The 212,498-nt window shown below is 39.9% G+C and overlaps 9 protein-coding genes across 44 annotated transcripts; 4 read left to right on the plus strand and 5 right to left on the minus strand.

Moving 5' to 3' along the window:
• Positions 1 to 5,010: 5,010 nt before the first annotated feature.
• On the minus strand, positions 5,011 to 10,736 carry wnt9b (wingless-type MMTV integration site family, member 9B). Its single transcript, XM_023957440.2, has 4 exons — positions 10,450 to 10,736; positions 9,718 to 9,971; positions 8,295 to 8,560; positions 5,011 to 6,931 (listed from the first exon to the last, which is right to left on the minus strand). The coding sequence occupies exons 1-4, from the start codon at positions 10,533 to 10,535 to the stop codon at positions 6,470 to 6,472; spliced, it is 1,068 nt and encodes a 355-aa protein (XP_023813208.1). The 5' UTR covers positions 10,536 to 10,736; the 3' UTR covers positions 5,011 to 6,469.
• Positions 10,737 to 12,599: 1,863 nt separating this feature from the next.
• Positions 12,600 to 18,427, plus strand: arf2a (ARF GTPase 2a). 2 transcript variants are annotated; one of them, XM_020705173.3, is made up of 5 exons: positions 12,600 to 12,736; positions 15,915 to 16,069; positions 16,165 to 16,275; positions 16,365 to 16,489; positions 16,580 to 18,427. In XM_020705173.3, exons 2-5 carry the CDS (start codon positions 15,925 to 15,927, stop codon positions 16,739 to 16,741), a joined length of 543 nt encoding a protein of 180 aa, XP_020560832.1. In that variant the 5' UTR covers positions 12,600 to 12,736; positions 15,915 to 15,924; the 3' UTR covers positions 16,742 to 18,427. The 2 variants fall into 2 exon arrangements, with proteins under 2 accessions (XP_020560832.1, XP_004071361.1); XM_004071313.4 differs by having other exon boundaries at positions 12,601 to 12,746.
• Positions 18,428 to 25,225: 6,798 nt separating this feature from the next.
• On the plus strand, positions 25,226 to 137,955 carry srcin1a (SRC kinase signaling inhibitor 1a). Of its 32 annotated transcripts, none has more exons than XM_023957431.2 (23): positions 25,397 to 25,717; positions 89,861 to 89,890; positions 90,711 to 91,066; positions 95,371 to 95,397; positions 103,639 to 103,834; positions 104,390 to 104,401; positions 104,783 to 105,078; positions 106,265 to 107,064; positions 107,299 to 107,400; positions 107,812 to 107,939; positions 109,660 to 109,680; positions 110,258 to 110,421; positions 113,624 to 113,799; positions 115,119 to 115,249; positions 115,509 to 115,656; positions 115,760 to 116,057; positions 116,156 to 116,417; positions 116,503 to 116,642; positions 117,248 to 117,400; positions 117,773 to 117,904; positions 119,771 to 120,640; positions 127,282 to 127,419; positions 132,190 to 137,955. In XM_023957431.2, the coding sequence occupies exons 1-23, from the start codon at positions 25,696 to 25,698 to the stop codon at positions 132,193 to 132,195; spliced, it is 4,608 nt and encodes a 1,535-aa protein (XP_023813199.1). In that variant the 5' UTR covers positions 25,397 to 25,695; the 3' UTR covers positions 132,196 to 137,955. The 32 variants fall into 32 exon arrangements, with proteins under 32 accessions (XP_078807868.1, XP_078807871.1, XP_078807884.1 ...); XM_020705158.3 differs by lacking the exon at positions 25,397 to 25,717 and adding an exon at positions 26,679 to 26,828; XM_020705159.3 differs by lacking the exon at positions 25,397 to 25,717 and adding an exon at positions 26,679 to 26,828 and having other exon boundaries at positions 110,261 to 110,421.
• A 109-nt stretch (positions 137,956 to 138,064) lies between these two features.
• Positions 138,065 to 156,059, minus strand: fmnl1a (formin-like 1a). The gene is made up of 24 exons (XM_023957434.2): positions 155,490 to 156,059; positions 151,521 to 151,604; positions 151,143 to 151,229; positions 150,988 to 151,061; positions 150,119 to 150,202; positions 149,892 to 150,032; positions 149,279 to 149,387; positions 149,114 to 149,190; positions 148,935 to 149,028; positions 145,865 to 145,939; positions 145,670 to 145,780; positions 145,321 to 145,470; positions 145,111 to 145,212; positions 141,513 to 142,098; positions 141,301 to 141,425; positions 141,004 to 141,206; positions 140,685 to 140,916; positions 140,546 to 140,614; positions 140,392 to 140,472; positions 140,185 to 140,314; positions 138,946 to 139,211; positions 138,779 to 138,874; positions 138,576 to 138,690; positions 138,065 to 138,463 (listed from the first exon to the last, which is right to left on the minus strand). The coding sequence occupies exons 1-24, from the start codon at positions 155,664 to 155,666 to the stop codon at positions 138,399 to 138,401; spliced, it is 3,333 nt and encodes a 1,110-aa protein (XP_023813202.1). The 5' UTR covers positions 155,667 to 156,059; the 3' UTR covers positions 138,065 to 138,398.
• Positions 156,060 to 156,801: 742 nt separating this feature from the next.
• mlx (MAX dimerization protein MLX) lies at positions 156,802 to 161,274 on the plus strand. 2 transcript variants are annotated; one of them, XM_023957437.2, is made up of 8 exons: positions 156,802 to 156,940; positions 157,798 to 157,834; positions 157,965 to 158,054; positions 158,399 to 158,508; positions 158,591 to 158,693; positions 158,983 to 159,082; positions 159,407 to 159,608; positions 160,291 to 161,274. In XM_023957437.2, exons 1-8 carry the CDS (start codon positions 156,905 to 156,907, stop codon positions 160,345 to 160,347), a joined length of 735 nt encoding a protein of 244 aa, XP_023813205.1. In that variant the 5' UTR covers positions 156,802 to 156,904; the 3' UTR covers positions 160,348 to 161,274. The 2 variants fall into 2 exon arrangements, with proteins under 2 accessions (XP_023813205.1, XP_023813206.1); XM_023957438.2 differs by lacking the exon at positions 156,802 to 156,940 and adding an exon at positions 156,982 to 157,301.
• Positions 161,275 to 161,672: 398 nt separating this feature from the next.
• psmc3ip (PSMC3 interacting protein) lies at positions 161,673 to 164,219 on the minus strand. Its single transcript, XM_004071311.4, has 8 exons — positions 164,072 to 164,219; positions 162,835 to 162,935; positions 162,663 to 162,752; positions 162,470 to 162,581; positions 162,249 to 162,394; positions 162,117 to 162,170; positions 161,966 to 162,025; positions 161,673 to 161,900 (listed from the first exon to the last, which is right to left on the minus strand). The coding sequence occupies exons 1-8, from the start codon at positions 164,088 to 164,090 to the stop codon at positions 161,844 to 161,846; spliced, it is 639 nt and encodes a 212-aa protein (XP_004071359.1). The 5' UTR covers positions 164,091 to 164,219; the 3' UTR covers positions 161,673 to 161,843.
• Positions 164,220 to 164,665: 446 nt separating this feature from the next.
• On the minus strand, positions 164,666 to 170,691 carry retreg3 (reticulophagy regulator family member 3). Of its 2 annotated transcripts, XM_011477972.4 has the most exons (10): positions 170,544 to 170,691; positions 170,027 to 170,305; positions 168,876 to 168,982; positions 168,626 to 168,656; positions 168,424 to 168,550; positions 168,190 to 168,274; positions 167,642 to 167,779; positions 167,308 to 167,387; positions 166,735 to 166,867; positions 164,666 to 166,647 (listed from the first exon to the last, which is right to left on the minus strand). In XM_011477972.4, the coding sequence occupies exons 2-10, from the start codon at positions 170,272 to 170,274 to the stop codon at positions 166,097 to 166,099; spliced, it is 1,500 nt and encodes a 499-aa protein (XP_011476274.1). In that variant the 5' UTR covers positions 170,275 to 170,305; positions 170,544 to 170,691; the 3' UTR covers positions 164,666 to 166,096. The 2 variants fall into 2 exon arrangements, with proteins under 2 accessions (XP_011476274.1, XP_004071623.1); XM_004071575.5 differs by having other exon boundaries at positions 170,027 to 170,609.
• Positions 170,692 to 171,390: 699 nt separating this feature from the next.
• Positions 171,391 to 178,145, plus strand: tubg1 (tubulin, gamma 1). Its single transcript, XM_004071308.4, has 11 exons — positions 171,391 to 171,596; positions 171,925 to 172,037; positions 172,950 to 173,117; positions 173,198 to 173,266; positions 174,247 to 174,326; positions 174,409 to 174,535; positions 175,841 to 175,927; positions 176,131 to 176,280; positions 176,354 to 176,506; positions 176,904 to 177,065; positions 177,360 to 178,145. Exons 1-11 carry the CDS (start codon positions 171,548 to 171,550, stop codon positions 177,555 to 177,557), a joined length of 1,356 nt encoding a protein of 451 aa, XP_004071356.1. The 5' UTR covers positions 171,391 to 171,547; the 3' UTR covers positions 177,558 to 178,145.
• A 94-nt stretch (positions 178,146 to 178,239) lies between these two features.
• On the minus strand, positions 178,240 to 207,107 carry plekhh3 (pleckstrin homology, MyTH4 and FERM domain containing H3). 2 transcript variants are annotated; one of them, XM_011477971.4, is made up of 13 exons: positions 206,451 to 207,107; positions 201,998 to 202,053; positions 194,357 to 194,451; positions 191,065 to 191,247; positions 188,998 to 189,155; positions 186,769 to 186,892; positions 185,903 to 186,200; positions 183,867 to 184,074; positions 183,615 to 183,742; positions 182,687 to 182,807; positions 181,864 to 182,352; positions 181,484 to 181,675; positions 178,240 to 180,277 (listed from the first exon to the last, which is right to left on the minus strand). In XM_011477971.4, exons 1-13 carry the CDS (start codon positions 206,583 to 206,585, stop codon positions 180,107 to 180,109), a joined length of 2,358 nt encoding a protein of 785 aa, XP_011476273.1. In that variant the 5' UTR covers positions 206,586 to 207,107; the 3' UTR covers positions 178,240 to 180,106. The 2 variants fall into 2 exon arrangements, with proteins under 2 accessions (XP_011476273.1, XP_011476272.1); XM_011477970.4 differs by having other exon boundaries at positions 183,606 to 183,742; positions 206,451 to 207,084.
• Positions 207,108 to 212,498: the final 5,391 nt, after the last annotated feature.

Consider the following 212,498-nt stretch of genomic DNA (forward strand, 5'->3'; position numbering starts at 1 on the left):
TTATTCTTGTAGTAGTTTGAGATTCTTTTTAACCATGCCATTATGCTCCCCCTGCCTGACAGTGCATCTTCTTCTTGATCACATTCTCAGCACTAAGTCATATGTATCAGTGATCTAAGCTTGTGCTTTATAGTGCGCGCTCTCATGAATAGAGGAGAGCCAGGATGGCACAAATGTGCAGCTACAGAGATTAGAAACAATCACAGACAACATACCAGACTTATTTGTCGGAGATGTTACTGGTTGAGGGAACACGCAGCTCTGGCCTTTATCTGTGTTTTCTTATTCCAGGACAGTGTTGATGTGGGAAAGTTTTGTGATGGAGGTCAAAGTGTGTGTTTGTATGAGAGCAGCCCGGGGAGGGCCATATGTTGAATGGAGGGAGTCAGTTATGAAGGTGCGTGAGGTCTTATCGTGTCCTATCGGAGCGGCTGCCTTGTAAACCATAGCTCACTGTTAGAATTGCAGGTGTTCCTGCATGGGAACAACCTTTCCCAGCAGCTTCCCAAAGAGAGGAGGGGGGGGGGGGGGCAAGTGGTGAGCATGGGGGGGGGGAGCACAGACTGGTCTTCTTAGTGGTTCAGTAAAGATTTGCTGTCTTTTCTGTGTGGAAATAGGTTACTTGAATTGATGAACTAAAATATAGGTCAGAAAAAATAAAATAAAATACTGAAGAAGCTGCATCTTTGAGAGTTATTTTGCTTTAAACATCCTGGATTCTCAAGTTCATCATTTTGATTTCACTACTTTTCTTTAACAAGACTCTGTCCCTTTCTTCCACCTTCAGGTGTGGAGTCTTTATTTGAGCGGTGATGTCCATTCATTCTATTCCACATGCATGCATCTCAACACCCGCTGCGTGGAGCTCAGCCACCATCCCAGTCCACCTCAGCCTCTAAGCTAGCCTCCCCCACCTACCCATACAGGTATGCACTCAGTCTTATTGTAGCTTTAGGCGGTGCATGTTCTTGTTTTGGGCCAAGCAACTGCATTAGTCATTTCACATTCCAAATTCCTACCCCATGCCGTATTCCCAACTTCTGAGTCTCGCTTTTTCCAGATCAATTTTTCCTGTCCTGGTCTTCATCATTCAATATCCTCTGTGCAGTGTCAGGGTTTGGGGATTAAGCCCAGCTTTGATGCTATCTAGGATTTTTCTCTGCAGAGGTGGAAGTCTTGCAGGGTTTAGATGTTTGACCTGAGGCTCACGGGTTCCGATTACAGGACGAGACTACGCTTTGTGTCCTTGAGCAAAGAGTCTACCAAAGTTTCCACGCATCAGTTAATGTCTACTGCTGTTACACAAATGAGTGATGTATAAACCTGAAAGCTATGCAAGTCACTATGAATAATAACTTATTTCTTCTTTTTGCGTTTTAAACTCTATTATCATAGATACCTGGTTTGGTTTGGTTGATGACGGCAACAAAATCCTCTTCTGGCTACTTTCGGATATGGGTTCCATCAAAACTTCTGGTTTAAGCAAATAACCCTACAATCAAAAGATATAAAAACTCTAAAAAATATTACGTTCCACTACAAAAAAAAACTCCCAACAAAGAAATGATGAAGGAAGTCCCCCAATAAAACTTCCTGCTCCTCATTTGGCAAATCCTGTTTGTGAGATCCTAAACACCATTTACGTTCGTCCATTCTTTTCCATGGCATTTTCTTTTTTTAATTCCATAAAATGTTACATTCAGCAACATTTCATCTTTAAAAGAAACACAAACAAGATTTTTCTTAAAGCCTTTTTTAAAAATTGCTTTAGTTTTTCAAGAAAGTGTCATCAGGAACTCTGAAAATCTATCCAAAATTAGTAAATACGTTCTCATTTCCTTCTGGTTTCGCATCAATACGTTCTTTTAGTAACTTTGAATTACTTTAAGTCAGTCTTAGAAAAGTCTAAAATGACTCGGTGTTTGGCATTTATTTCATTAAATCCTTAAATGTTATGCAGAATGGAATTGAATAAAGATTAGTATGTGTTTCTATTCTCAAGCAGAATTAATATTTTTCAAGATGATCTGAACAAGCAAAGGTCTTTTTACATTAAAATCTGCAGTTAAATCCTTTGCATTTTCACAGCTGATTTTTTTTCTTGCTTTTTGTCCCCTCTTTGATTAGTGGAGACATCTTTCAGCACTTGAACTTAGCTTTTCTGGTTGCTTTGATTTCCACCAGTGGCCCTGCAGCTGCTGAGGTCACAACAGCTTCTTTTGATCTGAGAAATTATGCTAACGTTCGTTCAGTCTGGTTTTCCCTCTCCAAAGCGTCTTCATTCAGCTTTCTAGACTGAATGCCCGGTGGTGGGTCAGCAGTTGCTTGCTGCTTCCTCATCACCTGCAGCTTGCAGCCGTCCCTATTTTAGAAACAGGCGCTGCAGCTGCTAAATCGCAGGCTTCCTTTGTTTTTTATGGATTGCAGTAATCAGCTCATGTTGTTTTTACTTAGCCACAGGCTGGGTTGGACAGTTTTTTACTGAAATCTTCCAGTTTCAACCCTTGTTTTCTGCTGTCATTTATTAATTTTACTTTTAGCAGAGATGATATTTCAACTGATTCTTTCATTTCTTAAATGTTTGGTTGCCATTTTTACCAGATTTGGCAACAGAAATCTTTCAATATATTGTCAGGAGTCATCAGCTTTTATATAATTTTAAATGCACGGTTTAATTTCATTCTTGAGACAATTTTTTAAACCACTTTAATGATTTATTTTTGGACCAAACTCAGCAACTCAATATTAGATCTTCAAAGTCCCACTCTGATCATCTTTTGATCGATAGTAAAAGTATTCCCAGTTGCCTTCACAATATGATGGTGCCATTTTCAGACAAAATCAAAACACCTCTAAGGCATAGTTTCTGCAGAGCGGTAGTAGTTCATTAGAAATCCAGCTCCGAGTTGTGGGTGGGGCTGTTGGCATGGACCAAGCCCGCCCCTCTTCCCCTCCCTAATGCTCAGAGCCCAGAGCAGAGAGCTTGTGGCCTTCCCAGTGTAATTTCTACGTAGCAAAAAAGCACTTCTTCAAATGGCATTTTTTCATCTGCGCCTGATTCATAACGACTTGAATAAAGGAATACTTAGAAATGCAGTTTTGAGCTTTATTATCTTTACATGTGTCCTCCAGAATCAGAAAAATGCCACCAGAACATGCCAAAAATGCAAAATCACAATCTTTGTTGGAATGGGTCTTTATGATTACAAGCATTTGATAGTCTAAAATATTTTTATGTTGATTGGTTTTATTAATCATATTGGCACAGATGGGGGCAAGAAGCGTGCTACCATAACAGAGATAGGTTATAAAGGCAAAACAAAGTCAATTAAAGTGGTGTGAACTTTTTTTTAACACGGAGCTGAATGTTTTTTAATTGGATTTTCAGCTGTCCTCCATTTTTTCTCATGATACTCTGTTGCATTTCTAAGAGAAGCTCCAGCGTCTAGAAGGACCGTGGCCCCCGCATTTACAGGAACAACCTGGCAGCGAATGCCCACACTGGCATCATCAGAGAAGTGACCACAGGTGTGTTCACACCACACGTGCTCACACACGTATGCAAAAACTGCTCTGCCCTCACAGTTTCAAAGACTCGACTACTGCACCCTCGTTCAGTCCGACCTCCACATCCCGCTGAAAGCAGCCACCCTCGGGGTTTTCGCGTGCGAATCAAGCTTTTGACTGGGCAGCCCCCATCCATGCAACCCCACCGCTAAGGGTAGTGAGGGAAATGAAAGCTTTAGGAGTTCATTATAAAACAACAACAGCAGCAGCAGGGGATAGGCCTCCTGGGGCCACAAACGTATCCCTATTCATCCCTCCATCTTCTTTTTTCCCTTCGTGCAGTTCAAAATCTCAACCAGCTCCCCTGACACACTCCTCTGTCTAATTTTTTATCCAGCAGCTCTGTTTTTTTTTCTAAATAAACATCATTCAAGCTGGAAAACAGTTAAATATTGATCTGAAATATTATAATATGAGGAGTTAATATAGTGAGTCAGTAGTGATGTGAACCTGCTTGACCCGACCTATCGGAAAGACGTTGACGCATTTCGTGTATAAACTGAAGTTCTCGACTTTATTGCCTGAGAGGGGAAATCCATTTTGTAGCAAAGGGCATGTGTTTTAGACAGCTTACATAATGCCGTTATGAGATGGACTGAAACGTCTTGTCGCTGTGCAAACCATCTGATCGGGTCAAATGTGGAGATATGAGATTTTACCGGAACAGCCACAGGTGGGATAGAGCTTTAGGAGGGCTGCTTATAGCTCTTATGAAATGAAATATTCATAAAAAGTTTGATTTTGCCAAGTATTGTTTTAAATGTTGACCTTTTTAAGCACATAGTTTGGAGTTATAAAAAAAACTAGAGATATTTGAATACATTTCACTCTTTTAAGCATTTTTCTAATAAAAAAAAACTAATTATTTCTTGTCACTTTTGCTAAATGTAACCAAAATCTGGTTGAAGACAAGTTTTGTCCACAAAGATAGTGAATCATTTTAGAACCCACCCCTACATTCAGGTTGAGGTTTTATTAAGGAATAATAACACTAAATCACGGCAATCATAAAGCAACAACAAAGTCTGCATATTCTAAATATCTCATACAATGACCTCTGTTTCCTGGAGGCTCTCTGATACCTCTATGATTCCTATGATACCTATGATTCTTGGATAATCGGCCACAAAACGCTCTGTCGTAACTTTCTTGCAGTGATGCTGCGGGGTCAAATGTTTTCCCTCAAGTCATCACCTTTATCATCGTCTTCATTATGATTGTCATCATAGCTGGTGTTCAAGCCGGAGGCACCACACCTGTACGTGTGCCCACCCCTCTTGAGCTTTACTGGGTGGCTTTGGGTGATGCTGCAAGACCTCCGAGGTTTCACATGAAAAGGAGGAGGGGAGGGCGTCATCGACAGGAAGCGGTTTCGCTCGGAGTTTCAGGCACGTGGATGAGTGAGCGAGCGACGTGACTAAAAACGTGGCAGTCAGGCAGGACTTACAAATGTACACCTTTTTTATTATTTCTTATTTGCTTTAAATAAAAGTGTGAAGATTTAAAACATCGATCGGTCGTGCGCATCAACACATTCACAGGACCTGTACAAACAGCAAAAATATGATATAGAAGACGGATGCAGAGGGAGAGACATGTATCTACAGAGAAGGTAGCTCTGCATAGCTCATAAATCTTTCCGTTTTTCTTTTTTTGCCAAAAGTTGAAGTGAGGTAGAAAATTATAATTCCACAATGTCAGACGCCTGGAGCCCCAGTGTGACTTTTCATTCACATCCAGCTGAGAATCTCTTTGCTAAAACATAAAGTCTACAGGTTGTTGTGATTTGGGGTTCAACTTGCACCTTTAACCTGCACATATGGACATAGAGCTGGATATTAGAGGAGTAAACACTGTGATTTTCTTTGATTAGCAATTAGGGGAAAATAGGGAGCATGACTGACCCTCTTCAAAGACTCACAGAACAAAGATGTGGCTAATTTAGACTTTAAAGACCAAATCGTTCAGTTGGGCAATTTTACACTTTAAAGTAAAAAAAAAAAAGGAGAGCGGATCTAGTGCGCTCCTGCATGAAGCAGATTTTTAAAGACAGTGTTCCTTCACTGTTAACCTTTCCCTTTGTTCTGCTCAGGCACACATCAGTCTATGTAGAGATTTCCATAGAGATTTCCATAAGCTCAACTGAAACCCAGCTTCTTTGTTTACACAATAACCCTGTTAATGCATGCAATTGTATTGTTCTGTACGTCAGTGATATCAGGAACCCCTTTGAAGCATCCAGTGATTCGGCCAAGGCATATATCTTTAGAACAATACACTTTATAACATAACAAAAAACCATAACAGAGCAACTCAAGTGCTTTTACTCAGAAAAGAACCTTTAAGTTCTCCACAGCAGAAAACAGCAGTCAGAAAGACAGACAGGTAAATTCCTCTCAAGTCCACTTAAGCCTCTTTGGCATCACTTGATGACAGGATTTAACGTGTAAAGCAGCAATATAACAGACACAAAGACTAGCACAATAAATAGTCAAATGTGGGAGGGGAATTACAAAACAGTAAAGTCAGTTTCAAAGGCAGTTGTGGTTTGATGCCGCACTGCCGGTTGCATCCAGTCCAGTTTCTGTTTGAAGAGCTTGATTCCCCCAAAAAAGGGGGAGCAAAAGCAGGATTTCAGTGCATCCAACCAGAGAAAAGCATGGAAGTGTGAAAACATCCTCACCTACAGTAAGCTGTAAAATATGGTGATTATTATCAAGTACAAATTACACTCCTATATTCCTCCTAATATAGCATGCAAGTCAGCAAACAGTTGAAGGTCCCTTAGTGAAACATCTAAGGCCGATTTGTCTTGTTCAAATGTGTCTTTGTCTGGGTCCATTGTTCATTCTTTTTTCTTTTATCTCCAAGTCTGTTGTTTTTGTGTCACACCGCCATTTATTTAAGCATTTTTGCAGGTATACCTCTCCTCCTCCCTCACGCACGTTTGACACTCCACATGGCAGCACCAGCGCACCTGGCAGTGGCAGGACAGGCTGGTGAGGTGCATTGCCGTGTTGTAGCCACGTCCGCAGCATAAACTCTGGCAGCTTGTGTCTTTGGCGCACGACCTCCCACCTGTGCCCGGTGAATACCTGGAGGGCCTGCAGAAGCTGGGGGAGTCTTCCAGGTAGACCAGGTCAGTTGTGCGAGGACTCTGGCTGTGGCGGCGAGGGCCCGCCAGCTCTGTTTCCCCTGTGGCTGCATTGGTGACACTCAGTACTTTGACCGCGGTGTCGTATCTGTACTTCAGCAGCCGCCCAGTGTCATGAAAAGGAGACAGCTGCTTCCAGCAAGTCCGTACGGCGCAAGAGCCGGAGACGCCGTGACACTTGCAAGTCGTCTTCAGACCACTCTTCACTGCCTAAGAAGAACGATGGGGAGAAAAAAAAAATCTTTCAGTTTGATTCATTACCTGGCGCCTTATCTGTGGGGTCTATCTTGACAAAGGGAGGTGGTTTCCTGCATGGGGGGGGGGGGGAGGGGGGGGGGTAAAGTTTTAGGGTGCTGGTCTGTAGATACGTGCCTGAAGCTCACCTCAGTCAAAAATGTTGACATATTGGATTGAGGAGGACAGTTGAGCTGGCTGTATTTCATTCAGCTCTCATTTCTCATCTGGACAGTTCCTGCTATTTTCTTCCCTGCTTTTCCATAACTAGCTGTGTCTGCCTCTCTCCCTTTCTTTTTTTACGCCAAGCCTGAGGCAAAGACGACTTGCAACCCAGACAGGAGTATCTACGCCCAGTTTCGAGCATGAGCCTGCTCATGGAAAACATTAATAAAGAATTTCTGTTTGAGCAGAAAAGATGCAACAGTGGCCCGGGATGGGGTCTCCTGCTTCAGGTTAATAGTTCACTGAGCTTGATGGTCAGTGATGAGAGAGCAATCAGTCAGACCGAGGGCAGCTGGGGCCAGAGACAGGTCAAACGCAGAGGGCCAGAGGCCACTTCTAGGTTGAAAAGTTCTGCTCAGTTCCTCCCTGCGCAGGTATGAACCCCTCAGGGGCTTTTGAGGACCATTACTGCGAGCTGAGGACACCTCAACCACTTCATGCTTTTTGTTAACGTGACTCCAAGTCTCTTTTCAGCCACAATGATGGGAAACTTTTAACTCAGCTCTGATGAGATAAGATAAAGTCCTTCCTGTTATGTTTTTTCTTCTTTTTTCTAACCTTTTTTTACTCACTAGGACCATCAAGGTGTGAGGTGCAGGTTAACACCCTGAGGATTGCTATTTTGGAGCGTCGGAATGGTGGTTACGAACATTAAGTGGATTTATGAAGAGCGCAGTGATCCAGTTAGTGGAAAGAAATGCTTGCTCGTATATTTACAAAAAAAAAAAAAAAAAAAAGAAAACGGCCAAAGTTATAATCGTTCCCTCCGACACGAGACCTTTAATTTTCTGTTGGCCCGCACAGCAAGCTTTATCATGCCTAAAAACACCTGGCTCCAACAATCCCAGCAGCCACCTTGTCTCCTTGCATTACCCACCCAAGCCAAACATGGCAGCTAACTGGAATTGGGAGGTGGGGTTGTCTGACTGGCACTTTTCAAAAATATACAGGTGGGGTTTAAACCTCTGATGCATGTTAGTGTGTTAAGAGTATAATTTCCATGCTAAATAACAGCCCTGATAATTGAGCAAAGTGCGGCTGAAGTGGTGCTGCCTCAGGCTTCATCGTAAAAGACATGTTGTTTTTTCTGAACAACATTTGACGTCACACTCACCCGTGTGCCAACGTTGATGTTGTGGGCTTCCATTTGAGCCCGCAGGTCCTTGCTGACTCGTTTTTGTCCGAGGAACTTCTTCAGAAACTTGGTGCTGTATTTGAGGTTGTCGCCACAAACCCCCCACTGCCACGCCTCCCGATGCTGGATGCCGGGGGAATCGTCACACGTGCACCTCTCCATGCGTCCTGAGCTGCACGCCTTGGCGAGGGCATGGGTTAGCGCTGCAGAGGACACAGCCAGCAGGAAGGCAGTCTCCTTGAAAGCTGGGGGGGAAAGGAGATTAAAGGTCTCAATAAAAACAATTACTCTTCACTGGTCATTTCCAATCCAAAAAGACTCTGATTGATTGATGATTTGAGTTAAAAATGTGTAATATTTTTTGAAAAATAAGCAAAACTGCTTTCTAGACCAGGGTTTGGGACTTTAAATGAAAATATTGACAAAAACTTGCAAGTTTAGACATTTTGTTTGTGCACTGGTATTTGCTCCACTCAGATTCCTCACCAGGGGTTTATTTTGATCTAATTAATTATTATTTTGACTAAGTATTTTCCCAGATGAAAGTGGGTAATCACGCCACCCTTTTCCTCTGGGAATGGGCACTTTCCTGAGATAAAAATAACCACAGGGCTTGAGCGTTCTTCACCACAACACATTTTGTGGCTTCCTACTCTCTCATTACCTCTGTGCTGACCTGTTCACGTTCTCCCACACATTGATATCTATATTCATAAAACTCGAAAGATCCGACAGCACTTTGCATGCACAGCAGATCTGGAGGGGTTTTTAATTGAATGTATTGACCCTCTTCCAAAAGGAAGACAATCAATTATTGCATCTAATTAAGCAGAAGGTGCTTTTAGATAAACAAATTCAGGGACAGTTTTTTTTTTTAAATGCTTGGTTTGGAGCACTAGTAGTATTAAATCTTCTAAATAAAAAAAATAAAAACACCCACAAGGAAAAAGAAAGAGACAAAAAAGTCAAAATATTTTAAGTTAATGATGTAAAATTTTGTATAAAAATCTAATTATAGTGGAATTTATTGAATTAAAGGGGATCTTGTTTAACCAAGAAGTATTAAAGAAACCCACCCTGGATGGAAAATTGATTTTAAACAGATTTGTCTATTACTATTTTAAACTATTTACCAAAACAGCTTCTGCACATGTGTGTGTTTTCATTTAAACATGCAGCTAGATAAAAAAACAAAGACAACATCCTTGATTTAATAGCGACTGCATGGAGAGAAACAAAAACGCACAAATCTAAAGATGGATTAAAGAAAATCACAGACTTTGTTTGAGAAGCAATCCAGCTTGTTCCCGCAGGAAGCGGTTTCCTGCCCATTAATATCTCTGTGGTCAAGTTGAGTAAAGCCAACGCGATTTTAAATTAAAGGCTTAAGGGGAAGGCTAACCTTTTTTCAGGAGGCTCCCTCGGCCATCCAGGCTGCAGTTCCAGCGCTCGTTTCTGAACTGATAGCGGCACTCCAGAAGGCTTAAGCGCACAGACTCCCGGAGCGTCTCTGCCAAACCAGGCTCCCTGCGACACAGTCTCTTCTGCCGCCTGGTCAGAGTCATCTGCTCGCACTGCTTCAGGTGGGCCTTTCCTGTTGGAGCGTCATTGGAAAAAGGACCTGGTAAAAACACCAAAGGTTCCCGGCCTGTCAGTCTGCGCAGAGAGGAGAGAAAACAGGAGGAGAAATAAAGACGTTGGAATAAATAACAGATTTCATCGACCTAAAAAAAATCTCACAGTGATAAATAAGAATTGATCATCTCAAAGACCATGTTAAAATAGTCTACTTAAAAAGTGGAGATATACGTATTAAAGCTAAAACATTCAAGAATTGAGAAGCCTTCTTGTTCTTTCTTCGTATTCTCTGCGCGCGCAGAGTTTGGTGCGCAAAAATAAAAAAATATATCCTTCAAATCGGTTGAAAGGTTCAAATAACAATATTTCTTTAGTTCTGAAAAAAATAAAAATGACACTTTTGGCTCATCTATGAAATGCGTATAGAGAAAAAGCTCCGACATGGCTTCACCTCCATAGACATTCAGGCTTCTCCGCTTTTACGCGTGCGTAATTTGGCTAAAACTTCCAACAGATACAAACACAATTCACTGGCAGAAAAAGTTAAATATCTGACCCAAAATAAGCTGCGGCGTGCGAGAGAAGGATGCAAAGTGCAATGATTCGCAGTATGCAGGCGGTCCTTGGGAGCCTGGAGCGCATGGTGCCGGGTTGGCGCTGTTCCTCATTTCGCTGATTCTTCAAGTGGGAAAGTCTGAGCCGTCTGCTCGGCGCTTCTCTTTAAGGGGCCCCACACGCACACAGACTTTCAGCCTGGTGCGCATGGCTCAGCGGTCTGCAGGGAGGCAGGATTTTTGGAGGAGGATGCATCATCGTGCCGCACCCTTATTGGAGTCTGAGCATAATGTTTGTTCCCTCCCAAAGCGACACCACCCAGGTGCGCGGAGCTGCGGAGCCACTAAGTTTATTTGACTACACAGAAGGAGGGAATGCTTTAAAGTGTGTAGTTGCTTTATTGCGTTGCACACCGACGCAAATTTTGTCAAAAAATAAAACAAAACAAACAAAATCTTAATTTGCTGTGTGAAACAGTTGAATTTCCAGCCTTCGCTACTTGTTTTACATCTTAACATTTTTTTGTCTTGCTTCAGTTTGATATATTTTTTGTGTTACTTATTTAATTCTGTGCAGCATGCCACTTTAACTTATCTGATAAACATTTGATATAATAATCATGACCCCTCCACCACCATGCTTTACAGTTTTCATTATGAGTTTGTCTTTTCAAAACAGATTTTTTTAATTGAAAATTTCCGTTTAATCTAAAAATCTGTCAGGTGTTATCTACTTTTTGAAAGCAAATAGGTTTCATTGTGGTAACTTTCCCAAAAATCTAGCCTCGGCCCGACCACACACCTGCATCAAACAGAAGGTATTGTTTTAAAATGTCATGAGCCCAAAGTCTAAGACAAACCTTTTGGTCAATTTTCTGATGTACTGAAGCAGACTTTAAAGCACATTTAGATTTACTTCTAGCTCTTTCCTGCTTTTAAATGATTTTTTTAACTGTATAATTATGGAGTCCAGAGTTTAGAATATCCCCCACAAGCCTTTCTAGACTTATCAGCATCTACATTAACTCCTGCAAATTGCTGATGTTTCTGGTTTTTAACACATTGTTAGATTCTGCTCGGGGATTTAGCTGTCAGAACTTTAGTTTTATAACTCTTGTGCTGATCACTCAAAGTACATTTAATTGTCTGTCTTGCTGCTAAACCTCTCCTTCTAATCTCCATAAGGAGTCCATACAGGTTTGGTCTGACAGGCCATGTTAGTAGTTATTAGTTATTGTAACATGGTGATATTTTGGTTTAATTCGCCATGTACCGTTTTTGAAAACAAAATGAATCATTATATGTGAAAAATACATATAGGAAACAGCAGTAAAAGACAGGATGCAGAATCTGATTGAAGTCTTGGGTCTTTGGCTGCAATCAAATTTCTTCTTTGTCTTCCAGATTTGGACAGAGCTCCCTCTAGTGAAGAATGAAAGATAATAGTTGCCATTTTCCAGACCAAAAATAATGTGAAACATGACTATTTCTCCAATTCTCTCCCAGATAACCATGAAGATATCTTTCTTTTCTTTATTTTTTGTGACATGTTTTCTGTTACATATATTTGGGAATTTCTTTATCTGTAAATGTAGTTTTTAATCTCTGTAAAGGATAATTTTGTATGAAACATAAATTATGCCTACAACAAAATGTAGTTATGTGTAACCTCTTTTCCACATAGCTAATTTTTTTTAAAACTTTCATGTGATTTTACTTGTTTACAGCATTGAATCAACTTGTCCTTTTTTGCTCTTTTTCTATATTATATGTCGTATATATGTCATCTTGTTTGATTCGTTTATTTACACATGTACAACATCCTTTTTCAACAAAGTCATTTTTCTGAACATTTTCCTAGTAGTAGCCTAACTGAATTAAAAAATAATGTAGAAACAGAAATTAATTAATTCATGTTTGGATTTCTAATGAAGACTTTGAAAATTTATATATTTTAATATCAGTACATTTTGTTTTCTAAATAGTTCCTGGATTCTTTTGACTGTTTCTTATTAACACATTTGAGACCGAAAACCGTATTTAAGCATGATTTATTCCGTTTTACCCTCAAGAGAGAAACAAATTCATTTATATACTTAGGTTACTTTTTCCCTTCTCGGATCAGATATTTTCCGTGAAAACGCCTCGCATCTTGGTGGCGCTGTTGTAAACATCAGAAAAGTTGAGGAAGACGAAGAAGAAAAACCGGAGAAGGATGTGATGACGAAGGAGACACCGGAAAACGCCATTTTATTGTTGCGAAGGAGCAGTGAAGACGCTTCGAGAAACGTCAGTAAAGGTAGATTTTCATTCCCCCATTTATTGCTTTATTTATTTTTTCCATCCATTTCAGACTCGATAGTAATTAAAATAGGTCACTTTGTTTAAGTTCCCACAATTGGTGCCTCTTTAGACCGAATAAGACTGAAAATAGACTTAAGTTCGGTAGCTTGTTTCCCAAGCCAAGGATGATTCATTTAATTTCAACGCGAGGATTTATACATTATTTTAGCCAAACAAAAGACACTTTCTTGTAAATTCATTACAAAAACGTCTGCGACTGTTTCTCTCTTGATTTTCTCGTTGGTGTGTAAATCGTCTTACGCTAATAGGCTAATCTATTAACGTCATCAGTGAAGATTTTACCCTCAGATTCTATGACATATTTTCGCATTTCTAATGACTATATTTTTTTCGTGTGATGACCAATCTTACTTTGCATTTGATGAATATTTGAAATCTCTTGCAGTACTGATAAACCCATAAAGAGGCAAAAAAAAAAAAAAAAAAATACGGTAAGACGTTGAACGCATCACCATTGAACTTGAATGAGCGGTAGTCAGCTGACTAAGTTTAGGGTAGTCTGATTTAAAAGATATCTGTATAATAAACTTAAGCTTTCCATCAACTAATGGTAAATCAAAACTAGGAGGTATAGGACAAATATTTCCTGTGATAATTTTAATTAATAATACATTAAAAGTGTCTAAAACGTCTTAAGGCAATAATACCTCATAATAAGTTATTTTGCTGATTTTTTTTAAATGATTGTTTAGATTTATTATGGAGAAGCTTAGAGTTGGTCGCTTTTTTTAATGGAAGAATTCTTACAAAATGTCTTCATTTTCTTGGATTTTAAACAGGAACTCTCATACGTTAGTGATTAAAACATAAATATGGTCAGTTGATTAGTTTGTTTGAATAATGTTGTGTGTGCTGAACATACCATCAAGTCGCTGTCACTTGAACCTGTCAGTCCTGTTTAAAGACTACTTTTTAGGATCTTGCACTTCCTCCTTGAAGACTGAATGAAACCCTTAAAGAATCTATTGATTTAGTAGTAGTTACAAAAAATAATCAAAACAATTTTGTAGCTAATACTCTGGCATTTACTATAATGCTATCTTATAAATGTTTTTGCCATTCAGCTGTTTCAATTTGAAAAATATTCTGGTTAACTTAGCTGGTACCTTGTGTTGTCTGTGCTGTTCACTTCACTTTTTTTGTGCGTTACCATTATTTTCTTTTTTTTTTTTAATCTACTCAAGTGTCACACACTTCAGGCTGCTCCCTGTTTGTTCATATCGCTTTGTTAGCTTTACACTGATGACTGAGGCCTTCTGTGTGTTGTGTGATCTGGATGACGCATAATTGGTTTTATATTAAAACACTGACTCATTGTCATTCACAGAAATACAGTCTCTCTTTAATTAAACACCAATTTAAAACTGTAATCCAAATATAACTTTTGAACTTAAAATCAATCACTCTCTAACTGGCTTAAAAAATGAATTGCTTGTAGGCCTCTATTATTATAAATGCTAATTATATAACAGAAACAATTTATGGGATGACATTGCAGTCTATTTTCTATTTGGATGTAAAGAAACTAAAACTATTTCTTTTTAAACAAATGCATAATTTGCTTCGTATAAAGTATAGGAGATTTCAGAAAATGTTAATGATTTCTTTTTTTATGGGGCATTATTGCTTTTTCTGAATGAATTTAGTGATTGAACATCTGCAATCACCGGACCAAAGAATGCAGCTCGTCTTTAAATGCATGTTTTTGGAAGTTAAAGAAATCGGAATAAATTCTGAAAAAGTATATTTTTTTTAAAAGATAACTGAATTCTGGTAAAGTGAAAAGAACTGTAGAAAACTACAGCCCAGAGTTTTATGTAGTTATGTTAAAAAAGAAAACAACTTTAGTGAATATCATATCCTTATCATGATTACTTCAGAGTTTAGGGTTACTGTTGGCATCTTTTTAATATTTACATTCCTGTTTCATAGGGAAATTACTCTTGTAAAACGATCATTTTAACATTTGTTTGACAAAGCGATGCTTACCGTTTATTAAATAGCACATTATGACTGGCTGGCTGAATCGGCTATACAGGATGTTTCGGGAAATAATTATATGAAATATAAATGCATATGTTTGTTCTGCATATGGAAAAGGCCTACAACCTGCATGGATGTCACTTTTAAGCCAGCCACGCGTGATCGTAGTAGTCTCATTCAGTCTCCCTCTTCCGCTCACACGGCGCTCCCCCTCCATCAGAAAAGTCATGTGCGTACGTGCATTCCATCAGGGGTCGGGGAAAGGTTGGGCATCGAGCTAGCAAATGTTTCTAAAATTGATTTTTTTATTTTAGTGGTGGTTTGGATTTCATAATAAGAGTACGTTCAGCAAGACGTGGTTATTTACATGACATGTAAGCAATAAAAACCTTTTTATATGACCAAAACTCCACCAACGCAAAAAAAAAGAGAGAACAGCGATAAATCGGCGACTCTAACCTCTGTGTTAAATCAACCCCCAAATGACCAAAAACAAACACAAAATTCCATCAATGTTTTATGTAATACCATCAAAATAAGCACATTTTTCAAACCTAATAGAAAACGAATGCTTTGACTTCTTTTTTGGCAATTTTGGGGTTTTCTTTTTTACTTTTATTTGACTTTCTAAAAGATATCACTAATATTTATTTAGAGAGAATGGAGTTTATTTAGTTTGGTTTTAAAGTGTCTTTTTTTAAGCAGATTTCCATTGTTTTTGTAAGGGTTTCTGAATTCCTGGTCAGCACAAAGTGACCCTTTGTGTTGTTTTTATTTTTATTTCGTTGGTTTAAGATAAGGAGTTGAGGATAAAATAGATTTTTAAAACCAACTTCATATTTATTTTATTGCTCAGTTTTTTGATGCACTTCATTTAAGATCAGATTTAATTACTCATTGATTATTGTATTAAGGTTATGTAAATTTGAGTTATTAGAAAAACAACAATGCTTTCCCTCATGGAAATGATACTAATTAATGCTAAGAAAGGTGTAGTGTCATACTGTTAGTCCTTTTCCTGGTTGTTGCAACAAACGCAACAACCATTCCTTGCTGTCGTTCACCTGTAGCCATCAGATTTGACACATCCAGCCTCTCAGCTTTGCTTCTATCTCTGCAGGTGAGCCAAGATGGGGAATTTCGCTAGCCTCTTCCGAGGATTGTTTGGAAAGAAAGAGATGAGGATCCTCATGGTTGGTCTGGATGCTGCCGGAAAGACCACCATCCTGTACAAACTCAAACTGGGAGAAATAGTGACTACAATCCCAACCATTGGTGAGTTATTGAGTCCAGCACAGTTTACAGTCTTTTATCCTGGTACTGTTGTTAATATACATATAAGAAAATAAAACTGTTTTTCCCTTTCGCAGGCTTTAATGTTGAGACTGTAGAATTTAAGAACATCAGTTTTACAGTGTGGGATGTTGGCGGTCAGGACAAAATCAGGCCACTTTGGAGGCATTATTTCCAAAACACACAAGGTGTGTGACAGGGTTTCTGTTTTCGTTCAAACTGTACACTTCTGCTGATCAAATATTCGGATTCCAACCGCAGTGTTTTTCATTTGCAGGCCTCATCTTTGTGGTGGACAGTAACGACAGGGAGCGAGTCGGGGAGGCCAAGGAGGAGCTGATGCGAATGTTGGCTGAGGATGAGCTGAGGGATGCTGTCCTGCTGGTGTTTGCCAACAAACAGGTGAATTATTCGTTCAACTGTCATTTTTTTGTTTTTTTAAGAATAATTTGGTTCAATGAAACCTAAATGGTGAATCTACTGCTCTTCTAGGATCTTCCAAATGCGATGAACGCAGCAGAGATCACAGATAAGCTGTGCTTGCACTCCCTGCGCCACCGTAACTGGTACATTCAGGCTACATGCGCCACAAGCGGAGATGGGCTCTATGAGGGTCTGGACTGGCTTTCGAACCAGCTAAAAAACGCCAAATGATTGATTACCTCTTCATCCGTCAGCTCCTTCTGCAGCGTTGTTGGGGGAATGCACTGGTCCTGATATCTCCTTCTCTTCTACATACTTTCTTTTCTTTTTTCTTTTTTGAACGGTTGGACCTTTTGGCCAGTGCGGCCCTTCATCCATGTACTGTTTGTGTGTTTGGATAAGTATTTTTGAATGAATGCATGTGTGCTTGCATGTGTGAGCTTCTTGGGAGTCTCCCTGCTGTGCCTTCGACACAGTCTGCTCCCGTTCACCTCATTTCTCTTTGTCAGGGTGCTGTAGTTTAACGCAAAAAGCAACACACGACGCCGAGGCTGTACGTGCTCTTAAAGGAATGTCAACAGACAAAAAAACCAAAAGATGATTCCGTTTTTGTATTTGAAAGTGTCATGGAGGCCAACAGTGGCAGATCGTTCTGCAGGGTTTGGTACTGGTTTTGATATCCAAGATCAAAACAGACCTTTTTCTCGTCTTCTGTACTACAAGTCCCTGATGGTCAAATGCTAACCTAATATGGCAGCGATTCCTTGATGGGTTTAACTTCCTTTCCACCTTTAGAGACATCTCATGTCAGCTATGGGTCGCTTTTTTCCCCCCCAAAGTGCAAGAAATGGATCAGAAAATGGCGACAATTGGTTTCCATATGTTGAGAGTGTATCTTCAGCATGGTTTATGGTTGTTTGTGTGGATTTCAGTTCAGCCAGCCTCCTTTTTAAGTTGTTCTGGTTCTTTCTTTACTGGTAAACGTTTTTTTTTTTAGTTGTAAGTAGTTCCTTATTTAGGTTCTTGTTTTTTTATAGTTATTTTTATTGATTTTATGTTACTTTTGATCCATCTGTGGCCCAGTGGGCATCGGTATTAGCTGACAGGGGTTTGCTTTACTTTCTTCAGGGACCAGTATGTTAGTTTATATTTTTTCCAGGAACAATTCTTAGTGTTCAGTTCAGTTTTGTGTGGTGGGCGGTATTTTTTTCAGCTTTTTTTTCTCTCCCGAGGACACAGAAAATGCAGTTGACCACATCATTAGTGCTTGATGGTTGTCCTGAAAATGATTAGTCATCGCTGCAGACTGTTTCCTTTTTTTCTTTATGGCTTCAGTTTATTTTGTTTGTTTGCACTGAACCATCAGCTTTCACACCACAGGCTCGCGTGAAGAAAGCCGCAGCCTTTGCAGCGAACTCGCACGCCATCGCGCTCCTCATTGCTCTACACCAGCAGACAGTTCCAAGCTAGGATTGTATTCTAACCCGGTCCGAATGTTGTTATTTTTCTTTGTCCCGGAGGTCTTAGCAGGAGGTCTTAAACTAAACAATATCTGGAAAAAAAACAAAAAAACTGAGCAGGCCAAAAGCCTCGGAGAACTAAATGTTACCTGGTTATTTTTCTACAACTGGACATTTTTGATGTTTCTTTGATTACTAACAGAATGATTAATCTCTCTTTGTCTGTCTTGGTATTTCTAAAAAGCTACACTTGAGTTTACTGAAAGAACCTGATAAAATCTTGTAAATCGTAATTCTCGCCATGTTTTTTCATGATTTTTTTTCAGCTGTGACGTCTTCATTTGTTTCTGTACGAGTCACATGCTGCCGTTTATTTCTTCAATGCCTTTTTGCTTCTTTTATAACTCATTCTGTAACATCTGATAAATGCACTATAATAAAGAGAATCTTTATTGTACACGCTTCAGCTGCCTCTTCATTGGAGCTCTATAAAAGTCTGTTGTAAATGTTTTTATAAACACTTTAAATGGCACTTTTGGATTCTTTTCACTAATATTTCTTCATCTTTTAGCTTGTTAATGTGTTCCTGAAGATGTCAGTTGTTGCAGTTTCCTTCGTCCTCACTGGATGGCGATCTTGTGCTGTCAAATGCCTAAGAACTGACATGTAGTCAAAGATCAAATGTGAATCTTGTTCTCTGCTGTTCAACAGCATTTCCTTAAGGACTGACGTGAACAAGCAGGATGTGACTGGATTACTGTTAGACCTCTTCTTACTCTCTTGTTTACCCTCTTAGAAATTTAGGTGGCCAATTCTCCATGGAGTTGTCACCTTGGAAACGGCACCTTTTGTATTTATAGAGGGAAACTGAGAAGATGTGTTTAAAGGAGACCAGACAGGAGGTGGGAGAAGCATTTCCATTGAGCTCAGAGAAGATACATTAAGTGATTATTCATAATTGGAGCTCTCAGTGACGCGTTTACTGGCCCAATTTTTCACCTTACGGTAACGCATTATTTTTTCTGTTTAGTTGAGGTGAGGTAAGGGTCTCCCCTCATCCCAATGACACTGGACCACTTTTACCCATCCAGATAATTTGCCATCCCTCCACCTGTTGCTCTAATGTGCTGCCATCATCCAACATAAAAAAAAAAGCTAAAATGATCTGAATAAGCTGCACCTCATCCACACTCACTGCTGCACTTGACCTTTCAGCAAGACGTGTGTGGATTCTCTCTTCCCTTCAAGTAAGACATCACACTGTTTTAGTTTCACAGGGCGTTAACCCTTCAATCACCTCAGCATGGCAGGTTTAGCATCTCTTTGTGCCACTACTTTGTGACCTGTTGTGCTAAGAACCAACTGATTTATTTGTGAAGAATGTACAAATAAATCCTTTTAGTGAGTGTAGCCGTCATTGTTGTAATGTCACATGATCTGGAGGAGAATTTGATTTATTGCACCTGTTTACCTGCAGTTTTTTTTTTAAGGTTTTGTGTAAGGAGAGTCCTAATATTTTTTTTGACCACTTCATTTCACACATTTAGCTGAAATAATTTTGAAAATCTAAAAGAAAACAGATTTTTTTAATGTAACATATGTTTTATGTTCAAGAATATACCCAATTATTTACTTAACTTTACAAACAATGGACTTGCAGTGTCCCTGGCGTATGCTCGCTACAGTAAGCATTTTTCCAATTTCTACTTTTCTATATTTACACCAAATCTTACTTTTCTGGTCATCCATACAATTATCCATCTTCTGAATCCTTTTCAGGGTCACCGGGTTGCTGGAGCCAACGCTGCCACTGTTGGGCAAGGTAACAGTAGCTGGACAGGTCGCCAGTCTGTTGCAGGGTTTCCTGTCTTCATATTTTACACTGAACTCACTTTACAATCTGAAAATTTTCTGTGAAAGAATAATTATTTTTAATTCTGTGGTCTTAACTGTAAAATACAGGGTATTTGTGTGTGTTTTGATCATTATTGAAATGACTTTTTGCTTGCAAAACCTACTTGGTCACCTAAACAGCTATAAAACAAGCAGATTTGAGTTTTTCCTAAAGCTAAGGAGCCTTATTTCTATGATTCTTTAAAATATGTGATTTATTTAACAGAAGTTGGTAAAGCAAACAAGTGTTACTGGAAAAATACACGAATATGTTATTACTTTTTTTAATCAAACTATTCTAAACCACTAATTTTATTCTATATTTTGAATATTAGACTATCCATTTCTTAAAGTGTTTTTCTCAGTTTAAAAAATAAACCACTGATGACCCCCAATTCAAACAAGGCCTCTGAACGTCCTTTTCTTACTGATTGACTGGAAAAAAACCCTGCTTAAAGTGTGATTAAAAAGAACATACCGGTATATGTTTGTGCTTCATTGTAAAAGGTTACTGTGCATGGGCTTGTGACATTTTCTGTATGAATGCATTATGTAACATTAATGGCCACTCTCATTCTCTGGCACACAAAAGTCACATAAGGTGCACAGCAATGCGCTTGCAGCTCGGCTGGTCTTTTGAATCCGGACCATCCAACACACACACACACACACACACACACACACACACACACACACACACACACACACACGCATGCAGACACGCACACACACAACAAGAGTAAGCAGAGTTCACCAGTGACTACACCCTCCTAAAAATCCACTCACTTCTATCTGATCACCATGGAAACACAGCATCTGTCCACCAAATGAGCTGAACATTTATTTTCAGGACAGAAAGCTTTTGTATCACAGATCAATATATTTCTGGATCCAAAATAAGCAAAAATGATCATAGATTTGGAAAATAAAAAGGTTTTTAAAGAGAAAATATTTAAAAAAAAGAGTTGCAAATGCTCTGAAATTAGCTAGATCAGAGACTGTATACCGGAAGTGAGGAGAAAAGAAAGAAAAATGTTTGATGTTGAAAATTCTGAGTAAAAGTCCTCATTGTCAAAGATAAAGGAAGAAACAGCAACTGATTTCATTTTTCTGAACCATTGCTTTAATTTGTTACCATGATTGTAATCTGCCATGTTTTCTATGAAAAAGCTTACAAAGGCTTTACTGTTTACATGAGCCGCTGTGATGAAAAGTTTGATGAAAGCCGTTTGAATTTCGTGGATTGAGAACATAAGCTGCCATATTTCTGTCAGAAAAAGGAGGAGAGAACAAGAGCACACAAAATATAAAACTAGTTTTTAAGAAAGGTCCACCCGTCTACATGAGCGTTGTTTTAGATATTTAGTTCTGAAATTATAAAGGACTTTCCCAATTATGTGTACAAGTCTTTAAAATGTCTACAACTTTTTACATTTGTTCTTGAATACTTAAAGTTAAGATTCAGTCGACATGCCTCTTGGTAGGAAGATTAGTCACTGAAAAAAGAGGTAGCCTAAAAATAGGAAAGGAACTTTCATCTTAAAAAGAAAATCACAATAAAGTAGTAAAATGATGCAGTAAGTAATTTTTACTTAAAAAATCATATATATATCGACGTGTGGAAACAAAGAGTTCAAGATGCATTCAAATGGGAAAATAAGGTAAAAAAGCTAACTGTCAAACTGAAATACTTCAAATTGGAGGTAATACAGCCCAATATTACTTTTTTTTAAAGTTTTTTTTGCCAGTTCTAAGCAAAAGGTTTGTATTTGTGAGTTCTATGAATCTAATTGTAGTTTATTTTAATTACATAGATAAAAAAAAAAAAAACTAGTGTAATACGTGAAAATTACTCTTTTCAGATAAAACGTGAAAAAAAATAGAGTACAATCTTAGTAGAAGTTGACTCATCTCAATAAATCTTCATAAAATATAAAATTAGCACTTGTTCTTTGAAAATAAACAATGTTGTTTCCAAAATAGGGTAACAACAACTTGTCAAACTTTAATGAATATTCATGGTGAACCACAGCGCAATATGAGTTTTTTTTGCCTTAAATCCATCGTTTTCTATTTTCAAGAGAATGGAAACATTTCCTTATTTTTAGATCCCATGAGACAAAAAATCCCTGACAATGATGATTTTGAGAAACGTTTGTGGAGCAAAGATAAGTTGAAACAACTTTAAACCTGGTAAAACATTTTGAATGTCTAAAGAAAAGGTTTTACATTTTTTCAAGTATCATATAGTTTGTAGTTGGACCGTTCATATTCGTCTTTTACATGGCCGGTGTGTCCTTCTGCAGTCCTCGGCCGGTTTGTGGCCCCTTTTATCCACACGAAAGGACAGCTGCGGCCTTACTGTACATCATATACTGCATTTGGTAATCATATTTCCCCTGTGGTGCCCGGTGGCTCTCAGGGGAACACAGCCTGGAACACTGGAACAGTAAAATGGCTGCTCTCTGTCTTCTGGGCTCTGCTCTCATGTTTTATAAAAGAACAAGTAGTCGAGATATCTTTTTTAATTTTTTTTAAAGCACTGATGGATCTCTGCAGATTTTTGAAATGATTTACTGATAAGTGTTACCGGAACATTTGGAGCAGTCTCAGTTCAGGGTTTATAGCTGGCTGGTGTCACGCGGAGAGAACAGAAATCCATCACCTCCATCTTCCCTCACCTGTTTTCCTTTTACCCAGAGGCTCCTGAAAGCTCTGAATAGAAAATACCATTGGGTTAAGATCAGAGCTGAAGGTTACAGGGACACACGACTGGTTTCTTGACCGATTTGATATGACACCATTTTTTGCTTTTTATGTACAGTAAGAACCGCTGTGACCCTTGTCTTTCAAGGTTGTCTTCCTGCATATAAGTCACACCATCATTGACCCCCCCCCCCCCCCTCTTCCCTTTGCCCATAACCTCACAGGGCAGACTCCACTGAAGCGAGGGCAAATCTATTGTGCCACAGAATGTTCTGAAGGGTTTCTGGGTCGATTAGCTCCCACAGCAGAAGTGGAGACAAGGAGAGAGAACAACCAGGGCAAACTCTTGTGTTACTTATGGACGGCCAGAGTTTTCTTCTACAGAAACGCGATTACAAAAATGATGAAATTATTCTCAAAGTCAGCCTCCTGGTAGCTTATTCTGCAAAGCGTTCCATTGCAGAGCCAAAAATAAAAGCAGCAGACGTCATTTTATGAGGAAAACAGTGGAGGAGTTTACACGTCTCTATACCCCTTACTCAGCAAGTTGCACTTCTGCAACTGCATGCAAAGTCAAATATGCAAGCAATGTGATACGTTTTAATGCTTCAGTGTGAATGCAGGCAGAATACTGCAATATGCTGTTGTCATGTTTAGAAAAGATGCAGTCATGTGAAGAAGGGGCCTATTAGTTTGGAAGTGTTGCTTTTTTTTGGATAGTTTATCTTTGCGCAGCATCTCCTACACTTAGAGTCATTGTCCACATTTCACTTATCTGAAGGCTTTACTTTCCTAATTTTAAAATTTACACAATTTTAGGTTCTAACAGGAAAAAAAAATCTTTTGGAAACTTCCACCTGGAAAAATCTGGTGTTGTGACATAAATAGTCCTTGTAGGCACCCTGCTGCTGATCCCACAAGCTACAATAAATGTTTCCAATTCAGAGCAGCAGTCACAAGCTCATCTGCAATCCCGCATATTGTTTTAGAGAAACCCCTTTTTTGCTTTTGCGAGACTTAATCTCTTCTTAGCTTTAATATTGGAAGCAGCAGTGGTGTTTAGCCACTTTTATGCTAGCATCTTAATTTGCTGTCTCCCAAAAAAATGTAAATAATTGCACATTTTGATGATGGCACTTGACCGTATTATTAGTCCAGTTTCTTTTTCCATGCTGCTCAGTGAATGCGTTTGTTTTGGTTAACAGAAAGCAGGTGGGGCTTTCTATCTCAGTTCAGTTTACATCCCCAACACGAACATTGTATTTTCCAGTATCATAGATCTACCAGTTCACACAGGGGGCTAGAAAAAAAGAGAAAATCCCTGCGACTTGCCTGCGTCTCACCTACTTCACCGCTACGTACCTTTGAGTGTTGTTTTAGTGTTTGCTACGACCTGCAGCATGCCTGTAGGAAAAATGTGAACATTTTCGCTCAACAGATTCACCTAGAGGTCCATGACCCTGACATTTCCAGATGGTTACCTGTGTTCCCCCGTAAAGGTTTGTCAATTTTTTGCCTGCAGGCAGCCTGCATCCACCCGTAAAGGCAGCGGTGACTAAAGTTTTACATGAATGCATGTCCTGTTCCCACATGTTGTCTGACTCAACGTAGGTCCTACAAAAAGAAGAAACCCACTCCTTTCCTTGCTTTTCTCTGTTCACTTCGTCCAAATATCATGTGGCGTTTTGCTGCCTCTTGGGCAGAGAGACTTTAATTTTGGGATATTTCAGTTTGACATCGATCACAGGCCACAGATTTTTCATTTTGCTTTGCCTCAAAGGCCACAGTTCCACTATTGAGTGGGACCATTTTTCCTGGTTTTGTCTCAGGGATTGGTCAGTCTTATGCACTAAAATGTCTTCATCATAGCAAAAGTACGAAACAGTGATTTGTCAGCAAACACAACCTTGCAGGACCATATTTGTGCATCTTCCAAACAATGGAGAGCAAGTGTGTTTGCAGACTGATGTAAACTGCTTCTGACAGAGTAGCTCTTTGTGAATTGCTGAGAACAAGGCTGAGCTTCAAATGACAACATGCCTGTGTTTGACAGAAATATTCAGTCTTTTTTATCCAAAAGCTCTCGCCTTTCACTCACTTTCTTTCCTTCTTGTCACTTGTGCTTCATCAGATACAGTTTTGCTGGTGATTCAAGTCAGTCCAGGTTTTTCTCAATCATATGACACTATTTAAAGACCCACTCCAACAACGATCATGTTTTTGGTATTGCAGTGACATGGGTGCTACAGGCCGTGAACCAAAAGTCCATTCCAATACATCCACTTACAGATGAATGGATCCATGTCCATGTTTGTTTTTGTCATCCAAACTGTACGGCTGTTTGGATGGCATCCCCCTCATTGTATATTGTCCCAAGGAGTTATGCATCCCTCCTCCCCACTTTTTTCTGCCTTAAATCACCAGCATCACTTTCTTCTCCCAATTTTGTTGGTCCAATAGATGCTTCAAGCATTTCTCCACCCAAGACTTGCTGGCTGGGCTGAGCCACAAACAGGAGCATGTCCCAGGACTCTCTTCTGTTACCATATCATGAAATGTGCCCTGGGCGTGAGACAATGCAGTGAACTGCCTGTATCTTTAAGAGGAGGGAGAGTAGAATGTGTAACAGGGAGGAAAGACGCCAAATGAGATAGTGGGAGAGGGAGTGTAGATTTATTATGAGCAAAAATTTTGTTGTATTGTTTGGAGGATGCTGAGCATACCTGTACCGGCATGCACCACCTTCCCGAGCTCAAACAGCTGAAGAGTGCACGCATCTCTCCCTGTCTCTCTTTTCCTCACACACTCAGGCTCTCCTATCCTTCCCACTCTCACACACACACGTGCTCGCACTCACGCGCACGCAGTGCTGTCAGGAGCCGCTGGACCACAGCCATCTCCAGAAGGAGGTTCCAGCGGAGGCAAGAGAAAGCCAGAGTGAGACAAAGGGAAGGAGGACGGCAGACGGCGAGGAGCGAATAAGGAGCGGCTCAAGGAAGGAGAGACACAGCGCTTTGTGAAGAGCACAAAGCGAGGAAGAGGAGGAGGGAGGAGTAGAGAGGAAAAAAAAGAGGAGGGGAAACAGGAAACGCGATCACTTTCAGCTGCAGCGGTCCGTGTCGCAGCATGGGCAATGCACCATCCCAAGGCATGTAAAACCCTATCTCTATGCATACTTGTATAACAGGTTTTCTTCATTGCTTTTACACGGTGTGCCATCCAACCAGCTGGCTGTCCTCCTGTTACACTCTGTGGAGGCAGGGATGAAGGGGAGGGGAGGTGTGTGTTGGACAGCAGCGTGGCTGTAGCAGAGTGATGCTGCGAGGCAGCATCAGTTAAAAGATTGTAGGTTAGCAACGAGGAGCTGGAGGATGAGGCTGAGGGAGAGGAGCTGGGTGGAGGCACCATGTGTGGGAGGAAAGGGGGTGGGGGGCAGGAGAGGCATCAGTGAAGCAGGTGGTGTTGTTGGGCGTGATTGCATATGTGCACAAGAAAAAAAAAAAGAGTTAAGTGACAGATTTGTGTTTTGTGTGGTCAAGAACAAAGTGTGATGGGTGGCAGGCGGTGCTCAAGCCGCCAACCTCTGAACAGTGAGCTGAGAGTAAAGGAAGGCAAGTATGGATAGATAAGACAAAAAAAAGATGTAAATGGGGATTGGATTATAAACGGATGGATAGGTGGGTCAGGTCCTTAATTCAATAAGCTAACCTTTCCTTTGAGGCTTCAGTCACCTCCTTATATAGTTCTTTCTTAGTTCGTTCTTTTTTATAAAAGAACAACAAAAACAACCTTTTTGCTGAATTCCAACTTCTCCATCTTTAGACATCATTTTTTTTTAAATATATGGATGTCTTGCTGAGATCCATCTGTAATGGCTTTTGAGAACAACTGCAACACCTGTGACTCCAAAGCAAACCAAATAAGGCAGAAAAATGGATTGATTAGTGAAATAAATTGAGAAAAGTCATTAACAATATCTACCGAAATGCAAAAACATTACTTTTCAGACTGAAGGACAACAGCAAACAGCTCAGGGAATTCATCCACATTAAAATCTCTCTCTTACTCCTCATTCTTCTCCACTTTGTCTTCCTCCCCTCCTCTTCATCCCTTGCTTGTCTCTCACCAAGGGACAGTCTGGTAGTTGGTGGGAAGAGGGAAAGCAAGAGAAAAAGCAGAGGATATGAAAGACGGCGAAAGAATGAAAGGAAGTTCAAAAGAACAGAAGATCAAAAAATGGTTTGCTCGTAGATGGACGGGTGAGTCGAGATGCAGAGGGTCCGGCTTGGGCAGCGGGAGTCTTTTTAACAGGGCTGAATGCCTAAATGGGCTCATTATGTGGACTGATTGCAAGGACTCAGCAGTGGAATAGTAAAGCAACTTGTTTGCTTGTGGGCTTATTCTGTTTGGTGTTGAATATTTATTAGTTTGGCCGGTTTTCGGCTGCTGTGATTCACTATTTTACAAATGACCTTTCATTTCTGCAAGCTGATATTGAAATCATTAAGCCTGACTCTGTCATTTATCTCTTAATCCAAGAGAAAATCTGGTTTGGGGTCTAGCAAGCAAAGATAAGCCACATGCATGAAACATTTTCCACTATCTTGAGATTTATTTGTGTGGTTTGGGGTGATGAATGTATATATTACTCCTGTCTTGGAGTTGTGTCTGCATCTGCTCAAAAGAAATTCACAAAAAAAAACACAAGCAAAAAGAGGCTTTTTGTTTCTTTTCAAAACACAGAAAATAGATTTAGCTGAACGTCTTTCTCCTAAAGAACCGCCGCTCTTCTGAATGATTCGCTAAAACAAAAGGTTTCCAACCGTTCCACAGTATTTAGCAGCGTCACTGTCAATTCCACATAATGTTGCTAAAGACTAATCTGATTGCATTCATGCAAGAAACAGACATTTGTCGGGCTCTGTTCTCTCAGGATGGTCCCTTGAATGTGTCCTCCTCGCGTTCAGTAGTCAGTCACTTTCTTTAACTGCAAATAGAAACATCTTTTTAAGCCCATTAGCGTTTCCCCAGTTTACACTGCAAGTCTAAACCATAAAGAATAGATTAAGCAAAGTTCAGCATTAAACCACTGTTGGCCTGCTGGAGACTTACTGCTCATCAAATGTTGCCTTTGTGCAGCTTTGTGTCTCCCCGTTACACCTAACATTTTCAGCAGGGGTTTATGTCATCACGCGTGTCTCTGTCGGCTGATCCTCTTTAGTGAGGCAGATCCAGATTCATGCCTTTGGAGGGTCTTCAGTGATGCAGACGTTGGAAAGTCGAGCATAAAAGGATTGCATTGGTAGATATAGAGGCTGGATGAAATGAGATTGGGGTTACGGTGGCCCACTTTTGGAGCCTAATCTCATGAAAACAAGAAAAGGTTTTAGGAGATGTATTTAACATAGAGTGGATATGCTTTGAAAGTGAAAAAAACGAATCTAACCTTCAAGTTCAACTCAGAAAAAAAATCAAATAGATTGATGCAATAAATAAAGCCATCTGTTTACTGTTCTTTCATATTAATTCTATGAGGAAGGACATGTGGAGTGGACTGGGCTATGTCATTATGCCCCTGACAAATATTGGTCCAGCATGCAGGGACACCACCTCAGTTGAGTCACATTTCTCCCCGGCTTTGTGTACTTCTATTTATGTTAGATGGTACAACATGTAATATGAGTCTCAGGATGAAATGTTTGTTCTTTTACCAAACAATTAAGCTTCTAGGTGTCTTTTATCAGCAAACAGTGGCGTTCGGCATGTTTGTGCTGTCTCATTTTTGTGCTCATCCACCTGCGTATTCCCCAGGTCTGTGCCACACAAAGCCCCATGTATGCTGCCCCGCGATTGGTTAATGATGATGCAATGTTTCATGGCAGAGGAGCTGCATGTTTTAAGGGCATTTTGAAGTAATTGATCCTGCTGGGAATAGCGTAACCAGACTGGTACTGATGTTACAGTAAATCAGCAAAACAAAATGTGATAATTGCTTTTAAAATTTTGCTTATTTTAGGAAACCTCCTCTAAATCAAAAAGGGGTTGAACATGCAATGACTGTGATGGATGAAAAAAAGAAGCTTTATTCGTTTTTTCTTGTCATAAGTTTGAATTACACCATTGCTTTCATAAATGCATTTATTTATATGCAACAGAGAATAAGAGATGAAGAAACATTTGAATATGTGCACAATGATCAAGCTGGATTACAGCAGATCATGCATTTTCCATTAATAAAATAGGTCACAATACTATTGGAAAACTAATCTGAGTCTTCTAATTTTCTTCAACTCAGTCAGGATTTCTGCATGGAAACCCAGGTAGCAATAATCAAGGATAAAAATCTTTGTCAATGACTTGTGCTTTTACTGCACGGGTCTGTGGAGCTTCTGCTGACTGTCTGCAGTGGTAAGCACACTGGTAAACCCTCAAGGTCATTAATGACTTAGTGCATTTATCAAAGTCGTCTGTGTTTTTAAACAGAAACATGTTGACGAGTCTAAAATATGAACAAAATCGTGGAAATGGAAAACGACAAATCTGTTGTGTGAATAATTTGGCATACAAATAGAAAAATGTCATTTCGAGTACGTCAAGTAAAGATTCTTATGCATTTGTTTTGATATTTTAAAGCTCTTCATCTGAACATTTCTTTTTAGCCATCCTCGATTAAAATTGAAAGTGATTTATCTAAACAATTGTGCCAGATATTTTATTAAAAATAATATTTTATTAACATTTCCATGTAAATGTAATATTTCAGGAATTTTGTTTTTTTAAAATGCTTTTTTTCAACTTAATTTAACCAAATGAGGACTGAGCTTTGAACTGTGAAGCTTAAAGATGGAGCACCTGTGGTGTTCTATTGGGTTTCTATACACAGTATTCCAAATTTGATCCCAATAAATTAAAGTATTAATAGAAAATAAGTCTCCACAAACCTCAAATTGAGCGGACAGGTGCTTTGTGCAGCTTCTTATCAGATAGAGGTGGTGCTTCATGCGTGGCACTACAGCTTTGAAGCCTAACTAAAGTTAAAGTAGCATTAATCAAGGAAGAATAAAAATAAAAATTGGGGAAGTTCTGTTTCTTCTTCAAAGATAAAGTAACATCGGGAATGACTGAGATTGGAGTGTTGAAGGCTGCTTGCCGTGTGTTGGTTTTGTTTGTTAAATAATCTAGTCTCCTGACAGTGACTCACATTCATCCCAAAATTATCCCAAAAGCAGCATTTTTTTGCATTTCAGTGCAGATCAGGGAGAGAAAATCAGGATAGAAACGTTTAGAAAAAGGCATTTGTGTGAGACGTTAAGGACTCCAAATGGATGTTTCTGAATAACTTCAGCTGTTCAGAAATCAGCTGAATGACTAATAGTTAAAGCTAATGCCTCTCCACTGTTTGAAGCTGCACGTTTTTCTCCTCCATCATCCACACAGCCTGTGGCAATCAGCCCTCTGATTGACTGCATGTGCAGGAGTCCCACTGTCACTATTTGTAGGATGCAGTGACTTTTTAATGATTTTTTTTCCGTCTGCTGTGTGGCTTCTGAAGATAGATGTCAATTTTCAAATCACCCTTTTTGTATGCATAAGCTACTCAATTTTTGCATTTTTGAGCCAGTTTAGCTGCACAAGAGTTCCTCTTATTTGTAGTTTACCCCCAAATCATTATATATATATAGAGAGAGATAGATAGATCTATAGATAGATAGAGATATATACAGTTAGAGGATTATTAGAACATAAAATGGGTTAAAATGGTGAAATTATTGAGGAAGTATTCTTAAACCTTTTATTTTTTTAATCGTTGTCCATTTTTAACATTAATTAGGTCGATTCTGCCTTAAAGATTTCCTCTTAGATAAAAGAGCCATGGTTAGTTGGGTATCAGTTGCTTCAAAATTGCTTTTTCTTTTACTTACACACACAGGTAAAGCCTGGAAATTGACGATTCCCATGACAATATTAAGAATCATTTCAGAAAATCATTTCACTCACACTCAGGTAAATGCAACAGAACAGATTTGTATAAAATGTTTATTTGCACTAGATTACATTATAAGGCAGTATTTATTTATTTTTTTTTTTTTTTGCAAAAGTACACAAAGGCTGTTTATTTGGCTTATTTCCTCAACAGTAACTGCAAAACTATTAGTATAATAATTTTAGTAATCAAAATTAGCCTTAAAATAAAGTTAAAGCATTAACACGCTGATCATTTCTGTGAGCTTCGGTACCTTTCACTGCATCTACACCCCCTCTTTTTGTGAAACAAAGCAAAGTAAGATCCACTGCAGCCTCACCTGGCTTGTTGTTTTGTTGTACCTGAAATAGTAGCACAGATGACACTCAGCCTTTAATATTCTGTGGAAATGGAGCACGCAGTGTTTCTTCAGCTACTTGTGCCTCCTCTTTGCACAGGGGTGTGACAGACAGTTTAAACAAAATTGATCATTTTGTGCTCTTCCACTCCCCTAAAGGTTAGGTGATGTTACAGCGGCAATTTTGTAGATATCATAGTATGATCAGGTGATACGGTCCTTGGTGAGACATTTAATGAAAAAAGACCATTTTTGCTGCGATTTCCCTGATGGTTCTGCTAAACTGTGAGGTTTTTGTGTGCCAAAGGAGGGAAAACTTACATCTCTTAAAAGTTTCTTTTCAGGAAAAGGATATTAAGAAATAAGAGGAAATAAAATGGAGACGTTAATGAGGTGTGAAGAGTGTTAAGCCTTCATTTCTCTTGGCTGGACTGTTTGCCTGCTCCTTCTCTTTCCCATTGCTTCTGATTTTCATTTTAAAGATGCTCAGGCAGGAATGTAAAGCAGGAACTGCCGCTTCAACGGTTTTGGGCAGATTACCGTCTCTCTAACTGCATATCTCTTTCTGGTTCTGGTCTAAGCAGACACCGTCTTCACCTTCGGACTAAAGGTTGAGTTATCAAACTGTAACAAGAGATTTGGTATCACTCTGCCTGTTGAAGCATCAAATATGACTGAATTGCCCTGGGGTTTGGCTGCAATTCAGATTTCCAACTTTACTCTGCCTCAACTAAAAGTTTACCCTCTGTCATGCTTTCTGTCAGCATCTCTGTTTGCTGGATCTCAGTTCTGTTTGGACTTCTGCTCCTTTGCGTGTTGTCTTTCATGTGTGGCTGCAAATCTGTGCAGTTAAAAACGCTGTGGTCCGTTGAGGTTTTGTGGTTCACTTTCCATTTCCTTCCCCATTTCCTTCTCTATGAGCCACCTTTCTCACAAGGAAACCAATTTCCACTTTATCGCTCACTAATGAGAAAAACTGGCAGACGAGCAGATATGGGCTCGAATTATCCAGGAGTCCAGCCAAGCTTTAGAAAGGCATTTTCTGTAACTAGGATCATTGGTGGCGCAAGCGTTGCGTGTGAAATTCATGGATGGGCCGAAGCCCGCTGACATAAAGTATTAGTGCAGTGAGTGTGAAAAGGTCAGGCTTGTTTTCTGCTGAGACAAACCTGGACTCTCCAGTTTGTCTTCCAGTTTTTGTTTGATTCTCTAGAAAAGAGAAAACATCTTTTAATGCAACATGCTGACTAAAATGCTGCATACATAACCACATTAAATGACTTTTTTTTTTTTGGACAGTCTAAAATTAAGTAAGACATTTTGCTTGCCTTACTCTTTACATTTTCATTCATGCAACTTTTAACATGGTGTTATTACAGCAGTTTATTTTTTTTCTGCTGTTGATAAAAAGGTGGTTTTAAATCAAACTTGAAGGGTAAATAAAGGGAAGAATCATGCATTTTTTTTAATGGGAGGAGAAAGAAATTACTCATAAACTCAGTGGGTGAATTGATTTATAAATTACAGCATGTATAGACCAAACTGTCAAGACACCTGATGAGTACAAAGGCTTGTCTGTTCTCCAAGTCCTACATTTCTTGCACAGTTACTAGGAAACGGGAGGCTGGTAGAGCTGACTGTTGATGTGCAGCGAGGCAGCAGACCTGAAGCAAGTGGTAACTCGATTATTGGAAGAGAAGCTCTGAGGTTAAAAGCTGCATTAATGATGGATGCAACATTAAAAATGAGTTAACCAAACTCATTTTTCTTTATCTGTAAACAAAGATCTGTGTCGGCGTTGTCTTAAAAAAGGAATCTGGTCATAAAGAGTGCATTCTTTAGAAGTTTGACGATTAATTGCAACTAGTGATGACTGTGCTAACACCTTCAATGACTTCTCTCATCAGATTAATAGTAATAAGATGTCCTTTTTTGTGCATGCTGGACTACAAATCAATATCCCAACATGTTTGGTCTGCAGCTGTGCGTTTGAATGGAAATCAAGCTGTATGTCTTTTGTGTTGAATATATTTGCTTTAAATCTGATCATTCTACTGCATTCTCGTCCTCTCCATCCCCTTCATCGAGTTGGATCTGACGCTTTAGCTCCTCTTTCTTGCTCCTATTGTTTTGGCAGATGAATCTTTGCTTGGCAGCGAACTGCGAGCCTGCTGCCTTTGCGGCTTTTTTTCTTCTTCTTCTCCTTGGCATCGCCACCTTTCTAAAAGGCAATCATAATGAAGTCCTGAGCTCCACCTTCATGATGGAAGCAGAAGTTTGTGGAGCTGCAGAGTGAAGCATCAGGGGTTGGCAGCAGAACTCATTGGGTTCAGCCCCACCTCCTTTTACTTGCCAAACAGATGCTCTGGAGATGGAGGAGTGTTCACAGATGGGTTTGCGCCTGTCATTCTGGCTTCTATGATATTTGTTCAATAAGTATTGCCAGAAATAGATGGATGGCACCACACAGTCACGTGCAGGCTAATGTGTAACTACCAATTAGTTATTTGTTGTCCATGTGCTTTTTGTTCTTCTTAGTAATGATTGGTTCTTTCTGCATTCATTGGTTTCGGATTTTAGTTTCTTTGACACCCCAATAGCTTTAACTATTAATAATGTCAAAGAATTATTAAGACTTCCTGGACTGTGGGGGAATTAGTATTTGACCAGTCTCATTAAATGACACTCCCTGTCTCAGCTGTTGAAGATGGCAGAGAAGAAAAAAACAGCCAAAGCCGCAGTGGACTCTGCTCTTATTGCTTTGTGCCTTCTGTGGTGCCGTTTTTGAAATTGCCCCGACTTTTTTTTTTTTTTTTTTTGTAAATTGTTTTCTTTTTCTCACCTTCTGTTAAGTGTTGAGAGCGACTTTGGAACAGAGACGTCATGTTTCAAGTGGAGAAAAATGCCCCTCAGATGCAGCTTGAGTCGTGCGGAGAAAAGATAATTATCTTTACCCAAGGTGTGAATTTAGAGTTCACTGTACACAATAAGGCAACAAACACAGTGTGTTACTGAGATACCAGAAACTGAAATGTAAACAGTCAGGAAAGTGATGTTTTCAAATGAAGGGAAGCCTCAGTTTCAACACAAATTGACAGATGTGTTGTACTTCACTGGTTTATCATTGACTGTCCGATTGTTTGTTTCCGCACAGTGCTTGTTGCGATACAGACACATTGAGAATCAATGTCAAATACGGCAACAAAATGTTGAGGGCGCAAAGTTGTGCTTTTGTAGTGCTGCTCCTCTGAGAACGTGCCATTGACTCACTAGGCACACACAAAAAGACACTGCAAGGGGAAAAGATGGAGAGGATTTATTTTATTTATGTGAAGTAGAACCATCTGGCATTGGTATTCAGCTCTCGTTTGTTGCTTTAGATTGTTAAGCATTGTTGAACAGCATGCAAATGGACTAAAGTGAGATTTTACCTTGTGTTTTTGTAGTTGCACACCCTTCAATTGTTCACTTTCACTGCAGATCATTAGTGTATCATTGGAGAATGTAAAGGGCTTCAATTTAATCAGTTGGATCATTAATTAAATCTATGTTAAATACATTCAATCATGAAAACAACTTTTCAAAAGCAGCAACTTTAATGAAAGGAATCATAGTTCTGTTGTGGACTTTATGGATGTTTCATGCTAATCACACTTGAATCTGTTGTCCAATTTGGTCTTCTTTGTGTGTCGATGTGCAATTACATAGAAACAGTGACGTTGCTGGGTGTTGCACACAAATGCCTGAACTTTCAAAGACCCCCTGTGATGCAGCAGTGCTCCAATCCATTTAACTCATCTATTTGCTAAAATGCATGCGGGGTTACGCATTGATCGGGTCGCTGTATGGTACGGTTAAGACACACCTCTCTACATGTCTTGTATTGATGTGTGCTTTTGGACTGCCACAACCTTTTTGGGATTATCAGTGGGGTTCAGGATTGATGTTTTAGGGGGGCACTTTTTGACATTGTAAATTCTGGTGCAGTTTTTCTTTTGTATAATATTGAAATAGAAAAGAGATTGATTACCCCAAATGTTAAAAACTCTGTATTTTTAGGTAGCTGCTTGTCCTACATTATTGCATATTTTATTGTTTTCAGTGATTAGATTGATGTAAATTGGTTCTCACTTTAAGTTTCATGTTTTAATGTTTGAATTTGTTAATTACATACATTTACATATTTTATAACATTGACTGAATATGAGAACTGGACCAAGTGAATGCGCCACCTGAGAAAATGGCTTTCTTCCAGCTGCAACCAAATTAAGTCAATTCAGTCACCATTTTTTTTGAGATGTGGTTGCCGCCATGTTGGAGCCAGAAGTAGTCAGTAAGCATTGACTGGTCTGAGTCAAGGTTTCTATGGGAACCACTCTCATCATCAGGAGTGAGCTTGTTGGAAATCCACACCCCTACCACTTGAAAGTGGGTTCAGAGAATCTGTCAATCAACACATACTTTTGTTGAGTCGTCTGATTGGCCACTTTATACCTTGAAAAACTTTCACCACAGAAAAATATTTTGAAATAAAGGGTTACCAAGAACATGTTGAAAAAGGAATCGGAGCAAAAACAGTTATACACTGGGGGTGTAACGATTGATCCACCAAATGTATGAATTCCCTTAGATCCAACCAGATCGATCTGTCTGAGGCAAGCTGTTAATCGAATCGAATTGACTAAAAAATGATCAAGCCATCATCACAGTCTAATGTGACTGACTCTAATGTGCGACAGTGGCTCAGGTGGTTGAGCGGGTCGTCTAATGACCGAAGGGTTGGCGGTTCGATCCCCGCTCCCACCAGCAAAAATGTCGTTGTGTCCTTGGGCAAAACACTTCACCCTCCTTGCCTCCAGTGTGGCTCCACTGGTGTGTGAATGTGCATGAATGTTCCCGGTGATGGTCAGAGGAGCCGTAGGCGCGAAATGGCAGCCACGCCTCTGTCAGTCTGCCCCAGGGCAGCTGTGGCTACATCAGTAGCTTACCATCACCAAGTATGAATAAGGAGTGAATGAATAATGGTTACAATGTAAGCGCTTTGAGTGTCATGAAAAGCGCAGATAAATCCAATCCATTATATAATGTGTGGAAACACTTTGATTTTTGTAAAGACAGGTGACCATACAGTGTGGTAGAATGTTCTAATAATGTTACATTTGGATTATTTGGATGTAAAAAACAACAGTGGGCTGAACTTTGTCAAACTAAAATGTGGAAGGACTTGCCATAAAGCTCAGTGACTTTGTGTCGGAGTGTCCAGCCTGAGACTGGAAGGTTGTGAGGTCAAATCCAGGCCGAGTCACACCAAGGACAAAAAATGAGATCCAATGCCTCCCTGTTTGACATTGAGCATCAAGGGGTGTGTTCTCTAAGGGATGGGTCACATGCGGAAAACAAATTTCCCTCACTCAGGTGTGTGACAACTAATGGGACTTTAACATTCTTGTGTTTGTTTGTATACGTCTTTAATTTACACGTGATTATCTTGCAAGAAATACAAGAAATCTGGAAAACCTCACCTGCGCTGTTTAGCACCAAGGTATTTATCTCCAACACTGGTTGAATTTTTAACTAAAGATGTCCTGTATCGATTTTAGGTCAGGTATTCAGATGGAATTGGATCTGAACCGATATACAATAAATCAGATCGGCAACCACAAACTTTGTTATGAATCAAGTCGTTGTTAAAATGATTCGTTACACCCCTATTATTGTGACAACTAGATTTGACTGAACAACAGCTGTTTATTTCTAAATAGAAGTCTATGGCATTTTTGGCTTTTTGGAACCAGCGGGTTCTTCCTGTTTGGGAGGCAGTGTGGAAGGGGTCACATTCCAGTTCTCATTTAACCCTTGTGCTATCCTATGACCCCACCCTCACATTGGCGTGTTATTCCTTCCATGACAAAGGTGGATAAAGGGGGAGAGGATTTCATGTAATCCATGGACACCAGTGAGGTTCACAAATCATTGAAGAAAAAAGGTTCAGCGCACCGTCTAGTGGGGTCTAGATGACCCAACTCCCAATGTTAAAGTGCCGAGGGCAGCACAAGGGATACAGCCAATGGTTTCTACTCATCGTAAATGTCAGTTATATTTATTTTCCTTTCTTTTTCTCTTTTACACATTCATTTAAAACTCCAGTGCCTCTTTTAGTTTGGCAGAATTTTCTGGATTCTTAGAGTAAATTTTTTTTGCAGCTTTTTGATTGTGTCAGATATTTTTTACTTTCTGCATTTTCTCAGGTTTCTTGTTTTTGGACAATAATATGGGATTTGATTTAACTTGGTGACATGTTTTTTTAGGACTGGGCTTCGTAAATTAGAAAAACAAAAAAACCGCTGGTGGTTCATTTTTTGATGCATGATTATTTAAGCATCTTCAGCAGCCTATGGGAATTTTGTTAGTGCCCCCCAGTGCATGCATTATTGTGTGTGCCCCTCTTCTGCTGTTTGAGATAATGACAGCTGGCTGTGTTTTTGAATGATTCATGGTGGAATTTTAATAAGACTTGCTGCAGATGTCTTGAAGGAGCCAAGCTGCCTTTAAGTGTAGAGTCAGTACTGCAGGATGCTGGTCATCTCCACTATTGTGTTTTAAGATCTCATCTGTCAGTTGATTTTGTGCCATGGCAGTCTGACTACCGAGAACACTATGAAGATCAGACTGCAACATGTAATTGCTTTTTGAGAGGCATTACAGTAGACAAATGAGTAAAACAATGTTTAACAAAAGAAGGTCATCGTGAAGAATAAAGGATAATAATAACAAGCAGGAGCAGTGCTGGCCTTCAAAATGTTCCTCTCTTTCTCTTTTCTTTACTTGTTTTATCTTCACGGTCGGATCTACCTGATGCAGGCTGAACCTAGCATGAGTCAGTATTGATTTCCTTTCCCTCTGCTCTCCTGGTGGGTGTTTGGCGCAGGAGATCAGTGACACACATAGCAGAGCCGGAGCCCTTTATTCCTTTTCAGCCTCCTTGGTCTGCTCCAGCCTATCATATCATAAAAGTATTTTTTTTTCCCCCATCTTTTCACGTGCTGCCATCTTTAGAAGATGCCCTCTGAGTTCTGGCCTCACTGCTATTGATCTGGTCCAATGTGACTTTCCGTTGGGAGCAGCAGGATGAACACAAATCAGGAGTTATTTAAAGAGGGAATACGCCCTCTCAGTGCATATTTAAACTTTGTGCATTAAACAGTCGATTCGTGGATTTTAAAATGGCTGGAGAAAGCTCGCAATGAATCAAACTGATCGTAAACACGGACACGCACAAGGAAGTGCAAAAAAGACAAAATAAATCAGATGAGCACTGTAAAAACATATTTTTCTGACTAAGTCAGAAATCAGTTGTCTTTTTTTGTAATATTAATGTTCAACCTGATGCCGTCCTTATGTTGGTTTTTCTTTTTCTGGCAATTTCTCATGCCTCACTTTTGAAAAAGTCTGCAATCAAAAGCTGCTAAATTAGGTTTGCCACATCATATTAAAGTTAATGTTGTTCTGCTTAAACAGAAATAATTAATTGCAGAATATTTGACAGCTTCGTTTTTAAACGGATTAATCATCTCCTTTGGTAATCAAGCACAATGCAGCTTCCTTGCTGGTTATTTATTTATGAGGGACTCATGTTTTTTTTTTTTTTTAATCACTTCAAAGAGAATGCCTTTAAATACATTGGACTACAACGTGTTCTATAAATCAGTCAAGTCTGATTGCACATCATTTCTGTGTTTATGCTGATAGCCTGCAACCAATTACAGCGCTGGCAGACTGGAGACATATTTTGTTGTGGCTGTTTGGATGCAGTGTTGTCATGACATCCTTTATCCACCAGAGGAGAGGAATCCATCTCCATATCTAAACCTATGACGGCATTTGGCAGACAGAGCACCGTAACAACCATTTCCAGGCTTTGGTGGACAAGACGGCAAACATCAAAGCAGTCAGTTTCCATGGACTTTTAGCCAGAAAGGCAACTTTCAATGTTATGTTCCTCTTATCTTTGGAGTAAATCCAGCCCACCAGCATTTTGAATTCATTTCTACTGACCTCGTAATTTGAAGGTGCGGGTGTCCGCCCCTGAGCTTCTCCTGAAAATCAGTCCAGGAGCAATTAAGAGACTTTGTTCTGTAGAACTGGTATCACCTTTCCAAAATGCGTACTGGGAGTTCATTGAAGGATTTTTGCTCCCCTTCTCTTTCACCTGTGCTTGTTTCGGCCTCTGATGGATCCTCCTCTTGGGATAAAGATGCATGGGCTTTGCTCTCTACCTGTATCTCATTTACAAAGGCTTGTCTGTCTTTTAACATCATTATTATAACTAGTGGGGCACACAATTGGACCAAATCTAAAAATAATTCATTTTGTGAGGATGAGACAAAAATAAAAGGATTTGCATTTTGTTTTCAGAGATAACAATAGATTTAGTATTTAAATGTGACCTCTGGCAGCCAAGAGAAGTAATTGTCATTTTGCATATTTGATATACAGCTTTTTCTGACTCTATTTTGTCAAGCAGTCAGATGCCTCACAATGGATTTCTCTCACTTATTGGCCGTCACAGACTTCCAGAAATCAAAAGTATTACCTACCACATCTCGTCTGTCACGACAGGGATGCCTTTGTTGCAGATATGGAATGACAGCCAATTAATTTCGGGTACGTTTCATTGATATTCAATCGCTTTCAATTGCTTCCCAGATGCTTGTACTTGTATCACACCAACAAAGTGATCTGCAGCTTTGCTTAGGCCTTAGTCACGTACACCCGAACAGGAGGTTTTTGGGTTGTTCAGGTCCGTAGAAGGCTGGAGAGATGAGCAGTTGCATCTTAAAAGGAGCACAGGCCCCTTACTACATAAGAGCCCATGGGACGCTTGTAGTATGCTCACACAAAACTACGCTCTATCTAATTTTGTAGATTCTAACAGCCAGGCTTGCATGGAGCACGTAACTGATGCTAAAGGGGCATGCATCTCACAGAGTGTTCTGCAACCTTAAAATTTCATGCAGGCCACCTGCATGCCCCTTTTCCCAATTGTCTCCCAAAGACAGCCCGCATTAACCCGTAAGGACAGCTGTGACTAAGGCATTACTGTGAGACAGACCAGGATGGAGCCTTTTTAGATATTTGACATAAACTACTTTTTCCTTCATATTTGTCCTCCTAAAATGTGTAATTGATTCTTTAACTATATGATATTTTCAGGTCATTTAGGTAATTAAGTAAAATTCCAGATTCTATTAGAAAATACCATGGACGCACACACAATGGATGGAAAATAACAAACCTCGTCAATAGAATTCTTAATGTTAAAAATGAAGTTTGAAGTGGAACCTGCCAATCAAAAGCCCCACCCCTGATGCAGAAATTTGAATTCTAGTAAAATGAAAACTACAAAAAAAAAACACAGTTTATTGGTATCTACATACAACAATGGTAAGTATACTTGGGATGAAAATTGGCTTTAAAAAATGACAGTTGATGAGATGTAACCTGCCTCCAGTGGTCTTTTGAGGAACTGCAACGTTTGTTATTTTTAGGTTTGTGTCAAATTTGGGAATTAAAGGTGTAGGATTGGAAAAATCCAAATGATAAAATAAATTTTGACATTGCTGATGCCAGCTTCACACCTGCTCCTTGGCATGCGTGCTGCACATGCAATGCTGAACTGCTGTCTGTCTGTTCACACTGCTGATCTGCCTGTTACGGCTCTGCTGCAGGGCACAGACTGCCTGAAGAATCTTTGCACTTTGGTTAAGCCTCTGTCAGATGGTGTCTACCCACTGACACTACAGCTAAAGGTGTTCTGCAGCCAATGTGATCATTTTTGGTGAACAGTTTAATCAGCACTATGGACTACAATTTAAATTTACCAAAACCTCCACTGTTGTGCATTTATTCTGAGTTTCATAGTTTCTGTCTTTTTAACATTCTTGCATAAAAAAACACATGAAAGAGAAAAAGAAATAAAGATTCTTAAATTAATTATTTAAAATATTTTTCATCCACAAGAAGCAGCGTTTGGGGTTTTGTTTTTAAAAATTCAAGCGGGCAAAAAAAGATTTATTTACTCCTTGCATTGATTTTAAACCTCTGCTTTGTTGAGTGCATTTGCCAAAAGAAAATGTATAATAGCCCTGAATTTCAACAATAATTCAAAAAAAGAAAAGCTTGCACTGTGTATGATGTAGATAGATATATAGATAGCTGCTCTTTACCTCAGTCCTAAGGCTTATTTTCTATGAGATTGTTCTTCAAAAGCAAAAAAACCCCAGTGAAAGTGGTGGATCTATTTATGCGTGCGTCACATTTGAGTTTGTGCACTTCCAAGAAACCATTACATGATTCCAGAAAATGCAGGTCTTGTATAGAAATGTGTGTATATCAGCCTGTGACATATCATTAGAATGTGCTTGGCAGTCTGTTTTATTGCACATTACATTTTTTCCATTTCATATCTTGTGCATGACATTGTGCACCCCTTGAAGAAATCTGTGGCATGGACATGCGGGTAAGCACAGCATCCTGCACACAAACTTTGGACAACAGCCGTGCGCATCTTTGCAGAGCGGGGCGACTCTGAGTGAGCAATTCTGGTTGCACCTCGGGCTGCCAGCACTGTCTCTGCAATCACACTCCCATTGAGGGCAGCCTTTCATCTTGAGCCTTTCAGAGAAACCTTTCAGACACAGAAAGAGAGACATAGAAAGAGGTAGATCAAGGTGGAAAGAGAGCACCAAAGAAAGAGGGAGGGAAGTGCTTCTGCAGCCCGGAGCGCCGGTCTCCAGCTTCAGTGTGAATAAGCATGATGCTGACGACAAACACGAGCACTGAAAGAATATAGTGATGCATTTGTGTCTCCCAAAAAGGGAACAAGACCAAGATGTGCTTGTTAGTTGGTATTGTGTGTGTGCACTCTGTCTCTGTCATAACCTATTTAGGGCTCTGCTGTATTCTTCAGTGTCTCCTAAAAACCTAATCATTGAGGCATAATCACACTGTGGGAGGGAAACTGTGCTTTAAACTGTAGAACATTGAAGTACAGTACTTTTCCAGGATGCATGGCTCACTTTGCTCTGCAGTTGTGCTGGGTGGGACTGGATGGACACAATCTGTTTGCTGGGGATCCAGGGCGAGGAGATGTTTGGAGACGATTATCAGTTTGTTTTTCCTGACGGCACCCCAGGTGGTCAGGTGTTGGTGCTAAGCTGCAGAGACCCAGGTGAGCACATAGTTTCAGGGGCTACGTTCTGCTCCAGATTAAGACCACAAAATGGTTCATTCACTTTTAGATGCAATATAGTTGTATCAAACATTGCATGGTGGGCAGTTTTGAACTTTAAAGCTGCACCAAAAGTGGCAGAGAAACCTCAGAGAAATGAAGTGCATTCTCCTGTGCAAAAACTGTATTTTGTCTTTTATTTGTGGTGGTTTGTTTTTGCTTTGTGTCAAATTTATCTTAAAGAAACAGTTGGCAAGCTTTGCTGTCACTCATAAATCATTCAGATCAACTTTGTCTGCAAAGAAAGCTGAGGCACACAAAACACGTTTTCCTTTTATTCCCTTTTATTCTGCCATTTCTGAAAAAGTATGCATTTTGGTACAGTGGTGTTAAGAAGTGTTAACCTCTTTCTGATTGCTGGATATTTCAGATCCTCAAAACGAATCAAAGATGGCGATACTGCATTTGTGATTAACGTAGAAATGTTCATGGGCCTTTTTAGGGTTCCCCTAAACCATGTATTATACCATGACGAGCCAGACTTCATTTTTTTTTGTTCTTGCTTAATTTAGAGGTAGATCGGCTGTTGTATTTTGGATTAATGTCCTGCTACAGAACTCAAGTGTATGGAGTTTTTGGTAGACAGCAGAATCCATGGCTCCATTTACCACAGCAAGTCCTCTATTTCAAGAAGCAACAAAACAGACCCATATAATTACACTAACTCTCCCATGTTTGACTCTTAGTGTAGTATTCATCAAAAAAAAACTGTTACTTTCAAGCCAAAGGAATGGGACACACCTTTCGAAAAATTGAGCTTTTGTCTCATCAATCAAAATATTTTCTCTAGTCATAGAAATGTTTTCTGAAAAAAAAAATATAGATGAGCTTTACTGTTCTTAATTGTCCAACTAAACTGTGAGGCTGCAGTTCTTTGGATGTTAGTGGTTTGGTAAGACCTCAGAAACATTGCTGCTCTCTTGAGGTGATTTTTGTTTGGCCAGCCTGAGAAGGGTCTCTCCACTCTTCCATATTTTTCGCTGATTCTTGTTGATGACTTGGAGTGTGGTTTTCTGGGTTCCCAGAGCTTTATAATGGCTTTATATCTTTTTCCCTAATGACAGATTGACCTTGTTTCTCATTTGTTTGTGAATGTGTTTGGAGTGCAGCATGATGTCTGTCTTTGAAGGATCTGTTGGTCTACTTCACAGATTTGAGAGAACATGTGTAACAAAAATCCAACCAGGGAGGGTCTTGATGACTCAAAGGCAGCTTTATAAAGATGCTTTTGTAAAATCTTAAGGAACTGTTTGCAGATCTAAAACATGAAATACTTGTGACAACAGAGAGTGTTGGGATGAGGCTAGCAGGGGAATCACAAACCAGCATGACTTATTTTCAGAGGAGTTGCAGAACAATCTGTTTGTATTTAATCCTTTCTGAAACATTTACACAGCTAATTATTTTTAAAGTATTAGAGGCATGCCCCCCCCCCCCCCCTGCAACATTTCTGAAAGACAGTGAAGACTGTAGAGAACTCTTAAAATGTGTTGGACAAATAAAATCATAAGTAAATAATAAAATGTTTGATGGAAAGCTTAGAAAGATTATTGCTTTAATGTGTTTATTTGCAACTAGCTTCTGTGCAGGATGCTAAATCATTAACATAATTTAAATTATGTCAATATACCTAAAATTGAATAAAAAATGTTAAAGACAAATATTAAATTAGACACATGTTGTATATCTTGCAATAGCATGTTTGTTAGCACAGCGAAAAATCGTTTTTGCTTGTTAAGTAAAAGGCTGCAGACCTGACTTGCATTTTCAAACACTGCAAAAATACAAAATCTTTTTTAATATGGTATCAGACTTTAATATCTTATTATAGTTGAGACTAAATTAACTTGAGTAAATTTTCAGGGAGATGTTATAATTTGTTTTAATACCATTGATCTTCTATATCCTGTTGAGTAATTTCAACTGGAACATATCTTATTTTAGATAATATCTGTAAAGAAACAATTTTTTTTTTTTTACTTCACATATTAAGATACATTAAAGCAGCAAAACTTTTTTGGGGGTGCAATGTATGCTTATATTAAGACATATTAACCTTAATATGAGTGTTTATTGCCAATTATAAGAATTAATTTGGTCTTAAAGGCCAGAACATTACAAGAACATTATAAGATATTAATTAAGTCTGAATTTACTATTTCTTTTTACTTATAACGAGGGAAAAGCATGAAGACCAAAAGATGGGTGGATGAAAACATGAAGGTAGCTGGTGTTAGAAGAGAGGATGCAGAGAATAGGATTAGATGGAAGAAGCTGATTTTCTGTGGTGACCTCTGAAGGAAAAAGCCAAAACGAGAATAAGAAGAGGATAGGAAAAGGATCTTGTCTTCTAAATTTTCAAAACTTGTTTTGATAAGGACTTTTTCCGAGTGTACAGAACCGATCTGTACCTTTATATCTGATTTGTACTTGTTTTCCCAAACTTTAATACGATACTAAAAATTTAAAAACAATTACGTCTCCACCTAAGCTCCGTATCAGAAACAGCAAAATGATTGAAAACTGCTGTCTTGAAGCAAATCACTTTATGCTGCAAAAACATTTATCAGGCTTTTTTTTTCCTAACAGCATAACTCCAGTACAGCAGGGAAAACTGCAACTTCACCGCGTTGAGGAGGCGGTAATTCCAGTCTCAAGATAATAAGAAACTGTGAAAGAAGCCACAATGCATCCATCTGCTAAAGTTTTTAACCACTGCATTGTGTACACACAAGGAGACATGATGACTTCCACCTCAGCGACGAGACAATCAAAGGCTGTTAATTAGTGCTGGCACTGTAACACTCTCAATCAGGAGAAATTCTCCACAGCTATGAAGAAGTGTGATGGAGCAAATCAAAAGTGTGTATGTTTGCATGCATTGGCTGGTGCCTGACAACCCATGCTTTTTTGGGGGTGATGATGATAGCAGCAATTATTAATCACGGTTATGAGGCTTGATGAAACCAAGCAGCAAAAATTAACTCCACTCTTTTGACAATTTGTTTCACTAACAGAATATTTTTGAACTAATTTATGTATTTTATTGTAATTAATGCAGCTGGGGAAGAGGGGGAGAATGCCCTGTGAGGGAAAACAGATTTTTATTTTTCCCCTCATAAAGTTGGTTAATCTGTCTGTCATTCGGATGGCAGCTTTTACAGCAATGTTCTGAGGTTGGGGAAGAAACTGACAAAAGAAAGAGAAAGCCAAATCCCCCATCAGTCATTATTTTGGTTAAAGGCTGAGTGACTGGCATTGTTTGAAGAACAAAGTGGTAAAGGGTGGCACAAAAACCAAAGTGTAACATTTGAGAGAGTGGGAGACAGTGGAAGGAGTGGCAGGAGTGTGGATGACTGAGATAAGCGACAGATAGGGAGCAAGGCAGAAGCCATCTCCCACACACTGGGATTTCAGAAAGGCCTCCCACAGAAAGTGTGAAGCGCGCTGCAGTTGCACTGTCACGCAAGGACATTTGAAGGACGCAGGCAGGGGGAAGCAGAGCATGGCTGAGCACGCACGGTGAGGCTTTAGTTTGAGTTAGAAAAGGGGAGGACTGACCTTTTTCTCTGTAGAATAATAACCATGTAACATTTGTCATAAATATCTTTTATTGGTCACTTTAGGAACTTAACTTTCCTCTTTGTAGAAATAATAAATAGGTGTGCAAAGTCTCTTGGGAATGATTTTAAATATATATTCTGTAGATAGTGAGGTGAACAACCACAATGGATATTACTTTGCGTGTCATTGCATAAATAAAGGCACATGGAAGAAAATGGTTTCATCTTCTAGCTTGAGAAAAAATTGCCTCTCCAGATTACAGGAATCAGCATTTTAAGGGAATTCCTGAAACTATTTTAGCTGAGCATTTCTTTTTTTTCATATATGGTATTATAGTCTGAATTATGTTAAAGTAACTCTTAGTATTTTCTGTTTCACGCATATTTTCAATCTAATTAAATGTGCTGGTACTGTTTTACTGCTACATGCAGATCAGAATTTTAGACTAGATGTCTTAAAGATGTCATTAAGTCTCCTAAAAAGCAGAGCATTTGGGAGTTGAATTGAATTGATCCTTTTAACCGTTTTTCTCATTCTTACTGTTACTCCAGCTCTGCCTGTTCCATTTATCTGAACTAATAATCCTCATTTGATCATGTGAAAGCCTGACAAGGTAGAAGGACAGATGCACTGTAATCGTTCTAATTATTAAGGTTAATTTTTCTCTTCTCTCATAGTTTAAATCTTCATTAGTTGTGTTGGTTTAAAGGTTTTGCGCTGTGGGTGTTATAATATGAACCTATTTATTGATAAGCAGATTTTCTGATTCATTTGTTTTCTTTTTGCCATGTTCATTAGAGCGTTGATGGTGATGTTGATGGAATACAGTTGTAAGCGCTTTATTGTTTGTAATTTAGTCTTATTTAAAAAGTGATGTTGTCTATTTAACATCCCATAAGTCTTCATTGTACTGCTGTGGAACTGCGTGGAAAGTGACATGTTTGCATCTAAGGCGCTATCCACTTCTACCGTCGGACTCCTTCATGCTGCACCTGGTTGTGAGTTGGAAATCGTCAGTTCTTGCATGATAGCTTACCTTAAACTATCAGTGCGATAATTTGTTGTGTTTTTTCTGTGTTTACAGTTTTCTCTCTGTAGCACTCTCTTTGCTCCTTCTGGCTTTCCTTGGCAACAGTTTCTATGCAGCAAAAACCACAAGGGAGTCTCTTTGACATTTTTGATCATCACTGAAGTCGCAGATTACAGAATGCTGTGATTTCCTTTTTAAAAACATCAAGTAGTTGAAACTTTTGGCTTCTTGGTTACTAGTCTATTGAGATGGTAGTCACTGCTTATTTTCGCTTTTTCTTTTAAAAGTGCTGGTGTCGTTTAATGGGAAGCCTCATAGGGAGGACTGAGAGGACTGAGATGTACTCGTCCCACTCTTCAGAGGCCATATCTGGGTCAGACTTTGCATGACTGACAACTCGGCCTCATCTCCACTCAAACACACAATAGGGAGGGGCCGAGGGCTTGAAAGTGCCGTATGGTCTAATGGGAGGGGTTATTTAAGAGGGTGGGCTGTGTTTTCCTGCTGGTCCATCCCATATGGCTTTAGCACGTTCTCTCCGTGCCAACATCTATGAAAGCAGGATAGGTAAAGCAGATGAGCGCACTCGATAAGACCACAGGACTGAGGCAAGGAACTCTGCACAACAATAACTATTGGCCTTTTATAGGTGCAAGTTCTCATCTGTCTTATTCCTGTAATGTGTAATGGCCTTAAGTTACACTCATGTGGTTCACTACAGAAGCTGACAGGAGCTCACATTCCAGTCTATTTTTTAACTGAAGGTCAAGCTGAGAACTTGACTTTTATTCTTCCAACTTCCTTTTTTAGAAACAAACCTATTATTTTTCCTAATAACCCTAAAATTCACAGATTTTATTCGATTTCAGAACCGTCTCTCTTTTGTAACCTTGCAGTCCTTCAGTTTCTAGGTTGTCTGGGCCTGTGGAGGGCTGTATAGAGGCGCAGGTGCATCTTAAGGGGAGCGCAGGTGTGTCTTGCAGTTCCCTTGAGGCTCATGCATCCATCTTAAGGGGTGTTACAAAAAGAAAACATGCAATTGTCGTGCATGTGGTAGGTGTATGGTGAAGTATTTGTAAGGATGTTGTAAGTTGCACGCACTTATGACGTGCAGGGGATGCCGTCGTAGGGTGCCCATGTACCGCACCCTGTTCGTTATTAAGGTGCAAGTACTGGCTCCTTACCGACCACATACAAATGCATGTACAATGCCAAATTCAGAACATTTTCTCTTTGCGTCTCACTAAGTGGTCTACGACCTCGATACTTCATACCAGCTGTATGCCCCCTATAGTTTTGCCGATTTTTTTGCCTGCAGATGGCCCATATCCACCCGTAGGGGCAGTTGTGACTTAGGCATGAGCTTCGCTTTCATTACTTTTTCAGAGACTCCTGTAGAAGACAAACTAAATAAATAACAGGGCTTTTGTTGGCGAAATTAACAGCAGAACTGATAAATTACTATTTGATGTTCCAAGTTAAACAGAACACACTATCCCTGCATGTTTCCAATACAAATATCCCAACTTTATATGTTTCTAATGCTTTTGGGAGCATGAAAGTGGCTTTTCTGCAGAATCACATCAAATCTAGGTCTTAAATTAGGTAAACAACCTGGTCAGAACTCAGCAAAGGTGTTCTGAGACCCACATTTTGAAGAAACAATGGAAGAATCTCTGCACCTGATAGTAAAGGATCACCAAGGATGGGTGGCATCTTTCTTTTTGATCCTTACATTCATCATGGACTAGTTTTAAAGCTGAACTGAAGATGCCTTACAAGCACTTTTCACCTCAAATATACATTGAGAGCTTTTTTTTTTGTACAAACTTCTTAAGGTGTTTTGTGACTCAACCATCCTATGCATGCCCACACAGTCATTTCTCTTTTGAATGCTGTAGCAAAATCATAGCTTTTACTGTTTGACTGAGTGACAGTGAATACCTTTGTCAAGCAGCAGCTATGTGACAGTGAAAACTGCAATTACTCTTTAAAGTTCAAGGATTCTGTGCTGTAGGAGGCACGACTTAAGGAGAACAAATGATCGCCTCAATTCCAGAGCAGAGCTGTGAATAGAAACAGGGCTTAAGAAAAACACCAGGAGTTCCTTTTGGATCGGTCAGGCTTACGGCAGAAAATCCACAACATTTCTCTAGACAGGATCGCAAGTTACTTATTTTGCACCAACCCGTTACAAGGGGAATTTCTTTTTTCTTTTGCTCTTTGGTAATCAAACATTTTACACTACATTGTAAACCATAATTATTAGTGTCAAAGAACAAAGATTAAAATGACACAATTGGAATATTTTACCAGAATCTTGCAGCTGCTTTAAAAAAGTCTGACAGAAAAGTAGTTTGAGCTCAAAATAGTGTCTTAAGAACAAAACTGCAGTTTGATCTTTGAAGTTTTCTCAAGTGGGTCTGTTTTTTTCTTCTTTTTAAATCAGCGTACTGGGGAGAGAGCATGTGTATCCATCTGCAAATAAATGAAGAAACAATTCCCTGTTCGGCCAAAGTTAAAATGATGTATTTTAGTGTGGCTTTTTCTTCAAAGACCCAGCGCTTTTTCACAGACACACTCACCCGTTCCTGTGTGGCATTAGACAAATGTTGTGAAGCAGCTCACAGGCTTAACCAGAGCATTTAAAAAAAAGACAAAAATAAGCTTATTTCCTTTACTAATACTATTTAAACGAGCAAAGATCTGTTTAACCCTTTAACATTAGAGATGTTGCTAGCGACACCTAAATAATGGTCTTTGAGCTACCGTTACTTTTCAACCTTTAATGCGATCAATGGGAATCAGCTGATTCTGGCACAGAAAAAAGCAGCTTTGCATATCTGCTTTGCACCAGGGCTCAGAATCCTCTAGAATTATGTTACTGGTTGAAGAGTCACAGAGTCGAAAGACCGTCAACACTGAAGCTAAAGCTCTGGTGGTAAAGGGTTAACCACAATTAATGTGCCTTTTTTGGCCAACAAATAAAATATATGTTTACACTTTTGTACCGTACAGATTTTTTATTTATCCTGAAAATATTTGAAATGGTAACAGGAGTAACACCTGTTTGATTATTTGGGTTGTATACTAATCAAATGAAACTTTATTTAAAAAGCAGTTTTCACACTCGCAGTGGGATTTAAAAAATAAATTAATTTAAAAAAAAAGGCGAAAGCAAAGACCTTGACACACACACACATACAAATAACAAAACACACTCAATTACCACTGTTTTTTTAGTAAAAAGTTATTATTGATTTTTTCATCACACGCATGTCATGAGAAAACCCACAACTGTTGTAGGCCTGCAGCTAAACACCAGATCTTCTTAAAATAAAACATACTGTAATAAAGTCATGCCAGCTATACTCAATGAATACAGGAAACGAACAAAAGCCAAAAAAGTGCGATGGAGAAAAGGGAGTCCGTAGATTTTTTCATGCAACTGTCAACAGACATGGCTTCAGGTGATTGCACTTGTCCTTAAAATAATGTTACATTATTGTTATGAAAGTAAAATGTTAACAACATTCGTATGGGCAAATGTGGGCTAATGTGGGCCATGAGGGCACATTTTTCCATTTTTGGGTAACTTTTGTTAAATTAATGTATTACAACAGTACAACTTATGATTTAAACTTTCAACAGCAGATAATCAAATAAATGTTGTTATTAAAGAGACCACTTTTTAGGTTATTCACATCAGCCAGAGAGAACCTTTGAACAATTGATTTTCTGTTGTTTTAATGTGTTTTTTAAAGTCTAAATTACTACAAATTGACTACATTCTTGCAAAATTGTTTTGTGTAGGATTTCTCTAGTAAACATGTGGTTCCTTGATAAGGTTGAACAAGTAATTGCTGCTTATGTCTTCAAAGGTTGCATTGAAATGAACTAGATGTATCAGATGATGTACTCACCAGTGGCTCAATCGAAGTTAAAAAAAAAAAAAACCCTGTGGCTGGAGCAGTTGCATTGACCCATTTTTATGAACATGATTCAGACTTTACAGATGTATTGTTGTGTGTGTTAAAGATGGAAACAGAGTCAGGGACAGAGCCTGAATGAGGTTTGAACAAGGGCCCTCAGAAGACCCATATGCTGCCTGGCTGAGCAAACACAGCAGCACATAAACCACGGCTGGTCCTCCACAGTTACTGTCCTGCTGGCTCTTGTCCTGTGCTACTCAGGGGCTCAGGGTATTTTTTTCTCGTAAAAGTCCTCATATTTCTTACCCTTTAGACACCTTTCAGTCAGACAACTCATGCAGTAAAAAATATTTATTTTCACATTCTTTAAGTTGGCATTCACATTCTTTAAGTTGGCATTCACATTCTTTTAGTAGTTTTAGGTTTGGCACAAGGCTCCGTACAATTTCATGAGACAAGATTTCCATAAAACTTTTGGGTAATAACGGAGCTCCCATGTGGAAGCCGGGGAGGAGGGAGGGGCGACGAATGCAGCGCTTGCGGTAAAGGAGGAGAATGAACAACTGCACACCTGGACTTAAATAGGACGCTGAACAGGTGAGTTGATTAACTGAACTGCCCTAGGGGAGTAACCGAGTAAAACACTGCTAGAGTAGTCTGCCTGGAAGGCGACCAAGGTCACTCATTTGTGTCTATTGGGAGAAAGTAATTTTTTTGTAATTTTTTATTTTTATTTTTTTTACCCACTGATTTTTAAATTATTAATCTATTTATTTATTTTTTATCTATTAATCTTTTACTATTTTTATTGTTTTTAATGTGTGTGTGTGTTTACGAGTGTGAGCAGATGGCCATTTTTAAATTTCCTTAGGGATCATTAAAGATCTATTCTATTCTATTCTATTCTATTCTATTCTATTCTATTCTATTCTATTCTATTCTATTCTATTCTATTCTATTCCTTTGTGGCAAAAATATAAAATTGCCATCTGAATCTGTTATTGAATTATTGTACTCATTGGAATAAGAATAAAGATTTAGTACAATTTGACACACCTTAATAAATCCTTTAAAAAAAATAAATCTAAAAATAGAGTTGCTTTTTAGAGTATAAATCTTTGTTTCCAAAATAATGACAACGAATATCAGTCTGCCATGTGAACATTTATTAAATTAACATAATTAAAATCGAACCAAATCATACAATATATTTTGAGTTTTCGTGAGTCTTAGATCCAGTTTTCTTTTTTTAAAGAGTATGGGGCAATACGATTTTGACTCACTTTAATGATCATTTTCTTATAGATCCTAGTGGCTTAAAATGTCCAGATTTTGAGAGAAGCTTAGAAAGGTGCAGATCAAGGATAAATTATAACAACTTCAAACATGGTCAGTTATCTTAAATGTCTAAAAACAAGTTTTTAAAAAAAATATATTTACATCCAATTGTTTGCAGTACTTAAAGTTTCAAAATAGATAAAAAGCAGTTTTACATGAAGCTCACAAGTGGTGAATGTTTTTGGAATTTTTTTTAGTAATTGACATGTTTGTAATTACTATCTCATTCTTTCCTAATCTGTTACAAAGTGCACCATGTTTCCAATAAATGCTTCTTGAGACACAGAACCTCATTACTGCTTGTCCTGCAGTTTGCCTTTTCAGATACAAATGTTTCAGAATACACCAGTTAAACACCTCATTAGTGGATTCAGTATTGACATTGTTTGGTTCTGAACATAAACTGGCAATGTAAACATCTCCTTAAGGTAATACTATACAGAAGCAGTCTAAAAGTGCTGATAACAGCTATTGATGTGGAATTACTTCAGTTTGGTTGTCTCACTGTCAGCGCATCCTTGTTTTTCTCTTTCAAGGACATCTGAATTTGTGCCAATAAGGTAAGGTTCTTACATAAGAGCTCATTATTTGCTGCTCTGAAAGAATACAATTAGTGGAATTAAGTGCATCATTGTGTTGATGTGTAGGTTAAAAAGCCAATAAAAAATAGGAAGAAGGTAATGCACAAGGCCAGACTTTATATATACAGGCCGTAAAAACTCATGTAAGTCAAGTTACTCAGAAAATAGTGTGTAAAGTATTAGCGTGGATTGGAGCTTTTCCAATTCTCCTGGGTCGTTTGAGTTCCTGTCGTCACAGCTGCAGTTTGATGTAGTGGTCCTCTCCCCAATGTGATGGCTGCCACCGAAGGGCAGAATGTTAAGATCCACAGCTCCACAAATTAACAGAGGAAAAGAGGTACTGACAGAATGTAACACTGACGGTAATGGAGCCCAAGTGCAGTACTGCGCAGCCAATACCCGATCAATACGTCTCAAAGGCCTGTCCGGCTTGCCTCGCATGAGGCTGAGCTACTCTTTTCAGATCTCCTTCAAACTTGACTGACTCCGTTTCCCCCAGCACTGAATGCTAATTTGTGGTTGATGCTAGAGACCTTTATTTGCTCTCTAGAAGTCATAAAAAATCTGTTTGGGATGTACCCAGATGCTCTCTTTAGAGAAATGTTCTTTTATGCAAAATTATCTGTGCAACGTTAATGCTTCTTAAAGACCCATTCAGATGACAATCGTGCTTTTAGTGTTTCACACTTGTTCCAGTGACATTTTTCTGATGTTAAAGGCGAATGAATTGAGAAAATTACGCTCAAAATTGCATTTCTGAGCACATTTATATTGCAATTATGCATCAAGAGCAGGCAAAAAAAAAGGTAAAAAATAAATATTGCCAAAGAAAATATGTTGGACAGGCCACAAGGGCCTTGCTCTGAGCTCTTAGCATCGGGGGCAGGGGGGGTGTTGTTCTGCACCTCTGGTCCCACCCACCTTCAATTCACAGGTTCATTTCTAATGAATTACTTCCACTCTGCAGAAACTATGTTGTAAAAAATTACTTTTTTTTTTTTTACATTTTGGCTAAAAACAGCACAAGTATAATTAAAAGACCCCTAAAATAGCTTTAAAAACAGACCAGATGATAATTGAAGTGGGTCTTTAAACATACAGTAGGCAAAAAGTAGTTTATTTTGTCAGTAAACATTGAAATATGTAATTGGGAAAACAGTGGAAATTCAAGTCTCCTTATTAGCTTTTTCCAGAGTTTTTGAGGAGTTAGGACTGTCCTCGCAGGGGACCTGGCTGGTCTTTGGGAGGTGGGGTGTGAGGATTGATGGATAGCCCTGGAGAGAGCAGCTTTACAGAACTGCTGACTCAGTGGAGCAGCATGATTAATGTTGTCTGGTCTATGGAGCAATTTAAGATATTTTGTATGGGTGGTACAAAAACAATGTGTGAAGCAATTTTTGTCTAGGTGGCAGTTTAACGCAGAAAAATGCCTTAAAATATTAATAGTTAAAAATAATATTATTACATCTCCGGGAAAAGGTTTTTTCTAACTTACATTGTAATCATATGTCATGTAGGGGTTCTTTTTACTTTTGTTGAGACATCTATCGTTCATAAATGTTTCACTTTACTACATTTTTTTGTTTTCTTGTTAAATTACATTATTATCTCTTTTTTTCCCCAACCGGTTTAGAAAAATACAGATATTTGCAATCATAGAGGATAAAAGATTTTTATTTTTAATAAATGTTAGTGCTGCATGCTGTTTTTGAACTCTTGGAACTCCTAGGTGGCTCCTTAGGGGATCATTAGTGTTGCAAAAATAGGGACTCAGTAGTATAGCAGCTAAAACAAGCAATATTTGAATTTCTATCCTGTTTTCCTTTCTTCATTTCACTTTAAAAGGACTAGGATGAATTAAAGGAAGTGTTGACAGGAGTTTTCCTGTGAGAACAGGCATCACCGCGAGTCGCTGAGGGAACACTTTTCTCAAATGTATGTATCAGATTCCTAGCAGACTAATCATCCAATATTTAATTTTAATGTTATTCTGAATTAAATCTCCACTGACAGACGACTTTACCTACACACCGATGACAAACATCTAGCCTGGAAAAAACCCAGGAAGACACACAACATTCACAAACGCTGATTTGATTACTGCCTGCCTGAGTCACTGATGTCTGATACGGGTCATTTGTCACAAGGTGCACCCAGCAGGGCTGTGGGGTTCCCGATCACGTAAAATTGAATCACTGCACCCAAATAACATGGTATTATTGCAGAGCGAGGCAGTGTTTGGAAAATAGCGCCTAAGAAAAAACCCTCTATGGGGTTTTCAGAAAACAATTGTAGACAGAAAACCTGCATTTAAATGGAGTTGTGTGATGGCAAATGAATTTGATGGTTTGTTAAAGATTGACATTAAAGATCTAGTCTGATGAAATTTGTTTTTGGTGTTTTTATCATGTTCTTATGGCATTTTCTAAACACGGAGGACATATAAAAAAGCTTAAAATAGCATTTCTTTTTGGAAAAATCTTTGAGAATCAGGAGCAGATGGAAAAAAAGGCAGTGTGGAAAAAAAAACCTCTCAGTTATGTTACTGGAAGGGGGCGGGGTTGCTCTGAACTAACTGTCCTGACAACAACTATCCTAGAAAATGACACAGGTTGTTTTTAAAAAAAATTTTATTGTACTCATAAGACCACAGAGGACGCTTTTACAATAGATCAAAACATGATCAAAGTGGAAAACGAATGGAGTGTGTCTTTAATCAAAAGATTGAGAGAATGAAGTAAAAAGTTCTGGTGTGAGGAGCCATATAGCTCTGTTTTTGAGAACAATCCCTCTGTAAATTTATTTTCCAACATTTTGTACCAACTTTACTTCACTTTGACTAAGCTAGAGATGGATTTACTTTTTCTAACTGCTGCAGAAAAAACGATCAAATCAGAGCTTTGTGTTTCCAAACCTACAAAAGAAGAGTAAAAACCTTGTGTCCTTGTCATTTGTCCCAGTGAGCACCACTCTGCCTGGGTAATTCCCATTCCTGTCATTGGAGAGATTACTTAAATGACACTCAAGTGGCCTTAAACGAGGCTATCTCCAGCCTGGCCTATTCGTTTCGATTAGTATCAGGATTAGCTTGGAGGCATTTACTTTACAAATCCATCCCATCTTTGCTGCTAAATTCTTTTCTTTAATTTGCTGTTACACGTCTGTAGAGCTACCAGTGTTTCCTTATCTTGATACTCAGGATCACTCCACAAATTTTTCCTCTGATGTTTAATTCTGCTAGGTCAAAGGATTTCCTGTCCTGCTGAGATGAGCCACCCTCTCTGATGTTTTGATTATTAGCTAAAAATGAGTTTTGTGGCAATGGGAAGCAAAAGTATTCTAAACATGACACTTTAGCAAGGAAGTCCGACACAACCACCCTTTAACACCAGATATCGTCGATGACACCTAAATAAACTGTCTTTTGAAGTACCAACTTTTGATGCATTAGTGTGAATCCAGTGGATTCTGATGTGGAGAAAAGCAGTTTCAGATTGCTGCTCTTAGCACCTGAAACTGCTTCTCCACTTCAGAATATGCTGGAATTACATTATTTGCCTTTGTGGTTAAAGAGTTACAGTAGTCAAAAGATTAACAACAGTAGAGCGAAGGCTGCAGTGTTAAAGGGTTAACTAAATCTCTCTAAAATAGAAGTCCTGCTCATTTCTGCCTCCTCCATACAGCCCAACTTATCCACATCCACCTGCATAGAAACCTCTCTGCCCCGTGGCCATGCAGATTGGCCCCCAACAACATCAGGAAGATGAAGTCCTGCAACTTATCTCCTTGTTCAGACCCTTGTCATCTCTCAGCATGATTACTGCAGTACATCTTCAACCAGTCTAAGGAATCAAAAAATAACCTGCTTAGACTTAGCTGTTCTGCAACTTTCCAAGCCAAAAATTGACAATAAATGTTTCTGTTGGTACACATTATCCTTGATTTTCAGCACAGGAACCACAGTGTGTTAACTTTTACAGCCCTTCTACCTCAGCTTTAAATTACTGTGGAAATGTCTGTGAAATGAAAAAATGTGAAGAACTTAATGTTCCGATTATCGAGAAATAAATAGAAAACACAGATATGCATGCATATAGTGTTCATGGAGAATTTCCTAATGATTCGTATAGTGAAAGATTTTAAGCAATCATGGAAACTTCTGCACCATCACAAAAAACATTTTGTAAATGTGGACACGTAAGCAGATGGAAGAATTCAGATAGAAAAGAACTAAAAAAGGCAAGCATGAGCACAAAAAAGATGACCAGTGGGAAGACATGTGTGGTGTAGGGATGCTGAAGAGGGCTCAAGACTGAATAAACATCATAGAGATTGAATGTGACGGAGAGAGGTGGAGACACAGCCTGGCTTCCAGATGCTCCACTTGGATGATTGAGACAAAGGAGCTGTGGCTCCCTCCTGGGAAAAGCTGAGAGGAAGGAGAGAAGGAAGATGGGAATGGGAAGTAGGGGCAAACAGGGGGCAGGTGCAGTTCTCTGGTTTCACGAGCACCAAGGAGCAGGACAGGATGCGGCAGGAATGAGACTGACAAGAATTATGGCCTCCATTCTAATACCAATTATGCCTTATAAAGACCAAATTATTTGTTTGCTGATGGGGCATGATTGCACATCAGAGGGTTGAGTAATGGTAAATGAGCTAATAAATCTCAGATGAGTTACTGCAGCCAGACAGACACGTGCAGACATGGACACAGACACTGTTACTCATTTGAGCACCTTATCTGCTCTCAGGATCAAGACATTCTCTCTGCTAAAACATTAAGTAAACATGCAAGATGCCAATGCAATTGTGACACGATTGTTCTGTACACAATTCATTGGAATTAAAAGGTCAAAAAGGACACAGTAGGCCATTAATTTCTCCTGTGTGTGTGTGTGTGTCGGTATTAAATTGCTTGGTGGGTAGAGGGTTGTTTATCAAAGGTACAGGATACCCTTTTTGTTGCTTGTTGTTTACTTGTCCTTGTGAGACATCAACTCCCAGCGTATGCTGAGCAGCATGCTTTTCCTCTATCACAGTAACAAATGCATTGTGAACACCAGTGCTTTATGTACCACACATCTTATATAGGCTAAATAATTAAAAAGGATGTGTGTGTCTACCTGTGTCTTTGCATGCACGCACTGTGGGGAGCAAAGCTGCCTGTTCAGCACTTGTCGAGCTCTATGGGGCCATTGTCAAACTCGCAGTTCTCAGCAGGTGTAGCGCTCTATACGGGAGGTTATCTGTGGTTGTCATCCTGAGCTTTTCAAACGGAGAGCGTGTCTTTGTCCCACAATCGCACCAACTTCTTTGAAAGTTTTAATTAGGGATTTTGTGATCTTGGTCATGCTGTGTTGTGCATTTTAATATACTATGGACCCAATAGCTTGATCTTTATTGTTTGTATTCTGTTTTGTGCAACGTGTTCTCAAAAATGTGCAACTTTTTGCCACTTTTTGTGACATATGGGTCACCTTGATTAAATGTACTCCTAAATAACCAGCCTACTGAGGAAGTTGTGTGCATGACAAAAAGTCGAGGAAAGTAAATGTTAAAAAATTACAGTAAAATGTTAATTGTTCTAGTCCACCATCAATTAACGAGACGTTAATTACTTTTTAATGAAAAAAGTTAGGGTATTTAAGGTAAATCTGTATACTCTGTTTTTATCTATCTACTATGTGATCGCTTTATCCTCTTTATCATGTATGTGATGTGCGAATGCTGAAGTATGTTGTAACAGTTTGCAGCTCTGTGGCGTAAAACAAATTTCCTCTCTGAGGACAATAAAGTTTACTTTACTTTACTTTTCTTATGAGATTTGTCACACCGGGCATGTGTTGCACGTTCAAGAACACGCTAAACACTTTTAGCTTTTAGCACACAGGGCTGCAGCTACCCAATACTAGTGCGTCTATCTACATCTGGAAGAGGGTGTCGTTACCGGATCGACTCGGGCTGCCGGATGTTCTCGGGGTCCTTTGGGGTCCTTCGACCAATGGTGACGTCACACTATTTGATTGGCTGTAGGTTGCCACGACCAATGAGTTAACTTCGCTAAGTTTTTTTAAAAACTTTATTGACAGTTGAGGTATCATACATTAAATAACGAACAATAACAATGTAATCAACATTACCTCGAAGATCAGTCACCATTGCCAAACATAACATATTAACATAGAAAATAAAGAATAGAGGGGGGGAAAAAGAAACAATGAACATAACACACAAATAAATAAAAACATAAGTAAAATAAAAATAAAATAAAGGAACATAGACCCAATCAAAATAGTCTAATACTAGTTAGGGGTACTCGTGAAGTTTGTATTTCTGAACAAAACTAAGCAATTTCAAGCCATTCTTCTTTTTCATATAATGAAGTGATTCAAAGTAAAAACAGAGCTCTTTATGAAATGTTATAAAAAGTGGTTTGGTCTTCAAAAATTTATTTTTGTGTATATAAAAATTTCCTTGCAATATCAGGATATTAAGAACTGTATTTTCTTTATATGATACCACACCCAATAGAACATTTTTTGAGTGTAAATGAACTGGCATTGCAATTTTGGAAGAACACCAAAAGCAGAACTCATCCCATGTTTTTATAATTCCACAGTTAATGAATAAATGATCCACCGTCTCAATGTCATTCAAACAAAAACTGCAGTCATTCTCTTCAAACCCAAAACGAATCTTCAAAAATTCCTTAGATGGGTACGACGTCGCTAAGTAGTAAAATCGCTAAACGTAAAATCGCTCGCTAAGTAGTTTGTCCAACTGGTGTTACCGTCGAGAACATCCGGCAGCCCGAGTCGATCCGGTACCCACAAGGGATGTTGTGAAATGTCGTAGAGGTGCAAATCTCAAGAATTTTGCTCCAGGCTTTTTCTTTGAAAGCTCTGTTTTGATACATGAAAGACTTGGTGTCATACGATTCCGTCCGGGCACAAACTAAAATGATTAAATTCTCCTCCATTATCAAATTTCAAAACAGTTGGCACTTCCGTGAAAAGACATCACTACCAAATCCGAGTCTCCTATTGGTCAAAGCTTAACTGGTTTAACTTTCAATGCATGTTCAATAGACATTTGTATGTAGAGCCTGAAAACAATCTTACAAAATTTGCGTAGCTGGACGTGAATGTAAGAGTTTTGAACGCAGAAACCCGAAATCCCCATTTGCGCACATTTACATAGACTTTTCATTGGAAGTTGTCACTTTAATGCGTGTTGCAGAGGCCGTGTAAACACAGAATCAAACATTCAAACATCAAATATCCTTTTGTGATTATTTCTACTAACTAAAATAAAAAAAAACTGGATAGTAACAGATCGATAGGAGGAGGATCCTCTTTGAAGAATTCTGCTTTGGTTTACCACCCCAAGGGTCTTTTTGACCTTTTTCCTGATTTTTATGAAACTAATGAAGGCATTATTGGTGTCTCTTAGGAGCGGGGCAGCAGAGGCTTTGCCTTCTGACTCTTTATGTGCATGTATGAATTTCATCAGCACCTGTTGGTCTGTGTGTTTTATGAGCTTTGCTGACCAATCGTGGACCAAAGCCCAGCTCCACAGATGTTAATTACCACTGTGGTTCTCCATCTTTCCAACCTATTATTAGTTGAGAAATTAAACTCCTTGAAGTGTGTCTATGTGTATGAGTGAGTGTGCAAGGTTTTAATGGGATTGCTTTTATGTAGGCAGATTAAAATGCATGGATTGATGAACCTTTTTGCTCCTGTGAGTAATAAGTTAGTGTCCTCGTATTTTGGAGATTGAGAAAGTAACTTGTAAAAAAAGAATAAAACATTCGTCAGGTCATGCAGAAAGAAGGAAGGAACAAGGTGTAGAGGGAGACGTGGAGGCAGATGGAGGGCGAAGCAGGGGTGAGGTCAGAATGATGAGCGGGGAAGCAGGGAGCGGAGATGCTGCCGCAGAGACAGAACTGAGGGACGAGGTGGGCCATGCCAGCGGAGCGTCCGTAATCCGGTGCTCTGGCAGGGTCACAGGACAGTCATAAACACACACACCTGTGTTTTAACTTAGTGGTTGGCCTCAAGTGTAAAGCCAGCACACATGAGATCTGCAGTCCAGGTAGCCGGTGTGAAAGGCGTTTTACGGCCCGACCAATCCGTCTTTTCCCCGCGACCACTCAGATGGACATAATGCGGGAAATGGGAAGAGCAGCAAGCAAGACAGACAGGCAGGGACACGCAATCAGACAAAGAAGGGAGAGACGGCGTTCAGAACTGGCAGCCTTAATTCTCTCACTGCATGCACATCTTTTTGCTCCCTGTTCCTTCCAGTTCTCTTCTTTGCTCCCACCTCTCAGAATCAGTTCTTCCTGCCCTTTCTTCCTAGAGTTTGACATATTTTTTACCGATTTTTCAACTTAAAACAGTATCTTGATGTATTTTTTTAGCAACAGTGCTGAATATGAAGAACGGTTATGGGAAGTAATGACCTACAAGAGGAAAAAATTAATTGGCTGAGGAGCTCTGATGGAAGATGCAAGCAAACCCTCAGGTGGGGTCCCGGAGAAATTTGTGTGACTTTTCTTCCTTGCTAACTGTTTGTGCTCCGTGTCTTGCAGTGTTTTTTTTTTTTTAAATATATATTTGGTGCGTTTGATTGTCTTCTTTTGGAGATTTACCACGATAACTTGCAGAGTTATGGGGACTCTCGGGGAGTGCTCGATAGCAGGTTTGTGTGCGATCGTGCTTGTTGTCATGAGAGACACGTAGCCCTTTTTTTCTGCCTCCTGAATGTTCAAAGGCTGTGGAGCTCGGCGGCTCCTCCAGGATTCAAGCTGTTGCTGCTGCCTCATTCGTGACGAGTATCTTCACAAACTCTGCCATAGCTTCCTGCTCGCCCTTAGGGGGGGGGGGTTAAGTCATTTGTAGCCAGCCAGCTTTAGTTAAACTTATTTCTTTTATTTCTTTTATGTTGCTTCCTCCAAAAGCCTTTTTAGGTACTGTTTAAGCTGATTAGAGTATTTACTGTCTTTTTAAGGGATCTTGCTGCTCTGACATATTGAGCACGTCGGTTTCCAAGGAGATGTCAACATGCTGAAGTGAAAAGCCGTCAGTCTTGTCTATTTCACAGTCCCTCCTCTGCCTGCTCACATTAAGCAATTGCGTGATCTGGGAAAACAAGTTGCATGATGTTAGCAGGACAGCTGGGGTTGCTAAAGTGGTTATTTTTCATGATTATACCACTTTAATGACCTCAGTGATAGCTTGCGTGAATGTCTTGTTGGGTGACAGATCCCAGAGAGCGACAATAATACACGACACGATGCCCTTTTCTCTGGGGTCGTCTTCAGGATGACTTTAGTTGAGGGGGACTGTGATTAGATGCGTTTGCACGGCCTCCGTGCGAAGAGACAGTAAGGCGTGTTTTGATGTGCTTCTGTGTGATGGAGTTCTCATTAGCCCACAAAGGTTTAGTCAATAGAGGTCACCGCCTGTCCTCCTCTCTTTTGTTTTTTTTCCTTCACAGTGCACAAAGTCACAAATTAGGGAGTGTTGGTTATGTGTGTATTCCGAGTGTGCATGCCTCTGTATACATAAACTCACTCCTACTTCTCCGGCTCTGCTGTATTGTTGATTCTTGTGAAGATGCTTCTCTCCGCCGCCAATTAGTCGAGTGAACCTTCAGAGTTGAAGCATTATTTATTCATCACGCCCTCGGTTCGATCTCATCACCGGGCAGTGAGTTAAGGTGTGTGTTAGCGCGTGTTCGTGTGCGCTTTTCGGATCAATGCCAGGACGATGCAGGGTTCAAAGAGTCGGACCTGCTAATATGCTCAAGCGCAGGCCTGGAAGAGTGCACATTTAGCAAAACAGCAGCTTCACAGATTCAAACAACTCTCCTTGAATAAATGACTTTCCTTTGCCATCTTCTCAAAAAAAAAAAGAAAGAAAAAAGAACGCCCACTCTGTCGTCTTCTTCAATGAGCTTGAAGGATTTAAGACGACTAAAAAACAGGTGGTGGGAGATCAAAAGTGGGCAGCGGATGCTAGTGCGTGCAGGGATTTCTGACGGATGACATATCAAAGGAAACAAATTCACTATCTCGATTTAAAACCCCCATTTAAAAAAAATTGTGTTTCTGGTTTTTATAACATGTTCTTATGACATTTTTCTGATGATAGTGGACATATATTTAAAGAAAATTAGGCTTAAATTTGCGTTTTTGAGTAGTCCTTTGATCCAATTGTTGTGAATCAGGTGAAGATAAAAAAATGCCATTTGAAAAAGATTAAATTTGCGATGCACAAGCTCCCTGCTCCGTTCTGATGCATTCACTTTTAGATGACTGGATCCATGTACGTCTTCGTTTTCCTTCGTTTTGAGCTGGCATCTGACACATAACTGTACAGCTGGATAGCTCCAATATGGCTTGCCATTTTTGTTGCACCTGCAGTGTTAGGTTGGGGGTGTGAGATGCTGTAAGCTAGTGGGACTGCGCAAAAAGAAAAGCTCTCAGTTAAAGGTGATGGGAAGGGGGGCGGGTTTGCTGAGCGCCAACAGACTCGCCCACAACTCCGGGGTGAATTTCTAATGAACTCTTGCTGCTTTACTGAAACTATGTCCTAAAAGACGACAGGTTTATTGATTTTCGCTAAAAAAAAACCTACATAATTTGATTTTGATTTGAAATGGTTTATTTCAAGGGGTTCATTTCTTAGGGGCCATGGTCAGCTCTCTTTTTTTGGAGAAAATCAACTTTTAAGTCACTTGAAGATAGTTGTTTAGCCGCCGTGAGCCACACTGTGCTGTAACCCGGAACCAGATATCATAAATCAAATAGCCCAAAAGACCATCTGGGTGGGTCTTTATATTTCTCGATAGTAGAAATTATATTAAAAGGGTTAGGATTTATTATTTATTTGTGAAAAACAAATTTCAGCACCCTGGAGATAATGCATTCTGGAACTTTAGCCATACAAACAAAAACTAATTTCAGCTAATTACTATTAAAGAAAACAATCAGTTGCAGTGACTGGAAGCAGTTTCTGTTCTTTTTTTAATTAAATCGTCGACCACACTGCTGATTCAAACATGAGCTTTACAATACCTATGAAAAATTGTGTACAAATTAATTGTGTACAAAGCCTGAAAAGAAGTTCAATGAAGCATCAAAAGGATCCACTTTCAAGGATGGCGCCTTGCTTGGCCTCATTCTTTTTCCAGGCACGATTGAAACGTTACTTGAATTCCCTGGAACTCGCTTGTCATGACCGCAGTGAAGAGAAGACGAGATGTGAGGACAACACTGGTTGCGATGTAGCAGGAGAGAGGAGATGATGAAGGGCTTCTGGCAGTATTTCTGAGAGCCCCATCTCACCCTCAAAGTGAAGTTTCTCTTTGATATGTTTTCTATTTCCTTTGCAGTCACATTGACGCAACGTGAACAGTTGACCCTCTGGCATTACAGTAGCGCTCTCTCAGCGGGGAGCTGCGCTCATCAGTGCCCAGGTTACGGATACCGGAGAGCCCTATCAGCAATGGCAGTTTTTCTCAGGAAAGAAAATTTTTTATGAGTAATAAAATAGCTCTTCCCCGCTGTTCCTGTTGATGTGTGGTGACGCTCTTACACGAGGAATGTTGGTAAGGTAACGAGATTAAAGTGCAGTGACCCATTTTTGATAAAACAATATTTTGACCTTTGCAAACTCAGACACAAAAATGTAAAAGATTTTCAAAGCTATTTTTTTTCTTTTTTTTCCTATCATTGCTGTAGTTAAGTGTGTGGAAGAGGTGAAATGGTGGACCCATAGGTTAGCTTATTGAAATCAAACAAAGAACTCAATTTAAGTGAGAAATAACTAAACTGTGTGCAAAAAAGAAAAACCTCAATGGAGAGAGAACAAAAGGGTGTTAAAACAAGATCTAACAAAGACAAACTGAAGACCAGACTATGGAATAGACTAGAACAGAAACGGCTGTGGATCCTTAAAAAATTAAACCTGGCATGACTGTGACTGAGGAAAAACACAAAACTTAACTTGATCACAAAGCAAACAAAGAAAATGTTATAAAATGACATCAGTCCTCAAACAGAGCTTCTGTTTAAAGGGCCTATTCCATGTAAAAATTAATTCATTCCTCACGAAAAGAAAATCCAAAGCGGTATTTTGATTAGTTCACGCATTTCTGAGTATTCCTTAAAAAACCTGTGCTCTGAGCACCAACTATGAAAACAAGTGAGCCCTCACATTGTGAGAGATAAGTGAGAACAGCCACTTAAAGTCAGCGCTGCCAGCACCGCCCTCCGGCTAATACAAACACCCACTTTCTCCGTAGAGCTAGCTGTGTTTGGCAAAAACTCTTTCCTTTTATATGCACAATATGAACATCCATCTTTGCAAAACTTTGGATGTTGTTTGTTTTCATTTGCGACACGGGCAGGCTTTCTCCATGCCATCAGTCCCGCCTACAACTAATAGGCAAATTTATGATGAAGTCCTGCCGCTCTGCAGTATATGTCCTGTAAAACGACTTATGTTATTTGATTTCATTAAAAAAACTGCATCAGACCACTGGGAACGCTTTGAAAAAAGATGATTAGCATGGGTCTTTAACACATTTTCCTATTTTACTGCAGGGTCATCCATCCATCCATCCATGCTTTTTTTTAACATGCTTAAATGCCCGTACACACTGGGACGAATTTCGAGCGCGATATTCGCCGATGTGTAACGCCTGGTGACTAAACAAAGGGCACCAATGTGAGTGTGCACACCGACGCAAAAAAACGCCACGCGTCAAAGCTTCACTTTTTAAAAAACGCCTCGGGTTCGTTTTTTTGGTTTGACGCGCAGCGTCGAAAACTATACGACCAATGAGAATGGCGCTTTTGCACACGTGTCTGGAGCTTCTGAAGTTACAGTAAAGCACAACTTGGGGGCGCTCAAACACAAAACTGCCTTTCTGAGCACATATACCAGCGAAGAAGATAGACACCAAGTAGCGTCTACACTGCCGCGAAGAAATAATGACGGACATTCTAAAATATCCCCGAACCAAGCACCAGATGGAGCAACTGGTGCTTGAAATATTCATGTTTTCTTTGTATGATTCTGACAATCGCGTAAATACTTGCTCTCTTCTTCTGAGTGAAAAGCGACTTTAAGAAGCATAAAGTTGCCCAGCGCCACGTTGTGTACAGGAGTATTTCTGTTTTACAGTAAGCGCCATCTAATGTCAGGGAATGAAATTGCATGTTCGCTCGGCTCATCGTCAGCGAAAATTGCCTGGGTGTGAACACAAAAAACGTGGCCAAAAACGCTGGCGAATAACGCCTGGCGAATATTCGTCCCGGTGTGTACGGGCCTTAACACTGTAACACCAAAGCTTTAGCTTCTGTGTTGACCTTCTATGAGTCACCGTAAATTAAACATTTACTCATTTAATGTTATTCCAATAAATTCTGATTCGGAGAAAAGCAACCTTGCACTGCTGTGCAACACTTTACAGTAGCCAAATAAAGTATTTATGAACTTAAAACAAATTATTATGACTCAAAAAAACGGCTCTGTGCTATTGTAACGTGTTGCATATCAGTCCAAAACCGCTTTTTCCACATCAGAATCCATTGGAATTCCGTTAATTGTAACAAGAATAGAAGAGTTATGTTGTGTTGACAAATATCAAGGAAAATTTGATTTTTTTGTGTCACCAGCAACAGCTGGAGCTTATTCCAGCCACTGTAGGGTGAAGATGGGGTACATAGTCTCTGTGTGTCCATAGCAGGGACACACAGAGACACGCAACCACACACACTCACATCTGAGTTTAGAATCACTAATTGGCCTAAAATGCATGCTCTTAGACTGTAGGAGAAAGCTGAAGGGCCCTGAAGAACCTCATTTATGCACGGAGGGGAACATGCAAACTCCAGACACAAAGGTCCTAGTTGAGATTAGAACCAGGGCCAGATGAAGGGCTAACCACTACACACCTGCACAGGTCCTCAGTGCATAATCATTACCTAATTAAGAGCAGGCAGCACACACATTTTGAGTACTGTGGGATTACTGATGATAGTGGTGTTGAAGGACAGTTTGTTTGGAAAAGAAAAAGACAGAAAATCTCCCTTCTATGTACCAGACAACGGCAAGCATCTAAAACTACATTTCAGCACTTCACAGAGAGACCGACCTGACTTACACAGATTTTTTTCTTCTGCTAAAACCTCAGCGTCAGAAAATAATCCACTATGATACCCTCAATAATGAAAATGAGGCAAGACTTTAATCCCTAAAATTACAGAAAATCACCCAAATCCTTGAATGTTCTCCAAAAGACATCACCATGGTATTCTGCTTTCAAACTACAAACACATTTTCACTTTGAATGTTAATGAAAACTTTTTTTTGTCTCTTTTGGATCAGCTGGTAATTACTCCAAGCATATAAAGTAGGCTGAATTAAACCATGAACTCTGGCTTTAAGACATCAGCAGACAGAAACGTCTCTAATGATCCTTTTAACCCCCTTGAACAAAAGCTTCATAAGAAAACTGATGTCATTTTATTAAATTTTCTTGGTTTGCTTTGTGATTAAGTAAAGTTTTTGAGCAAACTTTTGTTCAGTTAGTGGTTTGGGATAGATAAGACAAAATTACAATTATTCTAGACCTAAATTAGTGGTTTTAATCAAACTTTAAATCTTTAAAACAGATTTGTTAACAGTATCAGTCAAATGTAAGCAGCCATGTGGGTCATGTTTTCTCTACTTCTGCACCCTGACAGTTATTATCTAAAATGATTTGAGTGATTTATGGTGTTTGCTATGTAGTTGGTAATTTTAGCATTCACAGTAGGAGTTTTCAAGTTTTTTTTTGTTTGAAGCGATGCTTGTGGAAAGCAAAACTGTATAAATGCTAAGTAAAGGTTAGAGCTTTTCATGTGAATTATTAAGGTGTTATGTTTTTTCCTTCAATGTCGGTGCCACACACAGAATTACCTTCATGCAGCTACTTTTGCTGTGATGTATGTTTAGCAGTTGCCGTGTGTAAGCATATTAAAAATGATCCGTCATGTGTTGTGTGTTCATGTCACTCCCCGGACCTAAAGCGCCTAGGGGTTAGTTGCTTTCTTGGTGAATTCAGGTCATGATTGAGCAATAAATCTGGGTCTTTTTTCAGTCATTTGCTGGGCTCAGCTAAAGCTTTATGTCTTCATGATCCCCCCACAGTGTAGCCGAGTCAAAAGCACTGCAGTTAGCAGGCAGTCAGATGTGGGTTTTACCGGGATCTGTGTTGAGGATCATGAGGACTTGGACCTCTGGAGCCTGAAATGGCTATCGGGAGGTGACGGTAGGGTCAATGACTCAAGAGCAGTGCAGTTGCTGGAGGTGCCATCTGCAGATGGACGGTGTGAAATATTTGGCGAAGTGTCCAGAGGGAAGAGTCGTGGGTACAGATAATAAAAATGGAAAAAAAAAAGGGGATGATTTGTGATTTCTCTTTAATTATAGACCTGAAAAAGGTAACAATTATCACTGGTTACTGGACCAGATTTAGTTTTTAAAAATTATATTTCGGCAATTTAGATGATACCCCAGCAGGCGATTACAGTGCAAAAACAGTTAAAAGATGTTTTTTGTGTTTGTAAACACTCAAATCTAAAAGAGCTTAACCCAGATTAGAAATGTCAAACTTGAACAGATTTTTCTTCATCCAAAGAAGTTTCCTGTGATGCTTCTTCAATGGATAAATATTTGTTTTTTTCAAAAGTGACTTTTGAAATGCCGATCATCTTGTGGTCTATTTAAAATGCGTTCTCAGTTATCTCTTAAGCCATTTTTAACCAGAATCAAAAAATAACTGTAATTATCTAGGACGTATTTCTGCAGAGCAGCAGGAGTTCATCAGAAATTCATGTAAATTGTGGGTGAGGCTGTTGGCACAGAGCTTAATTTTCTTTATATATGTCCTCCATCATTAGAAAAAGGCTACAAGACCATGTTAAAAACATCAAGAAACATACTTGTCATCAGAAGGAGTGTTTAAATGATGTCTTGTCAGCTTTCCATGTTGCTTCAACAAGAACTCAGAGCTTGATAAAGACCCTTGCGCTGGTTAAGTCAATGTTTTCTCTCGTGAGACCCAAACTTTTTTTTCTCTGTGTCAGAGTCCACTCGGCAGAGATTGAGCCACAGGACAAACAGATCTTCAAATCAGGGTTTTTTTTATTTTACCCAAAACAAAAATGACTTGGGCCCAAATTAAAATGGGGTCAGCTTAATAAAAATGTAACCGAGAGAATCAATAACAAAAGCTCAAACCAACTGAACCAAAACTGACCCACCAACAGGAAACATTAGGGGGATTTTATACTGGCTGATCAGACCAATGACACAATAGGGAGGGAATCACAAATACAAAACATTCAAAACCTAAATGTAACGCCTGGTGACTAAACAAAGGGCACCAATGTGAGTGTGCACACCGACGCAAAAAAACGCCACGCGTCAAAGCTTCACTTTTTAAAAAACGCCTCGGGTTCGTTTTTTTGGTTTGACGCGCAGCGTCGAAAACTATACGACCAATGAGAATGGCGCTTTTGCACACGTGTCTGGAGCTTCTGAAGTTACAGTAAAGCACAACTTGGGGGCGCTCAAACACAAAACTGCCTTTCTGAGCACATATACCAGCGAAGAAGATAGACACCAAGTAGCGTCTACACTGCCGCGAAGAAATAATGACGGACATTCTAAAATATCCCCGAACCAAGCACCAGATGGAGCAACTGGTGCTTGAAATATTCATGTTTTCTTTGTATGATTCTGACAATCGCGTAAATACTTGCTCTCTTCTTCTGAGTGAAAAGCGACTTTAAGAAGCATAAAGTTGCCCAGCGCCACGTTGTGTACAGGAGTATTTCTGTTTTACAGTAAGCGCCATCTAATGTCAGGGAATGAAATTGCATGTTCGCTCGGCTCATCGTCAGCGAAAATTGCCTGGGTGTGAACACAAAAAACGTGGCCAAAAACGCTGGCGAATAACGCCTGGCGAATATTCGTCCCGGTGTGTACGGGCCTTAACACTGTAACACCAAAGCTTTAGCTTCTGTGTTGACCTTCTATGAGTCACCGTAAATTAAACATTTACTCATTTAATGTTATTCCAATAAATTCTGATTCGGAGAAAAGCAACCTTGCACTGCTGTGCAACACTTTACAGTAGCCAAATAAAGTATTTATGAACTTAAAACAAATTATTATGACTCAAAAAAACGGCTCTGTGCTATTGTAACGTGTTGCATATCAGTCCAAAACCGCTTTTTCCACATCAGAATCCATTGGAATTCCGTTAATTGTAACAAGAATAGAAGAGTTATGTTGTGTTGACAAATATCAAGGAAAATTTGATTTTTTTGTGTCACCAGCAACAGCTGGAGCTTATTCCAGCCACTGTAGGGTGAAGATGGGGTACATAGTCTCTGTGTGTCCATAGCAGGGACACACAGAGACACGCAACCACACACACTCACATCTGAGTTTAGAATCACTAATTGGCCTAAAATGCATGCTCTTAGACTGTAGGAGAAAGCTGAAGGGCCCTGAAGAACCTCATTTATGCACGGAGGGGAACATGCAAACTCCAGACACAAAGGTCCTAGTTGAGATTAGAACCAGGGCCAGATGAAGGGCTAACCACTACACACCTGCACAGGTCCTCAGTGCATAATCATTACCTAATTAAGAGCAGGCAGCACACACATTTTGAGTACTGTGGGATTACTGATGATAGTGGTGTTGAAGGACAGTTTGTTTGGAAAAGAAAAAGACAGAAAATCTCCCTTCTATGTACCAGACAACGGCAAGCATCTAAAACTACATTTCAGCACTTCACAGAGAGACCGACCTGACTTACACAGATTTTTTTCTTCTGCTAAAACCTCAGCGTCAGAAAATAATCCACTATGATACCCTCAATAATGAAAATGAGGCAAGACTTTAATCCCTAAAATTACAGAAAATCACCCAAATCCTTGAATGTTCTCCAAAAGACATCACCATGGTATTCTGCTTTCAAACTACAAACACATTTTCACTTTGAATGTTAATGAAAACTTTTTTTTGTCTCTTTTGGATCAGCTGGTAATTACTCCAAGCATATAAAGTAGGCTGAATTAAACCATGAACTCTGGCTTTAAGACATCAGCAGACAGAAACGTCTCTAATGATCCTTTTAACCCCCTTGAACAAAAGCTTCATAAGAAAACTGATGTCATTTTATTAAATTTTCTTGGTTTGCTTTGTGATTAAGTAAAGTTTTTGAGCAAACTTTTGTTCAGTTAGTGGTTTGGGATAGATAAGACAAAATTACAATTATTCTAGACCTAAATTAGTGGTTTTAATCAAACTTTAAATCTTTAAAACAGATTTGTTAACAGTATCAGTCAAATGTAAGCAGCCATGTGGGTCATGTTTTCTCTACTTCTGCACCCTGACAGTTATTATCTAAAATGATTTGAGTGATTTATGGTGTTTGCTATGTAGTTGGTAATTTTAGCATTCACAGTAGGAGTTTTCAAGTTTTTTTTTGTTTGAAGCGATGCTTGTGGAAAGCAAAACTGTATAAATGCTAAGTAAAGGTTAGAGCTTTTCATGTGAATTATTAAGGTGTTATGTTTTTTCCTTCAATGTCGGTGCCACACACAGAATTACCTTCATGCAGCTACTTTTGCTGTGATGTATGTTTAGCAGTTGCCGTGTGTAAGCATATTAAAAATGATCCGTCATGTGTTGTGTGTTCATGTCACTCCCCGGACCTAAAGCGCCTAGGGGTTAGTTGCTTTCTTGGTGAATTCAGGTCATGATTGAGCAATAAATCTGGGTCTTTTTTCAGTCATTTGCTGGGCTCAGCTAAAGCTTTATGTCTTCATGATCCCCCCACAGTGTAGCCGAGTCAAAAGCACTGCAGTTAGCAGGCAGTCAGATGTGGGTTTTACCGGGATCTGTGTTGAGGATCATGAGGACTTGGACCTCTGGAGCCTGAAATGGCTATCGGGAGGTGACGGTAGGGTCAATGACTCAAGAGCAGTGCAGTTGCTGGAGGTGCCATCTGCAGATGGACGGTGTGAAATATTTGGCGAAGTGTCCAGAGGGAAGAGTCGTGGGTACAGATAATAAAAATGGAAAAAAAAAAGGGGATGATTTGTGATTTCTCTTTAATTATAGACCTGAAAAAGGTAACAATTATCACTGGTTACTGGACCAGATTTAGTTTTTAAAAATTATATTTCGGCAATTTAGATGATACCCCAGCAGGCGATTACAGTGCAAAAACAGTTAAAAGATGTTTTTTGTGTTTGTAAACACTCAAATCTAAAAGAGCTTAACCCAGATTAGAAATGTCAAACTTGAACAGATTTTTCTTCATCCAAAGAAGTTTCCTGTGATGCTTCTTCAATGGATAAATATTTGTTTTTTTCAAAAGTGACTTTTGAAATGCCGATCATCTTGTGGTCTATTTAAAATGCGTTCTCAGTTATCTCTTAAGCCATTTTTAACCAGAATCAAAAAATAACTGTAATTATCTAGGACGTATTTCTGCAGAGCAGCAGGAGTTCATCAGAAATTCATGTAAATTGTGGGTGAGGCTGTTGGCACAGAGCTTAATTTTCTTTATATATGTCCTCCATCATTAGAAAAAGGCTACAAGACCATGTTAAAAACATCAAGAAACATACTTGTCATCAGAAGGAGTGTTTAAATGATGTCTTGTCAGCTTTCCATGTTGCTTCAACAAGAACTCAGAGCTTGATAAAGACCCTTGCGCTGGTTAAGTCAATGTTTTCTCTCGTGAGACCCAAACTTTTTTTTCTCTGTGTCAGAGTCCACTCGGCAGAGATTGAGCCACAGGACAAACAGATCTTCAAATCAGGGTTTTTTTTATTTTACCCAAAACAAAAATGACTTGGGCCCAAATTAAAATGGGGTCAGCTTAATAAAAATGTAACCGAGAGAATCAATAACAAAAGCTCAAACCAACTGAACCAAAACTGACCCACCAACAGGAAACATTAGGGGGATTTTATACTGGCTGATCAGACCAATGACACAATAGGGAGGGAATCACAAATACAAAACATTCAAAACCTAAATATTGACCAAAGTATTAATTACTAGTAATTTAACGTTTTAACCAAGAAACTGAACTTATACGTCAAAACAAGTTTAACAATAATCCAACATAAGAATAAACTGTCTTCCCCCTCCATCTTCTCCAGAGGGAAGTGTTCAGGAAGTTGTCCATGCTCCTCCCTTTCCACGTCATCAGGAACTTCTTCAGCTCCTCCCACTGCTCCATCATCAGGAAGTTTCCCAGCTCCTGCCTCTGCCCCAGCATCAGGCGTCAGACAGAACTTAAAAGAATAGAATTACTCAAAACAATATTAAATTAACCAAATGTGTGCACAAGTCATTAAGTTAATTTTGTTATATAATGTGTGAAATAAAATGAAATGGTTTATTCAACAAAAAATGTAACTAATAAACTTAACTTAACTGTGGGGCAATGGGTTCTGCCCTCACACTTGGGAAATGGATCTAAAGACAAAATATCTTTAATAAATTCTTAAAAAAAATACAGCCACAATTCTTCATATTACAGTTTGAGTTACATGGACATTTATTACACTTTGCAACCTTAACACTGTCAATGATGTATATACTCTATGGTAGTCTATATATTTTTTTTATTTTATTAAAATTGCTCTTTTTTTCAAATACTTAGAATTTTATATACTTTCTGATTTTTGGACAGTCGTTTTAATAAATTTCCCAAAATATAGTAGTAAATTTGAATCGATAAAAAACTACTTGGAACAGATTATTTGTACAGACTGAGTAGATAAAGTTCAGCCTTTTTTGTTGATTTATTTCTATAAACAGAAGAGCTAAGACGTTTCAGCAAATGATTTTTATATTAAATAATAACAAAAAAGAAGTAAATCAAATAATTAGAGGCTTAACGGATTCTTTCATTGAGATACAATAAAATATCTCAGAAGCATCAAACTTAAAGAAAAAACATTTTAGCATTCTGTTGAAAATATGGCCAAAACAGAAACGAAGCAATGGTGGGGGCGATCATTCTGGAAAGCAATAAAGCTCGTTTTACTTGAACAACTAAAGAATTTCTTCCTTAATCCACTGCAGAACCTCACGTGTATTGTCTCAGTGCTCAATAATTCACCAAGACAACAAACACAAGTCAGTGACACAGTTGTTAACACGTCCTGAACACGACAGCTTCAAGTGTTCCTAAACATAGATCCACTTCACTGACATCAACAAAAGCTGTAAAATTACAGAGGAAATGAGACTGCTTTTGCTCAAATACTAATGTTCAGTTGATGTTATTTAACTATACAATGCAAAAAAAAAAAAAAAAATACGAGCTCTTTTCCATTCTGAAGTCTCAAAACTGCTTCAGCAAAAATGATTTTCTGTGCCCGATCAGCATTAGTTGGGTATAAAAATCTGTCAAAAAAAGGAAACGTCACCAAAAAAAGGAAAAGCTCTTTTAAACAACAGATGTAAAGATTTCTCAACACAAGGTGCATTTGTCAACACAATTAGAGTAAACAAAATCAAATTATACAATTGATATCACTAGAATTATTTTAGGGTCTCCTAAGGAAACAGAAAGCCTGTCATCATAGGAATAACTCCCAGTGGGTACAGTTATTGTTGGTGGCCTCGGTAAGCAGCTTACAGTCACTGGACTGTAAATCTATGACCATGCCTCTATTTTAATGCTCTTTTTGCAAAATTATTCTTTAGTTTACCTTAAAGATACAAATTGCGATCAGTAATTTTCATGGCTATCAGCTTCAAGTTAGAAACCATTATTGGAACGAGACAAAACCCCAAAGCCGCCTCATAAATAGTGTGCTTATTTTGAGGATATCCGTCTCTTTGGCTCTCCGTCCATCCTCTGGGAGTTCGCTCGTGAGATTAATGTCTCGTCGTCAAATCCTGGACTCCCTCCTGTCAAACACAGGCTCCCAAGCCTATTTATAACCAGACGCTCGCTCACAAACACTAATGAGTCTCTGGGTGACAAATGGATCCGGAGGACACCTCACAAATCGTGGTTTCTCCTCTCTGCGCCCTTTTTTCTTAAACATCTCTCATGTAGCTCCCACCTGACCCCGATGCCTGCTACTTTCTCTCTTAAATTATGTTTCTGTCACTCATACTGTTTCCATGTTCACACATCTTCTGGCCCACTTCCTTTCTCATCCATTTATCAGCTCTTCCACTTTGGATCAAGACCCTTCTGACAGCTGCTATATATACAGATTTAATTTGTACCTTTCTAGGTTTTGCCCACATGTGTGGTGAGTCTGTGTCACCCCCCCAGCTGCCCCTGTCTGTCTATAATTCTCTCTGTTTCAGTTGGTTTTAGGTCGGAACGTGTCTTTACTGGATTGGCACTGGCTGCTCTGCCATGTTCCCTCTGGCTCAGAGGCAGAACATTTACAGTTACTGTCAAATGTGAATGTCATTCTGCCAACAGGTGGCATTAGGAAACCGGGAACAACTGCTGAAAATACGTTTCTCTTTTCCTCTAAATTACTGGCTTCCATTCTCATTTGAATAACTGTGCTCTCAGAAAAAAAGTTTCACAAAACACAATCAAAAGTTATAAAAAGTAGTTAGACAAAGTTTACGTTTTTGCCTTAAATCTACAAAATTAAAATTTTTAGAAACATTCACAGGTCTCTTAATGTACTCTCACCAGTAGAAGAAAAACTATAGGTCAGACCTGATGCTACTTTATAAAACTCTACATCATAATAAAGGGAGCAAATCATTAAAGTAATGGCTCGATAATTTTATACATTTTTAAGAGGCTGGTACATTATCCAAAATGTGTATTCAATCGTAGCTTTACTTTAAGAAAATAAAAAACAAAAAAATACATATATTTTAGTAAGAGTAAAAAGTAACTTCTAAAAAAAATTAGTTAAGTGAGTTAATTCTTGTGTGTTTAAATAAACACTTAAATAATAAATATAAGAACTTCTATTTCCACTGATGTGAAGGATAAATAAAAAAAAATGCACCATATTGGATTTGAAATCCAGTACGCCAATAGTTTCATGTTTTGTGAGGACCAATAATCAATATTCAATCATGTCAACCTCAAACATATTAAATCCAGTCTTTTTTTTTAGATAATAGATGTTATGATTTTTGTGTGAAAATCTGACAAATATTTCAGATTTGTTGATATTAAAAGAGAATATATGATACAAGTGATATTTTGCAATAAAAGGAAAGAAGGGGAGGCAGACACATTTTTTTTTTAGTTTTTCCCATTTCTAAAAAATCTATGCACTATAATTCATAGGTATGATATATACAGTTTTCTTGAATAATTGCTTAAGTAGCGAAATTGCCACCCCACCCCCACCCCCAAAGCTTGCATAAGCATTTCACTTTGAATGTTTTTTTTCCGTTCAGTCTTCACAGTCCCTCATACTCATAAAGGGTGTACCCCACCTCCGCCTGATAGTGGCTGGGATAGGCTCCAGCATCCCTTTGACCCCAAGAGGGATGAGTTGGGTTTGGAAAATGGATGAATAGATGGCTGGTTTTTATGGTGGGTGGTCACAATACATGAACAGTTTTTTAGTCCAGTGAGTAACAATTACACAAAAAGGCTGCATTAAAAAGCTATTTTTTTCATCTGAGGTCAAAGATTGTTTTTTAATTTATTTTTGTAAAGTGCCACTTTTCTTATGGAGCGTTTTCACAACAGGCATTTTTTCAAAAAATGTAACAACTGAATCCACATAACTGCATAATCCACAGTCGAAGCATCTTTTTGTCTTGACATGACAAGCTACTTAGTGCCAGTGAAGTGGTTTAGTATTTGAGCATCACAGCAATTTTTAGTCTTTTCTAAGCTTTCATAACTGAGTGCTGTCAGTTACTAACGAGCTCAATCGAAAATAGAGAAAAAATCTTTCAGAAATCCTCATGTGTGTTCCAAATGTAGCAGTTTATTACTTTTTGTGTTGAAAAATAATATCCTCTAGGAGATTTGTTTATCAGTTTGTACATACAGTATGTTAGAAATTGAAATTGTAACTTAAAAAAAACATTATGTTCCTAAAATGATCATTTACACTTTTAACGACTGCGTAATGCCTATTTGGTGTGTAACACAAGGCTTGTCATGACGGTGTCTGATGATTTTGTCGCTACTGAAGCCAGAGTTGCCATATTGACAGTTTTTGATGTTTGACTCGTCATCTCGTCTCCATTCCTGCATCTCTTCCCTTTCCACCCACACACTCTATGACAACAGAAGCCCCCCACACCTTCTCTGTGGGGCTGGCGGACCCCTTCATCCCTCTGGTACCGGGATGAGATGAGATGAAGGGATGATGCCTGCAGAAAGAACACCTGAAGGCTGAGATGATGCTCATGTTGCACGATAAGTAGATTTGGTAACGAAAACTTACAAATTTATATTTTTTGTGTGTGTAGCCATTGTAGATCAAAGTAGTTTTTCACAAAGGACAAAAACATTGTTCTTTGTTTTTAGAAATGGGATATATATTTACAGAATATATTTTTTTGTTCAGTGCCTGCAGCCACCTGACATTTTAAGGCAAAACATACTATTCCAAATGTTTTTTTTTTCTATTCTGTTTAGCAAAACTTCTCTCACCCCTGGAGGATTTAATGTATGTCTCACTTGCTTGACACTGACACTGCACACAGCTACACACTGAGGTAAAAAGGGAAGTTTATTCGACCAGCTTTGTGGCATTCGTCACTGTGTCCTTTGTGACTGAGGTGAAAAGGCGGCTTGCAGAGGGTGATGTGAGACGTGAAGCTGGGGATGCTTTTTTGCAGAGGATTTTTTATTTATTTATTTACTGAAGCCAATACCTGTTACATACTCTGGAGACGGTGGGGTGGGAGGGTGGGGGCAGCCAATACTCTCTAGCCCCACTAGGGACTGCCGTGTGCAGCTCATCATTTCAGTCTTACAGGGATTTAAAAAAATAATGGAAATCAGGAATCCTGCTAAATGGTAGTTTTTTTCCCCAGATTTCAGTGTCTTCGTAGACAATTTTTAAATGAAAAAAGACACAATATTTTTGTCATTATGCTCCAAATAGTAAAAAAAAAAAGTGCTTTCCTGCTGCAAAATCCTCCTTCCATCCCTTGGTCTCGCAGCTATCTCCTCCCAGATGCTGGGTGACAGCGAGCAGCTTGTTCTTTGACTGACATGATCTGCACAGTGAAACAACAACATGCAATGGCACAAGCTGTGTTTTCCACCACTTTTCTTATGCAGCCTTTAAATACATGCTTGTTGGACAAATGTGAGTGTAAATGTGTTTATAGAGGCTTGCGCTACCCACAGACAGCTGACCTGTTGCTAAGGCAACCGATCCACGACACTCGATGTCAATTTATTTCTCTCCCATAATTACTGGCTGCTTTGATTGATCCCTTTTATTTCTCTTTTAGTTTAGTTCAGTGTGATGTTTTGTGGTTGTTTTCTTTAGTTTTTAACATTTCTGGCAGGAGCATTCCAATTAAACTGTCAGGATAATTCCTATCAAAGAAAGAAATGCTGCCCTCACTTTTAGACGTTTGGAAAAGTCAGCACTTCGTTTACTCTGCATGTCCACCCTTTAAGGAAAAGTCTGATTGAGCACAGCTTTTATGCTTGAGCTGGTAAATGTATTTATTTATTAGTTTTTTGACAAGCACATTACACATTAAGAAGCATCTCTGCAAATGCACCAAAATTAGCCAAAACACGGTTGTCCCTCTGTTATCTCTCTATATAAAGCACAAATATAAATGAGCAATAGAAATGTAGTAACATTTATTAGATACATGTGTAAATAGATAAGATTTAAAAAAAGAAGACTGGTTGAAATTACATTGAAATTACATCCTTGTGTCTGAGCTATTTTATGCTGCTTTATACATATTTTGGTCTTATCTTTGCCCTATCTAATTTAAAAAAATGTGAACCCAACATAAGAACATATTTTAAAATCCAAATGCATTTACAAAACCAAAATGTGGCTAATGTTGTAAAAAAAAAAAAAAACCTTCTCAAATCAAACTGTTCTCTTCCTGTTCTTCCACATCTGCTTGTTGGGTTCTGAATGACTCCAGCCTTCAGCTCTCTTCCTGTTTGGCGCCTCTCCACTGCATCAGTTTTGGGAAATCATTTAGCTGACTGATGAAATTGATGAATGGCTTTTTCATACAGCCTAATTCACTACTTTGATTGATAAGCGTTGGCCGGAGCCTTTTCTCTGACAGCAAATGTGCTCCTGTGGGGGATTGCTTGTGAGGTTAGCCTTTTGACTCTGTCTGGAAGTGAGAGCAATAGTTTTTTAAACATTAAACGGGCTCGGAAGCAAGTTTGCCGGTAGGTGAAGGAACAAACCGTGTTCCTTAGTAATCCTGCGCTTTGAAAGAAGTAACCTTTGCAGGGCTGCTGACGTACTCTTGCTAGGGTTGACAAGATTTAGTTGCAAAATGTAATTTAAGTCTGAACCTTTTGTTCTCAAAGTAGCTGCACGAATTGGTTTTTTTTTCTGCACTGACAATAAATTAGAAGAGAAAATAATCTAGTTACAGGTAATAATTTAGTGCAAACTTTTTTTTTTTTTTGTTAAACTCTTAAAAAGAATAAACAGTTTCCAGCATAGTGCTCATCTTTCTGGTATTGTCATATGACAATCTCGAATAATTAACTTTACATAAACAATGAAATGATGTACAGCTAAGTTTGGAGTTTTGCATTGCCTAAACGTCCTAGACAGATGCTTATTTTTTGTTTCCTTTGCACAACAAACTGGCTTTCATCACTTTTATGCTGTTTCCTGCTCTTTTGTTTGATTCTACCATAATTGAAGGTAGTTTCATTATTTCTATTCCTACGATTTTGCAGCAAAATCCTCAATTATTATCAGAGTTTCTCCTGCAGACAGCTCTAACATGTTGTTTGCAAATCTAAAAAAAACTGTTTATTTTTATTGAATTAGCTTTTAATTTATGGTTTATGCATTGATTTGAGTCAAAAAAGCAACCTCAGAAATTGTTGTGAAAACATTGGGCAAAGGACATTTGTACCATCTTTATGGTGACATGTGCAAAGCGTATGGGCTCTGCCATGGCCAATGGAACAGATAATGACTCATAAGGTCTGATTTGACATAGAGGCTCAGGCAACCTTGAAAGAGATCGTTTTTTATTACCAGTGACCTCCACCAGTGTTTTCTGTGACTCTCTCCTCTCATTATTTAGTTATGATGATCTTCCACTTTCGGCTTCTCCCATCAGGGGTCGCCACAGCGAACAAGTCGCATGGTAAATTTGGCAATGTTTTACGCCGGATGCCCTTCCTGACGCAACCTTCTCAAACCGGGCTTGGAACCGGCACAGAGGTAGAGAAGGGAACAGGGAGCAGCCCGGAGTCGAACCCTGGTTTCACGGACGGAAGGCGCCGCAAACCAGCACGAGCTAAACCGGCTCCCACTATTTAGTTATGATGATATCAATATTAAATATTTTGATGGTATTTTCATTCTAACTTCAGCTATATTTAAGAGTGGAAAGAGCCTTAATGGGACTTATCTTTGTTTGGAAACGCAGTGCTCGGCTCCATTGACTCTTTTATTCTGAAAGCAAGTTAACGGCAGGTGAAGAGTACAACAGGTGACGCGTTCCCCAGCTGCAGATTCGGTTTTCCATGCTTTGTTTTGTTGCTGCTTTCATCGCGTGGCTCAGTGGCTCAGCGGTGTGCTGCATCTTGCAGCTCTGCTGCCTTTGACTGAGCCTAAATATTGTTGTTATTTGGTTTGAACTATGAATACAAGGGAGGGAGTGATAAATCCACAATTTCAGTCTGGGTTCCAGGCGGCACTCACTGATTTGAAATACCTTGGAGTGAAAGCACCAAACCATACGTGGTACATTGTTGTATCTTTGCTTTTGCTCTGCATGGAGGAGGTCCACTGCAGAAAACGGTTGTATTACAGCAGCGCCGCATGCAAAGGAATAATGTACAGGCAGATGATAGGATTTGAGATCTGACTTGAGTATGGATCCACTCTGCTGCTGCCTGGCCTCTAATAACTTACCAGCACTGGACTCTGCACTGTTCCTGAAATTCTCCTTTGATCTCCATAAAGGCAGGATCAGACAGGAAGAGTTATTTCCAGCAGGAATCAATAGCGGATCAGATTTAGTGTGAGAGTTACTGTCAATTTAGATAGGATTAAGGAAGTCCAAACATTTCTTCTCCCACAACAAAAGACAGTGGTAGTACAGCAAATTTAAAAATCCAATTGAGGGCTTATTTTCCTGATACTTCATGATGTTTCCATGATAATTGTGTCATCGTTATTTTAGATTTTAAAAGTCTTAAGATCAGTCCCACTTTTTAAAACCCATTCTGATCGTCTTTTGATCTATTGTAAAAGCGTTCCCAGTGGTCTTTTAATTATGATTATGCTGTTTTTAGCTAAAATAGAATAACAATAATGTTGTGTCATTTTCACGAAGTAGTTTCTGCAGAGCGGTAGGAGTTATGGGTGGGACTGTTGGCACGAGACAACCCCCCCCCCTTCCGTCGACCAAAACAGCAATCTGTTTACGCTCTCCCGCTAGCTTACTGCCACTCACACCCCCAGCCGAGCATTAACAGAACAACAAAAATATCAAGTAATAATGGAGCTAATGGAGCCATCCAGTGAAACAGTTATGAGCCAGATGGCAGCTCAAATGGGAAAAACTAACATGGACTTCAAGTGGATGCATCAAAATGGAGCAATAAGGGGGACTCAAAACCTTGTTTTTAAATTGTGTTTTTTTCGTTTGCAAGTAATTCACAACAATTTGAATAAAGAAATTCCCAGAATTTCAATTTTAAGCTTAATTTCCTTTATATATGTCCTTTGTCATCAGAAAAATACAACATGTTTAACACACCAAAAACACAATTATTATCAGTTGGTCCTCAAATTAACTTGTGTACCCTTGAAGCTGCCCCTTTTTTTTTTTTTTACCTCATTTGTTTTATGTTTTTCTCCTTGTTAATCTATTTATAATTTTAGTTATATTTGTGGAAAAAAGTTTCATATTTTCATGGGCTGACATGAAAAAGATGAGGACAAATTCTCCTAGAATTTCAGAGCCCAAGGGGTTTACTTCAACTTGCTTCTTAGCTGTTGTTGACTGAAAGATTTCACAAAGTTGAGTTTGGGCACAAAACGCATCGAAATTGTTTCATCACTTTGATTTTTTTTTTTTTCTAGAGATGGTGTTTACTGTAGAACTGTACTTTTATGGGCTGACTTTAAATGAACCCCCTTATTTGTTATGCATCAGAGGCACAATTGCTCAAAAGTCAAACGAAGCTGCACTGCATCCTCCTTCAGTTGTGAACTTGTTTGAGTGAGGTTATGCTAGTGTAATGCCCTGTGGAGATGTGAGGTTCAGTCCCCTGTGGAGGAGCAACTCTTTGAAGCATCTCTTTGTGCAGGAATGTGTGGGGCTCCCACACTGTGCAAACATCTTCTTTTCCTCTCAACAAATCTTGCTTGTGTTCATCGGGTATCTTATTAATGTTAGCAGGGCGCTCCCCAATGAGGAAAACCCGGCAGCACAGACAAACCAGAAGTTTTTGTGCTCTGACTTTCCACAATCAACAACAGGCTACAACAAAAAAGGCGTTCTCTGATGTTTGTGGGATCCAAAACAAGCTGATCACTTTTTACCAGAAGTGAAACCAAGCTGCCTCCCACTTTCTAGCTGTCTCACCCTCTTCCCTAGTGTTTATCCTGCAGCTGAGTACTCACACATTTGTGGCTTCCAGCTTCAGACGGTCCCAGAGATGTTTCACTGGAGCAATGGCAAGCTCTAATTGCCTGAGTGTGCATCTTTGCGTATTAACAGCTGCCTGTCTGGATCTACATCACTGCTGGCTTCCTTCCTTGTATTCCCAAGTGTTCACCGAGGAAGTAAAGTTGAGGAAGAAGCAGCATTTATGGGTTTGCAAACCGATTATAAATGTACAGAGGTTAACAGTGGTTTGAGAGATTGTTGAGCTTTTGAATTAAATGAAATACTGAAATAACCACTGAGGGGAAGCCAGATCACTAAAGTTTAAACCATTGATATAAATAACATCTCATCAACAAATTATCAAAAATAATTGTGTTGCAGCCAGAGTGCTGCACTTGTTAGTTTTCATGTATGTGTCGCACATTCAAAAATACCCTGAATGCAGGTTCTTGAACGTGTCTTTATATGGTGTTTACACAGGAATGCCACTAGAGTATGTACCTGCAGTTGGAAGAGGCTTGGTGTCAAAGCCGTGCAAAGCTCTATTCCGATTACTGAAATACTTGATGTCATTTAATTCCAGCTGGGCACAAACTGAAATTTTTTATTTCTCCTCCATAATCAATTTTAAATGGTTGGCACATTTGTGAATTGAAAAAGACGCCACCCATGCGTCACTACAAATCGGAGTCCCCGATTGGTCAAAATTCAACTGGTTTGACATTCACAGACGTTCAATGGCTGCGGGTTTCACGCAGAGCCTGAAAAGGGACTTAATTATTTGAGTAGCAACGCATGTACATTAGTTTTGGACATGGAATCCCAAAATGCACATATATACAAGTTGTATATACACGCATGCTTGAACACGTGCTGAGGTTGGTGTGAATGCAGCAACAGACTGAGGTGGTCTCCCAGAGTTAAGCTGTCTGGAGCCTAATGGTTGTCTCTGTCTGTTAATACATCCTGCAGCACACACGTGCAAGCTGACCTGCACCGGATGGGTAGTGAGCTGCCCCCCCCCCCCCCCCTTCCCTTATTTCTAAACTGTCTTCTGCTGTGGCAGTGCCTCTGATCCTTCCACGATTACTTTAATAGAGAGTAAAGTTTATCGCTCAGGCCTGCTAGGTTAAGTTAGTTTTTTCTTTCTTTTTATTTTCTTAGTTTTATCTAAATCTTCAGCACTTAAAGTGAACATCTAGTGAAATAAGTGTGAAGGAATAAGATAAAACAAATTGATTTTTTAGAATCAAATTTACAGTCATTGTTTGTTGCACAGGGAGTGAAATGTGGATGTTAGTTTTAAAGATGTGATCTGGTAAGTGTTGTCCCACAGAATCACCACTGCTAGGTTATAGGATTACACATAATAAAGGATAAATGATACTGCTGTATTTTTCAGAGTAAACATCTTTTTTTTTTCTTTTTTTTTTTTTTGCATAATTTGGCCAGGGGTGCGACTTATAATCAGCTGCAACTTATATGTGATAAAAAAAAAAAAAAACTGCTAGGGGCACTGTAGGTGTGTGTATCAGTATGACAGCAACATTCCAGTAGAAGAAGAAGCGTTGCAGTTTGATGCCGGCTTAGCGAAATTGTTTAAAAGCCACACAGAAGATGAAGAATTCAACAGATTTAGTAATTTGGAGTGACAAAAAGAGTTCAGTTGACTTGTTAAAATGATTTTATGCTACGGTTATCTGAGTAATTGTTCATATGTTGTGCTAATATGCTTGACACTTAGTCAATTTCTCTTATGTTTATTAAAGCTTAATAAGCATTAATGTGTTAAGGTAGTGAAGCGTATATATATTCAATCTATTAATGTTATTTTTTCCGTGATCATTTGCCTTTCACGATTAAATGTCTGTTCTGGTTCTAATATTTTGTTAAATAAATTTCTACCAAAGTGCAACTTATATTTGATCATATTTGATTTCATTTTACAACATTCCTTAAGGTGGCCGCACAAGCCTGCAAAGAGAACTGCAAAACACACCTGTGCTACCATCAAGATGCGGCCACACCTGTCTATGACTCACCATGAACTAAGAGAACACAAAAACCTGCTGGACCCACATGGGTCACCTGTACAGGTGCATGTGACTAGGGATAGGCATAAGAAAAAGTTTTGGAATAAATGAGCGTTTTCTGGTAGAAAGCTTTATTGTTTAAGTATTTTTTTGGATGATTAACATCCTCTATTTGTAATATGTAACACCCCAGTCTAGAATATGGTAAAAAATTAAACAATTTAGATGCCCTAATGACTCAAAAACCCCAGGAATTAAAGTAATCTGGAGTTTATTTACCAAAAAGCAACTGTTTACAAAAAATAATCAAGGACTAGGCCCTGAATGAACACAGAAAAAAATGTAGCTCTCCAATCCAAAAAGTACAAAAGAAAGAGTTATGTCCTCAGACGTAACATATCTAATTAAAATCAGCAGAGAAGTCACAGTTTTTCTACAAACTGCACAGATAATTCTATGGAAGGGTATTGTATTCTATCAAAAAAATGTTTGTGGATAAAGATGACCTTCAAATTAAATTGAAAAGGTTTCCGTGTAATGGTCATGATCAATTTTGTTTATGTGCTGGTCACGATGCAGCCAGTCTGTTGTGTTCTTCCTACTGACTTTAACCACAAACATTAGAGAGCAAAATGTTGGATGTAGTTCCATATACCAGGACGAACGGTGTATTTTTGTCTGTGGTGATGCAGAAAACGAGTTAAAGCCGGAGTTTTGCTGATGTGAAGCTGCAGAGGCAGGCAGGGACCGTCAATAAAGTTCACAAAAACACCCAGACTAACAAAAGCAATATCTCAGTAACCCACCCTAAATAATCTCAAAAACATCAGAAAAACTACAGATCTACAGAAATCGCTAATATCATTCCTCTGTCTCTTAAAGTGAACCAGCATGTTCGAGTAACATAAAGCGAATTCTGAAAAAAATTATAGCAAATTTTGAAAATATTGTTGCAAAGTTGACCCCACCCGCAACGTGAGCATACAGCAGGTCACCCGCGGACTTTGTTGTTTGTGCCCCATATTATTGTCGTCGGGATTGACTCATGAACAAAATAAATAAACAGTTCATACTGGTGAATATTTAATCCTTCCCCAGTGTTTTGGTCTGTAATGATTGTATATAAAGTAAGTAGGAAGGACAAAATAGACTGACATTATTACATAAACAAAGTGGATTGTGTCTGTGACATGAACATATTATGGCTTTTCAACTTTTACCACAGCTCATCTTATAGTTGTCATGAGCAGAGGAGGTCAGAACCCAGCCTGTTTGTAGTTCGTGCTTTTGTAGTCCTTAAAAATTACGGAAATCATTTGAACGGAGATCACCCGTTTTTTGTTTTTGTTTTTGAACAAACAAAAAAATATATTTGTTTTAAATTGAATTCAATATGCTTCCATACAATTCTCTGTGCAGGTTGGAGAAAAAACTGTGGCTACTCTGCTGAGTTTATTTAGATCTGTTACGTCTGAGGACATAACTCTCTCTTTTTTTTTAATACCTTAAGATATACCTTTTTAATACCTTAATACCTTAATACCTTTTAGATTGGAGAGCTTTTTCTGTGTTCATACAGGCCCTAGTCCTTTTTTTGTAACCCTTGTGCTATCTTAGATGACCCCACCCTTGCATTGATGTGTTCTCCCTACCATGACAAAGGTGGACAAAGGTGGAAAGATTTCAGGTAATCCATGGACACCAGTGAAAATCACAAATAATTGAAGAAAAAGGGTTCAGCGCATTGTCTAGTGGGTCTAGATGACCCAACTCTCAACATTAAAGTGCCTAGGATAGAACAAGGGTATAATGTTCTACTTTTCCCATTTTTTACCAGGCAAACCTGAATTAAGTAGACACTTTTGTATGATGCTGCGCAAAATACTTGTGATACAGGGTTCACAAGGAGATCAACAGCCTCGATCAGAAAAGAATATTCTCTGCCATCCTGATTGTTTTGCCTCTTGTGTGTTGTTTTATGATTTAATTTATAAAATATTGAACTGTTGTATTAAATCCTCTAACAGTCTTTGGGTCAGGCTTTTTTTTTTCTTGAAGCCTATAGAGGAGTTGGATTTTTGCTGCTTTCAGCTGCTTCTGCTCAGTTTTCCTTTGGTCTCCTGGTCCCATCCACCCTGTTCTGTCACAACTGGGACTCCGTGAGAAGCTGGGTCATGTTGGTGGTACAGGCTTTGTCAGTGGAAAAAGACAATTTTTCTTAGAGGGCGCATCTTTTTGCAGATTCCTTGAGGGAAAAAGTTTCCCCTCTTGAAAATTACAAATCCTTTTTTTTTTAGTGGAAGAACAAAACACAGGCTGTTGTAATTGCAGTTAAGCAGAAAGTTTTTAATTTAATTGTCTCTATGTTTTTGTTATTTTTGTGATTTTTTTGTTTTTTTTCATCAGAATGATAGCTATTTCTATGAACAATTAATTGGATGCAACAGAGAAAATTCAGAATGTCATTTAACTATTAAGCAAATCAAGTGATTCCAGGACTGTGGAGAAAATAAGCTGACAATTCAGTCATTAAGAACCTCCTGCAGATAGTTGTGCAGATATTTGTGTTTTTTCAAGATTTTCTAGTATTTTTTGCATCTTAATCTTATACAGTAGATACAATATTGGTATCTTCACCCCAAAATGTTCAACTGGTAGCCTCTAACTGCAGCAGCACATGTGACAAAAGGCATAGTGAAATGTTTGAAGTGGCTGTGAAATTAGATTCAAGTTCCAAGAGCAGTAGCCTGTAGCTTTCTTATCATTCTCTGTGAGATGAAGTCTCTTACACCCTCCCCTCCCTCTGACCCACTCGTTTTACACCCTCAAAATTTAAAGCTTCGCTGCCTGCCACTTGCAAATCCATCAAAGTAACCAAACCACTCTCCCCGATTTTCTATACCACATAAATATGCATATTATGGGCTGCATCCCCGATTTCTGACATGAAAGTCCAAAAGCTGTGGGTTGCTGAGAGGAGAGCTGAGGAAAAAAAACTGTCTGAGGTATATGTGGTTCAGGATTTGGCTGCGGCGATGCTGAATTTATAATGTGTGTTTTGTGGGTGGGTTTGTAAAGACTTCCTGTCATCAGCTGAAATCTTTAATGCATAAATAATCCACTGAAAGTGGGGAAAACAGAAAACTGAAGAAGGAAAAAGTTGTGGCTCACTGAAGATAAAGAATTATATAAGAAAAATATATGTAATTGTTTTCAAAACAGCAAAAATGCCACAATTTTGTGTATTTTAATAAGTCACTAATATGGATAAGGTTTCAGTATTTTTTGTTTTAGTCAAGTTGCACAGTTTTCTTGATTCCTTTTTTCCCCTGTAGTTGTTTTTTTTTTTCTTGTAATGGCGATTTCCCCTCTTTATTCATCTTTACTTATCTCTCAGCTCCCACCACAGCAGCTTTTTTTTAAAACTTAGGTGGGTTAATGCGCTTGACCATGCCTACTATCTTTGCAGGAAAGCCCAAACCTCATTGCCTGGGCTCACAGATCCCATCTTTTCCCATCCAGGCGTCTGTTGTCAGTCAGCTCCTCTTTCTCGTTCTAGTTTGACAAGCTGCCTACCTGTCCTCTGAAAGAGCATTTAATTTGAAACCAACTCCTCAACTGATGCTGCCTTCATGTTAGCCCTGATTGTTTCTGCTCTGCCAGGATTATTAGTTATGTGTAAATATATTCACTGCAATGGGCAAAAGTCATAGAATGGATCTTGCTTCAACTGTTGATTCTACCTACTTCCCACACAGCTTTAGCTCCTTGTATTTAAAATGAGGCTTTGTTTGCAGCCTTGCAAAGTGTCTTCACACTCCGCAGTGTGATTTTTTTTTTTTAGAACATGTTTTAAATTATAGATGAGGGAAGCAGGGTTTATTGTTGTTGCCACATTTTTGCATATTTTCTATTTGCATAACACTTATGTGATGTTATGTGGTGTAGTGAGTAAAACATTTTACTTCTTACATTTTTATAAGTACCTCATAGTTTTATAATGACATTTGTTACTTTTCCTTTTATGAAACACCAACTTTATTGTTTTGCTGTAGCATTTCCACATTACGTCTAAATCTTAAAAAATCTTTAAATCTTCGAAAAAGTGTACAGTAATCTTGCATATTTGTCAGATTTTTTAGCCTGTTTGTGTATCCTTTTAGCTTTCTAGTTGTAAAATTGATCTGCTAAATACGCTTTAATTAGAATACCTCTGGTGTAAATGCATGTTAACCGTGTTGTAGTGTTACATTTCGGATTCATTTTCCATAAAAAAAAACGTTTTGAGAGGCTTATTTTAAGACATTTTGAGACACTTGTTCTCTGTTTGTGCTTCTTTTTATGAAAAAGAATACTACAGTGGAACTTGGAAGGAGCTTTAAGGTTCATTTTCTCTATAAATATACATATATTTTTGGCTGTTTTTTTTTGCTTTCTTCCTATAATTGTAATGGGACACCAGAGTCTGACCCTCGTTCACTGATGCGCAATAGACTAATGAAATGTAAGGTAGGGATCTGGGAGAATTAGAATTAGAAGGGTCCAGATGAATACGTCCGACCACCTCAGAGTGCAGTGAAAAGCTCAATGCTAACATTATTAGCCGAGAGGTCACTCCACCCCGCTCAGTTCATCGGTACTTCATAATGCCAAGGATGTCGTGGAACTGCAGATATCTCACTGACACCTATAATGTGTTAAGAAGTGAGTTGAAAATGTGGCGTTAAGACAGTTTCTTTGCTTTGAGGTTAGCCCGTTGGAGTGTTGCAGCCTCCTTGTGGCCGGTTTAATCCTTTCCAGAGTGTTTATCAGCAGTCTATGTGTTGCCTCTGCCCTGAAGAGCCTTCTGCTGCTTACTCGCCCAGCTCCTCCTAATGCTGCTGATGAGAATTTAATGTACAGATGCTTTGCCTCATCCAGCTATCAGGCCTCATCACTTTGAGCACTCTTACTTTACTCAGTGTTAGTTTTACTGTCAATTTCTGAATTAATTGCTTGTCTAATTGCAGAATTTTTTGCTTTTGGGGTCCAAGTTTGACTGTGCGACAATTTTTTTTCACAAAAACCCTTTGAGGTTGCTAAGATCTATCATTACACAAGTTATTATGAGGCACGGTCACCTTCCATGTAATCATTTCTCTATATGTCAACCCTTATGGATTCATTATAATGCTTATATAATGAATTAACCAGTTGCAGTCCAGAATAAAGAGCTATTCTTTCCCGATAGCACTTTTCTGGCACCCATGTTACCATGCTCTGTTGTGTTTGCTTGCACACCAGTGCTCAAATGCACAAATTAACCATTGGCATGTCTCTCTTTTAGCCAACTCTGGGGTCTGCTATCCCAAGCAAGGTAACTCGCCACACAACCGGCTTTCTAATCACATCTTAACTCCATTTTCATTCCAGTCACACATTTTTGTGTAAACATTCTGTCCCCTACCAAACGTCTCTGGCCTCTTCTTCTTATTTTTTATTTTTTATGTCCACCTTGAAGTGTAAGATAAAGCATTTAAAAAAAAAGGCCACTTGCTGTCAGCCTGATGGGAGTTCTCAAACATTAACAGAAGGGATCTGGAAAGATGGTGAGAGCACAGAAAATGTATCAGATGGTGTTAAGAGAGACGGATTGAAGGCCTGGAGTTACTTTGAAAAGCAAGAACACTTGTAGATTTTGAACAACTGTTACTTCGTCTTCCCACCTGACTTTCAATGGCCTCAATTTCATTACTCTGTTTCTCAAGAAAACAATGACAGCACCTTGCTGACAAACCACCATTTTACAATGAAGAGTCCCACAGAAAGGATTCCGTTTGAAACCCTTTCTTTGATCAGTTGGAGAAATGTTTTATTTTTATCGTTTTTCTTTCTTTGAGAACTTCAAATCGATCTCTCCAAGGAGCTGCTCCATTGTGGTGGCAAATAGTCTAACATCCATCCCTTTTTTTTCTGTCTCTCTTCTGTCCCTGCTGTGCCTATTTTTCTACTCAACCTCTCCATGCTGCATTTGTTTCCACTTTTGTACGCCTGCTGTGTGTCCCCACCCTGAAATCTTTCTGCATGCTCCGGGGTTTGGTGATTTACTTTTCTCCTGCACACCTTCTACCCTCCCTTTCCTCTTTTCCTTACTTTTTCCTCATCCTTCTTCTCCATCCTCTTTCCTCATCCTCCAGATCCTGAGCGTGGTGGCAGTCACATGATCTCCACAGATGATCTGGAATATCCAAGAGAGTACCGGACGCTGGGGAACAGCGCTCGCCGCTTCTCCAATGTGGGCCTGGTGCATACGTCGGAGCACCGCCACACGGTCAGTGCCGCCCAGAGCCTGGAGGCTCTCACCAACCTGCACAAGGCTGACATGGAACGCAAGAGGGACGCTTTCATGGATCATCTCAAAAGCAAGTACCAACAGCAGCAGCAGCAGCAGCAACTGCAGCATCCACACCACAGCCCCCACCACAACCCACCATCACCCTCACCCTCCCACGCCAGCATGAGGGGCACATCAGAGCGCTCTGCACGAGAACAGGTAATCAGTGCTCCAATATTACTGTCCGTTTACGTTTACATCTCTTTTTTACTACCGTTGTGAGTAACTTATGGTATTCTTGAAGCATGTTTCTCCTCATACCAGTGCTTGGAAAGTGGTTGACCCCTAAATCTATAATGGAGACAAATGGATGTTTCAGCAATAAGGCAAAAATCCAGATGAAGCACTACGTGACATTTCATATACAAGTCTGCCCATAATTAACATCCAAAGTGAACTCAAGTGTTCCAAACTGCCTATTCTGTGCACTTCTGTTGGCAGATCCTGCAGGATTTAACACAAAGGAATCAAAGTGGTGATAACTCCGCCTGCTTGTCCATGTTTTGTCTTAAAGGCTCTTTATAATACAGACAGTTTTACAACTTACTTCCCACTCTGTGACGCCGTTCTGTCTCTTGAATGCACTCAAAGATAACATGCTATGCACAAAACGTGCTCTCACTTGTTTTTTACTTGAGCGCCACTGCTGTGAGTGAAGGGGGGGGGGGGAATTCAGCGTAATGACGTGACAGAAAAGCACATGAGGGGGCAGAGAATGGAAAAGGAAGAGGGAAAGAGAGCTTGTGAAAGACAGGTGGAGTCCTGGTTGCCGTAGCAACCTCTCCCATATATGGCAAGCGGGGATATCGCATTGCAAAGGTCAGGTTGTGTTGAGAAGAAGGAATTGAACAAAAATGGAGAGAAGAGAACGACTAATGAATAGAAGATGGCAGGAATTTAAAGGTTTCCTTTTTTTTTTTTTTGAAGCTGCAGCCTGAATAGTGGACAGATCCTGACGTGACAGGGCTTTTTTTTTTATTGCGCTGGGCAGGAGGCAGCAAAGCCCAGGATTCCTTGTCATCTTGTGGATGAGAAGAGCATGGACAGCGAGGAAGCCAGGAGGGAGCAGGAGGGGAGCACAGCAGCTACTCAAGCAGCCCGCTGATCAATTAGCCAGCAGCAGCGAGACCCAACCACCCATCTGTGACAGAGTCAATCGGCTGGTGTTGTAATGAATTAAATAAAGACTTTCCGCCGCATGTGCTACTGTAGAGCGATACAGAGAGAGAGTGACTGAGCAAGAGGGAGGTGGGTTAAAGGAGCATAAGGGAGGGAGAGACGGGCAAAGTCGCAATGAGGATTTGCTGCACCTGATGGACAGTCTGGGATGACTGGAGGGGTGGACTGGTACAGGTGCACTGCAGGTGAGATGGGAGCCAAAGGCTGCTGTGAACAAGTGTGTACGTGAGAGAGATGTGCCAGCTTGGATTGGATTCCACGGCTGTTGTGTTTGTTGCGGTTGTTGTGGTGACAGAGTGCATATGTTCAGCAGAGAGGAGCCCAGACGTGATGAAAGCGGCATGGATCAGAGTACATGCTGTGCATGGAGATTTCTGCAGGTCCGTTGGATTGAGAGCTTTTTTGCAGATCATGTCTGTGTGTTTTGAGGACAAAAGCAAAAACAAAGAAAGGTCTTCTGCAGCACACACTCAGGCGATTTAGTGGCAGAAAGAGTGGGATTGACTGACGGTGGGGGGGGGCGTGGATGCAGAAAGGATGACGACATAACAGAGTGAGAGTAGCTGGAGGAGGGGTGGAGTGAGTGCAGTTCGCTTTACATGCAGGTCAGGTAATGCAGGGCTCCACTCGTTGAGGATGCATCCCCCCGTTGAAGTTCTATGGCATACGACCAGGCAGTGCACATGTATAGTAATGTACATGCGAACAGAATCGAAAATCACATTTGACCTTCCAGGTTTGATCTGAGATTCCTTGAATTCCCTACGGTTTTAATTAGGTTTGAGTTTAAAAAAAATAATTAGATGTACATCTAAGCTATGTCTCCCAATTGCATTTGCAGCTGTGTGGAGATAACAAGCATCAATACGGGATGGAGAAGATGTGCTTTGATTGCACTGATGATTGCAAACATTAGGAACATTAGGAAAGAGTCAAAGTGACACTTAAATAAGTTCTCTGCAGCCCACATGTTCACAGTTTGGTTTGCAATTCAAAGTCCAGACTTTGTTTATTTGCTTCTGTTTATCTGCAACAGTGTCAAGCGGCTGAAAATATCGATCCAGCCACATTAACACACACACACACAGACACACAAAAGCACAAATTGCATTTCTACCATTACAGCCAGCCTCCACACTCGTTTAGTTTTGTGGAAACACATTTTTTTATTGTTGTCTCGGTAAGTAATTAGCAATTATTTATAATGCATCAGTGGTGACCCAGAGCTGCTGTTATCTGGACAGACTGTCAGTGATGATGTTGAGTGAATGAATGACTGGTGTATGATGGGGGCGGACTTCAACCCTGAACTTGACCCACTTTATCAATGACCTCTTTGGAGAGACCCTTATGGGAAGGTGGAAATCATTTACAAGCTTACAAAGAACCAGTTAAGTTCATTAAATGAATCACTTCTAACCAACACAAACGTGATACAAGGACTTCAATGGATATCAACATATGCAACTATAAGTAAAAAAAAAAAAAAGAGGCTAGGCACCTTACAGAGCTGTTTCTTTGTGGCTCCTCCCACTTTCCAAAAACTCACAATGCTTCGCACAACCAGGATGGATAGACCAATCCCCCTGACTCTTTGGAAAGTTTTATTTGCCGTGACAAAGTTTGCTGATAAGTTCCAAAGGTTTGCATTTTTCTGACTGCGGTGAGTTTGTCACCATATTTGAGAAAAAAATATTACAGAACGTAGAAACGAAAGGTAAAATTGTTTAAATAACTCCTTTGAATAATCAAATTATTAATTTTGCAACTTCTTAACTCATTGCTCTTACCTGTAGAGCTTTGGTGAAAAACAAATTCACACTTTTTAAGAGTCGTTTATCGTATTTTAAACCTACTCAAGCTACTACACATAATCCAAAATGTATGTTTTTTTGAGGATGCCTTTTTATTTTAGTAAGAATCCCTTCAATCTCTCCAGTCAGTTAGTGGATGAAAACTACAGGTAAATTTATAACAAATACTCAGCATCAAATGGCAAAAAATAAATGAAGAGCATCTTAGAAATAATGTCTTTTCTAAGATAATCTTACTGGCAAGAGGTCTTCCAAATCATGTTAAGTTGTTTTAAAAAATTGACAGTTTTCCTCAAAAGAAGACATCAGAACTCCTCCTGTGAATCCTGCTTGGAGATCCAGATACTGCTGGAACACTGCAGGTGGTTAGCTTCACTTCAGAAAGTTGTTCTTCAACAGCAGTTTCACTAAAGTTGTTGAATGTATTGTTATTGGAATGACTAGTGGTGCTGCCAAAGACTATAAAACACTAAAACACCCCTTATCTGCTGACAAGGAGTTTAGAGGATAAATGGTTGGAAGAAGTAGTTTTTTTATATATTGTTTTTACCACAAAACAAAAAATATGAAAACTGAGTTGAACCCTGGCAGGAAATCGGTGGCAGAGTAGTTTAAAAAGAAAAAAATAATAATAATATTAGGGATCTTTAGATTTAAAAAAAAAATACATTTTCTTTTATTTACCACCATTATATGTTAATTTATCAGTCAGAAAATCATTATCTTTGAGGTTTTAAAGTTCTGAAATTCTGCTGAGCTTCGCCTGTCACTTTCCCCTTTTATTTATTTTTCCTTCTTCCTGCTTAGACTTATATTGGGTTTGCCGAGGAGAGGCTGAATGAACTGAGAATTGCCTGCAGATAAGAATAAGAAGTAGAGTAAGAGTTTGGATTAGAATTAAAATTCATGAACCCAATCTTTTTTTTTTTTAATACTCCATGTCAGTTTTGAGGTATTTGGGCCATCCGTGGCTTGGCCTGGGTTTAAACTTGGGGTAATTATGTCTTAATCGAAGGCTCATTTCCTGAGGCTTTTCGCCGTCTCTTACGTATCAGAGAAGGAGGAAGAACAAGTAGATGAGCGATGTCGCGTTCACTGAGTGAAAAAAGCAGGTGAGACCGATAAAAGGATGGACGAAGAATGAGAGAAATGTGAGCTGGAGGGAGAGGGACGGGAGAGAAGGCTGACATTACGAAAGCTGCTGCTTGATTCGATTTCACTCTTTTACTTTCTAACAGTGCAGTTTTATTTCAGGAAAACTGAAACATGATGCCTACTAAACACATTAGACACCACTGTCAACCCATCTAAGCTCTTGGAGTCGGAATATTGGGGGGGGGGCGTAGTTAAAAAGGAAGCATTTAACTTGTCCATAGCTTTTTTTCATTTTATTATTTATCTTAGAAAAGTAATTTTTCACTTTTTTTCTCCTACCCACCCCTCTTTTGTGTTCTTCATAAAACGTCACAGCAACAACCCAACTACTGGAGCTTTAAGGTCAGTGCAGCTTCTAATAATTCTCTGAGTCTGTCTTCAGTCCATTGTGTTTGTGTTTTTGTTTTGTGGAGTTGCTTCCACCTCTCTGTCCTCATGGTCCTCTTTGTCATGCAGTTTCCGGCTCTCCTGGCATCTTTTGGTTCTCTGGGAAGGGTTTTTGCGTGCTTCCAAATTTGATTTCAATTTGTGGCATAGCTATGAAAAGCTGTATGAACTTCTTCAATGTCATTTATTCTGTGTGATATGAGTCTCTGTGTTGGCCAGTTGGCCTCAGCAAAGCCTCAAAGGTTTACCGACTGATCAGTTAAAAGGAAGGTGCTGTGAGGGTTTCACTAATAATGTGTCCGACTGAAAGCAATGGCCAGATAAAAAACTCTTCTGAAATGTGTTTTCTGTAATTGCTTATTTAGGACCATTAACCTCTGTGCTCCAACTCGACTGACTCAATAAAACAAAAATGGTGTTTTGTGGAAAAGTGCTCAGTAGTGCAGATTCTTCTAAAGTTTTAGTGGCATTATAATTTGGGAGAAATAAAAATCCAGACCCATTGGGCATGGTAATACAACCCCAACCCCCCCAAAAGAAAAGTAAAACATATTTATGGAATGACACATAAATCTGTTGTAAAACTAACATTTCTCATGGTAAAGACAAGTGTAAGTAACCATATGCAGCTTTTCAATATTGATCAAACTTTCAAAATGGATTACATAAAAGAAAATGCTACAAAAAGGTCAGAAAAAATGGTATTTACCAACATCAGACACATGTAGCTTTGAAAATAACGTTTTTAGTCAAGGAGAAATATGGATTTAAATCTAAATTTATTACATGTTTCAGTTGGATTTTAGATTTTGGGTCTCATATTTAATTTTTTTTTGGAATAGGCCAAACCTTTTGAAAAATCTCTATATCAGCGCACTGCAAATTACAACTCTGTTTAGAATTTGGTTTACCTGTAGAACAAATTTGATAAGAAACAATCTCATGAGGCCCTGCGTTTGATATAAAACTCTTTTACAGTGAAAGTTAGTATTAGACATGCCAGTAGATTTCAAACTTCCACGCTTGACTCAAAAACATGTTTCCTCATGTTTATTTTTCTTTTCAGCTGCTACAGCTTATTAGATCTATAGCAATGTGAGAAAGCCAGTGGTTCTATGCATTAGAAACTGATGGTTTTCTGAAGGTGACTCTCTACAGGCGCTTTATAAGTCCGGAAAAATGTCGTGGGAAAAGTTTAGGACAAAAGTTAAAAGTTGAATGAGGACAGAATGATCAGACGTGAGTTACAGATCTTTTTAAAGATCTGTTTTCAATAACAATAGTTTGAGGATGAGCAAAACATGGAGTCGTGATGCTGAAATGCAGAGAATGGGAGCGCAGACAACGCGTCTAGATTTAATCCTGTCAGAAGAGACTGATGCAGAGGCTGATTTATTTATGGAAGGCACCTCTGCAAGAACCAGAAGCAAAAGATGGAAAAAAAAGTGGGAAAAAATATAAAAGGAAGACAAAGCTGAGGGTAGGCGGCTTGATGAGTTAAGGCATCAATAAGAGAAGCAACACAATGTCAAAGAAATGGAAATGTGGAAAAAAGTTAGTCATTCTCCATTCAGTTTCTCTAGAAACTTGAATTCAGACACATCAAGCTGTGTTTGACGTTTCCATATTTAGTCTTGGTAAAGTAGAAAATCACACCACATGAAAACTTAACGTATGACTTTTGACATAAGCCTAAAAGCAGCTTTTTTAGTGGACAATCTCACCAAATCCCAAAGCATGCTGGATTTTGTGCAGTTCAGCCACGTTTCTTTCAGTTGTTTTATGTTAATAAACAACTGAAGGTAAATATAATGGGAGACTTAGCCTTACCTTTAGATTGAAAACTGAATTTATAACCTCATCTCACACTGCACAACATTATACATCGTTACTCATAAGGTTAATTCAAATATGATTGCCATCTATTCAGCGACGTCAACATAATAGAGAAAGATTTATCATTTAAAAATCAAAAATAAATAAAACAGCATTTAAAATACCTTAACCTCTATACTTTTTTTGTGTGCTGCAAATGTCATGAGTCAAGGCAACAGTTTAGATATGAAATTTCATGTTGTGCCCTTGAAATATTAAAGCCAGCTCATTAATGTTTATGACAGATGGGCCGTTGAACCTTCAGGCGGTTAATGGAGCGTCATGACCCTCACCAAACACGTCAAACAGCATACAATTTGACAAGAAAATAGGCTTTCGGGAACAATTCTGCTCAAGAATATGCTTGAACTCGGAGGACATGGGAGAGATAAATTAACATTTTATTTGATGAAGTAGCCAGGAAAACGTTTGATTACAGCAAGCTTGTATATTTAATCGGTGATTCAATTGCAAACACAGATTTAAGCTGGTATTTAGTGGAAGAAAATCTTATTCTTTGTTACTTCTACAACATAAACATGAAAGAATATAGATTTCTATCAAATCAAAACTACATTTATAAAGCACTTTTCATATTAAAATATAACACAAAGTGCTTTACATTAAAACACAACAACATACAAAAACAAGCATGAGGATTAAAATAAACAAGCACTAAAATTAAAAATAGGGCCCCCCTCCCTGTACCTAGCCCCCCACTCCTTTTACAGCTCCCACCCCCTAACTGATGGGGAAAGACAATGAGAAATAGGCTGAGCACGAAAACAAGATGTTGGAAGTGCTGATGATTGGAACCTCCCTCTCTGTGAATAGCTGCATAATCAGCCAAATGCAGCATCACAGGCGGTGACCGCTCCACCACAGCCAAGTAACAGCAACCGATCCAGAAGGAGAGGTCCCAACTGAGGAAGCACTGAAAATAAAAATGACAATGAAAAAGTAAACATATTGATAAAAACAATAAAACATTGAAATAAGGTAAATTAAAATACCGCGTTAAAAATCTAGTTCAAGTTCATAAAACAAGAGAAAATGGATAAATAAATAAATAAGTAAATAAATAATGAAATAAAAGTACTAAAAAATTAGCAAAATGCCAGGTTAAAAAGATGGGTCTTGAGCCTTTTCTTGAAAGCATTAATGCTCTCTGCGGCTCTCAGGTCCTCTGGCAGACTGTTCCATAAACGGGGGCCATAGTGCTGAAATGCAGCCTCTCCATTGGTTTTGGTTTTTACAATCAGAATGGTTAACAGACCAGTGAGTATCTCAGGGTCCGCGAGGGTTCATACTTTACTAAAAGATCTGATAAATAGGAAGGCGCAAGACCATTAAGACATTTAAAAACTGTTAAAAGTATCTTAAAATCAATCTCCATATGGGGAGCCAATGCAAGGATTTTAAAATTGGGGTGATGTGAGCCCGCCTTGCTGAACTCGTGCAGCAGAATTTTGGAGAAGCTGAAGGTTCCTAATGTTGGTTTTTGGAAGACCGGCAAGCAGAGCGTTGCAGTAATCAATTTTACTCACGCTTTTTCCTACATGTATGTCAAATAGTGCTGTATGCGATGGAGATGTCAATTTCCATGCGGGAACCTCCCAAAGGGATAAATAAAGTTGTCTATTCTATTCTATTCTATTCTATTCTATTCTATTCTATTCTATTCTATTCTATTCTATTCTATTCTATTCTATTCTATTCTATTCTATTCTAAAAGCATGCATTAGCACCTCCATATTAGCAAGAGAGAGTTTTGGGCGGGCCCTAGCCAGATTTCTAAGATGATAAAAACCAGTTTTAACCACCTGTTTTATATGGGTGATAAAAGTTAGCTTAGAGTAGAAGATAACACCCAAGTTTCTGACTATTTCTGAATGACTCAATGAAAGTCCCTGTAGCTTCAGAAACTGTTTCTCTCTCTTGGCTTCAGGACCGATAACTTAAATTTCAGTTTTTTCCTGGTTGAGCTGGAGAAAATTATTTGCCATCCATAATTTCACATCTAAAATACAGTTTAAAAATTGCTTCTATTGGTCTTGTGTCATTAGGAGACATAGCTATGTACAGCTGGGTATCATCAGCATAGCTATGAAAAATGAAGTTTTGGCTCCTGATGACATTCCCCAGAAGAAACATGTAAATGTTAAAAAACAAGGGGGCAAGGATGGAACCTTGAGGCACACCACAATTAATTTCATGGACCCCAGAAAAGTGTGTTTCCATGCTTACTATAAAGTTTCTCTCCATGAGATACGATTTGAACCCCCATTTGTGTGCATGTTTCTGTGTTTAGGTGTTGAAACACTGTTTTTAGTGTCTGCAATCAAAGAAAAAGATATAGTGGAAGGCGTGTTGAGTTTAATGCAACTTATAGCCTCAGGTCTGTTGTCAGGCCACCTTGTCCTACTTTCTACACTGTTGTTTTTTTTTCTTAGATCATCTTGTTCCCTGTTTGCTAGAATGCTCTGCTCTGGCTTTGTAAGAGGACTTTTCAACAGAAGCTGAGTGTCGTTGAAAAAATTACTCTCAAGGAAAAGGTTTTGGTGGCAAGAGACACCACTACCTGCCTAGCAGTGATGTTTCCAGCCATTTATCAATTCATACAGCTTTCCAGATGCATGAGCAGATGGTGTCTTTGCATATATTATTTACAATTTAAAATTACTGCAGAGAGACGTTTTCATTTGGTATCTAATCTGAAATGCAACCATGGAAATCAGAGTTTGGAAAATGTAACAAGGTAAATAACCCGTGGACATATATAAAATAACAGCAGGTGCACGACTCCTGAACAGCCTTACGCTGTGAATTTATTCTATTGTTAAGCAGCACATTGTTTAGAACAGTGGTTCAAACCCCCTAACCAGACAGCTTTATTTACTCTGCACCCTAGCTGCAACAATTTGAAGACATTTACCGGTACGTAGAAACAAAAAGCTCAGGCAGCAATAAAAGAACAATCAAACGTTTCAGTTAATTGAAAATGATAAAGTGGGATTGCAGCATTTAAAACAATTAAATAATTATAGGGGAAAATAAATTATTTTATTGGCTAACTCAGGCAGCTGCTTTTATTTGTACATTTGAAATGTAATACATTTTTACCGAATCTTCAGGTTATAATTACCTCTTCTATACTGACAGAGGATGTGTGACCTTATTACAGTCAGCTTGTAAATCCAAAAACTTCTTCAATAACTAAATTACCATTCCCACAAAAACACCTATCATGTTCCTCGGTATACATGAGTCCAGCTGTAAAAGTGACAACTCATTTTTTGCTGTGGTTTAAGTGAGTTTCTCTTGGTCAGTCTCGGTTGCCTGGAAACAGCTCAGCTGCAATCCATATCCAGTTTTACTGCTTTTTCTTGTTTCAGCTCAGTCGAGCAGACTGTCTTCCTATTTAGACATAAGAGTGTTTTTTTATATAGGAGATACACTAAGTTCTGTTTAAAATTGTTACTAAAAATATGAAGTACTACAGGGATTCAGAGCACAGTCATCAAACCTTCGCAGTTTCACCAAATGTCCTCCTTTTATTTACCATCATTGGACAGAGGGGCCATAAGGTGTTTTCACTGCAGTTTGTGGTGCCCCCACCATCAATTCCACTGGCTGCATTGTTGCTCGCTGTGGTCAATGTTTAGATAAACGACCCTATTAGAAATCATGGTGGGGATTATCTGTCAGCACCACGGTTTCCATCTGTGCTCGAACATTGTCTTCCACCACCATCTCTGGACTCTGTGTGGGCGTAGAACTAAATTATGCACGATCGTGTCGAAAGGGCTGTAACAATACATTAGGAGGGTTGTATATTACAGTGTAAACACACAGCACATGTGAAAGCATACAGTAATGTAAGAGCACAGTGGAGGTCCCGCCTACAGTTTAGGTACAGCTTCCTGTGATGCACATTATTTCGTCAGCAAAACAAGCCGAGGCTGATGTTGTGTGATTAGTGTTACATCTGATGAGAGACGGGAGCAAAAGTAAGAATCCATACATTAAATATTTCACCTTCTTCATCAGTTTTTGCAAACATCAGCTGCTCCCCAAAGCGGAAATCAGATGAAAGGCAGTTTATTCCTCAACACTCCAATAAAAAGTCAGACTAATCGAATCCCTTACTTTGTTCTTTTGCCAGTGTAATTCTGTGAAGTTGCTTTAAATGCCACAAAACGTGCGTGTTCTTCGGCCTCTGTTAGCCTCCATCAGAATTCCTCTGTGATTCTCCAAATTGAGTGTTCTTATTGCTGTCGGCTGCAGGTATGACACTAACTACATTGCACGTTTCCTGACTTCAAAAGGAAAACACATCCCTTAAGTATTGAATTCATTGCCTCTGACAAATAGAGAATGGCTCCGAACTTGAAATGACATTTCTTTGTTCTTTAAGAAGAACCCTGCTGAGTGGAGCTGAGGTGCAGAACATTGTGGAAACAAAGTGTGTATTGTCAGTATTTCTTATGTTTGAAGAGCTTGTATGCAGTTTGACATGAATAATAATAATGAATATTGCCAGTCATTGTTTCGTTGGGTGCAAAAGAGATTTATTGTTGAAAATCTAGCTTAAAAAATATTGACAGTCAACCAAAGCAGCTGAAATCCTCTGAACATTGACTCTTGGAACTGTGCTTTGCTACTTTTAATTTAAATGTGGGTCCTGTGTATTGACTTTGTATCAGAAAACTTTTAGAGTTCATTAATTTTTCCAAAAAGAAAACCATGGATGTGTAGCAAAAAAATACCTTTTGGCTTTTTTCCGTAGGTAATTTTTAAGGATTTTCATCTTTTTATATTGCAGTTTTTTTGCTTCCTATCGCATTTTTTTGCCAATTCTTTGGTTATTTTTCCCTTAAAATCCCATCAAATCTCACTTAGGATTGTTGTTTGCTAAAAAGGCAAAAGTAAACAAAGCTTTGGAGGTTTAGACTATGCAAGCAGGAGTAGATTGATCTTTACCATTTTTGTCAGTGCACCTGTGTTCCAAAGTAAAAAAAAAACATAGCCAAGACTAAAATTAACACATTTGCCGTGTCATTAAATAGCTGCACAAGTTCCATTTGGGCACATTTTTCTAACATTCAGTGTTAGGAAAAAAAATTGTTAGATTAAAATGATTCCCTTCTCCCTGGAAAGACCTCATGTCCATTTAAGATGTAGTTACTATTTGCTGAAATGCGCCTCTAGGCTGCAGGTTTATAACCAAAGATTCAGGCAATAAGTGAGCATATTCAGTTTAGCAAACCCTTTATTCATGCCTTTTTTTCCTGCTACTTAGAGAGGGAGAGAAGAAGCTTACAGATTAATGAGGCAGTTGTAACCAAAGGTATTCCCCCTCTAATCTTCTGCTGACTTTTGCCAAGACAAAGACAAGCAAATTGAAGATTTTTGCTTAATAAAATGTCAACACCTTGGCCAGATTATCTAACGAAATTCACTATTGAAATTAATCTCTAACTGTGCCTATATTCTTTTTTACCTTCTCTTTGGCTTCTGTAGCCCTGCATGTTGCTTAAGCTGCCATCCATTAATTAAAAACCTCATTAATAAAAGCCACAGTAGCTCCAGTGTGTAGTCTGACTCAAGCAGAGAGAGAAAGAGCTGACAACTGTTGTGTTCATGCTTCAAAGACGGCCAGACAGGCACCGTAACTGTTCAGCGGCTAAGACTGTATCTGCTTCTTCCATTGAAATAATCAGCAGACAGCACTCTGGGAGCTCATTACAGCGCCTCTGAGCAGCAGGAAGTGCTGCAGCGGTGGGGAATCAGGGAGCTCAGTTCAGTCAGCCCGGCCCCAGCTGCATCACCAACCTTTCGGTGAAAGAGGCCTAAACTTAGGCCGGCAGGATAAAGCTACAGTGACAGCCTGGGAGTTGCGAGGGTTTCTCCTTCCATCCCAAAAGCACTCATTTAAAAGTTTGAATGTGCACAGTCACAAGAGTTCGAATGTGGGTGGTGTGCAAAGCCGAGTAACCCCGATGTAACTTTTGCCAAGCAGGGACACCACTTCAGCATGGTTACTGCGTCTCCATTAATGGTGAATTAACACAGAATGTGCAGCTTTTTGCAGCTTCATTCAACACATGCCATATGCTGTGATGCCTGTAATTCTTGGTGAATAGCAGGTTGCTAATGGTATTGTCAAGGTCTGGGTAATCTTGTTAAGTGTGTCATTGTGTGTTCACTGTCTCTTCCAGAAAGCCTTCCTCCATCAGGCCTGTCAAACATGTTCATTCTGCCTCAATTCCACCACTCCTTAAATTGTTCTGTGACTTTGTGCGTTGTCTTAACCCGCAGAGTCGCAGTCCACGACATTCCCAGTCCACCCAGTCCGGGCTTGCCGACCAGGCTGCCAAGCTCTCGTTCGCTTCAGCTGAATCCTTGGAGACCATGTCGGAGGCAGACATTCCCATCGGCTTCAATCGGATGAACCGTTTTCGTCAGAGCTTGCCACTGTCCCGCTCCGCCAGCCAGAATAAGCTCCGATCTCCAGGTAAAGATTAAAAGCAGTCTTGGCAGGCTTAAGTTGCAACCTGACGGCGTGGGTCAATGCAGATTTCTCTTCATTTAACATTGGTAGAAAACTTAACTTCTTCATGCGAAACGACAGGAAGTGCGGGGTTACCAAAGCTACTTATACATAGGAGGTAGACAACAGAAAACAACTGTTTTTTTAAAAAAAAGTAATCCATGTCATTTTTACAAATTGACATGTTATTGAAATGTCATTTATAGTAAATTTTTGTGTTCAATCATACTGTGTCAGTATACAAGGGAAAATGCAAATGGAGTTGAGGACAGGTTTGCCACAAATGGTCCTTTTTTAGGATAGAGAGGATTACTGTGAAGCTTATGCAGCCATATTAATTAGAAGTTTAGTCAGAGGTGAGATAACAAATGTCCTTCATCCTCTGCCTCTGCACTAACCAATGTCTGTTTTTTCTTCTCTCCCCAACATATATGCAGCACCTTGCATGTTTTTTTTGTTGCAAGTTTTAATTCTCAATCTCTTTCCTTGTCCTTTTTGTTTGTTCTGTGTTGTATGAAGATGAATTTTCAGGTTAGTCAGGCGCTAAACCTCTTAATTTAAAAATCAATAGTTAGTCTACATTCCTGTTAGTTGGGGCCATTCTTAATTCTTTAAACTCACTTACTTCCATGTCGTTTAAAAGTTAAATTTAAATAATTTGTTATTGTCAGCCCAAGTATTGAGTGACGACGTGGATTTTAGCACCTGCTCTCCCTTTGCCCAAAAACGTGTTGATCTTTTATTATTCATGCCGACCTCTGATGATGGCATTCATAATTTAGCTCTTGTAGAAGCAGAATAGTTGAAGCATACCTTTCAAAATGAGCCCCAGGAATCGACAGAATAGTTATTTTTTTCCATCCGCTGAAGCCAACGATTCCTGACTCACCACCTCTCCTCATTCTTTTTTAGGCGTGCTGTTCCTGCAGTATGGAGATGAGACACGCCGGGTGCACATCACCCATGAGCTGAGCAGCCTGGACACGCTGCACGCTCTCATCGTGCACATGTTCCCTCAGAAGTTGACAGCGGGTATGCTGAAGTCACCCAACACGGCCATCTTGATCAAGGATGAAGCCCGTAATGTCTTCTACGAGCTCGAGGACGTCAGGGACATTCAGGATCGGAGCATCATCAAGATCTACCGCAAGGAGCCCATCTATGCCTCTTACACCGGTGCTGCACATTTGGCTAATGGAGACCTGAGGGTGAGCTGAGGGCCGGTGAGAGGTGAAGGGGCAACATGGTGATCTGTAATTTGATCTCCTGCAAGTTCAGTGTTTTATGAGTTGTTTGGGGAGGTGAGCTTCTTTAGCAAAAGTGACTTTGAAAGCCCACTACCATGTACCCAGGTTCGTAATTTTAAGGGAATTCCCATCGGACATGTTGTTTTGGAATTTCTAAGTAGGCCATCTGTTTTTGTACAAAAACTAGACAACTGCATTCCTTCATAAAGCATATTTTAACATTGAATATATTTCTGCATCAGTAAAAATCAAGCAAGCCTGAGGGAAAACCTTTTTTTTAATTATTTGATACCAAACCCAGCTTGCCATCTGCATTATTCACAAAATGCTGGTAATATAACTACTAATAATCATGCATGGCAGGCAGAGAAAAACATTGTGTGCACTCGCTGTGTTGTTTTGCTCCTGAATGTCATGTTTGCAATGGTACATAGAGTATATCAGAAAAAAATATGTAAATAAACCTGCTGACAGGGAACAACAGACTGGAGAATCCCATTTGCATTCACCCTCTTGCACCAATTCTTACCAGACAATACAGGCTTCAGTTTTTAAGGGAATTGTTGAACTTTTAAAAAAAAAAATCACATTTATGTTGTGAATTTCAGTTTTATTCATATTTAAGAACAAAAAAGTTTCTAGTTTTTGCTGGATGGGGATTTGCTGCTTTGTCTGTCTCATAGAGTTTTGTTGGGATGTTGAGATAAGGATGTGTGTCAAAAATATAAATTTTTGTCTTTTTAAACTTATAAATTAGAAAAAATTCTCCAGATGTTCAATGACAGCAGGATAAGTTTAAAAACATAGCTGTGACCATGGATGTCTACACAAGAACAGAAACTTAAAAAATAACAACTGAATTGTAGGAAACAGCAATTCCTCTTATTTTAAAAAAGGGTGATGTCTAGCTGGACGTCATCTTATACTAATCAGAATTTTAAAATGAGCTGATTTACTCATTAAATTAAAAAAAGGTATCATAAACATGGTTTTGTTGGTAGACCTGTCAGTTTATATACTTCTTGAACAATAGTTGTGGGAATAATCTCATTTTTATCACATTTAAACACTAATTATGTCAATTTTATACATAGAAAACAGGAACTCAGTCCATAAATCTGATGATATTTATATTTGTTCATTTCAGAGAGAAATGGTGTATTCCTCCCATGACTCCTCCCCGACACGCCGCCTTAACACACTTCCTTCGTCCTCTGGCTCTCCATCCCGCTCGCGCCTGTCCTACAGCGGGGGTCGCCCTCCATCATTGGCTGGGTCCCATCCCCAGCATGAGCAGCCCAGACACCCTCACCATCCTTCAGCCGGCCATGGTGCCAACGTAGGCCTTACTTCTTCACCTAGTGCCATCCTGGAGCGCCGTGACGTCAAGCCTGATGAAGAGGTTTCTGCAAAGAACAAGTCCCTGCTGAAGAGTGAGGGGTTGTATATGGATCCATACAGCTTGATGCACGAGGGCCGCCTCAGTATTGCCTCAACCCAATCGTTAGCTGCAATCGGAGACCCCTTTGGCTTCCCTGCTTCCACCGGCCTTTATCGACGCGGTTCTGTACGATCCCTCAGCACCTACTCAGCTGCTGGTCTGCAGGGGGAACTGGACGACTCTCTCTACAAGCCTGGAGCTTCGCTGTACTCTGACACATACTCTTCAGCAACCCTGGGCATGGGTTTTCGCATGGCGCCCTCATCCCCACAAAAGATCCCTGACATGCAGCTGAGAGAAAGGGACACATATTCCAGCTCACCCAGAGCATCACCTGTTAGGCAGACTTTTCGCAAGGACTCTGCTTCCTCTTCTGTGTTTGTGGAAAGTCCAAAGTCGAGACCAAGCTCTGGATCTGACCCTATGTGCCTCACGGGACCTGGGGAAGGCAACAGGGGCATGTCAGGTTTTGGTCCTTTATCTGGACAAGATATGGAAGCTAGCAGGTCGGTACACGCCTGGATGAAAGTTTGAATCCTAGATAGCCTTTCTGCTTTTTGCAGATTGCTCTCATGTAGTTTTTCATATCTTGTTTTGAATGATAGATCAGTTTTTGCTCCTATTGTGCATTGAATAATACCGTTTTTTAATTTTATTTTGGCATCTCTTCTTCCATTTTTTTTATCAGTTGTTACCTCATGGAGAATTCTGTGATGTTTATTTAGGGTTTGTTCTTCCAGGGATCATCGCCTGGAGCGAATGGAGGCTATGGAGAAGCAAATAGCCAGCCTGACTGGTCTGGTCCAGAGTGTTCTGACCAGAGCGCCAGACAGTGACAGCACGTAAGACCCTTCATTATGGCCCATTAACCCTGTAGAAGTCCCAAATATATCTTCAGCTTTGACACACAGGCAGGAGTATTGACAGGAACAGCAGCAAGCTATTATCTGAGCCATTATCAACTCAGAGAAGTGAAGTGGTGCACTACCTTGTGCGAGCAAAGCACAAAGTGAATAGCACTAAAGACCAGCTGCAGGCCACAATACTATTGACCTTCCCTAATTCATAGAAATATTTTAAAGAGCTTTGCAGTAGAGTAGGAAGTCCTGACATTCACCAAGTCAAAGTATCCTCCTTGATAATTTTTTTAAAGCTATTTTAGATGTACTAGCGGTGTTATGGTAAAGTATCAGGATGTTTTGCTGTTAGCCTGAGCAGTGTAATTGCTTTGCCCTGTGGCGGTTGATCCTCAGATGCGGCCTGCTGCGTCTCTGCATGATGGCGGGCTGCCCTCCAGACCAAGGGACGGAGTTTTCACGGCCATTACCTTTCTCTTCCAGCGAGAAGACCGAAACCAACAGTGACGGCTCCGCCACTGGAAGTGAGTAGAGCCCAGTAATTGAGAACTACGTCCCCAACTGTTACTAACACTGCTGTTTCTGTTATGGTCCCTGCATTCTAACTGTTTCCTCTTCCTGCTAACATGTACCCATGAATCCACAGTACTCAACATTGATAGTGATGTCCTGGTGGTTCCCTGGACAACATGCTAGTTCATAGGCTGATGAAAGAAAGGCAATGACAGCATTATAAATCTTATAAGTAGACACTAACAGTATTTGTTGTCTACTTTGCAGTGAGTTATAAGTATCTGGTTGCAAGACCGGATATAGGCATTGTGACTGCCTCCACCACCGCGATAGCCCACAAAAATCCCAAATTAACTAAAAAAATACCCCAAAAAACATACAAAAAAAACAACAACACAGGGACAGGCGGTCGGACAAATAGGCAGGTGAAAAGTAAAAAACGGGCAAATGCATCTCTCCAACCCCTGTAAACACAGACAGTATAGTAGGAGCATTTAACATAAAACATAGAGATATTAAACAGATCAGATTAGAAGATACATACATGGATAGATGAGCTGATGTGATAAGGTGGTTTTCAAAGCATTTTTGGGGCTTGAAGTGACATGACACCCCAAACTCAGCACATCTGGAAGTACTCCCCTGGTATTCTGACTGCCCCCATTGACTGTATGAAAGAACTGGAGTTGGTGAGTATGCCGACACCCATAGAGAATGGCCTACTTCTGGCTTTAACCCAATGAAATCAATTCAGCTGCCATTTTGAGTCAGATGACATCAGTAATTGGTCGGAGTCTGTCTGAGTCTGTTTCTATTGCAACTAATGTAGCCAATCAGAAGTGAGCTTGTTGGAAGTCCACATCCCTTTCACTCAAATTCTGACAAATAGAATGACTGAGTAATAGCTGTTCTTGGAGCCAGCAGGTACTTCCTATTTGGAACCCCAGGGGGGAGGAGTTAGTCAGTCCAGTTCTCTTGTACAGTGAATGCCTGCACATCATATTGGGGCTGGCTGAATCCGGGCCTATCTGGTTGTAAACAAGAAATAAATTTTACAGAGACCAGTTTTTAAGACAATTCTAATTCACTCTTACTACCAACCTACCTACACCCTGAATGCAGCACGGGTATAATGTATTTGATTTGAACGGATAAGGTGCAAAAGAACATCTATTTTTACCAGTTCTAATTATTTTAAGAAAGGAAAAATGTTCGGTTACCCTGCAAAAAGAAGGTAAGCTTTAACAGATTTTTATTTTGAGCAGATGCAATATCAACCCATCATATTAAATGGTCAAACACAAGCAATGTATTTCTGCTTCTTATAGTTTATATAGTTATTTTTCTCTTGTCCGCTAAAACTGAATTATGTTAATGTTTTCTTTGCTAAGTGGCAAACAAATATTCTTTAATTACACAAAAAATATTTAACCATTAACAAGATCTTTTCTATTTTTGCATTTGCTTCTAAGCCATTTTTGCAATCAGATCTTCAGTTAGTTTATTCAAAGATTTAGTTGCTTTTGAATTCATCATATCGGTGTTGAGGAATAAAAAATAAGTAAATAAACCCGACGCCATCACCACAGAAGAGGTTTTCTTTTGTAGTGTTGTTTTCTAGGGGGTCACACTTTTGTGAAGTATGAAGTCTAAAGATCTCATTTCCCCCCTCTTTGTCTCGACCACACCCACTTACTTCTGGATAACTAGCTCACTCTTTTTATATTCCAGCTGGACGGTCGAAGAAGAAAGGTAGTTGGCATCTCCTACTCTATCACCCTTTCAATTCTTCGTCAGACATTTCCCGTGGCTCTCTGCCCTGTGTCTGGTGTTGCTGGTTAGCTGGCAGTGTTTGTTCATGTCTTTTCCTGCTGGCTGGTTTCCCAGAGAGCGGACTCCTCTCCTCTTGTCTCTGTCTCTAATCCTACAATCTTTGCTTGCCTTTACCTTGTGGGATTTTCAGAAATTTGCCTTGTCACACACTGGACACTCCTTCCTGAGTGTGTATGTGTGGTCAAAGAAAAGGTGCCCACACTCACAAACCCCTGTGTATTAAATAAAAGCATAAATATCTAATAGCATGAGTTTGCCTTTTCCTAACAAGAATTTTGTGAATATAGTGCTTTTCTTTCTTTTAGTGCATTTTCCACACTCGACACAGTGTGACAGAAAGTGTGCCCAGATTTTCAACGTACATGTAAATTTCTTTGGGGATTTGTGCTAACTTTGTGTTTGTGTGTCAAACTTGGCTGGTGTATAGCCCAGCAAGCAAAGCAGTTTGTGACCAAGTGACCCCCCCCCTTGCCCCCATGTTTTGCTTTGTGATCAGCAGCAAACACACCGTCGGCACCTCTAGCTCTGATGCCACCGCCGCCCTCTAACTTGATCCTGGTGAACAGTGTCGGGCGCCTGCAGATGAAGCTCCATCTGCACGGTCTGCAGCAAAATGCCACCGACCTGCGGAAACAGCTGTCTCAGCTGCGGAAACTACAGGTATCCTAACTGAAAAGATGCTTTTCCTCTTTCTACACAGCCTGGCTAATATAACAAAAAGAAGAAAAAAAATACTGACTTATCAAGGTTATGAAACTGAACTATGAAGCAACAAGAAAACAACTGATGCAACAAAGAGTGTTAGCTGCTGTATGGAATTACATTTTAGAAGGTGAAATGAGAGAAAAAGGAGCTCAAACTGTAACCAGTCAGCAGCAAGCACTGAAAATGTGCATCTTTACTTTACAGTGAGGTGATTAAGTTCTTGAAAGCCGTGCACAAGAGAAAGTTAGTGATGAACTGAACCCCTTTAGATGCAAATAGACGTTGATGTTTACAGATTTTTGTTTCAAACCCCAGAAGAATATAGTCCTTATCAGTACATGGGTTTCAGATGCCAGTTTGATATACTTTGAAAAACTTTGCTTAATATTACCTTGCATACGTCTTTAAAGAACCATATTAAGCTTTGGCAGATTTATTGCTTTTGTTTATTGATATACAAGATTGTGGGTGTGTCGTTTGCTTTTGCGGTGTGATTGAACGCAGATGCTTTAAACCAGGGATGTCAAACTCATTTTCACCGAGGGCTACATCAGCATAGCGGCTGTCCTCAAATGGTCGGATGACTTATACATGTAACATATACATGTAACTAAATGTAATGAAAAATAAATGTAACTACTCCTTAATATTAAAAAAGTCATTTTTTATTTACTATAAATTTTTAAAGTGACAATTACAGTTGCATGGAAAACACGTTTGCTTGTTACTCTAGCATGAATCCTTTTAAATTTGATTCTGACAGGTTAAGTTATATGGACAGTGTTTAAGTCCTAATGTATAGTTGCCCAATCCGATATTTCAAGTCTGGTTCCCCCAAGATATGAATAAATCCACACCAATTTTTATTTTTTATTCTAAGAAATGAAAACCTTTATGTCTCTCGCGGGCCACATAAAATGACATGGCGGGCCACACTTGGCCCGCGGGCCTTGAGTTTGACATGTGCCTTAAAGCATCAAGTGCAGTGTTCACAAAGTGACACCATGCACCTGAAAGTTACCTTCTAAATCAAAATGTGCATAAATGGTGCAAACACAAATAAGCGAATGAGTGAAAGAACCAAAGAAGTGGATTGTTTCCATCAGGACACGTATGAAGAGGCAGAGAAGTTCACTTCAATGGGTTCTTTGCATACTATTATCTGGACCCTGATGAGCATTCTAACTGATGTCCATAATAGGGGTGTAACAATTAATCGACTTAATTTCTGTTCTTATCTTCCAATCAGATAATTCTGTCTGAGGCACATTGTTAACGGAATGATGAAATTCGATGTATACCGTAATTGATATTGGAAAATACCATTTGGATTGAGACATGGTAGGTTTATTTTACTATTACATAGAAAGTGCATTGCACCTGACAACACACTCGTGATGGCAGCAAAAAATTGATCCAACCATCATTACAGTCCAATGTGTGGAAACACAGAATTTTGCCAAGACATGTGACAATACAGTGTGGCAGAATGTTCTAATAATGTTTCCTTTGGATTATTTTTTTATGTGGGAAAACAACAGTGAGCTGAACTTTAGGAAATTAAAATGTGAATAGATTTGCCATTAATTCTTGTTTACTTGTTTATTTGTACACATATTTAATTTACACTTGAATATTTTGCAAGAAATACAAGGAATCTGGAAAGCCTCCCCTGCACTGTTCAGTTTCCAGGTATTTATCTCTGAGAATTTTAGCCAAAAGACGTCCTGAATGGATTTTAGTTCAGTGAATTGGATCGTTCAAAATTAACTGATATGGACCATTAATCGTTTTTGTAGCCACAAATTATGATGTGAATCAAATCATTGAAATCAATCGTCACACCCCAAGTCTATAGGTTAACTTACATTTACAAGAAATATTAACACCTCTGCTCTACATGTATCTGTTACTGAACTGTTTAATACTTTAACATAAAGTATTTATGATGCTTTTAAGGTGTTTTCTCTTAGAGCAGCTGCAGATGACTGTGCTGCAGGATTTTAAAGATCTAATAATGATCAAATGATGATCAAATGATCTCATGTTTTGTATTTTTCCAGAGCAATACAGAGAATATACTTAAGTCTTATGTCTGCCTCTGATTCAAGTGGTTCCAAGGTTAGTGTGGGAAGAATCAAGAGGAAATAATGAGACGAATGCCTTTAGCGGCAGTGAAGTGCCGTTTCTAGCAGAGGAAATATAAAGTAATGGCGATGAAATGATGAGCATGCAGGGCTGTTATTAGTTCCACAGCAGCGGGCACAAATGTTCCCCAAACGAAGTAAGCAGCAAGAAGGAGAGCTAAAAAAGCATGGCTGTGTCTTCTGTCCGGAGGAGAGAGTCGGTTTTTATGTGTGTGTCCGAGTGTAACCTCTGCACCAGAGCCACTTGCACCGATGGCCTTCTCCTTTATTTTGAATGGGGCTTGTGAATAATACAGGAGGGGAAGGTGGAGCAGAGAAATCCACTTTAGTATAAAAAACTGAAAAGAAAAACTTTTATGTACGTCTCCCAGAATTATTTTATGTTCCTCTACTCTTAGACCTGCATTGCTTCGACTGATGATGCTCTATTTATGCGACAACGCTGAAATGTTAGTGATATTGTTGTCTTTCTAGAACATAAGGCTGATAAATTATTAATTTTTCATGCTTGCAAGGTGATTTCATCCCTGGGAATAGTATTACATGCAATAGGCCAGCAGAGTTTTCTATTCATAACTCTGACAGGCAGCTTAGTTCACGCTCAAGTGCTTCTGTCATGAGCATCTTTCATTTTCCTCAGGGCATCTCGGTTTCTGTTTGGAGAACTATTTATGTGCATGCTAATGCACACACAGAATCCCCACCAAGTAAATTACAGGCAGTGTCTAACTCTTATTTTTATGTCCAATTTCACGTCTAAAACTCATGAGATTCGACTTCAGTGTACTTCTGTAAATATAGAGAAAAAAATAAAAGTTTACGTGAAAATACCAAGCTGGGAAGAACAGTTGGAAAAATGTAATGCCTGCAAACTATTGAAGTCCATGTTTTCATGTCAGGAATGTGTTATTTATAGTTTTCTTTTCTTTTGTCCGGTTCAGTGTTCCTAACATGGAAATAGTGTTTTGCTAAAAACCTATTATTGTGTGTTCCTATTATTGTGTTTGTAGCTGGAGAACCAGGATTCAGTTCGATCTCTGCTGAAACGGACCGAGGCCGAGCTAAACATTCGCGTGGCTGACGCCGTGAGGAAACAGGAAGACCCTCTCCAGAGACAGCGCCTCCTCGTGGAGGAGGAGAGGCTCAAGTACCTCAATGAGGAGGAACTCATCATCCAGCAGCTCCAGTCAGTATTAAAGACCCACAATGACAAATAACATGGTCTTGTGGAATTTTATGATGATGGAAGACATATATTAAGAATATTTTGCTTAAAATAGCATTTCTGAGTTTTATTGTTTGTTTTTTTAAATCATGAATTAGGAGCAGGGGGAAAAATTCTGTTTGAAAAAGATTGTAGTTGATACGTAGGAAACACTGAGCGGCCCTCAAGCTTTCTGCTCCACTTCGTTCTGATGCATCCACTTGCAGACAAATAGATCCATGTACGTCTTTGTTTTCCTCGTCTGAGCTGGAATTTGACTCAAAACTAAACAACTGGTTAGCTCCTATATTGCTCAACATTTCTGTTGCACTAGTGATGTTAGGTTGGGGGTGTGGGAGATCATGTAAACAGAGAGCTCTCAGTTCTTGGTGACAGGGAGGGTTGCTCAACACCAACAGTCCCATCCACAATTCAGAGGTGAATTTCTAATGAACTACTGCCGCTCCGCAGAAATAATGTCCTAGAAAATGACACTGTTTTTTTTAAATTATTATTTTGTCCAAAAAAACCACAATCCTAATTAAAAGACCACTGAGAACACTTTTAAAACAGCTCAAAAGAGAATTGGAGTGGGTCTTTGAGGCATCTTTTTATTGAAACTGTGTGGTTTGCAGAGTAGTTGTCAAATAAACGTTTCTTTTAGCTGTAAAATGCAAACAGTAGTCTAAAATAGCAATATATTTGATATTTTTCTCAACATTGTTTCAGCATTTCTATTGTATTCTCCAACTGCTGATTCAGTTTCTCTTTTGCAATTAGGTGACTCATAAGTTGGTGCCTTGATAGCAAAGATTTGTAACTGTAATGAAGCCTGGCATAGAGCAAGATGCTCATTAAGATTTGAGATGTGTCTACTAATACATTAAAGTGACTGCAGAATGAAAACACCACTTTGAGATTTAATAATCAGATAGTTGGCTTCAGCTTCATATCAGAAACTGTTTCTGAGGCTTTAGGGTCATCTGTTGAGACCTTCAGAATAACTGGCTAAAAAATCCTATTCTTCATTTCTATGTATTGAATTTTATACAGAACTTTCCAGGTTCATATATGTTTGTGTTCTTGAAAACATGTCATTTCGTTGTTTAGAAAGGCTTTAGAAAAGTTTGTCAAGTTCCTCCCTCTACTGTTTAACAGACCAGAGTTTTCAGATTAATTGCCAACTGACTCAGCTATCATTTGGTCAAACTTGACTGACATTAATCTGAGATGAATGTGTAGGAAGATTTAAGTGTGCAGAGGAGTCCGTGGAGCTCAGCCTTCTGTCTGTTCCATCCCAGCGACCTGGAGAAGTCTGTGGAGGAGATCCAGAAGGAGTCGTCTGTCAACCACAAGCTGGTGACAGCGCAAGAGCTGGAGGAGAAAACTGCACTTCTGAGAAAGCTGGGAGAAACACTTACTGAGCTGAAAAGTGAGTCATGCTGGTGCATTATACTTTCTATGCAGAAAACAATTATTTACTCTGGTAGACAGTTTATAATGTGTGCACCAGTTCCTCAGTGAGAACCTGGAATCTGTCTCGGATCTCTTTTCGCATAAATGAGTTCGCTGATCGTTATCTGTGGTTCGAAAGTTTAAAGTTCAATTACAACTGAAGGCTTTTAATATACAACGGCCAATTTGCTTGTTTATGGGACCACATTTATTGTGTCCTCTGCTTTCTGATGCAGATCAGTTTCCTGGCCTTCAAAGTAAGATGCGGGTGGTGCTGCGGGTGGAGGTGGAAGCCGTTAAATTTCTAAAAGAAGAGCCGCACAGACTCGACGCCCTTTTAAAACGCTGCAAGACGATAAATGATACCCTCACCACTATGCGCAAGTATGAATTATAATCAATTTTTCCACACAAAAAAAAAAACACTTTTTGGGAGATTTATGATCAAAATTCTCAAAAATGGTTCACATGTTTCATATTTTTCTAGACAAGTGAATGACGGTGTGTGGAAGAAACCAGATGACTTATCATCCAAGCACAGCAACGACTTACGAAAGTTTTCAGACTTCGACATCCCTACCAGTCCACCGCTAACAATCAATGACCTTGCAGGAAGCAACAGCCTCTCCAACTGGAGTCCTCACTCCAGCCTTAGCCGAGGTCTAAGTCACCCATCCGGCCCTCAAAAAGACAATCACCCTCCTGTTCCTCACAAAGGAAAAGCCCTGGAAGAGTTGGAGCGCCGTTCAGCTGCTGACAAAGTGCTGTCCATGGAAGTACGGCTGGTACGACCAATTTCTTCTCCACTTAAATTTATTTGACCATTTTCTGGAAGTCCTTTCATAATCAAGGAAACAGTAAAATATCTAGATGCTCTCCTCAGGCAGCAGAGCGGGACTGGGAGGAGAAGCGGGCCAGTCTTACACAGTACAGTGCCCAGGACATCAACCGTCTGCTGGAGGAGACACAGGCTGAGCTAATGAAGGCTATTCCAGACTTGGATTTTGCTGCCAAACAGATCAAACCCTCCTCCAACAGCCCATCCACCCAGACCCCACAAACTGGAGCAGCAACCCCTGAACATCGCACCAGCAAGCCTCAGCAGAAGCTTTCTGCAAAGGAGGGCGGTTCCAGGCGTGGCTCTGGTAATAATATTTTAAATCAGAACAGCCAACTTGCATTTGAACATGGATGTCAACAGTTTAGTCTGTTTCTGCTGCTTCTTTCCAGATGAGCTGACAGTGCCGAGATATCGCACAGAGAAACCCTCAAAATCCCCTCCTCCTCCACCACCTCGGCGCAGTTTCCCTTCTTCCCCGGGTATAACCACCCGCAGCGGAGAGCCGTTAATCCCTGGAAAAAGCGTAAAGGTAGCAATTTTTCAAAAGTACTTCTTCCCTTTATTATACAGCCTTAAAATAAAACCATTTATATGAGAGAAAGAGCACATTTGAATCTTTGGTAAATCTACATTATCAATAGATATTGTAGGAGCCTGTAGGTATGCTATGTCCTCTTTGCTGTCAGTTATAAATACAGGTTGATTTGCTGGTCTCAAACAGGTGTTTTTCTGCCAGAAGGCCAAAAGGTTTTTGACTGCTGTTGTAGTAGGGAATGGATAAATAAAAGTAGATTCCGTTTGATCAATACAAGTAAAACTATCGGCAACTTGGATCGGAGTGCAAAGACTTTCATTTTGCTTGTTGTATAGGATACGACAGTTTAGTCCCCTTAGTGCATCAACCAGGTCAATCTGGCGTCACACACCTCAGTAGCTGCAAGTTAAAGACTTGGATGCTATATTTTTTGGTCCAAAACCAGTAGGATGGATCTTCTGTGGAGTGTTGGGAGTCGGGGGAAGCCCCTATTTGTTATGTGATTTAAAAAAAAAGATTTTGGTGTTTTGGTTAAACACTTAGATTGCAAACTCTAATGTGGGTCGTGAAAATTATGACTCCGTTTCTGTGTTTTTTAGAAATCTGATTCAGAAGAGACCGAGACCCAAAAGCCACACATCAAACTGAGGAGGACCGTGTCTGAAAACCCTCGCCCCGCATCAACGCCCCCAACCCTGGCATCGAGAGACAAAGAGGAAGGAGAGGAGGAGAAAATTGCTGCCGAATTGGAGGTACAAGACAGAATTAATTTTACGTTGAGTCTGTTGTTCAACCTTTACGATAACTGCCCCTTTTTATAATGACCTGCTGCTGGATTCCTCCAGCACGCAGACCCTTGCAGATTCACTCATCATCATTACCACATGTTTAAGCAGCAGGTGCCATATGTCCCCCTGCCCCTGGCTCTGGGAGAGCCCAAAGAGCTCGTTCTGCTTATGGGCCTACACCATTACCCTAGGCTCACAGATCAGAATCATGGCAGATGGACCCTGATAGCTGTGTTTGACATGAGCTGCTTAAAATTTAAAGGAACAACAGCGATCAGTGGCTCTTTACCTCACAGTTGATGACTGTTTTTTAAACCTCCTTTTTCCATTTCTTAGCTGTTCGAGAGAGTCCCGCTCAGACTCTCTCGGCCCTCTTCACTTTCCCTGTGTGTTAGTGCATACAGCAGGAAAACTGCACCCTCCTCCAGTGTGGACCTGTGGCCCCCTGAGGCTTTAGGCACTACTGAGGTAACACTCGGGTTTACCAGTGTGGATCTCTTCCCTGCTAGTCTTCTCTCTGGTCTTAACCCTCACTGCCACAAGCTGTTTGCACGTTTTGCACTCCTTCAGCTCAGGAATTTCAGGAACAGACGTTTGTGCTGTTCTCTTTAGGTCCTTCGTGTGCATGCATGCTGGGTCTCTGCAGAAAAAGGATAAGAAATAGGAAGATACATCAATGCAAAGTTGGATTTTCACACAGGTCTAAATGTCTAGCTAGTCAAATGGAAACCAATTGTTTTATTATATGTAAATACCTAAAAAGAGGGACAATGGGGCATATATGAGTTAGCTTCCTCCTAAGGTCCAAAAACAGGTTGATCATAGGTTGATCGATTACTGATCGATTAGAAGGTTGTATTTCGGACGCTGGGATAGGCTCCAGCATCCATGTGACTGAACAAAGCAGAAATAGAAAATGGATGGTAACAATGTGTATAAAAGTTAAACTAAATAAATAAATAATTATGTCAAATAAGATTTAAAAAATTAAAACAAATAAGATCTATCTTTCAAATCTCATTTGAGGTGAATGTAAACATTTTCTTTTATTTTACCACAAAAGAAGGCAAGGCAAGGCAAGTTTATTTGTATAGCACAATTCGTACACAAAGTAATTCAAGGTGCTTCACAAAACAGAAAAATGCATTAAAATCACAATACATCATAGAAATAATCAACGTAAAATTTACTTTAAAAGAAAAGAAAAAATTTGAAAATTGATTTAAAAATAAAGGAAGGAAAGGAAAGAAAAGTGCAGACAGGACCTTTCAGTCATATACACGGCTAAACAGAAATTTTTTAAGTCTAGATTTGAACATGAACACAGAAGAGGCCTGTCTTATGACTTCAGAGAGGCTGTTCCAGATTTTAGCTGCAGAATATTGAAACGCTGATTCCCCTTGTTTAGATCTGACTCTGGGAATCAACAGGAGGCCGGCCCCTGAGGTCCTCAGAGTACGAGATGGTTCATATGGCACTAACATGTCAGAGATGTACTTTGGTGCTGAAAAGCTTTGGTGCTTTTCACTGCAGTAGAGTTGATGCATTTATATATATATATATATATATATATATATATATATTTATATATATATAGATAGATAGATAGATATATATATATATAGATAGATAGATAGATAGATATATATCTATATATATATAATCTGTCAAGTTAAATACAAAATAATCATTCAGATTCACAGTACATTGATTGAATACCTTTTTTTCCTTTTTCCTTTTTAATATCCATCATCAGTCCGAGCTACTTAAACCACAAACGATGGTTCCTCTGACTATCATTTTAAAGGACAGATGTTGGTTTGATTCTTGAAACAACTGCAGGCATCACCATATTTGTTAGGGAAAATTTGTCTTTGGGGGGTTTCAAGTAAGCCGCTGGTGTTGGGAACAAAACATGACCTACTCTGTGTTCTTTTCTATGATCTGTTTGGTTGATTTTGTTAGATCATCTAAAACATCTACTTCATCAGAAAAGTTGATTTTCACTGCATTTTTGGCTAATTTCTCGCAAGGTTTATTATTTTGACTTAGCTTGATAGAGTTTGAGCAAGTTAGTGAACCTGCAGTAGCTTTTGTTGCAGTTTTTTTGTGTGTGGATATTTTCATTTTTAGTGTTATGTTTGCATGTATTATAAGTATAGAAGTAGACTTCATGTTTCTGCACAGGCAGCAAGTACGGCATAAGACTAACAGCTTTCCCCCTATTTTTTGCATTACTGTTTTTTACTTTTCTAAAGCTCCTGCCTAAATAGCAGACGTGATTTGTTTTTTTTGTGGTTGTATTCGTACCTAAAGTGATGTCTTTGTTTGTAGGAAAGGCAGTTGTCTCCTGTCCCTCACATCGTTTTGACAGAGTGTTTACCCTCTTCATCGACAAACTCAGAGGATCCTGTCAGAGATTTAGCAAACACCCATGAGGCAAAGAATCCATCACCGCACTGGAAAAGTCTTCAAATGATCCAAGATCCGAATGCTTCCAAAAGATGCTATGGAGGACAAACTGCATCAGCACGTCAGCAGGAGCAACTCTTTTTAGATCAAGACTGTCAACAGAAAGTTGCCTTGCTTCTAACAGAACTGGAGATTAGGGTTTTATCTCCCCAGGAGGTGCAGGGGCTCAGGACAACAGGCAGAGTTCTGCAGACTCTAACCATCTCCCCACAAACTAAAGAGGTCTCTGAAGCCCAGCTCGCTGAACGACCCCTTCTTGTGCTCTTCAAAAGTGAAATGAATGTCAGAGAAGCCTACAAACTTCTTTATTCCCTTCTGGGGTTGTCCAAACCAGTTCCTAAACCCAGAATAAAATCCTCTCAGCAGCCAAGCCAGCAGAATTATTTAACAGATGCTCTTAGAAGGGGGATGGAGACCGGTGATGGCATGCTGATGGTTCAGCACACAGCTGAAATACAGATGCAGCCGATTGCTTCTGAGCCCTGTGGCAGCTCTGCACACAGTCCCAGGGGAAAGTCCCGTGATGTCCGGCTCAGCACCTACAAGAGACTGGACAGCTTGGAGGAGACCATCCGAGAGCTAGAGAACACTTTGATTGAGATCAGTGGCTATCCTGAACCCAATCTGCTTTACGTTGAGTCAACTAACGACAGAGTTTCATCACAGACGCCTGACCATCCGACTGCAGACACCAAGAAGCCACCAGTCCCACCTAAACCCTCATCAATCCAGGTTTACCGCTTACTCCGAGTGCAGATTCCTGCTCTGAGGCACCTCGCCACTATTTTCCCCCTTCATCTCTTCTCTATAGCTTGGAACTTTACCTCTAAGCCTCTGGTGTCTGCTCCCTGATGGAATCAGTGCCTAATTGTATTTGAAATCGAAAAAATTGAGAGAACAGACAACAGACTTCTTGCCTACATGTCTGCTCGTTGCTTGGTGTAGGAGCTGCTGTCCTGCTGAGCTTAGAGGAATTAATTGCCTCTCTATTGATCTGACCTGACACCCACCCTATGTACTTTTAGCTAATTTTAACTCTGCTTAAATACATGGAAAGAGAATTTAGACAACAATCTTGTTTCATCACTTTTATTTTCTGTCATGGTCAAACACTATGGAGACCCAGTTGCTGGAACCCGGAAGAAACTCAGGAGACGAGGCAGAGTCAGAAGATTTAATCTGAGGGTGATGCGAGTCGTGGACGAGGAGGAATGTCAGGGACAACGTAGACAGCCTGTGACGAGGTGGAGCGCCGAGGACGGCGAGCACAGCTTGGAGCGAGTGGAGGCGCCGAGGACGGCGTAGACAGCCGGTGACGAGGAAGAACCAGCGGCACCCGTGGAGGAGCGGACCTGAAGGCGTAGAATAAGGCAAGGTAAGTACGTGGCTTAACTTGGCAAAACTGGACTTAACTAGAGACCAGGCGTAGGCACCGGAGAGAGTGTAACGGACTGGCGTAGTATGCTGGGATGGATCTCCTTAAGAAGGTCTGCTGGTGATGAGGTGATGAGGTGCAGCTGGTTCCAATGAGGAGCAGGGAGGAGGGAGGCAGCTGACGGCGGAACCGTGACAGTGCCCCCCCCTCAACGACCGCCTCCAGGCGGTCCAGGGCGACGATCCGGATGAGCCCGATAAAAGTCATCGATGAGGGCACGGTCCAGAATAAGGGAGCGGGAGATCCATGAGCGCTCCTCCGGACCGTAACCCTCCCAGTCCACCAAGAACTGATACCCACGGCCCCGGCGGCGAACATCCAGCACCTTACGGGCCGTAAAAGCAGGAGCACCGTCGATGACCCGGGCGGGTGGTGGGGAAGCGGACGGTGGGCACAACGGGCTTTCCTGAAAGGGCTTGAGGTGAGAGACATGGAAAGCGGGGTGTACCTTGAGGGCTGCCGGAAGCTTAAGGCGCACGCAGGTGGGGTTAATAATCTTCTCGACCGTGTAGGGACCGATAAACCGGGGGGCCAGTTTGCGGGAGGTGGCTTGAAGAGGGATATCACGGGAGGAAAGCCATACTTTCTGTCCCGGCTGGTAGGTCGGACCCTTCACTCTGCGGCGGTTAGCAATCCGGCAGTTGCTCTCCCGAGTGCGCAGGAGAGCAGCCCTGGCCTGCTGCCAGACGCGCTGAACCTTCCGGAGGTGGTGCTGAATGGAGGGCACGGCCAGGTCTAACTCCTGAGAGGGAAAAAGGGGGGGAGAGTAGCCCAAGGAAACCTCAAAAGGGGACATACCAGTGGCTGATGAGGGATGATTGTTGTGGGCGTACTCTATCCAGACCAGGAACGAGGACCAGTTGGCCGGATTTTGAGCGGCCAGGCAGCGCAGCGCAGCCTCGAGTTCCTGGTTGGCGCGCTCCGCCTGTCCGTTAGACTGGGGGTGATGTCCAGAAGTTAAACTGACCGTGGCCCCTAGAGCAGAACAAAAGGCTCTCCAGACCTGAGACACAAATTGAGGGCCACGGTCTGAAACAATGTCACTGGGAATGCCGTGGTGGCGGAATACGTTCTGGACCACGATATCGGCCATCTCTGTGGCTGTGGGTAGCTTGGGAAGGGGAATAAACTGAGCAGATTTTGAAAAACGGTCGATGACGGTGAGTATTACTGTGTTACCTTGTGAGGGGGGCAGACCAGTGACAAAGTCCATGGCGAGATGGGACCAAGGACGTTGAGGAACAGGCAGAGGGTGGAGCAGACCGGCAGGAGGAGAGTGCGTGGACTTGGAGCGTGCACAGACTTCGCAGGCGGCGACGAACTCCCTGACATCGCGCTCCATGGTGGGCCAGAAGAACCTCCTTCGGAGGAGTTTTAGAGTCCTTTGAATGCCCCCATGACAGGAAATGCGAGAGGTGTGCCCCCAGACCAAAACCGCAGAACGAAGCGAGGAGGGAACATAAAGGGTGTTGGCAGGAGCTGGAGGGTGATCGGGTTCTTCGTTTTGGGCCTGTAGGACCCGGGTCTCAATGTCCCACGTGAGTTGACCAATAATACATGTGGGGGAAATAATGGGAGAGGGTTCCTGACTGTCACTGATGCTGGAGAGACGTGAAAGAGCATCAGGCTTTATATTCCTGCTGCCAGGCCTATAAGTAATAACGAAGGAAAAACGGTCAAAAAAAAAGGCACCAACGGGCCTGACGTGAATTTAAACGTTTGGCGGATCGGAGGTAAGCTAAGTTTTTATGATCCGTCCAAACGATAAATTGTTGAGCCGCACCCTCGAGCCAGTGGCGCCACTCCTCTAACGCGAGTTTTATAGCCAGAAGTTCTCGGTTACCCACGTCGTAATTACGCTCCGCAGCGGAGAGTTTGCGAGAGAAGAAGGCACAAGGTTTTAATTTGCCGGTCTCGCTCTCACGCTGGGAGAGAACCGCCCCGACCCCAGAGTCGGAGGCATCGACCTCGACTACGAACTGGCGAAGAGGGTCGGGCTGAATGAGGATGGGAGCCGAGGTGAATAAGGCCTTGAGCTTGTCGAAAGCAGCCTGAGCCTCCTGAGTCCAAATAAAGGGGAAATTAACCGAAGTGAGCTTAGTGAGGGGGGCAGCAATGCTGCTGTAGTTCCGGATAAACCGGCGGTAAAAATTGGCGAAACCGAGGAAACGTTGGAGCTGTTTTCTGGACTCAGGCGGTTCCCAATTAGCAACGGCAGAGACTTTAGCGGGATCAGGGCGGATGTTTCCTGCCTCTATTATAAACCCGAGGAAGGAGATGGTGGGAACATGGAATTCACATTTTTCAGCTTTAACAAAAAGCTGGTTCTCGAGTAAACGCTCGAGTACCTGCCGGACATGGTGGGTGTGTTGGGCCTGGTCACGGGAGTAAATGAGAATGTCGTCTAAGTATACAAAAACAAAACGGTTGAGGAAATCACGAAGCACATCATTTACGAGATGTTGAAAAATGGCGGGTGCGTTAGTGAGCCCGAAAGGCATTACTAAATACTCAAAGTGTCCGAGGGGGGTGTTAAACGCTGTCTTCCATTCATCCCCCTCCCTCATACGGACGAGATGATAGGCATTACGAAGGTCCAGTTTAGTAAAGACCCGAGCTTCTTGGACGGAGTCAAGGGCGGAACTGATTAGCGGGAGAGGATACTTATTTTTAACAGTGATCTGATTAAGCTCTCGAAAATCGATGCAGGGGCGTAAGGTTTTGTCTTTCTTTTGGACAAAAAAGAACCCAGCCCCGACAGGAGAGGAGGAGGGACGTATGTGTCCGGAAGCGAGAGCTTCATGGATGTATCTTTCCATTGCCTGCTTCTCAGGGCCTGATAAATTAAACAGACGACCCCTGGGAAGAGTAGCCCCTTTTAGAAGTTCTATGGAGCAGTCGTACGGTCTGTGAGGTGGTAAAGCGCCAGCCCTGGCCTTACTAAAAACCGTCTTAAGGTCGTGATAGCAGGACGGTACCTTGGAAAGGTCGATGACCTCCGGAGTAGGACAGTGACTTGTGGGAACTGAAGGAATGGCGGAGCGAAGGCAATTAGCCATACAGGCAGTACTCCAGTTGGTGATGTGCCGGTTAACCCAGTCAAACTGCGGGTTATGAGCGCACAGCCAGGGAAAACCTAGGATGACCGGAGATTGGGGGGATTGAGTGACATAAAACTGCATGAATTCATGATGGTTACCAGAAGAGATTAGTTGAACGGGCTTGGTGCGGTGGGTGATGTGAGTAAGGAGTTGGCCTCCTAGTCCAGCCGCCTTGACGGGATGTTCCAACGGTTCTGTAGGAAGATTGAGCTCAGAGACCAGATGGTTATCAATAAAACTCTGTTCGGAACCAGAATCAATGAGAGCCTTGCAAACATGGGTTCTTGAAAGGTTACATAGCTTGACAGGGATGTACAAAAAGGTGTTCTCAGTGGTGAGAGGAGGGTGACCCGCCCGCGGCCTGTCGTCTAGCGGGGGGTCTTGGCGTTTAAACGTAAGGTACACTGGTGAACGAGATGACCCGACTGTCCACAGTAAAAACAGGTACCTTCGTCTCTACGTCTCTGCCGCTCCTCAGGTGTAAGTTTGGAGTGTCCTATTTGCATAGGTTCCTCCGGGGGTCCTCTGACCTGTTCATGAGAAACGGGATGGAGAGATTCAGTGCTTGATGTCAGAGGCAGGAGTTTGACCACCGTTTTCTTTTGATAGTTGGGACGCTCAGCCTGGCGTTCTCGGAGGCGAACGTCAGACCGCAAGGCCGCGGTGACGAGCTCCTCAAAAGTCTTGGCTTCGGGCTGAGAACATAAATGATCCTTGATGGAGTCATTGAGAGATTGGTAAAACACCCCCTTAAGAGCGATGTCCGGCCAACCTGCCTCCACCGCCAGGATACGAAAGTCAATTAAATGGTCACTCACTGATCTGCTGCGTTGCCTGAGAGCTAGTAATCGGCGAGTAGCTTCTTCCTCCTTGCGGGGCTGGTCGAACACCAGACAAAACTCATTTATGAAACGCTCGAATGGGACCTGGTGTATGGGATTGGCAGTAAGAAAAGCCTGCGCCCATTGGAGCGCCTTACCCCTAAGAGAGTTCACGATGAGGGTTATTTTGCTTTGATCGGCGTGGTAATGTCGCGGAGCCTGCTGGAAAATTAGCCGACATTGTAGGAGGAAACCCCCGCATGCTTTGACGTCACCATGGAAGACCTCGGGTTGAAGCCGGATGTTTTCATTAGCTGCGTTAGCGATAGCGGGGCCCGGACTTCCGGTAGCGGAGAAGGAGGTGCTGGCTGCGGCGATGGAAGATTGCTGACCGGTAAGGTCCATTAGGGCATGAGATATTCCATCCAGCCGACGGAAAAGATCCTGCTGGACGGTGGCCATCTGGTTCAGTGATTCCGCTTGGCGTCCCAGAGCAATCCCCTGCTGCGTGACTGCGAAGCGGAGTCCTTCCGGGTCAGCTGGGTCTGGGCTATGGCCAGTCCGTTCTGTCATGGTCAAACACTATGGAGACCCAGTTGCTGGAACCCGGAAGAAACTCAGGAGACGAGGCAGAGTCAGAAGATTTAATCTGAGGGTGATGCGAGTCGTGGACGAGGAGGAATGTCAGGGACAACGTAGACAGCCTGTGACGAGGTGGAGCGCCGAGGACGGCGAGCACAGCTTGGAGCGAGTGGAGGCGCCGAGGACGGCGTAGACAGCCGGTGACGAGGAAGAACCAGCGGCACCCGTGGAGGAGCGGACCTGAAGGCGTAGAATAAGGCAAGGTAAGTACGTGGCTTAACTTGGCAAAACTGGACTTAACTAGAGACCAGGCGTAGGCACCGGAGAGAGTGTAACGGACTGGCGTAGTATGCTGGGATGGATCTCCTTAAGAAGGTCTGCTGGTGATGAGGTGATGAGGTGCAGCTGGTTCCAATGAGGAGCAGGGAGGAGGGAGGCAGCTGACGGCGGAACCGTGACAATTTTCCTTTCTTAGCTACTGTTAAAACTGTTTATTTTCATTCTTTCCTTCACAGCTTTTCAGTTCTACTTTATTTAGAACAAGCTTCAGAATATTTACTGTTAAAATTAATTGTGAATAAAATGTCACAGTCATTGTCTTGGCATTATTTGACAACATCTGTACAAGTGTGTTTTTTAAATGATGAAAGCTAGTGTTAATTTCTCCCAAATTTTCAACTTTTTTGTCAACTGAGATAAAGATTGGCGAGCTGCTGCCTCATTGAGGTTTCATGATAGCCCGCGGAGTATTCCCTCCTGCTCTGAACGGATCCTGCCTCTCAGGGCTTGGCGGCAGAACTTGACAGTCTCTGTCATTTTAAATTGCAGCTCTATGATAGGGAGCCAGGGAGCGTTTCCCGTGAGCATGGCTGAGGATTACAGAGTCTTCACGCGTTATTTCATCACTCCCAGTTCCGTCATTTGATCATTTCAGCATGACCCCTCTTCTTTGTGTCCAGCGTTTGCGGCCTAATAAATTCCCAGACAAGGACACTGCTATTAAGCCTAACTGCAGTTCAGTTTTAGGTTACACATCTGAAATGGGGTATTACCCACAAATTAGCATGCTTGATATATGTTTTAAACGCCTGAGGTTGGAGAGGCAGCCACCAGCTTCTCCACTTTGAAGTACCAGTTCTGACGATGAAATTGGAGCCAAGTAAAAATTGTTGGTTTTTCCTTTTAACAACAGTAGGCAGAAGAGAGACGGCACCATTGGAGGACAATTTAATCATTTCTTCATCATCAAACACAACGTTTCCTGCCTTGCGTTGAACCAAGCATCAGTTCTGAAAACACCTTTCTTTAATCCTGTAAATTTGTGTGAACCACAAAGTTTTAGGATGTATTGGTTTACTGGTTTTGCAAAATTGCGGCATGTAAAACATTCATCCCCATCTTTTCTTTGCTTTTCCATCTCTTTTTCACCTATAGGGAGGAAATAATGCCACCCCCGGTAAGGCCCCCCACCCCACAGCCACATCAAAACTGAAGCACCTGCAGCAGAACAGCACAGATAAGACTAAGAGCATCAAGAGAGAAGACTTCATGAAGACCCAGGGCCAGCATCAGGTACCAGTCTAACATTACTTCATTCCAAACTTTACGACTGCGTTTTTTTCCACTGCTGCTACAAATTAAACATTTTCTTTGGAAAACAGAAAGGAGGTGTTTGCAGATCTTCAAACAAATGTTTGAAGAATAAGGGAAAGAATGCTGGTCAGGAGGTGGAAAATAGGATTATTTATGAGGAAAAAATGCTTCAAAATAAATACATAAATAGACATCTGATTAGAATTCCTGTGAAGAACAACATAAAACTTTTTTTTTTCACTCTACCATCATTTATTTCACAAAACGTAAACCAAAAAAAAAGTTTTGTCCATGATTCTTTTAGTTATTTATCTACCTTTGTAAGCATTTGTACAGGTAACTGTGGAAAATTATAAATCTCTCACTATTCTCAATTAATTGTTGTTCTATAAACAAGACTTAAACAAGACTATCTTCTCCTGAAACTTTGCCAGGAAGTTTGACGTTTTTTTTTAATACATTTTCTTCTGCACATATATATTTTTTCTCATTACAATAGATTAAAACTTTATTGATCCTACAAAAAGAAAATGACCTTATTACCATATTCAACAAAACAATTAGATAATTAAGTGACAAATACACTTAAAATAATAATAACAATAATTATTGTCTAATATGAGGCATTGTAGAGTTTAATATAAATCAGATCCCTAAAATTTTATTCAGAAACTTTTAAATTCTTGATATTCTGTTGCAGAGAAAGGGTTATTTGACTTTTTTATTTTTTATTTTACATAAATTTGTTTTTTTGCAAATAATAAAAGCTGCACAGATGTGCTGTTGGGTTTGTTTAAATCTAAACAATCAAAATATAATGTTTTGGTATGTTTTTACACAAAAAAGAATAACCAACTTTTGATTACGTTACCTTAAATTCTTCTTCAAATAAAAAAAAATGTTGGTAAGGTCTTTACAAATTCAGTAAAAGTTTCAAATGGAAACATATGAAATGAGCAGAATGCACATAACCTGTCACGCCATGTTAAACATAAAAGTTCTTGACTGTAATTTTTGCATCTTTACCTTCACTGAATATTTTAAACCATGTGAATCAATTTGTCATACTATTTTTTTTTCCTTAAAGAAGCAACAACAGTGACTTTAGCTTGAGTTTATTTTGGCTGATGATTATGTAAAACATTGAGCTTTAAGTGCTATATAAGTATATGCCATTTACAATTTGCCAAAGATTATGAAATAAATCTGGTGGCTTATAATTAAAAGTTACAAATATTTAAACTCCTTATAAAGGTTTTTTGTTTACTTTGAAAATTTCACACAGGAAAATACAAAAAGAAAATGCTCAAAATGTTCATTTTGGAAATTTTTTGCAGTATCTGTCTCCAAATGAAATTGACATTCTGATAAATCTATCTCATAGTGATTGCCTTTTTTAATTAGATTTAGATTTAGTAGAGATTGAATCAACATTGAATCGATACTATTTCTAAAAATTTATTGACGGCTTTGAGAGATTGATAAAGATAATTGCTAAAGCTTGTAAGTGTGACAATGCTCAGAGGTCCTTTTTGCACAAAAAAGGTAAAAAATCAACGTAATCTAAATAATATGAAGCATGGATATGAACTTTCATAGCACACATACCTGTGTGATTTCAGTCTGTTTTGGAGAATGCAGAGAAATAAATGAATTTGGGGGAGATTTGGGAGACGTGGAAGTAATAAAGCTCTGCTCTCCTCAGACTAGAAGAAAATTGGGAAGAACTTGTTCAGTGCTGAGTAATAACTACCACTTGAATCACTTGCAATCACTGATCATTTAATATGAAGAAGGTTTTTTTTTTTTTTAAATCATAAAGTCCTTCAGGTTTTCTTTTCTTTACATCCCTCTTTTCCATTTCAATGGTTTCTGTACTCTGCAATTTACGCACACTGCCGGATGAGCCTTTTTAATCTGTCAGTTTTGTTCTGTCTATATTTGGATCCTGAGTGGATCCCAACACGCGTCTCACAGAAGAGAAAAAGCACTCTGTTGTTTTTAAATGGTGCTCACATGGCATAGTCTCTTTGTGGAAAAGCGCTTTGAAAGACTTGAATGCGTAAAAGTCCTTAGAGGGACAGCACGCCACTCAAAAGCAGAATGTCAGTGGAGGAAGTGGTTTAGCAGGCGACAGGCTACAAGTGCGCTCTGAATGAGAATAAAGGAGGGATCCAGCTGATAAAAAAAAAAAGAGAATAAACATTCGCTCATTCATTATCACCACTGTTATGTATCCAGACGTTTACGAGGGAAATAGAGGACAGAAGAAACCATAGGATAGATACAAAATTGTCAGATTCACAAACATTTCTTTCTGTTATGAATAAAGTTTGCTGCGGCTAAAAATTTCATAGAACTGAACTATCAATGGTGAGGAAGCAAAGTTTAAAGTTCAGTCTGTTGAAGGAGTAAAATCATTCATCATAATGTTTTTGAGTAATGATTCAGCAAACAAAACACTGCAAAAACAAAATCTAATGAAGTATTTCTGTGTAGTTTCTAGTTTAAACATCTGATATAAGACCTAACTAACATACTAGTTACTTTTCAGAAAAAAGGTAACAACATGCTGTGAGACTATAAATGTTGAATCTCTGTTGAGTCATTTGATCTTGAATCTCATTTTAAAGCAATACCTCTAATGAAACTACTTTTTTATTTATTTATTTTACTGTATTTAGCATTTGTAAGTTTTATTTAAAAATGGGGAGTCATCTTGTTTCAATAAACACACTTGTCTGATTTAGCTAAACTGGAAAGTTTAATTTAACTAGTATAAACTTAATATTTAAGCCAACTTTATCTTAAAATGTGTCATTCTACTCTTTAAATTAATATCGTCTAGACTCTAGAAATAATAATAGTTGGATTGTCACAGCAGGTTTCTAACAAATGTTTCCAATTAACAGAGTGATTTCCCTAAAAATAAGTTTTTGTGTTTCAAGACTTATTTTTGTCCTAAAAGGGCAGTACATCATAACTTATTTTAAGAAAATCTTACCAAGACAAATTCTACTAGTGTGTTTCCACATATTCACTTCAAACGTGGGAAAAACATTTTGGATTCTATTTTTGTTTTGAAAAGGACATTTTTTCCAGTGAACCTTCCAGAATATTTTTTTAAATATTTTTTTGATTTATATTATATTTGATTTTTATTGATTTACATACAGCTTTAAATTAAAGACTGTCTGCTCTTTAGTTGGTTTGTTTGCTTCTCTCAATCACAAGATTGTTTTGATTCAACATTTTTAACCTTTCCAGCTTAATTATATTTTATTTTTTTTTATTTTTCAATATGTATGTTCCTCCAGATAATCAAAAATTTTCAGTGTCTTTATTCTTTGTCCTAAGCTTTAGGTGAAAGCATATTTTATCCCACTCCTCTTTTAGTCTTATGTCCCTAAAAAAATCAAATATAAAAAAAAGCTGCCCTTTTGGCTCCCAGTGGTCTTTTAGACTGTTCTCTTAAGTTTTTCAGCCAAATTACAGTGACATTTCTGGGGCATTCAGAAGTGGGCTGAGGCAAACCCATCTAAGGAGTGTGTTGCTATGAGGACACCTAACACTTCCTCACCTACATTCCAGTGAAATAGATGCAAATATCTGTTTCTCACAACTTAAATTTAAAGATAAAAGGGAGCCACTGATTATGAACACATTGTGCATTCTAGCTGGATGTATAATTTAAATGCAAGTTTTTCTTTTTATTTGCTTTCCCCCCCCAAAATAGGCTTTTGGGAATTCTGTGACACAAGCTAAAACAAAAGACATTCCAACCCTTTCTATTATCTAAATCAAAATAACTGGGAACGCTTCCATGAGAATCCTTGAAATAAAGGGTGAAAAGGGAAAAAAAAGGATAGTTGAGAGCCAAAGCAGTATTTGAGTGTTTTGGGACGGATTAAGAAAAACGCGACAATCTGATGGTGTTGCTGATTTATGATTCATTTTCACTTTAGCCTCATAATTAGTACTTTTTATAGGCTGTCATTCAGTAGGCAGGTCTAAAAGTGAGTCCGCTCTCCCACACTCAGACTAGAATAACTGTGACAAGAGGTTTAGGAAAAGTTTTTAATAAGGAGCAACCCCTAGGAGGAGGTGACATGGAGCACCAGCTCCGAAACTGGTCTGGACTCCTGCTCTCCTCTATCTAAGTTACTGCACAAAGCATCAACTCATACAACTTTCAGAGCCAGAACAAGCTTTTGTAGCCTTTCTAGGAATGTAAAAAAGATGACAGAGTTTTTGTCTAACAATCTTCTCAGTCTGGTTTTACTTTGTTTCAGCTCCCCTCTGCAATTACAAAATTTTAGGTTTTCCCAGATGTTTGCCTTGCTTCATTCTGTCAAAACAGCGCCATCTTCTGACTAATTCCAACATTACCAGAATGTATCAAGGTGTGGCTCCATGTTCATCTGATTGTTTCCTTTACCAATGAATGAACATCTTTAAACAAGTGTCAAAGGGAAGAAAGTCAGCAGTAGAACCAGCAGCTGACATCTTTCACGCAGGGGTATCAGTACTGGTGTTTATGTGTAGCCTGTTTCACGGCGTGCATCACACATGCTGATATCAGCCTGAATAACGGTCTCCTGTCTTTGTCTCTTGTTTTGTCCTCCCCTCCCATCCCAAACTATATGTTTCCTCTGACACTTGTTCCTGCGGCGCTACCTTCCCTACCCTGCGTGAACTCCTGAATCCCACCTCCTGGCTTCCCCGTCTATCGTACCTGTGACCCTGCAGCAGTGAGCGACCCTCACCCGGGTCACTTTGGCCTCCTTCTCCTCTTGTTCACCTGACCACAGAGATGCTGCCCTCTTTACTTCCCCATCACCAGTGTTTCCTTCAGATTTCATCCAAAACCCACTCTGTTCATGAATGACGGCTGGAAAGGTACAAACATGCCTGCACAGGCATGTCTGAGTGTCACTGACAGATACTAAAGGGAGCCACAACCAATTTTTTATACCTTTAATTTTTCATGATTTCCCACTTTGACCCCTTAAGACTTCATCTTTCTGCACTCCTCCTCCACCTCCCTCCTGTCTCCTATTTCCTTGCTCTATTTGAAGGCCTTAGGGACCAGCACAACTGGCATCATTGAGACATATATGCCTGGTTTCAAAGCGGGCCTTTTTTCAAGCGTGCCCTCTCCTACAACACGGCGGAAGCGCTCCCAAGAAGGGGATTTGCCCTCCCTGACAGTCTCCACAAGCCAAGCGAAAGCCCTCCTGGCAAGCCTGTCTGCGTCCGGTCTGAGCACAGAGGCCTTGCTCCTTTCGTCCGCCTTACACCGGCGCCGCCTGCTACGCGAGCAGCAAGCTTCATCCCTGTCCAGCAGCCAATCATCTTCCACTAGCACCCCTACAACGTCCTTGTCTCCATCCTCTCCAAATTTTCCATGTTCTTTTACTTTTTCCTCCGGGGTTGTCAAGTCCAGCCAACAAAGTCTTGACACCTCGTTTCTCAGCAACTTCAAGGACAGTAAAAGTGGGAATTTGTACCTCAACCATGACCGGGAGGAGAACGAGGACACAGGAGAAAGCAACTAAAGCATCAAAGATACAGCGACAACATCCAAAATCCTCCTTCACTTTTATAAGTCTTTCTTTTCCAGCTTTTTAAGATTTTGCTCCCGAAAGTAAACTCACTTAAGTTTTACTTTTTTGGAAAAGATTCTTACTCTGATCTGGTTCCACAGTTCCACTGCAGTTCTCCCACGCAGTCATACTGCCAGTTTCCCAGAGAGAGAGAGCACACAAGCAGGCCTCCCCTCCCACTGGCTGTCTGCTCTAAGCTGCTAGGTTGGATGTATTCTCACGCTCATTTCAACAGTGATCATAGAAAATAGATTCTGCAACAATTACCAAATTAGACTAGTAGTTCTACATGTTTATGGTAAAGTTGCTCTTACATGTCTGACACTACGTGAATCTGTTGGGAGATTAAGGTGATGATTGTAGGTAATACTTGTTTAAAGGGGGCCTGTGTCTGAATTTTGATTTGATGCTATCATTTCCCTTCTGTTTGTACACCGTTTCATATTTCTCAGAACCTCCTCTAATTTTATTAGAAAAGAATATCTCCAGGTATAAATAGGAGCCGTTATAATTTTTACAAAAAAGCATCAATAAATCCACATAGACTGAAACATTATATTTCTATTTAACAGAGATAAAAAGGTACAGAAACACAAACAAAAGGGAAAAAATGCATTTCATATTGCATTTGATTGTTTTATTTTTCCTGTACGAGTGTATTAACTTGTTCTTTACGACAATCAAGATGTGTCCACTGTAGCACCGTCCATGTCACTCCGGCCTTTTACCGCCTATTTCCATTCCAAAGATTTAAGCACACAAAGTAACACAAAAACACACACATGCAGTAAAGCCAAGCACACTACACTAACTTTTCTCTAAGTCATATCTGCTGCACCACGGTTAATCAATGCCAAACTGACCAAAACATTTTACCTTGTATGTCTGAAGGTGTGTGTGTGTGTGTGTGTGTCTGTGTTCAACCTGTCTTTTTAAGATCAAACTTTATCTGCTGCAAAAAAAAGCTCCCAGAGCTTTTAGTTGTTTGCACATTATCTTTCACAATGTTAGCTGATGACGCTCCATTGGTGTTTCCAAGATATAGCAAATTAATTCGCACATTTCTAAATATATGAAATGTCCTCCCGGGTTTATGTGAGATAAATAGAAAAGGTTAAAAGGAAGCACAATGTTGTCTAAAATAAGGGGAAACAATTATTTTTTTATTTCAAAATTTGAAACTAATTTAGCCAGCGAGCTGTAAAACAATTCAGATCTATAACATGATCTTCTGGCATTTTTCTAAAGGTGGCAGACATTAATAAAAGCAAATTCTGCTTAAATTTATATTTTGGAGTATATAAATCAGGAGCAGACGGAAAAAAAGCAGCGTGGAAAAGAGCTTATTGGTTATGTCGAAAACAAAAAAGAAAGCTTTCTGCTCTGAGCTCCCAGCAGCAACAGGAAGAGGAAAGTTGGGCGGGGTTGCTCTGCTATTCCCACCCACAATTCAGAAGTAAATCAGTAAGGAACTCCTGCCGCTCTAAAGAAACTATGTCTAAGAAAACACAGTGGGATAAACATAATTAAAAGACCACTGGGAACAATTTGAAAATAGATCAAAAGATGTTTGGAATGGGTCTTTGAAGTATGAAGAGACTGAAATGCAGGCCAGGGTATAAACAAACAATAGATACTCCAGCATACTATTTAAGAGAAGTTGAATATTTAGGACTAAATAGTATCTTTATATTTTAAGAATATAAAGGGTAGAAAAATGACTATTAAAGTATTTAAATTATATATATACCACAGACTACAAAGTTTGGAAAAAAAATACTTTTTTCTCTTCAGCAGAAGTTTTTGCACAGAAAGGATTGAATTAAAATCCACATTTAAAGAATGTACAAACCTGCTATTGTGAGTCAGAGAACATATTTTAAGAAATTTGTACATAAATAAATAGATTCTAAAGTACAACTGTAATAAAAAATAACTCCAAGCAACAAAAATCTGGAATGAATTCAATATTAAGACAACACTGGACCGTGTGTATTTTATTTTTAAATCGATAAACACTTTTAGGTCTCGAAGCAGCATTATACTTTCAGATTCCTTCAAGTTGATGCCCATTTAGGAAAAAAAGCTCTTTTTTAATTTTTGTGTAACACTTCCTAACATGTAACATCAGACATCCATTGTGCAGCACTGCAGATCTTTTCACTTCTTTTGTAATATTGAGCACAACAGGAAGTAAAAACAAGAAAGGATAAAGTTGATATTCCTCGTTTACAGAAACCTCCCTGACAGGAAATATGAAAAAATAAGTAAATGATTTGAGCTTTTTTACCATTTCACACACTCTACTGCTGTTTTTGAAAAGCAGAGATTTGATGAATCTGGTTAAATGATGAGCAACTGTTCTGTTAACACTTACATAAGTTGTTTGTTATTGCTTGCATTCATGAAATATTCATTAATGGGGACCTTTCGATGTGCCTCTGTGACAGCAGCTCTGACTAAACTCCATCACCTATCCTGTCAGTGAATCCTTCTCTGTTCTGGAGCTGCATGTTGTCGGGGCCTGCCTCCAGGCTGCAGATTAGTAGGTTAAAGGAACAGCCAAAGTGATTCTTCTCCCCAGAGTATCGATGTTAAATCCATTTTTGTGTCTTTGACATTAAAACATGCACAGAGGTTTTTGTCAGAGTGGGCAGCATCAGCAGAGGGGATTAATTTGATGACGTGAGTTGGAAGCCTCCTTTTCTAAGCTTTAACCCCCTCCCTGTCTCCATCAAGAGTGTTTGTGATGTAAGACACTCAGAGAGATTAGAGCGCCAGTCTGACAGCCAAAGCAACTGACTTTGCAGCCGTTTCTTTCCTTTCTCTTTGATGCGTGTCCTTTCCAAAGAAGGAATCACTTTTTCTGAGGAGCCTCAAATATTAACAGTTTGTGCAATATCTGTAGGTAGTTTGTTCCACACCTGCCTGTATGTCTCCAAGGACCTGTTACCCCACTTTTCCCTGTGCCTGTAAGAAATTAATCACTGGAAATATTATTTTAAAATATATAGATCTGCAACACTTACAGAAAAGTTACCTTTCCAAGCAATTCCATAGTTGCGTTTCAATTAACTGAAATCCCAGAAATATATTGTTTTTACTCCTAAAATTAGAATTCTTCAAGATAAATTTGCTGTGTCTGGTGAGCATTGCAGGGAAATTATGCACACTATAGTTTTTCCTGCGGTCAGCCTTGACAGATTTGGCCTCAAGACCTTTTTTGTTTTCACTTTTGCTTTTCCTCAGACGAGTGTTAGCAGGCTGTGATTTCAACACGGCGGTGGTTTCCTGCATGTTAAACACGTTCAGTGGACGCCTCTGGCAATCAGAAAAACCACTCATACAAACTTGAAACTACTTATAAATATAAATATATAAATATATCTAAGTGAGATGTTTGTGTATGATACCATAATTGTGAGAAGAAGAAAAAAAGAATTAATGTATATTTAGGCCTAGATTAAAGTATATACTGTAAAATTTCATCATCTCCTCTGTTTTATATATTAGTAATCATTTTTGTACAGATTTTTTCTTTTTTAACTCATTGAAAAAAAGATATTACATTTCACACTAAGATTATTTATTTCAATGCAGAACATTTTTATATTTGTTTAAAATCTCTGTATAGATTACTGTTAGCTTCTGTAATATAATCTTTTGGAATTCTAAGATTTTCTTTATGACCACTGTGTTAGAGTTTATGTACATTTCGATCTTTAGAACTTTAAATAGCGTGTACAGCTCCCTCTGTGAAGTTTAATTTTTGGCTATAAGCGGTTGTGTCTAGGGGCGTCTTTTTTTTTCTTTTTGTCCCTAAAAACATTCTGTTTTTGTAAATCAGGTGGTATTATTTAACTAGAGATTGTCAAAAAAAGGCAATATTATAATAACAACTGTGAAATGAGAACAAAGGCTTCTTGCTGAAGCTTTTTTCTGTAACAAAATTGAGTTGGATGGCTTTCATTTTACAGCAATGTCATGTTTGACATGTGGATGGGATTTGTGTGGAGGCAGCATTTACAGCACTGCTGCAGTTTGTTGCTTTAAGTAGCAGGTTGCTGGGAAACATGCAAAAGTCACTAAAATGGTTTATTAAAAAAAAGGGAATTATGTGATGTATGTTTTTTTTCTCCAACCATTTACTGTTTTTGTTTTATATGCATTCTATAGTATGTATATGAGATTTTTACATGAATGTGTGGATGTTGGCATCAAAAAGAGAAAAACAAAAATGACTTGTAAATAGAATAAGTCATTCCTAGCGAGTCTGACAAATTGTTATGTCCAAAAGAAAACGTTTTATTTAATAAAGTATGACAATGGGTGCAAAAGTATATTCAAAACCATGCATGTATAGTCTCAAGCAAACGCACGGTACAGTTAACTAAAATTATTGTCTACATGTTTTCTCAGAAATATGAGAAAGGAATTAGATAGAGAGCTGGTTCAATGTTAAAGGTTTACAAAGATACAAATGACATTATTTTGGTATCTGTGACAGGCATGTTCAGTTTTACTGTGAAGTTATGTGATGATGACGATGATGATGGTGAGAGTGGCTGAGAGTCTTGAACGTCAAGAAGGCAAAATATATGAACGCAAGTCAACCGAGAATTAACTAGTGAAGGCGTACACTTCTTTCCATGGAGTGATTCTCCCATTTGTAGAGTAGTGTGAAATAAGAATAAAAATACAGAAAATAGATCTAAGATATAATGAAATATAAATCTAAGCTCCTACTGAAATGGGAGATATTAATTTATCAGTGTGGATGCCATGACATTTTGTGAGAAATGTGTTTTCTTTCTGTGAAAAGACAGCAGGTAAATGCACCTGCGCTCTTTTGTACATAATTTGCTGTGGTTGTGTGTCCAATAAAGGTCAGCTCTCTTGTACAGTCTGATCTGGCTTTATGGGTTTTCTGACTTCAAACACATGTAAATTATATACCTTTTTAACTTTAAAGGAAAAGAATCCTGTGTATTCACAAAAAGCACAAATACAAACACAAAGGCTGAAAAAAAGCACTTTACTTTGAATTATTGAGCACGAGTTACCTAACTCCAATTTCCATTAAGGCACCATGAAAATATTTAATGTTTGTTTTTGTTATTTTTTCATTCAACTTCATGACCTGTTATTTAAAAATATTTCCAAATTCTATTTACAGATAAAAAACGTGATATTGTAATAGTAATACTTGTTATTATATGGATATAAATGAATTTAAATCATGAAAAATATTCTATGTACAGCTCATCTTAGAAAATAGGATTTTCCTTATATTGAATGTGATTCCAGTTATGTCTTTAAGCTAAAAAAAAAAAAGTGTGAATCAGAAATAGCTCAAGTCTCCTGGCGCTGTGCAGGGCGACGACCATCTGTCCGCCTGTATGGTGTGTTCCTCAAATCTGAGGAAGAGCAAAAGAAAAAAAAAGGCTGGTGTGAGATTCCAATTTCGTCCGGAATTACATAAAATGTGAGGCAAACAATCTAAAGTGTAGTATCAGAAGAAATGAAGACCTGTGATGATGTCCTCCAGAGCTCCATCTTTTCCTTCACGGACTGGAGGCTTCAACTGCTTCTTCTTCAGTTCTGCAATTAGGTCCATTTGAGGCATCTTTGGCATCCCAGGACCCTAAGCGTTAGCAAAATAAAGCAATTGAAACAATTATTTCTAACACCATGAGATGCCTTAGTTTCCATCAAGACATTTCATTTCTTACCTTTGGACTCACTGCCTTGTTTGGAGATGGCGATTCCTTCACCTCCTGGCTTTCGCTCTCCATTTTCTTCTTCTGCTCAAGCTCCTGCTTTGCTGTCTGCAGTACAGGCAATATGGATAAACATACAACCTAAAAAAGCATCTGATCCAAATACATAGCTACTGTACCTTATAGGCTTTTATGAAGCGTCCAAAGATGGGGAAAAACATGGAGGGCTGTGTGGTTTTGGGGTTCTCTCCGAAATACTCCACGACAGAAAGGTAAGCCTCCTGTGCTGTCTTGCTGTCTTTGATCAAAGAGTCAAGATGTTCACTGTTGACTTTGATGAATTCCTTCAACACAGTACTGTCGTCCTGCACCAAGAACTCCTTCTTGGTCATTTCCATTCCTCGCTCTAACGTGCGGATGTCTTGCAGAATGCCATCCAGGGACACTAGCAAAGCAATCACAGAGTTTAACAACATTTCACAGGTAAATGCACAGATGTATACAGTTAATTTATGCCTTAGTCACAACTGCCCTTACGGATAGTTATGGATAAACCTGTGTGTTTCACATAGGTGGCCGGCACAAAATATCAACGTCATAGACTGCTTGTGAGCTCGTAGAGCGACAATGTTCATATGCATTTTCTCAATGGACGAGCAATGGACTACAGGTCGAGGTGAACACTAACAACACACAAGGGTAAGTTGGGAGGAAGTAGGTGAGATCCAGGCGTGTCATACGGATTCTTCCTTTTTTCAATTCCCCCCGAAACTTGTGCACTGTGCAAGGAGCCCATTAGTGATGTTCAAGTTTAAGTGTGTCCTCCTTGCTTGCTGCCTGGTTGTAAAAAAATTAGGAAATTAGACAATAGGGAAGCGTGTAGTATTTGCATACCGTCAGTACGAGGCCAGTACTCGCACCTCACTAATGAAAAAAGTGGGGCATAAGTGCACCGTACGATAGCATCCCCTTTACGTTATAAGTGCATTAACTTACATTATCCTTACAAATACTTTAAGATAGATTTACCACACGCATGAAAATGGTACGTTCCATTTTTCTGATCACCCACAAGGGAACTGCGAGACACACCTGGGCTCCCTTTAACCCTTGTGCTATCCTAGCCACTATAACATTGGGAGTTGGGTCATCTAGACCCACTAGACAGTGCGCTGAACCTTTTTTCTTCAATGATTTGTGATCTTCACTGGTGTCCATGGATTACATGAAATCTTTCCACCTTTGTCATGGTAGGGAGAACACGTCAGTGTAAGGGTGGGGTCATCTGAGATAGCACAAGGGTTAAGATGCGGCTGCACCTCTTTACAACCCACCAAAGGCCCGGACAACCCAAATAATGTACAGTTTAACACCTGTGCTTTGGTGCATGTGACTAAGGCATGAAGCTGTTTAATTACCAAGTGCTGCCTTGTCCACAAATTGAAGATCAGTGTAGAAGTTGACCAGATCGGGGTACTTTTCCTGGATAATACTGGTGATAAAGTGAAGTAACGTCTGTTTACGGTCAGTAGATTTAGTCTCCAGCAGCTGAAGGGTAAAAAAGGGAGATGGTTCATTTAAAGGTTCTTGTTTATTAAGATTTGTTCTGCATGTTAGTTACTTACGAGGTCGAGGCTTTGCAGCCTAAAACCATACGCTGCACCTCTCTTACTGCTGTTCATATAGTTCCCAAAGGCAAGAACAATCTGAAAAGAAACAAGAAATGTATAAAAGTTCACATTTTGAAAGCTGCACGTGTGTGCACTCAAATTCACTCACTTCCAAGATCTTTTTTAATTTGGCCGAAGACTTGATGGACATCGATGCAGCAATGATGGAATTCAATTGCTGCGGATAACGAAAAGTCTGATTAACGCCTGTTCAACCTTAGAAGACAACAGCACATTAACCAACTTACTGGCTGCAAGCGTTTGATGGTGTCTGGGAAGTTGCCCATGAAGGTGAGAGTGTTTATTCGCTGGTTCAGGCGAGGAATCTTCCCAAAGCGTAAAATAAATTGGTCCTCATGGGTCAGTTCGTCTAGTGGTCGTCCTTCTTTCTCATAATTTACCAGAAGCTTCATCTCAAAATCTGATGGTATAAAGTGTTCAAGCAGTTCCAGGAAGTCTATGGATAAGGACTGATCGTATCTGTAAAATTAGAGGGTTGTTGTTAGTGCGTGCATGACAAAAAGTTTGAAAGAAGAGCAGTTTCAAACATGTTAACTAAGCACGTACGTCTCTATTGCAGTGCAGATGTCGGATGGGCTCATTCCTCCTTTCCGTAAAGTGATTGCCAGATTCTTGGCCTTGTTGGCATCAATCAAAGATGTCTTGCTGGGAGCTTTTTGGACCATCTTTTTCTTGACTTTGGACAGATCTGCTGCATTCCCCTGGGCCCTTGTCTTAAACTGCTCCTCAAAATCCTCCATATTAAGCTCCTGAGGCAGAAATAATGAATACCAAACGAGTAGAGGTTTTAAAAACATTGGTTGAGATGCCATGCAAAGTGCAGTGCGTTGTGTGAGATCTCACCTCTAAGATCTGTTCATCGTCCAGATCATTGAAGACTGTGCCTGTAACCTGGTTAGGTTTCAACGCTTGCCAATTCAACAGAGGCATCCTGAACTTGGTCTGAATGCTCCGTTTGCTCTTAAGCCCTGTAGAAAAATACGCATTTAGTCACATTGACGCTGCATCCGGACCGTTTCCAGTTTGTGGTACGTTTCAGGTTTTAACATCCTCACCAGACTGGGTGTCTACAGCTCCAGGAGGTAATGGGGGTCCACCGCCAGGTGGAGGAGGGGGAAGCGGTGGTCCACAACCAGGTGGGGGAGGCGGCGGTGGTGGACCGGAACCAGGAGGGGGAGGGGGAGGTGGGGGACCAGCACCAGGTGGTGGTGGAGGAGGAGGAGGAGGTGGGCATGTCCCAGATAGAGGAGGAGGAGGAGGAGGAGGAGGTGGGCATGTCCCAGACAATCCCTCTTGGGGTGGAGGTGGAGGTGGTGGAGGAGGAGGGGCAGTTTGCTCTGAACCAGCAGGGGCTGGAGGTGAAGAAGGGCTCGGACTGCTTGGTTCAGTCGTTGGGGTTTGGACATATTCCACCACTGTGACGGGCACCACTTGGATATCCAAACCACCTGAGGGATTGCGACCCACTCGAATCAAACCTTTTTCCTGCAGCTCCTGGATCTTCTGCTCCAGCTCAGAATTTGTCTGACTGACAGAGGTGCTCAAACGCTCACGGTCTTTCTCCCTTTCCCTGTCCAGCTCCCGTTCTCTTTCCCTCTGTTGCAAAGAGCCAACCTGGGAGCACGACTCTCGCAGGCTTTCCTGTGAGGTGGAAATGCAAAATAAAAATAACAAACACACACGTTATGGTGCTTCAAATGTTAACCTGGTTGAAAGTTGTATAAATATTCTGGAGAACTTGTTTCTACAGTCAGGTGAACATTGTGCACTTTGCCATTTTTTTATGCTACATTATAAAAGATCAAAGATTTTAACTTGAAGTCCTATTATTTGCCAAAATAAAACTTTGATCAAAATTTATAAACTCACTCCATAAAATTGTATTTTTAGCATTGTCTGTTGCATTTTTTAAATGATTGTTGATATATCTAAGGAAATCTAAGCTTAAAATAGTATTTCTTGATTCAAATTGTTGTGAATCAGGAGCAGATGAAAAAATGCCATTGGAAAAAGCCTGTAGCAGTGATGTGGAAGCTACAATCAGCGGGCCACAAGCTCCCTGCTCCTCTCTATTCTCATGCATCCACTTGCAGATCAAATAGATTCATGCGGGCGTGTGACAGGCTGTAATCTAGCAGGATAGAGTGGAAACAGAAGGATGTCGCGAAGCAGGGACGGGCTTACTCCACGCCAACAGTCTTGCTCATAACTCAGAGGTAAATTTCAAATGAACTAATGCCAGAAACTATGTACTAGAAAACATTTTTTTTACATTTTGTCTAAAAATGGCATGATCATATTTAAAAGACAACTGGGAACGCTCTTATAATAGATCAAGGAATGACTGACACAGGCTACCCATGGCAAATTTCCCACAGTTTTATTAAAAACTTGTGAGCATCGCTTAAACTGATGTTTCCTCCATGCTTGTCATCTTAAAAACTATTGTGGCAGTTTAACAAGTCTTAGCCAATGTTTGTTCCTCTTTTGAGAAACACAATAATTAAATGCTTACTTACTTTTTTTAAGGGCAACACTTACTGGACTGTCTTTTTTTACCCAACCTAATTAAAATCCATGAGCTACAGAATGAAGAAACTTGTGAGGAATTTAGGCAGAAGTTGAGACAGGTCCTGGGTGGTCAGGATGAGCTTCCAGATGACTGGGAAACTACAGCAGAGATTATCAGGGAAACAGGTAGGAAGGTGCTAGGTGTGTCATCTGGAAAGAGGAAAGACGGTAAAGACACTTGGTGGTGGAATGAGGAAGTACAGGAATGCGTCCAGAGGAAGAGGTTGGCTAAAAAGAAGTGAGATGTAGAAAGGACTGAGGAAGGTAGACAGGAGTACAAGGAAGCGCAGCGTAGAGCGAAGAGAGAGGTGGCAAAGGCCAAACAGAAAGCTTACGATGAGCTATATGACAGGTTAGACACAAAGGAAGGAGAGAAGGACTTGTACAGGCTAGCCAGACAGAGAGACAGAGATGGAAAGGACGTGCAACAGATAAGGGTGATTAAGGACAGAGATGGAAAGGTGCTAACAACCCAGGAGAGTGTACAGAAAAGATGGAAGGAGTATTTTGAGGAGCTGATGAACAAGGAAAATAACAGGGAAAGAAGGGAGGAAGATGTGGTTGTTGTGGAGCAGGAAGTAGCAGAGATTGGAAAGGATGAGGTTAGGAAGGCTCTGAAAAGGATGAAGAGCGGAAAAGGCCGTTGGTCCTGATGACCTACCTGTGGAGGTATGGAAGTGCTTAGGAGAGACAGCAGTGGAATTTCTAACGAGTTTGTTCAATATGATTTTAGAGAGTGAGAAGGTGCCTCAGGAATGGCGTAGAAGCGTTCGGGTCCCGATCTTTAAGAACAAGGGCGACACGCAGGACTGTAGCAACTATAGAGGAATGAAGTTGATGAGCCACACAATGAAGCTGTGGGAAAGAGTAGTGGAAGCCAGGCTTAGGAAGAAGGTGGAGATTTGTGTCCTGCCCCGTAAGAGCACCACTGATGCCATTTTTGCTTTAAGAATGTTGATGGAAAAGTACAGAGAAGGTCAGAAGGAGCTGCATTGTGTGTTCGTAGATTTAGAGAAGGTGTATGACAGGGTGCCGAGGGAGGAGCTGTGGTACTGTATGAGGTCGTCTGGAGTGGCAGAGAAGTACGTCAGAGTAGTTCAGGACATGTATGAGAGAAGTATGACGGTGGTGAGATGTGCTGTAGGTCAGACAGAGGAGTTCAAGGTGGAGGTGGGACTACACCAAGGATCAGCTTTGAGTCTCTTTTTGTTTGCTATGCTGATGGACAGGCTGACAGACGAGGTAAGACAGGAATCTCCCTGGACAATGATGTTTGCGGATGACATCGTAATTTGCAGTGAGAGTAGAGAGCAGGTGGAGGAACAGCTAGAGAGGTGGAGGTTTGCTCTGGAAAGAAGAGGCATGAAGGTCAGTCGTAGTAAGACAGAATACATGTGTCTGAACGAGAGGGATCAAGGTAGAAGCGTTAGGTTACAGGGGACTGAGGTGAAGAAGGTGCAGGAGTTTAAGTACTTGGGGTCAACAGTTCAGTGTGATGGAGAGTGTGGAAAAGAGGTGAAGAGGCGAGTGCAGGCAGGTTGGAGCGGTTGGAGGAAAGTGTCAGGAGTGTTGTGTGACAGAAGAGTGTCAGCAAAACTCAAAGGAAAGGTGTACAAGACAGTGGTGAGACCAGCTCTGCTCTATGGGTTAGAGACGGTAGCAGTGAGACAGAGACAAGAGGCTGAGATGGAGGTAGCGGAGATGAAGATGTTGAGGTTCTCCTTAGAAGTGACCAGGTTAGACAGGATAAGGAACGAGTACATCAGAGGGACGGCTCATGTTGCCTGTGTTAGCGACAAAGTCAGAGAAGCCAGACTGAGATGGTTTGGACATGTTCAGAGGAGGGATAGTGGATATATTGGTAGAAGGATGTTGGAGATGGAGCTGCCTGGCAGGAGGGCAAGAGGACGGCCAAAGAGGAGATATATGGATGTCTTAACAGAGGACATGAAGTTGGCTAAAGTTAGGGTAGAAGATGTTCACGATAGAGTGAGGTGGAAAAGGATGATTCGCTGTGGCGACCCCTGATAGGAAACGCCGAGAGAGAAGAAGAAGAATTAAAAGCCATGAGATGGTTCTTACTCTGAGCAGCTCGATCTCCTTGGATGACTGCAATAACTGAGTTTCGAGTTCACTTATCCTCTCTGCACTTTGATTCTCAACCTCCTGAAGCCTGGCAGAGAGCTGCAACAAGAACAAAAAACACCATTCAAATTCAAGTTAAATTCACACAACCAGGAACAAAATCCTACCTCTGCTGGCTGAAAGTGATCCCATGCGTCCCTGCCTCACCTGAATGTTGTGCTCCTGGAGTTCATCCACATGGTCCAACACTCCTCCTCTGTTCTCAGCGTCCTCCAGCAGAGCTCCCACATCTAACACGTTATCCAGGTAGGCTTGGATCTGAACCTTCAGCTTCTCACTTTCAGTCTCTTTCAGACTCTAAAGAAAAAGGAAGTCATTTATTTTTTCTATTAGTCATATCACTTAAAAACTCAGTATAAGTGTCATTGTCTTTATTTAAGATGTGAAATTTTTCTTTGGACAAATTTTTTATAAGGTGCAACAGCCTAGATGGATTTGCATTTTCTTTGAAGATGACCACTGCTGAACAACCTCTGAGTTTGTCAAGGACATTTACCTCTAAATACTTGTCTAATCCCAGGTGAGTGAACTCGTACTGTAGATGGACTCGGAAGTTCATGTTTTCCACTGAATGAACCACGATGTTAATGAACTGCATGCAGGCGACCTGCAGACAAACACGGTGGCAGCTGAACATCACATACATTCAGGCTCTCAGCATGAGACACAACTGGTTTAAAAGTTGTCTTACCATGAAGTCAATGTTGTTGTCATCATGTATGAAGTACTCCATCAGCTTCTCAAAGCGGTCCTTTTCTTTGCTCACCTGGAAGAAAATACAGCAATTTACTTTTTCTCTATAAGGCATAATAGTTATGTTTTTGGATCGATTAATACTATATCAAAGTGTGAAAACTGACATTTTCTAGGACATAGTTTCTGCAGAGCGGCAGTAGTTCATTAAAAAGTTGCCTCTCAGCTGTAGGCGGGACTGTTGGCACGGTGTAAGCCCACCCCTGCTTCCCGACATCCTTCTTTTTACACGCTTTCCCGTTAGCTTACAGCCCCTCACACCCTCAAGCTAACATTACCGGTGCAACGAAAATGCAGAGCAATAGTGGAACTATCCAGCCGTACAGTTTTGAGCCAGATGCCAGCTCAGACAAGAAAGAAGTACATGAATGTAATCGTCTGCAAGTGGATGCATTGGAATGGAGCAGAGCAGAAAAAATATATCATTTAAATTAAGAAATATATTTCAATATATCAGGAACTTACTCATACATTTTAAATTATATTGCAATATATGGATGAAAAATCTATTTATTTTTATTGATTTATATATATGTTGAAATTAATTTGTGTATTAACGAACTATTTTTTTAATTGGTTGTATCTTTGTTGAAATATATACATTTTTTGGTTGTTAGGCAGGAATTCCTAAATCCGATTTTGCAACCAATATTTCTTAATATGAAAAAATGGTTGGACCACATATGAATATGTAACAATTTATATAACTTAAATGCCATTGACTGTAATACTAAATGATTATTTACATAGGAAAGTAATTATTTGAGTCATAGCTATAGCTATGTATTTGTAATCTATATAACATCATATGAGTCTAGGCATATTATCTTTTATGTTTATTATATGATATATAGAAATTTGTATATAGTGGTGGACAAAATTGTTGGTAGTGAAAAGAAAGAAAGTGCACAATGCTCACTGAAATTACTTGAAACGCTCAAAAGTAACAATAAATTAAAATTTATTGAAAATTAAATAATCAAAATCAGTGATACATTTTGAGTTGTTGATTAACAGAATTATTTAAAAAAACAAACTAATGAAATAGGGCTGGACAAAAATGATGGTACCCATAACTTAATATGTTGTTGCACTACCTTTTGAGGCAATCACTGCAATTAAACGGTTTCTGTTTTTGTCAATGAGCCTTCTGCACCTGTCCACAGGTATTTTGGCCCACTCCTCATGAGCAAACTGCTCCAGTTGTCTCAGGATTGACGGGTGTCTTCTCCAAATGGCATGGTTCAGCTCCTTCCACAGATGTTCAAGGGGATTCAGATCTGGGCTCATAGAAGGCCACTTCAGAATAGTCCAACGCTTTTCTCTCAGCCGTTCTTGGGGGTTTTGGCTGTGTGTTTTGGATTGTTGTCCTGTTGGAAGACCCATGACCTGCGACTGAGACCAAGCTTTCTGACACTAGGCACCACATTTCTATCCAGAATGCCTTGATAATCTAGAGATTTCATTATACCTCGCACAACTTCAAGACACCCTGTGCCAGATGCAGCAAAGCAGCCCCAAAACAGAACTGAGCCTCCTCCATGTTTCACAGTAGGGACAGTGTTCTTTTCATTGTATGCTTCATTTTTGAGTGTATGAACACAGAAGTGATGTGCCTTACCAAAAAGCTCCAGTTTGGTCTCATCTGTCCAAAGGACATTTTCCCAGAAGCTTTGTATTTGCATTTTTGCAAATTCCAGTCTGGCTTTTTTATGATTTCCTTTCAACGGTGGTGTCCTCCTTAGTCGTCTCGCTTATGAAGTCCACTCTGGCTCAAACAACGACGAATGGTGTGATCTGACACTGATGTTACTTGATCTAGGAGTTCACCTTTAATGTCTTTGGAGGTTGTTCTGGGCTCTTCCAACTATCCGTCTCCTCAATTTTCCTCTTCCGGCCACGTCCAGGGAGGTTGGCTACTGTCCCGTGGGTCTTAACCTTCTGAATAATATGTGCTACTGTCGTCACAGGAACTTCAAGCTGCTTAGAGATGGTTTTATAGCCTTTACCTTTACGATGAATGTCTATAATTTTGTTTCTAATGTCCTGGGACAATTCTCTCCTTCGCTTTCTGTTGTCCATGTTCAGTGTGGTCCACACCTTTTCACCAAAGTGACTATTTTTCTCCCTTTAAACAGGCAGCCTGACTGTCTGATTATAGGTTTAAAAACAGCAGTGATGTCAATTAAAGGACATCCTGAGTTCATCATGACCCCCTGGGCAATTAGTTCTCAGTCTTTTATGGAGGTACCATCATTTTTGTCCAGCCCTATTTCATTAGTTTTTTTTTTTTTTAATAATTATGTTAATCAACAACTCAAAAGAAATCGCTTATATTCATTATTTAATTTTTAATAAATTTTAATCTATTGTTACTTTTGAACGTTTCAAGTAATTTCAGTGAGCATTGTGGGCTTTTTTTCTTTAACTGAGGGGTACCAACAATTTTGTCCACCACTGTATAATGCCTCTTTTAATATATGACTTACGTTATATGATATAGTGGGATATAATAGATTACATAGTATATCAGTCAATAGGACATTTCAGTAGAAATCACAATTCATTGCATAGAATGTTACCACATATGAAAATGCAATTATGGCAGTATTTTAAAATACTGAAAAATATATTACTTCCATATATGGAATATATTGTCAATACATTGTTGCTCAATATATTGAGAAATATATTTTTGTTTCCCAAGCGATCATGAGAAAAGTGCCACAAGAACATGTTAAAAACATCAAAATGTTAATTTTATTGGAGTGGGTCTTTGCTTCCAAAAAAGCAAAAGCTATACTTCTGCAGTGTGACTGAATTAGAACACAGACATGCGTGCATGACTGTTAGACATGAGCTAAACTTAAAGTTTTGCATGCGAGGGCTGACGTGTCTCACTCACTGAGTGATGAAAGACAGGAAGTAAGCAACAGAGGAATGACTGAAAGCAAAACTCAAACTCACATCCAAATATCGCAATCCAGTTAAAAGAAAAAGAATTTCACCTCCTTGAAGTTATCAAAAGCAGAGAGAATGATGTCATGCCCTCCTCTGACAAGACACACCGCAGCCAGTAACTCCAGAACAAGAGCCTTGGTCCTGTCACGACAAAGGAGGTGGGGGTTAGATGTGGATGGAGACAGACGGATGGCACACGCTTCATCTTGCTGGAGATCCCTCTCACCTGGGATTCCTGCTGTTGAGACTGAGGGTGATCTCGTTCACGCAGCGCGGGTGACTCATCACCAGGTTGAAGCCAGACTGAAAGCAAAGACAAGATATGAAAAGCTGGTCTCAGGCAACTTTATGCAGAAAATGCAAGTTTTTTACAGTTTAATATAGCCTGTACCTGGTAGTTCATGATGGCTCGCAAGCACATGATGCAGACATGTATGTCGTCTCTTTGGAGGGACACATGGGGCTTCTTTTGCATCTTGTTCACCAAAGTTGAGCTTATTCTGATAAAGAACAAGTCATCACAGAAGTACACCAGTAAAAATCAGCTGCAATCTAGCTGATTTTCCAGTTATTTATAGGGATATCAGTATACCAGTACCTGCTTGCAGTATCAGATTAAGAGAAAATTAACATAAAAATAAATAAAGAATTATGCCCTACAATTGTAAAATGAGACAAAAAAATGCAGCAAATTTTAATAAAATGAGAAACAAAAGTATTATTTTGTGTTTTAGTCTTGCCGTCATTTTACGAGATTTCTTATGTCACTTAAAAATAAAAAAAATTAAAGAAATTTGAGACTAATTCCATGAAGTTAATAGCTGATGAGCCGCAGACAGTACGTTTACATTACTTTGCATCAGAGTAATTCTGTGCTCTCCAATAGAAATCTTTTTTTATATGTTTATTTGTATTATATTCACTACTCATTCAAGGAAGGATTCAGAAAACAACAGTGATTCCTACTAAATCTAAAAGCTCAGCTTGTGACTGCAGCTGCTCACCTCACAGTCAGCGCCCGAGCAGCTCTGGTCACCCCGTGGGACTGACTGCTGCTGGGACTCTTGGTCAAATCCTCCATTGATCTGTCCATTGACTTTTTCCTGTCTGACACTGTTCCGTTTTCCACACTGTCCATGTCAAACCTACAAGGTGCACAGGGGAAGGATGAGAAATCCTTACACTGACATGGATCTAGCACAATCTAACATTACATGAGATGTTTACTCACGGGGAGTCGCTTTGGGCGTGGGACAGGTATTCCACCAGAACATCCAAACCTTTATTCTCCTCATTGAGAAACTCCTGGGCCCATCTACAAAAATAAGAAAAGTATTGAAGCACATGGATTTAAAAAGCTGAAAAAAAAAATATTTTGAGCCACACCTCTGCTACAAAATATTGCCAACTGTCGTTTCTTTAGTTTCTACCTTTAAAGATTCTAACCATCATGTGTTAACGTCTCCCCAGTTTATTCTGGAGGCTTTCTGAAGAGTTTTTAGGCCCTTTTTTTTATTTTTACATATTTTGTTTTACCTTTTTTGTTCTGCCAAAAGCACCCATACCCATAAATTATTCAAGAAAAAAAAAAAAGAGAATACGACACATTTGACACTGCAAAAGCAAATCATGCTTAATTTGGGAATATATTCTGGTTTTATAAAAAACTAAAGTTTAAAAACTAAAAATGCAGCTCGCTAAAAATGTTCTTGTTTACATTCTGGTCCAGCAAGTCCAACTGGTGACAGCATTAGGAGCTGTGACTCCAATCAAAAGTGAGTTACTCCAACAGAACATGTTATTTAATCCCATCGGAAGTTCAGCAGGTTTAGAAGTACTGACACCAGTGATTAAATAAAGTTCCTCTTCATTTCAAAAGATGTGATTGTGGGGAAGATAAATGTGAACAAAACCCCAAACTGAAATTCAAGTCAAAGTTTCACAATATACTGTAAATATATGTAAATAACAACACAGTGGTAAACCATTTATCAAATAACTAACACATTCTAAATTAGATTAGAATAGATAGATCCCATAGATTAATTCTTTTAATTAAAAAAATAAATAAATGTAAGGTGTTTTAGTCATTAAGCTCACCCGATGTGGTTGGTACGAAGAGATATCTCCAGGTTTTTAAGGACCTGAGTGGCATCTTGAATCCTTTTCTTTAACTAAAGAACCAAAAAAAGATAGAATAACCAAATAATTTTCATATGATGGGCATTAAATGAGAAGTAACGCTTTGTGCTGACCCTTCGGGACACCCCTCCTTGATCTTGGTAGAAGCTCTTGATCTTGACCAGGTAGGTGGAAGGAGGGCTCTTCACTTGGAAACGCTCCTTATAGGAGAAGAAACAGGTGACACATTTTTCAACTACAAACACATGACACAGTTCCTGCCTGGGCTGGTAAACACAACAGATAAACCACCCTCCGTTGCCATGCCGACACATCTTGCCACCACAGAAAAGTGCGCTGCGGGGTTTTCACACAGCAAATATCACACAGGTCTTCTTTTGGGTGCTTATGCACTTTGCTTCAACTCTGTCCACATGAAGGAAGCAGTAACCTGCCGAGAGTCATGTGCTGCTGCCTGAAACCAGAACATCACCAAGGGAAGACGCTCTCACCTGATCGCAGACTAATTCCCACTTCTTGTCATTGTCGTATTGGCTTAACAGCTTCAGTTTGTCAGGAGGCAGGTTCATGTAACTCTGCAAGAGAGAGGAACAAGGAGATGCTGCTTTAACCAGAAAACACAACAAATTATAAAAATAGAAATAAAGGTAGCGGTGCTTTATCTGTGTTAACATTTAATGCAACAATATTGCACCGATTAGTGTTTGCATGGTGGTCCAGGAGTTACCATGGATTCCAAATAATAGTCAATTTAAGTAGGAAAATTGAAAGGTTATATAAATGTGGTTATGTACTATTCACTCATTACTGCTTTTTGCTTTGCTTTGACCCTGAGGTTGCCCAGCACTGGCCTTTTAGTTGTTCCCATTGACTGTACAAGAGAATTGGACTGAGTGATCCCTCCCCCTTCTTGTTTTGAGACAGCTATTACTCAGTCATTCTATTTGTCACGAAATCCATTCTTGCTCTAATGCCCTTTTTTAACATGTTCTTGCAAATCCTATTTTTTTTCACAATATTTTTTCTTTATTGCAAGTTATTTGAGTTATCAAATCAAAGTTTATTTATTAAATCATGTGCGAGTTATAAACTGACCAATCAGACCAATTCTCTCAAGCCTGCTTTCAGTGGGAGGGGCATGGACTTCAAACAAGCTTACTCATGACTGACGACAGTAGTTGCCATAGAAACATTGACTCAGACCAACTTGGACCAATGACTGTCGTCTAGCTCCAACATGGTGACGTCCGTATCACAGAAAAATGGTGACTGAATTGCTTTCATTTCGCTGGAGCCAGAAATAAGTCGTTTTCTATGGGTGGAGTCACACACACTTAGTCCAGTTCTCTAATACAGTCAATGGTTGGTCCTAAGATGAGGAGAAAACTCACGGCGATGCTTTGTTCCACCTTTACTGTTCTGCCAGAGAACCTCAGAACCACAGTGACAGTAGAGGTTTTTAGGAAGAAGCTCAAGACCCAACTTTTTTGACATGGCTTTTTGATTATCTTACCTGGTTATTTATTTTAACGTTTTTTATGTATTTAGTTCATCTATTCTTTTCCTATTAAGATTTTAGCTCCAGTGTTTCCTTAAGGGGATCCATTGTACCATTCATTGCCAGCTTTGTCTGTGGTTGTTGCCACAGTGCTCGCCTCCATTGAGGCCTCACGACTGTGGAGAGAGCCCTGATCTGGGTGGTATAAATACATTTCCATTATCTTGTTTTATCACAGCAAAGGCAAGCCATGAGTTTCTTTTACAGGTTTCTTCCTATTTACAGTCAAATTTTCATGCATTTATTCATTTGGGGTCACGGGGTGCACGTGTCAATTGAGAGGATGGTAGGGTGTGGGGGGCAAAGCGGTGGATCGGTATTCATTTTGTGTACTGTCTTTAACAGTGAAGCACTTTGAGCTGCTCAAAACACGATACATACTTTTTATAAATAAATATTAACCTATATATTTTGTTTTTGCAAATTCCATAAAGAATCATTGAGGCTGCCAACCTTAGCCGACCTTTGGAATTTTTTTTTTTTTTTTTAAATGACATTTATTTTTTGACTAATTGAATTCTGCCCACAAAGGAAAGTTTGTCTTCGGAAATGAGAGTTGCTCATTTCCCAAAAAGAACTGCACAGAACAGGGGTTTGCAAGCTGAGACTCTGGAGTCACACATTTGAATCCTTCCATTGTGACTATTTGGTATTGAAAAAAATGCTAATGATTTAAATAAATAATAATTTGTTATTTTGATTGATTTGTTTTAAATAAGTAATTTTTGTCTTTTTTTAAGAAATTCTAAACCAAAATTTTCATATTTATATTGGATAGTAAAGGAGAAAAAGGATGATTGTGCACAACAGTCATGATTTTAAAAAAATGCCCTGTTTTTCTTTCTTGCATCTTAATTCAACTACATCTTCAGCAGCAAGAGGATCTTTTTTCGACACAGGCTGTATTTTTATTTTGAAAGGAACCCGGATGTGCTGCTGTCAAAATAAAATAAATTAAAATGGTTATATTGAGAAAAAATTAAACACTGTTATATTTAAATGTATTCTAAATATTTAAAAGCCTTATTTTATCAATGAATGACCATAAAAAAATAAAGTGTATTTTTCTAAATGGTGAGGAGGGACTTTGTGACTCTGGCTGGGTTTTGGTCATCAAGAAACCGAACCAAACTAGTGAAGCAAATTTGAATTGATATTAAGAGTTTATTATTATTTTTACTTTAAAATTAGATTTTCATGCAGAATAAACATGTACCGGTACATGCTTGATGATATCAGGTATTTCCAACCTTCAAACATGCAACTTGCTGACAGGAAAAAAATCTCAAGTTGATACTGGGTGTGCCTTTCTATCAATCCCTTAACAGTAGTTTGCAGTTTCACTGTTTTTGTTAAGAAGCCGTTAGACTGAAAATGCCTTCCTGTTTTGGTGCAAGGGTGTCAAACTAGGTCTGGTAAAGGAGGAGCCCTTCTGTGGCCTCTGTGGTGGAAGACTAACCAAAATATGATGTCGTTCACTTTTTAGTTTACATGAATTGACGTAGAGTGCCCTTTTCTCTTTTTTTTTTCTCCCCGAGTAGGCTAGTGATGCAAAATCATTGGCTTGTGTCTTGAGTTTACATTTGAAAAAATGGTTCTGAAAGAAGAAGTGAGGTCATGCATTCAGAAAGGGTGGAGCAGGCAGAAACGAGTTTGGCAAAATGCTGTTTTTTTTTTAACACCATTTGGTATGCAAATATCAATAAACCTATAACCCCAAACATGCCCCACAGGTATATTGTTTTGTCATAAATAAAAGAGTAAAAATGTGAATTTTAAATATTAAACCATGTTTATATGCATCAAGCGTTAAAAATAAAAATACTAAAAACCGACTTTAGTCTAGAATCTGATGGATTCTTGGATTTTAGATATACAGAAAAAAAAAGTAAAGGATAATGTTAAATATAAAAATAAAAGAAAACGTGATAAATATACTATTTATCTTTTCACGATATCGTTTTGAAAATACTCAAAATTTGTGCTCAGCCTGTGCTTCGTTGTGTGTTGCATCAGCACTTGTATTTAGAAACTGTGGGGATCTGTTGCTGAAGTTTTGAAAGTGGGTTTTTCCCCCTTTTTGTTAAAAAATATTTAAGAGTCTATGGTTGCATAATTTGCTTCATTTCTGTCAAAGTTGTGTTGTTTATGGCAGGAGTGGCAGGTGTGTATTGCTCAGCAAACTTTTCAGCCACACAGCGTGACACAAAACTGTTGGTGAAGTAAATGCAGTGTGCGGTCTGGGGTTTTCGTACAGAAAAAGGTTCAACCCTCACAGAGGAGATCTTAACATGATAGTAGCTTAAAGTGTTTACAAAGAAAACAAATTATAGAGCAAATATCTTTTATAAAAAACCTTAGATAAATTGGATTTTAAATTGTCTTGGTTTTGGTGTTTTTGAACACAAATGGCGGGCGATCTTGGGGTTTTGTTGTTGAACTTTTCGACTTGCATGGGTGTTGATCGGGTGGTGAAACACTCGCTTTCCGGTCCTGTGCTTTTTTCATGTAAACGTATTGCTCAACTTCCCCCTTATGACCAGCTGCCCATGCGTGTTCTGATCACCCTTTACGTACCGTGTGTCGGTTTCAAGTATATTAAAAAAGTTAAATGTTTACTCAAATCCATTTTTATAAATGTACAAACTCTCAGGTTGTAGGTCAGTTTTAGAGTTTAAACACTGAGAATAAACATAAAATTATTAAGATTTCAAACAATAACAAGCATCTTGGCAGGTGCAGAAATGCTGTACACAACCCAACACACAAGACTAAACATTAAAAGGTTATATTAGATCAAACTTCTTATTTATGTGATTCCAAATAACCTTCCTAACAACAGGTTTCTTGGACTGTAGTGTCTCTGCATTTGGTGAAAGTGTGAGTAACAAGAACCACTCACCAGGACCACATTGAAGCGTTCTTCCAGCTCCTCCTCCGGAGGCATGGGAAGTTTTGGGGGAGCCGACTGTTTCTTCTGCAAGACAAGTGCGGGATCACTCATTGCCGAAACCGAGATCCTGGCGTCCCGGCCGTCAGCAGGTTCTTGCTCCAAGCCCCCTGCCGCCGCATTCCCCATCACTAATCTCCAAAAGTAATCCAGGAGGAAAGCTTTACACAAACCCTTTCTCCGAGGAAAATTGGTGTATTCCAGAGCAGAGTGACAAAAAGTTGGTCACTCTAAATGACAAAAACAGGAAGGTCTAAGATGAATCAAGTCCTGTGCCTTTAAGGTGAAGAACATTTATTCTAAATTGCGTCCTGTCTTCAAGACAGGATAAGTGATGAAAAAAACGAGGGTTGTCTTCATGTTTGTCCGCTCAGAAACTTGTCTGTCTACATGAGCCAACAAGAACAAGACAATAGCCTTGTTAGGCCTGCGTGCTCTAAGAAAAGACGTACCCAACTCTCATGAACTATTTCTACACAGGTTGAAAACTTCTCTGAATAAGGCAGAGACGCCTCTGTATGAGAGGAAGGAGAGGGGAGTGTGAAACACAGACAGAAACCACAGAAGCAGAAAAGCAGAAGAGTAACTTCCTGTGTATGAGTGCAGCAGAACCTGAGGTGGAGGACAGGGTGGAAGATAAACTGCATCCGTTATTCGGATCACAAATATAAAAAGGTACATAACAAATAAACAACACATAGCAAAAGAAAAGAACTACATTGCTCATGGTAACCAGAAATAAAGACACAATTACAACATGCAAATGTACAAAATTAAACCAACAATAGAATTGTCTGCAGCTTATTAATCATTTAAAGCTAAATCTATAAACTGGAGCTGTTTATTCCACTCTAGCTTGAGACAGGTTTGTTTTGGAGGTCGCACGGGTCAAACAGCTAAAGTTGAATACTGGTTTTAAAACTGAGAAACAGCGACCTCCTGCGTTTAAAGATTATCACTGCATATAGCCGTGCAACATTTGAGATCAGTATGAAATTTTCGTTATGAATGATACTAACATTCACATTGTTGTGTATATAAATAGTTAAAGGAATAAATAAATATATGTGACAAATACTTGAAGTTTGAACAATAGGTGCCTACATTTTTACCAAAAATTACGTCAGTTACATATTACATCAAAAGGTAAAACATTTAAAAGTATCTTCTTACTAATTAATCACAGAAACAAAAAAACTACTTGTATACAAAACACATACATATATAAAGTATTTATATTTATAGTTAAAGTATTATTTAAATGTTGATGGTTTGAAATATGAACGCATCTCATTCCTAACAAAGCAGTTTAATTTACGAGTGACACGTGAATGCGACACCACTATTAGTTTTTTCAGCCTTCCAAAATGACGGATCCTACATCCCCAGAGGAACACTGGAAAGTAAGTCACTCTTATGAACCAGATTTTAACTTATCACAAACTTTACTTTTTTAAATAATTACTTGGTCTGTGTTGTTGGGGGCGGCAGTTATAACTGACTCGGCTGTCAAAACGCGGAAGTAAAGTGGAAACGGTGCTTTGATAATAGCCTCGCGGCTAACTAGCTTAGTGACGTTAAGCAACATTGAAGTGCTTAGCAAAGCAAGCTAGCTAAGTAAACAAAGCTACCGGAAAACTCGGGTTAATTCAGTTTTTAAAAAGTCTTCATGCACATGAAAAAAATACACTTGGGTCAGCAAAACCGTAGATATCTAAACAAAAGAACGGAGAGAGAGTCGGTTTCATTGTGTGTACAATGACGGTAGGAAAATGAAAATTTGGTTTCTGTCAAGATTTCATAACGAAGAAGTACTAGTAGTCTGCCTTTACATTTAAGCTAATGCATGTAGTTTGTTTTGTCAGGTTTGGTACCAGTGCCACTAAGTAAAATTTTAAGAGATATTTTTGATGTTAAAAAACCTTTGAATCTTGACTTTACAGTAGATTAATTGTATTTTTTTATATGTCAGCTTAACTTTGATGCTGAAAGTACCATTCAAGAGGGAGCCACTAGAAAATCACTAATTGTGAAGTTTACCTGTTCTTTTGTTGTTGTCCTAAATTTTAACTAAATTGCGATCGAACGAGTTGTGTTCTCCCTGCTTGAATGTGTTAAACCAGGACAATCCTCAGTGGGTGTTCTGGTCTTTGTAATCAAAGTATTTAGAACAGCACACTTTCTTTTCTTTTTTTGGTCTATAATGGTAAACCCACCGCTTTTTGTCCATTTCTCCTGCTTCTTTATGATGGCTGCGCAGACAGATGGTGCTTTCAGCGATGGTGGCTTTGACCAAAGTGAGTAGTTTTTGGGTTTTGTTTTTAAATCAAATCCTGCCTGTGAGAAAACAACTTTTTCGGATTGGTTTTCTTTTTGTTTATGTCTTATTTTTGTCATATTTCTAAACATTTATGCTTATATTTGCAGGTTTCTATATTGAAACAGCCAGAAAAGGAAGTGTGGTGTCCAGAGCAAACAGCATCGGGTCAACAAGTGCCTCTTCAGTACCAAATACTGGTAGCTTTAGAGTCTTTTAAATCGACATCCAGTCTGTTTTGATATCAATCAAAAGTTTTACTCTGTCATCATAAATGAAAATAATAGGAAATTACTTTATTGTTTTTCTTTTCAATCCACAATTGTGCTATCTACCCTTTTCTGGAAGACTAAATTCTTTGGTTAAAAGTATTTAATATACTTTTTCTTGGTGAGAAATGTTTATAAAAACATGCTAACATCCCAATAGAACCATGAGGCCACTTTGAGATTTGACTCTTGTATTTATTGAAATGCTTTTTATAATTTGATCGACAGCACAAAAACAGAGTCGGGTCACAATAGTTTAATTTATTCCAAAATAGATGATGAGGACAGCGACTACAGACACGAGACGTCGCTTAAAGACTCGTATAAAGACAGAAGGAGACAAGCGCACACACAAGCTGAGCAAAAGCGCAGAGATGCCATCAAGGTGAGACCGCAGAAGAATCGCGTCACTGTCTTTAAAATTCCAGATATCTGATCTCGTATATATTTCTTTACTTTTATTTCAGAAAGGTTATGATGATCTTCAGTCAATTGTTCCAACCTGTCAACAGCAGTCTGAGTTTGCCGTAGGAGCACAGAAGATCAGCAAAGCTACAATCCTGCAGAAAAGTAAGATTTACTCAAAACCTATTGAAATAGTGGGATGATAACATTTGTTCTTTTACATTTGTAAAAGTATTTATTCTTTTTATATTTGAAACACCTGTAATGCTAAAAGTGAGGTTATTTTCAGACAGTCAGGTAAATGTGAGATGGTAGTTTCCACTAAACACATTTAAAAACTGATAACACGATCTAGTTTCAGTTACCTTTATGGTCACAAAATAGATGCAAAAACCATAAAAAGCAGTATGAAGAAACTAACTGACAATGCTCTGATTCTTTTTTTTTTTTTTAGCTATTGACTACATTCATTTTCTTCATAAAGAAAAGAAGAAGCAAGAGGAGGAAGTCTCTGTCCTGAGGAAAGAAGTTATGGCACTTAAGATAATGAAAACGTGAGAGCAGCTTATAATGACATACCACCTTTTCCTACTTAAGTCTTCCTCATAGTTTGTCAACACTCTGCCTTTATTTGGATTAAAAATATAGTTGTTGTTTTTTTTGCATTAAGAGATTTTGATTTTTTTTAAGTTCTTGCCCCTTTTCTAATGTAAAGTTTTGTTGAAAAAAACATCATTTTTGTATCATAGTTTGTTTTTTCTTCTTCTCCAGGACCTTTTTAGCTTCAATAATCTAATAGAAACTGAAGTAAACTGTTAAATTCATAACTGCTGTCAACCTTTAGTGGTATAAATACTGTCTGTTTTGTTTTTTTGAAGGAACTATGAGCACATAGTAAAGGCTCATCAGAGCAATCCACAACAGGGAGAGGATCAGGTGTCTGACCAGGTCAAGTTTGACATCTTTCAGAGCATCATGGACTCCCTGTTTGTGTCCTTCAGCAACTCCGTCTCAGTCAGCAGCTTCGAAGAACTGTCTGCTTGTGTTTTTAGCTGGATTGAAGAGCACTGCAAACCACAGGTACCAAATATTGCTTTTTTAGCGTTTGTGCTTAGAAAACTACGACAGAGTATTGGGGCCACCATCAAAACAAACAAATAAAGACATTTACGAGCATAAAGTGGTAAAATGAAGAGAAAAGTCATAAAATCACAAGTAAAAGAGTCAAATTGTTATTTAAAAAATAGATATATTAAGTTTACAAGATTGTAGTCATAAATTTATGAGGCTAAAGTCTGTTACCAAGAAAAATATAAGCAAAAAGCAACAAAATCTTGTTTCAGAGACGTAGAGCACATTTACTTCAGCAAATAAGGAAGTCTTTTAGTGATTCAACATCGTTTTATTAGAACTAGAAGGACATTGTGCAGGAAACTGGGCCTCTTCAAAGATTCTTGACCCATAAGGTGTAGATTTCTAGCGGGCGAACCGTTGACGCCGTCGACAGTAAAGCTGCATTATAGCACATGGATTCCTATGTTCAACTAAAACCTTATGGCATCGGCATAAGTGATTGATGGATTTAGTCAGAAGCTTACACAATCAGCCTGTATTTTAGAAAAAGCAACTATTTTCTTCCTAATTCACCAACTTTATTCTCGTAAATGTTTTATGGTGGCCCTAATACTGCGTCGTAGAAAACAGACAAAACTAATGAGTCTTTATTCAGACTTTCCTATTTCTTTCTTCTTTTTTTTTGTAGACGTTGCGGGAGTTTGTTGTTGGCGTCCTGCGGCAGATTAATGTTCAGCTTTACTGATCAAAGAGACTTTAACTCCCCAAAACAGACTCTCAAGATGACTAAAAAAAACGTTTTCAGCGAGGCTGTGCTGCAGTTATTCCCACTCTAGCTCCTCCGGGACTCCAGGGCTGCCGGAGGATTCCCCCTTCAAGAAGCCTCGTGGAGGTTGGAGCGGAGATGACCAGGTGTGTTTGACCGAGCGGCGAAAGAAAGTAGTTTCTGAGCTTTTCATAAGCTGAAATGCAGCATTTGTTTTTAGAGGAAATGTCCGCGTTGATCCCAACATGCTGCCAAATATTGTAGCAAGCAGCTAGTTGTGTCTTCATGCCCCCAGCTTTGTTTTTTTAATGGTCCACACCAAACTGTTTAACGGTGGTTTCTGCTGCACGTGGAGGACTATTGCATGTGGAGAATGCGCATGTTACGCCTGAGTTTGAGGCTCGGAGCACAGAATCACTCCGGAGTTGTGAAAGTGTTTGACTACTTTGTCATCGCAGGCTTTTATGTGCGCTTTTAGTGCACGCCATGGGACACTTCCCCATGATTTCCTTTAAAAAAATACTTTAATGTGAAATAATTCACATTTTAAATGTAGTTTTGACAAACCAATGAAAAAAAACCTTCATTATAGTGAATTGAATTGGGACAAAACAGATAAAAATGCCCCACAATTCATCACCGAGGGATTTTTCAGCCTTATTTCTGAGCAGATCAGAATGTGTTTTATACAACCCATTTGGGTTATAATTGCCTTCTTTTCATTATTCCGTTTGCAGACGTTTCATTAAAATCATTTCGTAAGTTCCCGGTTTTAAGTGTTTTTTTTCCCCCCCACAAAAAATAAGAAATTTTAATCAATTTTGTTTCAGATATTTTTAAGTTAAAATCTGTGGCCACTTCAGTTATATTGTATAATCACAAAGCAATAAAGCAACTTTACAAAAAGTCTGATTACATTTGTGTTGGTGGGATATTTGAATATGTCTGCATTTTATTAAAATATCCGTTTGTCTTGTTGAATTGTGCTTTCTATGGCCAGTAAATTGACACTTCCAAATGGATGAAATGGAGAGAAAAAGGCATAAAATGCTATAGCAGCAGTTTGTAACAAAGCTTTTGAAAACTTAAATCTCGGGTTCAGGCATTAAAACGTCGTCCTAAGCATGACGTCGGCTCAGCTGAGGGTTCATTTTTCCCAGTTTGGTCTATACCTAAAAGCGAAGAATACCATGTTCTCCCTTTTAGAACCAAATGACTTAAACTTTCTGGACATTCAAACCTTTTTTAATTTGCCACATTTTCAAATGGAAACACGAAAACGTAACTGAAAAGTGACACATAAGTGCTACAAATAGTTGTTTTTATTTTCATTTTCAACTAAAAAATGCCATAACATTGGCTTGTTTTTATTCTAATGTTGAGTAAACATGTACTATTTATTCAAAAACCACATTTATAAATTAAACATCAGATTTGTTTTCCTAGTTTAGTAGCTTCACAATCCATCCTTTTGCTCAGGTATTTGGAAAAACCACCTTACAGTCTTCATCAGTCTCCACTCCAACTTCATCCTGTAAAAAAACAGAGTTAGAGCCCTCAGGGCTTGAAAAAGTAGATCTTTGGACGGTTTACCTACCAGGAATTCCTTTTTGCTCTTTGGATATCCCTCCAGGATTGCATCCATCATGTCTGAAGCCTGATGGAAACCAAGGAAAACCTTTCTGTGCTGCATTATCCTAATAAAAAATGTCTTTAAGACGATGCTTTTTTTATTAACAATGTCCTACCAGTCTCTTCCTCTTCCTCCACTCTTTAACGTAAACATCCCTCTCCTTGTAAACCTGTAAGCAAACGACTTTGACTGTAGAGGAAACATGCATGAGGGTCTTGGGTTGACGTGGAGTTTCTTTGGTTTGTACCTTCTCCTTCTCCTCGGGTGTGACGTGATTTGATGCCGACTTGATCTTCTCCAAACGCTCTCTGTACCCAGAGCATTCGGTTTTCAGCTGCTGGATCTCGGCGACCATTTCTTCTGTTGTGAGGGAACTGTTCAGCTCCTTCAGCTCTGTTAAAACACATCACAAGTAAATGTAAAGTGAGAAAACTTCAAAGAAATACACCCAGGGTCCTGAATCAACACCTGCGTCTAACTCCCTGCAGCTTTGTGTGACGGACTGAACCTCTGCACAGAGAGCCGAGATCTCATGATCCATTGCCTTCAGGTCTGCATCGTTCACGTCTTTGAACTGAGACTGTGGGAAAGATGGGCAGAGATGGTTGCACTCTGCAAACTTTTTACAAAACTCAAAGCATTCCCTGAAGAGAAAACCAACCTGATCTGCGAAGTAGATCTTTTGCTTCCCGTAGGTTTTCTCCTTGATCTTCCCCTCCAGAGCCAGGAGCTCCATGGCCTTGACCACAGCCTGACAGCGAATAGATGCAGTCCATCATTAGGCAAAAAGCAAACACACAGCAGGAGCTAAATGTATGGGAGCACCTCCTCACCGTTTTCCCCAAACCATGCTGCTTCTGCAAGTTACAGAAGACATCCTGCGCGCTGTAGGGCCGGTTCTTCTCATTCAGGTAGGCAAGGATGAGTGTCGCACCTGGACAGGACAAAAAAAGAAACCACAACATCACGGAGGCTTTCCCATCCTACAAACTTTACTTAAGACCCATCATCAAAAAACAGACCTTACAGAATACAGGAAATCAGCATTTCAAGCAAAGTTGCATTTATGAATGCTGGGAACTGAAGATATGTAAGAACTAAAAGGAAATTCAGTTTAAGTCTAGCAAGTAGGCTATGTACATGTAATTTAGAGAGTACAATAACTTAAATACTTCTTCAGATTAAATTGGAACATTTTAAATTGAAAAAATATATAGATAGTAAATAAAAAGTAAACTTCAACTGCCTCCTTTTTAGGACAAGTAACTTGTAGTACACTTAAATAGATTACATTTTGCTAAGGGGATGAACACAGATGGGTCAGGTGGCTAGAATAGCAGACCAAATGTTTTATGTTGAAATAGTAGATTAAATAAAGATTTAATTAAGTATTTCACATTTTTTGAACACACGAGAAAATGATAAAATTTGGCAAATTACTAAATATAATATAAAACTTCAGATGATGGAAAAAATAAAACATAAATGAACTTACTTTTAATTCTTGGTAAAGGTGATGGCAAAAAATAGTAAATTTAAGGGTAGTATACTTGAAGTTTACTTTTTAAAATGTTTCCTATATACTTTAAACCTAAAATGTTTCAATACAGATGTATTCAGTTTGTATACTTCCTAGTACGCTACAGCTACGTGGTCTATTATTATACTTGCTATACCTATAATACTCAGGGAAGCTATTCTTAGGTTAACTTAATGCTATGTCTTGCTGAAATAAATCGTATCTCTCAAGAAACACTTCTTTATACGAAACTTTTTTTCCACAGTTATTCCATATAATGTAACAATTATAAGCAGGTATCTCCTGAAGGAGCTGGATGTATTCTTCCACCACGAAAAGGCAAAAGAAAAAGGAAAAAAAAAACTAAAACAGTGGTTTGTGCCAAAAAACGAATCATATACAGTACTAGCGAAAGTTTAGCTAACGCGTCGGCTAAGTTAGCTAGGCTTTCTAACCTATTTCCTGAGCTTCGACTAAACTAGTTAGTTCAGTAATCCACCAACCTAACCAAATCGAAAACATCCAAAGCGTTTTAATTACTTTCGCCCTACCGTTATCCTTTTTGCTCATCTTTAACGACGCTGGCTTCTCTTTAGCTTCCTCGATCAAGTTTCGCGCGAATTTTGCGTCATGGAGATGATCGACTATATATAAAGATGCTTAGCTTAAGCAAAAAACTACTTTAATGTAAATGAAATTATAGCTATAATTTTGTGGGGAAACTTATTTGATAACACAAAGGTATCATCTTGTACAGTGTTTGAGTCTCAAAATAATACACTTACAATTTTTGCGGACTATCTTTTGATTTTATGCGCTTTCAAATTCAGGCGAAGTGAGACCTCTGTCATTGCAGGTGTCAGCTTGTTTCCGATCTACCCTTGTTTAGGTTTTAAGTGGGTGGCGCCTACCACTGTCAAATTTTTTTTAAGTTGACGTTGGGACGGATATCAACGAAACGTGATTTTAAATAAAGAAAATCTACAGGAAGAGTGTAGTTTTAAAAAGGTTCCTAGATTAAAATCATTATTTTATGGTTTCTTTTTCTCCTTTCCAGTTCACTCATAAACCCATAAAAATGGTTAGTTGACAGAATTTCAATAATTCAGCTACAAAGTATTTTTATATACAGCAAAAGTCAGAAATAACTGCAAACATTTTTATTCAATACAATTTTCACTCCGAAACATATCAAAACCAGATACATTTGAGAAGAAAATACAATACTGTTCACATAAAATGTATGACTTACCACCAAGGAAATGACTTTACAGATCAGCTTGAGAGGAAAAATATTTATACCAAAATAAACCAATCGAAACTAATTATTCTTAAAATGTCTGCAAATTTCAGCCAGTGCACAACTTATGTCCTTCAACCAAAGATGGATCCAGCAAACATTACACCATATTTTAAGCAAGTATTTTAAAAACAACAGAGAGCAACATGTCTTCCACTTGAAAAATCTTGATTGCCTTAATAATACTTGAAATTGTTTCAATATTTTTCCCTCTTTCAAGTTCTACACTGACATTCTGACATGGTTCAACCATGTATAGACCACCAGAACAAAAGTCACTTTAAATTTCAAAATAAAAAAGGAGACCTATATTTTATTTATTCTAGTTGTAAACAGTTTTTATATCAGAAGCTGAACATTTCTATTCCATCTTTTAAAAAAAAAGCTCGGGCCGCCTAAAAACATGACAGAAAAAATATTGAAGGATTTTTTTTTTAGATCTTTTTTCTCCAAAAAGAATACACACAAAGCTGAGAATTAGTGCAAAATAATGAAGAAGAAAAAAATCCTAAAATAAAAAAGAAGCGCCTCTTTTCTTAGGGATTACGGTCAAACTTGCAACACACGTATGTACCATCAATTGGCTCCAACAAGATTCTGCGGGTTTGTTTATCAGTCAGTAGTAAAATAAAACTCAGAAAAGTTTAAATTCAATCTTGAATGAACAGTTTTTTTTATTAAATCTACTGCTCTGATCAGCATTTAAAATCACTGAAATGAAGTTGATTAAAGAAATCCATTATCAAAAGGTCATGCCAACAAGTCAAGGACAGAGGCACACCATGAATAGTTTCTGAAAAGGTATAGAATTTGTTCTCAAATGGTTACCATCTATTGCATTGTGACATTAAAACGCTGATTTTCAACGTTAGTACCAAACTGGCTCAGTTCAAGCTAATGGAATGTTGTATTTCGTCCTAGTGTATGTTCGATATCCCTGTTGAATTAAAAAAAAATGTGTAATATGTTTCTAAATTGAAAGTTTTTAATTATTGGATGGAACAATTTTTAAAAATGCTGGTTTATCAGATGTTTTTTTTGTTGTGTTTTCTATTGCTCAGCCTACATTACATCTGATTGTTTTTTGTCTTTTAGAGATGAAGAGCACGAGGATAAAGTTTTGAGGAGAAAAATACTTCACAGTGATAAACTGATGGCGTTTAGAGGCCGGGCTGCTGGAACCTAAAGTCTCCTTCCTTAGAAGTTCGCAGCTCCCATCATTCTGCACTGTCCATCAAGCTGCACACGTGCAGACGGGCCCCCAGCAGCACGCGCCTCACTGTGGTTTACCCATTAGACTTGATAAGAAGTTTGATCCGTGACTTTCTCCTCCAGCAGCGGCCCCTCCTCCCCCTGCGAGGGGATCCATCTGGTTCAGTTCGGACTGATCAAGCATTTCAAAGTCCTCCCCGTCCCAGTCTGTGTCCAGCTCAGAGCTGGACTGCTTGCGGTAGCTGCGGTGGGCCCCAGCCCTGGGGGGACCTTGTCTGCGCTGGGTGACGTGAGGGCGAGGCTGCATCGCGCCACTCAGTGCAGCCTGGATCATGTTGCTCGCAATGACCCCCGCCAAATCTCCAGTCAGACTTGAGGCCAACGGCAGGCTGCTTAGAGAAGGTTCGCTGTCTAGATCTTCCTGGTCTGAGTCCAGATGAGAATCCACATCCAGCACTGAAGCCCTGTGGCTGGTGAGTCCAGATGGACCTAGACTAGGTAGCCCAATGCTGGTGTCATCGTCGTCATCCATCAGAGTGGCGTCCGGGTTTATGGATGGGAAATCTGGAAGATCTTGAGCGAAGGATTCTTCCCCGTCGCTGTGTCTGTCGAAATCTGAGCAAAAACCCGAGTAGATAATGTCAGAGAAAATAGCAAAGCAGGAAAAGGGGAGAAGTAAATCTACTGTTCTGTCAAACTTACCCTCAGAACCCTCAGTGAGCGGGGTCTGACCACGCGAAAGATTAAATGTTCCGTTCTCGGTGTAGGACACATCTGCATCCGAGTGCTCAGAGTCAGTCAGAGCAAGCTCCTTAGCAACAACGTCATCATCGAACTGAAACAAAGAGATTCCGTTAAAATACTAAACACAGATTTATGGTTCTTTTATTTTCTTTTTTTTGTCCTAAAAAAAAGAAAGTTGGCACACAGGAGGCTTTGCAGACAAGCTGCTACTTGTTGATTAATAGATCGTTCCAAGTTTCTGTTTGTTGTCGAACTCATTTTTCCCTGTGTAAATCCTACCATTGTGAAATGGTGTCAAAGATCTGCCATTTGCCTGCACTGTCCTATGAGGTAGTCCAGAAAAGCACACATGCCATTCATCAAAGCAAACAGTCTCTTCATAGAGTTAGTACACAGCAGTTCAGCTCTGTCTTTTTTATTTGGTCAAGAAAAAAAAAATTATTGGATCCCTTTCCTTTGGGCTGACATAGCCTAAAACCTACACAAGAGCAGCCTCAAACACTGACAGACAATAGAAACCAACAGACTTACTGTTGGGCAGAAAGCGGCTAACTCTTCCTCGCTGTCGCTGGCTTCACCTGAGGCTGCACCACGTACGGACCTTCGCAGGACTAAAGACAGACGTACACCGCCGTTAGATAACTTAGAAACAGTGAAAGAAAAGGCGGCTTTGGTAAATGCAATAACAGATTTCCATATCCAGCTTTGTCCAAACAAAACAAACCTTTAAAGATGCTTTTTTTTTTAAAAGGGAGAACATAAATTGTAAAGCATCAACTGCTTTTAATGAAGCAGTCAGATGGGGTCACTTCAGTTCAATGCAGTGAACGTAGATCTGAAAGACAAACGTGTGCGTCAAACTCACACTGATTATCGATGGGCTTTGACATCATGTATCCATGGATGCTGAAATCCAGCCGCTGCAGGACTGGCTCCAACTTCATGCACGCATGCTGAAAGACTCGATGGTATGCTGCCAGAGGAGCCAGGAGGATGACCAACACTGCCAACGAGGGAGGAGGAAAGTCATGACACTTATGGTGATATTTAAGTGTTTTGCTTTTGTTTTTTCTATAAAATCAATGAAGATCTACAAACATGTTGGGTTTGAGAATACAGACAGGCGGACAGCTGTGGACTGGCCCGCCCTCTGCAGTCTAACACCAGCTCCAGGTTAGGAGATTAACCTGCTGTCCGCCTGACCTCTTTAGATTCCTGTCCTCTCCTCCTCCTCCTCCTCCTCCTCTTCCTCCTCCCTGTTTTAATCACTTCGTAGGCCAAACCTTGTGTCGGGGCCCCACAGATCTGGTTTCACTCATATATTTTTCATTTGGCATAAAATGAGTTTCCTGCCAACAGTGTAGCAGCAGGGCGTGACCGGTAGTTAGGACCGGTAAAACTGCTCGGACTCACATGCAGCGTAGGACAGTACCAATCCAGAAATGTAGCACCCAACCACGGCCAAACAGGTGAACAACCCGCAGGTCAGAACGCAGAACTGCTCCAGAGAAGAACACAGAGATAGAAGTCACTGCCTGCACAGCACGTCACCCATGTAATATTCATTGAGGGAATGCAGGTGGATCAACTGAAGCAGTTCACATGAATAAGAGGATTAAATACATGGTGCTGGGCGGTAATCCTTACATTGCCAGGGTTTCGTTGTTTGAATTGAACCATGAAGCACATGAGAACTGATCCGCTGACCCAGGCCTCTGCCAGGTGATGGCAAAGCTCTGGTACACTTAGGATGCCGGGCTGCACCAAGGCCCAGCTGCGGAAACAGACATGTTGGACTGAAGCACTTTAGCGAACAATGAATGCTGCAGAAGAAATAACAGAAACACACCTTTCATTTTCAGATTCATCCAGTTTTCTGACTGTAAAGAGCAAAGAAACAAAGCGTTACAACTGAGAGGTATGAAGACACGTGGATTAGAAAGATTCCAAAGTTCCCCAAACTGTAGTTTGGTCATTTTCTTTCTTTATCGTTTGCCGATTGATGTTCCACTCGCGCATTTAGTAAACATAGATTTTAACAAGCATAAAAAAAGGACATTCTGAATATAAAGAACCACAATTTGAAGAGAAAAACACACCTCTAATCCTTGGCCAGATTTTATTCCTCCAGGTGTCAAAAGACACAAGGACAGCAAGCGAAGAGGCCAGGATGAACAGCAGACGCATCGATGTAAAGGCAAAAAACCTGGAACCGGAAGCATGCAAATAACAGCGCTTTAGCTGCCTGTTTCCTTAAGACTATGCAAAGAATTAAATCAAATTTAAAGAAGAAAAAAAAAGCGCACAATTCAATTAATGGTAAAAAAAAAAAAAAAGGAGTGATCATTGGTTAGGAGGGGTTTCCCATAAATAAAGTTTTGAATCAACGACAAAACCACTGAAAGAACTAGTTGTTAAGCTACAAAACAGAAAAAACTGCTCTTTGTTTTTGGCTGAGTAAGACTGCCTGGGATCTAAACACGAGTCTCTGTTGCTCTAATTTCAGATCTCAGGTTTTCACAGAATTGTTGGCAACAACAATGCTGCAGGATTCTGCCAATCCTCAGATTAATCCCATTAAGACGTTTCTGGTCAACAACTATTAGCCTTTTGTTGTTTTTTGAGCATATTTTTTGGGAAGGAAACCCCTTTTTGTTTTTAAAGAAACATGGTTACTTTTATTATTCCAATGTAGAATCCAAACACTCATCATTTAAGAGATTCATTTTCAACGTGGTCGAAGATATATTTAGTATGGAGTACATGATAAAAAACAAAAATAATAGAAATGATGTGTCAAAAACGTGTTCATAAACAAGATTTTTCCAGAGATTTCTGATTAAACAAGAATGAACACTAACAGACCCCAAACTTGTGCCAGATCTGCACACTTTAACCCTGATATTTGACATTTAAAATGTTAAGCTACTGCTCAAATCTTGGATTTAACCTTTTGATTTTTAAGTTAGCAATTCACAACATCCATATTTCAACAGAATAGAGTCTAGGTTACAGTTCTCAAGCCTGTCTGTTGCAAAACACATCCTTTGTGAAAAATACTGGACTAATATCTCAAATCAAACAAGTTTTGGAGCTATTGAACCACCTGTTTGATGTTTTACTGACAATTGCAACACTTTTACTGTCATCTACTTGCTTTGCTGTCATTTTCACCTGTTTTAAAGTTTATCTTACAGGAAAATGATCACAAACAAATTTCTAAAAAAGTGTATTTATTTGTCAAACTCACCAGAACGCCGTGTTTACAGCAAGAAAGAACAGGGCGCTGTGAAGTGGTCTCTCCCACACCAGGAGAGACTGCAGGTAGGTCAGAACGGGCTCGTAGGGCCCCAGTTTGGACTGAAGTTCTGCTTTCACGACCCGAACTCGGGCGTCTCTTTCGCTGGAGAATGGTCGACTTCGAAGGCAATTGCTTGAACTCTGAGACGCGGGACGATCGTCCATAGGGGCGCTTTCCATCGCTCCAGAGTACGCCATCAAACTGTGTCTGCTGTGGAACACTGTCAGTCTGTAAAAGAGAGAATTAAGCTGAGTGGAAACCGGTAAACAGCTTGATGAGGGGCTCCGCCGGTGACAGAAGAACACAAGCTAACGGCTATCAGTGCTAACAGTGAGCGACCACAACTCCGCACTGATGTTAATGTTACAACATTTCTCTTACAGCGTTAAAAACAACATTATACAAGGTCTAAAAATAAAGTTTCAGAGAAACCTGACACTAATTATAAAATATATATCTAAAATACATTTTGTGGTCGCTTCGGAAAATGTCAACATGGCGTATCTATTCCCAGCGTCGATTGATCCAATCAGATTTCAGGAAAGCAGTTGCGTCACAGTGCGTTCAGGTACAAAAGTGCAGACTAACTTCCCAGGCTGGGGCAAAACCTCAAGCATATTTTCGTATGTTTAAATGAACTGTAAAGCTCATTTATTTAAAAAAATATATATATATTTTTTCTTATTACAATCATTTATACTTGTCTTTTTTTAATTACTTTTATGATAAGCAGAGCAGACTTGCTACAAATGTATATGGGACTTTCTACAATTCATTAAAACTCTGGAATAAACGATTCATTGGGTTTGTTTTTAATCTCTTCTTATATGACATATTTTTTTTCCTCAATCCTTGTAAAATAAGCCTCTTTATACTTATGTATGTTTATGCATGTCAAAAAAGATTACTGAAACTAATTTGTGTATCTGTCTATGCTGTTTTGTTGGACCAAAAACCTATGACGATTTATTATTACTATTGATGGTAGTAGTAAGGTTTGCTTGGTCAAGAAACACATATCATGTCAATGAAAAAATATTGTAAAATACTGTTAAAAAACTTAGTGCCTATATGGGTTTACTAAACTTTGTTTGAATTAATTAAACTTGTGGTCACTTTGTGGCACAAAATATAACGTGCTTATCGATTTGACGAGAAAAATCAAACCGGAAAAAATGCATGGCCCCAAAAAGATTATAACCAAAATGGTATAAATTGTTTTTAAAGAACAAATTCGAAAGAGAAGATTACCATCTTTAAAAAAAATGTATTGTACTCCAACACACTAGGGGGCAGCACCGAGCGTGAACATTGTCCCATGAACATCCGTAGAAGAATTCAGCACGCCAGTTAGCGGGAACGAGCGGGTTGTTGTTGTCGCTGCTGGTCAGGGGAAAATCGGTGTAACCTGGGGGCTAGCTTTCATTATTTCGCTAGCAGACAGGCTAGCAAAATAAAAAGCAACTAACCATGCCGCGGGAAATTATAACTCTTCAGCTTGGACAATGTGGCAATCAAAGTAGGTCATTTTTTTCATACCCTTAAGTTAAGTTTCTGAACCGTTTCCTTTATATTTTGTTCGACGACTCTCCACCATTCGACCTAGACAGTTAGGTTAAATCTTCTTAAATGGTTCTTGGACCTTTCAGCTGAACATCTCTTTGGTGGGAAATAACCGCAGTGATGATGCTATTCCGGCTAGCTAACGGCTAACATGGTGTCCAGAAACAGTATAGTATAGGTAACAGTAGCTGTCATTCACAGAACAGCTGCGTGTTCTCAAACTAGAAACTGTTTAGTCAAAAACGAATGTAATCTAATACTAATTCTCCGTTTTCGTTTTGCAGTCGGGTTCGAGTTCTGGAAGCAGCTGTGTGCTGAGCATGGGATCAGTCCTGAGGGAATCGTGGAGGAGTTTGCAACTGAAGGAACCGACAGAAAGGATGTCTTCTTCTATCAGGTGAACGTTCACCAAGTCAAGAGCACGGGTCCTACCCGAAACAAATAATTACAACAAAAGGCAAGATTAACCACAGGACTGAGATCACAACAGGTTTAGGTGCACTCTACCAAAAAATAAAAACGTACTTTTATTCATTTACCCTTGAGCGGAAATACTGATCTGTCAGTATATCATATATGTCTTCTGTCAATAGATCTTTGGATAACCGAAGGAGGGTCTAAGGGCAGGGATGCCAGTTTAGTTTAGTATTTTCCACTATTGAATTCTATGTATTCATGATCCTTTTAAATTTGATTCTAAGTTTTACTTTTCAATTACCGATACAAAGTCCATCGAGATGACTGTTGTTGGGAATTTGGGCTATGCAAATAAAATTGAAATTGAATTGAAATACCCCCCCCCCCCAAAAAAAAAAAAGAAGCTAACCTGCTAATATAAATTTCTGTAATGTTATACAGCTTTAATAAAGTAAAAAAAACATTTTATGCAACTTTCATATTAGTTTTTTTTACACAGAAGAAAAAAAACTGAAATTAAACAAACTAAAACCAATGTCAACAATTTCATTGTCAAGATCAAACAGTTATCATGAATGTTTGATTCATTTCTTAGCAGTGAAGTGAAACAAATTTTGAATCGTATTTTATGGTTGGAACTAGTTAAAATGTATTAAATAATCTGCATATTTTTAATGATTGTTGTACAAGTTGATTAATAATTAACTTTTGAATGGTTGGTAAGCAGACAAGTTTCTGTTTCAATAACAACACATTTAGCCACTAGAGGGCACTCTTATTTGAGATTTGAGTGAGAAAGAGAGACATTCTCTAAGGTCTCTCTTTTAAGAGACCAGGTATCTTACCTGATATCTAAATTTAACCCCTGGTTATTTATTTTTAATTTTTTTAGGCTGATGATGAGCACTACATCCCTCGCGCTGTACTGTTGGATCTGGAGCCTCGCGTCATCCACTCCATTCTCAATTCTCCTTATGCAAACCTGTACAACCCCGAGAACATCTACCTCTCTGAGCACGGCGGAGGTGCTGGTAACAACTGGGCCAGTGGGTATTCCCAGGTGATTTACACAAGTCACTTCCCCTCATCTTCATCACAGATTTTGTAGACCTGTTTGCAAACTGCAATTTCTCTTCTCAGGGAAAGAAAATTCAAGAAGACATCTTTGATATAATTGATCGAGAGGCAGATGGCAGCGACAGTCTGGAGGCAAGTTTGATGCATTTTAGACTCTCTACCACACTGTAATTACATATATACATACATACATTACATAATATACATAGTAGTTTTAAAGTAAAACATTTTGTTGTGTTGCTGATTTACAGGGATCTATAAATAAATAAATAAAAAAGTTTACTTTTGATGCTTTCAGCTTAAGTTTTAGTTCCAGACATTTGTTTAAAAAAAACAAAAAACAATTCAAACTGTACAAACTCAATGTCCTGATTACAAAGCGAGTCACCTGACACAAGTGTGGTAAAAATCTGACTTGTTTTCTCACGCAGCACTCGTTACGTCTTTGTCACTGCCTCACAATATAACACAGAGGTGGAGAGAAACGCTTCCATTCACAAAAACCCTTCTGCGCGCCACAGCTTTAGATTGACGAGTCAACCCTTTCTGCCCTTGAATTTTGTAACCTAGTTTATTAGTGACGTTTTGGTGTGAAAATGTGCAAATGACTGACTGAGTAAAAACCAGCAGAGCTCTGGTTGTGTCAAACTCCTATTATTATTCTTAGTCCCCCCCCCTTTTTTTTTTCCCCGTGAGCTTAATTCGGCCTCCAGCCTCCCATAAAATAACTCACATTTCCCCTAAACGGTCTGCAGTTTGTGGAACTCCTTCTTGTCATGACCCCACATTATTATTTAGTGCGTGCTCTCATGTGTGCGGTGGATAGGAAGGTGGGCTGAGCAGCTGTTGGCATGTGTATGTTGGCAGGGTGTGGCGCTCAATGTGTTTGGTGATAATAGGCAGTCCAGGACTGAAGGCAGGTATTACAGAACGCTCCTGGGCGGGTTTAGGGAGCCCATTTGTGAGGTGGGGTTGTGCTACCATTTATATAACTGCCTAGGAAGCGAGGCATTTGACTCACCCACACACTTTTAGCTTTCTGCACACTTTCTGGTAGGCCTTATGTGGCACACGCCGGTGTGCAGCTAATGAGTTTGCCTTTGTCCTTGCAGGGGTTCGTTCTGTGTCATTCCATTGCTGGGGGCACTGGCTCCGGCCTGGGATCCTACCTGCTAGAAAAGCTCAATGACAGGTCCACAAACACATTTGTTTGGTTTTCTTTTCTCCCCCAATGATAGGATAGTTGCCAATAACATATTTTTGCTGCAATTCAGGTACCCGAAGAAGCTGGTCCAGACGTACTCGGTCTTCCCCAACCAGGATGAGATGAGTGACGTGGTCGTTCAGCCGTACAACTCGCTGCTCACGCTGAAGAGGCTCACCCAGAACGCAGACTGCGTGGTGAGCTGCAGCCCTCCACACGGGATGTTGATCAACTCCAAAATGAACTAACAGACTTTAAAAAGGCTCAGAGACTTCAGTTTAAAGAAAATGAACCACAAGTTTCAACCAGGTTTTATTCTTTAGTATTTATTTGTATTCACAAACACATTTTAGTGGGCTTATTTTGTAGAAAAAAGCTGAATTTCTTAAAGAAGTTTATCTCAGGGGTTACGTTCTAAAAATAATCCGTGGCTCACAGATGTTTTAAGGCTGTAAACACTTTACACTCTTTCCTGTGAGACATGAACATTTTAACACTTTTTTCCCCTTTTGTTTAAACTCTAAAAGGTCAAATCTTTGTAGAAAGATGAGTCCGGTTTCATGAATCAAAACAAAAATCTGCTTGTGATCAAAAATGTAGTTTTGGCAAACTAAACTCATGCTGTACAGGAGGCACAGCACAGAGGAGATTGATTGACATCCTCTACAGCCAATCAAGGTGGAGAACAGGGTTCGCTTAAAAAACAAATAACAAAAAAAGCTAAATTGCACCGAAAAAAATCAGCAAAACTGCAAAAGATGAACCACTATATAAATTTTTTGGGAGTTTAGTGGTTAAACTATTTCCCTCCAAAATCATAAATCTCTCTTGTTCAATAAATTAAATAACATAAGAGGGGGCCTGACCTTACTTAGTAATAATTACCCCCCTGCTTAGTCTCCTTAAGTTAGAAATGACTGGACTGAAATAAAAGACTTTAACACTCTGGAAAGCTGTCACTCCAATGCTCTAGCCTGCAGTTTTGACAATCGCCCCCCTCTTAGCTTTAGTTTTTTAGTCTAAAACAGAAGTTATTTAGTATGCAAATGCAGAGGGGTGGGGGGGGGGGCTTCTTGTTGACAGCTGGGATCTGATCTATGGAGACAGCAGCTGGCATTGACATGCAGACGGCAGGCCGAGTTGTAAAGCTCTTAAGAACCCCACTTATCACATCTCCTCCTTAAACTGGTGGTTGTATTAGTCTGAGATGGTCCGATAGGCTAATTGTGTTTCCTCTTTAATACACACTTCCTCCAGGGTCTTGCATAAGGCTTTCATCTTGATTGAATTTGCCCGAGAAAATAGAATCTGGCTTAAGAATCGGCCTCCCTGTTGAAGCTGCACAGTGCATCCTTTATGTTCGATCATCCTAACAACAGCACTCTGTGCGGCTTCTTGGACTGCATCGTTACAGCAATGCCCCTTCACTGTTTCCTCGGCACCGCATTGACCTGCTCTTCCCTCCGTTTGGCCTAATGCTCGCAGTGTTTGTCGTTAATCAGGTGGTGCTGGATAACACAGCCCTGAATCGCATCGCCACAGACAGGCTGCACATCCAGAACCCCTCATTCTCCCAGATCAATCAGCTGGTGAGTGAGATTTCTGTCTTTTACGTCATGTTTTTTTGAATAGTTTTGCTTTTAGCTTAGAGTTTTTAAAAAAAATCTATCATGGGAAATGGCAGTCGCTGCCTGATCAAAACTAGTTAGTTAAAAAAAAAATCACTTTCAAAATAAAACATTATTCGTTACCCAGAACTGAAATATGTCAACTTCTGAAAACTTTCATGCAGGTTTCCACCATCATGTCTGCAAGCACAACAACGCTGCGCTACCCGGGCTACATGAACAACGACCTGATCGGTCTGATCGCCTCACTCATCCCCACGCCTCGGCTCCACTTCCTCATGACCGGGTACACCCCGCTCACTACCGACCAGTCGGTGAGTTGAGTCCTCCGGCGCCGATCGGGATGGAAAGGAGGCTGTGACGGCGAGCCTAAAATCGTGTTTTCAGGTTGCTAGCGTGAGGAAAACAACGGTGCTGGATGTGATGAGAAGGCTTCTGCAACCCAAGAACGTGATGGTGTCCACGGGCAGAGAGAGGCAGCCGAGCCACTGCTACATCGCCATACTGAACATCATCCAGGGAGAGGTGGACCCCACGCAGGTATGAGCTAGCAGCTCGTGTTTAAAGACCCACTGATAAAAAAAAAATTCTGATTGTGGGGGGCATAAATAAAGAAAATTAAGCTTAGGATTGAAGTGTGAGGGGCTGTAAGGTGGTGGAAAAGTCCTGAAAACATAGAACGCCTTGGAAGGAGGGGGGGCTACTCTGCACCAATGGTCCCGCCCACAAGTCAGGGGGAAATTTCTACAGAAACTAAATCTTAGAAAACAGTTTTTTTGTGGCTAAGATGGCATAATCATAATTCAAAGACCACTGGGAACATTTGTAAAATAGCTGAAAAGATGATCTGAGTGGGTCTTCAAGAGCTTTAAACTTGAACTTTAACAAAAAGCCTAAAGGCTGGAGGCTTTAAACATTTGAACTGAATGTCCTTTAGGTCCACAAAAGCCTTCAAAGGATCCGGGAGCGAAAACTTGCCAACTTCATCCCCTGGGGTCCAGCCAGCATCCAGGTGGCCTTGTCCAGGAAATCTCCATACCTGCCCTCAGCTCACAGAGTCAGCGGGCTCATGATGGCCAACCACACTAGCATCTCATCCGTAAGGCCTCACATGGTTACTTTATCTCTGCTTTGGATTGTTGGCTAATCTGCTAATTCACCAATACAGGTTTAGATGTTTTTTTGTGTCACACCAAACATTTTTCTTTCACCAAATTCGAGTAGGAACCTCATGAGGTCATCTCATGTACCTCAAGACTGTCAGATGGTGAATTTTTCCCTAAAGTCCAAAGTGGAAGAAACAAAACAGAAAATGAGAGTAGAAGGAAGTGGGAGGGAGTGAGATGTCACATTTCAGAGATGATTTCTGTATCCTTTTTCTGACGGCCCACAGTTGTTCGAGCGGACGTGCCGGCAGTACGACAAGCTGCGTAAGCGCGAGGCCTTCCTGGAGCAGTTCCGCAAAGAGGACATTTTCAAGGACAACTTTGACGAGCTGGACAACTCACGCGAAGTGGTGCAGCAGCTGGTGGACGAGTACAGCGCAGCCACCAGACCCGACTACATTTCATGGGGCACACAGGAACAGTGAACGCTCGGCGTCTGCATTGCTTTCAGCCTACATGTTGAACTTACTCCTTATTAGCTCCCCTCAGTATTTTCCTCACATAGCTGCCATTCTCAGAGGTATTTATTGGCCTCTTAAAGCATGCCGTGATGGTTTTCTCTGAAAAACAAACCAATGGATTAACGTTTAAACCAACCAAAGTGGTTTTTGGAACCGTGTCATTTCAAGGAAGTGCATTTATAAAAGTTGTCCATCAAGTGGCTGTACTTCATTACTGAAAAACTATTCTATGAAAGCATCTATAAATATATGAACACTGTTCTTCCCCGGTGGCCTCATTAGTCTTCTTTTTGTTAAATAAACTGCTGCCTTTTCCTGCTTATGTTTGGTTGTAGATGAGATATGAGGGAGTACTCATCCTTCCGACACATTTTACTGGCCGTCTGCTCATGTTGTCATGTTGACCAACAGGAATGTCAAATGGAAGTTCACATCTTAACATTTGTATTTACAAATGCCTGTAAATATGCAACCAAGCATAGCTGTTTATCATTTTCCTGTTGCTTTGCTTGTTGGACCTGTTTGAAATGAATAAAGTCGTTTTGTATGAAAGTTTTCTGTTTCTTTTTTCAGATTCAGCAATGCCTGATTGTGAACAGCAGAACTGTAACATCTAAATTGGACACAAGAATGAATCATAATGGAGTTATGGTAAAATGGTGCTTATTTATTAATTACATACAGTATTTATAGTTTATTGCACTCCCAAGTTAGTTTAAAAACAATAGTGCAACTGGCTATACATACAAGTATATTACATAAAAAGGTACCATGCAGCATACAAACAAGCTTGACAGTAACCAAAGTTGTATGCCTTTTTGTGTTAGTTTACGGTTTTTTTCCTTTTCCATAAATGAAGCTGCCTGCAGCTGCAGTAGAAAATGCTAAAGATCTTCTAAGCAGGAAACTGACCGTGCAATGACTGCCAAGGCCATCCATGGTGAGGGGAGGTTTCAGAAAGGGGCGGTGGAGCAGTCGCTGCTGTAGTATGAAAAGAAAAAGTCCTATTCCTACATTGTCAATATAACAAAATAAAAGGAACTCAGCATATACACTGGGACTTCTAAATTTATTCTTAAAGACAATGGTCAAAAGAGCTGACTTTGGGAATCTGTCTTCATAAAAAATCGTATTAAAAAAGAAAAAAAAAGTCTTTGGTCCACGCTCAAACCTGTAACTTGGCTAAACCATGGCTCTATAAGAATCCTCAAAGTAAAAACAAAGCTACACAGGATTGACACACAAGGTGCTTCTAGATAAAGAACCAGAGGAATCTGTGGTTCTAGTAATGTTGAAATGAAAACAAGGGATAGATAACAATAATTAAAAAAAATGGATTGCCCAATTACAAAAAGATCAGCTTAAATTTCAGGGGGAACGCTGCATGATAAGTGTCAGCTCTTCCATGATCCAATCAGCTGACGAAGGCCAAGCTCGGATGATTCATTTTCCCCTAATATATACATGAGAAATAATAAAGAAGCACCTGTTACCTTGAGCAGAGGAGAGCTGCGTTGGAACAGTAACCGACTTAAGCAAAGTTAACCAATCAGTCAAGTGTTATCCAAGTTTCGTGTACAGGACTTCAGCCGAGATGAGCAGCACAAAAACAGGTACTCATCAGAGCATTTGGTGCTAAAGTGGTGGAAAACGCTCCAAAATGGTTAGATTTTCTGTAACAAAAAAAAATCTAACTGTGTTGGAGGTTTTTTTTTTCTTTTCTTTTTTTAGATCAAATCAATAGACTGTGGCAGCCAAAGTGACTTGGTTATGGAGTTCCAACATCTGTTTCCAGTTCCAAGTTCACATGGGCCTGTTCATCAACAGTTCCAGGTAATGCAAGCCCAGCTGGGAGCTTATGAAAATGGACTGTCTGATGAGCATGTGGGCATAAATGAGGGGAGGAGTGTGTGTGTGTGTGTGTGTGTGTGTGTGTGTGTGTGTGTGTGGCAGAGAAACAGAGCAGCAGAGACAGGGCAAAGGTGACAGAATGTTCTCAACGCTACTTCAGCAGTGCTCGAGGGACCAGCGCTTTCTAGGAAAAAGCTCATTTAACGTGGCACACCTCCAGAAAGACCGAGGAGAAACGATAGTGTTTTCACTCGCAGTTCTAGCTTCATGAGTGGAGTACCACAGCTTATCGTTGCAGTCTCAGCTCTCGCGGTGCCTTCTCTCACATTTGGAAGAGGCGCTTTCACCCAACAGATCAGATGAGGAAGATCGCGTCAAAAAACAACACTTGTGTGCGTGTGTTTCTGGTCTTTCATTGGCTTCCAGTCCCCCTCCTTGCCTCTTTCCCATTATATAGCCAGCTTCTTCAGCTGGACGTCTCAGTGAGGGTTTATTTTCATGGATGGGAAGTGAAAACAGCCCTTTCTTTGTTTTGGCTGCTGCGCCGTTCCCAGCAGAGGAGGCTCAGCGTCCTGAAGAGCGAAACTGGGCTTCGTTGGAGGAGGAAGGGTGGGGGTTGTGGGGGTGGTGGTGTGTGGGGGGTATCCGGGCATGAGTTCCTCTCAAACAGGGTGTGAAGGCAGCTCCAGGAGAGTGGGTGTTGGTGTGGGGGCCAGGTGCCGGAAGCTCATCTCTGTGCTCTCTGTGATGGTGATGTCTGGATCCTCTCCTTTACCTCTCTGGCGATGAATGGCGTTGAAATAGGCATTCATCAGCTGCATGATCTCAGTCAGCTGTGATAAGGAAAGCAGTGATGAGAATGACGACATCATACGTGTCTGATACAGGAAATCTAATACCTTTTGCATATTAAAGACTCTGATCATCAAGTGGTCTTTTAAGTATGATGATGCAGATATTAGCCAAAATAAAAAATAAAAAATGTTGTTTTATAGGACATAGGTTCTGCAGAGCAGCAATAGTTCCCTTAGAAATTGGCCTCTGAGTTGTTAGCAAAACCATTGACGAGGAGCAACCCCGCCCCCCCTTCCCCTCATCCATGCTGAGAGCTCGGAGCAGGGAGCTAGTGGCCCGCCAGCTTACTTTTTACGTCCCAAATACGTTTGTCTGCTCCTGATTCACAACAATTTGAATAAAGAAATAATCAGAACTGCTTAATTTTCTTTATGCGTGTCCCCCATGATCAGATAAAAGCCACAAGAACATGTTACAAACACTCAAAACAACATTGTCTTCAGAGTGGGTCTTAAAGCTGTTACCAGAAAATACAAACACATAGAGTTTCTCTTAATCTGGTAAAACTGTCTTAATTTGAATTCCTGAATAAAACATTCACTCGCTCTTAAAAAAAATGATGAATCCACAGCTAGTAACATATGCATACCGAACTACAACCGTAGTGTGAATCCCTCTGCTTTCTTTTTCAACCCATTTCAATTTCCTGTCAGGGATTAAGTATTTTTTAAGTTTTCTTTTTGCGCAACGACTCAAATCCTTCTATTAATATCAGAAGAAAGAAGAAGTCTTTGTGAGCTGTTTGCCAGAGCATCCAATAAATAAAAAGAAAGCCACTTATTGTCCCATGAGAGATCACAGAGGGATTTTTTTTTTGTTCTGTGTGGGAAGATGCAAGGAAATCAGCCCAATGAAAGGAAAGATTTGTTCTCGATGAGGGGGAAAAAAAAAGAAAACTGTCTGGAAGAACATCCATGTTTCTGAGAAATGTTTAGCCTAATATTTCAATCTAACCACAGTAATAAAACTCACCCCCCTAAGCTATTTAATACCAGGAAGTTAAACGACCTTGTGGTTACAATTGGTAGGGAAGAAAAATCGGGTTGTGTGCTTTCCTGTTTAAACCAAATTCATGTGTTTTTAAAAACATGTTTTTGCAGTATTTCTCAAACTTCAGTAGATGAAGGCGGACTGAGGAAACATGCTGGATGATTTGATTTAGTTTTACTACTAGAGAACCTCACCTTGTTGGTTTCAAATAGCAGATCTCGATCCCCAGCTGTGATCTTGAAGGTGTTGCTGTCGGATACCCCATATGAGCAGATCTGCCCATAAGGGAAAGACTCCAGCGCCTCGGATTCGCCCTGCTTGTACAAAGACACGGATGTGGCTGCTACACCGAGCCACAGCTTCTGTGAGAAGCTCCCGGTTGAACTCTGTAGGAAGAGGGAAAAGATCAAACCTCAGAGATGGGCAGAGTTCTCCAGAAAGCCACCAAAAGATCCAAGTCGAGCTCAAAGTCAACAAAACGAAATGATAAATGATCAGAAACGTGTTTTTTCTCTATAATTACGCACTAATGAGCATGGAGTCTAAACACGTAGAGATAAACAACCGTACTCACAATATAAAAGTCCACTTCATAAAGTGTGCATCCAAAACCCGACCACTGGCGTGCAATGGCGAGGTAGGCAGCTATGCTATCCCTGCGGTTGTACCCAGCCAGACCCTTCCAGCGCTCCAAGATAGATGCCATGACAGCTGCCGCTTCCTCCTTCAGCCGGCTTCTCAGTCGTATATCCTGCTCCACCTTCTGCTTGTGTGCTGCTGTAGCCGTGTGGCTCCACAGCGTCCCCGCCAGAAGGCCCGTGGGGAAGCGCTGCATCGTGGGGCAGCCCTGAGTCGCCCCTTTGCAGGGGGGCATCGCTTGAGGGCTTGAGAGAGACACGAGGACCTGAGTTTCAAGCATTCGACCTGGGTAAAGTTCATCCAGAGGTGGGCAGGGGACGTGTGTGCTGAAGTCACCCATCAGGCACTGGAGCCTGAGGGCAGCTAACGCTTGGAGGTCTTCTTCACACGCTGGCAGCTGACCACGCACCACCATGTCATGGCACTGCAGCGCAAAGGCCAAAAGATTAGGGAGAAAAAAACAACACAATTTGTCAGTAATAAACTTAGTCTTGTCATCAACCCTTTCTACCCCACCCCATTTTAATTTGGTCTTATTAATCTTTTATGAGAGTCCTTAAAAAAATGCTATAGTGAAGCCAGTCCTGGCTGCCTATTGCCCCAGCTGCAGTGCTCTTAGTCACCCTTTTAATGCCGTACTTTTACTGCAATCACTGTGAGTTACTTTAACTTCAGCTTGTTCTGTACAACCATATATAACTAAATTAAATACGAAGAAAGAATGCAGTCGTTTAAGGACTCGACTGCTGTTTCATTACCTGCTCAAAGAGGAATAAATACTCAATGCTGTCCACTGATATGTTGTCAGCATCCAACAGGCAGTAGAGCTTGAAACACAGTTTCCACTGGGATTTTGATTCAGACTCTTTGGTGGTGAAGCTGTAGAGTTGGACAGGAAAGAAAGGAGTTAAAATGGGCTTGGGGACGGGAAAGCACACTGGTTGAGTTCCAATTCTCGAAAAATGTACTCCTTAGTAAGTAGATTTGATTACCCCAAAATAATGGCAAATGCCACATTTAATTGTGTTTTAATGATTCGTCATTTAAAAGAATGTAAAATATATTTTTTATAAATCTTCCAGGTTTTCATCATCAGAACAAATTGAAATCATAAATATTCTTTGTAAAATTTTCACATTTTTTAGGTTTTTTACATCGACAAATAGGCAAGCACGCTCCAAATTGCATTAAAAACTGACTTTGAATTTTTTTTTTCAAATTGTGCTTTTGGTGTTTTTAACACGTTCTTGTGGCACTAACTCCTTGCTCTGAGCTCTAAGCAATAAGGAGGGGAAGGGGGGCGGGGTTGCTCTTCGTCAATGGTCCCACCCACAACTCAGAGGTGAATTTCTCATGAATTACTGCTAATTTGCAGAAGCTATGTTCAAGAAAACAAAACTGTTTTTTTTTTAAATAAAAACGGGATAATCAGAATTAAAAGCCCACTGAGAAAACTTTTAAAAAATATAATTGGAGTGGGTGTTTAAAATCCAGGGCACTCTATTATAGCCCCTCATTGTGTAGTCTTGGAGTTAGGCTGGGAATAGTGAGGGAATTCAGACAAAGCCACACAATATTACCCCTCTAAAACGTAAAAATGTTATGTAACCTTGTCATTTCATGGTTACTCTGCGTCCACAAATAAGAAAAAGAATTAGGAGGAAAAGTGTCAGTCACTTTTTAAACCTGGTCAGGATGTCTGCGATCAGAGCACTCCCAGCGACCGGCTGCTCCCACAGTGCATTCTGTTCATACAGTGCAAACGTATTTTTACTGTCTTGCAGGCCCAACTTCTCTTGCATCCTTCGGACCACCTATTGCACGACAAAAAGACCAGTTTAGAAACACAGATTAATGCGGAGAATTATAAAAAAACCTCCAAACATTGAAAGGAAAAGCTCGAGTTGCTAAGAAGTGCAGGAAGAACTGCTCCCAAACCTCATTGGCAGTGGTGTGCGAGCTGATGTAGAGCTGGCAGGATCCAGGGCCAGGATAGTGCACAGTACACAGCATCTCCTGACGGCTCATCAGCATCTGGATCTCCTCCCAGGATGGCACGCACTCCCGACACTTTGTTTTATCCAGAGCCTCACTGATGAATGACGCATAGTTGTCCATTTCAGACTCAGGACTTTGGCTCTGGGTTCTGAAGGAAATGTCAGAGTGGGATGTTTGTTACTCCAGCCATTAAAAATTATGTCAAAATTGACTTTTCACCATTTGAAAGAGAATTTGTCATCGCTCATGCCGTTAACAGTGAGTCAGTGTTATGATGTGATTAAGAACTTTGCAACATCTTTTTGATTCAACTCTTTACTTTCTTTAGGTTGGCAGCGCAAGAAAGTCAATGAGGCAAAGCATGACGAATGTTCTCACTTTGGCTGGCAAAGACTTAAAAGACCCGACATCCCTCAATCCTTAGACGAAAAAGGAAATGGCAAAGAAAACATGTTTTACTTTGGGCAGTACTTAAAACAGGAAAAGGTGTTTCCGCTTCTCTGAACCAGAGTGACCCAAAACTTCTTTCCAGTGGAGCCCCCCCCGAGAAGAATGCAAATGCATGTGTGCAGATAAATATTTAAAAAAAATAGAAGATTGTAAGTAAGACAGACATCACAAACTGAAGTTTTGCAGAGTGCAGGCTGCAGGAGGTTTACCTCGAGGAAATGATTTAACTCAAATGTTCATTTACAGGGAAAAAAGACAGAAACAAATAAGGACGCTCATTCACTGCAATGCCTTTCAATCTCATAACTAGATGGCCAAAGGGTAGGATTTGGTCTGCAGAAACATAAGCAAGAATGTTCCGCTAAGGCTTTGTGATCCTTCCTCCACTCTTTCCCCTTCACCCCTTTCTGTCGTTTCCTGCTTTCTTGCCCCCCTCTCCTCTGCTTTCTCTCTTCTGGCCTATTTTCCCTGACAGCAGACATTCCCTGGGGGTTTCTCGGGACACTGAAAGAGGGCTGCTTTTGGGCCGGCTGCCCAGCTTCGGTCTTAGCTCTGCCCAGCTGCAGCCTTCACTGTTGATCCACAGAGAGAAAGTGCGTGAGAGCGACAGCGAGACGTATCAAAACACTGTGCCAGTGAGTTCCACGGTGTTATTATGCACTGCCATTGCATGCAACTGTTCTATTAGCTAGAGAGCCATTCCCAGTAAAGAAATCTAGATCGAAAATAGTAGAGTTTTGATAGAGTGCTAGAAAATCTAGATCAAGGGATTAGCACTGCTAACTACTTAGATTAGTTTGCTTGACAGAAGATCTAATTTGGACCTGCAAATCCAGCCTATCAAACACTTGGGTAGGCGGGAGACATGTTAACAATGTGAAAAAATATCACGCGACTATATCTAAACTGGTGGTTGGAGGCTCTGGCGCCTGTTTTTTTGTCTGATGTCTAGACCAATACTGGTTGACCTCCATCTCCCTTCTAAATGTGTCCTCTATCATCAACAACTCAAGCCTGGTCTGCTGTCACATCCCATTTTGACATGGCTCACACCTTATGTCAAATCATTTTAAAGGCCCTAAAGCTCCCTGAAATAACTGCAAAGGACTACTAAACCCTAATGCCTTAAGGCCCCTCGAATGAAAATTGTGTTTTTGATGTTTTTAACATGTACTTTTGGCATTTTTCTGATGATGGAGGACATATATTAAGAAAAATTAAGCTTCGTATTTCTTGATTCAAATTGTTGTGAATCAGGAGCAGATGAAAAAGTGCCATTTGAAGAAGAGCGCATTTGTGATGTAGAAATACGTTGGTCGGGCAACAAGCTCTCTGCTCTGAGCTCTCAGCAACAGGGGAGGTGAAAGGGGGGGGGGGGGGGTTGCTCTTCGCCAACAGTCCCGCCCACAATTCAAAGTTGAATTTTGAAAGAACTCCTATCACTCTGCAGAAACTTTTTTGTTTCGCTTACTTAGGTAGATCTGAGCTCAAACCTAAAACATCCTTTGTGTGTGTATGTGCCTTACCTCTTAAGGTGGAATCGCAGGTATTTCAGCACAGTGGGCCCAGGCAGAAAGGTGCAGCTCATGCAGGTGAGAAGCTGCCAGTATCGCAGATGTGCAGCCGTGTAAGGTGAAGGCGTGTGGCTGGTCTGCTTCACTAGCTGACAGTAAACTTCATCGCGGAGTGGCCGCAGGTCCAGGCAGGTCTGGAGAACACCCTGGATGATAGGAACCGGGTCCCGCACTGACTCCAGCTGCTGCAGGCAGTTGAAGATCCTCACAGCCTCCTCACGCACCGAGCCATAGCCCTTCCCACTGTGGTCTGAGGAACCAGAGCAAAGTTATGCGATAAACCACAAAATCTAAGAAAATGTTTTTATTTTAGTATCAAAAAGTTATCTGACAGAGTTTTATCAAAATAGACTTCATCGTTATCGACAGTAGAAGTTATAGAACAAAAGATCTATCCATTCAGTTAATCAAAATGACTAAAATAATATGTTTTAACTTCCTATTTGAGAAAAACGTGCAGTAATGCAATGACAATATGACTTGTGATACACAAACGAATGGCAAAAAAACAACAACTAATGCATTATTTTCATTTTACTGCAACAGTTTTATTAAATTATATCCCAAATGACCCTCGTCTACGTATGAGACAGGCATCTAACAAAAACATGAAGGGCTCTATTTCATTCGTTAAATACTTTAAGCTGTAAATATTAAGGGTAACTGTTTATCGCAGTCTTTTGCGATACCCGTATCACACAGGCTGATATTGCAATAATGATACATTTGCAAATTACTGTGCAGGCCTAGTTTAACCATTGCCTCAACTTACAGTAAGTAGATGTTATTTGAAATGACATGAAAACTGAAGAACTTACATGTGTGTTCTGCGCTTCCATATGGGAAAGGCAGCAGGGGAGCATACAGGGGGCCCTGTGTGTACTTCAGGATGGGGTTGTGCTCGTAGATGTGCTCCACCACCTCGGGGTTGAACTTATTCTCCTGAGTACAAAAATAAAGAACTGTGAGGACTGAGATGTGAACAACAGTACCGCTCAAAACAACATTTTGTGCTTCCTTATGTTTGCTCGAGTCAGCTTGAGGGGAGTCAGCGAGTGCACAGCTGACTGCGTTTGTCTGTCTGGGGTGATAGAGGTCGATTTGAACAGTGTCACCATCCCGCTCTGGCAACTTTCAAAGCAGAGAGAAGGTCATACGATGACCTGGCAACCGCACCGGCATGACTGACACGTTATATTTTATCGACTGAAGTCAAAGGGTTTGCTGCGTGCGTGCGTTTTGGTCTTTCACTGCTTATGTGGATGGCTGCATTCCAGCAGTACAGTTGGGCTCCGCGCTTCTGCCCTCCAGCACCTGTTGCTCATTAGTAACGTTTCCACCCCTTTGGCTCTTTCCTGACTCTGCAACTCCTCCAACTCCTGCCACCCTGTTCTTTAATGCCACAAAACAAGGCCATCCCTCCTCCCTGCCACAAAGTTGACACATTCTTCTGTTGTGTTTGCACGCTAGAAATACGAGTCTCTGTTTGTAGGGTGGAGATGAGAGACTGCTCCGTGAACATCATCGAGAGATCATATTCATTAAAGGTGTCCCCGTTTCCTATGAGCAAACTGTGCCACATGCCATTTCCAGAAACACGGAGAAGTATGCGTCAGTCTTGCCAAAAGACACATTAGAAACCACTTGTGTGTCTAAACAGTAAATACTGAGGCAGGCTAAATAAAACAAACTCATCACAGTGCTAAAAAGTCATGCATTGTTGTCACCACAATGGAAAATAATTCTAAGGCTTTATCCTGTCATATCAATGTATTTAAATGATATTTATATGAACGAGTGTGACATCACCCATAGAAAATTATGCTTCTGGTTCCAACCAAATGAAGTCAATTCAGTCGCCATTTTTCTGCAATACGTCCATCACCATGTCGGAAACAGACGTCCTCAGCAAGCCGTGATTGGTCTGAGTCGATCTGAGTCTACATTTCTATGGCAACCACTCTCTCCAATCAGGAGTAAGCATGTTACAAGGCTACACCTTTTCGAAAAAAAGCGGGCTTGGAAGAATCTGCCAATCAAACGCTTTGAATGTTTGATGTGAGGCCACCTATTTTTATCTGATTGGTCAGTTTATAACTTGGATATCTTACACTACAACAAAAATACCACAAAAAAAAAGAATTATCAAGAACATGTTCAAAAGATGTAGCAGAGCAAGAATGGGTATTCTGACAAATAGAATGACTGAGTAATGGCTGTTCTATTCTCAATATATGTCTATGAGATTTAGGCTTTTTGAGACCATTGGGTACTTTCTATTTGTAATACGGGGGGGAGAGTGGTCACTCAGTCTAGTTTCATGTACAGTCAATGATCTATATATAAACTTACTTGAGGTTTAAAAAATATAACATTTAAATAACTACACAACAAAAAACCACAAACTCTGAATATATTGAAAAATATTTGATGTTTGGGACATGAGGATTTCTTCAACTCCAGCTTGGTCCCCTCCCAGAGACAGACCAGGGTGCACAGAGGCAGTAGATTAGCCACTTTCTTTGAGATTACAGAGTCTCGTTGGGAGATTATTCAGACAGGAGGCCAAGCAAAATACTTCTTATCTTGTGCTGCTGCTTCTTGGCAAGCCCCATTTCCCCTCCTGTGCCAAAAACTGCCCTTCACCCCCCCCCCCCCAGGGACAACCGATGCATAAGAAGAGCTCCTTTTCAATGTGATTCCGGCGGATCTTCAACAGCGCTTGATGTTGAAATATGCTTGTTTTCGCTATTCTTACTGTAGAAAGGTTGATTTTTTATTTTTTTAACACCTGCTACATCTCAGTTTTGACACAAACTCTGCTTCCATGTCTTGATCCAGTGTGGCAATATGATGAAGTCACTCAAAAGAAAAAAAAAAACGCAAGTAAACTTTGGACTCCTGACCAGTGTGGTTAGGTGGTTTCCATGGTTAAAGGAAGGAGGGGGGGGGGGGGGTGATGGCTGTTTGCATTCAGTGGTTCTTATCACATGTGCTGTGGAAGCGAATGCACACACTCGTGTATGGAAGTGAGCCCCATGGCCTACCTCGATGTCTCGGATCAGGAGCTGCGTCGGGGTTTCCACAGGCGATTTGGTATCGATGATTTTCTGGATGGCACAAGCCCAGTGCACTGCTTCATTGAAGTGTCTCGTGTACAGCCTGTAGCAATGCTTTCTTCCATACACTGTGATGCTCCAATAACCTAAACGTATAAAATGATCTATTAAAAAGATGCCACCACATGTCATTCAAACTGCCTCTTTTCTGTTTGTAACTTAGGTAAATAGTAAAAACATCAACAATAGTCACTGTACATCTCAGGTCTGACTCCACACCGTACTCAGAAACATGTTCAAGCAACTTTCAATGTACGTTTCGTGCTTCCGCATTCAGAACTCACGTTAAAATGTCGCTATGCAATTTTCTAAGCCCGTATTCAGGCTCCACATACAAAATGTGTGGCGATGTGCACGTCAAATGTTAAATTAGTTGAACTTTGACCAATCAGGGACTCGGTTTTGGTACTAACGTATGGATAGCGTCCTTTTCAAAACACGGAAGCACCAACCATTTGAAAAGCAATCATGAAGGAGAAATGAATATTTGTGGTTTGTACCCGAAAAGAATTATATGACTCCAAGTTTTCAAATATTAGAATAGAAACAAAAAGCCTGGAGCAAGATTCACACAATTTGCACCAATTTGACATTTCGGACCAAGCCTGTTCCAACAGTAGGTACGTGTGCTAGTATCAGGTAGCGACAGCCCGGGGTGAACATCATATGCTAAAAGTACGTACAGCGCGTTCTTGAACGCGGCACACCTGCCCGGTGTGCAAGGAGCTTAATTCTCTGTTTTACTTAAGATCAAAGGTCAGCGTACGAGGAACTTCAGGCCACACCAAAACCAAACAAGATTGCTATTCTGCTTATCTTTGAGGACGAAAACTCTGTTGAATTTCATCAAGGACGAGACTCAATGAAAGTGGAAGAAAGGCTTGCTTCCTCCTTCTGCAGAGGAAGCATGACACATACCTCAGGCGACCTGGCTTCATCAGCAGCCTCATGGCTGTTATCGGGCTTTCCCGCTACGTGACTTGGCACCGCATCGCTCTTTGTTTAAGTTCTTAGTGCCATCCAAAGGTTTTATCATAGCCATTATGACCTGCTGTTCAGCTTTTGTTCACTTGAGTTTCGTTTAGTTCCCCTAAATTAATACTGCTGTAAGCCTTCAGGACGCCACAAACGAAGGCCTTATGGGGAACTAGAACTTCTTTCTGACAACCAGAAAATACATAGAGGAAGTCAAAATTTCACACTGCTCTTATATAGTGCATTTCCCAGTGGTTTAGAAGGAAACTTAAAGCTATTCAGTGACCAAAGATCCATGTGACAAAGCCACTGTTGAGAGCACACTGCTGTCCAGAAAAGTCCCTTTGCATATTGAGTTACTAAGAATCATGTTCAATTTACAAAACACTGGGGATTTTGGTGGTTTGGTGAAGATGTTCACACTTACAAGAAGAGAGGCTCAAAAAGGCTAAATCCTTGTCGTCCCTCACCGCACAATGCTTGAATTTTCAACTGTTTGGGTCACACAGTAAGGGAAGTGTCTTTTTTTAAATCTAGATAATCAATTTATTTCGTGTTTTTGGACAATACAGTGGGAATTTCCCAAATGTATTCAGAAAAATTAAATTCCAGGGTAGGAAAAGGAGAAGATAGAACTCACTTTTCAAGAAAAACACAATACAATTCTGCAGAATTTTAGTATCACTACGTGGCATAAGGGATTGGCCGAGTTGTGACCTAATAGAATTTGCAGTAAAGTACAAATCATTTATCTTAATCTGAATGAGCCCATTTATGTGTCTTTGCTGTGTGCGTCAGTGGTTATTAGAACCTTCTGCTCTACATGTTTTACATGTTTCCCAGCTCCAACACACCTAATTTAAATGACTATCACTATCAGGCGTCTTTAAAAGTACAGTTTAACTGAGCGGAATCGGGTGTGTTGGTGCAGAGAAACATGTCAAACTTGTAGGGCGAGTGGGTCTGATGGCTGGGGTTGGGAAACGCTGCCGCACATGTGCATGTGTTTGCTTTACTTACCCGTCTCCTTGTAGGTCTGCTTGTTTGGCCAAATGACAGAGCAGAGGTTGGTAAGGACCAGTGTTCCCAGTCTGCGGGCTCCCTTCTCTGCTCCGCTGTAGTAATCCAGGGAGTCCTGGCTCAGCACAAACCAGTACCGACGTTGCTTAACCCAGCCACCTCGCACCTCCCGCAACAGCCAACCTTCAAAGAATCGTTTGACACTTTAACTTAGAAAACATATTTAAACATGTCAGTTGTGTTTACCACATCTAATTTGGGATTTGATGGTAGACTACAAATATCTGCTAAATGTGTTACCTCTTCAGTAATCAGTACTACCAGCAAAAATAGCAAAAATATGCAAATAGTCTCCACACAAAGCATTCCCTTAAAAGTGCTTGGGAAGCAGGAGTGGAAATTGTGGAGCTGCCACACCATGTCTTCACTAAGAATAATCCCAAAGGCACGTAATTGTCCGTAAAGTTGGTTGCAGTCTCTGTGAAACTGCCTTGTTGGGCTAAACAGTGGCGAATAAAAAAATAGCCGGCTAATAGCACAGGCATTAAGTGTGACATGCAGCCAGCATAATTAACACTTTTGAGGTTGAGAGAGTGAAAAAAAAAGGCAGCGAATGGAGCAAACAAAGACAGGGCTGCAGACATGATTTCTGCACTTTCCAGGGTCTGTTAGTGCAATGCAAGACTGTTGAGCTTCTGAAGTTCTAAAGCGTCTGGAAAGCTTGCAACATCCCAGATTCACAGCTCCCAAACAATGAACTTCTTCTCTTTTAGCTATGTGGGCAAAATATTTCTTCTTTATCCAAGAGCTGTACAATAAGATCCACTGACAGCGATGCACCCATAGGCTTTGTTTGGAACATTTTGGGAATCTTTTAAAATGTTTTTGTTGTATTGGATATCAACGTTTTTCCACAAAGATTTAAAATGAAGAGCTGTTGAAGGCCACAATCCAACAGACTGAGTACATGGCTCCATATGGCCTGTGCATGTCTGCTTCAAACTGGTTTAAAGGCAGAATTAAGCAACAGTGAAAACGATAAAGACGCCATGACAGCATCACAACTTCCTCTGTGGTTAGAAAGCTGCCTGCCACCTGTTAGCCAATGCTCATTTTGTTTGAATCAAGCTCCCACTTGCTCTAACTCCTTCTGCGTTTGCTTTCATCTGCCACAGTTCATTCTTCTCCCTGTTTTTAATCTTGCCTTGGAGTGGGTTTTCTCAGGCCCCACTGCTCAAAAATAAAATTAGGAGAGAGGAGGGAGTGAAGGCTGTCAGGCTGTGTTTCAGGTTTGAAAATACCCCCATATGGTGTAAGTGGCAGTTATGAACCTTCCATAAAGTCCCCAGTATAGTCCAAAGTAAAACCCAGGAGCTACTTAACACCACATCAGAGGGGGTCAGAATCAAAAGCCAAAGTGAAACAGATAAATAGAAATCTGAGCGTGCTGACAGACTGGAATTGGGACACTGGAGGCAGACAAACGGCCTGAGGTAGAACACAGTGAGAAATGCAGACCATGACACTGCCACCGCAGCTACAAGGTGTGCCAACAGATAATCAAGGAAACCTTTAAGGAGTGTGATAAGAGAAGCCAAAGAAGGGCAGAAAAGAGCAGCAGTGTACCCGTACTATTCATTTACCCCCTGTCATAGCCTTCCATCTGGATCCCATCTCTGTAGCCTGCTAATGTCTCCCCTGAGGGCCATGGCTCGCCCTTAATTTGTTTCATTTGTGACCCTTACCTCTTTAGTGCCCTGCCCCCAAAACACGAGTTGAAAAAGCAGTTTCTCTCTCAGTGCACTTAGTTCAACTGCCAGTCAAAATGACTTTTGTTCAGCATTTCTGTTCAGAAAACAACTTTCAGCAAGTGATCATTAAAAATACAATTAAAAAAGAAAGTACACCTCAATTTACAACTCAGATCATCGGAAGGAAAGGCAACTTTTTAAGGTTCCAATGCTAAAGTCAACCTGCAGTTTGCAGGTTTGTGAATAATCTGTTTGCCCTTCAGCATCAGACAGATCCAGACAGTGTAGCTGCGGTTTACTAGAGCACGAATTGCTATACATCATGTGATGAGTAATTATAACTGTAAATCAACAAAGGTATGTCAATAAACCAATGTCAACATCTCTTTCTGTCACCACGCCATGGGTTTCACAGTTTATCCTCACTCTAGTCTATATCTGCTGCATCAGCGGCCTATTTTAGATTCTGGGGCAATAATCACCCCATGTAGCCTCAGGATGTATTGGTGGAGGAAAAAGGAAAGAATACACACACGCGTAGGAAAGGCTCTAATAGAGGGCAAACCTCAGGATATTTCAAGCTGTTCTCAAAGATAAATGAAAGAAGATTCCTAGATGCCAAAGATAAAATTCTGCTACTCTCTAAGCAGTGGTAGACTAGATGATCAAATCTAAAAAGGAGAAATTTGACACTGAGAAATGACCTGACAGGACGGTAGGAAGAGAGCGTACACATGGCAACTGCTGTCTGAATTGGGCAATCCGTCTGTCGCCAGTCCAAATTGGGCTTAACATATCAAAGCACAAGCCTTTTGCTGCTCCTTTTCTGTTTCAGTGGCTAATAATACATCCAGAGAAGGTAACTTTACGCACAAATATCTAATGAGATCATCACTCAAAAGCATCAGACATGTAAGATTAGGTGTCTGTTGGCAGTCCAAACCCTAATGCACAAAGAAGGACGGATCTGTTGGCTATAAAGACGACTGTCTGCACAGTACATTTAGGGACGCCACAATTCTCAGAAAAAAACCCAAACCATATGCTACACCATTGAACCGAATTGTGGAGAAAATTACTCGTTGTATCGCTAATATATATCAGTATGTTTATAGCGAAAGGGTCAAACATGTCTTCTGCTATATTATTTATTGTTTATTTACATTACATCAGCTTAGTATAAGACAACTGGGAAGTTTTTCTTCATTGTTAAGAGCTTTTAAGTTAATTTAAACAATACATTTTCAAAGTTTTTTTGTTGTTGTTCTGTCAAACACAAATCAGATATCAAAAAAAAAAAAAAATGGGCGTTTGAACCGAATCGTGAGGAAAGTGAATCGTTGCATTCCTTATGCATATTGACTCAAACAGCACAACAGTGAGTCTAAAGAACTCTTCAAACTCCTAAAAACAAAACCAAAAGTAAAAAATGCATTGAAAAATAAAGCAGCTGAGAAATGTGTCATTCTAAATCAACTTTATTAGGTTTTACTTTAGAATGTAGTGGGTTTCAGGAAGAAGGTGCGTTACATTTTGTTTACCTTTCACCAACAGGTCTGGTTCCTCCTCCACCCCCAACTTGCTCTTTTCGATAATCCGACTCTTCATCTCATCAGGTGATTGTGGGACGGCATGCCTGTGGAAAAGAGCTGAACTGTAATGTAAATAGCCACCTTTCCGTCTCGACCCAAGTCTTATATCCTTCATTCCTATTGGACTGTAATTGGGTTCCCACCCCTGTGTGACGCGTTGCTAGCTACAAGTCTCCGATACTCCTCAGTTGGGGGGGGGTCATACAGGGGGGACTGGAAGGAGGGCCTCAAATATCTGTCCTCCAGCATTTTCCCACCTTGCCATCCTTAGCCGCACGCAAGTCCACAAACACACACTGACAAATACCGCGCCGCTGTGGACAGCTCGTCTCTCTTTTATCACTTTAACCAGCGAGCTGAGCAGGCGACTCAAAAATAACCGTGACGCCAGCCTGACTCCAGGCCAGCCAGCTCTCGCTGGTCTGAGGAAGGCAGAAGGTTCAAGAGGTCACAGTCTTAGACAGTCAAAACCAAAAACATCCAAACGTCTGCAAATCTGTGAGAACTCTTCTCTCTTTCTTTTATTAGGCCTGTCATCAAGCAGCTCTTCAAACCAATTTCCTTTGTGACTACAGCTCAACATCTGCTCAGATGATGTTGAGGGGAAAAAAGCCCACTTCCAGTTTATTGGATCACTTAAAACTAGGTTTTTTTTTCACCCTTGTTTATCTGTTTAGAGACTTTAAAAAATATGTGTTCTGTGAAACTGACACCAACACCTTCCTTCCTGTTCCCATCAGGGAACACTGCTGTGGAAAGAAAAGAAAAAAAGTAATCAAATCCTGAATCCAAGAGTCAACTGCTTCTAGTCATTTATGTCTCTGTAAGCTGATTTTTGTCATTATTGATCTGATAATTCTAGAAGGTTCCCCCTTACAGAAGACAGAATCGATCAATAAGTCTGAAAATAGCCTTATCTGCCTTGACTCGGGTTTCATGAGAGCGGAAATCATGTTCTTTCAGTCAGTGTGCTACAAGCTGACAAACATTTTCAGCGGTTGACCTGTGTGACACGGCATCTTGTCTATTGTGGTGTAGAAACCACATTCTCTTTTCAAGTTTGGTTCCTGATTTGGACTGATTAGAATCTCCGAGTACCCGGTTTTATCAGAAAAAATTGTCAGAGAACTAAAAGAAGTCACAATGAAACACAATATAACCAAGCTGCCATGCTTTATGAAACCATAAAGAGAAAAACAGGATCACAAGAACCTTTCTTCAAACATGTTCATAACTCAATGACAAAACTACTATAGAGCCAATAGACTGGGTCCAAAGAATGCAACAGCACAATTATTTGTTGTTGTGAAAATTCATTCATTCATTTTCTGTACAGTTTTTTTCCCTTTTGGGGTCACGGGGCTGCCGGAGCCTGTCCCGGCCACTTGTGGGCAAAGGCAGGGGATGCCTTGGACAGGTCGCCAGTCTGTCGCAGGGTGGAATATCCACAATCACACACCCATTCACTCTCACAGTCATACCTATGGTCAATTTAGAGTTGCCAGTCAACCTATGAAGCATGTTTTTGGATGGTGGGAGGAAGCCGGAGATCCCGGAGAGAACCCACGCATACACGGGGAGAACATGCAAACTCCACACAGAAAGGCCCCTCATTGATGTTGTTTTTCAGGTACCCCAGCCGGGACTTGAACCAGGGGCCTTCTTGCTGTGAGGCAAGAGCGCTAACCACTGCTCCACCCTGCAGCCCATGCAGTTATGAAAATGATTTCATTAATTTGTTATTTAAATTTAGTCTGGTCGCTGCTGAAACTAGGCAACAAAGTCTGATGGTTCCAAATTGGGCCCTCATTACAGCCCCTGAAATGGACAGTTCCTTGAATAAATACTTGAAACTGATTCCAAATACCAGTCCCTCTCCCCAGACTCCCATATTAAAATTCTCCAACAAAAATAAACGTGTTTACAGCCTGGTACAACAATCTGGGTCTCTGCAGTCAGACCTGCCATTAACAGCAACTGTCATATATCATTTATTAAAGTGACTTGCACGACATTGTAAAAAATACAATAATGACAGCCAACTGTCAAAGCCAAGGCTTTAAAAGTGATTACACATCTGTTAGGATTGATCATGGACACAAATAAAGAAAAGAAAATTGCTTTTTTTAAATCAAGGAAAAGTTATTTGATAATCATTATTCAAATTTGCTAGATTCAGAACATTTCAAAAAATCTGATTTTGCTTTTAAAAATATTTAAACCATACTCAAAGGTTTATGTTTTTTCAAAATAATAAAACGTGGAGAAAGTTACAAAAAAAAAGAAAAAAAAAAATCAACTTTTTATGCCTGCCTTTAAATAAGAGAGGTCAATTCAATATATTTTCCAAATAGCAAAAATAAATGTTAAAGTGAAGATTTTCTGGTTAGTGGAACAGTATGGATGTGTGTTACTTTCAATTATAAAAAAAAAAGGGACCTTCAATAAAGTACACAAAACGGCCCAGACAAACATTTCCAGTTTCTCAGCAACCCCCCAAGACATCACAACTACTCTTACTGTTAAAACAAAGTCCAAAGAAATCCCTAATCCCCCCCCAACACTCAAAATCAAGAAAAAGTGAGAATTATAATATGATATAATAAATCGTTTAATTTCTCTACATTAAGAAAATGTTTTGGTGATTTCTATTTTTATGAATTTTCTGAGTAATTTAAGTTTTAAAAATTTTTTTTCTCCCAAACAAACCTGTTGGAAAACACCTGAACTAAGGTGATTGCACAAATGAGAACTATGTGCCAACCAGATGATGATATTCAACCTTCAATTGCATAACGACATCCCTGCATGCACGTAAACAAACGCTAACCTACTGTTGGGAGAGGAGGCTGATTAAAAGTAACATTTTTTAAAGCTTGACACAAATGGCTGCGCAGGATTGATGTTGCAGCTTTGAATCTCCACAGCTGTCCAGCCCACCTCCAACCTCCCCCCCTCTAATGCTACTGCCCCCACATTCCCAGAAGAAGCCGTGACGGTGGGGCCTTTAGTGGGCAACTTCCTGTGGAGTGCAGGAAACAATTTGATATGGGGATTAGAAAGAACGAAGAATAGACTGAGTGCACATCTACAGACACCACCTCATTCTCTAACATTTCAGGTGTGTATTAGATACACACAGATTAGACAAGTTGACCATTCTTCCCATCAGCACACTGCTGAGACTTCTGTTCTTCAACACAATCCAATTTCTATTCAAAATTAGCTTTAATCCAAACCAAGAATCTAGAAGTTTTTCTGCATACTATGTTACAATCAGTTTTACATAATAGCCTTTTCCTTTGAGTCAATTCAACTGAACTAAACAGGTTATTACTATTATTTCAAAGGAAACTAAGCATTCCCAGACACAAAGCTCACACTGAGCGGCAATCCCCTATATGTATGTAACATTTGTGGCTAAAACCTCGGAAGTGTAATAAATGGACCAAAAATAATTATTTATTTTCAAGAGTATTGATGAGCAAAGGTTTGATGAGTAAAATCACAGGAGGGAGGTTGCAAAGAAAGGTGGAATTCTCTGTAGTCTCCAAAGGTAAAAGGTCAAATTTGACACCAAATAGTGTGTTGCAAATAGTATGTGTGTGCTTGGGGGCGGGGGTGGTGTGTTAAAAAAAAAGGAAAAAATACAATAAAAAAATTGTTGAATACTTAGGGATGTTGCATATTTGAGTAGCCCTGCAACCGACTGATAACCTGTTTAGGGTCTACCCTGCCCATGCAAAACAGAAGCTTGGTAGGCCTCGGGACCCCAAGAGGGATTCAACAGGTTCTAAAGATGGATAGATGGATGGATGGATGGATGGATGGATGGATGGATGGATGGATGGATGGATGGATGGGTATCGGAGTACCAGTTGGATGGCAGCATGGGTGGACCTAACAGGTCTTTTGAGTTGTTCAATGTTGCAGTACCTTAAATAACCACTGGAGGCCAGTTTCAAAATAAGCAGTTTCTCATTCACTGTTATTGCGTTAAAGTCAAACTCTGCACCAAAAATAAACATTTGTTCAGTTTAGTTTAAAAAACAAACAACCCTTTTAAAGTTCTTTACATGACACACGTGTGTTGCTTGGAGTTAACTTCAGTAAATGTGGCAAATTTTTAGAAACATTAAACCTTTCACCAAAACAGTGGATGAAACCACACCAGAGAAGGGAAAGAGAGGAAGCTGTGATAAACTGATTAGGATTGGTTTCAACCTACTTTCTAAGCCTTTCAATACAGTTAACTTAAAAATCCAATTTAAAAACAAAAAGGCAAAAAAATAACATTGTGTATGGTATTATAACTATGCAGTACATAATGACTCAGATCCATGATAAACAGTCTGCTCACACTCTCACCAAATGGGACATCAAAGGTAACACGTTACAGTTTGGAGAATTTTTGCAGCCAAAACCACAGTGACACATTTAAATCCGGAGGTTGACCGGGACAACAAGTTGATTACTTTGTGACCCAAAGTCTGGTGGCGGCTGCGGTGACGAGTAATTGATTTCAGGCTGGAGTCTAATCCCAGCACTGAGACACTAATTAAAGTTAGAAAAGAGGTGTCCTTGCTCTTAGGCTTGAATGACCGCAGTGGAAACATGTTCGGGCATACAAAACGGGCAGTTTTTTTTTTTAACAGGACGAACATGAAAAGATGCTAAATGAGTCATTAGGACTTTGGTCACATGTATAAAATATAATACATTTCCAGATAGAAATATCCATATTTTCCTGATGAACAGATTGAATGGTCAATCAAAAAGGTGTGGGTGTCCAGGTGGAAAAACAGAACATAAATAATGCAACTAAGTTTAATCATGACACATTTTTAAATAAGAATGTATAATATATTATAGTGCTTTTTATTTTTTTTGCTAGAGGTGCATCTGCTCCCCTACAGAGATTAATATGGCTAAAACTGGGCTGGTGGGAAAAATGGAAATGTGGTTATTAAGATTGGGCCTATATGACCTTCCAGCTAAAAATACTCTGTTTACACAAGACCCTTGCCAAAACATTCTGGACCAAGCAGAGTGAAGAAAAAAAAAAAGACATGTTCGGGGACCAGAGAAGTGTGCAACAGGAAGTCTGAGTTTGTAACTGAAGACGAGCGAGTTGTCAGTAGAAAAAAATGTTTTAGTCTGAATGAAGTCATTCTCAAATGCTAAAAATTTGCACTGTAGGAAATTATGACATATTTTTAACTGTAGGCACAGCCAGTTTGTGATGGTTGACTGACGTGGGCACAGACACCCAGACACGTAATTATCAGGGCCCCACTCCCATGCTCTTTACACAAATAGAGAGGCACACATGCAGCCACTGTCAAGCATGCATTCAATCACTGACATGAAATACATTCTTAGAAAAACCTTTTGTTCTTCCAGGCATTGGAGCCAAGCGTAAAAAAGATCTGTCATTTCTTTGACTGGCAATGGGAGGAGCTAAAGAAAGTACATGAAACCAATTAGTAGAGCCATTGATGAAGTTTTAAACGTGTCCATTTCATATTGGTACAGTTTGTTCTCTGCCTAATCCACACAAAGTAAAAGACTTAGGGCTGAAATGTAGTTATGAAAGTGACAAATTAGGGTGTAATCACAGATAAGACATGAAATATAATCTGCTGACTGAAAGGTACAAGACACTTTAGCGTGTACCTAAAAAAACACACACACTCATGAAACACACACACGCACACCCCCCCCCCCACACACACACACAAAAACTTGAGACAGACAGAAAATGCTTCCCAGAGTTGTGCTAGCTAAAACCTCAAGTTAAAAGAATCCCTTTTTAAAAAGGAAACACCATTGTATTACACCCTTTCTTTTTAGTGTTTCCTGCAAAGTATGGCAGGATTTTAAACACGCACTCATGTTCTTGGGGTTTTTAACATGTAATTGTAGCATTTTTCTGATGGAGGACATTTATTAGAAAATTAAGCTCAAAATTGCATTTTTGAGCAACCCTTTGTTCAAATCACTGTGAATCAGGAGAAGACATAAAAATGTCATTTGAAAAAGAAAGCATTTGTGATGTAGACAGCACGCTGGGCTGGCCAGGACCTTCCTGCTTCGCCCACAACTCAGAGGTGAATTTCTAATGAACTACTGCCGCTCTGCAGAAACTATACCGTAGAAAAAGAAACACCTTTTATTTAATTTTTTTATATCATAACTAAAAGACCACTTGAAACGCTTTTTAAATAGTTCAAAAGATGATAAGAGTTGCACTTGAAGAAGATGAAATTAGCAATACCTTTGGAAATTATTTTCATAAAGTCAAAACTGTAAATAGGCTTTTTATTGTAAAATGTAAATTTTCCCATGCATTTTATGGAAAAGAGTGAAGACCAGTTAGTCAAGGATTTTTTTTTTTTTTTTTAAGAGAAAATTTTGGCTCTTTAGATTCTGTATTACTTTATTTCATTTGTGCAATAAAATATTCTTTTGGCTTGTATTTGGTTTATATGCTCTTGCTGTACATGATGTCGAAATGGAATAAAAAAATTAATAAAAATGCTTTTTCAGACAACTTGTATTTGTTTCTACATAACGTACAAACTGAACATGCAAAAAAGCTCAAAGAATAGTTTCTGTATCATCATCAGTTCAGTAAAAGTACAAACTAACCAAAGTTACTTTTCCTGTAAAGCAAGTCTTGAAATGAATCAATGTGACACTGGTAGTTACATTACAAACCACTGACCAATCAGAGCCCAGCTTGAATTAGCTCAATGCATCTGAACTTCTAGGTGTGTCCTCTTGTCAGCCAGGTAATAACCAGCATGCACTGCTCCCTCTAATCTCTGCACTGTGTGCGATGATTACACCCAAGCTTTTAACACACTCCCTTCAAAACCAGCAGCTAATTAAGCCATGTCGCCGAAAGCCACTGCCACTAGACTGCAGAAATGACACACGCATCTGAGCCCCACCTCTTCTGGGAGTGCTATCGAGGTAAAACTGAGTCACACAGGCTTCGTCCAGTTTCTTATCCTTCTTTCCCCCCTCCTTCTGCAAAATATCTCCAGTTCACCTACCCACTTCCCGCCTGCTCGTTTCTTGTTGAAAGATGATACACATTTCTGGAGTTTAATATCCCCCCCACCCACACACACACACACACAAACACACACCCCCACCCCAAAAAAGAGCTTTGTGACTCATTGCTTTTATGTTGGCAGATCTTCTTTAGAAATGGATCACAGGGGTGGGGGGGGGGGTGATAAGGGAATGATGCCAGATACAGAGAGAGGCAAAGCTCTGGCTACACCACTGTCTGAGATCACAGTCATGCATTAATAGGCTAGATCAAGTCCTCCATGAATTGTTCCTTTTCACTGTCATGCACTTGTTCGCCACACGACCAAGCCTATTGTGCAATGCTGACATGCAGGCTGCATCTTTGCAACCAGTTTGTATGAACATTGACAGAGCGTCAAATTGTTTCTGTTAAAGTCTAACGAAAAAGGACAACCAAGGTCATGATAGAACATTTGTATCTAAAAATAGGCTGTAAAAAAGCAGTGAGACGATTAAAATAATCAGGAATGGATTATCCTTTCTTACCCATTTGTCCCGTTGCCTGCACAAGTTGGTTGAGAAGCAATCACATTACCTGGAGTCTGTTGACAGAAAAGAGAAATGGGTAAATTGAGGGTAAAAGGTTGTCTATTCTTAGACTTATCCACACGTTTGAGTGATCCTCGATGGTTCGCATCAAGTGGCTGTTTTAACAGAGCATGCAGCAGCTCCTGGCACATAGCAGCACTTTACCAGTGAGCTTTGACTTGTAAAAGGGTAAGCTTAGGAGGAGACACATGGCATGCAAAACAGGCAAAGGACACATCACAGAGGGATCCTTTATGGCAAACTCCACACTTAAATAAGTTTCTTTTTCAGACTGGTTATGTAGCTAACCTTGATCCAATTATAAACCTGACTTAGTGTTTTTTTTTTATTTAAATCAGGCAGAGGTGTTGGTTTGTCCGAAAACTTTAGGTGGAATTTATGTATATTTAATTAACAGAATGATGATTGAATGAAGATTAATGCAGTTATCAAAGGTGGCAATTATAGACCATCAAGACAACTACTCGAGTGCCAACAACATGTATTTAAAACCAACTATTTGGGTTAAATAATACATTTTTCCCTAAAGTAAGCAAATTACTGATGAAGATGTTTCTTTCACATTTCTTTGCACTTTAGACTCCCACCCTGACCTTGGAAAACCCCCATTAGACATCAGAGCTTCTCTATGTGAAAGACTGATTCCCTGTTGTGCAGCGTAGCATTATGTGCCCCTGTGGCCAGGTTTGTTGTCTCTGTGAACCACAGCTTTGAGCCTGCTCCTGCAGCTGCCCTGGCCCTACTCGGACTACCTGAAACACTATCCAGGTCAGTTCTGGGCCCCCTCACGGTTCACACACACCACACTTTACTACTGGGCAAACTCTACTAAGTATAGCCACTGGCCCACAAAAACAGTCCACTGCTTCTTTTTAGATTCCTCAAAATAACAAAGAAAACATGAACTGTACATTTATAGGGCAGTATGGAATTTGTATTTTATTTATAACTTTGGGCTTTTGGGTAAATGAAAAGGACAAGGGTGTGGATAACGAAAATTCATTAATGTGTAACACACAAGATAAATGCCAAACCATACAAGCAGGAACAACATGGTGCTGGAAAGTGACTTATGAAGAGAGTACCTATGAATATTCTCTACTTCTGCCTGGAAACACAAAGTAAGTGATTTTCCCAAAGGTGCCAAGAGCCTCAGCCAACCTGGACTTAAATAATTCAGAAAAAAAAGAGTATGAAACACTTCAAGAATGATCTGTATACTAATGTTTGGCACTTAAAGATGAAATATGTTCATTACTTCTGCACAAAGTATAGAAAATTCCACCAAAAAATCAGATCGGGTTAATGGGCTGTGGGATGAATAACAAGGATTGCGTGCAATGCAGAGCATTGGCAAAAGATCTCCTCTTGGACGGGCAGAGGATGAATCACTCCAGACTGGAGTGGAGCATGGAGGGAAACAGGGAAAAGATGCCGTGATGTGTTCCTTCCATGGCTGACTTCCTCTCTTGCTCTACCCAGTTTGCACTCTTGATGTTTCTCTCCAGGCTCTCCCGGGAGGCTGAGTAACCAGGAGGAAATGCTTGGGCTCAGCTAGTGTCGGCCTGACGACCAGATGTGTGGCCTGGAAGTGGAAGGGAAGAGACGCAACGGAAACCAAATATAAACCAGCGTATTATGACACCTCTGAAGGCAGGGGCTTATACTAATGGTCACTGGGCCCACTCTCACCAAAACCTGACTTTATCCAAAGCAACAGGGACACAGCGGACTTAGAACTGTGGTGGGACTCTACAGGACTTGTGAAGCATGAATGAAAGCTTGAAAGGTAACACAGGTGAATGGCGGATACGCTGTTCTAAAAATAGTGCCAAGCAGTTCCAACACTGGGGGCATTCAGCTCAGGGTGACTGTTTGGGCAGCTGTTAAAGTGGAGTTTCTTTTAAAAAGTGCAAACATAAGGGAGGGGGGGGGGGTTCTGACATAGCCTTGTGCTCCCGAGAGCCAAACCTACACAAGCGTCAGCTCTGACTCATCATTTCAAACTCCATAAGAAGAGTCTGGCCTTTGGAAGACACACATGATGACGTTCTCTGTCAGCTTGCTGGCCAACAAAGCAGCTTGTGGTGGATTTTGTATTAAGAAGAGAGATTCCACCAGTTTTGCTGGTTTTGGTCCCTGTGGGTTTCTTTGGAGTGAGCCATGCTAAACTGAGTTTTGCAATGTTATGGATCTTAAAATAACTACACAAATGCACTAGCTGGGTCTGACCAGCTGCCTAAAAAAATAACACGTTTAAAAAGAAACAGCTTTTTTGGAAAAACATTTAAACGTAGCAGACCTAAGGGTATTTTTTTTTTTTTTACTAGAAATCAATGCTGACCGTCTGTAACCCTTTGTCAATTAGATCAGTCTGCTGAAAGGGGATGCCATCTGATCAGCTGATGATATTGGCTTAGACTGGATCAGCTGCGTCCTTAATTACTGGGGGGCGGGGGGCAACAGGTACCAATCTACAAATGGGGCATAAAACAATTTTGAGTTTTAGATTTGGTTAGGATAATCAACACAACTGGTTTCATTTACATTAAGAAAAAGCTTTTTCGAGCCAAAAACTGATTATTTAGGACGTTATTGGACAAAAGTTCACTCTGTCAGCATCTTTTCACAGCCAGCTATTTCAAATGATTTCTCATGTCCATCAATGGCACCATGACTATGATCTGGAGTGCTAAATAGCTTGTTTTCTTTGTTTATAAAAGGTTTAAGTATCTTCAGTTTGACTTGCGTCGCCATTTTATAGAAGAGAACCGATAACTGAAATATCGTTAGGACTTCAACCGGTTTTTCCTGTTTCACCTTGAATTTCCTCATAGGTTTGCCAAAATATTAAAGGGGCGCATCACAAATTTTATGCTACACAATCCCCATGAAATATTAAATCACATACATCATCCAGTTAAATCTGTACGAACACTAGATTAGTTCCTTTCGCTGCTTTCTCTGTATAGCATCTAGGAATGCAGTTGGCTGGGAAATGACAAAAACAAACTCAAATGAATCAAAAGTGAACGTTATGAAAGTCACATCAGCCAATAGAGGACATTCTTATCTTTATCTTCATGCGAAAGGGCATGTTTGCTTCAATCAACGTCATCAGACTGAGCTTTTCCTTCAAACAACCTAAAATTCAATAAACACTAACATCCAAATTGCATTTTTTGAGGGATCAGGGAGAATCAAGGAGTCAAATTTTTGACAGTTGGAGGACCCTCTTTAGAGATATAGCACAAAGTATTGAGTGCACATTGGGCAGTTGGAGTCTCTCGGACCACCAATATGTGGACAGATGGTTCATTTCAAGGATAGAGTGTCATACAAACCTCAATAAAAATGTGTGTGTAGAAGAAGTGGTTCTTATCTACTGTGTGTGGGGTGGTTGTTGGTTCTGTGAAGCTACAGTTGAAACAGTAACTGCATATCTCTTCAATGTTTTCATGCAAATGCCTGCAATACTGTAGTGGTTGGCTGCAAGTATACAAAGACGCAATCATTAGAAAAGCAGGATATGCAAGGTGCGACCAGAGATAAAATAGTACTTTCATTATGGGACGGGTTAATCTTGATCATCACCAACATCGCCCTTCTTGCATCATGGGAAATTTGAACATTTTTAGATTTGGTCGATGCGGTTGAGGCTAGAGGTAGCTCATGATTGGGGGGAGATCTATATGGCTTTACATAAATAGATGTACGTTGGGCTCTACAGAAAGAGACTACCTCATTTTGAGGCAACAATGCCCCCTCACAAGTGGGTGGACAATACTGAACTCTCTGTGCCTGATCAGATGACTAACATTACAGAGACAAGGCCACAGTCTTACTTGCAGCTGAATGCACGGAGGACCAAACACACAGGATCGCTTCAGCTCACTGGGTTTTACTGCTTGCATCAGAGCATGTGTGTATGGGATTGCTCAATATTGTCCAGACCTCAAAGGCCATGTGAACCTGAATGTTAAACTACGCAGCAACACGTCCTGTGTTTAACAAAGCATGACCAAAGGCTTGCACTTGAAAGTAATGATTCCTGTAAACCTCAGTGGCATACCTCTATGTGGACAATAGTTTCCCTCCATGGGGCAAAGCTTTAAGAGCTTATCCCATGTTCAAGTACCAATATTTACTTTTCAAGGATGATCATTTTAAAATCAAGGTTTGTAAGTATTGGCTGTTTAAACAAGCCTGGAATTACACACCTTGCAGAGTCCAAGTCAATGTGCAAAACAAACAAAGCACTTTCTGTAGCTAAGAATGCGGTATTTAAATGACATTCTGTGAAATTATGGCATGCGTTTTAAAAAGAATTCATGCAAAGCAGGAGTTATTCAGTGGTGCAGGTGGAGGTTTTCTCTTTTTTTGTCTTTACCCGTCCATTGGGAGTCAAATCCTCCTTGTTGCGCAATTCAAAAGATTCTTCCTCCTCTTTTTCCCCATAGTCCCGTCCCAGCAAACTGAAGCCCTGCCTGCAGCAAAAAAACCAGCAAACTCCTTGCAAAGGCATTCAAATTGGGTGAGGTGTCCCGTTTTGCGCTATCCAGGTCTGTGGAATCAGTGTTCACACCGCTTATGAGTCCAGGAGCTGCGTAAGTGCGCACACTGTACCCTCTCCTCCATAGGTATCCAACAAGGAGGTTGAGGGAAAGCATACATTTACCCTCTCCTTCCTGTCAAAAATGGTCCTAAAAGTCTCTCAGCTGTACAAGACAGAAGTCATATTCCACACAGAAGTCCACGAAATGGTTTCAGGAAAATCCTAGACAGATCCTCCGTTCACGAGCTGTTTAAATTCCAAATTTCGACCCAAAAACAAGGGAGGGGGGCGACAACAAAACGTCAGTTCTCAACGCGGCGCATTAAATTCGAACTTTATCGATCCGTTTCTGCGAACATTTTCTAAGTTAAGGCAAAGTTTGTTGCCGAGCGTCTGATTTCAGAGTTTGAACAAAAGCGTGCAGCAGCAGCTGGATTTAGGATGCAGTGGGACGTGAGGCCACGCCCCCTGAGGATAAGTGACACGCGCGATTGGCCGAACGCTGACACTCCCCGCAATGACGAAAGCTCAGGACACGCCCCTCCGCTCTGACAGAACATCACACGTCCAGTGGCCTCACGATGCCACCTCGTGCAGTTTCTGTAGGAGTCACTGCTTTTCGTTTTCTCGTTCAACCCGTTTTGACTTTATTAATACGTTTACATCAGTCTGTCATATCATTTATGATATTTATGAAAAAAATAAGCATTTGATTAAAAGTCACGTTAAATCAACTTTTCTTTTTTATTTTAAACTTTGTCATCAGTTTGTTGTTAAATTTAATCTTTTTTAGTGTATTTATTTTATGCACATTGCATGCATTTAAAGTCAAATCGTCATTATCCAAACTGATCTTTATGTTTAAGCTACTTTATATATCAAATCTATGAAAAATACACAACAGTTTGCTCAGCAACCTTTTTCAAGTTCTGCTTGAATTGACAGCAAGAATACTGTGTGTTTTAAAGTGTTATTTTTAACCGATTACTGGCCTTTTTGCCTCCTTTTTTATACAAACATTGTACATACTCCCACTATTTCCGTTTTCTACATTCCTAAACAGCATAAAAGTATTCAGTAGGAGGTAGGTGGACTAGTGCTAAACCCAGACACGTGACTTACCCTGCCCCTCTGGCATTCATGCCTCTTCTCCCTTAATATCCCTTCACTTCACTGTACTCTCCCCACACACTTCAGCTGATGTTAACTCATTCCGTACCATAAAGCACTCTTGGCACAAGTTACACTCTTTGTGTCTTAATCCTTTTATATCTTTTCACATATATTTTGTAAATCAAGACTCCTGAAAGCCTCTTTTTAGCTAAATGGAACCTAATCGCGTTGTCAGCTGCCTCTATGTCACACAAACACACTGTCCCACATTCATCCCACACGTTTCCCTTAGAAAATAAACATTTAAAAAGGTATGTGTTTACAGCTTAAAAATATTTCAGAGCTCTCCATTGAGCTCCACCAGCCACTTTTTGTCTCTTTTTCTCTCCAGATCCTCCCTTTCCTCCCCCTTATCCCAAAACAATATGCTTGGGGCCCCTGCTCCCACAGACCTGGAGGAACATATGTTTTATTTTTAGAGCTCACTCCTTCAGCCTTGCACTGGAGAAGTCAAAGAAGAAAAAAACAGAAAGGAGAAAGCCCTCCCTCCATGTGCATGCTCTGAAAGTAAAAAAAACAAAAGGAAATCTTTGAAATCATTACCACAACTTGTTAGGATTATTTTAAATTATAATTTGGCGTATAAAGAACCTTAACAAGCAGTTCCATTTCAGACACTTTAACATTCACACTCGCAATATTTCAGCCATTTTCACTGCTTCCTGCATCTCCTCCTCCACACCATTCTCAATTCTTTCCAAAAAATGACACATGAGTCTCTAGTACACATTTGAAGACGCTCAGAATAACCTGAAATTGACTTAACTTGCGTGTACCAAGTTAAGTCAATATAATCTGGATCTGAAGTAAGGTGAATGATTTGTCTGAGCTCTCAGAACAAAACAAGCCAGGTTCTCTGCAGCCTAACAACTGTTAGAATGAGGTTTGTATCTGCTCAAAACAAAGCAAAATGAATAAATGCTGCAGTTAAATGCAATAAGTACCGGAAAACCATGTGATATTGCAGCCTAAACCCAACACGTGACTTCTCAAAGTGCAGTCTGTCATGATGGAGTGCAGTGTTTCCAACACAGACTCATAGTAGACAGAAATGAAACATGTAAACCTGATCAGAGGGGAGCAGGAAGCTGCTCCATCCATCCTTTTTCATCTCATGTTTGAGTTTCTGCCCGAGGGATCCTGTTACCCTGCAAGCCGCATCACAGCCAGACTCTCATGATGGTGAACCAAACTGACTGTCAACACAGTTGTGAAGTCTGGACCGCCATCAAAGTGTTTAGATGGTTAACTTTTGTATATTTTTTGAATGTTTAGTCAACCATATCTAGAGTACAGCAGAGATGTCTCCGTTTAAGGCCTTTAGGAGATTTTTTGAAGGAACTGGTGTGTCTGTGGGGACCCAGCTTCTCTTCAATCAGTCAAGCCCAAGTTTTGGCATTTATCTGACAATTCCAAGCTAGGGATTTAGAAAACGGACCCCTAGTCACCCTGGCCCATGACTCAGACAGGATTTCCTCCCCTGATGTGTTTAACATTAAACTGGACCCTCATCCTGCTGCAGATACCCCCCTCTGTGTGGAAAGCCAAAGCTAGTATTTTAGTGAACAGAGGATTGCTCTGTGATGGCTGTTGGCCCAAGTAATGGGATAGGGCTGCTTTAAAGCTCTTTAACTGCCACACTACTTGACCCAAAGCACCTACTGTGAAAAAAGGGGATAAAAAGTCATGGCAGAAATATTTTTTATGTCATTAAAAAGTTGGCTGAAACGTTGTGTAAGGGAGCAAAATGATGAAATCTGAAAATGACTGTTTTGGGGGCACGTGGGGTCCTGTAACGGATTCTTAGAAGAGAATGTGACTAAAGATGCAGCAGGATTCTTGGGGGACACTGCTTGGTTCACACAACACCATGTCAAGAATCTTCTCTCTTCCTGTTATGTTGCAGTGACAGTGTTTGAAGATGCCGCTCAGAGGGAGGTGTTAGTAACCCTGGCTCTGGGTACATCTGTTCCTGGAGTCTATGTGGCATGCAGAATTGGATCAGCAGCAAGCAGGCAAGGGAAAACATTTCCAGATTCAACTTGTGACCCTTTTGCCCCAGTTAACCCCTCACATTCCCTGCTTGCTTGCTTGCTTGTCTATTTTACAGTAACGCTGGGCATTCCAGACTGATGTATTCCGGATGACTCTGTCAAAATTTACAGCAGAGCTTGTGCAATGGAGGAATCATGTTTTAGAAAGAGGCTTCTCGTGTTTAAGAGATTGTGTGAAATCTTACACCTGAGGCATCTGCTGTGGGAACCATTATTGACTACACATTAGCTAGAGTCTGAACAGAGTTTGGGAAATGCACATGGAATGGTCAGACTCTCGTAGCAGTTGTATCGTTGAACTATTTGAGTATGTGGTTTACAGCTGGCAAGTATGTCTTCATAAGAAAACCCCAGATCACAATAAACCTTACAACTGGAATTTTAAAAGCAAACATTCCTCAGCAAAAAAATGGAAATAGCAGAGAAAAAGCTGTTATCTCTAGCCATTGCAAGCAAAGTGGAAAACAATAATACAAAAAAAAAAAGATGTTTGGAAATTGATAGAGATCAAAATCCAACAAGAACAGATAAACAGCCTGCACATCCAGGATTACACCCTGTAGAATAGACACAACAACTGACTGTGCAAACAAACAGCTGAGATATGCCCTCATTTTGTCTGGCATTCTTACATCAAACAAGAGTTGTGTAACTGATAAGGTTTTCCCAAACACTTCTCACTTCTCTTTAACAATGTAACAACAACTAACATTTAAGTGGCTTATCTATACTGCAGTTGTTTTTCCTAAGAATTTTCTTACAACACATTTGAGCAAGTCTGCATTGAAACTATTTATATAGTAGTTATGGCCTTGCAGGATAGACACTGAAAAGTCAGTTGGAGGGAGACGAGAATGTTTTGAAAGCTAGAGAGAGTGGGCAAAAAGCCAGAGACTCTTAAGTATTTTTAGGATGCAGAGTGTGTGAAAGTGCACTCAATGCAGAATTGATGACACATTGCCAAAATCTGAACCTGAGGAGAATTAACCATGTCTGTGTGCCTGTAGCCTTTTAAAATATCATGTGTTGTGCGATAGGTATTCTAAGCAATGGGAAACACTGGAGACATAGGTGCATGCATTTAAATGTGCACAATATCTGTGATTTGTGATCTTAAACAATTGTCCTTTAGCTATAAGACAGTCAAGGATGTGCAGTACCTCTGGGAAGTTTTGCACATTTCTTAAAGAGTTTAGTTCAACGCATTTAAGCTTGGCTTTGCTTTTGTTCCCTGTGTTAAGATGTCAGTCTTTTAAGCAGATTTAGACATTTTAAGGCTTTGGCACAATTTCAGAAAGGAAGATCGACCTCACCTGCAGGTATGCTAGCTTGTTATGTCACTCTACACACCGTCATCAATTAGGCTTTCACTTTGAACCAATGGCTAAATGGCTCTCCCTTCTTCTTAGCCCATTACTAGAGTGATGCTTTGGAATGGTTTAGCCTCTATAACGACTGTCAATGTCTTGGCTCTGGGGTTTATACATCTATGGTCTGAGTTAATCCCAAGCATGCACAGCGTAATCAGCCCAGAGCCTAACCTCCTAAGATTATCAACTCATTTCATGAACATTTTTCTGTAACATAAACAAATCTTTAGTCACAATATCTCTCTTTAATGAATTTATTATAATTTAATATAGAAAAAGAAAGGGCTTGAATTAACTGTAGGAGCAGATTACTTTTTTTTTCTTTTACGGGAAGGTGCAATTGTTAATCAGATACTTTTATATTTCTGACATTATATTTAACCATCATAAATATGTTTTCTTGAGGTAAAGAAAACTGAGTTCAGTGAAATAGTTTTCTTTTTATAATCTAATAAACAGGAATATGTGAAGAAAAGTCTGTCACGTGCATGACTTTAAAGATACACTCCGATGAAAATTGTGGTTTCTGTGTTTTTAACATGTTCTTGTGGCATTTTTATCATATCAAGGACACGTAAACTGAAAATTAAGAAAAAAAATACAACAATTTGTATTTCTCTATTCAAATTGTTGTGAATCAGGGGCAAACCCAAAAATGTAGAGGGAAAATGCTTGGGTGTGATGTACAATTTACTACGGCAAGCCACAAGCTCCCTGCTCCGTTCCATTCTGATGCATCCACTTACAGACAAACAGATCCATGTACGTCATTGTTTTCCTTGTCTGCGCCAGCATCTGGCTCAAAACTATATGACTGGATAACTCCAAGATTGCTCACTATCATCACTATTACTCAATAAATAAACAGATGGATGATGGGAAGGGGATGAGTCGACTCCGTGCCAATAGTCCAGCGCAACTTTCTAATGAATTACTACTGCTCTGCAGAAACTATGTCCTAAAAAACAACAGGTTTCTTTGATTAATTGGGCCAAAAATGGCACAATCATAACCAAAAGACCCCTGTGAACACTTTTAAAACAGATCAAAAGATTATTGGGGGGACTTTACTTATTTCATGCTTTTTCCAAATATGTTTTTACTCATCCCCCTTGTTAACTTACAGTCTGCAACCAGTAATCCTCAGAGCAATATTTCTGTGTCTTTGATTCTTCCATGTGTGTTTGCTGTGTTTATGTTTAATAGAGTGCATATTTCTGCACGGGCTGTGTGTGTGTGATTGTGTGTCTGCGCTGGTGTGTTGTCTCACGTTTCCGTCAGGGTTT

Source organism: Oryzias latipes, chromosome 8 (genome assembly GCF_053564925.1).
Source record: "Oryzias latipes strain Hd-rR chromosome 8, Olatipes_Hd-rR_3.1".
Classification (NCBI taxonomy): domain Eukaryota; kingdom Metazoa; phylum Chordata; class Actinopteri; order Beloniformes; family Adrianichthyidae; genus Oryzias; species Oryzias latipes.

What these genes read in the sequence shown, in the direction of transcription:
- fmnl1a (XM_023957434.2), bottom strand. Translation starts at nt 155,666, where the DNA reads ATGGGGAATGCGGCGGCAGGGGGCTTGGAGCAAGAACCTGCTGACGGC. An exon ending in CACGCCCAAAGCGACTCCCC is followed by an intron (nt 150,033 to 150,118) that starts GTGAGTAAACAT and finishes TGCACCTTGTAG; the next exon opens with GTTTGACATGGACAGTGTGG. An exon ending in AGGAGATCGAGCTGCTCAGA is followed by an intron (nt 142,099 to 145,110) that starts GTAAGAACCATC and finishes TCCACCTCACAG; the next exon opens with GAAAGCCTGCGAGAGTCGTG.
- mlx (XM_023957437.2), top strand. Translation starts at nt 156,905, where the DNA reads ATGACGGATCCTACATCCCCAGAGGAACACTGGAAA. An exon ending in CTCTTCAGTACCAAATACTG is followed by an intron (nt 158,055 to 158,398) that starts GTAGCTTTAGAG and finishes ATTCCAAAATAG; the next exon opens with ATGATGAGGACAGCGACTAC. An exon ending in AAGAGCACTGCAAACCACAG is followed by an intron (nt 159,609 to 160,290) that starts GTACCAAATATT and finishes TTTTTTTTGTAG; the next exon opens with ACGTTGCGGGAGTTTGTTGT.
- retreg3 (XM_011477972.4), bottom strand. Translation starts at nt 170,274, where the DNA reads ATGGCGTACTCTGGAGCGATGGAAAGCGCCCCTATGGACGATCGTCCC. An exon ending in GCTGTAAACACGGCGTTCTG is followed by an intron (nt 168,983 to 170,026) that starts GTGAGTTTGACA and finishes TTCCGGTTCCAG; the next exon opens with GTTTTTTGCCTTTACATCGA. An exon ending in AAAGCCCATCGATAATCAGT is followed by an intron (nt 167,388 to 167,641) that starts GTGAGTTTGACG and finishes GTCTGTCTTTAG; the next exon opens with TCCTGCGAAGGTCCGTACGT.
- wnt9b (XM_023957440.2), bottom strand. Translation starts at nt 10,535, where the DNA reads ATGCGCTCCAGGCTCCCAAGGACCGCCTGCATACTGCGAATCATTGCA. An exon ending in CACGCCGCAGCTTATTTTGG is followed by an intron (nt 9,972 to 10,449) that starts GTCAGATATTTA and finishes CTCTCTGCGCAG; the next exon opens with ACTGACAGGCCGGGAACCTT. An exon ending in ACATCAACGTTGGCACACGG is followed by an intron (nt 6,932 to 8,294) that starts GTGAGTGTGACG and finishes CGTTCTTCTTAG; the next exon opens with GCAGTGAAGAGTGGTCTGAA.
- srcin1a (XM_020705158.3), top strand. Translation starts at nt 26,753, where the DNA reads ATGAAAGACGGCGAAAGAATGAAAGGAAGTTCAAAAGAACAGAAGATC. An exon ending in TGGACGGTCGAAGAAGAAAG is followed by an intron (nt 109,681 to 110,257) that starts GTAGTTGGCATC and finishes CTTTGTGATCAG; the next exon opens with CAGCAAACACACCGTCGGCA. An exon ending in CGGTTCCAGGCGTGGCTCTG is followed by an intron (nt 116,418 to 116,502) that starts GTAATAATATTT and finishes GCTTCTTTCCAG; the next exon opens with ATGAGCTGACAGTGCCGAGA.
- tubg1 (XM_004071308.4), top strand. Translation starts at nt 171,548, where the DNA reads ATGCCGCGGGAAATTATAACTCTTCAGCTTGGACAATGTGGCAATCAA. An exon ending in TGGACAATGTGGCAATCAAA is followed by an intron (nt 171,597 to 171,924) that starts GTAGGTCATTTT and finishes TTCGTTTTGCAG; the next exon opens with TCGGGTTCGAGTTCTGGAAG. An exon ending in AGGATGTCTTCTTCTATCAG is followed by an intron (nt 172,038 to 172,949) that starts GTGAACGTTCAC and finishes TAATTTTTTTAG; the next exon opens with GCTGATGATGAGCACTACAT.
- arf2a (XM_020705173.3), top strand. Translation starts at nt 15,925, where the DNA reads ATGGGGAATTTCGCTAGCCTCTTCCGAGGATTGTTTGGAAAGAAAGAG. An exon ending in GACTACAATCCCAACCATTG is followed by an intron (nt 16,070 to 16,164) that starts GTGAGTTATTGA and finishes TCCCTTTCGCAG; the next exon opens with GCTTTAATGTTGAGACTGTA. An exon ending in TGGTGTTTGCCAACAAACAG is followed by an intron (nt 16,490 to 16,579) that starts GTGAATTATTCG and finishes CTGCTCTTCTAG; the next exon opens with GATCTTCCAAATGCGATGAA.
- psmc3ip (XM_004071311.4), bottom strand. An exon ending in CACCCGAGGAGAAGGAGAAG is followed by an intron (nt 162,171 to 162,248) that starts GTACAAACCAAA and finishes GTTTGCTTACAG; the next exon opens with GTTTACAAGGAGAGGGATGT. An exon ending in GGAGGAAGAGGAAGAGACTG is followed by an intron (nt 162,026 to 162,116) that starts GTAGGACATTGT and finishes GGTTTCCATCAG; the next exon opens with GCTTCAGACATGATGGATGC.
- plekhh3 (XM_011477970.4), bottom strand. Translation starts at nt 206,585, where the DNA reads ATGCCTTTGCAAGGAGTTTGCTGGTTTTTTTGCTGCAGGCAGGGCTTC. An exon ending in ACCAGACCTGTTGGTGAAAG is followed by an intron (nt 191,248 to 194,356) that starts GTAAACAAAATG and finishes GATTCTTTGAAG; the next exon opens with GTTGGCTGTTGCGGGAGGTG. An exon ending in GCAGACCTACAAGGAGACGG is followed by an intron (nt 189,156 to 191,064) that starts GTAAGTAAAGCA and finishes TTATACGTTTAG; the next exon opens with GTTATTGGAGCATCACAGTG.